Raw genomic sequence first — 288358 nt, forward strand, 5'->3', positions numbered from 1 at the left:
AGAACAGATTTATGGTTGCCAGCATTTTAAGAGAGGTAGAGGTGGGAGGGAAGCAGGTGTGGCCATAAAAGGGCAGCATGAGATATGCTTGTGGTGCTGGGACTGTTTTCTGTTTTAACTCTACTGATGTTGGCATTGGTTGTGATGTTGTACTAGAGTTTCGTATGATGTTACCATGGAGAGAAACTGGGTGAAGGGTACACAGGATCTTTCTGCATTATTTCCCTCTCAAACACATGATCTTTGTCCTTTTCCCTCATCCACTGGATGAATGGAGACACTCCTAGGACCCAGAGGAGGGCAAGCTACAGCAAGAAGGAACCTGGATCCCTGAATGACTGTGTGGAATAAAGTTGCCTCCTCACCCTCACACACTGGGCTGAGACGTAATCAAGGAACAAGTTTTCATGTGCTAATCCACCGATGTTTGGGGGTTGTTTGTTACTGTATTCACTTCTACTTACCCTGACTAATAACACATTGGAGGATCTGGGGTTTTAACCCAAATTTAGGGAACCAACTAAGTGTGCTGATTTTTCCATGGAGCTATTTTAGTTTCTAGTACAAAGAAAATTATCCCATCTCCCTGTCTGTACACAAGCCAAGGATCAACTTCCACCTTCAGCATATACTGGTTTTGAAAGTTTGAGTAAGTCACTGGACATCTAAGCTTCATTCTCCTTGGCTGCAAGAGTCGGGAGTTAGGAAGGGAGGTGCACCTACATGAAAGTACTGAGTACTCCACCTTCCAAGACTGGGGGGCAGGGTTGTGTGCCCAGCAACTTCCTCATGGTTTTCTTTGTGATCCGATTCTTCTGGCCTTCAAGTCACTCTCTGTCTTAGCCTCAGAATAACCTTTCTTAAAAATGAACCTAATTGGTTGCCTTGGTTAAAAAAAGAAGAATAACACCAATGAAAAATGGTAGTGATAATATTATTGATATCATAGCTGTCATTTATCAAGCAACTACTATGATCTTAGCAACACTTGTAAGCAACCTCAGTCTTCACTCCTGGGCTTGGACTGGTGTTTCCGAGCACAGCACCTTCTGAACGGCTCTTCCTCTAATCCCTCTCCTTCTCCATCTCCTTCACGGGTTACACTCTACCTCAGCTGTTCTTCACCTTGACCCTCCATGACTCACTCTTGGGGCAGTGTGTCTGTCATTTGGGGCTGTGCCTTCAGAAACAAGATGTCGGTAGGGCCTGGACTTTTCCTGCTTTTGATGGTTTTGCCTGCCAGATACTGGGTAGAGCACTTTGTGTACAGCATCCTACTTGGTTAAACAAAATGTCCTGTAGAATGGGAAATTCTGACGGTTCTTCTTAGGATAAGCTCCTAGAGCTACAGGCCCCAGGCCTCTATAAGGCCATGGTGAAGTTTCACTGGTTATACTAGTTTTCTACTGCTGCTGTGACAAATGACCAAAAACTTGGTGGTGGAAAAAACACATAAATATGCTATCTTGAAGTTCTGTAGGTTTAAAGTCTCACTGGGCTAACATTCAGCGCTGTGTTCCTTTCCAGAGCCTCTATAGGAGAATCCGTTCCCTTGCGTTTTCGAGCCTCTAGAGGCTGCCCTCATTCCTCTGCTGATCACCCTGCCCTCTGTCTTCACAGCCACACCTGGGGGAATCCTTCTCCTGTGGCATTGCTCTACCTTCCTGTCTGCCTCCTTCTCCCACTTGTGATCACATTGGGCTGGCCTGGACAATCCAAAATAATCTCCCTGTCTTCAGATCTATTCCAAAGCAGCCAAAAAAGTTTATTCAGTATTTAAGTAAAAATAAAAGACACATTTGTCATTTTCACCAATCACTTTATTGAACAATGTATTTCACCGTTTTGTTCCACTACCTTCTCCCATCTTTCAGGCAACTTCAGAATTCCATCTTCCCAAAACTCTTTCATTTATTTATTTTTTTTTGAGCAAAGAACTGTTTCAGTGCTTTTTGTAGTCTTTCAGGGAACTGAAAGTTTTTTTCCATTAAGAGAATTTTATAAAAACCAAAACAAATGGAAATCTGAAGGTGCAATATCTGGAGCATGTCATATATGAATCAGGGCTTCCCAGCCAAACTGTAACAGTTTTTGCCTGGTCATCAAAGAAACATGTAGTCTTGTGTTATCCTGATGGAAGATAATGTTTTGTGTTGACTAATTCCAGACGCTTTTTGTTGAGTGCTGCTTTCAGTTGATCTAATAGGTAGCAGTATTTGTTGGAATTAATCGTTTGGTTGTCCTGAAGGAGCTTGTAATAGAGAACGTGCTTCCAATCCCACCATATACACAACCTTAACTTCTTTGGATGAAGATCGGCCTTTGGTGTGGTTGGTAGTGATTCATTTCACTTGCCGCATAATCTCTTCTGTTCTACATTATTGTAAAGAACCCAGTTTTCATTGCCCATCACAATTTGTTTTAAAAATAAAACATTTTCATTACATTTAAGTAGAGAATTTCATGTTGAAATATGGTCAGAAAGGGTTTTTTTTTTGCTTAACTTATGTGTAACCCAAACATCAAAACAATTAACATAACGAAACTGGTGAAAATGATTTTCAACACTTGATTTGGATATTTTGAGTATGTCAGCTGTCTCCCACGTGGTATAATGTTGATTGTTCTCAGTTAATGTCTTGATTTGAGCGCTATCAACTTACTGGTCTACCTGACTGTGGAGCATTGTGCAGTGAGAAATCTCCAGCATGGAACTTCACAAACCACGTTGACACATCTGACCAGTCACAGTGCCTCTCCACACACTGCGCAAATTGTTTTTGTGTATTTCAGTTTCTTAAAATAATAAAGCATAATATGCAGAAAATGTTGCTTATTTTCTTCCATCTTCGATACTAAAATGCCACACAAAAATTCACCAATTTTGATAAGTTTTTTTTAACACATGCTGATATGATAGCTGTCACAATACAATTTAACAAAATTGTTTCGAACGAAGTTCAAGACAACTAAGTGCAACTAGAGCCAGCTTACTAGAGCCAGCTTACCAAAAAAACAGAACGGTCTTTTAGGCCAACACAGTATCTGCTGCCCGAATTCCCTTTTATCATGGAAGGTGACACATCCATGGCTTCCAGTGGTTAGGAGGTAGCCATCATACCTACGAACAGCAAAATGAGAAGAATGTCAGGGTAGTGACTTTCCCATGAAACTAATTTGTTTTTAAAGTTATAATTCTGAATGCATGAAATATCCTTTTGAAGAAAAAAAAACTTGACAAACTGAAATTTGCCTGGTCTAGAAAGTTCTAACTTGCAGGAAACAGTGCTTTGGTCCCCTAGACAACCCCTTTCCTCGGCCCCAAGCATCACTTGCACCGTGGCCAGAGACTGGCAACCTCAGGGTGTGGCTGGAGGACTGCGGCCTAGCTGAGAATCATGGAGATGTGGGGGGCACCTGTGAGTGGTGCTTATCCCATTCAGATTGGCTCCCTGATTGTATCCGTGTTGGGCTTAGGAGTGGGCACCTAGCCAGTGAGCAGCAATAGGATAGCTGCAGGAGGCAAGCTGATGGGATGTGTGTCATCATCATTAGCTGACAGGTAGGGCAAGGGAGATGCATGCTTGTCCTAGGCCGATGGGATTCCATGGATTCAGAGGGCTACATGGTCTTTGACAAGTCACTCAACTTCTCCCAACCTGTTTCCTCAGCATCAATGAAACAAAGAGCACAACACCATCCTCAAGGACCATGGAAAGCTAACTGAGCCTCTACAGGAGAACTTGTGATCCACATTCATGTACTATATTTTAATTAAAAACCACCTTTTACCTTACCTTGGGGAGAATACTCTTCACATTTTTGAGGGTTGAAAATCATTGTAATCTTTAACAAAATCTGCTTCTTGGGTTTTGCATGTTGTCATTATTTTTAGAGAAACAAGTTAAACCAGAAGCAATTTTAAAATAGCTTCTAAGTCTGCATTTTATTTTTAAGAAGGTAATAGAAAATTCACTCAAGAAATTGGGAGAAAATCTAGCCTTTGGCAAACAAATAAATTTAGTTTAAATATTGTGTATTTATACAATTTTGAAAATGTCCACTGATCTATTAGTTTCATAGGTATTAACCTACTGGTGAGACCTTTTAAAATATCTGCAAGTGATTTAATAGATCAGAAAGAAAGAAAAGAAAGAGAGAGAGATCAAATTTTGTTTTTGGTTGATTGGTTTAAAAATCATATGAACCACTTTTCTTTAGATAGTAAAATTAATATACGGATATATAAAGAAACATATAGACTATAATAGTCACTTTTTGTCTCACTACCCAGAAATAAATGCTGGTAATTTTATGGCATCCACTTCTGTGGTTTCATTTTTAACCAGTAAAAATAAATCTATTTTCATACCATAATGATATCCCACAGAATCCTGCCAACATAGACAACTGACTTTAGCTGAACAACAAAAGAGGATTTGATTTTATAATTATTTAAAAAATGTATTTACCCTCTAATATTTCCAGATGCTCAGCAATGTCTCTTTTGACTATATTCATATTTTTCATTTTTCTCTCCTAGAAATTGTACTGGTGTAAAAGAACATGGCTTTGTAGAATCAAAATGCATTTCATCCATGGCCACAGATGCTAGGGAGCCCAGGACAATGAAGGTTGGAAGAGAAGGGGACACCTGAGTCCTGTTCCACATTCCTGTCCTTAGGTATTTATTTCATGGCTGACGTAGTGGCATGGTAGTTGGCGCTCAGCTTTTGTCCCACCTTCCTGCTGGCTCATTGTCTTCATCTCCTGGGCCTGGAACACTGAACAACTAAACTTTGCCAAACTCTTTTGCACTTGAGCTTTTACATGTGAGTTCAAATTTGTGGCAGGCTTGGGAAATGAGAATGAGGCAGGATCAGTGTCTATGATTTCTGGTCAGTTGTGAACATCAGGAGGGTTAGGGCCTTCCATTTAGCTGAGATAGATGGTAGCGAGAGATGTGATTTTTGGAGCCAACAGCAGTATGGGCTGTTTTTCGATTACAGAAGAGGGAACAGCTCATGGTGGCTTTGGGAATCATCCCTGAAAGCTCAATGTACAGGTGGTTTTTCTGCCCTCCCACTGACTCTATAAGTTATTTTGCTTAATTAAGTCCCATTCACTTACACTGGCTAGAGTGGATTCTGTTTCTTGCACCTGAGTTCTCACTGATACTGCTATTCTGTTGGACCTACTTGGAGTATCTGCTATGCATCCCCATTACACTTGGCAAGGAGGGTTCCATCAGAGAAGTACTGTAATAGCTCACATAATTCTGCACTAAAATTGACTCACTCCTTTTTCAACAGCCATTTGAACTAGGAACATTATCAATCCAATCATACAGAAGAGGAAACTGAGCCACAGATGGATTAAATAACTTGCTTACAGTCACTCATAAGGGAAGAAGAAAAGCCAAGCTTTATCCCTGCAGAGTGCAGCTCCAGGGCCTACAGTCTTCATCCCCACCCTGCGCTACCCTATCCATCATACCTATAGTCTAGGCAAAGTCTGGTAGTTGGTCTGATGTCTCATTTCTTTTGCACAGAATAAAACCAAACACCATAAAGTACAGGCATGCCTTGGAGACATTGCAGGTTCAACTCCAAACCACTGCAATGAAGTGAATATTGACATAAAGAAAATCACATGACATTTTTGGTTTTTCAGTGTATATAAAAATTATGTTTACACTGTACTATAGTCTATTAAGTGTACAATAGCATTGTGTCTAAAAACCAAAGTATATACCTTAATTAAAAATACTTCATTGCTAAAAATTGCTCACTATCATCTGAGCCTTGAGTTGTGATCTTCTTGATGGAAGATCTTGCCTCAATGTTGATGGCCACTGACTGGTCCGGGCAGTGGTTACTGGAGGTTGTGAAGCTGTGGTAATTTCTTAAAATACAACAATAATGAAGTTTGCCACACAAATTGACTCTTCCTTTCATTTCAACACTTAGAGGCCATCGCAAGGTAATTAATTGGCCTAATTTCAATACTTTTGTGTCTCAGGGAATGAGGAGGACAGAGGAGAGGAAGAGAGATGGGGGAACCACCTGTCATTAGAGCAGTAAGAACACACACCGCATTTATAGATTAAGGTCACTGTCTTATGCGGGCCTGCTTCCTAGCACCCCAAAACAATTACAATAGTAACACCAAATATCACTGACCACAGATATCATAGCAAATATAATAACGGTAAAAAAAGTGTGAAATATTGCAAGAATTACCAAAATGTAGCACAGATACATGAAGTAAGCAAATGCTGTTGGAAAAATAGTGCTGATAGACTTGCTTTGATGCAGGGCTGCCAGAAGCCTTCAGTGTCTACGAAGAACAATGAAGTGAGCGGCAATAACACGTGGTGTGTCTGTACACTCTTCGGAAGTGGGCTGTATTTTTTGATTCTTTTATTTTGTTCATATTCATTTGAGGGTTTATAAATTAGACCTGAAAGATTTTCAAACCTGAAATCAAACAAGGAGCTATAAAGATCTCACTCCTGCTGTGTTTTTCTACATGGAGTATTCAGACTCCCTTTCCTAGCTTCCCCCTATACTGTCCTTCAGCAGAATGATATTCCACAGGAAGCCTAGTTACTTAGCTCTTAGGCACTGATTTCTATGTCCTGCATGTGAAGTCTGAAATGTTAACCAAATAGTTACTACTGCAAAAGACATTTTCAGTCTGTTCCTAAAGAGGCCTGGGAGTGTGAATCACACAGCCTGCATAGGTTTTGCTTTCTTTGTTGGGAAGCTCAGCAAGAAAATTGCTTTTCTCTTTATTCTTCCACAGAGATAATTTATCACTATTTGAAGAGTTGTATGTTTTCATGGTTGCTTGGTTTGGAATTGCCACAGACATTCAGACTTCTGTAAAATTCCACTTATGATCTGCATGGAATGCAACTCAATACACCAATGTCTTCCATAGAGCAGAATCACAGCCCTGTTAATAGCACAATCCTCGGAGCCCATGGACACCAAGAGCCTTACCACTGATGGTATCAGTAGCTTGAGTTCATGATTGCAACATACACATCTAAGGTCTTCCCACCAACCCCTGCGTACTCCATCCAACACAAAAATAGGCAATGCTAACTTGATGGAATTAAAAAATGCCAAAACCACACAAAAGAATTCAGGCCTGGGTGTAGCACTCATCTGCTAAGTATGAAATCTTTTCACTGTGCGAGTGCTCCACATACAAGGTCAGTCCTGAAAGCCGATACCACCTTAGCCAGGGAGGGGCCCGTGGCGCCATTGAAAACTCTTGCCAGTGGTTACCTCAGACAATGTAAATACAAAACTGGTGCTGGTGTTTATTTAAAGTTATTGGCATCAGGCCCATTCCTGGGAGACAAAGATTATCTTGTTTACAGCAGCATCCAGATGATGGACAAGACTCTGTATAATATAAATCCAACCATGGTGGGGGGGAGGTGGCGTTAGCATAAACAACTTCCCTCAAGCAAAACAAACCCTGCCAAGACTCAAGCTGGAATTCATTTGTTATCCAGCTCCGCGTTGACTTGTTTCAACATAAACAACTGCAAAAGCACAGGGAGAGGAATGATGTCCAAGGGCATTGCAAGCATGGCCTTTGACTGCCAACAGTTTTACAAAAGGTGTTTCTGGCTTTGTCATGTTGCACATTCACTTATCTGCAAATGCTGTCACTTGTGTCAATGCATAGGACGGTGTGGCTGTGGACTGTGCATGAAGGAAAGGGCCAGGGGAAATGCTATTGTGGTTCTGAAAGTGTGCAGCCTGACAGATAAACCCAGACTTGGGAACCTTGTGATTTTCAGGATATAGAAACAGGTGTTAGAATTTCTGGGTCAAGGTACGGACCTCTAGTGTGGGCCCAGCTGGGTGATAACTACTGTCCTCTTCTGGGATTCAGACTTGCCTGGGAAACTGCAGGCTTCTGGGAAACTGCACCTAAGTGAGGAAATACTCAAGCTGACAAGCCAGCTCCAGAGAGAGGAGTGACTCTTGTTCCCTCCTGCTGACTCAGTAGCAAAGGCCCTCAGCAGGAAACGTGGACCTGGGAAACACAGTGGCCCGCAGAAGGAGGTGTGGACTTGAACAGCCATGGGGGAGGTCACACTGGGGGCTACCCAAGAGAAAAGAAACACTGGGTGTGGTGGGGGGAGGTCGGGAGGGGGGAGGACGAGAGGAAGATCGGGATCCTGCCTCAGATGTTTGGGGTCCCCTCACTCCAGCACAGCATAGCACAGCACAGGTGACCCCAGAGGGGGAAGGAGGACCAGGCTTGATGGACTATCAGGACTTTGTTTCTTTGAAACTCATTTTTCTCTCACAGTGTGTGTCTTGGCATCCCTGGTATCCTGCCAATGGGAGGGTTTATCACTGGGAGTGACTGTACCTGTTGGTCCCCCTGCTGCCTCCTCTCTCGGGCCTGAAATCTTCTGTGCAGCCCCCTGGAACAGCGGGCATGCTGAATGTTCTTCTTAGTGGTTTACAGATAGTTATGCCACTGGAGGAGTCACCTTTACTCCTTGTCATCTACTGGCCTGAACATCTCCCCCATATATGTTGAGACCTTTGAAATCTGAAATTAAGTCTTTCTCCCCAGACTAAGCCCCACCTTTGCCCTCACTAGTTTTGAGACAGGTAGGTTTGGCCAGATATCTGTGCCAGGGAAAAGGCTGTAGGAGGAGGTTGCCTGAGGCAATGGCAAACAAGCTAGAGTGGCACAAGACAACAGATTTCCCTGTCCCAGAGCAAAATTCGGCAGGAGGGGCCTTGCACAAAGTCTGTGTGATGCTGGAGCATGATGGACAACGGGAAAAGCCCTCCTACCCACTTCTGGTTCCTGATTGAAGTGGAAACCGTAGGGCACAGATGGCAAACACAAGGCCCACAGGCTGAATCCAACCCTCCACTTTGTTTTAACGCCTGGCACCTTGTTTCTGCCCAAGATCCTTGCCCCTAGTTAAGAAGTAGTTACATTTATACAGTCCTAAAATTACATTCGGTCCTTTGAAGGCAACTGCAAGGCTGATGTGGCCCCTGGTGAAAATGAGTTTGACACCCTTGCCATAGGACACAGAGGTCTGAGTACCTAAAGGTTAACATGGCAGCAGGGGGAGGTACAGACTAGCAGTGTAGCCTGGGAAAAGGATGGGATTGGCTGGGGAGCTGAACCCTTCCAGGGTGCATGGAAGCTTGCGCCAAGAGATGTGAACAGAGGGAAGGGCAGGACCCTTCTGTTCCTCTGGAATCTGCACACAGATGCACAGGCCAGAGCACTTGCAGGACTGCAGTGGGTGCCAGGCCCCAGGCCCTGCAGATGGAGCCCCTGCATGGCTAGCTGCAGTGGTTGGCAGTGACCCTGGGCCCCCTGCACAGGAGGGGGCAGTGGCACCGCAATGTGGTGCCAGCCCTTCACACATGGACTCCAGAGAGGGAGCCTGAAGCTGGAGAGCTGTCTGCTTAGCAGCCTTGGGCTTCAAAAAGGACAGATATGGATGGAGAAGGATTTCTGGGCATGGTTTTTAGTTTCAATCTTTTGGGGGACAAATAGGGTTTTTCTGTGTTTTGTGGGACAGCAAAGCCTGGAGCTGGGAAGTCTCCTATTCCCCCAAATTATGCAACACCTTAATAAAGACATTTTTCCTTCCCCACTATCCTTTGCGTTCAGAATATGCCTGTGTTTGGCAGTGGGCAGCAGAACCCCACATTTGTTTAGTAACAGCTTCACTGTCCATGAGCCTTAATATCACTGACCTTCAACTTTCTTAACCTTGTCCACCCAAACATGTTCCCCTCAAACAGCACACCCCACTCTTTGACTTCTCTGTCTTATTCATTCACCCCCCACTTTCACTCATGGGCTCTGTGATGTCAGAGACCTCTAGGGCTGTAACTTCTCCATTTCCTTCTCACATACGAGGTGCCTTCTGGTCCTACTTCACTCTCTTCTTCTGATGCCACTGATCCCCCTACCTTTCTGTCCCTTTGACCTTTGCCAGGACCCACTTGCCAAACCTTGACCCTGGTCAATCCCATCTTCTCTATTCTCACACTGCAGCACTATCTACTTATCTACTGCTTATGACAAATTACCACAAAGCTTAATAGCTTCAAACAGCAAGCACTTATTATCTCACATAGTTTCTGTAGCTTAGCTGGTGGCTGTGATTCAGGGTCTGTCAGGAGGTCACAGTGAAGATGGCAGCCAGAGCTGCAGTCATTTGAAGGCTTGACTGGGGCTGGAGGGTCTGTGTCCTAGATGGCTCCAGGCTGCAGTTGACAGGAGACCTCATCTCCTTGCCACAAGGTCCTCTCCAAAGAGATTTTGAGCATCCTTGTGACACGGCAGCTCTCTTCTCCCAGAACAGAACAAAGTCCAGGAAAAAGTCACAAAGTCTTTTGTGACCTAGAGTTGAAAGTCACACACTGACACTTCTGCTACATTCTGCTCCTTAGAAGCAAGTCACTAAGTCCAACGCATACTGAAAGGTAGGGAAATGAGACCACCTTTTACAGAAGGGAGTATCAAATAATTTGTGCATGTATTTTAAAACTTGACTTCATCTTTTCTCTCTCATGACAGCATTTCCTATTCTTTCCTGACCCTTTGACTGCAGCCAGATACAACCTGTGAAACCTCAACCCTGGATGAGTCTTGTCATTCATGTTCTCGGGTTCTGTGTTTGGGCAGCTGAGCCTTGATGGAGAAAAATCCCACAGACAGGCCATGGGGCCACGCTGACACATTACCTCCTGCTCAGCCAGGCTCTTCCTGCTTCCAGGGCATCTTCCCAAACCTCGGGTGACTCTCACTGCTGTGTCTGGGTGGCACATCCAAAGCCCACCTCTTCCCTCAGTCCCACACACCACCCACCCCTCTCTTCCTCTCAGTGGGCAATTTGCCTCTGACTCCACCGATGATATAAATCTGTATCATAAACTATCTTCCCTCCCTCATATCTTAGGGGCAGAGGAATTTCTCTCCTATTATTCAATAATAACCATTCTTGATCCAGTTCTCCATCATTCCAGCAATCTTTCTAGTGGATTCCTAGGAGATTCCAGCTCCCACCCCCAGCAACTTTGTAAAAACTCATCCAGTCTTTTAAAAAAAAATCCTCACCCGAGGATATGTTTCTGTTGGTATTAGAGAGAGAGGAAGGAAGAAGTAGAAAGAAAGGAGGTGAAGGGGAGAGAGAGAGAGAAGCATTGGTGTGGGAGAGAAACTTTGATCAGTTGCCTCCTGTACCTACTCAGACCAAGGATTGAACTCACAACCTAGATATGTGCCCTGACCTGGGATTGAACCCACAACCTGGGTTTTTTTTTTTTTTGGTATATGGGACAACACCCCAACCAACTGAGCCACTTGGGCAGGGCATCCGGCTTTTTTTTCTTTTATTTTAAAGACAAAACAACATAATAATTTATCCTTGGCCCAATCTCTCCCTCCACCCCACACCTAGAAGACATGCATAACTCTCTTTCACAGACTGTCTAATTTCTTCTCTATTTCACAGCTGAACTTCTAGAAAGACTGGTGTGCACATTTGGTCACTTTTTGCACCCTTCCCACCACTCACTTTTGAACCTATAGCAACTTGGCCTCCACCTCCATAGCCTCCATGACCCTGTCAACAGCACACAGCCAACGGTACAAGCTCTGGATTATTCTGTCTTGTGTGGCCTCTGTGCGGCCTCAAACTCCCTGTTGATACCTCCTTTCCTTTTGGTATACCTCCTATCCCTTTCTTCTCTGGCTCCTCACTCCGGCATTGCTCCTTCTTTTGAAAATGTTCTTGGTCTCTTTGAGGGATATCACCAAACTCATGTTATCTTTGCCCTGGCATCCCTCAATTGCACTTCAAACCCAGTCCTTGTCTAGGAGCTCAGAATCTGTTACCCAGCTTCCCTTTGCACTGTCACCACCTGGATGACACACACGGACATGAACCTCAACATGCCCAAAAATAGAATGATCACATTTCCTTTGAAATTTGGCATCCCGCTCCACCTAGTCACTCAACCTAGAAGCTGGGAGAACTTCCATCTTTCCCCCTATATAGCTCATTGGTTGTGTAATCTCAGAAAAGGAAACAATAACAAAGATGGATGAGACTCTAGGCCAGGGGTTCACAGCTGCCTCTGCCATTTCGCAACCTGCTGACACTGGGCAGGGCTCCTAACCTGCCTCTGTTTTCTTCTCAATAGCCTTGGTATAGTAACAACACCTACTTCCTAGTAGTTTGTGCTGTTTAAGTGATAAATACAGGTAGTGCCAGGGAGTGGGAGCTCAGCAAAGGCCAGCTCTCACTCACTCTCTGGCCCTCCTTTCCCCGTACCCATGGACAGACTGGGCCCCTGCAGTGCTACTCACAGTCTGGTCCCTAGACTGGGGCTGGTTTAAGAAGAAATGTTTATTATTTTTCTGCTATGAGGTAAGCGCAGAAGTTGAGAGTAAGCCTTTAAAAGCATTTAAAAGTGATATAGTAACAGGATAATTTTGAACTGAATAATATAAAATTTGTGTTTCGCCTCCATTAGGATGTCTACTATCAAAAGACCCAAAGATGACAAGTGTTGGTGAGGATGTAGTGATGCTGGAACCTGGGGCCGTCTGGGCACTAGCTGGGATCTCCACCCAGCATCATGGCTCCTTGGAACGGCAGCTCCTGTGGATGGACCTGCCATTCTGCCCATGGTCCTCGGGCTCTGCGTCCCCTCTCCAGGGCACAGTTTGTCTGTTTGATTGCTCTGCCTTTTCCCACCCACCCAATTCTTGCTTGTCTGTGCAAGGCCAGCTTTTTTGGGAGCCTCCTCTGAAGGTCTAGGTATCGTTATTTCCACATTGTGTGATTAGGCAGGGGGAAGTGAGCCTCCTTTGCATTGAGGCAAATCTAAGAAACTATAGAAGTGAGAGGTCAGGCACATTGATGGGCCATAGTGGGAAAGCTTTAGGAAAATGGTCCCCTTGACCCTCCTCAGATGATTCCTGGAAGGTGTTCTTGCCACTTGCCATGTGTTATTTCCTCCTCCAGATATATTAGCAAACCAGAGCAATCCAGGAGTTCTTCAAAGCTGAGGGCTGGGGGAGCCAGGCAGTGGGCTGATGTTGGAGAACAGGACCCAAGGGTGTGAACCCTCCAGGGAACCACAGCCAGAACCTCTACCCCTGTCCCCAACCTGCACACACTTCATGGCTTTCAACCTGGGAGAACAGGGGCTTTGGGCCAATCTCTAAGGTGCTTCCCAGTGAGCAGAGAGCAGGCCCAGTGGAGCTTGGCATCACCGCCCAGCAGCTCGGCTGCTTCCCAAGGCTGGTCCCTCAGTGGCCTTGGGCTCTCTGCTCCGGCCCGCAGGGCAAACCCTTGCACTCCCTGCCAGCATGTTTGAGATCCTGCTCCGGGCACCTGGATTCAAGCCATGTGCCCAAACCCCAAACAAGTTTTTGTAACTGGACCAAATTATAACTAAAGACAGAAAAGGGCATCTTCTTTATTTTGTGATGGCTCCAAGAAGGGGCAGCACCATCCTTAGGCTGCCCCGCCTTCCTGGACAGCTCGTTCCCAGCCTCCTGCTGTGTGTGCGTGTGTGCGTGTGTGTGTGTGTGTTTTAAAGCAACAAAAAATCTTTATTATACATAAACCCAACATAGGAATTAAGAATTATTTATGGCTTCCTGCAATCCTCCCAGGTATAATATGTCAGATTCAAACTGGAAAGTATGTCTGGGATGAAATCCTACTTGAAACAGTTTCTTGTGGTTCATATATTAATGACTGATGACTGGGGGTTTACACAAACAAAATGAATATTATAATTTGTGGGTAAGCAAATAAATTACTTTTATAGGATTTAGGCACTTTCCATGAAAGCTTTGATCTATCCAAAGAAGTGCTTATGCATACAGGTTATTAAATTGCCAGCTTGCAACTCTTGAGGCCTGGCAGTTAGATTAAACAGGAGGCAGACTTCCTGCTTAAATGGGGACATGTGAAATGCTTGATAAGTAGAAAGACTCTTTTTTTGACATTTTTAAGCCAACTGAGCACCTTGAGAATTTGAAATTTGACCTCCATACAAGGGAATGAACTTTTCACAGGCCACCAAGGGCCTGATGGGGACTATGGAGGCCAGTGGCGTGTTAGAGATGGCCAGCATTGCATGTTGGCCACACAGAAGCTCTCCCTGGCTGTGCGAGTCCCTGTGCTTGGTGAGCTTTCTTCTGATTTTAAATTGCTCCAGGAGTGGTACTTCGGAGTCTTCGTAGCTCTGGAACATGACATTACTGACAACTGAAAAGACTCCCACCGGAAAACTATCAAAGCTGATGAGCTGTATTTGTATAAATACCTAAACAAACCCACCAGAGAGCTATACAGGAGAGACAAATTCTTTGAATTTGAGGCAAAGATAAGCCAGTTTCAGTGACAGGGCCAGGATTCACAGATGTTCTCCAAAGGAGATGTCACTGGCACAAACCCTGCAAGGAGAGAGAGGCTGTGGAAAAGGAGCCTGAGTGAGGTGCTAGCTGCAGCTTCCATTTTGGAGCAGCAGGCCTTGCTTGGGGCTGTTCCTTTGCCCCTGTGAAATGGGGCTTTTGTTCAGGTTCCCATGGAAGGCATGGGAGTCACTTTTCAGATCTGGGGTACTTGGTCTTTCTTTGATGAAGGGAGGTATATGAGGTGCTGGCCTCAGGGCTCTGGATGTGGGTGGACAGTTCCCAGCCGGGGCCACTCAGCCCCAGCCTGAGGGTTTTGAGGAAGGGGAATGTGGAAGCTGACAGCCCATCCCTGTCCCCAGGCACAGGTGTGGTTCAGCTGCAGGCCTTCAGAGCACCCATGTCTGCTTGATGACCCACTATGTGCCGCTGAGGAGTTGGGGGTCTGTAATTTAATTTTCTACTCTTATTTGATTCTAATTGTCTACAGTAAGTTGGATCTATTTTTTTCAAAAAAGGTGGAAATGGCTGTGTGCTATTAGTGTGGACAGAGGATGGCTAGTCTGACCAGGCCTGGGTGGAGGGGTGGGGGTTGAGGGGGGGTCAGGGGTGCTGTGGCCAGAAAGGCTGTGTTACTGCTGAGCTGAACTAGGCAGTGGATCCCAAGGGATGAGGAGAAAAAGTGCTCAAGGACCTGGACACTTCATTTTTATTTGCAAATATGTAAACACATATTCAAGCTGGTTGCTGCCTGGAGGGTTCTGGCATGTAGTCAACCCGTCCTCTGGGTCCTGGTGCTGGGGTGCCTCAGCTTTATAGAATTTGGAAGGCAACTTGATTGGAGCAGGCCATGGACCTTGCTGATGCTGGAAAATTATTTTCTCTTGGATGGAAGCCCTCCTTTGCTTGTTGAGAAAAGGAGAGTTTGTTCTGGCTGAGTGCCGGCAGGAGATACATGGTTCCTGTTCTTTTGGACGCCTCCAGGCTCCCAGCACAGACCTCTGTGGAGTTTTGGTGGATATAAGCAACAACTCCGGCCTTGGCCCAAGTGTCACATCCTTACGGAGACCTTCCCTGGCTAGTCACCCTAAAAACAATCCAACAAACAACCTTGAAACAAACAGGCAAACCAACATAAATGACCCCTTCTGGCCTATTTTGTTAATATCACTTAAGTCTCCCTGGAAATAGTTATTTCTTTCCTTGTTTATTGTCTTTCTGGCACTAGATGTGAGCCCTATTGGAGCAGGGACCTTGTCTACATACTCCCTGCTCTATCATCGGCATCTAAACAGTGCCAGAAATACAGCAGGTGCTTTGAAAAACTATGGAGTGAATGAATGCACTTTAACATGTATGCCAGATTTGTTTTTATCATGTTGGTAAGACATAGAAATGACTGTCATGATGTTACAGAACAGACAAGGGGGGCCTGGGACAATATACTATTATTGAAAGAAGGCCCCGGGTCCATTATGTCCGTCGCCAGAGGAAAGACGTCTCTCAATGCCAGAGATTCGTGAAAAGGAAAGGAAATGTTTATTTAATGCTATACTAACTTAAAGTAGTGACCTAATGTCTTTATCAAAAAATCCTAAAGTCCCTTAAAACACCCACAAACAGACACAGTCCTTCATTCCTTCCCCCCTTTGCCCAGTCCAGAGTACCGTATCTCAGGAAAGGAAATAGAAGTCCATGGCTCAGGCAGTCCTCTGGTTCTTCCCAGTTAATACTCCATCTCGACTGGGAGACCTCCCTGGGTTCCCGGCACCCTCAGCTGAGTTGCCGGGATCTCTGCTAAAACCAGGTGGTGGTTCCCCTTCTAAAGCTGTGGGGGTCCCTGCTCTGTCCAGGCCTCGTGGTTCTCCCTCTCAGGGCTGCGGGAGTCTCCACTCTGTCAAGGCCGGGTGGTTCTCTTTCCTAAAGCAGCACGGTTCTCCCTCAATGGCTGAGGTCCTCCCTATTCTGCTAAAGCCGCATGGTTCTCTCTCCTAATGGCCGTGATCCTCTCTGCACCTCCACAGCCACGTGGTTCTCTCTTTTCTCAGGGCTGCGCATGGCTCTCCTTCTCAAAGCAGCATGGTTCTCTCCCCTAATGGCCACCAAGGTGGGTTTTAAATCCCCACGGCCAATCTTCCTCTGCAGCCTCATTTCCGACTCCTCCCATGCTCGGCTTCACATGCCAGAACTCGTATCCTTCCAGCTTTACTGGGCTGCCATCTTGAGTCTGGGCAGGCGTGGCCCCATGTCCTGGAGCCAATCTTCTCCGAGCTCCCATGTGGGCGCTGTAGCTTGGGGGATCTGCCCCCAGTCACGTCTTGGTGGGGAAGTTACTTCCATTCCCCTGGCTCAGGGCATGGTCACAGCTATTTAACATATCTAAGCGACCAGCCAAAGGCTATAGATATGTTAAATGACCACGCCAGAGGGTAGCTGCAAGGCTGTTGCTATGCAAAACAGCTCTCAATGGCCCTGCTCCATTTGTCCCTTCCCCCAACCCACACCGTGAGGGGAGGGGGGTGGAGACATCTTAAAATCTCCTGGACACCTTGAGTTCTGGACCCCATTTCAAATGCCCATTTGGGGTCCCCCCTCTTGGCTGAACCCTGTAACAATGACAGAAATGACTATCATGAAGGAAGGAGTCTATACTCACAGGTCCCTAGAAACAGGGAGACAGGCTACTTAGCCAGGACAAGTGGAATAGGGAAACTAAGACACATAGTTAAACAGCAGTTTGTAGCCATTTAATAAATTCTATTTTCCCTAAACCAAGGGCCCTTAAGAGTAGATGGTTTGTACTTCTCCACCACCAGAAGGTAAATAGCTAAAATCATTCTACTCAGAAAGAAAGATAGCAGATATCCAATTAGTGTCATTTGCAACCACATCCAAGGACAGATGAAGTTAAGGGAATACATTTCATTTTGGTGTATTGGCAGCATGAAGCTGATGAATATCCTATTGAGATCCTCCTCTAAGACATCCCTTAACCACCCCAGCCTTTAAAAACCCTCAAAATGAAGGTCCCTGTGCACAGTCTCCCTCCAAGGAGCAGGCCTGCGCCTTTCTTTCCCTTCCCCCTCTTCTTCCCTCACAGACATGAATCTCCTAAACTCTAAGGGTACCCACAAGGCTTGCAACCAGAGAGCAATGGGCAGTGGCAACTCATCCTGGGCTAACCTCCTGAACCATCTCCAAGGCCCACTTTTCTCTGACTTCCCAGTGAGCTAAAGCAGCCCTGCCTAGGCCCATATCACCACTTAGCCCCTCTCCTGTTGCTTCTTCTATCCTAGGTCCTTCCTTGTTTCACTGTCCCCAGGCTTTAATAAATGCATCCTCTAAAAATCACCTGGACTCATGTTGTGAAATCCTTCCTGCAAGAGGTCATGAGCCAACACACTATGCTCAGGACCAGATCCCCTTCCCAGTAACAACAGGAGGCATAGCACACCACACAGGCCCACACAGGGAGTCCACAGGGATGAAGGTGAACGTGCAAAGAATTCTCAGAAGGAGCAGCCATCAACATCTTGGTATTCTCAAACCAAAAAAATACTAAGATATAGAAGCCCAGGCAAGATGGTGTCTGAGGAGAAAGAACATATCAACCATCTCTGAGTGTTACAGAACAGACAAGTGGGGGAGGGCCTGGGACAATATACTATTATTTAAAAGGCCCCCAGGTCCGTCATGTCCGCCGCAGAGGAAAGACATCTCTCAATGCCAGAGATTCGTGAAAAGGAAATGTTTATTTAATGCTATACAAACTTAAAGTAGTGACCTAATGTCTTTATCAAAAATCCCAAAGTCCCTTAAAACACCCACAAACACAGTCGCAGTCCTTCCTTCCTTCCCCTTTTGCCCAGTCCAGAGTACCGTATCTCAGCAAAGGAAAACGAAGTCCATGGCTCAGACAGTCCTCTGGTTCTTAGTTAGTCCTCCATCTCGACTGGGAGACCTCCCTGGGTTCCCGGCACCCTCAGCTGAGTCACCGGGATCTCTGCTAAAGCCAGGTGGTGGTTCCCCTTCTAAAGCTGCGGGAGTCTCCACTCTGCCAAAGCCGCGTGGTTCTCTCTCCTACAGCAGCACAGTTCTCTCTGGGATGCAGGAGCCTCCACTCCATCAAAGCCGCGTGGTTCTCCTTCTCAGGGCTGTGCATGGCTCTCCTTCTCAGGGCAGCATGGTTCTCTCCTTCCTAAAGCAGCATGGTTCTCCTCCTCGCAATGGCCGAGGTCCTCCCCATTATGCTAAAGCCGTGTGGTTCTCTCTCAATGGCCGCCAAGTCTGGGTTTTAAATCCCCACGGCCAATCTTCCACTGCAGCCTCATTTCCGACTCCTCCCACGCTCGGCTTCACATGCCAGAATTCATATCCTTCCAGCTTTACTGGACTGCCATCTTGAGTCTGGACAGGCGTGGCCCCATGTCCTGGAGCCAATCTTCTTCGAGCTCCCATGCGGGCGCTGTAGCTTGGGGGATCTGCCCCCAGTCACGTCTTGGTGGGGAAGTTACTTCCATTCCCCTGGCTCAGGGCATGGTCACAGCTATTTAACATATCTAAGCGACCAGCCAAAGGCTATAGATATGTTAAATGACCACACAAGAGGGTAGCTGCAAGGCTGTTGCTATGCAAAATAGCTCTCAATGGCCCTGCTCCATTTGTCCCTTCCCCCAACCCACACCCTGGGTGGGGGGATGGAGACATCTTAAAATCTCCTGGACACCTTAAGTTCTGGACCCCATTTCAAATGCCCATTTGGGGTCCCCCCTCTTGGCTGCACCCTGTAACACGAGCTTCAGAGAGGTCAGGTGAGAAGAGGGCTGGGAGACATTCACTGAACTTGTTGCCACAGTGGCTGTGGCAGAGTGGGGGTACACCACTTGGATCTCCCTTCAAGAGAGAACCTGCACCAAGGAATGCAGTTACTGGAGGCCTTTCCCTGTGGGTGCCTTCAGGATCTGCCTCCAAGTTTGAGCAGGGCCATGTCCCCCCAGGAAAGTGTTGCGCATGGGTCACCGGCCAGCAGTGACCACGGAACGCTGTGGATGGCTCGATGAAAACACGCGAGAAAAAACACACATGCACAGAGACAGACTAGTTTCTGTGGGGAAGTAGGGACGAAATGGCCACCCCCCCTAGTGGGGAGCGCGCTGATTTACCGTCCATACCTGCTTTTATTGGGCTCATTTTGCATAATAATTCAGGTAAAGTATAGTACTCATTAGGGGGAAGTAAGGAACCATAGAAAACAAAGAACTCTGCCAGCCTATTGAGTCGGGGTCAAAGAGCTGTAAGACTGAGGAACAAACTAACTTCCTCCCAAGACCCTTCTCATTCAACTGAGAGCATTCTAAACAAAGGTTTCACAGTAATTTACATGTTCTTTCTTAGGCCTGATCACCCCCGGGGAATCCGCACTTCTCAGCACAAAGCTGCACCACCCTGTCATTGTTTCAGGCTTAGGTGGAGCAAGGGAACTTAGGCAACCGAGAGATAAGGAGTTTTTCTCCCAGACTATGAGAACTCAGGCTATGTCAAAGCCGAGGAGCGAGGGTCCATCACCCCCTTTTGCTGCAGCCCCCCAAGTCCTTCTTTTGGGAGGCCTCCCAAAGTGATCGTGCCTGTCTTAGGTCATTCCCCCCGTGGGGAATCTTACCCATCTTTGGCTAACCGACCAAGCTTTTTGGGGTTCAGTCATGAATAAAGCAGCAGAAGCAGCATTCCTGCCAGGAAGATAAGCTTTTGTCTCCTTGCTGGCTTACAGTTCCAAGGGCGTTCCCTTAGCCTTAGCCTAGGTGGGGGTTTCAGCTTCTGATACCAGTCAGGGCGGTTCCCAACAGGAAAGCCCTCAGCCAGCGACTGGGCAGAGTGATAATATAAGGGCTCACATTTCTGGCCAGTGTGGGTAAACTTTGCATTACAGCTCCACAGGAGCTGCCCAGACATTCTTATAGCTGCCTGCAGCCCATTGAGCTTCCTACCCTCTTCTTTTTCCACCTCTCTCCTTTATGGGGGACAGATCTGCAGTGGAAAGCTCCCTCGCCTCCTCCTCCTTTTCACTGTATCTTCCACAGGTGTTAGCCAATGAATCTCGTGTACCTCTAAGTCCACCTCTGAGTTGGCTTCTAGGAGGACCTGAATTGACATGGTGGCCATTGATGATTCAGTGAGAGACAATTAGGTAGAATTATGAGGCTGGAAGCCAGACTAGGGTGAATTAGCAGTAGAAAGTGATGAGATAGAGCCCAAGAGTATGAATGATCTCTTTGAGGAGGTTCAGATGGACCAAATGCTTTTGGCCATTTGAAAACTGAAACATCTTGTAAACATCCTGTAGTCCTTGGAAAGAGGTGAGCAGTATATAAAAGAAAACCAATAAATGAAAAATCATTTTCTCTTTTGTGGGCATGACTTTCTCAAAGCTATATATTTTTTTATGTATTTGCATAAGAGAATACCCAAGAAAAGCAGATTGATACTCAATTTAAAGTAGAAGCACTGCCTCCACTTTTCCATTCATTGGATAGTCATCAACTTCTTAATTTTTTTTACGCTCTTTCCAGATAATACAAAAGCTGTTTGAAAGTTCTTTAGGATGTGAACAAGTTAATAAGGTGCTGAAACCAGCACTTTTCGAAAAAGATAAACTTAAGAGTGTTTTTGCCAACAAACACTAACTAAAGGAAGTTCTGGGCTGCACTTCAGCTAGTAGGAAAAGGTCCCAGAGGGGCAGTCTGAGAAGCAATAGGATTGATCAACAATGAAAGTAAAAATATGAACATAAATGTAAACAGAATTATCTTTATAAAACAACAAACAACAACACCTTGTGGGCATTTAAAAAAGAGCTAAAACATAATAAAAAGAATACTTAAGTTGGGAGGGAAGCTCAGAGTTAAAATATTCAAGGTCCTCGGACTGTTTGGGAGGAGGGTAAAAACATTGATTACCCACAGGGTTGTTGTTCTTATTGTGCATACCAAAATGTTTAGGAAACCAAAATAAGGACACTAGAGTGTTCAGCTTTTACTCAAGGAGAGAGAAAAAGAGAAATAATGAAAATACTCCACTGGTTCCAAGGTGCGGGCTGGACTCTTTCTTGGAGTATGCACCTGCTGCATGGACTGCTGGGCCAGGGGTGGCCAAGGAGCTGCAGAAACAGAGCTGGGATGTTCACATTGTTGTGGGTGAGGCATCCTCAGTGAGTGATGGAGCCATGCACAGGGAGGGAAAGAGGGTAGGCTATGAGCTGAGGCCTCCATTTGTAATCTCAGCCAGGATCCCACAAGTGTTAGGAAAGGAAGTGGGAAGGAAGGAAGGAAGGACGAAAGGAAGGAGAGCCCTCTAAAAGTGGCAACTCTGAACAACCACCCATTCCAACTGGAATGGAACTGGCAGGGTTGGCTGTTGGTTGAGAGCCACCAGGCTGGAGGAGGTTCATGGGCATGTGACATCCTGGGAACTCCTAGGCACTTGTGACTTCCAGGTGCAAATGTAGGAAATCCAGTTTCTCTGACCTCAGCTTAGGAAAACTCCAGGGCACAACTTACACTCCAAAGTCCCCTGCAGGGTCAGGCTGAACATGCATCCACCTAAAGCAGCCCAAAATGACACCCTTGCTTGGCCTTCTCCTTTTCTCTCCAGCTCCCCTGGGGGCACTTCTTTAATATAACATATAAGGACCAACATTTGCCTTGAGGCTGCTTCAGAGGACCAAACCTAGACCCAGGAAACTCATGAGCAAAGCATGGTGTGTGTGTGTGTTTGCTGTGTGGTATACATGGTGTGTGTACCATTTGCCTGTGTTTGGTACATGTGGTGTATATGTGTGTTATATGTGTTGTATTTATGTGGTATGTGTGGTATGTATCATGCTTACATGGTATGTGGCATTTATGTGATGTGTATGTTTGTGTGGTGAGTGGTGTGTGTATGGAGTGTGTCTAATATGTTTATATGGTGTGGGGCATTTATGTGGTATATACAAGGTCTATCAGGAAAAAAAGCCAACCATTGTTAATATAACGAGACTGGTTTGCATGACATCAATGTAACCTGGCAGCCAAGGAGAGTGGACTGGAATGTGCATGGGTGAACAAGGATGACTTCACTGCACTAGTCAGTGGGGGCAGTAGACACTGTTGAGTGAGCATGTGTACTGTGTGGCCATTGCATTCAAAATGACTGAGTGAGCAGAGCAACAAATCTGCATCAAAATTTGTGTTAAGCTTGAACATTCTCCTGCAGAAAACTATTCAGATGATTCAGAAGGCCACAGCTATGGGCAACTGGTGATTGGCAGCTTCACCAGGAAAACCCACCTGCTGATGCATCATGTCTTGTGCAGTTTTTTGGTTATTTGATAATCACCCAGGTGACTCAGGCCCCCTACAGCCCAGAGTTGGTGCCCTGTGACTTCTGGCATTTCCCAAAACTAAAATCACCTTTGAAAGGGGAGAGATTTCAGACTGTCCATGAGATTCAGGAAAATATGACAGGGCAGCTGATTGTGATTGGGAGAGCTGTGTGAGGTCCCAGGGTGTGTACTTTGAAGGGGATTGAAGCATCATTGTCCTATGTACAGTGTTTCTTGTATCTTGTATTTTTTTCAATAAATGTCTCTCTCATTACATGGCTGGATACCTTCTGGACAGACCTTGTATGTTTGTGTGGTGTCTGGTGTGGTGTGTGGATATGATATATATGTGTGTGTTGTATGTGTTCCTAAGTCCAGAATATGAGGTAGAAGGAGAGGGGCTTATCCTACCAGTCATTGCTGAGTACGTCCTATCCATTGTACATTTGGTCCTCCTAAGCACTCTCCCTCTCTTCTTCTCTCTCCTTAATTCTGCCAGAGGTGCACTCTCTCAGCACTGCTCGTAGTTCCCAGGCCAGTTAGTAGATAAATCCACATGATCATTTTTAAATTTCAGCTCTCATACAAGATGACTGATGAAGATATCAATGAAAACAAAATGAAAAAGCTTAACAATAATGAAAATTGTGTGTTGACAGGAGTCAAATTATCTTGACAAAATTTCAATTGACACAAGTTTTACTTGGGTTAATGTTAAAGGATTCTATGTGGAGTCAGGTATGTGGTGGAGTTCTGATATTTTAAAATCTCTTCCCTTTCAAAGGTGATTTTAGTTTTGGGAAATGCCAGAAGTCACAGGGCACCAACTCTGGGCTGTAGGGGGCCTGAGGCACCTGGGTGATTATCGAATCACCAAAAAAATCTGCACGAGACGTTATGCATGAGCAGGTGTATTGTCCTGGTGAAGCTGCCAATCACCAGTTGCCCATAGCTGTGGCCTTCTGAATCATCTGAATAGATTCTGTGGGGGAATGTTCAAGCTTAACACAAATTTTGATGCAGATTTGTTGCTGTACTTGTTGCTCAGTGTCAATTCATACTCTTCCTAGTAATTGCCTCCATTCCACTTCTCTACTACTTTCAGTCCATGAAATTCAGAGGGGACTACCCACCCAGCAGGGGGCAGTGGTAACATGTGACCCAGGCTCTTCCTTGTAAGACTTGGAGCTGGAAGCACGTGAGCCGGAGCTTCTGCTGCCATTTTGCCACTTCAAGCATCCTGAGAATGAAGCCAGCTTTGGGAGAGAGGAGAACTGAGTGGTGAGAGGGAGACACTGGGCCTGGGTGATTCCCATTGAGCTTCTATATCAAACCACTACTGAAATCAGCCTTACACTGGCAATGTTCCTTTTTCCTTAGGCCAGTTTGTATCATTTGTATCAAAAGAGTTCTACCAGATACAAGAGATTTCTCTAGAAGAATTAAGAAGTGAAAGACTTGAAACCAGTGCAGTGGTTTAGGCATTAGTTCAGTGGTACATATTGGAAAGGAGGAGGTAGAGTCAAGGTATATTAGACTTGGTTACTGTGTAAATGTAGTGAACGAAATGAGCATCTAAAAATATGGTGATCAGATTTGGGTATTAAGGTCAATGATTGACAGTAAAATGATTGAGTTTGGAGTTAAATATAGGAGAAGGATGAGGATAGAATTGAAGATAAAGAATTCCATTTTGGACAGAAGTATGAAGCATCCATAGATCATCAGAGGGGGTATGGTTGCACCAGAGCAATGGGGCTGTGCATCTGAAACTGAGAAGAGAGGTCAAGGGTTGTGCTAAAGGTTTATGAACACCCACATACAGATCAGTTAGAAGCATGAAAGTGAATGGTGAGTGTGTTCCATGATACTATCCTTAGATTGAAGGCAGCATCCTAGGAAACATAAAGGACAAGCGGAGAAGAGGGAGCCCACCAAACTGACCAAGAAATCATTGGCACAGAAGTACAAGGACAGGCAGGAACACAGCCTTCAGGTAAGAGAGCAAAACAGTCAGGGAGTGATTTGCTGTGTGATGTGAGGAGACAGGGCACCTCATCCCATCTAGGAGAGCAAAATGAATTCTTTCCTGAATACATTCAGACTGATCAGGCAGATTTTAAATAACCTATGTTCCTGACTTCCCTTCGTCCATTCTTCTTATACCTTCTCTTTATGGTCACTAGCACATTCTTCAAAGAATGGGAAGAAAAAATACTGAGACAGGGACTCTGACCAGGGAAGGAAAAGCTCTGGGGTTGCATGGTATGCACTAATCTACCCCTGTTTATGAAGCAACTAGACTACAGACCAATAGTTAGTAGCACTTTGTAGATGGTGCTTCTGTTCACTTCTGGAAAGCAATTTATATTTTAAGAAATTCATGTGAAGTTACTAAGTACACCTGAGAGTTAGACTGTCTCTGTAAATAAATGCTGATACTAAAATAACCCTCACCAGAAAAATAGAGAAGTTCATCTTGAGAAGGAGAAAGCCACTCTTTCTTGGATTGACACTAGGGGTTGTTAGAACGTAAGGTTTTCATTGTATGCACAGATTCCAGCATGAGGGATGGAATCTCCCATGAGGATGGTTTCAAGTTTTATTTAATTCTTGTATATTTCACACTCCTGCCTTCTTGTTCTGCACCCAGAGGAGATGGGGGCAAATCTTTTGGTCTCTATTTGAGGTGGACACCCCGTCATTCCTGCCCCAGCCCCATGTGACTGGGTAACAGAGTGTGTGTCCTGGGCATGATATAAGCTCAGTGTTGAGAACCTCAGTGCTCCATTCTGAAATTAAGTTGATGTTTTTCAAAGCACCAATTTGGTCATAAATGTGTGGATGGTTTCTGATAAAGCCCCACAAGATGCTGGTAACAGTGAGTGATGGTAGAGTTTGCCCCTGGGTGAGGAGGAAAACTACATGCTCTTTTGTACCCTTTCAATGTCATAGTATTGATCTATACAGAAAAATTAATTAAATTATATAAAAAAGCAATAGTACCTCTAGTAGGATATGTATTCCAGGAAGAAAAAAGAAAGCACAAGTATTATATAATACGCCTGATAAGTTCACAGAAATGAAATCCTGGGATTCACTAGAGCACACACCAGTCAGATGGTCCCTGTTTACTGACATCTCCAAGTCTCTGCCCATTTTGACCAAGTCATGGTAGGGCAGGTCGGGGAGGAATCACCCTAATTCTTATGCAGGAAGTGGAGGCCAGGAACCCTTGTGGTTTGCAGGTCCTGGAAGGGGGACTGCTGACTTGTGATTTCCCAGCCACTAATTAGTAATAGAAATCCCACCACTCCCAGGACAAAGGCAGCCCAGACAAGGTTTCATTCACATGCAAAGGAAGTGGCCAGAGACTAATGTTTGGCAGGGCTGGGGATAGGAGGGCAAGCGGGTATGGAGGGCCCTAAGGGACCTGTGTCAGTGGGAAAGGGAGGAGAATGCTACAAGTCTGCCTTGGGGTTAGGACACCTGTGGTGTCTCCAGGATGCTGCCAAGCAAGAGCAGGGTAGAGGAGGCTGTCGGGTGAGAACCAGAGGGACCCAAAGGTAGAGACTGTTCTAACTTGTCTATGCCCATAAACTCAGATGGCTAATTCATTAAAGGCAGGTGGAAGAGCAAGGGGGACCCTAAGGAATTCCAGATCAAACCCCACCTGATGTCCACCTGCCCTATCCACTTAGTTAACAGATGGTCTTTGCACCTGGTCCCCAGACAAAGCTGGTGTAGTAGGTCATTCCATGCTTGTCAGGAAAGTCAGGGCTTTCAGCAGAATGCTGCTATAATGGAGAAACAGACTCCCACAGACAGGCTGGCTGGGAATTGCCTCTGCTGCTCACAAGGTGTGTGCTCCTCTGTACCTCAGTTTCTTTTTCTAAAAACATGATAATAATACCCAGTTTGTTGGGCAATTAAATGAGAAAATTTACTTGAAATATTTAACAAATGACACATACATAGGAAGTCCTCAGTAAATGTGAGCCCATGCCCTCGGAGCCCAAGCCCCCTGGGCCTGCCTGTTCACCGGAGGAAATATGAAATTTACAACTGTTGAGGTCTCTGTGTTTTAATGTGCTCTAGGGGGGGAAGCAATGTGGAAAATGGATTAGGGAGGGAGGAGGCTGAGACTTAGGAATCTAGGGAGAAGTATGCAGGAATACTGATGGGAGGTAGAGAGATGGGAACTCGGGCCCTGGGCAGTGGGACTTGGGAAATATTTTGGAGACGTTCTCTCTAGGACTTGATATCAGGCTGGAACCACAGACTTGGTGGAGGGCGCCAGCTTTGATGGCGAGAGGAAGGTGGAAGGTAGGGAAGGCAGCTGCAGGGAAGATCTTGAGTGTGTGGGCAGGAGATGTGTGGCTGGGGACTTGAGGCAGAAGCAGCAGGTCCAGAGGCAGTGGTGAGTGCAGAGGTGGGGTTCAGACTGGAGGTGGAATATTTTATGCACAAAGGGACCTGCTTCCTAGCGCAGCTGGCCCCAGACTAGGTGCAGTGTGGTGAGGTATTAAGCCAGATTTCCTCCATGGACCAGCAGCTTCACGGCTGTCTGGTGTGCCCGGTGGTGCTACCCAGAGTTACTGGCTGACAGCGAGCGTGCTCGGACTCGCCAGGCAGTCTCTGTACCTGAGCTCTGTACCTTCCTTTCTTCCGCCAGCTTCAGTCGGAACTCCCACTCCGCCCACCTCCCTGCGCCTCCGCCCTCTTGCTTCCCAAGAGCTCAGAAAGCTGCGCCGGGGATCCAGGATGAGGCCGGTTTCCCAGCGGGCCACAAGCCAGACCGCAGGAACCGCGGAAGTTCACACCCGGCAGCGTGTGCTGGCAGTGGCCTGGAAGGGACGAGAGCCGGCGGCGGGGGAGGGGACCCTCTCGGCCCAATCCCACCAGTCCCTGCGGCAGGCAGCTGGAAGATAGGCTCGCTTTGGCAGCCCAAATTCTGACCCCGCAGGGGTCTGTGCGGAGTCCATTGCGGGCTGTGAGTCGCTAGCTAGAGTGCTTGCGCTAGGGAAGAATTCGCTCACTGCCTGCACTGGATTCATCCCTCCCAGCGCAATTAGGGTATACTGCCACGCCCACTGCTAGCCCAGGATCTGAGGGTTGGGGATTATCACAGCTCAAAGTGTCTGAAACTCGGAGGGAGGCAAAATTCCCCAAAAGGCTACCCCTCTGCCTTCCTTGCCTCCCTCTTCAGGCAAACCCCTGGGCCCGGTGAGAGCCCGCAGCCCACCGAGTGCTTCCTGCTCACCCAGAGACTTGAAGATTTTCCTGAAGTTTGTGGCTAAACGTACCTTCGAGGCATAAAACCCTGGAGTTTGCTTTCATGTTTTCCATCAGTACAGCCTGAGCATAATTTCATTAGCTTTCTTTTTTTCTTTTCCCCAAAGGGAGAAAGTGACCCTGATTCGGAGAAGCAAATTGTCGCTCCTGCTGAGGGTGCAGGGGCCGCGGTGAATCTCCAGCCAAGGTTTGGTGGCACTTCGGAGGGGTTTCCAGCCACGATCCTCAGTGGCTGCGGTTAGCCTTCTGGAAACTTACAGAGTAATGTTCAGGGAAGCTTTACTTTATTGGAAGCACTTTCTACCTATACACACTCTCTAATATTGGTGGACCCAGGAGGTGGCCTCACTGATAGCAGCGCTCCTGAAGACCTGCGTCCAGGGCAGAGCAGCAGCCTGGCTCCTGCTGGAGGACAACATCCCACAGAATAACATGCGAGGGAGGCAACACCAAACAGCCTCCCCTCCCCACCCCTGACTTGGGTTGTAAGGGCCAGAATCAGGTGGGAAATCTCTATGTGCAGCTGCTGGGGGTCCCCTCCACCCCACTTTGGCCTCTAGGTCTGGCTCTCCTTTTTGTCTGCACCTCCCACCCTTTCATTTTGGAGGTTAGATTGTTTATATTTGGCCAATCCAAAACACTAACTTCTCTACTAGGCCCACACTCCTGTACATCTGGGGTTTTAAAAGCCAAGAGAGGTTGGAGGAAGTGATATTCTGGCTTTCCCATTCTTTCAGGCCTGGTCACCAACCCACTCCCAGAATGTGGGGTTGGCTTTTTCTGATCATTCTAGCCCAAAGCATGTTTCTTCTCCCTTTTGGACTCTGGAAGCTACTTTGTTACCAGCACTCAGATAACACCCATTTGTGCCTGCATTCCTTGGTGGGTCTTTTTCCCTTCCTCACATGCCCTCCAAGGGGACACTAAGTTTTCTGAGACCCATTTATCTGTCTATCCCAACATTCCCCAGCACACTGTTATGCCCTGAAGACTGCAGGAGCTGTTGTGCCCTTCAGGGCAATATGGCAGTTCTGGGCTATTGCAGAAGGTAAATGGCACCCCTGCAAGGACTCCACAGATTGGCTGGTATTGCCTTTTTCTGGCAGGTCACTGCCAGAGATGCTAGAGATGATTTTGCCCGGCCATCTGGCTTCTGGAGTGTCCCAGGTATTGAGCTTCCTCCCACCTTGCTCAGCTTGCTGAACTTTGCTGATGGGATTTCCCCACCCAGGTGGAACAGGATAATGAGGGGTCTAATAAAACAGGAATAGGGGGAGTTAAGAGGTCTGAGTATGATGCAGTGTTTGGGGAGAGGGATTAAGGAGGAAAACTATTAGGTTGTTGCACAGGGCATTAGAACTCCATGGGATTTGTGAACTGGATGCATAAGGAGAAGGGATGGACTCAGGAAGGGCAGGGACTGACCTAAAGGAACCTGGAGCTTTGCTCAGCAGGCTACAATGGGGAGATAGGGCAGTGAGTCCTGCCTGGGGAGAAAGACAGAGTCCACTATTGGAAGCACAGTGAGGGCGCTGGCAGGTGAGCAGGGCAGGTGGAATCTGATTGTATGAGATCAGAGGTTCTTAGGGAATATATGTTGGCACTTATGTTTTGAAAAATTAAGTTTTTTTGTTCTTATCAATGCTTTTATAATAGTTTTAGGAAGGAAAAAAATGTGAATTAGCTATTATGAGCCTTCTTTTGAAGTCTATCTTTCAGTCCAGAAACATGAAAAAAAATAAAATCCAGTTAAAAGAGTTTTTTTTGGGGGGGCACTAATTCATATTTTAGTTTGACAAGATGACTTACTAGAGTTTCCTTAGACACATAGAAGAAATTCAGAGATGCATACTTTCTCCCTTGTTTAGATAAGCTAAAAGGATACAGAGTGAGTTTCACTCTATATTTCTTCCAGTGAGATTGAGGGGCCCATTTAGGAAGCCAAAAAGACATCTGTAGAAAGAGGCACTTTTGATTTTTAACTATGAGAGAGCAAAACAAAACCAAGAAGGCCAACAGGATGTTATCCATGTCAATGACAGGAAGGCATCATGGTCATATAATTAAGACTGGTCTTATATTTGGACATTTAGGGGGTAAATATAACCATCACAATGTGTTAACCGGCCACAAAGCAAATAAATTCTGATTGAAAAAGTGTAATTAGAGAAACAATGCTATGGTGGATATTTTCATGGGACCTTAACAACTTTGGGGCCCAAAAGAGCAGAGTGGCTCCAGCACGAGCTCAGTGGCAGATCTGCTGGTTTCACAGGGGAGCTGAGAGGGACTCACTTAGCAGAGAGAAGGTTAGGCAGGGGAGTCCATCCCAGTGACAAGATCTTAGACAAAATATTAGCACATCAGAATTACTGTGAAGCTTCAAACATAAAATTGGGTGCCAGTGCTGCACCTTAGATCTCCTGAACTAGAATCTCCTGGGGAATGGATCTGGGCACCTGTGTGTTGACAAGCCTCTGCAGGAGGTCTGACTTGCCTCTTTGGGGCTGGGCACCATACAGCCTCTGATTGCCAAAGGTGGGGTCAATTTGAATCTTTTCTCCAGGGGCAGAGAGTAAATGCCGAAAGGGCTGTTTTTGTACTGAAAACTTTGCACCCGTGGTTGGTTCTTTATCAAAGAAAAAGTGAGCTGTTCTTCCTATTGCCACAAATACCACGTGGAACCTGCAACTGGGGGAGGAGGGGAAGGGACAGTGCCAGGGGCTGTCACTCAGACCAGCCCAAGACATGTTCCTGAGCTTACGAGCCTCCCCTATTAAGGCCTCCCAGAAGCTCTGGGTGGAGAATGCTTTGCAAAACAGGTGGGGGATGGAACCACATCAGTGATGATTAAATGAGAGTTAGGTGAGGAGCCTAGAAAATACTCTGCACTCTGGGATCTTGGAAAGTGATGCACCTTACAGGATCTTATAGGTCACTGACATCTTTGGTCGTTCCTAGACTCACTGTTAACTGTATTTATGACATAGTGACCATGGAGCTCTATTTCCTCCCTTCTATGTTAAAAAATGACCTTTGAGGCAGACAGTGATCCTGTTATTTTGGATTTTATAGACCAGTAAATGTCAAAAAAAAATTTTTGGGAATTGACGTATGGTTATCAACTTTTATATCAAATAAGGACAGTGAAAAAGACTAACAACTATGATCTATCATCATTTCATTAAAATGGAGCTATTTTAATATACAGCAAGGATAACTTCAGAATTTTAAAACTGACACTTCTGGTCAAGATGGAGACATAGATAGACACATTTCACCTCCTCGAACAGGAAGCATCACAACCAACTACAAGAAGAATCACAACTAACCTCAAAACAAAAACACACAGAACTGCCAGAAAATCGAACTCTATGGAAGCCTGACAACCAAGGATTTAAAGTCTGACATTCATCCAGATAGGAAGGAGGGGTGGAGCTGGGGAGCTGGGGTGAAGAGGACATGGGACAGAACAGACAGGCAGTGGTGGTGGTGGCAGAATGGGCAGTTCCACATTCACATGTGGTGGATAAAAATCAGGAGGGATACCTTAGGAGTGAGTGATTGCAGCCCTAGGCCAGACTGCTCAGCCCAGGATTCCAGCGCTGGGAAGATAAAGCCTCACAACTTCTGCCTATAAAAACCAGTGGGGGTTGGGGCGGTGGAAGAAACTGCTGGTTTCCCAGGAGAGTACATTTAAAGGGCTTGCATGGTCTTAGAATGTATGCAAACCCACCCATTCTGGGAATCATCACCAGAGCAGTAGCTAGAAGGGCACGAGTCACATATGGGAAGTGGATGAAGTGACTGGAAGTGGGGCAAGTACCAGCCAAGGGTTTAGAAGCTAGGCAGCAGCACTGCCCCCTCTCTGAACCCTCCCCAACACAGAGTGCCATAAAGTGATGAATTGGGTTGCCTTGCCATGGTAAATACCTAAGGCTCCACCCCTTACAACCTAACTGGTGTGCTAAGACAGGTAGTCAAAGCAGCTCTACCTAATACACAGAAGCAAACACAGGGAGGCTGCCAAGTTGGGGAGACAAAGAAATATGGCCCAGCCCTGGGTGGTGTGGCTCAGTGGATTGAGTGCCGGCCTGTGAACCAAAAGGTTGCCATTTTGATTCCCAGTCCGGGCACATGCCTGAGTTGCAGGCTGGGTCCCCAGTTGGGGGCATGAGAGAGGCAACTGATCGATCTATCTCTCACATATCATACATTGATGTTTCTCTCTGTCTTTCTCCCTCTCTCGAAAAATAAATAAAATCTAAAAAAAAATATGGCCCAGATGAAAGAATGGAACAAAACCCCAGAAAAAGAACTAAGCAAAAACAGAGATAGGCAACTTATCAGATGTAGAGTTCAAAACACTGGTGAGAAGGATGCTCAGAGAAGTCATTGAGTATGGTGAAAACATAAAAAAAAAAAATGAAGGCTACACTAAGTGAAATAAAGAAAAATTCATGGGGAACCAACAGTGAAGGGATGAAAGCCAGGATTCAAATCAACAATTTGGAACATAAGGAAAAAGTAAACATTCAACCCGAATAGAATGAAGAAACAAGAATTAGAAAAAAATGAGAGTATAAGACTTTGGGACATCTCCAGAAGTGCCAATATCTGAATCATATGGATGCCAGAAGGGGAAGAGGGAGAGCATGGAATTGAAAACTTATTCGAAAAAATACTGAAAGAAAACATCCCTAATTTGGTGAAAGCAATAGGCATATGAGTCCAGGAAGTACTGAGAGTCCCAAACAAGTTGGACACAAAGAGGACCACACCAAGACAGAATGTAATTAAAATGCCAAAGATTAAAGATAAAGAGCAATCTTAAAAGCAGCATGAAAAAGGCAGAGTTAGCTACAAAGGAGTTCCCATAAGACTATCAGCTGATTTCTCAAAAGAAACTTTGCAGGCTAGAAGGGACTGGTAAGAAGTATTCAAAGTGATGAAAAGCAAGGACCTACATCCAAGATTATTCTATCCAGTAAAGCTATCGTTTAGAATGGAAGGGCAGATAAAGTGCTTCCCCTAATAAGGTAAAGCTAAAGGATTTCATCATTACCAAGCCATTATTACATGAATTGTTAAAGGTGTTACAGGGTGCAGCCAAGAGGGGGGACCCCAAATAGGCATTTGAAATGGGGTCCAGAACTTAAGGTGTCCAGGAGATTTTAAGATGTCTCCATCCCCCCCCACCCAGGGTGTGGGTTGGGGGAAGGGACAAATGGAGCAAGGCCATTGAGATCTGTTTTGCATAGCAACAGCCTTGCAGCTACCCTCTGGCGTGGTCATTTAACATATCTATAGCCTTTGTCTGGTCGCTTAGATATGTTAAATAGCTGTGATCATCTCTGAGCCAGGGGAATGGAAGTAACTTCCCCACCAAGACGTGACTGGGGGCAGATCCCCCAAGCTACAGCGCCCGCATGGGAGCTCGAAGAAGATTGGCTCCAGGACATGGGGCCACGCCTGTCCAGACTCAAGATGGCAGTCCAGTAAAGCTGGAAGGATATGAATTCTGGCATGTGAAGCCGAGCGTGGGAGGAGTCGGAAATGAGGCTGCAGAGGAAGATTGGCCGTGGGGATTTAAAACCCAGACTTGGCGGCCATTGAGAGAGAACCACACGGCTTTAGCATAATGGGGAGGACCTCGGCCATTGCGAGGAGGAGAACCATGCTGCTTTAGGAAGGAGAGAACCATGCTGCCCTGAGAAGGAGAGCCATGCACAGCCCTGAGAGAGAGAACCATGCGGCTTTGACAGAGTGGAGACTCCCGTGAGAGCGGACCACGTGCCTGTGCCAGAGGGGGGTCCCCCGCAGCTTTAGAAGGGGGAACCACCACCTGGTTTTAGCAGAGATCCCGGTGACTCAGCCGAGGGTGCCGGGAACCCAGGGAGGTCTCCCAGTCGAGAAGGAGGACTGCCTGAGCCATGGACTTCTATTTCCTTTCCTGAGATATGGTACTCTGGACTGGGCAAAGGGGGAAGGAAGAAAGGACTGTGACTGTGTTTGTGGGTGTTTTAAGGGACTTTGGGATTTTTGATGAAGACATTAGGTCACTACTTGAAGTCTGTATAGCATTAAATAAACATTTCCTTTCCTTTTCACGAATCTCTGGCATTGAGAGACGTCTTTCCTCTGGCGGCGGACATAACGGACCCGGGGCCTTCTTTCAATAATAGTATATCGTCCCAGGCTCCCCTTGTTGTGTTCTGTAACAAAGGGACTTTTTTAAGAAAGAGAAAATCAAAACTAAACATTAAAATGACAACAAACTTACAACTATCAACAATGAATCTAAAAAAGAAAACAAAACCAAAGTAAGCAAACAGCTAGAATAAGAACAGAATCATAGACATGGAGATCATTTGGAGGGTAATCAGCTGGGAGGGGGAAAAAGGAGAATAGGGGAAAAGGTACAGGGATTAAGAAGCATAATTTGTAGGTACAAAATAAATAGGGTGACGTTAAGAATAGTATAGGAAATGGAGAAGCCAAAGAACTTATATGTACAATCCATTGACATGAGCTAAGGGGGAAATTGCTGGGTGGACAGTGGGTACTTGGTGGAGCTGGAAAAACTGGGACAACTGTAATAGCATAATCAATAAAATATACTTAAAAAAGAATTTTAAAACTGAGCAACTCTACACAGCTCTTGGTTTTCTCATTTTCTGTTGACTGATAAAAAAATTTTATCACCAACTTATCTCTGCAAACTAAGACTCCTTTGCCTTGAACACTTGCAGATGTTAGTTTACTCAAAGAAGTGGTTTCAGGGCTTTAAGGGAACCATGAGGAATTCAAGTGCAAAAGTTCCTCAATATCTCGCCTCAGTTTCCAATATTAATAACTATGTTGAGTGCTCCAGCCAGAAACTATATCATTGTGAGACAGGATAGAAAGCTAGGAAAATTCCTTGGGGAAACTGCTATAGGGAAACTAAGACAGACAGCTGAACACAGTGGCTGAACAATACACAGCCAGGTGCAAAAGGTCACCTCCCTAGAAGTAACATCTAGGTCTCAGGTGTATTTCAGCTCCAGGCCCAGAAAAGCAGCAAAACCAGGTGATCAACACTAGGATAAGCTTCAATGACTAATGACCCCCTGCCCTGGCACTGACCAATCATTGGAGACCATGACCTTGAGATAGCACACCTAAAAAACTGATGAATATTCTGCGTTTTGAAACCCTCCCCTGAGACTTCCCCTAAGATATTGCCTATGTGAGCAAGGTAACAGCACATGCCAAAGGACCCAGCTGTGCACCTTCCCTCTGGGGTGCAGCCCAGGACATTCCCCTTCCCCTCTTACACCTCCACTTCTTCCCCCACAGGCACGTATCTCCTAAGCTCTAAGGCAATGGACAGCTGGCAGCTTGTCTCAAGCTAATCCCCTTAACCTGTCTCCAAGCTCCCCTCTTCTCTGACTTCCCAGTGAGCTAAGGCAGCCCAGCCTAAGCTCTCCCGATGCTTCCTCTATGCTAAGTCCTTCCTTGTTTTACCATTCCCAGCTTTAATGAACAGATCCTCATAGTCATCTGGACTGGTGTGAAATCTTTCTTACATGAAGTCAGGAACCCATACACTATAGTTGGCCCTAGACAGACCCACTCAGGGACAGGCCTTTTGTCTAGTAACAATTATTTTAAAGAGAAGTAAAGAAAACAGAGTGTGGCTAATAGACTCAAAACTTGAATTTGAAAGTTTTTTTTAGTTGTGATCACATCCCTGTGATTTCCAAACTAGTGCTCCATGGAGCCACAGCACTACTACTTGAACCAAAAAGACCTCCATTTTAATTCCTTTACAAAGTTGAACTTCCAATTAAGAGTTCAATGCTTAACAAAATGGTTGAACACCACTGATTTAGTCCATCTCAAATATAAAGGGAAAATGAGGCTGAAAGAAGGCCCAGGGCTTGCCTGGGGCCACCTGTTTGCTTGGCAGACCCTGGTGGCACACACCAGGAAGGATTCTTTCTGTTGATTCTTCGTAGAGTCTGTCCCCAGATTCATCTGTGGCTGAACCAAATCTTCCACTGCTCCACAGTTTCCTGGCTGGAGCATTCTGACTGGCTTCTTTTCATATTGGACTCTGTGCTCTGCTTGGCATACTGTTTCTGCATGATAATAACAACAAATGTTTCACTGGCAAGGAATTTGGGAAGTAATTTAAACTCCAGGTCTGTATATTTGCTCCCATTTTGACTATTACCAATGAAAATCTCTTTAATAGTACTTTATTAATATTTGAAGAGTATAGAGCTAATATTTGTATGAAAATTTTATTATTCTAAGGTCATGTCTAAGTAAAAATTTAAAAGGTATTTTATTTTACGAAAGATATACTTTTATTAAAATGCTTGAACTTTGCCTGGTATATGAACTGAGATGGAGAAGGATAGCTCCTATGTAGCTGATTGCATGGGGCTAATTACATTTATGGGTCAAGTAGATCTGGACACAACTCAGCTCCTGGTTAAAAATAAAACCTAACCCCCACCAAAACCCAAAACTTTATATAACCTAAAACAGTGACTTTCAAACTGTGGTTCCTAATCATTCATGGGTCATGATATCAGTTTAGTAAGTTATGAGAACACTAAAAAAAAAATACATGCAGAGAGCCAAAAGAAGAGAAAATATCAACAAAGTATATCACATACCTTAAGGGAAATATTATTTCATAACTATTTTATTTCAATCATATATATGTATTAACACATCTACACTGGTATGATAGAAAATATATTTCAGAGCCTTCAACATTGACCTGGAGAAAAACATACTTGGACATTCAGTCCCTTGAGAAGAGATTTCTGTCTTTTTCTTTATTTGTGGGCAATGGCTCTTCATCCTGGGTCTTCTGAGGGCCTCTCCCCTCAATACAGTAACAGTGATCTCTGAACACCATCATTTTCTGGTTCATGGCTATTTCCTGGACACTTCCTCCCATCAGCCAGTGAGCTCAACTGAGGGAAAGCTTCTCTAGTGCATCTGAACGTGGGTCAGAAGAAGCTGCAGGTCCCTACTACTGCACGCTGGGCACAAGGCCAGGGGCTTCATGGTCACGAATCTTCACAGATGGGGCTTCCTTTCTCTAACCTGTAGTAGTGGCGCAGCTGTGCTTCTTGAGCTCATACCACACTCAGGGCCTGACTGAATGTTTCCAAATAAAGGAATTCAGCAATGAGTACATTCCATTGGGTATAAACCATTTAAATTAAATCCAACAAATATCAGTTTCAAATAAAATTAAATATTTACTCATTTCTTTATACTTAAGAAATACAAAAATATTATACAAAGCTATATATTGATGAGATCATAACAGTTATTTGAAAAGTTGATGTCGACATTCTGTGGCTAAGGTAATAATTATGTTACTTCAGCATTATATCTCTTATGGTAAAGTTATACAGCATTAACTCTTTGATTTTGAGCATTTATAAACTTACTACTTTAACATAATACCATATATTCAGTTCTAGTAATTACTGTCATCTAAAGTAATTTAATAACAGTAGTACATAATACTGAAGATAAAGAAAAACAGTTAACTTAATAATTTTCCAAATGTTGGTAGGAAAGGAGCACATCAATGTACACCTGAGGCGGGGGAGGGTGTGTGTGTGAACATAATTTGGCCTATGATTTAATGGAATCTGGGAGAGTGAACCAAAGCTTTTTAAACTAGAAGGATGCTTGTGTTGATCAAGTTCAAACCCTTCATCTTTCCTATTAGGAAATAGCTGAACAGCAGGGTAAGTGACTTACTGAAGGTCACATAATTACTTCGCAAGAGATATGCCCCAGGTCGCCTGATAAATACAGAGTCTTTTCCATTTCATAACAGGTTTATACTATAATAAAATCATATTTTTAAAAGATCAAGGAAGCAAATACATGATTATAATTTAGACTTTAAAAACAATCAGCGCAAGAGTTTAATAAAAATATATGTTGACAAGTGTGTTCAAGTTAACATAATTAGGGTGAAACAGTATTGTAAACATTAATGGCAGAAGTTCATTGGTGTAGTGATTTATTTGTCTGTTTATATATTATTCTTGCATATTGGTTGTGTTTTCATCTGTATCACTTGAGTTAATTTTTTTCCACAAAAAATTCTCATTTGATTTCCAAAGAGAGGTTTCTAGCTCCTCTTTCCTTTTGGAAGATGCAGCAAGGGGCACTTTTCCACACAGCGTCTCTATCATGGCCAAGTCGGTGAGTTTACTAAGACTGTCATCATTCTGCTCATTCAAGATGTCCCAGAAATCTTTTGGTCTCTGTTTTGCTTTTTCTATGGGCCCTGAAAGAATTTTCTTTGGCAATCGTGTGGGACTGTTCCCATGACTTTTAAAGAGGTCATCAAGAATAGAGGTGTCACCAAGTAAGCCTACCACAGAAGTATTTTCTAACATTGGATTTTTCATATTTTTGTTTTCTACTTTGAAAGGGGGTTCATTTCTTGAAATGCTCATTCCTGTCAGGTCTTGCAGGTCTTCCATGGTATTTTCTAACCTTTTCTTACCTGCTTCAGATTTACTGTTCAGGGAACTGGATGCTATAGTATATTTGGATAGTTGGCTGTTTTTTTCATTGTCAGGCTCTTGGGTAGAGCTTGTAGGTAATTTCTGAGTTTCTGCATCATTAGAAAGCACCCCTTCTCTACAGAAACCATGGGTTTGAGGGCTAACTGATTTTTCTTTATATGTTTTTGGGCTGCAAATTTGAGAAATTTTTTTGGTAGAATCTTTAAATGACAAAGTTTCAGAATCTGGCAGCCTTTCTTTTATAGAAGATTCTCTCTTTCCAGACTTATTCCTGATTCTCTTTCCTTTCTCATAGGCAGGTTTAATGAATTCTGCAGCAGTATCCACAAAAAAGTCTTTTACCTCTGAATATTGAGAAACATAAAAGTCTTTTAACATTTGCTGTCGTTCTTCTGATGTAGCATTAGTTACACGTTGAGCAAATTCCACAGAAGACAAATTAAAATAAGAAGCCATTTCTTCAAATTGTTTTCTGAAGATTTAATGAACAAAATCAGCAGTTATTTTTTATTACATATTATTTTCAAAGAACTTGTAATCATGATATGAAATGTAGAAACAAAGCAATCTTATTTCTTTGACATATATTAACTTAATTACATAACAAAAGTGCATTCTACACTCTTTCCTTATACTAATGAAAAAAATATTTTAGTTCATGAAATCACCAGCTTTTGAAATTATTCTAATTTATACTATTAGGTATTTCCTGGGAATTATGGGGTCCCAGCATATTACTCTTCCAGTCAGCCAATTTATGACTGACATGAGAATTATAATTCATATAATCTGTATTTCAAAATCTATATTACATTCAAGTTCCATAAAATAAAATTGTCAAAGAGGAGTCTTAATAAATACAAAAGAGAAAATTCTAAAATATAAGAATGGATTTTTTTTTATTTTTCTGTCCTCTTTCCCTTTCTTCCACACAAATACAACATAGACATTTCACAGAAGTTTTTGATAAGCCTAAAAAAAAGTTCTAAACTGATACACCTAGATTCTTTCTTCCCCCATGTGGTCTGGCTTCAGTATAGACAGCTAAACCAAGAAGTGAGATGCTATTTTTTTCCCCATAGAATTAGAAAAAAATAATCCTAAAATTTATATGGAATCACAAAAACCCTGAATAGCTATAGCAGTCTTGAGAAAGAAGAACAAAGTTCGAGGTATTGCATTACCTGATATCAAATTCTACTACAAAGCCATAGTAATCAAAACAGCATGGTACTAGAATAAAAACAGATACATAAATAAAAGGAACAGAACATAGAGCCCAGAAACAAACCCACACCTATATGGTCAATTAATATGTGAAAAGGGAAGCAAGGATATACAATAGGGTAACAATAGTCTCTTTAATAAATGGTACTGGGAAAACTGGATAGAGGCCAAAAAAAAAAAAAAAAGGAAAGAAAGAAACTAGATAGTTGACTTTCTTACACCATACACAAGAATACTCAAAATGGATTAAACACTTAAATGTGAGAACTGAAAGCATTAAGCTCCTAGAAGAAAACATAGGCAATAAACTTTCTGACACTGCTCTTAGTAATATGTTTTTGAATATATCTCCTTGGGCAAGGGAAGCACAAGAAAAAAACAAACAAATGGGACGACATCAAGCCAGAAAGTTTTTGCACAGCAAAGCAAACCATCAATAAAACAAAAAGAACCTACTGAATGGAAGAAGGGGTTAATATCCAAAGTTTACAAAAAACTCATACAACCTAACACCAAAAAACTAAACAATCCAATTAAAAAATTGGCAGAGGGTTGGAACAGACATTTTTCCAAAGACGGCAAACAGATGGTTGATAGACATATATAAAGATGATCAACGTCACTAGTCAAAGAAATGTAAAGTAAAACCACAATGAGCTATCACCTCATATCTGTCAGAATGATTATCATCAATAAATCAACAAACAAGTACTGGTAAGGATGTGGAGGAAAGGGAACCCTCATACACTGTTGGTTGGATTGCAAATTGGTGCAGCCACTGTGGAAAACAGTACAGAAGTACCTCAAAAAATTAAAAACAGGAGTTCTGGCCAAGATGGAGGCATAGGTAGATACTGTGCCTCCTCGTACAACCAAAAGAAGGACAGCAAACTTAAAAACAAAATATAACCAGAACTGCCAGAAAATTGAACTATATGGAAGTCCATCAACCAAGGAGTTAAAGAAGAAGCATTCATCCTGACCAGTAGTAGGAGGGGAGATGTGCAGCCAGAGCAAACAGGATGTGTGGCAAAGAGGCGACTGAAGGATGGGGTGGGCCCACATTTGCGTGTAGATAAACAGGGGGAATGACTGTAGGGAAAGAGAGATCTCATAACCCAGGCTTCCATCCCTGGGGAAATAAAGCCTCAAACCTCTGACTGAAAGCACCTGTGAGGGTTGAGGCAGCAGCGGGAGAAACTCCCAGCCTCACAGGAGAGTTTGCTGGAGAGACCCATAGGGTCCTAGAAAGTACACAAAGAGGGACCAATTTGCTTGTGGGTAGTGGAGGAAGTGACTGAAAGCTGGCTGAGAGCTGAACCAACGGCATTTTCCCCTCTCTGACCCCTCCCCCACATATAGCATCACAGTGCAGCAATGTGGGTTGCCCTGCCCTGACCAATACCTAAGGCTCTGCCCCTTACTATATAATAGGCCCACTGAGACAAAAAATATGGCCCAAATGAAGGAACAGGTCAAAGCTCCAGAAAAAATACAACTAAGTGACGAAGAGATAGCCAGCCTATCAGATGCACAGTTCAAAACACTGGTAAATCAGGATGCTCAAAGAATTGGTTGAATATGGTCGCAAATTAGATGAAAAAGTGAAGGCTATAAAAAGTGAAATAAAGGGAACCAACAGGGAAGGGAAAGAAACCGGACTCAAATCATGGTTTGGAGCAGAAGGAAGAAATAAATATTCAACTAGCAAAGAGTGAAGAAATAGTAATTCAAAAAAAAGAGGAGGTTTAGGAACCTCCAGGATAACTTTAAACATTCCAACATCTGAATCATAGGGGTTCCAGAAGGAGAAGAGGAAGAGCAAGAAATTGAAAACTTATTTGAAAACATAATTAGGGAGAATATCTCTAATCTGGCAAAGGAAATAGACTTCCAGGAAGTCCAGGAAGCTCAGAGAGTCCCAAAGAAGTTGGACCCAAGGAAGCACACACCAAGGCACATTATAATTACATCACCCAAGATTAAAGATAAGGAGAGAATCTTAAAAGCAGCAAGAGAAAAGGAGACAGTTACCTATAAAGGAGTACCCATCAGACTCTCAGCTGATTTCTCAAAAGAAATCTTGCAGGCAAGAAGGGGCTGGAAAGAAGTATTCCAAGTCATGAAAGGCAAGGACCTACATCCAAGATTACTTTATCCAGCAAAGTTATCATTTAGAATGGAAGGGCAGATAAAGTGCTTCCCAGATAAGGTCAAGTTAAAGGAGTTCATCATCACCAGCTCCTCATTATATGAAATGTTAAAGGGACTTAACTAAGAAAAAAAAGAAGATAAAAAGTATGAAAGGTAAAATGACAACAAACTCACAACTACCAACAACCGAACCTAAAAAAACAAAAACAAAAAAAATGAACTAAGCAAACAACAAGAACAGGAACAGATTTACCAAAACAGAGATCACATGGAAGGTTATCAGAGGGGAGGCAGAAGGGGGAGAACGGGGCAAAGGGAATAAGAAGCATAAATGGTAAGTACAAAATAGACAGGGGGAATGGTTAAGAATAGAATGGGAAATGGAGAAGCCAAAGAACTTATGTGTACGACCTATGGACATGAACTAAGATGGGGGAATGATGGTAGGAGGGGGATACAGAGCGGAGGGAATAAAGGGGAGAAAAAAAGGGACAATGTGTAATAGCATAATCAATAAAATATATTAAAAAAAGAATGAAATCTTGCCATCTGCAACAACATGAAATAATACCTTATGGGTATTATGCTGAGTGAAATAAGTCAGACAGAGAAAGACAAATACCAGATGATCTCACTTATCTGTGGAATCTAAAGAACAAAAATGAACAGACAACATAGAAACATTTGTAGATACAAAAACAAACTGATGGTTGCCAGATGGGGAGGGGGTTTGGGGTGCTGAGTGAAAAAAGATGAAGAGATTAAAAAGTACAAATTGGAAGTTACAAAATAGTCACAGGGATTTTAAGTACAGCATAGGGCATGTAGTCAACATAATGTAATGACTATGTATGGTGCCAGGTGGATGGCTAGATTTATCAAGGTATCACTTTGTAAGTTATGTAAATATCTAACCATTGTGATGTACACTTGAAACTAATAAAATATTGAATTTCAACTGTAATGAAAGAATAAAAAACCACAAAAATAAAAATACATGCCATTTGTAATACTAGAAAAAAAGACGTGAGATACTATTTCAAAAAGCAAGTTTCATTCTTAGTACAAAATGGTACTAATTAAAGTGTTATCTGCATATGTGGGAAATGGGCCTTCTGCAACCCTGGTTAAGATGGAGGCAGAAGGGTTGTTTTGGGACCCTGGGTACTAGACTCTGTTCCTTTCCCCAGGTGAGGGTGCTGTGGACTGAACTGGGTCCTCCGAAGAGTTATATGTTAAAGCCTTCATCAGTGCCCAATGTGACTATATTTGGAGATAGACCATTGAGGAGGTAATTAAGGTTAAATGAATTCACCAGAGAATGCTCTCTCTGTCATGAGAAGACACAGTGAGGAGGTGGCTACCTGGAAGCCACGAAGAGAGCCCTTACCAGAAACCACATCAACTGGCACCCTGATCTTGGACTTCCCAGGCTTCAGAACTGTGAGAAATTTCTGTCATTTAAACTCTAGTCTGTGGGATTTTGTTATGGCACCCCGAGTAGACTAAATAAGACAGAGGGTATAGCTTCACTGATGTTGAATCTGGCCATGAGTCAAGAAGGCCTAAGGTTTATAAACATTCCTTTAAACAAAGCCATAGATGGTGTTGCAGCACATGATTGAAAGTTCCAAAATTTTAGAACTGCATCTATATTTTATATACCATTTCCTTAAAACATTATTTTCATTCAACAAATATTTACAGAACCCTCTTAGGTGCTAGGCACTATGGTAGGAACCATACAATAAAACAATAACTAGTTCCCTATGTTCAAGGACTTTATAGTCTAGTTGGAGGAGACAGGTGCATGAAAATCAAACCAGAACAGAGTTGTAAGTCCCACAATGGGGGTTAGTGCAGGGCACCCACACAAGGGGTACCTAAACCAGTGGCTGGTAAGGGGCAAGGCAGTAGGAAAGGCTACTCTGCTATCAGCTCAGACCAGGAAGGCAAAGATGAGGGATGAAGCCTTCCAGAGAGAGAGGGTACACGCACAGGCCCAGTCTCAGAGAGGACCTGGTGCACAGAGCAGAGAATCCTGAGGGCAAATAACTTCTTTACATATGTATGACTAGGAACTTTAAAGTCACTATTATTTTTGCCATCCAGATCAGGTTTTGTAAAGTTTCCTTTGATTTTTGTGGCAATCCACACTGCACACTCTTCACTTTCCTTTGTGGTTTCAGGTGAGCACTGTGGCTTCTAGGCCTTACCACACTGGTCCTGTAAACTGCTCAAATCTAGGTGCTACCTCTCCCTGATCAACAGAATATTTAATATCACAAATACAAGCTTCCAAATTTCTGTCCTGGAAATTGCCAGTGTTCTTGTTGGAGAGCAACAACGTGTTCTTAAATGGTTCCAGTTTTCACGTCACATGAAGCAACAGAGGTAGTATTATTTTGTTTATTAATCATCTCCAAATCCATTTTCATGGCCTTTCTAATAAATATTTATGCTGTGAAGACTAAGTTATTGGCAAAGTTACAGGCTGACATCTTTTATTTACCCAAAATTTGGTGGTGTCTCAGCAGCTGCCAAAGGACTTTTGCCTTTGCTGTACTGACCTCTCCCCTGACCCTGCAACTTCGTCACCTCGGAAGGGGGCTGCTTCCAACCCCATTTGATCCGAATGGTATGCAAGTCAATATGCCATGTGGTTGCCTGTTGCAGAAGGAGTTATGATTGTAATTCATTTTATTTGCCTTCTAACTTGCTTTCAAATTCTTAATTTTAAAAGAATTTTCCAAAAATAAGGAACTGTGAGGTACAACCAATGCGTAGAAAAATTTAGTAAACTAGAGTAGACACATGAGTGCCACTTAGAGAGAGAGAAAAAGAAAGGAAACCAAAAATAGGTATCTTTCAGCAAGTATATCTGGAGTAGTTATATATCATGGATAAAATTTAAATTTCTCTCCCCTTTTTCTTGAGGAATTGGGGCATCAGGGAGAGAACACAGCTAAAATCATCATCTCCTCTCTGCCTAAGCTTCCTGAAGGAAAGGTAGGGCCAAACACTTCATTCAGATGATCCATCGGGCTGTAGCGTGGACCAGTCTTGATTCTCACAAAGGTAGGATGGTTAGTAAGAAAGAGGTGTTAATAGTTTGAAAATTATTGCCTGGTTCAAACATTGGCATTCTAATATTAGACCTTCTTTGTCTTTTTACTTAATATGAGTTGAGGCATTTATTCCCTAGGCTGGGTAGAGAAGAAAGGAAAAGAGGCAAAAACTATTCATTGTCAATATTTTAGTTTTTTTATATACAAATGAAAGGGGATGAAGACAATGTGCTCCACAAAGATGATAAAACATAGATGGTCAGCTTCCTAGCAAAATCACTGGCCAAAGTGCAAAAATCATTGTTGTGAATGTTTGAGAAGATGCATTGCTGCAACTGTGTGGGGTGTTCACCTTCCTGGGCAAAGGTGGGTAACTGACAGCCAACCTGCCACACCAACAGCTAAGGAGCTGAGGAACCAGCCTTCCTGGGACAGCTAAGGACTAGAAGTTGCCAAATCCCTAAGGGAAGCCCACAGAGCACCAGCACTTTCTCCTTCTCCCCAGATGCCATGGGGACCAATTCAGTCATGCCTTCCATTACTTTTTACCTCAGTCCGTACTCCTTGGTTACCATAACCAATGGCCTCTCATCTCCTCCTACTCTTTACATCCTTGATCTAATCCAACCCTCCACCTTCCAGACCATTCTTCGGCACCTGTGGAACCAGGCTATGATCTCCCAATTCCCCTGTGTCTCCTATGCTGAATGGTCCCTTTGTTGCCTTGTGATACTGCCTTCCTCCCATGTTGTATTTGCAAATCAAGGCTCATACTTCACACCCTTCAACCTCAGGGTTCATGCTTCACATTGCTGCTTCCAGACCATTGTTTTCCTAAAAACTCCTTTCCCTTTATAAGGTTTATGCTAACCAGCTAAACCATTTTCTCCTGCATTTTGTTAACTGACTCTTTAGTTTTTTCCTGCTAGTAACTGTTCCCGGATTAATGTTGCTTCTATTCATCTCCCTATTATCATTCTTTTTTTAAAGTTAATTAATTAATTTACTTGAGAGAGGGAAAGGGAGGGAGAAAAAGAGGGAGAAAAATACTGATTGGTTGCCTACTACATGACCCCAACCAGGGACTGGTCCTGCAACTCAGACATGTGCCCTGACCAGGAATCAAAACCCGGCACCTTTCACTTTGAGGGACAACACTCAACCAACTGACTATGCCAGTCAGGGGTCCTACCATCATTCTTGATAATTATCATCAAAATCCATGTGGATGTCCTACCTGACTCGTGGTCCATCAATTTCTTTACCTCACCTCCAAAGACTCAATCCCATGCCAGGTCCCTGTTCCCAAGGTCATATACTGCCAGTCATTACCATTAACTGCACTACCTCTAAATCTTTGACTCAGTCATCTTGTGCTCCAGCTCAAGTGTGAACCCCCATGACAACAATGACAACCCCCATGACAACCCCCAAAATCAAGTGCTTTTCTGCTTTCTCATTACCCCCTTGTACAGCTTAGGTTCAATTTTATAATCACTCTTGTGCAAACACCCTTCAGCTTCCTTGCTTCTCTCTCCTGTCATACTAACCCCTAGCAAAATCTAGCCTTCTCTCTATTCTGTGTTTACAACTAAACAATCGAAGCTTGCAGAATGAAGTATGCATGACTGTGCAGATAGTTTTATTGGAATTGCTCTCAAACAAGGACTTAATATTACCCAAGAATTCTAGTCCCACTAAGCTTGCTTTCCTACTTTAAAAATGACTTATTTCACAACTTCCCTCTGTGTAAATCTATCTTCCTCTGAATTGGTGATTTTAAATCTCAATTAACTGAGGAAATATCACTATATCTGTGCCTGCCATCATCTCTTTTCTTTCAATGCCTCTCAAAGGCTGGAACTTGGCCAGTGGTCTGGATAGGACCCTCTCCTGCCTCTAACACTTTACTCTTTTCATTCACTCTGGCATGATCTACCCCCCAACCCCTGCCCGGCACCCCGCCTTAGCCTGTTCTCTCAATACACAAGCAGGTTCTAGTATCTTGACAACTTAAAAAAAAAACAACCCTACCCTTGGTCCCACATTCCCCTCTAGCTGCTACTGCTTTTCATATCCAAACTTAAAGAGCTATTGCAGGCTCTGCCTGTTCACTGTTGGCCCATTTCATCCCAGCATCTGTCTACTTAGACTGTTCAGGTTGAAGCAGCCAATGAGTTCTCTGCTGCCCACTCCAGTGGGCACTTTCCCACAAAACTTGATAGAGTCAAGAGCTTCCTCCTTTTTGAAATGCACTTTTCTCATACTTCAGGACCTTACACTGTGCCTCCTGATCAACAGGCCACTGTCGCCTCCAGGATCAGTCCTGGGGCTTTTCCTCTCTTCTCTGTGCTCTCTGTTCCTAGGCTGTTCACACAGTCCCATGGCCCAAAACACCATTGATAATCTCTGTGCAGATGATTTCCATATTTAGATCCTAGTCCCCAGATCCCAGGGTAGCTCATCCATTGTCTATTCAACATTTTCATAGAAACTCAAATTTTATATGAGCAAAAGAGAACTCTTGATCTTTTTAAACTCCAAACTTGTTTCTCTTCTAGTTTTCCACATTCAGTAAGTCCAACTTGTTGCTCAAGACAGAAAGTTGGGAGTAATTCTGTCTTCTCTCTGCTGCAACAACCACCCCAACACCAAACACACTCATTTGGCTGTGTCTCCCTGGCAATGACTCTCCTGCGAATCAGAATCACCTAGTTAGTTCCTATGATCTCCCCGTGTCTACTCTGCCCTCTTCCTCACAGAAGCTGGAACAATCTTTTAGAAACATAGGTCAGATCATATCATGCTTCAACAGCTTTCCTCTGCATTTAGAACAAAATTCAAACTTTCCCTAAAATCTACGAGGCTTTGTATACTCCAGCCCCATCTATATCTGTGTCTTCATTTCTTACCATTCTCTGCTCTGTTTATTATGACCTAAGTGCACTAGTCTTCTCTTGGGTCCTCAAACACATTAAGCCTCTGTCCTTCTCAGGGATGTTCTTATGCTAGTTCTTTGTCCAGTTATCCCTTAAATCTCAAGTTAAATGTCACCTGTGGATCAAGGGCTTCCTTGACTACCCAACAGAACGGTAGGTGCATCCCTCCTAATCCCATTATTCTTCATCAAGGAAGCTTGTCCCTACCTTTCTTATAACAAACCATTATATAATTACTTATGTTATTTTTATTTTTGAAATTATATGGGCCAATGCCAACCCCCATCCCATTGTACTGTAAGTTGTCTTTTTTGTTTTAGCACAGTATATTCAGCACCCAGAACTATGCTTGGGTGCATATTAGGTGTTCAATAAATATTTAATGAGTGAATGAATGTAATGCACTTAAGTATTTTATTTACCTATATAAAATAATTTCATTTTTTAATCAATTCATGGATCAGCTTTCTAAACACATAAAACATTTGGAATTTATTTTTTAAAGTGTACAAATTAAGATTTTTCTAAAATATTTGGGTTCCAGGAATATTTAAAATTAAATTATTTTTTTACTTTACTGAGGAGCTATATTTCTTTTGAGAATTATTCTTAAAAGTCCAATGTTGTTACAGATGACATACCTACGAATCCCTTTTGGTGTTTCCCCAATTATGAAGGTGGTCTGGTCTGTTCGGTAAACTTTTTTCTTCTTCTGGCTCACAGGATGTGAAATGTAAAGGGGAAATGAAATGCCTTCTTCACTTGGCTGATGGCCTTTCTTTGTGTGTGTCGATGTGTCTGTCTTCATCTTGTCTTTATGTGTCTGAAAAAAGGGAAGGAAGTGTTACCATAGACATCCAGTTGCAGTGCCAGGGAGTCTCCTCCATTGGCCAAGATGGTGGAGCACGAGGTTCTTATATGGAGGATGCTGAAAGCTAGTAAGGTGAATAGACAGGATCCGAGCATTCCAAAAGCTAACACAATAATTGGATAGAAAACCCCTATAAGAACTTTGGACTTGAGCAGATAGGGGTGATGGTCTTTGAGATGGGAGTCCACCATTCTCCCTGGTCACAGCACCTGAATCAACTTTCCTTTTGCCCCAGCACCTGTCTCATAAATTGGCTTTCATTGCAGCAGTCAGCCAAACCTCCACTTGTTTGGTTACAGTTTTTGGTGACTCTGGTGGGGGGCAGTGTGGACCTTGGTAAACCCTGGAAGGCCTGGGCTGTGTGCCCAGCTGTTTGTGGCAGGGTGACCCAGGAGTGGGGTTGTGGGAACTTCCCAGCAGCTGCTGAGAGCTTTTCTGAGGAAATTTCCCTGCACTCCTTCTCAAGACTTCAGCACCCTGAAACACCTGGCACTTCTACTTCTTTGCTCAATTATCCACAAGGTGAAAGGAAACAGGTTTCTGGGGAGAAAACACCAAGACGGTAAGTCAAACTTACCTGGTGGCATGCATACCAGGTGTCCTGTATCCCTGCCACCTGGGCTTCATGCCACTTGAGTCTGCTTAGGACCATTTGTAGTACCAGTTGGTAGGCTATCCAAGGCTATTCCTGCTGTTTGGGCTTTGTGTCCCTTGGGCTTTTTGCCTTTAGGTTTGGTCAGGACCACTTGTGGTATCAGTTGCAAGAAGATGCCAGAACTTGCTTGTGAGTGCTTGTTTGGACTAATGAAGTTACAGATCCAAGTTTTGTTTATGTTTCTACTTGTCTGGGGTCTTTCTATGGTTATGGTTTTGGGTTTGTACTTTTGTGCCTTCAGGGGTTGTTCTGTTTCTACTCCTAAATGGAGCCCACTTGGCCAAATTTTAGCAGATTGGTCCAAGTTCAGCTATCACCCAATGACTAAGAAGGAACTGGTTTTCTACAGTAACACTGCTTGGTCTATGTATACTTTAGACTGTAGGGGAAAATGGCCCCTATATGGTTTCCTAAATTACTATACCATCATACAGTTGGAATTATTCCAATAATCAGCGAATGGAACAATGTCCATTATGTCTAGCGGTTTATGTCTTTACATAATAAAGATTTGGCAAAGAAAGGAAACAACCTAATGATGCAGAGAAAGAATGGCTTCAAAACCCCTCCCTGATAGTAAGACACAGGGAGAAAAGGAAAATGAGATGAGTTTCTTTAATGCCCTGAACCTGAGGGACCCAGGATTAGCAGCAGGAAGATTTCCTCTGCCACCACTCCTGCTGCTAGATACCCCTGAAATAGGGCCTAGAGAGGTGACAGCCCCATTGCTGCATGATGAAGAAATGGTTTCCCCCTTGAAGATTTGGCAGGGCACCCTATTTGGCCAGGAAACATTCCTATCTGGAGTGGGACAATTCCCCTGGAGGCAATACTGTATAGGCAGAATAAACCAGGAAGGGCAGCTTGCTGGCCACTAATGGGCCCATACTCCATTTTCTACTTCATATCTACTGAACTGGAAGAATTCCAACCCTTTATAGGGAAGACCCTCAGAAAATGGCAGACCTTATCACCTCCAGTCTGGCCATTCACCATCCAATATGGGCAGATGTACAGGCCCTCCTTAACATCCTGCTAGTGCCAGATGAAAGGTGGCTCATTATAGATAGGGCTAATAAAGAGGCTCAGAGCTTCCATAAAGAGGATCCAAATGGGAACCCCAACCCAGCTGGGGCAATTCTCTTGACAGAGCCCAATTAGGACCATTCCATTGCCCAAAGAAAAACACTATACACAATTTGACAACAATAAATTTATATTTGAACTTAAAAGTAAGAAAGGAAAATCTCTAGGTGCCAGTAACAAAGAGGTAACATAGTGGTGAGTGGGAGCTGGAGCTCAGTAGCTCCCATGATAGGGTCTTAAGTTATAGTCTGCAGGACTCCATGTGTGGAGGGGAGATGAAAAATGATTTAAGTCCCTGAATTAAAAAAAAGCACAAACAATAAATCAACCAAAATACAGAAGAAGTTAAAAAAGCCAATTTTTAAAACTGAAAATTTAAAGCTAGGAAACCCCAAACTGGAGACACAGGATAGAGGCAGGCTACCTTCTTACTCCATATAGTGTAGAAAGAATCACTGGTGAAAAGATGAAATGCCCAGCCAATGCCATTTGTGGAATCTTATTTTGTAGTGCCTGGGTGGTATGGAAATCTAAGGTAAAAACTAACATAAAGGACTGGCCTAGAACCAGTGAAAATCATAGATCTCAATGAAAGGTGAATACAAAAATATACCATAGGAGGACTTCCATAATCTAGAGAATGCTTCTGATTCCAACTGAGGGCAGGAGGAGAGGAGTTCAGGCAAAAATTATTAGGATCACATAAAATTCTCCATCATGAAAGTGGGCAGGTGCAACAAATGTGAGAATCTATACCTGAGAAACAATAAATAAAGCAATCTGGAAGAGACTTTAAATCATTAGCATGTCAAGATAAAGGAAAAGATAGAATCTATCACCAAGAACTGGATAATATATAGGCAGATTTGACACAGAACCAAATACAAACTCTAAAAAGGAAATATAGTTTTGCAATGAAAAATAGAGATAGAAACGAAGTCAAAAGATGTGTTAAACAGCAGACTAACCACCCTACCTACAATGGTAGTTGATAAACTGGTAGAATGAAATTACTCAGAGTGAAGTACAGAGATCAAACCAGAAAGAAAGAAGGAAAAAGGAAAAAAGATAGAAAAAGAAATTAGGAGACAGAAGACACAAAATTTCTAAAATAGTAGAAAAACAGAACAGAGAAAATGGAAGAGATAATGGTGGAGAAATGAAGAAAGCATGAATCCTCAAACTAAAAAAGGAGACTCTAGCAGAAAAATAAAAATTAATTTGAACCTTGTTATATCTTAGATAAAGGGAATGTCTTAAAATACCAGAAAGACAAGATATCCCACAAAGAAAGGGTAATCAAACTAAAGGCAGACTTCTCATTAACCCCATCACCACAACCAGAAGATAATGAGATAATGTCATCAACATGTAAAGAGAAAAAACAGTCAACCTAGAATTCTATACCCAGTTAATCTATCATTTGAGAAGTTTTTCAGACATACAAAGACTAAGAGTTTACTAGATAAAGATTCTTGCTGATGACACATTTGTTTTTTATAGGAGTTCAATGGAATTGAAGTGGCATATATCAATGAGTATAGGTAGGGAATGGCTCTTCATTTTACAATGTTTACTAAGCACCTGTCATGTTACTGTCACCACACTCTGCAGTTGAGAACAAAGATATTTACAAAAACAAAGATACAGAATATCCTTATTTACACATATACAAAATATCCTTAAGAGACTTAAAATTGACAAGCCTATTCCTCAAAAAAAAAGATGGCATTTTTTATTTTTCTTTTTAAAAATCCATCATTTATCCTTTCAACTTATATTGATGTTCATTTCACTGAAATAGACTGAACATAAGACAAAACATAAGACATAATTATATGTTGTTTAGTAGCAAGCCATTCCTAATAAAAATAAATTGACTTCTTGCAAAATCTACTGTGACTCAGATGGACAAACAATGTTGAAAATACTTTTCTTAAAGACAATTTCTTAAATCTTAAAACATGATTAATAGAGGAAAGTGCTGATCTTTAAAGATAAGCTTGAAAGAGATTTGATGCATTTATTTTACATCACAAGAAAACAAGATGAATGTGAAAAGTTCCTAATAGAAAGGCTCATTATCTTAGATGACCTCCAAGAAAGAATTATCCATTACTGGAAGGAGAGATAGGAATGCTTGCATGACGGTAAAGGGAGTAAGCAGAAGGAGAAGGAACTGTGCTAACCGAGAACACTCCCGTCTCATGTATTGTAATTTCTGAAGCCATAGAGAAATCATGCCAGAAAATGAAAATTTTTAGTTATTTACACTATTACTATGGGTCTTTCTGACCCTGGAAGCATTATAAAGCTTACATTTTGTACAGATGAATTTTTCATAAATCAGTTTTATAAACTTTTCAGGAAAACTCAGGCTTTACAACTATAACTATCAGATATGTGTATCTTTCTGTTTTTGGTGCACATTATGCAATTTAAAACCTGATTATTTTACACAATAATAAAAAGGGAAAGCATTCATCTCTCAAATGGGCTCAATATCCTATCCTTTATTTAGAAAAGTCTATCTAGGTTCAGATTTCCATTTTAGTAGGGTATTTTAACACTTAAATTAAGTCTGTGAAACAAAATTTTGTTAATTAATTTAATAAACATTTGGTGCTCTTGCTATAATAGCTGGTTTCAGTACTTTATAGTAACATAGTAACTTTTACAGTAGAATCCAATCTAATGCAGATGAAATCCTTTATAACAGGTTGCTTTACAGTCCTTTACAACAGATACAAGGTAAAGTAATGCCATAGCACAGTTGCAATTGTAGTGACAGTTGTATTTTATTATGTAGCAAAGTACAAGGTCTGTGGCCAAGATGAAAGATTCTGGATTATGTGAACTGGACTCAAATTCATTCATTACCATGAATGTCCAAGCTGCAAAGTTATATGACATGGAGGCAACATTGTAAAAGAGCAACATAATGCAGGCTCAAGTAAAATGAGCTGAATTAGGAATTTAGGTAGAAGATGAGGTTGCTTGCTCAAGAAGGCAAAATAAATCTACTCTGCTTTCCCCCCTGAGTGACCAACAACTGGAACACTATGTCTGCATTTGATAGGAGATTTTGTGATCATACCATGAAGAAAGCAGAAATCCCAGTTTATGCAAAACCCCCTAATTGTTCTTTTCTTTAAAAGTTTCTTCAAAACTCTCCATCAAGGTTGGCCCTCAGAAAGTACCTCTGTATTTATGATTCTGATGAAGGTTTCCTTCATCTTAAGATTTATAGTTTTAATACTAAGAAAGAAATTATAAATACAAGAGTTTTGTATAGTATTTGTATAGTTTACCTGCTAATAAGTATTTTAGAAAATTTATTATACACTGTTAGAGTATAATTTATAACTTAGTAATTGCTATGTTCATGATTATTTTTATAAGTAATTAGATATTGTTGGGTATTTCTACTATTGTATTTATATAAAAATATCAAATTCAACTTCTGGAATTTTTATTAAAAAGAAAAGTTGGAAAGTGTCAGGAACACAGTCATCATTTCTAGATAATGTGCAGGTAAGAATCCATTTGATAATGAGACTCATGGCATGAAAATAGGGGGGTCACTTAATAGGCTGAATTTAACAGAATAATGAAGTAATAATTCTAATTTATGGTTAATATAACTTCCTCTTTTGGACACATACATACTATATAAAGCAGTCAGATGAGAATTGAAAAAGGGGAAACACCACCCCTTTCAGACCACAGTTAAATAGGTCTAAAAGGGTAAAGGATGGGCTATGGCTGATTATATAAGACCTAATTTGACTTACATAATTAAAACCTTATAAATATAGGCTTTGATTTAATTTTGATAAAGTTACATAATTATTATTGATTTTCTGATGTATCTGTAAAGTGTAAAATTAAAAAATGTATAATGTATATATTCTATAAAATAAAAGCTGTAATTATTTTAAGTTATAAAAGATATATATTAGGATTAAATGAATAAGAGGGCAATTTTATATGAAAAATTTGCTTCTATAGTAGCTAAAATGTATCCACACCAGACCTAATCAACTGTGTGCAATTCCATACAATTTATTTCTCTTTTAAATTTTATTTTTTAAAAGATTTTATTTATTTATTTTTAGAAAGAAAGGAAGGGAGGAGGAAAGAGAGGGAGAGAAACATTAATATGTGGAGATACATAGATTGGTTGTCTCTTGCATGCCTCCAACTGAGGAAGGACCTGGCCCACAACTGGGTCAGGTGCCCTGACTGGGAATTGCACTGGCAACCTTTCAGTTGTCAGCCCGGCATTCAATCCACTGAGCCACACCAGCCAGGGCTAAATTTCATTTTTAAATTACAGTTTACATTCAGTAATGTATTAGTTTCAGGTGCATGGCATAATAGTTAGACAATCATACTTTATAAAGTGGTCCCTCCGATATTTTAAGTACCCACTTGGCAATGTATATAGTTATTACAATATTATTGACTCTATTTTCTATGCTGTACTTGGCATGCCATAACTACTTTGTTACTAGCAATTTGTAGTTCTTAATCCCTTTACCTTTTTCACCCAGTTCCCCAACCCCACTCCCTTCTGGCGACCATAAGTCTGTTCTCTATACTATGAACCTATGTACAACTTATTTCTTACTGTTGTTTTATATTGGTTCTAGCAGGAAAGTTCCCTAACTTTAAACCAATAGTATGAAACATTCAAATGATCTTTGATAATACACTTTCCTTATATTTCAAGGCATTAAATCTAAGCCTTATATTATTTTCTTTGAACTGTTATTTTTGAAAGGCACAACTGATACTTAAAGATAAGGTATATATAAATTTTCAATACATAAGAGTGAGAAAAAATAAAACTGACTCAAAAAGTTTGCAGAAGGCAATTTTTGATGTCAGTGTACTAAGAATAGATAAAAAGGAATATTCCCTCTACATCACAGCCATATGACTTTGCTACATAGAAAATCTATCTTTATATACTAGGAAACTTCACTGAAATAGTATAGAGAATGTTTAAGGAAGAGAAAAAAATCTATTAATAGTTGAGTAAAAAGTAATTTTGGAGGGAAATTACTAAAAGCACTGTAGAGGGCACCTATGTAGGAACAGCAAAGAAATGAGAAAAGCTGATAGAAATCAATTTTTCCCATACCCACCCCTGCTGTAAAAAATAGGGCAAGAAATGTTACTATCCAGGAGAGTGAGTTTCAAAAGCAGTCATGAACAGTCTCTAGTTCCACTTTGGCAGGCAAAATATTATTGTAATCTCTGCCATCGTTCTGAGCCTCCTTGAGGCTAATTCTGAATACTCATCAATAGCTGGTGCAGAAACTGCTGATTTCTTCTCCTCTGCTCATCTGTCCTGCAGAAGAGGAATCCTGGAGGGTACAGTACACAATGAAGCAGAACAACCTAATAGGATGGGTGGACTGTCCACAGTTGGCTACCAGAAATTACTGAAATGTTTTATTACGCAATTTTGGAATGAATCACTATGCAGAGCTGGTTTCTCTAGAAAACACATTATAGGCAGCATATACTAGAATAAAGAGCAATGTATATTTAAAAGTTATATGTACAGCTTTTCCCTTAACCATATGATTAAGCTTAATTAATTATTGAGACAATTGGAAGCATTAGAAGGTCCTGATGGCTCTGACCCACTGAGCAGCCTGAGTGGAAGGAATCATTGAAGTTTGGATTCTAAGATCACTGGAGGATTTGCCTGTCAGGAAAGCTCTTTGATCTACACCTTGTTTCTGGGAATGGCACAGAGCTTCATAAACCACCCCATAGTCACTGCAACCTGGAGGCATACCATGTGACCACAGGCCCTCATATTGACCTGATCACACCAACTTTCCCATAAAGCCTAAAAAAAGTCAAGTGCTCTTTCATTTTTTCTTCATTAAACCTTAATTAGTGAAGTCTGAGAAGCAGCAATGCTCTTGTTTATACATCTGTTCAAACAAAAGATTTTAAAAGCAATCTCTCTTTGGGTAAGGGCCAACCATGTAAACACATAATAAGTCATAAACTTGCTTGTCTTTGCAAAGCAGGGAGTCAGGGGTACTATAAAAACATACTGCATGGAAGTAAATTTATTCAAATGGCATCTGAGAGTCTAAAATGACAAAAACTTTTAAGGATCATCACACAAGTGGGAAAAAGTCCTTCCTCAAAGTAATCATTCAAGATATCTGACTGGTGGTAGGAATGTTTTCCAACACTCGACAAAAACCTAAAGCAACTATGAACTACCCTAAATTATCTTCACTCTCCCACTAGAGAAAAGCCAGCTGGTTAGAGGACCTACCACAAATACATGAGTCTGTCTGGAAAAAGGCCAACCATTGTTAATACAACAAGAACGGTTTGCAGGACACTGATATAACCTGGCAGCCAAGGAGACTGGACTGGAATGTGCATGAGTGAACAATGACGACTTCATTGTACTAGTCAGTGGGGGCAGTAGATGCTATTGAGTCAGCATGTGTACTGTGTGGCCATCACATTCAAAATGACTGAGCAAGTAGAGCAATGAATCTGCATAGAATTTTGTGTTAAGCCTGAACATTCCCTCGTGGGAACTATCAGATGATTCAGAAGGCCAGATATGAGCAACTGGTGATTGGCAGCTCCATCATGACAACACACCTGCTCATGCATCACGTCTTGTGCACACGTCTTGTGCAGAGTTTTTTTTGTGAAACATCAAATCTCCCAAGTAACTTGGCCCCACTAGAGCCCAGATTTGGCTACCTGAGACTTCTGGCTTTCCCCCAAAATAAAATTACCTTTAAAAGGGAAGAGATTTCAGACAGACCATTGATGAGATTCAGGAAAATATGATGGGGCAGCTGATGGTGATTAGGAGAAGGCATGAGGTCCCAAGGTGCCCACTTTGAAGAGGACTGAGGTGTCATTGTCCTATCATTGTAATGTTTCTTGTATCTTCATCAGTAAGTGTCTCTATTTTTCATATTATGTAGTGGGATACCTTCTGTACAGACCTCATATATTAAAGTCAAGTTTTCTGTATATGTTAAAAATTACATTCAACTCTGAATGCAATTACAAATGTAATTACAAACGTAAACCTCCTTCTGCCCACCTGTGTATATTTCACACTACTTTGCTTTCTGAGTGAGCCACATAAGGACAACTTTAGAATGACTGCCCTCAGCTTAGGTTCCTTTTTATCCACAACAGTCCATTTCTCATCATCCAAGAAACCTATTTAAGAGACAGAACGAAGTGACAGCCTTGGGGGAGCACATGCTACAGATAGAAACACGTGAGCTGTAAGCCCCACCTCCTTGGGCTCTGTTAAGCTGAAGGCACTGCCATTCATGACTACAGTGGTCAACCTGTGGGAAAGGGCCAGGTGAGACAGTGGCAATTACCTTCACCAAAGCCTGTTTATGAGCCACATGGTGCGTTCACTAATACCTCCAGTCCTCCATAGGCAGGAGGTCAGGGAGAAAGTCCCTTTAATACTCCTACAGACAAAGTCTAGAGAAGGATTAGAGCCTTCTGGGGTGGCTGTCTGAGGGCTGGATTCAGCACCATAGGCCCTGGGGTCCAAGCCTTACCTGGACACTTATTGTGTAAACTCGGGGGAGGTTTGTATCTTTTTGAGCCCCATCAGAATTTGGAGGATGGGGAATTTGAATCTGGGACTCACATCTGTCTCTTCCATACTTAAAATTCACAATTCTACCAGTCTTTAAAGACTCTCCAGTAAGTAGTAATGAATAGGTCCTTAGCATCTTATAGCCCTGATCTCAAGCTCAATCTTTGTATTGAGTTTTACTTATATCACTGTAAAATTTTCTCTAAAGACTACTTGAAAGTCCCATACTAAATAATACCTGTTACATGAAAAGAACACAGAATGGTGGTGTTGATGGAAAAAAAAATTAAAAACCTTTCTTGGCAGGCTCCTGCACCTGCTTGCCTTCCAGTGGCCTCCAGATAGAGTGTAGGCTGTCTTGGTGAAAAGGCCACCAAAGGCTTTCCAGCAGCTAGGGAAGAACATTTTAAACAACATGCCACAAAAGACACTGAGACATTGGAACTAGTTGTGAGGTATGATGCAGACTTATTATTAATAAATAATAATTACTACTGAAGTACTTAAAACTCTGAATGATTCCTTTTTACTAAATTAAAGTAGCTTCCCTATAACCATGTCATTTCACTCTTTCCTATTCTAGATATGCTTTCATGAGTCATATAGAAGAGGAAGTAAAGCTTTCACACAGAGAAAGGCCAATTGAAACATGATCCATGAGGACATATATATGACTCCCTTCATATGATATAAACAGCAGTTCTGGAACTTTTTGGTCTGTGGTGGGTACAAAAAAAACCCTTTCTTCCCACCTTCTAAGTTCTTCTAGCTGGGCTAATAAATTAACAGAGACAGATAAAGAGGAGAAATCATCTAATATTTATTTTTTTGCATGTACATTTGGGGGTGCCAACAGATATGACACCCAAAGACACATGGGCAGTTAAGGTTTGCTTATATGTCATTTTGGACAAAGAGTAAGTGGGGGCAAGGGTCTGGGATATCCAAGAGGAAGTAGGCAATTCACAGGTAGAGGAGAAAGAGCAAGCATATGGCAAAGAAATTCTTGCTAGGCCACCCAGAAAGAATGGGACACAGAAAATCTAGCAAGCTGATTTTTGCTGGGATCTTTTCTGTCTGGCACACTTGATTTGAATAGGCTAAGGTGAATAGGCTAAGAAGATTCTCTTCCTGAAGCAGGTTTTCCTATCTGAATTCCCTTTAGGCGGGAAGAGGGAGGGTCAAAGGTTGTTTCTGAGTCTTTTATTTCTTAATAACCACTTTAAAATCAATATCCCAAAAGTACATTTTGGGATGCAAAACTTTGGTCCCCTTTGGGTCTTAGAACCCTTTATATTTTAAAAATTATTGAGGATAGCAAAGTTCTTTTGTTTACATGGGCTATAGCTATTGGAAATTTAAATATATATTAATTCATTAAAAATAAGAATAAGCCAATTAGATGTTAACCTAAAGACCTCTTTTTAACAACATCAAAGTTTATATTATCCAAAGCAAACAAACAAAAAAATGAGAGAGAAGAGTGGCTACACTGTACTTTCTGCAAACATCTTTACTATCTGGCTAAATAAAAGACAACTGGATTCTTTTATCTACTTCTGCATTTAATCTGTGGCTACATGTTATACCGGTTGGAGTATATGAAGAAGATCGACTTCCTACAGATATGTAGAAATCAGAAGAATATTTTAATAACTTTTTTCAAGTAATTGTAGATATCCTTATTTTTGATATTATATAAAAACTCAGGCTATATAAAATATGAATCCATATCAGTAAATTTTTTATATTGTTAAAATTAAAATTCATTGGAGGAAGGGTGGGTGGAAGTGGAAGAGGGTATAGGGAGGATAAATGGTAATGGAAAAATAAAATAAAAATAAATAAAAATAAACTAAAATAAATAAAATTAAAATTTACCAGTATATCTTGTACTTTAGCTGATTCCCCCGGCCCCCCTGTGCCCACCATGCATGATTTTGGTATAGTCACTGGTCATTTGGAAAATATTGATTAACTGAGTTGTAAAGATCTTCAAAATGTTGACACATTCAATTATGGAGCACTGTAAAATCATTTTTGTTGTCATCATTGCATCAGAAAAGTCTTTATGGGGAAGGCATCATGGTCATGGTGTGAATACAAGCTTTTCAATGTTTTTTTCCTCACCTTAAGGTATGTTTTTTTTTTATTGATTTTGCAGAGGGGGACAGAGAGACAGACAGACAGACAGACATCACTGTGTGAGAGAAAGATTGATCATTTGCCTACTGTATGTGTCCTGACCAGGGTTTGAACCTGAAACCTTTTGGTGTATAGGATGATGCTCCAACAAACTGAGCCACCTGGCCAGGGCTCAATGGCTCAATGTTTTAATTTTCACTTAAAAGCATGAATTTTATCACTGGAAACAATTACTGTCTGTTGTTTTTCTTAAAATGATATACTAAGTTCACTTTATAGAACATGCCTACTAAATACACAAGTCTAAATTTAACCAAAGTTTGTTGGTTATTCTTTCACGTTCAACATGGTGTTCCATGAAAAAGTGGCCAGTTCAGTTTGCAGATGAATTGTACAAGTGCTCATGTACACCTCCTAATTCATCAAAGAGAGTATTAGAAATATGAGAACTAAAACCTTGAGATTTAATAAAGTTATAATTTTTACTGCTTCATCAAGGATATTCATAAGTGAAAACAGTTTTCTTTTTCTGTAAAGGTGTGACAGTAAAGAATCCAATGACCACAAGTACAATTTAGGGCCACCTATTCATGTAAGCTGCCAGCACTTTTCCCACCATTGCTTTTTCACCATTTGTAGGAATGTCAACAAGTGAAAAGGGCACTTAGTATTATTCTGAAAATAGTTCTGACCTTGCAGATCCCTGAAAGAGTCTTGAGTATCTCAGGGGCCCATGCACTGCATTTTGAGAACTGCTTGTCTACAAGAAACTGGCATGCCTTCACTGAGCACATACTTGATACCTCCATATCGGTCATTTGACTGGGATCATCAAAAGATTTTGATTTCACCTGGCTTTACTGTCTAGATTAATGACTATATCTATGAGGGGGGACCCCAAAAAACCGGAATTTATTTATAAAAGCTTATGTATTTATTCTTACATGTTTAAACTTCAGTCACCTTCAAAGTACTTTCCATTTGATGCAATATACCCATTGACTTTTCCACTGTCAAAACAGTTTTTGAACTCATTGATTTTGATTTTTTCTAGTGCTTCTGCTGTTTTTTGTTTCACCTCTTCCACATCAGCAAAATGTTTTTCTCTGATGAGTTTTTCCATCCAGGAAACAAAAAAAAGTCACCGGGGTGAGATCCAGTGGATAGGGAGGGTGGGGCATGGGAGTCATGCTGTTTTGTTAAAAACCGCTAAACACTCAGAAAGGTGTGGGCAGGTGTGCTTGTAAATCACCCATCATGAAATGGGCAAATGTGTTGAAAGAGTCTTCAAAAGAAATTTACTGAAGCTGAACACAGCCTCTCACAACAACGCCAGCTGACACACTGATAGGGATGGGTTCCTAGGACACTCACCTAGCAGGGGAAGCCTATACTACAAGGGGCCTGCCCTCCAGAAGATAATTCATTTTTTTAGGTCCCTCCTCATACCTGTTCCAGCCCTGGCTCCTTGCCTTCATCAGCCATGACATGGTTAGACACCTGCACATGTTGAAAGTTACTTGCCAGAGTAACTCTAACATTTCAATCTGTCCATGTCATTTTAACATTTATTGATTATTTCTCTGAATGGAGGACCTTTCATGGTCTGTTCCCTACCCACTGTGCAGCTCTATTCTCATTGTTGTCCAGTATAAGTTAGCCTGATTAGGTCAGTCTTCTCTTTATTGCCAAACACATCATGACATTCATTTCTGGTGCCAAATCTGTTTAACCTCGCCTCTGCCCAACATATTCTTATCCATGCTAGGAGTTCCAACTTCATGAAACTCTCCTTGAGTACATTTTTCTTGCACTGTTATTTCAATTTCCCATTTATTATGTAAATGGAGTCTATCTTGATTTAAGATTTTATGTAATTACACATAGCATACCAAACCAAGAAGCAGCAATCCTGTATGTAGGCCAAAGATTTTAATTTCACCCTCCAAAAAAATACAACAAAATGAAAGAACTCTAAGCCCTGGTTGGTGTGGCTCAGTTGATTGGAATGTTGTCCTGTAAAGCAAAGGGTCACAGGTTCGATTCCAGGTCAGGGTTCATGTCTGAGTTGGAGGTATGGTGCCAGTCGAGGGGCATGTAAGAGGCAATGGATTGATGTTTCTCCCTCACAGTGATGTTTCTCTCTGTCTCTCTCTTCTATCCTTTGCCCCTACCCTCTAAAAAAAAAAAAAAAAAAAAAAGAGAGAGAGAAAAGAAAGATATGAAAGAAAGAAAGGAAAGAAAGAAAAAAAGAAAGCCCCTCTTTTCCAATAGGTAGGGCCCCTATACTGTTGAAGACTCTTTTGATTGTTTAGATCTTACCTATTTAAGTAGATCATATATGCCTCTAATCTAGAAAGCAACCATATTTATATTTTATGTACTGAATCCTGAGTTATGTGCTCTACAGGCTCTCAATAAATAAATATAAACTTATAAAACACAACTAATAATTTTGGGGAGATATTTACCAAATGATTTTTATGAACAAAGTAAAAAGTTCTTTTTTTTAAAAGATTTTATTTATTTATTTTTAGAGAGAGGAGAAGAGAGGGAGAGAAACATCAGTGCGTGGTTGCCTCTTGCTTGCCCCCTACTGGGGACCTGGACCACAACTCAGGCATGTGCCCTGACTGGGAATCTAACTGGCGACCCTTTCAATTGCAGGTCAGTTCTCAATCCACTGAGCCATACGAGCAAGGGCAAAAAGTTTTTCTTCTTAAGGCATTTATTATTTTACCTGGCAATAGTAACAAGATAGCCTTAAATACTGAATACGATAATAAGATGGTAATTTTACTCTTCAGTAGTTAATGCTAAATACTCATGAAAACTATTTACAAATTATTTTGATTTTGACAGTAACTTGGCTATAAGATGACTGACACTTTTAAAATACAACATCAACTTACCAACAATCTTGCCATAAAAGCTGTAAGAATCGACCCTGGTTACGTTAAAATGAATATTATCTTTATAGGGAAATTTACAAAAATATTATGAATTCCATATTATATTAAGGACCACAGTTCAGATATATTTATCCCACCAAAAGCCAATCTACTACACAAGAATTTACACTTACACAAATAAATTATTTTTTTCACACTCTTACTTATAGAATCTCTTTGAGAAGGCTTTATTCAATATCTAATGGAAATTCAATTAAAATCAGAAGGTTCTGGGAAGAAAAGACAGAATAAGATGCAGTTCCTAATGCAAAAAGAATTTCACAATCTAACCAGGGAAATGTTATCAGGTATGGTTGATGACCTATCAACAGACACTGCCTCCGTTTTTGTTGTCTGGGCAAAACGGGGGCTCTCTTAGACATGTGCTCAGGGAAGGTGCATCACTCTCTCTGTTTCTCTGGGATAAACTGAGATTAGTCAAGTCAATCACATTCTGCCAGAATGATTTTCCTCCCTAATAAATGAAGTCAGCCACACCTTCCTGTCTTTGGGTTCATTTGTACGAGGAAATGAGTTCTTGAGATTCAGTCATTACCCTGCAGCCAGAGAAAAAGGCCTGGAGACTGACTAAAAATTAACTTACTAAGGATAGAGGGGGCAGAAAATGAAAGAGCCCAAATCCTTACATGCCACTGGGCTATAGCACCTGCCTTGGCAAAGCCTCCCTCCAGACTCGCTGATATTTTAATTAGTTAGTGACCTATTGTATAGCCTGTGGAGAAGCTTTAAGGAGAAGCTGTCACAGATGATACAAGGGATAGGAGGAGTTCAAAAGGCAGACACAGGTGACAAGGAATTTTAAACAAAGGAACCACAGAAGCAAAGGCACAGACAGGTAAAAGAAGTCCGTGGTATGCTTGGAGACTGGCTCATAAGCTGAAGGCTATTCACCTTTGTATCTCTGGTGTCTAGCACAGTGCCTGGCACGTAATGTCAATAATCCTGAATGAGTATTTCACAATGAGACTGGAAAAGCAGGTTAGGGCCAAATTGTAATAGACCTTGTGTGCCATGGAAAAAAACACAAGACATTTCAAAGACCTGTGGAAAACAGAAAATTAAGCCTCACAGTGGCTTCTCAGATTTATTAGTGCTAGATGAAGAAGACTCACAATGTCATTTAGGGGTAGAGATATCTTTCTGACACCATTCTCCATGCTCTTGCTTCTTGAGTGGGTTTCCTATACCAGCACTATGGCCAACAGATGACAAATAATGAGTAAAGGTAAAGAATAACAGCACTTACGCTGTTCTAAAGTGACTAAAATATTTACCCACTTTATCATTAACTTGTAGAGTCAAGAGATAAGGAGCCCTTACTTATTGTGAAAATGGTTGTGGGGATCTGCTTTATGTAGTACTTCTGTGCAGGAATTACCAACAGTAAACATTTTGTGAACTCCTATTCTGCCTGTTGCTAAGTGGTGGTGTTTATAGACATGTACACCATGGTCCTTCCTGATCCCTCAGTGGCTTGAAAAATACATGGAGAGAGAGCAAAACTTGAATTCAGTTCACCTAGAATGGAGGACCAGACAGTAGATGATATGATTGGAAGTGCAGACTGAGTGAATTAATCAAAGACATGAATGCCAGGCAAACCTGGGAACACTTCTCATTCAGATAAGAGGGGACTGCTTCCTCTAGCCAATTAAATATATTCAGTGGGAACCCTGAACACTATCAAATTATAAAAAAAACTATGGAAGTTATTCATGGAAAAGGCAGTTTAAACCACTTAAAATTTTTTTACTTGCTAAAGTGAGAATAATTCTTCACAGGCAAGTTATCTTGGAAAATTAGATTGATTTGTCATATTGGAAAAGTAAAATGGAGTTTAAAAAAAAGGTAAAACCTCCCACACAAAACAGAAACCAAAGGAAATGGGGAAAATGCCCAAGAGAAGATGGAGGGGTTGGCACTGTAGGGATTACAGCTAACTGCCACGGTTGAGCCTAATGGAAGCTACTTACATTCTTATTTTAAAAAATCAGTAAAATAAGATGTTTGCATTAAATAAATAGTCTCCAGGAATCCTTCAAGTTCTAAAATACTATGATTCCTTACCCTTATAATTTTGCTTTATTCATCCTATAAAAATTCAGAATTCATACATGTGGAGGCAGGATTCTCAGATGACAAGGCAATAGGTGTTTTCATTAAGTGGCCATGTCCAATTGATACCATGGTTTTCATAAAGGGATAAAATATAATTTGAAAAGGGCTAAGTGCTTAACATTCTTTAAGTCACTAGGTAGAGTCAATCAGAGTTCAACGAGGCTTTATATCTTTATCTTGTTCTGTAGGAGACATTATTTGAAGAAACAGTATTGTTTTAACTATCAGAATCTTTCAGCTATTCTAAACAGAGAAATTGTTTAAAGGAACCGTATCTATCTTGTATGCAATCGGAACAGTGACATAGAAGAAGCTAGAAGAAGAATTAGACTGTTTCCTAATAATGAAAGATTATTTTTGTTAGTCTGGTCCATTGACTAATTTATGATTCCTTTCAAATACAGTGTTTTTCTATAGTATTCTCCATGAAAAATCAGCCATAGTTCAAGGCAGTCCTTCGTCTATACAATTAGGGGACTGGACTAGATATCCTTTATGGTATTCTAACATACTGTATTACTGGTACTTTTAACAACAAAAATAATAATAGGACATTGTAGAGAATAACACAGGGATATTCACTCATTACCTCTGCTGATAATAAATAAGCATTTATTTATAAATTTTATACAATAAAAATTATATTATGAGTACTTTTAATATCTTTCTTTTGGGGAGTGGAATGTGTTATGAACACACCAGTCATATCACTCTGCTAGTCCTGCTAACAGTACTGTGAGGAAGGAGGCCACAGCTTCTCAGAGCCACCAGCCAGGAGGGGAAAAGGTATGTATGTTTATAGTTAACACCGGATTCTCCTTCCTTTGACTAGGAAATAGATGCACTTCACAAATGACAAACTATCTTTTTGAATCAATCCTAGTTCTAAAGGTAGAAACACAAAAGCCTTTTTTTATGCCACTAGTCACATAATTTTAGACATTTAGGGTGGGGCAAAAGTGAGCTTACAGTTGTGAGTAAACAAAAACGGTCTATTCTGGTATTATTATTTATTGATTATTGTGTTATTTTATTGTACTCATGTTCTCCTTTGAGATGTATTATTTATTGTATTGTTCTCCACATGAGCAACTGTCAACCTACTCTTCCCCCACCCTGTATATACACACAATTAAAAAAAACTTGATCTTTATTAAAATTACTTGAAAGAACTTCCTGATACAAACACCATAACATCAACATCTAGCTATAGAAAGGAAAGTGCTAAGACCATGAAAATCCCATCCAGTAAGAGTTAATTTCATTACATGCTGAAACCATAAACCTGACTTACTGAACTACTTCATAAACCAGTCATTTGTGAACAATTACTTTAAACCATCATGACATTCACTGTCCTGAAAAATAGGATAATGGAATGCTGTATCGTCCCAAAGTCTGCTTATTATAAACAGTCCATCCTTCCTTGCTGACTCTGAAAGCTGTATAAACATACTGCAGTCAAATCCACCATAGCGCATAGAAATCCTTTCTTTAAATCATCTACAAAATGCCAATCTAATACAAATACAAGAAAGAGAAGTTCTTATTAACACAATATTTTGTATTTACAGTATTATGAAGAGCTTAAATCTGCGCTGGTTATATAAAAGGCACTCTCTCCCGTGCCACCCACAACCCCCAGGCTGACAGCATGCTTAGTTCTCTCATTTACACCACACTGCAATAACATAAAGAAGGGTTTACTATTAATCCAGGTTTTACTACAAAGCAGCCCGTTATTTCTCTGTCAAATACTGGCAAGAGTGCCAAGTGTCTGTCATCCAATTCAGAGGATTAAGTCTTCTTTTATAGTCTGATACTTGTACCAATTTATAAAAATACAGATATAGTTTCTTAGAGTTGGTCACAGTCTATATTTTGGCTTGGATTCAGGCAGCAGAGGTTGACTATGACAGCTGGCAGGAAACTGAGGGAGAATACATCCTCCCCCTTTCAGTCACCACATCTCAGTTGCCATAGTGATTAATCCTTAATTGAATGCTGTCTTTGTACATTTCTTTTCAGAAAACTTTAAGTAAACTTAAGTTGAAAACATGCAGTTGATTGAAAAAGTGAGGCACACAGCACATCACAAACAGGTATAGCTAAGTTTTGCGACATAGTTCCATATATCAAAAGAATAAATTAACTCTAATAAAGGTATTATCAGTTCCTTCAAATATTTAAAACATTTTTTTTGGTCTGAGCTGAACCCTAAATCACATAGGTTTTCTCTTATCATCAGACATTTCATCTTTCCAAATAAGCCGTCTTCAGAAATGGTTGTAAAATATCCAAGTACAATTTAAGGCAAAATTAGCTCTTATTTTATATTGTTTGTAATACTATATAACAAAGGTATAATTAGAAATTTATGTTAGGAGTGATAGATTTTCATTCAAGACATCTATAAAGTGTGTCCCATAAGTAAAAATTATTTATAAAAGTATGAACTACAAGAAACCAAAGGAAAGATAGAAAAGATAGTAGTATATATATTAGGCCTTTTCTTAATACGTAGTTGAATTTGAAAAGCAGGTCACAGCTCTTGTGATTTTGGTTATCAAGAATTATGGTAAAAGGATTGAAAAACTGTGGCACTGAAAGACCACAGAATTTTGTCTAGGATTGTGATATGCATTACCTCTCTTCTGTAAGTTTTCCATTTAGTATATTCCCGTGCATTTTAGTTAAAGGCTTTAACTTAGACTCAACTATAGTATTCCTTGGAAAGTGAAATACTTGCAAATTGCGATCCCTGTCAATCGTGCACTGCCGCCATACAGAGTCATAGGATTTGTTTTCTTAGGAAGTGAGGCAACCCGAGCATCTGGCTGCAGAAGCACACGTGCACACACAGGGACACAAAATCGTTCAAATACAAATAAAGGTCTCTAATAAAACTTTGGTGACAGACATGAAGCACTCAGAAGGATTCTCAGTAATCAAAAGATTCTTGATGTGAGTCCCAGATGAAAGACACTGTACTATAGGTGGGAGGTCTGGGGGTTTTTGGAGTCTTCAGAAGCAGGAGGTTAGCAAATTTTTCTAACACTATGGATGAGTCTCTTTTGTCTTCACCTGGCTTCATTTCCCTTTGCCTTACTTTATTCTTTCTTCCCATAACCGTTTTTAATATTTTTCAAAACTGCTAATTCATTATTGCCTCCCACCACCATACAGCAAGTTGCAAAACTTTTCAGTGAGTGAGATACATATCCCTAACCAATGTTTCAATGATTTACTCATTAAAAGTGTGGAAGTACTATTGACCAGATATGATGAAATCAGTGATCATGAACATTAGAAATGTCATCAATATCTCATCTATGTAAAATAATATTTTAAAAGTTTCTTCAGAAATCCTTAATTTAACCATCTTTACAAATAGTTTCAGTAAAGAGAAAAACATGACTATCTTCTATCTCCCTGACATTACTGAAATAGTATTTAGTTTCCAGAAGAATTATAATGAGGAAAACTCAGAATATTATGTGTAAAGATAATGCAATAGGACTAGAATGATGGCAGAGTGATGTCTCACTCACTGAATGTCAGTCAGCAGCTATGGAGATAAATTAGGAGCAGTCACATCAATTGATAGATTTAAAGAGAAAATAAATATATCAGCTTTAAAGAAAAGCATTACTAATAACTTCAATTCTAATATAGACTACCATGAAATAAATTATACAGTAGTACTGAGTGGCTTTCTATTTTCATAAACAAAACTTAATAGTCACATACAAAATTTTGAAAAATACTCTTCAAATGAACATTCTTGTTTGGTTTTTAAAGGGAGCCCAAATTCCCAGTTTCCCTAGTACCACCTATTCTCTTATAGTTAAATGTGGTTGCATACAACAGTGTCTGGATTTTAATTTGTTAATCCCCCAGGGGTCAACAACTCTAGGGGAATTAAAAGATAGTCTTATCCAGTGGTAGTAATAACAATACTTATTATTCACTGAGTGCTATAGTGTATCAGGAACTGTTCAGAGCATTTTATAGGTATTAATTTAGTTTTTGTAAAAACCTTTTGAAGTAAACAGTATAATTACTCATATTTTAAACACAAGGAAATGGAGGCACAGAGAAGGTAAGTAACTTTCTCATTGTCACACAAGGAGTATGAGGTAGAGCTAGAATTCAAATTCTTTGACATTCTGAGTACAGTCCATGCCATAGGCTAGTTATAATCATCAAAAGTCCTTCTGCCTCAGGAAGATTATAGAGTTCAACAAATTGAAGATGGACTCATTATATTCATTTTTATTTATTTATTTCCAATTAATACAAAAGGAAAAAAGCATAAGGTATGTCTCAGGGGTTATATTTTTATATCTTTAGATATATTTTTTATATATCTTTATATATTTTAGATATATTTTTATATCTTTATATCTTTTATATCTTATATTTTTATAGCTTTAATTTTTTTTTTAAAGATTTTATTTATTTATTTTTAGAGAGGGAAGGAAGGGAGATAGAGAGAGAGAAACATCAATGTGCGGTTGCTGGGGGTCATGGCCTGCAACCCAGGCATGTACCCTGACTGGGAATCGAACCTGCGACACTTTGGTTCGCAGCCCATGCTCAATCCACTGAGCTACACCAGCCAGGGCAGTAGCTTTAATTTTTGACATCAGTGAAAAACTAAAAACATTGCAACTAGGTATGATCATTATCTATTTTGAAAACTCTGATTTTCATATAACAAACAAGACAAAACTTAATGGTAAGTTTATAACATTGTTCCTGAGTAATTTTTATATATATGTAATACATTACAACTTTCAAGGTATTACAGTATGGCTATACTATTTACCCAACGCATTAAATGGTACAGGTCAAACCCAAAGGACTGCATTTTATTCTGTTGGACCATCACTGTATCAAGTATTGATTTAAAGAAGTCAGCCACTGAAATGAGCATGTTTGCACACGCAGTCCCTGGCCTGCTAGCACTTGTGGCATGAGATTGGGCATCCTGCTTAATGGTTTTCTAACTTCCCTGAATACGTTATACCAACCATGATTTAGTCATGAAACAATAGATTTCTTCTTTTTTCCTGAAAAAATCTCCTAAGTTGGTCTACGTGTGATGGGGGAGATGCATGGCCTCAAAGGATGTATTAGAAATCCCAGGGGAGGAAACTCCAATTTGTTTCCTGGCAAGAAATATCCCTTATTATGAATATCACTGTGAAGAAACAAAATTTCTGATAAGATTGTGAATGTTGGGGCTGGAAAAAGTTGACAACTATTGGCATTGCTAATATAAGGATAAACTCCATTCTGTTTTCCTCGCTCCCTGCCAATTAAAGACAAAGTGAATTTGCAGCATTTTCATTTTTACAACGTTCTTTGAGAAGGTTCCAAAGGGATTTTTTATTGCTTCTATATCTAAGCGTTCCTTCCCAGATCCATTTTGGGAGAAATTATATGCCTGTAAAATTCTCCTCTGAAAAATATTTAAATAACAGCTAATGCCTAATATCCAGTTAAATTATTTCATTCACACCTACTACAAAGGTTTCCCAAGCTATCTTACTTTTTTCCCATTAAAATTTGTTTGTTTAAAAAAGAGCATTAAAAAAAACTAATAAAAATTGGCTATCTATTAAAAAATAAGCTCTTTATTCTAATAAAGCAAATTTCTGGCAAACCCAGTATATTTCCGCCGATCTTTTCCAGATAGCTCCTACTGTAGGAATGCTGTCTACAGTGTTAGTTGAGAGACCGTATATTTCTAGAATATAAAAAAGCAGCATGACTTTCCATGAGTTGAATTTTGGCACTGGCTCTTGGGATAACATTAAAAAATACTAAAAGCACAGCCTTTCAAAGTCTGTTATCTCATATACGCTACATTAAAGACAACTGACTTCACCAGATCACTCAGTGGTACTCATTTAAGATCCCAGAGACAAATTTCCTTCATATTAAGTGCAGAAAAGCTCTTCTCTTCTTTAGTAGGGATGGTATTACCCCCTCTCCTCTCAACCCTCCCCTCCTTTAAGGACAACCATTTAGCTCAGCAGGGTGTTATGGCATTTTGGGCAAAACAATTCTTGGCAAGTAGGATGTCCCCCTCCCCAGCTCACCCCCATGCCCCATTTAGTATCCCTGGCCTCCAGACATTAATGCCATTGGGCACGCAGTCATTGTGACCACCCAAACTGCCCACACACGTTTTCAAATGCACTAGTTGAGAACACACTAAATAGTTTACTTCCTTTGTTTTGTCTACCAGCAACTCAATCAAATTTGTCCTTAAAAAAATATCTGGGTAAGAACATTATGCCCTATATATCTGCATTCTAACTTTCTCCCACTCTTCAACTTTCAGTTTAATATGTATTTCCCTTGGTTCTAAATTTCATTTTCTTTTCTGATTTTATTGTTAAGATAATCCAAATCCTTTGTTGAACCAGCTGAGGTACAAATAAATGAGGAAAGCTGGCAGTTCAGAAGTATTTTCTTCCCTTCATTCTTAAAAGTAATGCTAACTTGAAACTAAGCAACTCTGTTTTATACAGCATGCATTTTAAACTCCTACACAGAGTGGTAGAAAACTATTCCTCACACACTTAGTTCTTAGGAATTAATAAAGGATAATAAGCCAAAGAGAGAAAATATTTTTAAAACCTTTGATGAAAGTGACTATGTATAAATATCATATTTACATAAAGACTTGTTTCTATATAACAGCAATTTAAATAAGAGCCCACATAAAGTATTTCTTAATTTTAACATTATAAACATCTTTTTGCTAAAAAAGTAAATTCTATAGGAAGCTCGTCTTTGTGTGTCTCCATTTTAGATGAAAATTTTTGGAAGGAAATCTTGTTTTGGTTTTCATTTAACTGCCTTATTCCTTCAAATTCCTCATTTCTAGCAAACTTTTATTGAGGGAAACTATTAAGCAACCCCAAATTGTTAGACATTTAGATATTGATTTGTTTTGTACTATAAAACATCTTCAGTGACTACAGTGCATCAAATAATGCCTTTTTAAAAAATATTTATTTATTTATTTATTTTTAGAGAGAGGAGAAGGGAGGGAGAGAGGGAGAGAAACATTGATGTGTGAGAGAAACATCAATTGGTTGTCTCTAGTATGCCCCCATTTGGGGACATGGCCTGCAACCCAGGCATGTGCCCTGTTAAGGAACTGAACCAGCAACTTTTGGATTTGCAGGCCAGCACTCAATCCACTGAGCCACACCAGCTAGGGCCCAAAAAGTGTTTTTTTTTTTAACACTTATTTGTATGTCACTTATAATCTTAGCAGCTACTTTTGAAGAGGGTGCTTAAGAGAAGATCCTGTTGAGTAACTTCTGTGAAAATGAGATAAAAACTAAAGATGACAGCATCCTCTTTGCTTCTTACCTCTGAAATGCAAACAGCTATGTTAGCAGGAAGCTGGGAAAATTGCTTCAATTCAAATACATCACGTGCTGCCCATCGGCTCATATGATTTTCAGCTTTGCTTGATCCAATCACGTTCTGGTTTGAGTGAATGTAAGCCACTTCCTGAACACCATCTAGGAGGTAATTGATGATTATTAAGTGATGTCTCATTATGATGCAATATGGGTCCATGTATATTTTAAAAATTATCAGCAATACACTAAATAAGTTATGCTTGTTTTGTTTTTAATCCTCAAGAAAAAACATTGTTTGCCCATTAACATTAGAATATTTTTTCAAAAAATTAAAAAGAAGAACTATTTAAATATGTTGGTCTATGGTAACTAGGAAAGGATTTTTCCCTTTCATCAATATGACAGCATCTAAGATTAGGTAACAATCCTTAAACTTAAACCATAAATGAGAGAGTCTGGCCAGCAGAAAAGTCATGGTAGAAGGTTGTTTCTATGAATTTGTTGTTCCTGTGGTTTTTAAAAAGATTATTTACAAATTTAAAGAGCAGTGCTAGCCTCATCTGTTTCTTTAAACATGTACTTGATCACAGTGATGAAGTGGGAGCAAAGGGTTTATGACCAGGGAGTTTCGTTTGGTTGGCTTTGTTCAATTTTACTGTTTATATTCTGTCTTTTTTGTACATATTCCCAGAGAATGTAAAAATTGGAAGCTTTTTAGGAAATGAAAAAAGATTAACTTATAGCTTTTATCTGAAAAAAGTTTAAAGACGGCTACTTCTTTATTGCTTTGTTTCTAGGCACCTAGAGTTGAGGTCTGTAAAAGCTCTCTCCAATAGCTTTGGCAATGAACCTCGATTATGACCTTCAACACTTTTGCTGTTTCAGTCCTGAACCTCTCTCAACCGATATCACCAATCATGTGAAAACAAGATGTTAAATAAAATGACTGACAAAGCAACTGAGATATTATTCTCCTTAAATTTCAAAACACCAGGGAATGCATATGGTAACAGTTTAAAACCTTCAGAAGGATTCTTCTGGTAGCAAATTTACTAAGATCTTTCTTCATCTTGGTGATAGATTTTATGCCTTACTCAAAATAGCACTAGTTCCACATTAACTACTGATACCTTTTTGGACAGTAAAAACAAACAAAAAAAACCCTTAGCTGATTAAAAAATAGTTATGCAATAATTCCTTAAACCTAAACTTGAGTTGTAGCTGCAGTTGTAGCACAATAGTCCAATACTTAGTTACAAGGGTATCAAGATACATATCACCATGATTAAATGAGACTACTAATAACTGCAAAGGAAAGCTTGATTTGCAAATAAATTAATCACAATAATTAAGGTTTCTATATAATTGTATCCTTGCTTATATACTAGCTTTTTTTTTTTTTATGTAGCTCTTTGGGAATGAGTCAAATACTTTTGAGCTAACTCTTAACATCATTAAACGGATTCTCGGCACAAGGTGGTGGGAGGGGAAGCAGTTCTTCAATGTTTCTGAATCTTTACCGGAGAACAAACAGCAGCTAGAGAGTAGAACCAAAAGTCATGGGCAGCACTAACAACTAAGTCAGATGACAAGATATTCCTATGAGCCCTAAAACACAAGGAAGTAGGGAAAACCCAACAGCTACACACTCTGCATGACATCAGGGTTAGTGTGCAGGAAGAAGGAAGCAACAGAATGACACCTGATAGATCTGAGAACAGGAGACCCCAGAATAACCAACAGGTATTCAGTGGGAAGGACAATGGGCCAAAAGGAGGTAACAGTGAATCTGGGAAGGTTTTCTACTCTCCAATGCTGAGTGGATGCGTGGGCTGAGGTAAAAGCCTGAGGGGCTAGAACAAGCAGCACTCAGGAACTTTCCAAACTGACCCACCAGGACCCTCAGGTCATGGCCACACAGTGAGGAAAAGCTCTTGGAGGGGAGTCAAAACGAGCGGGATCTAGGGTCAGAAGAACAGGAATGAGGAAAAGAGAAGGTGTAGAGCAAAGCGGGGAAGAGGGATAGAGGGAGGAACACTGTATAAAAATCACAGACATGGATCCTTGTGAAGTTACAAAAAATTTCTTACATTCTGCCTCATTTAAAAATTCATGGAGAAATTTCTATAAAAGTAAGCCAGAGGGTCAAATCTCATAAAAATTATTGTAAAAGAGAGTAAGCAGCAGAATTTATTCCTACAATGAAAACATGTCTGATATATGTGCTCACAAAACAGATTAGAATTGTAACTGATTTCAAAATGAGGTAAAAAGACTTTCAGAAAATAATAAAACACAGGACTGGCAACATAAATCAGAATGAAAATAATTTACAAATGAGTGACAGAAGTCGAGAATTAGAAATTAGAAATATTATTTCAGAACTAAAGACTAAACCAGAAGGAACATAAGACAGAATGAACACAATAGATAATGCTTTAAGAGAAACAGAAGAAATATTTTAAAAGCAAAAAGAGATGAAAAAGATATAAAAAAGGATTTGAGAAAATGTGACAAATTTTGAGGACAGGTAAAGAAGACTGAACATTTGAATAAGAGGAGTCCCTGAAGAAGAAAGCCGAAGCACAGAAATAAAACAAGTAACTAAAAGCCCTAGTACAAGAAAGTTTTCCTAAAATAAAAACCAAGTTGAAACTACACTATGAGAATACTGACCCAGAATAACCAATACTGCTGTGGGCTGAGCATGGCCCCCTACCCTGCCCACAGCCAAATTGGTAAGTTGAAGTCCCCAGTGTGATGTATTTGCAGTTGCACCTTTGGAAGGCACAATTAGGTCTTGAGGGTGGGGCCCTAATGAATGGGATTAGTACCCTTATAAGAAAGTGCCCTAACCAGAAACCTAACGGTGCTGGCATCCTGATCTTAGACTTCCAGCCTCTGAAATTGTGAGAAGTAAATGTAAAATCATCCTGTCTATGGCAGTTTCTTACAGCAGCCCAAACACAAGACAAACACCAAAACACAACCCAGTAAAATTACTGGACATCAATGAAAAGAAAAATACCCTTTGGGCATTAAGAAAACACACACACACACACACACACACACACACACACACACCCCACAACAGTTCATACCAGAAAAAAATAAAACTACATAATTAAAATTAAGAAAGTTTGAGCCAAGGATTTTATACCTAGTAAAAATGATTTTTAAGTATAAAAGGCACAAACTGTTAACAAGAATCTCAGGGAATATTATTCTCATGAGCACTTCCTGAGGGATCTGCTAGAAAATAAGCTTCTGACAACCAAAATGACTTGAGAAACATTGCTATAAGAATTAATGGGGAGCATTAAATTGTGAGTTACCTGCAAACCAAAAGTAAATTAAGTCTAAGAAGGGGAAACTATACAAAACAATGTCTGCATGTTCTGACATTATAGATGTAGTACATCCACTTTTAAAATAGGAAGAAACGGAAGAGCACATTTCCAGGAATCATAAAGTAGTAGTTTTGGTATTTTTACTTTTATGACCTATTTATATAGTATGGAATAAAACAAATGAGTAATCATGAAACATAATTAAATCATTCCCTATATGCTTAAGAACCAGAATTAACATTAAAGATAAAATGGTATACAAATGTAATGCAGAAGAGGTTTAGTAAAAATTCTATAGTCTCAAATTATCAATATAAATATGGAAGTATTAATAGAAACTTAGGAAGTATTTCATCATCGTACATAAAAATACATATGTGTAGATAAACATGCATATAAATACATAAATACATATAAACATATACTTTTATATACACATATAAATATAAATGTGTATGTGTGTATGTACACATATACATTCTGTCCACTGAAAAGGCCCAGAAATAATAGCCAAGATAATAGTAGCAATATCACTCCTAGCACAAGACTGTGGTCTTGAAACACGAGTTCTCATTAAAAGAAACCAAGACTTCTCGCCTGGAACAGAAAATATAAGAGCTGATTGTAGAACACTCTGTAATATCAGATAGCAATCAGAGATGACGAGCATAATGTCAAAGGGTCTCGGGAACCAAATGCTCACATACAAAGGCTCTCACTGTGCAAAGATGAGACAATTGAGCCTCAATAATGATGTTAATTACAATGTATTGAGATCCATTAAATGTGTTTCAATCAATTATTCATAATGATTTTTAGAAAGATCATTCCCTCTATGGATGATAGGGGATTAATTTATTATATTAAAAACTAGTAAAGAAGGAATTATTTTCCCTGCCTTCCCCATATGAACCGTATCACTGGGTAACAGTAAATGCAAGTATCTCCTTACAGAGGCATTCTAACTAACAAATAAAACAGAAATGAGAGAAGTAGAAAATGTTTTGCTACTCTGAATGAATAAATAGTTATAGGTATTAAGCATCAATGGTTGCCAAGAGACCAGTGCCCTGGCCAGGTGGCTCAGTTGGTTGGAGCATAGTCAGGTACACCAAAGGTTGCAGGTTCAATTCCTGGTTAGGGCACATTCCTAGGTTGCAGGTTTAATCCACGGTCAGGGTGCGGTCAGGGGGCGTACAGTAGGCAACCATTCAATGTTTCTCTCTCTCTAAAATTAATTTAAAAAGTCCTCCGATGAGGTTTAAAAAAAATAAATAAAGATTGGCAAACATTTTGTGCCTCCCATAGACTTCCCAAACAGTAACTTTTGTCTTGTCAAAGGGATTTAACCTGAGTTTGACAGAGTCCCGGACACTGCTAATTTGCAGGAAATATAGAGGGCAAAGGAATATGTTCAGCTGCACCAAAAGAACATAATTAGCAAAATTCAAATTGAGGAAAACCCTATAGGTAGCCCATCAATCAACAGATAAATCATATGGAAATGGAAGAGATGAAGAAAAATACTACAGGATAAAAGAGATTCTACAAAATTAAAAAAAGACCAAATTATGTGTAGGGATACACATTTGTGTGATTAAAATCATAAAAATGCAAAAAAGTAATTACCAGAAAAGTACTAGAATAATGGGGCACAGGTAGGAGGTCCTGGGGGCATGACAAAGTTCTCTATCTTGACCTAGGTGGTCTTCCCTCTTCCCTGCCACCCACCCAGTTCCTCATTTGTGCCTCAATGTAGCATCTTGATTGTAGAGAGCTGTTTTACAACCTAATTCAAGAATCTCTTACAGAATTACTTGATTTCACAAAATACATTTAAAAAAAGTTTTCAGAAAGTATCTGCAGTTACCTAAAAATTTATCCATTGATTCATACATCTGCTCTTGATTGACAGCGCTCTCATTTGAAAATTTCATTGGTGTTCTTGGTACAAAAGTGCTATTTTTCTTATGGCTAGGAAATTTTGAAGAGAAACCAATTCTATCTTTTGAAGTTTTTGGTCTATGTCTCTGTTTAGAGAAACCGATGTGGCTAACAGAAAAATCATCATCTGAGGATGTAAAATCATCAGTAGAATTATAATCTTCATCTGCTGCATACAGTTGGTTTGCTTTCTTCATTGTTTTAGGAAAAGTGTAAAGTTCCCTTTTATTTTCCTTTTTTCTTTTAAACCTCAAAGAACTAGTAGCTCTTTGTTTTCTTACGCTTGACTTAGAGGAAATTTCAATGTCATCAGACTCATCACTAATATCACTACTACCTTTTCTTTTCATAATAGATTTCAGGTTCACAGGATTTAATTGTTTTGAAATTCGTCCACTTTCTCTGACATTGGTCTTTGTATCATCATCATTATTTGCTATTTTTACAGGGCTTTCTGTTTCAGAATCTTCATATTTATCCTTGGCTGTTTTAAGTCTTACACTATTCTTAGGGGATTTCTGTGCTGTATATTGTGTGGGAAAGATGACATCACTATCTTCCGATTCTGTGACATTCTGTAAATTGCAATGGTGGTCAGTTGTATTTTTAAAATTTGTATTATCATCAGACTCAGAAGAAATAGTCTGTTCTAAAATCTTTTCACTTTTATTAAAAATATATTTTTCATTTGGACTTAGGCTGTTGGCTAATTTCTGATGTTTTGAAGTACCAAGAGAGACTTGACTTTTCTGAAAACCAACATCTTTGGCTTCTGCTGAAAGGCATGTGGGCTGTTCATCAGAACTTTTATCATCAGATGCAATATTTTCATCACTATCATCAACTGCTTTACATTTTGTCTCAAGCAATTTAGAGAAACCACACTGGAGTAAGGTAAGCTGTCCAGGAGAACCTGAAGCTTTACTTGAGTCAGATGCTTTGTTTTTAGTAGACTTTATTCTTGAGTTTTCCACTGATTCATCATCACTAAAGTCATCGCATAGACCACATGCAGGTTGCTCTGGCCCTCTGCATTCTTGACAGTCAGGCTCTGTAGGCTATATAGGAAGCAATGACAGAAATATTAGACCTCAAGATAATGACATCACATCTATCGTACTGGAAAGGAATTAAACTTGGGCAGATAATTTGTACAAGTATATTACTTGGTATTTTGTAAAAGTACATTTAATAAACAAATATAAAGTATTTAATATTATAGTCTGGTACACTCTTTTCTCTTTTCAAGTTGGATAACTGTCCAAAATAAATAAAAGTTTAAACTAAATAACCACATTACCAAATTATAAGAAAAAGATAGAGCTCAATAGTCAGCTTATCAGAGGCAGGGACCTATTCTGGCTTCAAAAGTGAAAAGCACACAACTTATTGCTCACTGTAGTCTAGCAGACATTTTTAATCCTGCTTTGAGAAAGAAATAAATAGGAGTTAACAAAGAAAAGTTGCAGCTGGAAAGTGGTTCTAATGAATTAAAAATAAAAATAAGATTGAATAGGATCTTGACAACCAGAAATAAAAAAATACTGAAGATATTTTGAAGCAAAATTTGGTAGAAATTTAAAACCAATATTTAATTTTTTCACATCAGTCAGGATTCAGTATATCCTTTAGTTTCCTAAGACTGAGGCTTCATTAGTAAGAGTTTTGGGGAAAATATTATCTAGCAGTACTTCTGTCAACATTTGATATTCTGTATTTCTATAAATTTAGAAAAATACTGACTCCATATTCCCAATCATTGGGCTAGTAAAAATTTATTAAACCTCTAAAAACAAACAAGAAACTATAATAAGAAAAAATTCTACACATCTTCTTTACTTTTAAATGTCATTTACTTTTAAAAAGGTCCTTTGATAACAAATATATTTTGTTGCATGTGAGATGAAAAATTACTAAAAAGGTTATTAGATCAAGGATTCAAAATTACATATCTACTTAAGAGAATAATTTTGATATTTGGATTTAATAATCTTAAATACACTTAGATTGCTATGTTTCCATTTAATTTGTTGTTCAGTAAAAGTTATTGATTTAGCTTGGATTGGTCACCTACATAGGTTATTTAATTTTGCATTTACAGTTCAGTACAGTTAAAATTCCATTCTGGATATAAATGCCGGATGAGTGTTCCTGAATTTGTTCTTTGGACTCACGGACACGGACCACAGTATATGGACCACTGCGTGGAGGGGGCTCGAGGGGACTAAATGATAATAGAAAAAGAATGTAATAAAGATTAAGCGTAAAAAAAGGTTAAGTTAGCCTAAGTTATTAATTTTACTGACAGTCCTCCGATGTTGTGTTCTTAATGTTTTTTTTTAAAAAGACTTTTTCTTTACACATTGAAAAATGAAGGAAAAAGGAAAGTAAACCTAAAATTGTCACAGTACATGTTTTCTAGGAGGTCTGGGCTATAAATGAAAATATTGCTTACTTCTTCTAGTTTGTGCACTTGAGGTTCCTCTTTCAACCATGTTCTGGCTGTCATGACCCCTGCTTCCACTTGGCCTTCTCTCTATAAATAATGCAAATAAATGTGTAAAATATGGGGTTAAAGAAAAAACAGATAACAGCAATGGCACACTAAAACTTGGGGTTATGAAAGAAAAACTCAGTGCAGCTTACTTTAACTCTCTTAATGTTATTTTTCAATTTGCTAATTAAGGAACTCATATACACTTTATGTAACATTTTAAAATAACCTTAATTCTTAGGTAGTAGAGGGGTATAGTGAAAGCATGCTGGGCCCATAAAATACTCTTATTTCTTGTTTTAAAGCTTATTTTTTTCAGATATAATGCTAATAATACTTTTCAGCCAACTCTATTAAAAGTTCTAGTAGGTGACGGAGGGTGGAAAAATGCTATATATATTCACAGTAATGATTCCATAATAAGCATGTCTATATAATAACTATAGTAAGGACAAACTGTCTACATTTCAAACAGCACAGGTAATGTTGAGTACTGGGAACTTGATATTCTAGCCTATATTGCCAGTATATTTATTGTTCACATTTATTAAAATGTTTATTGATTCATTAGGTATAGTAAACATCAAAATGAAAAGGTCCATCTTAATATGAAATTTAAAAAGGCCTTAATTATGTAACAGGATTGCTACATCTTTTGGAAAAATATTTATGTATTTAAAGCATAAACATTCAATTGCCTAAATTCTAGAATATTAAATTTTCCTTCAAAAGGAAATTAATGCATTTCTTTTTTAAGGCTTTATTTGTTGATGGAAGAAGGAGAAATAGTACTACCATCACCAGAGTTACAAATGTCCGACTTATGAATATACAGACATACCAATGGCATGGTTCCAGCCACCTGGTATCCAGGGCAACAAGGGAGACTTTCCCCTAACGAAGTTTAGAGAATGACAAACAGTTCCTAAATTGCTAGGCTTTTTCTTCCAATGCCTAGAGGCCATTACCACAAGGGAGTGGGGAGCCTCCTTCCCGGGACTGCCCTTCATCTTTTCAACAGAAGCTAAATGGCTACAACAGATCCAAGTGGCAGAACCCCAAATCCTTCAAGTGAACAGAACCCCTGTGTGGTGCATAACTGGCACTACAGTCCTTTGTTGCAGTGCAGCCCAACACTGTGGAGTTATCATTAACTCCTCTTTTTCTGTACCTTCTATCCCATCCATCACCACTATTCCCTGGTGCAAACCACTGTCATCTCTAGGGTGGATTATTGCATTATTCCCCTATTTCACTTCTTGCTTCTACTCTTGTACTTCAGCGTAATTCTTTTTTTTCCCCCTCACCCAAGGACATGCTTATTGATTTTAGGATATGCTTATTGATTTTAGGGAGAGGGGAAGGGAGGGAGACAGAAAGGGAGAGAAACATCAATGTGAGAGAGAAACATCCATTGATATCCTCTCATATACACCCCAACTGGGACTTCTCCTATGTGCTGGAACCCACAACCCAGTTATGTGCCCTGGCTGGGAAAGGAACCCCTGACCTTCTGGTTTATGGGACAATGCTCCAACCAAGTGAGCCATGCCGACCAGGGCTACAATCTACTTCTTAATATTTAATCTAGACAATATAGGTCAGACTATGTCTTTGTTCTGTTCAGAACTCTCTAATTATTTTTGGTTTCCCCCAAAGTTAAAGTCAAAGTCCTTGCATGCCCTGCTTCCTAACATCTCTCTAGTCCCACCACTTGCTCTCTTGCTTACCCCACTCTAGCCACTCTGTCCTCCTTGCCATTCTGTGATCATGCTAGGCATTCTCCTCCCTCATGGCCTTAGCATTTGTTCCTATGTCTAAATCACATCTTCCTCCCCAGTCTCTTCAAAGGATCACATGCAATCTCACAGTGAGCTCTTCCTTGGCTACTCCATTTATAAATGAAATGCTGTTTCCTTGATGGTCTCCCTATTTCCCTTCCCACTCTTTTTTTTTTTAATTGAAGTACAATTTACATATAACACTTTACGCCTTTAAGGAGTACAACATGTTCATACATTTATGTATTGTAGTATGATTACTACCATAGCATTTTCTAACATCTCTATCATGCCACAAAATTATACTTTTTTGTAGTAAGAACATTTGTGATCTAGTCCCTCAGCAACTTCGAAGTATACAATATAGTACTGTTGACTATAATTACTATGCTGAGCATTAGGTCTCCAGAACTTATTCATCTTCCACCTGCTCTATTTGTGGCATTGGAACCTACCATCATAATACATATACTTCACTTATTTTTTCCTGCTTATTGTTTGTCTCCCCTAAATAGAATGTAAATTTTTTTGTAGGCAAGATTTTTTGTATTTTATTAATTTCTGTATGTGTAGCTCTATGAATAGTACCTGAAATTTAGTATATACTTAGTCAATATTTGTGAAGTGAACTCTCAATATAACTCTAATGAGAAACTATAATAGAGATTAAAAAAGATAATGAAACATAGAACTGAACTGCTTAGAAATCATCAGATTAAATGTCCTATAAATTCAAATTTCCACATCTTAAAACATTTTAAAAGGGATTTTCTATAGCCTTTAAAAATTAAAATGAATCACAAGAAGTGAAGTTCTTCTTTTATGTTGTGATATATGCTTTCATTATATAGGGCTTGGAATAATATTTTAAAGCATTGTTTGGCCAAAAGCAACATGAACTTAAACAGGCCTGAATAATTTTATATTCTGGTTGACAACGAGTGAGCAATTTTAACTCAATATTTAGTAACTGAGTGCCAATGATGTGTCTAGCAAGAACTGCAAACAAAAGAAGAGGTGGAGGGCCCTGCCATTCATAAACAAACACTCCTGGAGATGAACCAAGATATACTTAGGACAACCAGCAACAAGAGAAATTTCCATTTAATAACTTGTCATACTGATATGCCTTACCTAGCACTTGTTTAACAAAGCAATAAGGTGGCTATTCTCATAAAACAGAGAACTAAACTACAGCAGAAAACAGGGTAAGTAATACAATGCTTACATATGTTTTATAGGTAATGATTTCAAATTAGAACCATAAATATAGGCTGGTGTGTTTGCAGTACCCTGAGACAGAGATAATATCTGAGGGGGTCCTGGAGGGCAAACAAGGCTAATCAAATAGGTTAGAGAAAAGAATTGGCAAAAAGAAGTCCATAATAAGAGGCAGCATATTCAAAAACATGAAAGAGATCAAAGAAAGGGGACTTTAAATGGGCCACTCAGTTCAGAATCAAACAGTTACTATAAAATAAAAACTCAGCAGTAGACACCAGATATTGTGTAGCAGTTGCAATATTCACAGGATACAAATAACAATGCCGTCCTGTTAAGTCTTCAGTGATCACTGATTAGCATTAGGTTAGAGTCATACTGCTGCTTGCTTTACATGTGTTTTCTGATGTTACATGTTCACTATGTGAATGTTCTGTCCCACCTCCCATCAAGATGGTCTAAGTTCCTTGAGGATAGGGATCAAAATGCTCCTTGAACTGATTTATAGTACCTAATGAATAAATGAAGTATATATTTCAGTATTACAAAGTCCTGGAAGTTAAGGAAAATATCCTTAATTCCAAGACTCAGTTTCCTCCTCCAATGATTCGAGGGAGGTTTGAAATGATAATAGTCCAGGATATTATGATTCTCATCAATATCAACCAGAATATAGGTTAATATCTTTAGTAGTCTGGTATATTATAGAATTTAAAAAATTTAAAGGCTATAAATACCCTGTTTGAAGAATAAGAAACATCTGTAAGCTGAAGATGAACACAACTGGGAGAGTTTGGAATATTAGTGTGGAATTTTTATTGGGAACAGAAAACAAAAATCTCCATGAGGCATGAGAGTACATCTCAGGGAGTATTTGGTAACTTAATCAAAACACATTTTATATTTTTGTTTATTTAGCAAAGTCTCTTTTTTTTAGTTCCTGACTTCAACCGCTGTTTCAAAATAATAAACTTCTTTTTCCCAGTCTGAAAATGGCATTGGAGGTCACACTATCTAGTATAAGTATCTGGATTTGTGTCTGTACATTATTTATAACTATGCATGGGAAAATCTTAGTTTAGAGGTACAATAATTTATTTCTTGTTTCTCAAAAAGTAGAAATTCTAAACATAAGGCATTTTTTAAAGAAAACCAAAAATTTCTCTGTAAAGAGACCAGCAATTACATTTCAAGTTTCTTAAACAAGAGAAAACCATGCTTAAATGTTATTGAAAAGGTCAGAGAGCAATTTCACACCTCCAGGATATCCTTCGTAAGACAAGACCCTTGGGACCGTAGTTTGAAGAGATTAGAGACCCCAAAAAGCTCTCCTCGATGCTCTTTTGATCCTTGAACTGCTTCAAAATATCGCTTGGCATTTTCACTTCCAACCACCACACAGTGAAGTTGCTATAACAGAATAAACACAAGATATTTTTGAAGTGTTTGCTCCAACAATATGTCAGAATTTCCTGGCATTCCATGTATACACACTGCTTTAGCTGGAGCAGGCAGATTCTCCTTAGAAAGGAAATTTTATTTTAATTCCCCCAGCAGATGTTGCCACAAAGATGAAATAATGACCAATCTTATTGAAGAAGAGATCTTATATTTCCTATTTTATCTGTTTCTACCACGTCAGTCAAGATCACATCTCTAAAGATTATCCACCTAATGTAAAATGTTTAATAATATAGGCATACATTTGGATACACTTTTCTCCTTTCTAGACTTTTATTACAATAAGTACTACCAAAACTGGTAGAAATAATCACTACATTACTGAAGTTAAATTATAATCTGAAGTAATTACATGATAACCATGTTGTTGTTAAACTAACTGTGGCCATGGTTATATTGTCAAATAACAGCAAGAATTCAATTGCTGTTTAGAAACACTGCATCTCTGAAACAATTTTGAATATAGAGAAAACACTGACGTGGAACTCTTAAGGATATATACCACTGTCATATTAATATTTAAGTGTTTCCGTATTTACTGGATATTTTACTAAGTGTAATGTAAATACAATCTGATTAATCCCATGTACACTTCAAAATTTCTTGGAAGAAACAAAGAATGCATGGGATGAAAACCAACTTCAGTCTATTGTTGATAGAAGGATTAATAAGAAATCATAGGTTACTGTGATTATCATCAGGGTTGATTTGCGCTGTAATAAAATTACTCTAGACGACTAAAATTATTCTTAATAATGGCTGCTATTTGCTGAATACTTACTGCATGTGTAGCATTTTTACATTCTCTCATTTAATCCCTTACAAGCATGTAAGATATTATTATCTCCCTTTCAGAAGTAAAAACAAACAAACAAACTGGGGTTGCTCTAGTTTAGAAATAAAGAAACTTAAGTTTAGAGAAATTAAGTGCTTATCCACAGCTACCCTGCTAGGAAGTGTCATTTCTAGATTTATACCTGGGTTGGGCCAAATCCAAAATTTATACTTGTATTAATTTTTCACTTCCAGGATGTCACCCTTAAAACAAGATCCTTCGGACCTTACTTTGAAGAAGTTATGGATCAACATATCGGCTTACTCAGGTCGATATCAATGTCCCAGGAACATGGGCTACAGTCCTGGGAATGTAGAATCACAATAACAGTTGATGCACCCGATGGCCTGGTTACCTGATGACTTTACCCTTGCTACTGACTTTACCTTAAACACCGTATTGTCAGACTGTAGAACTACTAAATATAATTACCAAAGTAATTTCTAAGCATTAAATCTGAATCTTCATAAGTTTTACCGCAAAACTTATAAAAGGCACATTATTTTGTACTTAAAATAAGTATTCCAAAGTAGTTCCAGTAAAAGTGAAGGGCAGATGCATCTATCTGTAAGCTAACTATATATATTTTTAAAATCATATTGAATTCAAGAGCTTAGGGGAAAAAAATCAGTAATTGGAAAATGTAGCTTAGTTTTCATCTTAAGGAAAACTCACACAAGGCTACAAAATGCTTAGATTTCCTCACAACATATAAGATATGCAAGAAGTAAAAAGAAGGAACGTTCTTCATGTTAAAAATTTTATGACACCTTCCTCCATTTTCAAGAGCAGTGAGGCATGTTCATATCATTCTGACTCTCTGCTTCTGCCTTCACTTCTCCTCTTTGTTTGACCCTCTTGCCCCTCCCCTGCAAAAGAATCTTCCTGATTACATTGGGCCCACCCAGATAATCCAGGTGATTTAGGGGATTAGGGTGTGGACATCTTTGGGGGAGCAATATTCACTTCACCACAGTATGGAAGTGCAAAAAGAATTATGGTGGCTTGTTAAAGTGACACAGAAGCCACTTGGAAAGGGTTCCAATTGGCCAAAAAATGAGGTAGTTTGAATATCAATATAAATAGTGATATTCAATGAGTTGTAATGTTACTAAAATAGGATCCCATGAGAACACACAGATTAAATAAATAGAGGGGAGGGGAGAAGCTCTTTCTTACGGTAGAAAGCCAAAAAATTTTTAAAAAGCAGGAATAATGGAAGTAGAAAAATCATGATCTGGCCACCATCATAGTGGTACTGATTCAGGTGGGAATCATCAGATAATGCTAAGGCCAATGGGTATAGATTTGATGAGGGACAGGATATTAGCATAGTGGTAGAGATCTCTCCATGAATATTTATCAATTACAAAGGGGAAAAATGGTGACCTTGCAGTGGAAAAAGCTGGCAGACACAACTGGCTGGGTGGTCAAGGTTAACATCACCAACAATGGGGCAGGGCACCCATTGTTCTTGCAACTCTTCTGTAAATACAAACTAAACAAATTATATACATACAAAAGGTGAATTTCTAAATGCCAAATTGTAGATCACATGCAATGTTCCAAACCTGGAGAAGTAAAGTTGCTGTGTAGATGATGTTCTCATTTTTAAAAAGTATAAAATATCTGTATGCATTACCCCAACAAAACATGTCAAAGTGGAAGTCTCTCTTGAACAATACAGATTATCCCTTTTCAGTAAAGCTAACAGTGAGATGGTAAGGTGTATCTTTCTAGATATTTTTCAATGCTATTAATATATACAAATAGAAATATTGAATAGTTTTATGCATAAACACAATTGATCACATGTTTTGCAACTTGCTTCTTTTGCCCCACTTAAAAATGTCTTAGAGATCTTGCCATATTAGCACATTTGCTCTGACTATAATTTTTTTTGTTGCTGTTGCAGAGTATTCTATAATATGGGTATACAAGAATTTATGCTCTTATTCTGTTACTATCGGGCACTTAGGCTATTTATTTTTCATTTTTAAAGCAAATACTAATGACAGTGAATATAAATCTTTATCATCCTTCGCTGTTTATATGTGAGAGTGTTACTGTCAGGTAGATAGGGAGAAGGTGCTATATGTTTTAAAATACTGTTAAATTAGCCTCTTAAATAAATGTGTAAAGTTGTATTCTCAAAAACAAGATAGGAATACCTCTTCACAATACAACCAACAACAATGAACAGCACCAATCTCCCAATTTCTCTAAAAAAATAAACCAAAACCTCACAAAACAAAACAAAAAGCCTTTGGCAGAAAGTACAGAACACAATCTTATCTTATTTTGTATTTCTATATTTCAACTGTGGTTAAGCATCTTTTCATACAGGTGATAACTATTTGTATATTTTTTCTTTAGTGAAATACATAATCATAACTTTTCTATTGTTTTGTAGAAGTTCTTTATATATGGTAAATGCTAATCCTTTGCTACATATATATGCAAATATTTCCTCCTAGTCTCATTTTTAAGTTGGCTTATAGTTACTTTATCATACAGAAGTTTTATATAAAAATGTAGTCAAATTTACAATACATTAGAGGCTGCATTAGTTTCTTAAGGCTGCTCCAACAAAGTACCACAGCCTACGTGCCCTGAAACAACAGGAATTTATTCTCTCACTGTTTTGGAAGCTACAAATCTGCAATTAAGGTGTTGGTAGGGCCATGATCTCTCTGAAAGTTCTAAGGAAAGATCCTTTTCTTACTCTCCCAGATTCTGGTGATGGCTGGCAGTCCTTGGTGTTCTTTGGCTTGCAGCTGCACCACTCCAATCTTTGCCTCCCCTGTCACACAGCATTCTCCTGTGTTCACCTGTGTCCAAGTTTCCCTCTTCTTACAAGGACATCAGTCAATGGATTAGATCCCACCCTATTCCAGTGTGATCTTATCATAACTTGATTATATCTGCAAAGACCTTACTTCTAAAAAAGATCCCATTCCAGGTACCAGAGGTTGGAACTTATATCTTTTTTGGGAGGTTGGGAGGGAAGGGCACAATTCGACTTCTAATCAAGGCTGTGTTAGAGATTTTTACCTTTATGTTTATGAGAGATATTGGCCTATAACTTTCTGTTCTTGAAATGTCTTTGTCAAGTTTGGTATCAGGATTCATCTATCTTTCTAAAGTAAGTTGTAAGTATTCCAAAAAGAACACTCTTCTGTTTCCAAAAAGAATATTAGATGTTTGATAGAATCCACTGCTAAAGTCACCTAGCCTAGAATCTTTGTGGAAAGTTTTGAATTAATAATTTACTTTCTTTGACAATACATGGATATTATTTCTCCTTATTTGAAGTGATTGCTCCTAAGTATGAAATATCATTAATAAGGAGTTAGATGTCGCCCTGGCCAGGTGGCTCAATTGGTTGGAGCATCATTCCACACACCAAAGGGTTGTGGGGTAGATTCCTGGTCAGGATACATACCTAGGTTGCAGGTTCAATCTCCAGTCGGGGTGTGGATGAGAGGTACCTGATCAATGTTTCCCTCCCACATCAATGTTTCTCCCTCCTTCTCTCACTGTAAAATCAATAAACATCCTCAGGTGAGGAATAAAAAAAAGAACTTAAGATATCCATCTAAATCTACTACTATTGTACATATTTTTTTCTCTTAGAAAGCTTATCTCTGAAAATTTTAAGGTTTTTTACTTTATCTTTGCTTTCTTCAATTATAGAAAGATAGTGTTAAGTGTGGATCTATTTTCATTCATCCCATTTAGCACTTGCTGGGTCCATATAATTCGTGGACTTGTTTTCTTTTTACATGTTTCTTTTATTTGGGGCTTTCCCCTTTCATTTCCTTCTGTTCTCTTCTTCAACTATAAGACTAATAATGGTGGCTAACTACTGTGGTGTACAACTGAAAGTAAAATGAAATAATATTGAATGTAAATTAATTAAATATTTTTAATACAAATTTTTAAAATAAAATAAAAATTTAAAAAATGTAAAAGGCTAATACTAGAACTTCTAGATATAGCTTTCATTTCCTCTAACTTTTCTTCCATGCATTGTATCACGGTCTTTTTGCTCTGTAATGTAGAATTGCTTGGGTCTTTCTTTTAGATGAAAACTTTGTTTTTGCTAAGCCTATCTTTGAAGATTTTCATTTACGGGGTTTCTAATGGATTATTTTTCCAAGTACTATGTTCTTGTTCCTAGGGTCCTACAACCTCAATTTAGCATTTGAATATATTAGTTATATTTCTTTCATAATCTGTTCTATTAATTCTCTTTTCTCTGAGGTGAATTCTCATTTTGAGTGCCTGTATTAGTTCCTATGGCTTCTGTAATATTATCATAGACTTTGTGGGTTAAAAAAGCAGAAATATATTCTTACAGCCTGAAGGTCAGAAGTCTGAAATCAGTATCACTGCGCTGACATCCAGGTTTAGCAGGGCTGTACCTTGTCCACATGCACTAAGGGAGAAATCATTCCTTAACTCTGTAGCCTCCTGTGGCTGCCAGCATTCCTCAGTTTAAAACTATATCACTTCAATCTCTGCCTCTGTGGCCTCACTGTCTTCTCTTCTCCTGTGTCAGATTTCCCTTTGCTTCTTTCTTATAAGGCCACTTGTGATTTAGGCCCACCTGGATAATCCAGGCTAATCTCCCCTATCTCAAAATCATTAATTTAATCTTATCTGCAAAGACACCTTTCAAAAAATATTTTATTGATTATGCTATTACACATTATCCTATTCTTTCTCCCCTTTATTCCCTTCTGCCTTGCACCCCACTCTCACCATCATTCCCCCACTTTAGTTCATGTCCCCACATATACATTCTTTGGCTTCTCTACTTCCCATACTATTCTAAACCTCCTGTCTATTTTGTACCTGCCATTTATGCTTCTTATTCCCTGTACCTTTTCCCCCATGCTCCCTGCTCTCCCTCCCAGCTGATAGACCTCCATGTGATCTCCATGTCTGTGATTCTGTTCCTGTTCTAGTTGTTGCTTAGTTTGTTTTTGTTTTTTTTTAGGTTCAGTTGTTGATACTTGTGTTTGTTGTTATTTGACTGTTCATATTTCTTTTTTGTTAGATAATTCCCTTTAACATTTTACATCATAAGGGCTTGGTAATGATGAACTCCTTGAACTTGACCTTATCTGGGAAGCACTTTATCTGCCCTTCCATTCTAAATTATAGCTTTGCTGGATAGAGTCATCTTAGATGTAGGCCCTTGCCTTTCATGACTTAAAATACTTCTATCCAGAGCCCATTCTTGCCTGTAAGGTTTCTTTTGAGAAATCAGCTGATAATCTTATGGGAACTCCTTGGTAAATAACTGTCTCCTTTCCTCTTGCTGCTTTTAAGATTCTCTCCTTATCTTTCATCTTGGGTAACATAATTATGATGTTATGCCTTGGTGTGTTCCTCCTTGGGCCCAACTTCTTTGGGACTCTCTGACTCTCTGAGCTTCCTGGACTTCCTGGAAGTCTATTTCCTTTGCCAGACTGAGGAAGTTCTCCTTCATTATGTTTTCAAGTAAGTTTTCAATTTGTTGCTCTTCCTCTTCTCCTTCTGGTACCCCTATAATTTGGATGTTGGAACATTTAAAGTTGTCCCAGAGGTTCCTAAGCCTCTTCTCATTTATTTGAATTTTTGTTTCTTCATTCTGTTCCAGCTGAGTGTTTATTTCTTCCTTCTGCTCCAAACCATTGATTTGAGTCCTGGTTTCCTTCCCTTCACTGTTGGTTCCCTGTTCATTTTCCTTTATTTTACTTTCCATAAACTTCACTTCTTCCTTTATTTTGTGACCATACTCAACCATTTCTGTGAGCATCCTGATTACAGTGTTTTGAACTTTGCATCTGATAGGTTGACTATCTCCTTGTCACTTAGTTCTTTTTCTGGAATTTTGATCTGCTCTTTCATTTGGGCCATATTTCTTTTGTCTTGGTGCACCTTTGCGTAGTAAGTGGTGGAGCTTTAGGTTTTCACCAGGGTGGGACAACCCATGTCACTACATTGTGACACTGATGTGAGGGAGGGGCCCAAGAGGGAACAATGCCTCTGGCTCAGCTCTCAGCTGGCTTGCAGTCACTTCCTCCCCTACCTACAACCACATTGGGCCCTTCTGGTGCTGATTCCCCAGTGGGTGGGTTTGTGCATGTTCTAGGACCTTGTGGGTCTCTCCAATGAACTCTCCTGTGAGACTGGGAGTTTTTTCTGCCATCTCAACCCCCAAAGGTTTTTTCAGTCAGAAGTTTTGAGGCTTTATTTCCCTATGCTAGAACCCTGGGTTGTGTGGTCTGTCTCAATCCTATAATTCTGCATGCAAATGTGGGTCCGACTGTTCTGCCAGCTGCAGCTGCAAAGATACCTTTTTCCTATATAAAGTGACACGAAAAGGTTCTAGGGATTAGAACCTGGTTATCTTTGAGTGCCATTTTCAGTGTTTATTTTTCTAAATCATTAAATAATTATTTTTTGTTGGGTAAATATTTTACATATTTATCTCAGCCCACTGAAGTGATAATTCAAAGTGGGGGATCTGCACGTAATTCATCTTCTAGGCAATAAGAGGAACTTCCATTTTGATTCTAGCAAAACTTTGAAGCTCCACCCTGGTTCTTTGTTTCCAATATTTCTAATTTTCGTTCCTCTTGAGAGCAGACACCTCTGATGGCTGTCTTTTGGTACAGTGGGATAATATTGTTAAGTGTTAAACCACCTTATTAGGTCGCAATGATACCCTAAAGAATGAGTACCACAGTTACCCCCAAGTTTCCTTATTTTTTTAGTATCTGGTAACTCTAACCTCAAACTATTCAGAAGTAACACCTACCTTTTTCAGTAACTTTTTCCTGACTAAGTTTAGTTTAGTTTCTTCCTCTAATTCAATCCCAATTGTTTTCTGTCTTTCAGGGTTCCTTATAATTTCTGGATCACATAGAAAATTCTTGGTTCCCCACATCTTTATAGTTCTTTTCCCTAAATGTCATTTTTAGATGCTTATTTTCCCCAAAAGATCTGAGAAACACTTGGGAGGCTAGAGTGTGCACAACACACATATCCTTGGTTCAAACTAAAACCAATCTTTAAATCACATTTAATGTCTTTTCCTCACATGACTGCCATCTTATTTTTATTTGTGCCTACCAAGTTGTATGGCTAAATGTTCCCTAAGTACTCACATTTAAGAAATATTTTAATAAGTAACTAGATTCTACAAAGTTCTGAAAACTTCAATTACCATCATCTTCTGAAGCCTTTTTATTATATATTATATAATATATATTATATAACAGGCTGTTATTTTACTATAGAGTGAGATGAGTAATTAAAAAGTATATACAGGGTAGAACAAAAATAGGTTGCAGTTGTGAGTACACAAAACAGAGTTTATTCTTGTATTATTATTTATTAATTACTATATTATTTTCCATACAATAACTGTAAACCTACTTTCTCCCACCCTGTATATATATAGTAATGGGACTGAGAAAAATTACATGATTGAGGAAAAACTCTTACTAGTGATAGGCTAAGATACTATTCTAAAGAACTGCTCCTAAGTTGAAAAATAATATGCTATTTTTTTGCAAGATTGGTTAAATATGTCTAAAGAAGTAGTTTTTAAGTAGTTTGTTATACCAAGGAACAAAAAGATGAAAGGCTTCTTACAGAACTAAATGCTTCAAGAAAAAACAAAAACTGCTGTGTACAATTCTATTTTTAGAATTAAGAAAACAGCATTAATTTAAGATTGGATCATTCTTAGGTTAACTACCACCACATGTGGCAGATGTTTGCTCTTAAAGAGATGCCAACTCAATATATAGGGAGTAATTCAAATTTAACATTTATAATTAAACTTGAACCTCATTCCAGATCTTCTCAAGTCAGCAGTTCTAAACTAAATAAACTTTATTTAGAAGCAGAAATGGTGTAGTAATTGATACCCTAAGGATACTAAAGAGTTAATGGAATTTTATATGAATACTAACAGTACCAGCACAGTAGGACACTTGCACTTGATTCCTGTAATTCTGTTTACTGGGATGGCTTTGAAATGGTGGCTTTAGCTATCTCTAAGGCATTTCTCCTCACTCTTCTTTATTTCATGGCACATATAGAAAATGGTAACATCTACCTGGAGTAAACAGAGGTTGTTACTCAAGGCTGGATGCCGGCTTAGATAATCTTCCTGCTCGGAGTTGTGGGATCAATGTTTCTGTAAACCCGGATCCCACTGGTGATACAACATTATGTTTGGCCCACAGATTGGGAAATTGTGACCTTGCTATTCTAATTGTGGTCTACAGACTAGTAGTGTTTGGCACTCCTTGAAGCTTGTTAAAAATGCAGAATCTTGGGCTCCACCCAAATCCACTAAATCAGAATCTGTATTTTTTTTAATCTTTACCCAAGGATATATGTTCATTGATTTTAGAGAAAGAGGAAGACAGAGAGAGGGAGAGGGAGAAACATGATGTGAGAGAGAACCATGGATTGTTTGCTTCCTGTACATGCCCCCACTGCAGATTAAACTTGCAGCCTAAGTATATGTCCTGAGTGGGAATCAAACCCATAACCTTTTGGTGTATGGGACGATGCTCCAACCAACTGAGCCACCCAGCCAGGACCGAATCTGTATTTTAAATATCCCTAATTGATTCATGTGCACATTAAAGTTGAAGAAGTACTGCTCTAAGAAACTTTCAGCTCTAAAATTCAGTGAACCTAAAATGTTTTATAGAAGTATATTCTAGAGTATATTTAATAATCTTATTAAATGCCATATTACACTTAGAATATAATTAAAATATAGTTTTACAAAAATTGTTCTTAATTCTTGAAAACAGGCATTTACTTTTTAATTAGAAGGGAAATATATTTACCTGCTTGTACACCTGTCGTAAGTACATGATCTCCTCCACAGTTCCCAAAGATATCAGCCTAAACACTTTGACATCCCTGCACTGCCCAATCCTGTATGCTCTGCAAAAAGGTTAAAAACAAAAGCAAACAAAAATCAAGTGAAACAACTTTGGGTTGAGGCAATATCTTTTTGACATAAAACTGGAACATTAGTAAAGTTTTAATTTAAAAAAATTATGTTTAGACATGCTATACTATTTAATAATGCAAAATAGAAATTCATATAGAAAGTACACTCATGAAGGAGAAAAGTATTACAGAAAATGTGCATATCTTGTCCATTTTTGTTACAAACATCACCTTCCATTGTCCAAAAACTTTTTTTAAATTCAGACTTTCCTTTTTGGTAGTTTTAAGCTTAAGCCATGAATGTTCCCAAATAATTTCATTTATATAAAACTCTCAAAAATGCAAACTAATCCATAGTGATAGAAAGCAGATCAGTGGTTGCTTGGGAATAGGGACAGGGGAGGAGCTGGAGAGATGGATTACAAAGTAGCACAAGGAAAATTTGGGAGGTGATGGATATATTCACTATTTTTACTGTGGTGATGGCTTCACATTTGTAAACATATATCAACACTTATTAACTGTGCATTTCAAACATGTGCAGTTTATTATGTATTAATTATACATCAGTGAAGTTGTTTTTTTAAAAAACTAGGAAAAGCAGTTAATCAACCAGTAAGCCCATTGAAGTGCAGGTATATAGTTCTTGTCCACAGAGATTTCTATGGGCTCTGTCTGACTGAATCACTTAGTTGACTAGTACCCCAGGTGTTTTGATAGGAACCACAGTACTAATTAAAACTCTAACCTGACTTACAACACTGGTTAACTATGGTTCTAGTCGCTGAGCTTCTCCCAGGTGGAGGCTTTATTGGATGCTCAGAATGAGGTCACCTACTTCTAAATACCTGTTACAGTCACCAGGGGGACCTAGGGCAAGGCCATACTGCCTCATGCTGGAAAATGTTACAATTTGGGGGACATTTAATTTTGACCTTGTAAAGTTACTCTATGTTATTATAGTTGGTGCTCCTTCTGCCTCCTTCACCCATTCCTCCTCACAGAGAAAGGCTTTGAAGAGGGTATCAAGGAGTTCCAACAACTTTATACCTCCACAGGAGAATGGGGGCTCTGGTGACACAGCACGGAGAGTGGTAAGTTATTGCACTGTCACTTCATCCTGCAGCCTCCATACAGAGGTGCTTATAATCCCTTTCTCTCCCACAGTGGATTTGGGGTCTAAAAAAATTAAAAATGGGTTAAGGAAAGTCTTTTGAATGTAACCATCCAATTACTTGGTGAATGGGATAGATTCTGTTAGAATACATATTTTTTAATCTTTACAGACAAAAGCCTTGTACACCTGTTTCTTTGGACTTATGTTTCACCAATTTATTGGTAAATAAAGCAGGAGGGATATGTAACATGATGAGTCTTTGACCATGTGGAGACAAGTGTTGAGAGACTGTTACATGGTATGGAGATCAAGAACTTCATTTCTTGTTTCTTCCTAACAGAGTCAATGAAAGGGCAGGGAAGAGAAGAGGAATGCTGCTTCTTTAGTTTATTGTCAACTTCCATTGTGTACCGCAGCACTGCACTTTAAGGGAATACTGCAATAAATAAGATACTGCATCATGTGGGTCTTGGTGGTCTACATGAAGAAGAACAAAATTACAATGAATATCATAAGACAAAGAAAAATGGAGAATTTTCTGTGGTTTTCATTTGGCCATTTTACTGGACAGCTGTCAGTGGTGAGAGGCAGATTAAAGATGCAGGCTCTGTATTAAGAATGTGTGGATTCAGATCCTGACCCTGCCAATTCTGGCTTGGAACTTGAGCAAATTACTTAATGTTTTTGCTTTTATTTTACTAAATTAACAATTTATACTACTTCCTCTTACCTGTAAGGATATTATGAATAATAAATGAGATAATCAAATGAGAACAGAACAATTCCTGACTCACAGTAAATATACAATAAATTTTGCTGTTATTTATTTATCCTTATTTTTACTGCCATTTTAAAAAACTGAGGCTAACTTGCTTTGTTTTGCACCCAGCACAGTATTAAGAGTATTATAACTGGGGTGATATTAATAACACAATATATTATAAGCTGAATTACACCTATTAAGCAAATAGTAATGGATAATTTAAATTTCTATGAAAACAAAATAAATCCACATCTGATTTGCTTTGACATATATCTAACATGACATAATAAATACAAAGTGATCAATAAATATTTTTGATATTTATTTGTATAGCATTGAAAAATAAATGAAATATCTCTATTTAAAAAAACACACAAAACCTGGGAATAAGTAGTCCTTCACAAAGTAGTACATGTTTGATTCTACTTTCACTTTCTTCTGAGATTATTTAAATATTTTTTCACATCATCTTTAGTTAATCTTAATCATTTACATCTAGAAAATGTTAGACATTATAAATAAATATTCTTGGTGCTTATTTGGTCTTCCTGCTTCTTAAGCTTTCCTGTATATTTGTCTTTCTCCCTCTGATTAGATTTTTCAAAAGTTTGTCTATATTACTCTTTTTAGTGAATAATGTAAAAATTTGATTTGTTTTGATTTTATTGTTTTGCTATGTTTTGCCTTTATTTTACTGTTGATAATTTATACAACTTCCTCTATTTTCCTTAGGTTTTTTATTTTTGTACTTTTCTAAATGATATCCTTCTTTCACTTACATTCTGTCTTTCTTTTTTAAGAAATAAATTTAAAACTCTAAATTAGCAACAGAACTTAAATATTGATTCATAGTATTTTCATTGTTATTTATTTCTAAGTAATCTGTTTTTCTCTCTTATTTCCTCATTTTTTATTGTTATAAAATAGCCATAACAAAATTTAATTATTTTAACTGTTTTTGAAGGTACAAAGCTTTTATTTTTATTATTTTAAAATGGTTTTTACTTTCAATTACAGATGACATACATCACTACATTAGTTTCAGGTGTACACCCCAGTGATTAGACATTACAGAACTTAGTAAGTGATCATGCTGACAAATCACGCACCCATATGACACCATACATAGTTATTTGACTATTATTGACTATATCCCCTATGCTGTCTGTACTTCACATCCCCATGACTATTCTTTAACAACCAATTTGCACTTTTTAATCTCTTCACCTTTTTCGCCTATTCTCCCAACCCTCTTCCCATCTGGCAATCACCAAAGTGTTCTCTGTATCTATGATTCTGCTTCTGCTCTACTTCTTGGTTTGTTTTTAGATTCAATAATTTATAGATACACATTTATTGCCATTTTATTGCTCATATTTTAAAAAATCTTTTTCTTCTTCTTAAAGAAAACTTGTAACCATTTCATATAATACTGGTTTGGTTGTGATGAACTCCTTTAGCTCTTCTTTGTCCAGGAAGCTCTTTATCTTTGCTGAGTAGAGTAATCTTGCTTGTGCTTCTCATCACTTTGAATATTTCTTGTCAATCTCTTTTGGCCTGCAAAGTTTCTGTTGAGAAATCAGTTGACAGTCTTATGGGAGATCCCTTGTAGGTCAGTAGGTTTTCTCTTGCTACTTTTAAGATTCTCTCTGCCTTTAACCTTGGGCATTTTAATTATGCTATGTCTTAGTGTTCTTTGGGTTCATCTTGTTTGGGATTCTCTATGCTTCCTGGACTTGTATGTCTATCTCTTTCATCAAATTAGGGAAGTTTTCTGTCATTACTTTTCAAATAGGTTTCCAACTTCTTGCCCTCTCTCTTCTTCTTTTGGCACCCCCATGATGTGAATGTTGGTATGCTTGAAATGTCCCAGAAGATCTTTGCATTATTTTCATTTTTCTAATTCTTGTTTTCTTCTTGCTATTCCAATAGATTGTTCTTTGCTTCCTTAAATTCCAAATCACTGATTTGATTCTTGACTTTATCCACTCTACTGTCGATTACCTGTAAGTTATTCTTTATTTTGATTAGTGTATGCTTCATTTCTAACTGGTTCTTTTTTATGCTGTTGAGGTGCTCACTAAGTTCACTGAGCATCTTTACAAGCAGTGTTTTGAACTCTGTATTTGGTAGATTGCCTGTCTCCATTTTGTTTAGTTCTTTTTCTGGAGTTTTGTTCTGTTCTTTCATTTAGGTCATGTTTCTTTGTCTCCTCATTTTGGCAGCCTCCCTGTATTTGCTCCTGTGTATGAGGTAGAGCTGCTACATATCCCATGTTTGGTAAAGTGGCCTAACATAGTAGGTGTCCTGTAGGGTCCAGTGGCATAGCCTCCCCTATCACCCAAGCTGTGTACTTGAGATGTGCCTACCACATGGGCTTTGTACACCCTCCTCTTGTAGCTGAGCCTTGATTGCTGTTGGCATGTCAACAGGAAGGACTGACTCAGGTCGATCAGCTCAAGGATGAGGTGTGACCACTGACCATTAGCCTCTGACCACTGTCAAGGATCAGTTGTGCAGTGGCTCACTCCACAAAGCAGGATTTAGTTCAGCAGGGCTCTCTTGCCCACTGAGTCTACCCCTTGAATGAGTCTTTTGTAGAGATGGTTAGGTGGTAGTGTTCAGATTGGCCTGAAGCTGCCCATGGTGTGCACTGGCTTTGGAGCCTCCCAGGAGGTATAAGCCAAGGTCAGCTACTGCCTGTGTTTTGCATGGGGCCACTGGCATAAGCTACAAAGCAATCTGCAGATGGTACCTACTTGTGCTGGGCTTGGAGGTACCTAAGCAAAGCCAAGCTGTGTATCAAGGCCAGCTGCTGCTAGTGGTAGACCTGGCGCCACCTAGCAAGAGGTGTGGGGCCCGCTGAGGCTAGATGTAGCTTTTTTGAGAGAATTTAGGAAAATCTGAAGCATGAGCCAGGATAAGCAATTTGTATGGAAAAATCACTGGAAAACAGCTTGGATGGGCCTGAAAGTTGTGTGGGGTAGGGCCTCAGGGAAATCACCAGGGTAAGGCAAAGATTGTGAGCCAGGTTGATGGAGACTCAGATATGGTGCCCGCCTGCCAGTCTTTTGGGGGGAGGGCTCAGGAAAGGCACAATTGCCTCTGCTAGCACTTCTGTCTGGGAGAAAGCTGCCCTTCTAGCTCTTGCCCTGATACTAAACAATTCAGTTCCTCCTGTCATATCCCTGGTGCCTTTCAAGATTCAAGATACTGCCTACATGCTGGAACTCAGAGGCAGTGAGTCTGAATAAGACCGTGCATGGGCCCTTTAAGAAGAACTGCCTGGGACTCTACAAGTTTCCATTTTCCTCAGCTTCAATCCCCACTAGTTTTCACAGCCAGAAGTTATGGGGACTTCCCTTCCTGGCACTGGAATTCTGGCTTGGGAACCTGGTGAGGAGCTGTGACACCTTGCTTCACATGGGGACCTGAATTTTTATACCTCTAGATTTTTATCTCTCTGCATGTGGAACCAGCCCATTCCACATATCCCTGTTACCCCCCACCCATACACACTCCTGTCTTGATGTGGTTTCCTCTTTAATTCTGTAGTTTTAGGACTTCATTCAGCTTGATATCTGGTAGTTCTGAATGATGGATATTCTGTAATTTGGTTGTAATTTCAATGTGATTGTGGGAAGAGGTGAGTATCAAGTTTACCTATGTGCTATCTTGACTAGAAATTCCTATTTTTAAATGTATAGTTCAGGGATATTAAGTACCATGACATTACTGTATAACCATCATGACTATTTATTTACAGAACTTTTTTATCTCCCTCAACTGAAAAATAGTACCCATTAGACAATAAATTCCTATTCCCACCACTAACCCTTAGTAACATTTATTTTACTGTCTCTATGAATTTGACAAGCCTAGGTACCTCATATTAGTGCAATCCTATTTTTTTTTATTTGTGGTGAAAACAGGAATTGTTTCCTTATTGCTGTTCTCAGAGGCAAATCTTTTAATCTTTTACCAGTGAGCTGTGGGTTTTCCATAAATGGTCTTTATTATGGTGAGGTAGTTTCCTTTTATTTATGGTTTGTTGAGTGCTTTTACCATGAAAGGGTGTTGAATTTTGTCAAAATCTTCTCTGCACCAATTGAGATAATCATGCTAATGTGATGTATTTCACTTATTGATTTTATAGAATGTTGAACCATCCTAGCATTTGAGGAATAAATCTAACTTGGTTATAATGTATCATTGTTTTAACATGTTATTTAATTCAGTTTGCTGGTATTTTATGAAGGTTTTTTATATAAATACTCATAAAAATAGTGGTTGATAGTTTATTATTATTATGATGGTTGTTTTGTTATTCTTTTTTTTTTTGTAGTATCTTTGCCTGGTTTTGGTAACAGAGTAATGCTGACTCTACCAATTAAGTTAGGAGGTGTTCCCTCCTCTTTAATATTTTGGAAGAGTTTGAAAACAACTGGTTTTAATTCTTCTTGAATGTTTGGTGACATTCACCAGTGAAGCCATGTGGTCCTAGTCCTTTGTTTATTGTTTCTTTTTTAAAACTGATTGCTTGACTGATTTTAAAGAAAGAGGAAGGGAGAGGGAGAGAAAGAGGGAGAGATAGGCAGAAGGGGAGAGGGGGAGAGAGATGATTAATTTGTTGTTCCACCTATATATGCATTCACTAGTTGATTCTTGCATGACCTGGGATAGAAACCGCAGCCTTGGTGTATGAGGGTGATGCTCTAACCAATTGAGCTGCCCAGGGCTATTGGGAGGCTTTTGATTACTGATTCAGTATCAGTAGTCAGTGTAGGTCTATTAAGATTTTTCTATTCATAATTCACTCTTGGTAGGTTGTATGTTTCTAGGAATTTCTCCATTTCATCTAAACTATCCAATTTATTGGCATACAATTGTTCATCATAGTTGTCTCTTAAAACCTTTTACTTCTATCTCTGCAGAAACATCATTGGCATTTTGCTAGGGATTGCATTGAATTTGTAGATAGTTTTGAAAAGTATTGACACCTTAATAATAGTAAGTCTTCCAATTCATGAATAGAAGATATTTTTCTGTTTATTTGTGTCTTCTTTAATTTCTTTCAGCAATATTTTTTAGTTTTCAGTGTACAAGTCTTTGCTTCCTTTGTTAAATTTATTCCTAAGTGGTTCTTCTTTTTATTGGATGCCATTGTTAAGTGAAATTGTTTGCTTAATTTTATTTTCAGATTGTTCATTGATAGTGTATGAAAATATGACTGATTTTTTAAATGTTGACTATACCCTATAACTTTCTGAAATCATTTATTAGCTCTAACTTTTTTTTTTAATGTGGAACTTTCAGGGTTTCCTACATATAAGATCATGTCATCTGTAAACAGAGATCATTGTTTTTCTTCCTTTCCACCTTGGACATCTTTTATTTCTTTTTCTCACCTAACGGCACTAGCTATGTTCACAGAAGTGGTGAAAGCAGGCACTTTTGCTTGTTCCTGATCTTAGAGTAAAGCACTCATTCTTTCACCATTAATTATTAAGTCATCTATGGATTTTTCATAAAAGGGCTTTATTATGTTGAGATAGTTCCTCCTATCCCTAGTTTGTTTAGTGTTTTTATCATGAAAATATGTTGAATTTTGTCAGATGCCTTTTCTGCATCAATTAAATGATCTTGTATCTTTTTCCTTCATTCTGTTAATGTAGTGTATTACACTGATTGATTTTTGCATGTCAACCAGGAATAAATCCCACTTGGTTGTGGAATATTGTTATTTTAATATGCTGTTAAATTTGCTTTGCTAGTATTTTGTTGAGGATTTTTGCAGCAATATCTGTAAGAAATATTGGTTAGACCTGGCTGGCGTAGCTCAGTGGATTGAGTGCGGGCTGCAAACCAAAGTGTAGCAGGTTCGATTCCCAGCCAGGGTACATGCCTGGGTTGCAGGCCATAACCCCCAGCAACCGCACACTGATGTTTCTCTCTCTCTCTCTCTCTCTCTCTCCCTTCCCTCTCTAAAAATAAATAAATAAAATCTTAAAAAAATATTTAAAAAGAGAGAAATTTGGTTAGTAATTTTCTTTGCTTATAGGTCTTTGTCTGGCTTTAGTATCAATACAATGTTGGTCTCATAGAATAAATTAAGAAGTATTCTTTCTTCTTCCAATTTCTGGACAAGTTTGAAAAAGACTGGTATTAATTCTTCTTTAAATGTTTGTAGCATTCACCAGTAAAGCCATCTTTGTCCTGGGCTTTTGTTTGTTGGCAGTTTTCATTAGTGATTTGATCTTTTTACTAGTTGTAGATGTATTCATATTTTATATTTCTTTATGGTTCAGTCTTTGTAGTTTGCATGTTTCTAGGAATTTGTCCATTTTGCTAGGCTGTACAATTTCTCGGTATATAATTATTTATAGTATTGTCTTATAATTTTTTCATATTTCTGTAAAGTCAGTAGTAATGTCTCTCTTTTCATTTCTGATTTTAGTTATTTAAGTGTTCTTTTTTCTCTAGCTAAAGGTTTGTCGATCTTTTTGAAAAAAAAATTTTGGTTTTGCTGATTTTATTTTGTTTTTTAGTCTCCATTTTATAATCTCTGCTCTAATATTTATTATTTCCTTTCTGTTGCTGCTTTTGAGTTTAGTTTGTTTTCCCTTTTCCAGTTCCTTAAAGTGTTAGGTTAGATTGTTAATTTGAGGCTTTTTTAAAATGTAAACATTTATAACAGCTATAAATTTCCCTCTTAGCACTGCTTTTGCTATATCCCATAACTTTTGATACGTTGTATTTTAATTTTTCAAGATCTTTTCTAATTTTCTTTGCAATTTCTTTTTGAGACACTGGTTGCTTAAGAGTGTGTTGTTTAAGTTCAATATACCTGTGAATTTTCTTGTGTTTCTTCCACCATTGATGTCATTTTCATTTTATTGTTACTGGGAAATATTTTATAATTGCAATCATTTTAAATTTATTAAGACTTGTTTGGTGATCCATAGGATCTATTGTGGAAAATGTTCCATTGGTACTTGAGAAAAATGTATATTATGCAATTGCTTTGAGGCCAATTCTATATATGTCTATGAGGTCCAATTTGTTTAAGTGTTGTTAAAGTCCTCTCCTTATTGATCTTCTGACAGGAAATGCTATCCATTATTGAAAATGGAGTATTGAAGTCTCCTACTATTATGGTGGAGCTAGTTATTTCTACTTTTAATACTGTCAATGTTTGCTTTATATATTTGGAGCAATTTTGTTTGATTGTTACAGCTTCTTGGTGAACTGAATCTTTTCTCATTATATAATATCCTTATTGGCCTCTTGCAACAGGTTCCAACTTAAAGTCTATTTTGTCTGATATTAGTGTAACCACCTCTCCTGTCTTTTGGTTACTCTTTGGATGAAATCTCTTTTTTATCCTTTCACTTTCAACCTATGCATGTCCTTAGACCTGTAAGAGTCTCACAGACAGCATATAGTTGGATAACATTTTTAATCCATTTTACCAATCTATGTTTCTTGATTGGACAATTTAATCCATTTGCATTTAAAGAAATTAATGGTATGGAAGGAATTACTTTTGCCATTTTATTTATTCTCTGTATAACTCATAGCTATTTTGTCCTTCGTTTCATCCATTAATACCTTCCTTTGTGTTTACCTGATTTTTAAGTAACATATTAATTTTTTCTCATTTTCTTTTGTGTACGTTATATACATATTTGTGGCTACCCTGCAGATTACACATAAGTTATCCAAAAGTTATAACAATTTATTTCAAATTGATACCAACTTAACTTCAGTTGCATTAAAAAACCTTTTTTTATAAAGCTCTAGCCCCACTTGTGTGTTACTGATGTCACATATAATTGCTTTATGTATCATATGTACATTAACACAAATTTCTTTGTGATAAACTGGGTTTTTTGTCTTTGTTTTTATAAATAATTTTCTCTCCCTCATTCTCACTCTGGCATCTTTTAATCCTTCTCTTTATCTATGGAATTTAGGAATATCACCAAGATGCATGTATGTATGTTTTCTTTCCTGTTTAAGTCATTATTTATGTTCTAAAATATTCACTTCTTCCTCTGTGCTCTTCAATCAACTGTTGATTGTGGTTTTACTCTGCTAGTTTCTTGACCACACAGATTCTGTTTTCATTCTGTACTGCAGGAGTTTCTTGATACTTCTGAGCTATTAGTAGTGACCTTTCCTATTTTCCTGAAGTATCGTGGACTTATTTTTTCTCCTTAAATCAACTCTGACATAACAATGGGATTTTGATATGAACAAAAAAGAAATACCTATTATTTATTTAGGTAAATAAATAAAGAGTCCTCTCCTCTTGGACTCAGAAATAAACAATCCTCTTGGATTCAGAACTCCATGGTTACCTTAAATAGCTTTTTTAAACAATGTTTTCCCTACCTTCTAATCACAGTCATGTGATAAACAAAAACCTAACCAATTCAGAAAAATGTTTAGATTAAAAGTATTTGCAGGTCACTTTACATTTTGTCAGTATTATACCTGTCGATGGCTTGAAGATCATTGGCTGGATTCCAAGTAGGATCAAATAGTACAACAACATTGGCACCAATAAAATTGAGGCCTAGTCCACCAGCCCTAGAGAAAACAGAAAGAGCATATTAAAACAGTAAAAACAAAAATTTTTATCCTATATCTAAATTGTGCCATATTTCTATAACCAAATCAACATATTGCATTCACATAGTAAAAGCAAGGTGATTAAAACACAAATATGTCACAAATGAAATAGCTATGAAATATTCTTTTTCCATCACTCCACACTGTCCCTAAAAAATTTGACCATTAGAGTCTATATAAGCAGACTATGCTGATTATACTCAAATACTATTCCTATAAAATTTTCATAATGTAATTTTTAAAAACTGTTAGTACCATATTTTGTCATGTACAATGTGCACTTTTTGCCCAAATTTTTGAGGAAAAAATAAGAATGTACATTATACACAGGTATAATGATTACATACCATGGGTGTAATGGGCATAATAATCCTGTGTATAACCGTGCACCAAAATGTGGGTGCACCTTACCCATGGGAATGCATCATACATGGCAAAATATGGTATATAGCAGCTAAATAAAGTAATATATGCATTTTTAAAAAATCAAGCCAGGAGTAGATACACTTCTCTTTATTCTGCCACTAAGTGCTGCTAAATAAAAATCCTGGGTACTATATACAAAATAAACACAAGAGACTAAAAGGTAGAGAGAACACAGACTGGCTAGGAATTACAAGATGTGAACAATGACATGGCAGTGAGTTTCCTGGACTTTTTTTCTTGCCTAATATATCCCAGACTGGGTTTTGCAGAAGCTAGTGAACTGGAAATGCCAACAGTCACAGACAAAAAAGCCCCAAGTAAATCCTTCCTTTAGCCAAAGAAAGGAAAACTGTAGCCTTTTAAGTCAGAAAAATGTTAGATAATAACCAGCCTATTCCTGCAAAGACCACAGAAAAAGATCTGTGGCCTTACCCTCAATCTAGTCAGTAAAGACTAGGTGAAAAGACTAAACCTCCAATCTTGCTTGAATGTAATGAGACACTTTTAACCCCTGCTTGTGTGGTGTCAGAAAAGACTGATTGAGGAGCTAAGACTTTCATTTCTTCCCAGTGATAACCAGGTCCCCATCTGTAGTGTCAGTGGAGGCCATCCAGAAATTGTAATGAAGTACTTCACTATCAAGATTCAACAGAGGCCAAGTAGAATACATGGATTTCCATCCCTTTGTGTCTGGTAGGGTGTCTGATTAAAACAGATTTAAATAAGATATAAAGTCTTATAACATAATACTAAAAAATGTACAGCAAACAATAAAAAATTACTAACTGGCAATTTCACTTCTGGGGCTATACCCAAGAATCTTGAAACATCAATTTAAAAGAACCTATGCACCCCAATGTTCATAGCAGCACAATTTACAATAGCCAAGTACTGGAAGTAACATAAGTGCCCATCAGTAAATGAGTGGATCAAAAAACTAGTACATTTATATGATGGAATACTACGCAGCAGAAAGAAAGAAAGAGCTCCTACCCTTCATGACAGCATGGATGGATCTGGAGGCCATTATGCTAAGTGAAATAAGCCAAGCAGTGAAAGACAAATACCATATGATCTCACTACTATAAGTGGAACCTAACCAACAAAAGAAAAAAGTACGCAAAATATAACCAGAGACATTGAAATTAAAAACAAACTGACAGCAATTAGAGGGGAGGTGGGAGGGTATGGTGGGGGGAAAAGAGAGAAGAGTTGTCAGGAACATGTATAAAGGACACCTGGACAAAGACAAAGTGGGTAGGATTGAGGGTGGGAGTTGGGGATGGCTGGGATGGGTGGGAGTGATGGGGGAAGAAATCCAGACAACAGTACTTGAACAACATTAAAAAAAAAAACAAATTAATTTTGTATGAAGGAAAAAAAGTCCAATCTTCAAAAGAAATACTGTGTCGGATATGGATATCTATTTTGAAACCACACCTTATCATTTTCTTTTCATATGAGAATTTTTTCCTGAACCAATTTTGTAAAAGAACCTGGTTCTGCCTGGCTACTTTAACCATCATGTCCATGACCAAAATGAAGGCATTCGTAATATTCCTCTCTTCTTTATCTCTTTAATTTGGACAAGTGAGTTTGTCCCTGAGACATGTAAGAGGAGCCAATGCATATATAACCAGATGCTTAAAGCTTTTCTTTCTTTTTTCAGTTATGTTGAAAAAAATACTAGTCAGACAAAGGTCCAAAAACATCTCAACTTGAATGAGAAAAGGCAATCAACAGATGACAATTAATCAGATGTTGGAATTATCTGATAAGAATTTTAATGCAGTTGTAATAAAAATGCTTTGATAAGAAGTTACAAATATGCTTGAAACAAACTAAAAATAGAAAGTCTCAGCATATAAAGAAAATAGAAAGAGGGGATATTAAAAAAAAACAAATGAAATTTTAGAACTGAAAAATAACTGAATTACAGAACTTGCCGAAATGAACTTGATAGTACAATGGAAATGAGAGAGAACAGAATGCATAAACATAAGAACAGGTCAATATTATTTACTCAATCTAAAGAACAAAGAAAATATGCTGAAAAAAATTAACATAGTCTTAGAGACCTGAGGGACATTAACAGAAGAGCTAATCTCTCTGTTATTAGAAGGAGAAAAAAGAGAGGCTGAAAAAGTATTTGAACACACATGGCTAAAAACTTCCCAAATTTGGGAACAGCCATAAACCTGTACATTCAAGAAGTTGTATGAACTCCAAAGCAGATAAATCCAAAGAAACCCATGCCAAGATGCATCATAATTAAACCCCTGAAAACAAAACACAAATAAAAAACTCTTAAAAGCAGTAAGAGAGTAACAACACATTACTTCTACAGAAAACGAATTCAAATGGCAGCAGATTTCTCATCAGAAATCATGGAGGCCAGAAGGAAGGAGTATAACATTTTTCTAGTGCTGAAAGAACTGTCAATCCAGAATTCTCTATCTAGCAAAAATATCCTTCAGGAATGAGGGGAAAATCATGACATCCTTTAATTAAGAAAAACTAAGAGAATTTGTCACTGACAGACTTAAAGGGGAAAAAAACCTCACAAAAACTAAAAACTATCCAATAGCAAATCCAGTCAAATTTAGCTCAGAAAATATTTTTCTCTAGTCCCTTCTCCATTCCTATTTCCCCTGCCCTATTTCAAGCCCTTACTATATAGCACCTGTTAGTCCTGATATTATTTCATTGATTTCTTAACTGTATTCCCTTACCTCAGACCTTAAATTCATTCTCATCCTACATAAAATTATTTTAACCACAGAGTATAAAAAAACAAGCATGGCAGTCTTCTGTTTTAAATCCCTTTATCCTTATCCATCAGAGACAAACTCTTATATACTCAGACTTTATCTCATGGAACTACCAATATATTTAAAGTTGCCTTCATATACTACTTACAATTTTCTTGGCTCTCTTCTTTGCCTGGCTAACTTCTACTTGTCCTTCAGCATTGCTAATGACCATACTATTTTGAAACCACCCTTTTAACATATCTTAACTATTCCCTCCATCCTCATATTTTTTTTAGTTACAAATTTTAAAAGAGTGGGATCTGAACCTTTTACATCTTTTCTTCTCCAGGACCTGTCACAGAACACTCAATATGGTTTTTGTTAAATTAACTAATAATTCCTCATATTTAGTCATATACCCATAGAACTTTAGTATCCTAAACTCTAACCACTTAAATTCCCTGGCCATTTTTGTACCTAAGCTGTTATCTCTGTCTAAAATGCCCTTTATGTAAACCTGCTTTTCCTTCTAATGAAATTTTATTTATAAGGGGTCAGTTTAAATATAACTATCCTTTTATGGTCTTTTTTGATATGCCTATTCTTTAAATGATCATGAAAATTTACACATAACTCTAATAGGCATTTATTGCTCTTTGTGCTCCTAGGAGAGGCAAAAAAAAAAAAGTATGTTATTTTTCTTATCTTACATCAAGTAAGTGTCAATGAAGAAAAAAAGAGTGAACAAAGGTATGTGGGACTGGTTAGATAACATAACAAAATAAAGAATCAGAGGCAGGTTTTGACAATAGGTCTATATACAATCCTAATGACTTATTTGAAGAGTGGTTTAGAATCTCTTTGGGGACATAAAAAATTGCCCTCATATATAGGGAACCATTCCATATGGCTTGGGAATGCAGCCCAGCTCCCACTCGGAAAAGCCAGTGGGAAACAAGGTCTGGCACACAGGAGCCACGTTCACGGATAGGTTCTCCCATGGGGAATCAGGCCTGCATTGTACCTAGGCTATGAGGAGGCTTGTTTTTGCTAAAACTCCCTCACCCTGAATTGAGGCAGCAAATGTTTACTGCATATCTTTAAAGTAACTTCCTGAAATCTATGCTAAACCTTCCAAGGAGGAATGTAACCAGTTCAACCACTTTTCCCTTTGCATTTACAAATATCCTTCTTCTGTGATATAATTAGCAACATCCTCTCCTTTGTTTTCTGTAAAAGGTAACCACCTAAAGCGAACCTGTGCATAGTAAATGAGGACCATCCTTGATGTAATGTGCCCAGAAAACAATAAAAGCCTATCTAGGCAAGGGTCGCGGCACTCTCTCACTCAGAGTGGCCATGCCGTCCCTTTTTCTCCACAGGACTTCTGCAGTCTGTGTGAATTTGTTTGCCACAGCCACAAAACACAGACCCTGCTGGCCAGGAACTGCACCACTCTTATATCTGAGGCAGTTAAGATATAGTTTTCTGGAATAAGGTTAAGAGAAATACTAAGTTATTTTTCTCAACAGCCTTTCAAACTATGATTCATGGGATTGGAATAATTAGGGGCACCTAAATATTCCCTGACAAATCCAAAGTATACTGACTTAAAGTTGTGTGCAAAAGAAAACGTATTATATCTTTTGAAAAATAACTTTAACTGGAACCTAATGAACAAAACAGACAAGCAAGCAAAACATAACCAAAGACACTGAAATTGAGAACAGTGACCAGAAGGGAGAGGGGAGGGGATAATGGGGGAAAAGGATGAAGGGTTTACAGGAGCAATTATACAGGACACATGGACAACAATAAGGAGGGGTGGAAATGGGGGAGTGAGGGGGATGGTTAGGGTGGTGGGGAGGAGTGGGGGGGGGAGGCAGAAAACTACTTGAACAACAATTTAAAAATGTGAAAAAAATAAAAAATAAAGTGTACGTTTTCACCAAAATAATAAATAAATAAATAAATAAATAATAAAAGGAAAAACAATTTTAATTCTTTCAAAAATAAAATAAAATAAAAGTTAAAAATCCAGTGGATAGATTAAATAGCAATTTCTAATACAGTTAAAGAGATAATTATGAGCTTAGCAGAATTCATCAAATTAGACTGGGGGAGAGATAATTGCTTATGATAAGTTCTATACTATTTGAACTATTGAAGGCATTTATTTGATAAACCTAAGAATACTTATGTTTATTTTATAAAAAACTAACTGAAGGTAATATCCTATGCCATTTAATGCTCTGTATGTAAAGACTCAAGTGAGAAATTACAACTTGAATTAATTCATAGGAAATTGGGAATCCAGAGTTTCTCTCCTTTTGTCTTACTGCAGAATTCAAGAATAATTTTATTGCTCAATAATAAGTATTGATAGCTCACTCATCATACATATCATTTTCTTCCTCATTAAATAATTTTTGACTTATTTCTACTTTTTGCATCATGCGACAGATAATTTGATTTTTAAAATCCCTCGAAATTCTTTTTAAAAGACAGTGGCAGTAGATATATAAAATACTACATTAGCTGTCAATAGTTATGGATTTGTTACCTCCCAAAACATTAATTTTACTTAGGTTTTTATATTGACTGACTGGTAACTTTTCATCTAAAGTGTGTATATTCTTTAAAAGGTTTTAATTAGAGACTTGTAAACAAGTGTTAGAACTGATTTAACTTTAATCAAACCTATAAATGTGGAGCTGCTCTGACTGAGATTAAGTAGAGACAAAGCAGGGAAATGCCTGGCCCCCATGCCCTGTGACCTCTCCAGGGCTCCGTGATCACAGTTTGCAAACCAATGCTACCAATGATTCTCTGATATTTGATTAATAACTCAATTATTTAATTCAGTCTTTTCAGTCTTGTTGTGACCACAGACATGAGTCAGAACATTCTACAGAAAATTCCTTAAAAAAACTATTTTTTTGGATTACTATCTTTGTAAACATGGACATATAAAGGGAAATAATGTTCAGTGATGACAAGGGAATTGAGAGAAAAGATTAAGTAAACCTCAAGAAACTGTTTCTTCAATCATAATTAATAGCACGTTTGCTGTTTTTCCTTAAGTTGAGTAAAACAAAGCAATAAAACTATCACCATTGAAAATTCACTAATAGTTTTAAAATTACCCTAAATCTTAAAAGCAGTTAGATAAAAATCTAGCTATCAAATTTTATTTTCTTACATTGTGGAGACAAGGCAAATGTTAACATCTTGTGTACTGTTGAACTCTTTCACAATCTTGATTCTTTCCTCTGATTTTGTACTTCCATCAAGTCGTCGGTAATCAAGCCCACATGCCATGCAGTATTGCTGCAGCACATCAAGCAACTAGAGGAAAGGTACAGAGATGGGCAAAGGTGAATTCATGGTTTAACAAGCTTTAAACCATTACAGAGATAAAATTTACTAAGCATTAATTATTGCTGCTCACAATTTCTTTCTTATAATTACAAGAGCAACAGATATTTTTCTGACTTTTGACTCATATATTTGATTATCCTAAAATTGACCTTAACGTTCAATAACTATTCTTTGGAAAAAAATCAATCTTTAATTTTTACAACTAAAACCAAAGAATAAGAAAAGTATTGGACAAATGATTTATGTAAATATATTTCATTTATTTACACTATTTCCTATATTTTAAAATGTCTTAAATATTTTAAAGAACTTAATTATCAATAAAAAAACATCAACAGAAAATTAAAGACCTATTTTTGAATTTGCTATTTGACAGTAACCCTGAGATCTAAAAGTCTCTTAGCTACCTCACTACCATTCCTACGGAGTGTAAAAGACAGAACTTATGGCTGGATGCCATTATGTATTTGAGGCTTTCTCCTTATTAAGGCCGGGCTGATCAAGAACTCACCTTGGTAGAGAAGGAAAAAAGAAGAATTTTATCTCTGTTTTTCCTGCAATGACTTAAAAGCTGCTGAAGGACCTGGAAATGAAGCACAGGACATCACTGAACCAGTTCCAACTAAGCGTACAGTTTGTACATATAAATATCACTTGAGAATTTCTTAAGAAGTATTTTTATTGAACATAACCTCAGTCAGCTTTCCTAATTCCCTTTATTGTTGGCAATTTAGAGAAATAAAGTATTAGATATTACATAAAATGTTATTCATCATATTGTGAACAATGAGGTGAAACCCCTAAAGAATTTTATTTCATTTTATCTTGTTTTAATAAAAAGAAATAATTTCAGATTATGAGACACATATAAATAGATTAATATAATTTCCAAAATATACTTTTTAAAATCTACAATATGTTCAGAAACTGAATTAGAGAGTAGCATTCCTTTAGGAAGTATTTAAAAATTCTCTTGATATTTATTTCCTTAAAATTATCAGTCAGAAATAAACCTCTTCTCATTTTCTCCTCTTGGTTTCTCTATTTTACAGTAAGCCCTGATTTCCACATTTGATTTTGACCTCAAAATACCAATAACCTGCCTCTACACACAGTGCTTTTTAGGGAAGAAACAGATAATCCAAAGCCTGTGTATAGTAGTAATACTATTGTTTTAAAAACAGGCATTTGTTTTTACTGTATTGTTGGATGCGGTTTGCCAATATTTTGTTGAGAATTGTAGCGTATATGTTCATCAGCGATATTGGCCTGTAGTTTTCTTTCTTTCTTGTGTCTTTAACTGGTTTTGGGATTAGGATGATGCTGCCTTCAAAAAGAGTTTTGGAGTCTTCCCTCTTCTTGGGCTTTTTGTAATAGTCTGAGAAGGACAGGAGTTAGCTTTTCCTTAAAAGTTTTGTAAAATTCTCCTGTGTAACCATCCAGTCCAGGATTTTTGTGTGCCAGGAGATTTCTGATTCTTGCTTTGATTTCATTAGCTGTTACTGGTCTGTTCAGGCTTTCTGTTTCTTCTTTATTCAGTTTTGGAGGATTATATTTTTCTAGAAATTTGTCCATTTCACCCAGGCTTTCAAATTTCTTGGCATATAATTGTTTCTAATAATTTCTTAAAATCGTTTGTATTTCTGTGGTATCAGTTGTAATCTCTCCTTTTTCATTTCTGATTTTATTTATTTTGGTTCTCTATTTTTCTTCTTGATGAATCTGCTTAAAGGCTTGTCGATTTTGTTTACCTTTACAAAGAACCAGTTCCTAGAGTTATTGATCCTTTGAATTATTCTTTCAGTCTCTATATATTTCATTCTGCCTTGATCTTGGTTATTTCCTTCCTTCTGCTTGCTCTAGGCTTTGCTTGTTGTTGTTCCTTCAATTCTTATAGATGTAGGATTTCTTTTTTAGGTAGGCCTATATCACTATGACCTTCCCACTCAAGACTGTCTTCACTGTGTCCCATAGGTTTTGGAATTTTGTGTGTTCATTTCATTTGTTTCCAGAAATTTTTTATTTCTTCCTTGATTTCATTATTAACCAACTCATTGTTCAATAGCATGCTACTCAATCTCCATGAATTTGAGTGTCTTTGAGTGTTTTTCCTTGAGGTTGGTTTCTCGTTTTAAGCCCTTGTGGTCCAAGAAAATGCTTGCCATGATTTCAGTTTTCTTGAATTTGTTGAGGCTTGTTTTGTGTCCTATCAGGTGGTCTACCTTTGCAAATGTTCCATGTGCATTGGAAAAGAATGTGAATTTTGCTTCTTTGGGATGAAAGGTTCTATATATAGCAGTTGAGTCCATTTGATGTAGGGTATTGTTCAATGCCACAATATCTTTGTTGATACTTTGTTTAAAACATCATACACCATGATCAAGTGGGATTCATGTCAGGAATGCAAGGGTGGTACAATATTTGCAAATCAATAAATATAATACATCACATAAACAAAAGGAAAGACAAAAATCACATGATCATATCAATAGATGTGGAAAAAGCATTTGATAAGGTACAGCACCCATTTATGATAAAAACACTCAGCAAAGAGGGAGTAGAGGGAGCATACCTCAACATATTAAAGGCCATATCTGAGAAATCTACAGCCAACATCATACTCAATGTAGAAAAACTAAAAGCTTTCCTGCCAAGATCAGGAATAAGACAAGGGTGCCTGTTCAACATAGTATTGGAAGTCCTTATTCAACATAGTATTGGATGTCCTAGCCACAGTGATCAGTCCTAGCCACAAGAAAAACAAATAAAAGGCACCCAAATTGGAAAGGAGGAAGCAAAATTGTCACAGTTCACAGATGACATGATAGTGTACACAGAAAACCCTATAGGCTCCACCAAAACTACTTGATCTAATAGGCGAATTTGGCAAACTAGCAGTATACAAAGTCAATATTCAGAAATTGAATGCATTTTTGTACACCAGCAATGAAATAACAGAATAGAAATCAGGAAAAAAATCCCATTTGATATAGCAACAAGAAAAATAAAGTACCTAGGAATACACCTAACCAAAGAGGTAAAAAACCTGTACTCAGAAAACTACACGACAATGAAGAAAAAAATTAAGGAAGGCACAAACAAATGGAAGCATATATCATGTTCAGGGATGGGAAGAATTAACATATAAATGGCTACACTACCCTGAGCAATTTATAGATTCAATGCAATCCCTATTAAAATATTAATGACATATTTTACAGATATAGAACAAACATTTAAAAAATTTATATGGAACCACAAATGACCCCAAATAGTCAAAGCAATTTTGAGAAAGAAGAACAAAGTAGGAGGGATCACAATACCTCCTACTTTGACATCAAACTATATTACAAGGCCACTGTAATCAAAATAGTCTGGTACTGGCATAAGAACAGATAGATCAATGGAACAAAACAGAGAGCCTGGAGATAAACTCAAGTCTCTATGGTCAATTAATATTCAACAAAGGGAGCAGAAGCATAAAATGGAGTAAAAGTAGCCCCTTGAACAAATGGTACTGGGAGATCCTGACAGCTATATGCAAAAAAATAAAATTTGAGCACCAACTTACACCATACACAAAATAAACTCTAGATGAATAAAAGACTTAAATATGAGTCACAATACCATAACAGTCCTAGAGGAGAAAATAGGCAGGGAAATCTCGTATATTCCATGTGGCAATATTTTTACTGATATGTCCTCTAGAGCAAAGGACATAACAGAAAGAATGAACAAATGGGACTTCATCAAAATAAAAAGCTTCTTCCTGGCTAAAGAAAACAGCATTAAAATGAAAAGAGAACCAACCATATGGGAAATATATTTGCTAATGATACCTCAAACAAGGGTTTGATCTCCAAAATATATAAAGAACTCACACGACTCCACTCTAAGAAGACAAGCAACCCAATTAAAAAATGGGCAAAGGACCCGAACAGACACTTCTCCAAAGAGGACATACAGAGAGCCCAGAGACATATGAAAGGATGCTCAGCATCACTAGCCATTAGAGAGATGCAAATTAAAACCACAATGGGATACCACTTCACACTGTTGAGAATGGCCATTATAAACAAATTAACAAACAACAAGTGTTGGAGAGGTTGTGGAAAAAAAGGAACCATAGTGTACTGTTGGTGGGAATGCAGATTGCTACAGCCACTATGGAAAACAGTATGGAATTTCCTTAAAAAACTAAAAAAGGAACTCCCTTTTGACCCAGCAATTCCACTGCTGGGATTATACTCTAAGAATCCTGAAACACCACTTCAAAAGAACCTATGCACCCCAATGTTCATAGCAGCTCAATTTACAATAGCCAAATGCTAGAAGCAACCTAAGTGCCCATCAGTAAATGAGTGGATCAAAAAAATTGTGGTACATTTAGACAATGGAATGCTATGCAGCAGAAAGAAAAAGAGCTCCTAATCCTTCATGACAGTATGGATGGATCTGCAGAGCCTTATGCTAAGTGAAATAAGCCAGGTAGTGAAAGACAAATTCCATATGATCTCACCTATAAGTAGAACCTAAACAACAAAAGAAACAAGCAAGCAAAATATAACCAGAGACATTGAAACAAACAACAAACAGACAGTGACCAGAGGGGAAGGTGGGGATAACAGGGTAAAGAAGGGGAAGGGTCATCAAGGAACATGTATAAAGGGCCCGTGGACAAAGCCAAAGGGGGTAGGATTGCGGGTGAGAGGTGGTGATAGGTGGGGATAGGTGGATTTGGGGGAGTGGTGGAGGGAAAATGGAGACAACTGTACTTGAACAGCAATAAAAAAACTCTCTTAAAAAAAGAAGTATAAAAAAAAGAAGAGTGCACAGAAATCTACTCTGATTATTTGGGATAATATACCTACTGCATTTTCAGGTATTCTTGAATATCTTACAAGTAAAAAGGAAATCAAGTGCTTTTGGATTGGAGGTATTTATTAGGCTTGTTAAAAAAAACCCTCAGACTCATTAATGAAATAAATAACTGTAAACTAACATCCTGTATTAGAAATTTGAAAAATGACACTGTAGTCACTATAAGTTGGTATCTTAACAATACAGGCCCAATATTTTATCACTCACTTATCCTTCACATACCCAGAAAATTCCCCTAAAAAGGAATCTTAAATTTGGGTTGCTCACAGCTGAGGACTCTTGGATCTAACTTGATTCAGATTAGTGAGGCACAGAGACTAAAATGACATTTGTATGATTCCAGCAACATTAAACTGTGTGTCCTACTCTTTTTTTCCACCCCCCATAGTAAGTGACTTAGTGGCATTCATTTCCCAAGGGAAAGAAAAATGAGTATTCTCATTAGGGAAATAAGTGCAACTTGTGACCATCCCTTTGAATAGTAGTTGAGGTCAACAAAGATCTTGATACTTAAGAGAAAGAGCTGGAGTTCATGAGTGTAACTTTGAGGCTATAAAGGGTACAGTGGACATTATGTGCACAAATAAATTGTACCCACAGGCTAACCTATAATAAGAGAAATAGAACTAGGATCTTTTATCGCCCAAATTAAAGAAGTACATACAACTTGGAGTTCTTAACCACTTAGGCAATAATTCCACAATAAACCTGTAGGTTTTCAATCACCAAATCACCACATGATGTTGCTAATCAAATGATGAAACACAGGCTGAAAAATTTAATCCTTGCTTATTATTATCAGTCTCTGATTTGTTGGTGCTTTCTCAAAAAACAAGTAAATTACATGCTTCCTTCACATATAAAGACACTTAGCCTCAAGCAACAATTCATGTTTGCTTTTACCCTTCTAAAAATTTTAATAAAATGTAAATGCAATAATTATCTTAATCAGACACTATTTTACTAAATATATAACTAATTAACAGTATGTTTTAAATCATATATTTAATGGATATATAAGAATATAAAATGCAGTTATAAAATTTCATTTAATTTCAAGAATGCTAACTTTTTTGTTAATAGTCAAAATGAATAAAATTCAAATAAATAGCAATAGAAATATAGTTTTCAAAGGAGACCATGGTATTTGGAAATATTCTATTAGCTTAAATTATGGGATAATTAGCTCTGGGTGGGTGGTTCAGTTGGTTGGAGCATCATCCATACACCAAAGGTTGTGGGTTTGATTCTCAGTCAGGGCACATTCCTAGGTTGTGGGTTCAATCCCCGATTGGGGCACATACAGGAGGCAGCCCATTGGCGTTTCTCTCTTGTATCAGTTTCTCTCTCTCTCTCTTTCACCCCACTTTCTCTCTCTTTAAGTCAATAAACATATCCTCTTGGGTGAAGATTAAAAAAAAGTTATGAGTGCTCAGTTTACATTAATGGGGCTTTTTATATTTTTAACTTAAAGTAATTAAATAAAAGTCAATAAAATAGATGACAAAAATAGATTTACTATTGTTAGGAAATATAATTAGATTTGAAATATATGTTATAAAAATAAATCATAGAATATTCTCACTACTACAAACCTATTTATTTAAAAAAATACATAACTTTCAACAAAGTGAGTATCAAGAAAACATACCTCAACATAATAAAGCTCATATATGACAATACCACAGCTAAAATGCTTAATGGTGAAAATTGAAAGCTTGTCCTCTAAGATCAGGAACAAGAAATGATAAAAATGCCTACTCTTGCCATTTTTATTCAACATAGCACTGTAAGTCTTAGCCAGATCAATTAGGCAAGTAAATAAATAAAATAAAAGGCAACCAAAAACCAAATCAGGAAAAATAAGTAAAACTGCCTCTATTTGTAGATACATGTTACATATAGAAAAAACCTGAAGACTACAGCAAAAAAAAAAAAAATAAACCCAAAACCATTTGAACTAATATACAAATTCAGTATACAGGGTGGGACAAAATTGGGTTACAGTTGTTCGTATGAAAAATAATACAATAATTGGTGAATAATAATACAAGAATAAACTCCGTGTTTTGCATACGTACAACTGTAAACCTATTTTCGCCCTGCCCTGTAGTTGCAGAATACAAAATCAATATAGGAAAATCAGATGCATTTCTATACATTAATTACAACTATCAGAAAGAGAAATTAAGAAAACAATCTTATTTACAACTACATAAAAAATAAAATATCTAGGAACAAATATAACCAAGGAGATGAAAGACCTATATACTAAAAACTGTTAAGACACTGATGCAAGAAACTGAAGAAGACACAAATAAATGTAAAGATATTCTGTGATCATGGATTAAGTTAATATTGCTAAAACATTTATACTACCTAAAGCTATCTATAGATTCAGTGCAATCCTTATGAAAACTCCAGTGGCATTTTTCACAGAAATAGAACAAACACTCCTAAAATTTGAATGGAACCACAAAAGACCCTGAATAGCCACAGCAATCTGAGAAAATGGATCAAAGCTGAAGGCATCACACTTTCCAATTTAAAACTATATGACAAAGCAATAATAATCAAAACAGTACAGTACTGGCATAAAAATGGACACAAAGATCAAGAGAATGGCATAGGAAGCCCAGCAATAAAACCACACATATAGAGTCAATTAATTTGAACAAAGGAGGCAAGAATTTACAATGAGAAAAGGACAGACTCTTCATTAGATGGTGTTAGAAAAACTAGACAGCCACATGCAAAAGCATGAAACTGATCTCAAAAAGATATCAGCACCCCCATGTTCACTGCAGCATTATTTACAATAGTCAAGACATAGAAAAAACGTAAGTGTCTGTTAATGGATGAATGGATAGCAATATTATTCAGCCATAAAAAAGAAGGAAATCTGCCCTGACTAGTGTGGCTCACTTGACTGGGCATCATCCCACAAAGTGAAAGGTCACCATTTCAATTCCTGGCCAGGGCACATGCCTGGGCTATGGGTTTGGTCCCCAGTCAAGCACATGTGAGAGGCGACAGGTTGATGTTTCTCTCTCACGTTTCTCTACTGTTTTTTCTCCCTCCCTTCCCTTAAAAAAAAAAAAAAAGGAAATCCTGCTATTTGCTACAACATGAATAGACATTGAGGGAATTAAGTGAAATAAATCAAAGGCGAATACTATATGATCTCACTGATACATGGAATTTTTAAAATAAAAGAAAATAAAACATCAAACTCATCCTGTACAGAGAATAGATTAGTGCTTGCCAGAGGCAAGGGGTAGAGAACAGGTGAAATGGGTGATGGTAGTCAACAAGTATAAGCTCCCATAAGACAAGTAAAAATCCTAGGGATGTATTGTACAGCATGGTGGCTATAGTTAGCAAGACCATATTGTATATTTAAAAGGGAGTAGATCTTAAAAGTTTTCCTCACAAGAAAAAAACATTGTAACTATGTGAGGTGATGGATATTAATTAGACTTACTGTGGTAATTATTTCAAAATATTTGCATGTATCAAATCATTATGTTGTATACCTAAAGTAATACAATATTATATGCCAATTGTATCTCTGTTAAAAAAAAACACTCACAAGGTTTTAGGGTAATCTCCCTAGTTTACATTTTATACCATTGATTTAGAGGTCCAGGCAAACTAAACTATGCTGAGCTTATATAGATTAACTGCTAAAAATATTTCCAGAATTTCAAAGAAAAAAACCCCTACTTTGAATTACTTCCTTTTTTGCCAAAAGAAATAACTTGCTTCTTGTTAATTAAAACATTAAGTTGGAAATTGCTCTGTAAATATCTTTGATTCCATAAATATTGTTGGTAAACAATCTTTAACAACTGAACAGTTGTTCGGTTAAACAACTGAATTCTGCTACAAGGAGGCTAGAACTGTCAGTATTTCATGCAGCTGTGACAGGCAATGCCCAGGGGTAGGGGGTCATGATTGGAGAACCTAGCATTACTTTTCAGAACCCTCCCTCAATTCATCACCAAGTGCACCAACAGGTTGGTGTCCCAGTATAAAGCAAAGGCTCTCTTGCATAAATGAGATATAACAATCTTGTGATCTAGGTTGGCAAGTAAAAACAAGAGGCACAAAGTTCAGTCTAGACATAGAGGCCTTGAAAACACTTAGAGATCTAATAGAGAACTTAGAGAACTCTTCAAGGAGTTTCTTCCTCTGGATTCTGAGCTCCTACCTATCCTTATCCTCTTGGCATTCACATTTGTATATCTGGCAGATTATCTCCTTAAAAATTGGAAGACAAATTATTACACATGGGGCAAACAGCATACTTTTTTAGGAGGATATGAATCCAATACTATAGGAACATTTGAAATATATCTGGTATAACTGCTTCTAATTGAGAACCCACCAGATGCAGGTTCATAGTGAGCTAGTGAGTACAGATACAACTAGACCATTTGTCTTTGGCTACCGCCTCTTCTCAATGATTGAGCCTCTGTTAATAATTAGCTGGTGTTCCTGTCATACCATTTGATAAATATTTTGTATATCACTCTTATATGTATGCAAACTGAAAGAAGAACACTTGCCTTCATTTTTCCACTATATTTTGGATCAGAAAGTGTTTCAAAGGCTGCATCTTTGCTTTTCTGCACAAAATCTGGGAATCTGGAAAATACCTGATCATATATCCTTTTGATGAGTGTTTCCTTTAAAGGAAGAGGAAGATGAAAAGAAATATTAACTTAATATGTTTAAACCTATATAAATTGAATGCAAAATTATAAACAAAAGTTGTTTGAACAAGTTTAGATTTTCTCACTTTGATTAAAAACTTAAGTGCATATACTTCTCTGACATGTACATTAAAAAATGAACAAGTCAGAATTACATAGAAAAAAACTTAAAGATATTTGGCTAGGTAATTTCATATCAAGTATAAATATTTATACCAGATAGCATCACAAAGACATTTTAAAAGAGAACCCAAACCTGCTGTTTGGAGGTGCTAGCAGCCTGCAGTAGTGAGACGTGGTTAGCTACCTTCTGAAGGACTGAGAGGTAACTGAAGTACAGGGTTTTCACTGTTTCACCATGTGAATTAGTCTATAAGCAGAGAAATACAGAAAATAAAAACAAGCAAAGGACTAACATGACTATGTAACTACTTACATCACAAAATACATCACTTGCAATAATATTTTTAATTGGGTTACTACTGGCACAATACATTCTGAGAAAATGATGGTCAACTTTTTATACCAAATGTCCATGAATCACATCATACTTTTGGTGAACCGTAATGTAGTGATGTTTTTAACCAAAGAGGGGAGGATGTCCTCATTCCAAAAGTATTCACCCTCCTGATACAATCACAGAAATGGAGCATAAGAGATTCATGGTAACAAAACTATGTAGTAAGGGGGCAGTGTTGTATGGACCCCTTTCCTCTCTCCTCTCACTTATATATTCCAAGGGTTCCTATGAATCTGGGCTATCACAAAAAAACTGAAGTTGTTAAAAACAGCAAAATAAATGAGAGTGAGAATAAATATCAATCTAGATAAATATTTATATAGGGTCCCTCTGTGTGCAAAGTTATGTGACAGGTAACTTGATAATAAAATAGAGGTGAAAAAGGGAAATACAGATAGAAAGTAAAACATACTTGATTCTGAATGAAAATAAAATGCTTTCTAAATTGTACAGTTTTTATTAAAATAATACTATATCTCATATCAGAATAATATTTTAAACTTGTGATGAAAGAGTCAATTTATTATTTAGTGGATAGTGAGACTTCCTGAAAGTGATGAAATTTCAAGATAAAAGTAGGATACTTCCCAGTAAAAGCTGAAAAGGAAGATATCAAATTGAAGCTACTTTCAAAAACTAGTTTGCTTGATTTTTTTTTTTTTATCCTTACCAAAGGACATTTTTTTTCATTGCTTTTAGAGAGCAAGGAGGGGCAACAGGAAGGGAGAGAGAGAGACATCAATGTGAGAGAGAAGCGTTGATTGGCTGCTTCTCACACATGCCCAGATGGGTTGTGGATCGAACACAGGTACCTGCCCCAACCAGGAATGGAATCCTCAATCCCTCAGCTACTGGGTGATGCTCCAACTAACTGAGCCATGCTGGCCAGGGTCAAAAAAGTCATTTTTGAAAATATATTTGAATCTTGTATTTTGCCATGATTACTATTTGATATTATAATATATTTTTTAAAACTATCTCTTTTCATTAACTTACGGCTTCTAAAGTAAAGAACTCTCTGTGGAAAACTTATTTTATCTGCTACTTACAATAGAATACTATATAATCAAAATAAGATAGTAAAGATATCAAACTAAAATGCTTGCCTTATAACAACAATTTCTCCTTTTTCGGCCACTACCGCAGGTACAAGGCTCAGAAGACTGAAGTATCAAAGTCACATCTTCTGTTTCTAATACTGTTTGATAGACAGCTTTCTGAAAATCTGTTAGAGAACAATACACCATCTGCCAAGAAAAACACAAGGTAATTATTAGTATTTTTTCTATAGTGATAATAATCATAATGCACATCCAATTTCATAGCTTGCAATAGTAAAAATTGCTCATAAACTAAATTATTCTTCTAGATACATGATTATAACAATTTCTCAGAAATCTCCTATATTTTTTGCTAATACCCTAGCCAAAACTATACAAATTATAACTTTATTTTTAAATATATCTCAAAGAGTTTGTTTTTTAATTAAAAGGAATCAAAATATGAAGGAAACAACTTATGAGATTTCCTTTTACAGGTGGGGTAAAAGTATGTTTACAGTTGTGAGTACGCAAAATACACAGTTTATTCTTGTGTTATTATTTATTATCATATTAGTTTCCATTCAAAAAAATTGTAAACCTACTTTTGCCTCATCCTATATATTTCTTAAAATGTGGGTGTTTTCAGGGTTCCACATTATTAGTCTACCATGCAAATAAATTATTAAAATTTAGGTCAAATCAGAAACTAGATAAGAAACAATGGAAAATTTTAGAACAATGGTAATAATTATAGTTACAGAATTACTTGAAAAACTTAGAAAAATATTAAAAGCTTCAAATTACTGCAAACAAGCTCAAGTATTTGTATTTAGTATCTTTCTATAAATTTCTAAGATTAGTAATGATAAGAGCCAAGTAAATATCCATAAAAGCAATTACAAGTTGCTATTTTGTACCCAATTTCAAAAAGAGAAAAAAGATGATAAAATAATGCCATAAGTTTCTGGGGATAAAATTTACATTGTACTTCCAGGAGTACTGGAAATTGGTAAAATTCTTCTAGTTATAGCTATATGTAACTAGGGTCATAAACCTAAATATACTCATAATAGGGCTTTGAGCAATGTGAATAATAGGGAAAAGCCATTTATTTATAAAGTTATATGTGTATATCACTACAATAAAATATTACTGTCAAAAATGACAAAAATGTGCATCTGAGCAAATATAGGGATAGCTACATAAAACAATGCTAGATTAAAAATAAACTACCATATTTTTTGGACTATAAGATGCACCCCCCCCACCAAATGTAGTTTTACATTTACATTGGTGAAATATTATATTATTTATGTTAAATATTTTACCACATTTTTTTGTTTCAAAATTATTTTCCTGTTTTCCTCTAAAGCCTAGGTGCATCTTATGGTCCAAAAAATACAGTGTATATATAATATATTAGCTATATCTTGACTGTATTGAATACAAAAGTAGATATAAAAATTAAAAAGAGGATATAGAAGATGGGGGTTGATGATTAAGGCATGGAGGGAATTTTGAGTTACTATTTTTCCAAGCTTTATTGAGATATAATTGACATATAACATTGTGTAAGTTTAAGATGTATAATGTGATAATTTTATACATACACATATTATAAAATTATTACCACAAGGTTAGTTAACACATACATTACTTCACATAATGACATTTTAATTTTTTTGTGGTTAGAACATTTAAAATTTGTTCACTTAGCAACTCTGAAATATACACTATAGTACTGTTAACCATAGTCTATGTTATGCAATTATGTTATACATTAGATCCCCAGAAATTATTCATCCTTTAATTGAAGGCTGTACCCTTTGACTAATATCTATCCATTTCCCCTGACCCTTAGCCCCTGGCAACCACCATTCTTCTCTGTTTCTATGAGTGTGGCTTTTTAAAATAAATATTCTACATATAGGTGAGATTGTACAGTATTTTCTTTCTGTGTCTGACTTATTTTATTTAGCACAATGACTTCAAGGTCTAGCCATGTTTTCACAAATTATAGATTTCCTTCTTTTTTTATAGCTGAATAATATTCCATTATATATCTATATCTATATATCACAAATTCTTTATTCATTCATCTGTCAACAGACAATGTTGTTTCCATGTCTTTACTACTGTGAATAACAGCAATAACCATGGGACTTCATGCATCTTTATAACAGTAAGTTCATCTCCTTTGGATGTGTATCCAAGAGTGGGTCTGCTGGAGCACATGGTAGTTCTAGTTTTAATTTTGGGGGAACTCCCATACGATTTTCCATAGTAGCTCTACTAATTTACATTCCCACAAACAGTGTACCAGGCGTCACTTTCCTTTACATGATCACCAACACTTATTATGCTTGTCTTTTTTATATTGCCATTCTAACAGGCATGAGGTAATGTTGAACTGTGGTTTTGGTTTGCATTTCCCTGATAATTAGTGATGTTGAGCATCTTTTCACATACCTGTTGGCCATTACCTATGGGCCACTGGTATGTATTCTCTGGAGAAAAAATGTCTATTCAGATCGGATTAGTGTTTAATTAGATTATTGTTGTTACTGAGTTGTATAAATCCCTTATATATTTTGCATATTAACCTCTTACCAGATAGATGGTTTGCAAATATTTTCTCCCATTCTGTAGGTTGTCTCTTCATTCTGTTGATTGTTTCTTTTGTGGCACAGAGGTTTTTATTTTGATATAGTCTCATTTGTTTATTATCACTTGGGCTTTTGGTGTCATATCCAAAATATCACCTCCAAGACCAGTGTCAAGGAGTGCTTTCCCTATGTTTTCTTCTAGTTTTATGGTTTCAGGTGTTATATTTAAGTATTTTATCCATTTTGAGTTAATTTTTTGTGAGTGGTATAAAACAGGAGTCCAACAGCATTCTATCACATGTGAATACCCATTTATTTAAAAAACTATCTTCATTGAGTATTATTGGCTCCCTTGTCAAATATTAGTTGACTGTACATGCATGGGTTTATTTCTGGGCTCTCTATTTTATTTCTTTGGTCTATGTTTCTATTTTTATGCCAGTACCATACTGTTCTGATTATTATAGCTTCATAATATAGTTCAAAATTATTTTTTAACAATATTAATTCTTTTAATCCACAAACATGCGATATCTTTCCATTTATCTGTAATTTCTTCATTTTCTTTCATCGTCTTATAGTTTTTCATGTACAGGTCTTTTACTTCCCTGGTTAAATTTATTCCTAAGTATTATTTTATTATTCAGTTGGTATTATTAAAACATGTAGTAACATTTACTGAACACTTTTTTCATGTCACACATTTTAGAGCAACAACATGAGGCAGGCACTGTTATCATCTTTCCTGTGTAAATGATAAAGAAACCAAGGTTTGAGAGACTTAGCAAATTGTTCAAGGTTATAAAACTCATAAGCAGGGGAGTGAGGATTCAAACCTATGGCATTTGATTTCAGAGCCCAATCTCTAAACTTTTTTGTGCAACTTTCTTTTCATATTTTTATGGTTTAGTGTTCTTACTAGACAGACAACTAAATAATATACATTAAATTTCACAAAACAATTTTAAAAAGTGGAGGGTCATGAAGTTTTCCAATTAAATAATATTTGCTTTAAATCAAAAAGTCAAATGTTATATCAGTTTCCCAACTTGAAGATCAGTATCATATTTTTCTTGCAAATCTATCTTTTAAAGTAATGATCAACAGGATATCCTAAGACTAGAGGGTTCTGATAGGATTGCCCTTATTTCGGACAACATTCGTTAGATTTAGTTTACAGTAATTTATAGAATCTTTAGTCTATTGTCTGAGCTAGAAGAACCACATAAAAACTATAAAAGAGAACTACTATATTTTAAAAATTCTAAGGTCAACTCTTCAAATCTCCTTAAACAATGAGTAGAATTCAACTGTACTTTTCCTACAAAGTTGTAAAAGCAGGCTAGTTGTGTCACTGCAAATAGCATTCTATAAGAAACAAATCTATAATAACAAAAAGTTTTCAACCACTTTGGTCTTGTAGCTAGAATTAAGGTATGAAAGAATAAACTGAGCTGTAGATAGTAGACAATGTAGGAATCACAAAATATGAACAGAAAACACATTAGGGAGAGAAGTTCTTTCTTCATTGAGGAAGAATTACATAGAAAGTATTTTGTTCTAAAATAAGAAAAATTAGTTTAATGCATACTAATAGTATACCTGTTAGTGGACAGGTCAGTAAAGTTAGTAAGGAAAATGATTGGGCTTAATTGTGGTTTTCTAAAATTCTGCATAAAGCAAGTTTATTCACACCAAGTAAAAGGCAAAAAAAAACTATATTCAAAAAATATCACAGGAGACAGACTTTCTCTTGAAAATATTTTTTTTTTCAGAAAAAAATAAAACACAATCAGAAATAATATATACAAATGCAGTTCTCACCCGGTCTTCCTTCTTAGGTAATTGATTCTTGATGAGAATCTTGGTACGCCTGAGAAACCATCCATCCATCTTTGTCGCAAGCCTTCGCATGGCCTTTCGGCCAGTAGCTAGTTCTCTTTTTGTTGCTGTGTGTCTCTGACCATGTTCTACTGGATCAGAAAACTGTTTCTTGAAGTGGATCCTGCTACCTAAAAGTCCTGGTACAGCCCTTTATCAAGGCATTAAAAAAATGTTAGGGCTTTATTAAATTATCTAAAAGAAAAACATTGGCTTCTTTTTGCTTCTAAAAAACAGACTAAGTCACTTGTTTGTTAATGACAGAAATAGCAAAAGGCAAGTAAACATAACATTCTTTCTTTATGACATTTTTGGTAAATAACTATAAGATGATAATAAAATTGGTAAATTAGTTCAGATATTTAATTCAGGGAATAAGAGTAAAGATAGGTTTTCATAGGACTCTATTTTGTATACTATGTTTGGGATCAAGTACTTCTGTAAACAGACAAACAATTGTATTTTTTCCCCCAGAAACTAATAGTTAGCAAACAAGGTAACATTAAGTTAGAGATGTATTAAATAAAAAAAGAAAGTGTTAGCACTCACCAGTCCATAACACACCACAGTTCTTTCATATTGTTCTGAAGAATGGTTCCAGTGAGGCCAATACGAATGTTACATTTTAAAGCTTTCATAACTTCTGTTACTCTAGCCTTTGGATTCTTGATTCTATGAGCTTCATCCACAATGACAGCTGACCATTCTAAACTATTAAGAGATAACGAAAAAAAAGGGGAAAGGTTGAGAAGATGTCCTTTTTCCAGCCTATATAATTTTAGAAAGCAGCTCTAACAAAATTTTGGAGGTTTTTTCCTCTCTACTCTCTGATGATAGCATTCTGACCAAGCATTCTCACCTAGTTAGTTAAATGGTTATAGTTTGGACAATCCATGAAAATAAAATGTATATGGAGACAAAAGGATATAGACAATCTATGTAATTATGGTGAAATTAAGACAAAAACTCATTTAAACATTACTAAAATGACAAAAAATTTAAATATGAGAAGTAAATATTACATATAAGAAGCAATACTTGCAATGTTAAATCTGAATGTAAATGTCAATATAAACTTATGATTTTAAAAGCTATATTATGTAGCTTTATCTGCTAAAAAAGGTTTAGGATTGATTGTTATCACAGTAGCAACAAGCACCCATAGCTGTCAATCAACTAAAAGGGAACCAGCGCCCCATGGAGAAATGGTTGATATCAACTGTGCAGCACAGATGTTCAAAGATAAATGGGGGCATGTCCAAAGGACTCAGGTTCCAGGCTAATTGGAGATTTTGAGCATCATTAAGAATGATGCTGGAGAGGGAAGATGGCGGTCAGGTAGGAGGCAGTGGATTCCACTTCCCCTACACAGGAGAAAAACCTAGCCAATCTATGGAGGAACAAAGCAAACAGCCAACAGTACCTCAGCATATATGAAGATAGGAGACCAAAAATTATAGCAGACTTTGAAAAACCAGATGGCAAGGAGTGTGCTTCAGGACAATAAGGTCCCTGGAACCCGGGCAGCTGCAGCCCCAGGCCTGGCGCCCACTGGATCTGCCACAGGGGTTTTGGGAGACAGCCGAGTCTATGGCTCCCTCCCCAACCAAACAAGGTTTGAGCAGCACTAGGAGAGACCTGGTTGCTTGAAGTCGCAGGGAGGGGAATACGGACTAAGTGGCAAACACAGGGACTGTGAGTACCCACAGAGTCTGTGGACGTCGGCTCAGGAGAGTTGAGAGGTGGGCCGTGAGGGGCCCTGAAACGAATAGTCCCCCGTCTGGTTGGAAAATTGGGCAGTGTGAGAGGCCAGGATTCTGTGCAGAGTGGCAGGCTTGAGAGGGAGCAATTTCTCAAAAAGTAAAAGTGAAAAAAGAGACCCTGTTTGGGGAATTCTCCTGCAGCAGCCACTCTGGCCTCCTCACCCCCCCAGCTGGGCAGTGCTCCCGAGGTGGTGCGAAATGCCCTGCACATACCCATACCCCTGGGAGAGTCCACTCTGAGGATGGCCCCGAGCCCACACGCGTAACCCTGGGGAAAGTGTGCTCTGCGGAAGGCCTGGATCACACACCCAAAACCCGGGGGAGAGACACCTGGCTAGCCCTGGGGAGAGTGCATGGCTAGACGGGGAAAGAGTGTGCACCCAAGGCTGACTGAGTGTGGATCAGGAAGGGAGAAAGATGAAACCAGTTGCCCCTCAGCCTGCTGCAGCCAGCAAGACCAGCAAAATGGTTTGGCCAGTTTGAGACCAGCAAGAGGTTTTTTTTAGTAATTCTTTCTTTTCTTTCTTTTTTTTTTTTAAATAAGTGTGTGGGGTTTTTTTTTTTTAAGATTTTATTTATTTATTTTTAGAGAGGGAAGGGAGGGAGATAGAGAGAGAGAAAGGAACATCAATGTGCAGTTGCTGGGGGTCATGGCCTGCAACCCAGGCATGTGCTCTGACTGGGAATCGAACTTGTGACACTTTGGTTCGCAGCCCGAGCTCAATCCACTGAGCTATGCCAGCCAGGGCATAATTCTTTATTTTCTTATTATTACTTTTTTATCTTTCAACTCCTTTTTTCTCTTTCGTTTTTTCTTGATTTATTCCTTCTTCACTTCCTTCCAATTTTATCTCTTCTTCCTTCCTTCTTCTTTTTACTTTTTAAATTCCCACAAATGAGACAAAAAAAAATGTGAAACTGTGAAAAGACCAGAGGTGGACCCTAAGAGGGGCCATCCCAACAGTTAAGACAGTGTGACAAATTTCACTTTGCTATTACAGAGGACCCACAAGTTACTTCATATTTGTATTACTATGTTTTCATTATTCTTACATCTTTTATTTTAATAGTATTTTTGTATTCCTCTTCTGCCTGTTTAGTCTACTTTGCTTGACTGGTTAAATTGTATCATTTGACATGTTTCCTCTGTTCTCTCTTTTATAGTGTATTGTTAATTTACTGTCCTTCACTACACTTGTGTTCCATTAGCACACTACTCGAAGTCCTATACTCCCTATTCTTGTTATCCAAATCACATAGATTCTATCATATGATTGTTGCTCCATTATTATTGTAAATAACAGCTATTCCATACAATTATAAATACTACACAACACCCCTCCCCGATATTAGCCAACTCCACGGTTTCCTGATCTCTATTACTATGGTGGATAACTCTATTCTCTCACACACTACACCTATTTACTATCCTTTACTCTCACCTTACCTCAGAATCTGACCTCCCACAACCTCACTGCTTTCTAGATCTAACTAACAATCCTTTCCTCCCCAGCAAGAGTCTTATCTTCTTTCCATCCTTTCCAAAAAATAGCTAGTTGGGTGGGATATCACGGTTAACACTATACATAGCCAAAGAATCTCCTATCTCTTCTTTAACAGCTGCTACTGTAAATATCATAAAATACTCTCTTGCTGTCTTCAACCATTTTGCCTTCCCCCTCCAAATGATCACAAAAAAAGAGTACGGTGAAGCTGTGAACACCAGGATACTCGCTGGAAGAGGAAACCCAACAACAAAGGAACCAATAAGAGATAACAACAGAAGAAGGTGAAGGAGAGAGTGGAAACCACACTAACCTCAATCCAGGACCTATCTGAAAATACAACTAAATAGTGCAGAAATTACCCAGAACAAACAACTGAATAAGAGGAAGAAAGAATCCTCAAAAACTTGTACGCACGGAAGAACCAGCTTCAACACCACCTGCCCACATTAGCACAACAAAAACAAGAGGAGATGGAAAGAGTCACCCTCAGTTAACAAGCCAGTGAGAAGGACTCACCAAAGAAAGACCCAACAACAATCAAAATGCAAAGACAAACACAGCTAACTTAAAGGACAGCCCAGGACCAGTGAGATTAGGAGATCAAGGAGACAGCACCACTGAATCTCACAGATATTCTACCATAGAAATTCACATCATAAACCCAGGGAGTCAGAACAGTTAAACTTAAGAAGCTGAGGCTAACAATAAGAGTCTCACAAACAATGGGAAGACAAAGAAACAATCCCCAAATGAAAGGAAAGGAGGAAGCCTCAGAAAGAATGCTAAAGAAATAGAAGCAACTCAACTATCAGATATTGAGTTCAAAGCAATGGTTAATGAGGAAGCTCAATGAGCTCACTGAGAAACTACAGGGAAACTACAGTTAACTCACTGCAAACTATATCAACATGAAAAAGGAAATAGAAACCATCAACAAGGGCCAAGAGGAAATGAAGAATACAACTTCTGAATGAAAGAACACAGTACAAGGAATCAAAAGCAGACTCGATGAAGCAGAAGATTGGATCAGTGAGCTGGAGGACAAAGTAGAAAAAAACACCCAGAAAGAGCAAGAAAAAGAAAAGAGGCTCAGAAAGAATGAAGAGAGATTAAGAGAAATGCAGGACCATATGAAACATAGTAATATCCATATAATAGGGATACCAGAAGGAGAAGAAGAAGAGCAAGGGACAGAAAACCTGTTTGAAAGAGTAATGATGGAAAACTTCCCTAATTTGATGACAGAAAAAGTCACACAAATCCAGGAAATACAGAGAGTCCCAATCAAGAGGAACCCAAAGAGGACCACTTTAAGACACATCATAATTAAAATGGCAAAATTCCAAGACAGAGAATCTTAAAGGCAGCAAGGGAGAAACAGGAAGTAACATACAAGGGCGCCCTGATAAGGCCAGCAGCTGACTTCTCAATGGAAACGCTCCAAGCCAGAAGAGAATGGCACAAAATATTCCAAGTAATGAGAACCAGAGGCCTACGACCCAGTAAGACTCTCAATCGAGATAGAAAGCCAAATAAGGAGCTTCCCAGACAGAAGAAGTCTAAAAGAATACACCTCCACCAAAAGAATACAAACCACTTCTGCAAGAGATGCTAAAAGGCCTGCTTTAAGGAAAAGGAAAAGAGAAAGAGAGAGAGGAACAAAGGTACGAAAATGGCAATGAATAAGTACCTGTCAATAATAACCTTAAACGTCAATGGATTAAATGCTCCAATCAAAAGACATAGATGGCTGAATGGATAAGAAAGCATGACCCACACATATGCTGCCTAAAAGAGACCTACCTCAGACAAAAGACCTACACAGACTGAAAGTGAAGGGCTGGAAACAAATTTTCCAAGCAAATGGACAGGGAAAAAAAGCCGGGGTAGCAATACTGATATCAGACAAAATAGTCTTCAAAGAAAGGGCCATAAAGAGAGACCCACAAGGTCACTTCATAATACTCAAGGGAAGAATCCACAAAGACATAAACATTGTAAATATACATGCACCCAACATAGGAATACCCAAATACATAAAGAAAACCTTAGAGGACTTCAAGAAAGATATTGACAGTGACACAATTATACTAGGGGATTTTAACACCCCACTGTCAAAAATGGACAGATATTCCAAATAAAATATCAACAAAGATATTGGGGCATTGAACAATGCTCTAGATGAAATGGACTCAACTGCTACATATAAAGCCCTTCATCCCAAAGAAGCAAAATACACATTCTTTTTGAATGAACATGGAATATTTTCAAAAACAGACCGCATGACAAGACACAAAACAAGCCTCAACAAATTCAAGAAAATTGAAATCAAATCAAGCATTTTCTCCCACCACAAGGGACTGAAACCAGAAACCAACCCCAAGGAAAAAAACCCAAAACACTCAACATCATGGAGATTGAATACCATGCTATTAAACAATCAATGGGTCAAGAATGAAATTAGGGAAAAAATCAAAACATTTCTGGAAACAAACAAAAATGAACTTGCAACAACCCAAAACTTATGGGACACAGCAAAAGCAGTCCTCAGAGGGAAGTTCATAGTGATACAAGCTACCAAAAAAGATAGAAACATTTCAAACAAATAACCTAACACTATGGCTACAAGAATTCAAGGAACAACAACAAAGACAGCCCAGAGCAATCAGAAGGAAGGAAATAACCAAGATCAGAGGAGAATTAAATGACATAGAGACTAAAAGCATAATTCTAAGAATCAATGAATCCAGGAGCTGGTTCTTTGAAAAGAAAAATAAAATTGACAAGCGTTTAAGCAGGCTCATGAAGAAAAAAGAGAGAGGACCCAAATAAACACAATCAGAAATGAAAGAGGAGAGATTACAACTGATACCACAGAAATAGAAAGGATTGTAAGAAATTACTACAAAGAACTGTATGCCAAGAAATTTGGAAACCTAGGTGAAATGGACAAATTTCTAGAAAAATATAATCTTCCAAAACTCAATAAAAAAGAAGCAGAAAGCCTGAACAGACCAGTAACAGCAGATGAAATTGGAGCATTAATCAAAAAAATCCCGACACACAAAACCCTGGGTCCGTATGGTTTCACAGGAGAATTCTACAAAGCATTTAAGGAAGAGCTAACCCCTATACTTCACAGACTATTCCAAAAAATCCAAAATGATGGAAGACTCCCAAACTCTTTTTATGAAGCCAGCATCATCCTAATCCCAAAACCAGAAAAAGACACAAGAAAGAAAGAAAACTTCAGGCCAATATCACTGATGAACACAGACGCTAAAATGCTCAACAAAATATTGGCAAACTGCATCCAACAATACATTAAAAAGATCATACACTGTGACCAAGTGGGATTCATCCCAGGGATGCAAGGATGGTATATTTGCAAATCAATAAGTGCAATACATCACATAAACAAAAGCAAAAACAACAATCACATGATCTTATCAATAGATGTGGAAAAAGTGTTTAATAAGGTACAGCGCCCATTTATGATAAAAACACTCAGCAAAGTGGGAATAGAGGAAGCATTCCTCAACATAATAAAGGCCATATATGAGAGAGCTACACCCAACATCATACTCAATGGGCAAAAATTAAAATCTTTTCCACTAAGATCAGGAAAAAGGCAAGGTTGTCCACTTTCACCACTTCTATTCAACATAGTATTGGAGGTTTTAGCCACAGTGATCAGACAAGAAAAGGAAATAAAAGGCATACAAATTGGAAAGGAGGAAACAAAACTGTCACTGTTTGCAGATGACATGATAGTGTACATAGAAAATCCTATAGACTCCACTAAAACACTGCTCGACCTGATAAATAAATTTAGCGAAGACAAGGGAATACAAAGTCAATATCCAGAAATCAAAGGTATTTTTGTATATGAACAAGGAAACATCAAAAGCAGAAATCAAGAAAAAAATTCCATTTGATATAGCAACAAGAAAAATAAAATACCTAGGAATAACCCTAACCAAGGAGGTAAAAGACCTATACTCAGAAAATTACACAACACTGAAGAAAGAAATCAAGGAAGACACATATGGAAACATATACCATGTTCATGGATTGGAAGAATTAACATCATCAAAATGTCCATACTACCCAAAGCAATTTACAGGTTCAATGCAATACCTATTAAAGTACCAATGGCATATTTCACAGACATAGAACAAGTACTTCAAAAATTTATATGGAGCCATAAATGACTCCGAATAGCTGCTGCAATTTTGAGAAAGAAGAACAAAGTAGGAGAGATCACAATATCTGATACCAAACTGTATTACAAGGCCACTGTAATCAAAAAGCCTGGTACTGGCATAAAAATAGGCACATAAACCAATGGAATATAACAGAGAGCCCAGAAATAAACCCAAGTCTCTATGGTCAGTTAATATTCAACAAAGGAGGAAGCAGCATAAAATGGAGCAAACATAGACTCTTCAACAAATGGTGTTGGCAGAGCTGGACAGCCACATGCAGAAAGACGAAACTCGAGCACCAACTTACACCACACACAAAAATAAATTCAAGGTGGATAAAAGATTTAAACACAGGTCGTGACACTGAAAGAGTCCTATAGGGGAACACAGGCAGGAAAATCTCCGATATTCCACGCAGGAACATTTTCACTGATATATCCCCTAGAGCAAGGGACATTAAAAAAAAAAGAATAAAAAAATAGGATGTCATCAAAATAAAAAGCTTCTACACAGCTAAAGAAAACAGCATTAAAATGAAAAGAGAACCAACTGTATGGGAAAACATATTTGCTAATGATACCTCAGACAATGGTTTGATTTCCAAAATATATAAAGAATTCACATGACTCCACTCTAAGAAGACAAGCAACCTAATTAAAAAATGGGCAAAGGACTTGAACAGACATTTCTCCAAGGAGGACATACAGAGGATCCAGAGACACATGAAAAGATGCTCAGTATCTCTAGCTATTAGAGAGATGCAAATTGAAACCACAATGAGATACCACTTCACACTGGTCAGAATGGCCATCATAAACAAAGCAATAAACAACAAGTGTTGGAGAGGTTGTGGAGAAAAGGGAACCCTAGCTCACTGTTGGTGGGATTGCAGACTGGTACAACCACTATGGAAAACAGTATGGAATTTCCTCAGAAAACTAAAAATGGATCTGCCTTTTGACCCAGCAATTCCAAGGCTAGGGTCATATCCTAAGAACCCTGAAACACCAATCCAAAAGAACCTATGCACCCAATGTTCATTGCAGCACAATTTACAGTGGCCAAGTGCTGGAAGCAACCTAGGTGCCCATCAGTAAATGAATGGATCAAAAAACTATGGTACATTTACACAATGGAATTCTATGCAGCAGAAAGAAAGAAGGAGCTCCTACCCTTTGCAACAGCATGGATGGAACTGGAGAGCATTATGCTAAGCAAAATAAGCCAGACAATGAAAGACAAATACCATATGATCTCACCTTTAACAGGAACCTGAACAACAAAACAAAGAAACAAGCAAAATATAACCAGAGACACTGAAATAGAGGACGGGCTGACAGTGACCAGAGGGGAGAAGGGAGAGAATTTCAGAGGAAAAAGGGAAGGTTTTACAGCAACAAGTATAAAGGACACATGGAGAAAAACAAGGAGGGTGTTGAAACGGGAGGGTGGTGAGGAGGGCTGAGGGGGTGGGCTGGGATGGGAGTAAAAGGAAGAAAACTGTACTTGAACAATTAAAATAAAATAATAATTAAAAAAGAAAAAAAGAATGAACAGTGCCCTGGGTGGTGTGGCTTAGTGGATGAGTGCCAGACTGTGCACAAAGAATAACTATGACTGAATATAAAACATTGAGTAAGTAAAAATCCAGGAAGTTCTATGAAAGAAAAAAATTTAGACTCTTATCTCTGAGGGGAGTCAAAATTTTGCCACCCTGAAGTATACCTTTAGGATATAGATTTTAATCTGGTTATTAAGAAACAAAAGGAATCTGATGGAAAACCTACTTCAGGAAGGGAACCTTAGATATTCACCTTAGCACAAATGAGTCTAATGTGACAAACAGGGAGGATGCAACAAAATTTTGTTTGCCAAATTCCCTTTTGTGACCCATTGTTTCTGGGTGGCCCAGCAAAAGTTGGTTTACCATGCTTGCTCTTTCCCATCTATTTGTAAATAGCCTAATTTCCCTTTGAAATCCCAAACCCCTGCCTTCCTTCTCCTTTGTGGAAAATGACATATAAACCTCTACTGCCCAATGTGTCTTCAGTTTTCATATTTTATGGTATCTCCAAATGTACATCCATAAATTTTGGACATTTTCTCTTATTGATATATCTCATGTCAATTTCAGTATTAACCCAGCTAGAAGAATTTAGCAGGTCGGAGGGAAGGTATTTTTTGTACTCCCATATCTCATACCTTACACAAAAATTAACTCAAAAGAGATCACAGAACTAAATATAAGACCTAAAATGTAAGAAAAAATCTTGTGACTCTGGGTTAGGCATAGATTTCTTAGATATGTTGGTAAGTTGGATTTCATCAAAGAAAAACTTTTGCTTTTGGTCTTAAAGACACCAGTAAGAAAATGACAAAACATGATACAGGTTGGGAGAAAACAGTTACAAATCACAACCTGGTAAAGAACTTGTATATAGAAATTATAAAAAACTATTACAACTCAACATAAGCTAAAACAATTCAATTTAAAAGCTGAGTGGAGATTTTTATAGATATTTCACCAACAATATTATACAAATGTCAAATAAGCACATGAAAATGGTATCAACATCAACAGTCATTAGATAGCCATTTGAATGGTTATAATAAAAAATGATTGACAATATCAAGTGTTGACAAGGATATAGGGAAACTGAAGCAGTGCTTTTCAATATACATATGCATTTTTGCTACTCTTCATTCACAACAGACTCACCTAATTTAAATCATTCATGGAAATGAATGTGTTAGTCTTCAGGCACCATATGCATAAAAGGTTGTGTATGAGATTTAGAATAAGTCTTACTTACCATTCTTTAACAGGCACTTGGAGAGGTAATAGAGGAAATAGAATAAGAAACTGGTAGGCCTGATGCAGCTTTTTTTTTCCTTAGAAAATAATTTAATTATTATAGATTGTCAATATCAATACTACTGAAAGGAAATTAAATCATGCCAAAGAGAAGACGGAGGCATAGGTAGATACGCTCTGCTTCCTCACACAACCAAAAGAAAGACAATCACCAATTTAAAAACAAAAACCAACCAGAACTGCCAGGAAATTGAACTGTATAGAAGTCAGAAAAACAAAGAGTTAAAGAAGAAACATTCATCCAGACTGGTAGGAAGGGCAGAGATGGGCAGTTGGGGCAGAGAGGACACTCAACAAGGTCGTTGCTGGAGGATTGGGTGGGCAAGGCAATGGCTGGCAAACCAGGAGGTCCATATTCAAGTGTGGATAAGCTGAGAGGAACAACTGGGGAGCAAAAGAAACCATGCAACCCAAGGTTCCAGTGTGGGAAGCTAAAACCTCAAAACCTCTGGCTGTAAAAACCTGTAGGGGTAGCAGCAGAAACTCCCAGCCTCATAGGAGAGTTTGCTGGAGAGACCTATGGAGTCCTAGAATGTACACAAACCTACCCATCCGGGAATCAGCACCAGAAGGGCTCATTTTGCTTGTGAGTAGGAGGAGAAGTGACTGAAACCAGGTAAGAGCTGAGCAAGAGGCACTGATTCCTTTCTGACCCCTCCCCAACATATAGTGCCATGACACAGCCCAGTGGCTTGCCCCACCCTAGAGAATACCTAAGGCTCCACCCCTTACCACATAACAGGTGCACCAAGACAAAGAAATATTGCCCAAATGAAAGAACAGATAAAAATTCCAGAAAAAGAACTAAGCGATAAGGAGATAGCCAACCAATCAGGTACAGAGTTCAAACCACTGGTAATCAGGATGCTCACAGAAATGATTGAGTACAGACACAATATAGAGGAAGTAGTGAAGGCTAAGCAAAGTGAAATAAAGAAAAATATAAAGGGAACCAATAGTGAAGGGAAAGAAACTGAGAATCAAATCAACAATTTTGAACATAAGGAAGAAATAAACAATCAACCAGCACAGAATGAAGAAACAAGAATTCAAAAAAAAAATGAGGAGAGGTTTAGGAACCTCTGAGAGGAACAACTGGGGAGCAAAAGAAACCATGCAACCCAAGGTTGTTTTACCCAAAACTGTCCCAAGGCACAGTTTTAAACGCTCCAATATCTGCATCATAGGGGTGCCAGAAGAACAGTAAGAGTAAGAAATTGAAAACTTATTCGAAAAACATAATGAAGGAGAACTTCCCCAATCTGGTGAAGGAAACAGACTTCCAGGAAGTCCAGGAAGCTTGGAGAGTCCCAAAGAAATTGGAACCAAAAGGAAACACACCAAGACACATCATAATTAAGTTACCAATGATTTAAAAGTTTATCAGCTGATTTCTCAAAAGAAACCTTGCAGGCAACAAGAGGCTGGCAAGAAATATTCAAAGTTTTGAAAGGCAAGGACCTACATGTAAGATTATTCTATCCATCAAAACTATCACTTAGAATGGAAGGGCAGATAAAATGCTTTCCAGATAAGGTCATCAAGGAGTTCATCATCACCAAGCCCTTATTCTATGAAATGTTAAAGGGACTTATCTAAGAAAAAGAAGATCAAACTATGAACAGAAAATTACAACAAACTCACAACTATCAATAACTGAACCTAAAATACAAAAACAAAATCAAACTAAGCAAGCAACTAGAACAGTAACAGAATCACAGAAATGGAGATCACATGGAGGGTTATTGGTGGGGAGAGGAAGGGGGAAGAATGGGGGAAAAGGTATAGGGAATAAGAGCATAAATGGTAGGTGCAAAATAGACAAAGCGAGGTTAAGAATAGTATAGGAAAGGGAGAAGTCAAAGAACTTATGTGTATGACCCATGGATATGAACTCCGGGGGGGGGGGGGGAATGCTGGTGGGAAGGGGGGTGCAGGGCAGAGGGGCATAAAGGGGAGAAAAAAATGAGACAACTTAATAGCATATTCAATAAAATACACTTAAAAATAAATCATGCCAAAGAATATTTACAGCTTTTAAAACATTAAAATATAAAGGGATAAATACAATTGATGTAAGCAGAATAATAATGCAATCATTTCCATTGCCATTACCTGTTAAGTTCATCCAGACATAAGCGAAGTGTTTCATAAGTTGTTAGAGCAATTTCGCATTTCCTCTGCTTTACACGAATCAGTTCATTGTCTTTTTTATTACCATGTAAAACAGTGACTCTGAAATATCCCCAGGTGTCCAATTCATCCCTCCAGTTGTAGAGGACAGAAAGAGGAGCAACTATTAAGAACATCTAAAAGAAAAAAATTTGTGATATTATATTTTCTAAAAATGAAAGAAATCCAGAATATCAAAGTGTTATTCTTTGATTTTTGACACATCAGTTAATAATAACAAATACAGCTGAGAAACTGGATATATCTGGAGGTAGAAGACCATTTTTAAAAAATCCTTTATTGTTTTATTTTATTATTTATTGTTCAAGTAGTTTTCTTCCTTTTCCACCCAACCCCTCCCCACCACTCCAGCCCTCTCCGCTTCTTTCCCCTGTTCCCATCACCCCTCTTTGTAATTGTCCATGTGTCCTTTATATTTATTCCTGCAAAGCCTTCACCCTTTTCCCCCATTATCCCCTCCCCTCTCTCCTCTGGTCCCTGTTAGCCTGTCCTCAATTTTAGTGTCTTTGGTTATATTTTGCTTGTTTGTTTGTTTTGTTGATTAGGTTCCTGTTAAAGGTGATATCATATGGTATTTGTCTTTCATTGTCTGGCTTATTTTGCTTAGCATAATGCTCTCCAGTTCCATCCATGCTGTTGCAAAGGGTAGGAGCTCCTTCTTTCTTTCTGCTGCATAGAATTCCATTGTGTAAATGTACCATAGTTTTTTGATCCATTCATTTACTGATGGGCACCTAGGTTGCTTCCAGCACTTGGCCACTGTAAATTGTGCTGCAATGAACATTGGGTGCATAGGTTCTTTTGGATTGGTGTTTCAGGGTTCTTAGGATATGACCCTAGCCTTGGAATTGCTGGGTCAAAAGGCAGATCCATTTTTAGTTTTCTGAGGAAATTCCATACTGTTTTCCATAGTGGTTGTACCAGTCTGCAATCCCACCAACAGTGAGCTAGGGTTCCCTTTTCTCCACAACCTCTCCAACACTTGTTGTTTATTGCTTTGTTTATGATGGCCATTCTGACCAGTGTGAAGTGGTATCTCATTGTGGTTTCAATTTGCATCTCTCTAATAGCTAGAGATACTGAGCATCTTTTCATGTGTCTCTGGATCCTCTGTATGTCCTCCTTGGAGAAATGTCTGTTCAAGTCCTTTGCCCATTTTTTAATTAGGTTGCTTGTCTTCTTAGAGTGGAGTCATGTGAATTCTTTATATATTTTGGAAATCAAACCATTGTCTGAGGGTATCATTAGCAAATATGTTTTCCCATACAGTTGGTTCTCTTTTCATTTTAATGCTGTTTTCTTTAGCTGTGTAGAAGCTTTTTATTTTGATGACATCCTATTTTTTTATTCTTTTTTTTTTAATGTCCCTTGCTCTAGGGGATATATCAGTGAAAATGTTCCTGCGTGGAATATCGGAGATTTTCCTGCCTGTGTTCCCCTATAGGACTTTTTCAGTGTCACGACCTGTGTTTAAATCTTTTATCCACCTTGAATTTATTTTTGTGTGTGGTGTAAGTTGGTGCTCGAGTTTCATCTTTCTGCATGTAGCTGTCCAGCTCTGCCAGCACCATTTGTTGAAGAGTCTATGTTTGATCCATTTTATGCTGCTTCCTCCTTTGTTGAATATTAACTGACCATAGAGACTTGGGTTTATTTCTGGGTTCTCCATTCTGTTCACCTCTATTGTTTACTAAGCCTTTCATTAAGACAAAATAGATACTTAACCTTGTCCAAAGTAACAGCTATTTTTTATTTCTCACCCAAAAAGCAGTTGAAAGATAAAAGAGAAGTAATTCTACAAAACAGAAAATGTATAATCAGGATCTTAATCACAACTTCAAGGGTCAAGCAGGTAATATAAATATGCAAAGCAGCCCAGGTATTTTTCTTGAACTATGTGGTCTTCCACAACTCTCATTCCTTTTTATTTCCCTTGTCCAGGGGTCCCCAACCTCCAGGCTGTGGACCAGTACAGTGCAGGCATGTTAAGAACTGGGCCACACATCAGGTGGTAATCTTGGATATAATGCTCTTTGAATCATCCCCAAACCAACCCCCCACCATACATGGCAAAATTGTCTTCTACTAAACTGGTTCCTGGTGCCAGAAAGGTTGGGGACCACTGCCCTAGGTCATTTCCTTTCCCCCTTTCTCAGATACTGTCAGTTGAAGACCTAAAGAAATCAAAGCAATTAGAAGAAAACTTGGAAGCTTCTAGTCAGTATGGCATAGTAGGTAACTGCTGTGCTTGCCTCCTTCCATGACCACAACAAAATTACAACTAAACTGCACAACAATCATCACCGGAAACTGCCTAAAGTCTAGCTGAACAGAAGTTCTGTAACTAAGGACATACCAAGGAAATCCCATTGGGACTGGTAGGAAAGGCAGAGATGCTGAATGGGTTGCTTACACACCCACGTGTGTGGGTTAAAAATCAGGAGTGATATCTGGGCGTAGGAAGCCCCTTTGAGGAGCAAGGGGAACCAGCCCCACACCAGGCTCCCCAGTCCAGGTTTCCAGTTCTTGGAAAAGAAGTTCCTATAACTTTTGGCTGTGAAAACCAGCCAAGATTTTAGCTGAGTGAGCTGGTGGGTTGCTGGAGCCTCAGGCATTTTTCTTAAAGGGCATGCACATGGACTTATTGTTGATGGACTCACTCTAAGCTCCAGTGCTGGGGAAGTACTTTGAAAGGCACCAGGAACATATGGGAAAGAACTGAATTGTCTGGCTTCAGGATGTGGGTTGGAGAAGCACCTTTCTCCCCAACAGAGGCCATTGTTCCTTTGTTGAGCACTCTACCCACATAGCCATATATGAGCCTCCATCAAACCAGCTAACACCATTCACCCCATACTAATAATTCTCTGAGACTCTGTCGAACCCAACTTTCAGGCCTACCCAAGCTGATTGCATAGCTTTTTCATACAATCTTTCTTGGCTCATGTTGCAGATTTTTCTAAAATCTCTCAAAGGTTCACAAACCCCAAACAAGCAGCACCTGGCCTTGGTGTGCTGAGTACCTCTTGCTAAGCAGCCCCAAGCAGCAGCTGGACTCAGGTCATGGCTTAGTCTCTCCCAGGTACCTCCAGTCCTGGCACAAGAGTCAACCGTCTGCATAAGTGTAGCTCATAACAAGTGGTCCTGAGCAGGGCACAGGCAGTAGATGACCTTGATCTGCACCAGCGCCTCTTCCATGAGGCTCCAAAACCAACACACCTGGTAGACAGCTTCAAATCACCCCAGAGCTCCACCAACTACCTCCACAAATGACACACCCAAAGAGAAGACTCAGCAGTCACCAGAGCCCCACTAAAGTGAATCTTGCCCTGTAGGTTCATACTTTGCACAATAGCTCCCCCATTGTAGTCATCATGGCCAGTCTTCACAATCAATAAGCCTGAGAGTCAATCCCTCCCACTGATGTCCCAAGAGCAAATAAGGTTCAACTATGATAGGAGAAAATGCATAACCCATACAAGGCACAGCTCTGGTGCACTCAGCTCAGGTGACCAGGGACTGTGCCACTGGGCCCCAAGGGACAACTACTACATAAGGTTACTCTACCAAAACTGGGAAATGCAGCAGCTTTACCTAATACATAGGAACAAACACAGGAAGACAGCTACAACGAGGAGACAAAGAAACACGGTCAAATGAAAGAACAGGACAAAACTCCATAAAAAAGAACTAAACAAAATGGAGACAAACTTTCTACCAGATGCAGAGTTCAAAACACTGGTTATAAGGATGCTCAATGAAGTCAGTGAGAACTTTAACAAAGAAATAGAAAAAATTAAAAAAGGAACCAGTCAAAAATGAAGAACACAATAACTGAAATAAAGAATACATTATAGGGAATTAACAGATTAGATCACAGGTGGCAAACACAAGGCCCTTGGGCTGAATCCAGCCCTCCATCTTGTTTTATCTGGCCCAGCACCTTGTTTCTAACCAGTGGCAGCACCAAGCTCGCACTTAACTGTTAAGTAGTTACATTTATACAATCCTAAAATTACATTCAGCCTTTTGAAGGCAACTTCGAGGCTGATGTGGTCCCCGGTGAAAATGAGTTTGACACCCCTGGGTTAGATGAAGCAGAGGAAAACAATCAGAATAGCAAAAAAGAAAAAAGAATCTAAAAAAATGAGGATAGTTTAAGGGACCCCTGGGACAACATCAAGGATACCAACATTCACATAATAAGGATACCGAAAGAAGGAGAGAGAGAGCAAGGAACTAAAAACCTATTTGGAAAAATAATAATGGAAAACTTCCCTAACCTAGTAAAGAAAACAGACACACAATTCCAGGGAGCACAGAGAATCCCACATAAGATGAAACCGAAGAGGCCCACACCAAGACACATCATAGTAAAATGCAAAAGTTTAAAGACAAAGAGACTCTTAAAGGCAGCAGAGAAACGTAGTTACCTAAAAGGGAGCTCCCATAAGACTGTCAGCTGATTTCTCAACAGAAACTCTGAAGGGTAAAAGGGACTTGCACAAAATAGTCAAAGTGATGAAAAGCAAGGACCTACAACAAAGATTACTCAGCAAGGCTATCATTTAGAATCAAAGGGCAGACAAAAAGCATCCCAGACAATAAAAAGCTGAAGTGGTTTAGCTTTTATTTAAAAAATGGTAAAGGGACTTCTTAAAGAAATAGGAAAAAGATAAAAATATGAATAATAAAATGGCGGTAACTACATATCTATCAATTACTTTAAATGTAAATGGATTAAATGTTCCAATCAAAAGACATAGGGTGGCTGAATTGATAAGAGAACAAGATCCTTAACACATGCTGCCTACAAGACTCACTTCAGACGGAAAGACACACATAGACTGAAAGTAAAGGGATGGAAAAAATATTTCATGACAATGGAAATGAAAAAAAAATCTGGGGTACCAATATTTATATCGGACAAAATGGACTACTTCTTGGTATTTATCTGAAGAAACCCAAAACACTAATTTGAAAAGATGAGTGCATCCATATGTTCACTGCAGCATTATTTAAAATAGCAAAGATCTGAAAGCACCCTAAGTGTTCATCAGTAGATAAATGGATAAAAAATAAGTGGTACAAATATACAATAGAATATTATTTAGCCATAAAAAGATTTAAATCTTGCCATCTGCAACAACATGAATGGACCTCAAAGGTATTATAAGTGAAGTAAGTCAGACAAATATGATATGATTTAATTTAAATGTGGAATTTGGAAAACAAAATAAATGGATAAGCAAAACAGAAACACACACACAGATACAGGGAACATTTTGGTAGTTGCCAGACTGGAGAAAGATTGAGGAGATGGGTAAAAATGGGGAAGAGATTAAGATGTGGAAAGTTCCAGTTATAAAAAGTCAAGGGGATGTAAAGTACAGCATAGGGAATATAATCAATAATGTTGCAGTAACTATGTATGGTATCAGGTACTAGATTTATCAGGGTGATCACTTCGTAAGTTCTATAATGTCTAATCACTATGTTGAAAGAAATGAAAAATAATTCAGTATTCTCTGGTTGCACTGTTAAAATCTGAATGTATACAATAGCTCTTATATTCTTACCAACCTAAAGTCCATGCTGGAGAAATTGCCTGCAATCTCCCCTACATGATTAGTTTTCCCTTTTTAATTGACAACATACATCCACAAGCAAACATGTTTTAGTATTTCCCAGGATTAAAAAAAAAAAGAATCCCAGAAAAACCTCTTCTTTAACCTTATATTTCTCTCTAGCTTTCCTCCATTGTTTTACTTCCTTCATAACAATGATCCTCAGGAGTTATCAATATTTATTTCTACTGACTTCCCTACTGTCCTCTCTTGAACTCAACTGTTAAAGTGCAACTTCTGCCCTAAGCCTCTACCAAAGCAGTCCTCATCAAAATGACCAATTACCTCTGTTTAGTCTTTACACGAATGTTTCGAAGTTCCACTGACCTTTCTTACATGAACCTTAAATCCTGTTGTCATCAACCATTTTAATGTTTAATGTTTTTATTTCTCACTATTCCCACTACTCCTAAGCTATTATACTTAACAGGGTTATAAGTTTCTTTTCTAAAGTTTTAAATTTGTCCTACTTGATATAATCAATCAATTAAACATACTGAACAATTTCAGTTTAACAACAAAAGAATACAATACTACTCTACTCCTTCACTCTCTTCTGTGAAATATTTCGGCTATGCCATTTGTCAACTATAAGATGTCAAATCTGTTACTGTTTTGGAAAGGGAAAGAAGAAAAAGAACACGAGATTAACTTACTAAATATGAGAGTTCCTTTTCCCTGCCCCATCATCAAACATATACTATAAGTACTTTATTTTTTAAATTAAATTTCATTTATTAAACTTCATTTATGTTTAACTTTTAAAGTCTACAGGTCTTAAAATTGGGCAGCAAACAAGTTCTAAATAATGCCATGGTAAATTATTTTCCTGACCATTTGTACTGTTAAGTACTTTCTCATCATACTTGATTTGCCTCAAGTTTTTTTTAAATTTATGCTGTGACTTCCATTTTTCTCCTATTTTCAAATATAAAACTGTGGCTCTAAGAACTAAGTCCAATTATAGTATCTCCCCAACTCCCCCATTTTTTGTGTAATACAAGATAAAAATTGTTGGAACAAATTCCATCTGAATATTTTGAGTGGTTTTCCACTTGAGGGGTCATTCATCAAAGATGCATAGATCTAAAGATTTTCTAGAAACAGCAACCTGAAGGTTCCAGAAGAGGTTTAAAAATTAAGACATTTCTTATAGTCATTGTTGGTCTTCAACATTGTGAAAGGTAAATCAAATGGTTCAGAAACTAATTTTAATACTAAAAGAGGTCAGAGAACTGAGTAATGCTGTTTGCAAGGTCCAGGGAATGTATGTACAAAAACTTAAAATGTTCACTACCATGCTGTGAATAATAATCTATTTAACAAGCCTTTCTTTAGCAAAGGAAGCCAAACAATAAAATGGAAAGCAGTGTCTAACTGCTAAGTCAATACACCCAAAGCAACTCTATTTCTTATTCTGAAGAAACAATTTTGTAAAACTACATCTAAAATATAATACGAATAAATTAAAATATGCTCAGTTAAATGTTATTAAAATTAACAGATCATGTTTAACAGTGCAACTAGACAATATTGAATTATTTTTCATCTCTTTCAACAAGTCTACTTCAATTACTGAGGCACATGCTTTTTACAGTTTGATTCTTCATGCACTATGCTTTCAAAAATGATGTGGTATGGATTGTGATAAGACACCCACAGATGTTTCATATATGATGATTTTTGTGGTAGAAGTAGTACTAATATTAACAATATCATTACCATTATTGAGCAGTTACTGTGAGCCAATGATCTTGCAAAGTAGTTTATAGACATTAACACAAGGACTTTACACAGAAATGCTATCAAGTAGAAATATTTAATATTTCCTTTTTAGAGATGAAAAACTAAGGTGTAGAAATATTAAAAAATATACCCAAGATCATACTGTTAAAGTAAGTATTTGAACCATGTCTAAGCCTAAAACTCTTAATTGCCATGGTACATCATGTTAGCACCTTATGTCAGAAAGCCCATGATCTTGAGACACTTGACTTTATTTACCACTGTCACTCCAGTACTTTGCATTATGCTTAGAAAACAAAGGTGTTCAATTGGGAAATAAAATAAAACCATGCATTTCAATTCCAAAGTAGGAACTGCACTGAATACTCAGAGGACAATGCCGTACTAGCTGAGCTGTAACAAAGATTTCACATGGCAGGAAGTGAGATATCAAAGTAAAAAATAAAATGTACCTTCATAGAGAGAAATTACAGACCATAAATTGGAATGTCGGTCATTTTCAATAAATAAACAGTCGGCCCTCTGTATACCCAGGTTTCACATCTGTGGATTCAACTAACCACAGATCAGAAACAGTATTTATGATCCACAGCTGGGAACAGTAGATGTAGAGGGATGACTGTACACATTGTTCTATGTCATTCTATCTCATGGACTTAAGCATCTATGGATTTTGATATCAGTAAGGAGTTCTGGAACCAATCACCCACGTACACAAAGGGACAACTGTATGACAAGTGTACAACTAAATAACAAAGTTCTAAATAATATTCTCTGTAATAACCTTTACAATCAATTCTTTCAAAATGCCCAATCTAATTCACACCCTATTGTGCATAGTTAATAACCTTTTCTTTGGTATACTCTGGTTATTTAATATATGGGAATTTAAGTATAGAATCCACTCTAGTCAGGAGCCCCTCCAAATCCTTTTTAGCAAAGCAGCAAGATAATATTACTACACCTTGAGAAAGAGTGTATCAAAACAGAAACTTATAAACCAGTGTCACACCAATGGATAGCAAATCAGTAACTGTCAAATCCTGCAACTAAACAAGTACATAATATACGAGAATGGTAATGACAAGTAAAATTATAATGATTTACAGAAAACATAAGTAAACCAACTAAAAGAACAGTAAAACTTAACTATTATAAACAGTAAAATAATTAAGTAGAATTTATAAAATACATGTGGCCTTAATATAAACAAAAACATAGCCAGTTAGAAAATAATTTTTTTTAATTCCATTTGTAGTAGCAACCAAAAAAAACCCAGAATACCTAGTTAAACTTAATGAACAAGAAACAGGGTTGTATGAAGAAAACTAGAAACTTTGAGGGGCAAGAAATAACTCTTGGATATACAGTATCTATACTCTAAAGGTATTCATTCTCCCTATGTAAACCTATAAATGCAATGTAATACCAACTAAAACATCAATAGGGTTTTAGAAGACATTTGAGAAAATTTGAGGAGAAACTTAGTCCTACCAAAAATAAAATATTTTCAAAGCTAAAATAATTAACTGTTTTGTACTAAAAGAGAAATGAACAAATAAATAGCACAGAACAATATGTCTAGACATAGATCCAAATATGTACATTAGTTTAATTTTATTCAAAGGTGACCTTTCAAATCATTTTGAAAAACAGGGCTTATTCAATAAATGGCATGAAGATAACTGGGTAACCATCTGGGGAAAAAATAAAACTGGATTATTACATCTCTCCTTGTAACAAAATAAGTTCTAGCTCAAACAAAGGTATAAATGTATAAAATAAAATCATATACATTATAAAAGAATCATGGTGAATTTATTTGCAGTCTCAGAGTACAAAAGACTTTTGAGGTAGACATGAAACCTTGAAGCTATAAATATAGATATATTTAATTACCTAAATTTTTAAAATATATAGAAATAGTTTAAAAACATTTAATGGACAAAAGATTTATTCTTGGCACAAAACATCTATTTACTCATTCTTACATGATTTACACTTACAAAGTTTTCAAATGTACATGAGACGTATCATGTGACACACATACACCCCTCCTACCTCTCACTCCTTAGCGTGTGACATTCAGTTCACTAAAAGGATGTTTTCAAGGACTTCCAACATTAATTTTACAAGATTCCATCGCAATTATGGCATTAACATAATAAATATAAAGGAATTTATTTCTTCTCTAGCTATTTCATAGACTGTTAAGGGCATATGCATGGGTTGTGGGTTTGGTCCCCAGTTGGGGCACATGCAAAATGCAACTGCTGATGTTTCTGTCTCACATCAGTGTTTCTCCCCTTCTCTCTCTCCCTCCCCTCCCCTCTCTCTAGAACTAATAAAAAAAAATGTTTAAAAGTGCACAAAGTTTTAAATGGACCAGTACAAACTTTTTTTTAAGAATTTCATTACACAATATTATAACTTTTGTTTGGATTTACTCCTGGGGTATAATATGACATGGGAGTGGTAATCCCATTAAAAACTTTCCTTATGGAGCAGCTCAAATGATTAACTAAACACATATATTTATTGATGCAAGCAAACAAAATAACAAAAAATAAAAATAAATAAATCATAGTGGGAAATGCCTAGAGAACACTCCAGCAGATCAGAACAGTGTGACAGCAGGTGAGAACTGACTTACTTGAAGAACTGAGGAATTCAACCTATACCTATGAAACAGGACACTTCAAAAAAAAATGTGATTTTTCCTGGATGAAACCTAAAAATGATAACAATAACAAACAAAACAACAACAAAAAAACTCATCAAAGCAGAGGCAGCTGAAAGGACTGGGTCATAAAAAGGAATGGCATTTTAAATGTAAATGGACTAAAATTCTCCAATCAAAAGACATAGAGTGGCTGAATGGATTTAAAGTAAAAAAATACCAAGACCCAAGGATATGTTGTCTATCTGAGACTGACTTCAGCTTTAAGGACACATAGATTGAAAGTGAAGTACTAGAAAAAGATATTCCATGCAAATGGAAATCAAAATAAGCAGGGTTAGTTTTATTTATATCAGACAATATAGACTTTAAACCAAAGACTTTGTATCAAGAGACAAAGGTATTAGATAATTATATTGCCAAGAAGTTATAGCAATTTTAAATATTTATGCACTCAACATCAAAACATCTAAATACATAAAACAAATCATAATAGATTGAAGAGAGAATACAACAGCAGTACAATAATAGTAAGGGAATTCAATACCTCACTTTCAACAATGGACAAATTGGCTGACAGAAAATCAATCAGGAAACAATGAACTGAAGCTACACATTAGAACACAGGTCTAAGAGACATACACAGAATACTTATCCAACAGCCGCAGAATACTCCTTCTTCTCAAGCACACAAAAAAAATCTCCAGGATACATAATATGTCAGTCCACAAAACAAGTCAGAAAATTTAAGAAGACTGAAATCATATCAAACATCTGGTATGTTTTCCAATCACATCATATGAAACTAGAAATCAATTAGAAGAGAAAAACTGAAAAATTCACAAGTATGTGGAAATTAAACAATTTGCTCCTGAACAACTGACAGGTCAAAAGAAAAAAATTTAAGAATCTTGAAACAAATGAAAATAGAAATACAACACACCAAAACTTAGGGGGTGCAGCAAAAGCAGTTCTAACACAGAGGGTCATACAGATAAAGGCTGACCTTAAGGAAAAAAAAAAAGATTTCAAATAAAAAAAGAACCTAACTTTAAAACTTAATAAACTAGAAAATGAGGAACAAATTAAACTCAAAGTTAGTAGAAGAAAGGAAATAATAAAAGTCAGAGTGGGAAATAAATGAAATAGAGACTAGAAAGACAATGGAAAGGATCACTGAAACTAAGAGCTAGTTTTTTACAAAGATAAAGAAAATGAACAAACCTTTAGCTAGACTAAGAGAAAAGAAAGGTAACTGAAATAAATAAAACTAGAAATGAAAGAGAAGACATTATGACTGACAACACAAACACCAAGGATCATTATAAACTATTATGAACAATATATGACAAAAATTAGATAACCTGGAAGAAATTAATAAATAGTTAGAAACATGCAACCTACAGAGAATAAGTAGCATAGGTGGTAGACAGAAAATAGGGGGAGGGTAAGAATAGTACAGGAAAAGTAGAAGCTAAAGAACTTATAAGTATGACACATGAACTAAAGGGGGGGAATGTGGGAAGTAGGGGGTGTGCAGAGTGAAGAGGGGAAAATGGGACAACTCTAATTGCATAATCAATAAAATATATTTTTTAAAAAAGACTGAATCATGAAAAAGTATAAACTCTGAATAGACTAATTACTAGTAAAGAGATTGAATCAGGAACCAAAATCTCCCAAAAAAGAAAAATCCAGGACCAAATGGCTTCACTAGAGAATTCTATCAAACATTTAAAGAAGAATACCAATTCTTCTCAAACTCTTCTAAAAAATAAAAGAGGAAGGAACACTTCCAAATTCATTTTATGAGGCTAGCATACCAAAACCACACAAGGATATTACAAGAAAAGAAATGTACAGGCCAACATCTCTGACAAACACAGATGTAAAAATTTGCAATAAAATATTAACAAATGAAATTCAACAGTACAGTAAAAGGATCATACACCATGAAAATATGGAATTTATTCCTGGGGTGCAACGATTATTCAACTTATGCAAACCAACAAATGTGGCACATCATACTAACACAATGAAGGGTAAAAATTGTATGGTCATCTCAGTAGATGAGAGAATGAGCATATAGTGCAAAAAAAGCATCTGACAAAATTGAACGTCCTTTAATGATTTTAAAAAACCTCTCAACAAGTAGGGTATGGAAGAAATGTAGTTCAATATTAAGGCTATATGTGATAAATCCGTGGCTAACATCACAGTTAATGGTGAAAAGCTAAAAAATTTTCTTCTAAGAGCAGTGACAAGACGAAGATGCCCTCTTTTTTTTTTTAATACATTCTGAATCTTTCTGTGATTTTTTTAATTTTATTTATTTTTAGAGAGGGAAGGGAGGGAGATAGAGAGAGAGAGAGAGAAACATCAATGTGCGGTTGCTGGGGGTTATGGCCTGCAACCCAGGAATGTACCCTAGCTGGGAATCGAACCTGGGACACTTTGGTTCCCAGCCCGCGCTCAATCCACTGAGCTATGCCAGCCAGGGCGAAGATGCCCTCTTTGATGACTTTTATTAAACATAGAACTAGAACTCTTATCTAAGACAATTAGTTAAGAAAAAGAAATAAAGGCATCCAAATTGAAAAGTAATAAGTAAAATGGTCTCTGTTTGTAGATGACACAATATTATATATAGAAAACTCTTAAAAGTCCACCAAGATCTATAAGAACTAATAAATTCAATACAGTTGCAGGATACAAAATCAATATACAAAAATTGACATAGCTGTTTCTATATAATAGCAATGAACTACTGGGAAAAGAAATTAAGAAAACAAAAGAAATGGCAGTTATTAATTAAAGGGAGAATAATTATACCAGTCATTTCCTTTAGAGAAACTGGTTCTGGCAGCAGTACCCCACTTCCCCCATACAAAGTACTGCGTATAGTTTTCTAAAGCAGGAGAACTTTTTTTTTTTAAAGAATTCTACAGTGAGTGTTGGGGCTGAGAAGAGTTCTAAATCTCATAAATAAAGAAAAAGTCTTACACACTTTCAAACCAAAAGAAAATTCCTTTCCAAGGGAAAAAAGTCAGGCCAGCAATGGATCCTCATCTGATGCAACAAAACAAGCAATCGACAACAAAGGCTAAGTAAGCTGTCCCGGCAGTTGCCCACCTAATAGTATGTATTCACCAGAAATTTTTAAAACTTCCTTTTTAACAGTACTTAGGTAAAAGAGAACAAAAACTAAAATCAGAGGTAATTTAGAAGAGAATAATGAAAAGACTACATCTCTAAAACTATGGAATGAAGCCAAAATAAGTACTCAAAGTAACATTATAGCCTTAATGGAATTTATTAAAATACAAGAAAAGATAAAAAATACAGTAAATGAATTAAGAATTTAACTAAAGGAGGTAGAAAAAACAGCAATGCATATTATAGCAAGGAATTACATATATATAGTATATATGTGTGTATATACATATATTATGTATGTATATATACACATACATACACAGAGAGGGGGCGGGAAGGAAGGGGAGAGAGGCATCTCAGTAGATGATCATCTCAATAGATGAGAGAATGAGCGAATTAATGTTAATTAAGGTAGCTACTATTATATTTCATCATACCATCAAATGAATCTCTTTAATTCTCTTTTCCCATTCCTGCTCTTCCTAAAAATTTTTTTAAATTTTTAAATATTTAAAGTATTACATTCCCTATTTTTCTCTCCCCTCTGCTAATTATCACAAGTGATATACAAGACATATGTACGTTCCACACTGACATTTAGAAGCAAAACAACTGAATCCATGGCTAAAAACGGCACTTAGACTCTTAGAGATTTAAAACACATTAAGTCATAATGTTTTTTAGGATCAAATTTAATTTGACATTCAGGATCCATTCATGTTAGTAAATATAATAAAGAGAATTTAAAATAATAATAATTATAATACCTTCCAGCAGTGTCCCAACCTGAGGCTTGTGGGCTGCCTACAGGCTAAGATGGCTATGAATGCAGCTGAACACAAAATTTTAAACTTAAAACATTATGAGATTTTTTTGTGATTACAAATCACAGTGTATTTAATGTGTGGCCCAAGACAACTCAAGGTTTGACACTCCTGCTGTAAGCCAATATCTCTCAAAATTTTGCACTGAAAATCCTTTAGTAACACACAAGAGTAAACCTGGACTTAACCTTATATATGAGAGCCTCTTTTTCTTTTTTATTTTATCTTATTTATTTATTTTTAGAGAGAATGTAAGGAAGGGGGAAAGAGAGGGACAGAAACATCAATGTGTGGTTGCCTCTTGAGCTCCCCCAACTGGGGACCTGGCCCACAACCCCGGCATGTGCCCTGACTGGGAATCAAACCAACAACCCTTTGGTTTGCAGGCCAGCTCTCAGTCCACTGAGCCACACCAGCCAGGATGAGAGCCTCTTTTAAAACTTGTAGAAAGTGGTTCACAGACATAATATAACCATAACTTCATAAAATCACTTTCTTCATTTCTATCCAGCTTCCTGGATGCTGAGGAATATAAAAGCAAGACACATAAATATAGTATACTTTTTTTCATTTCATTACTTTGTTAGAAAGATCTTATTTTTTTTATAAAAATCATATGTAAGATATTTAGAAACACAGGTTGCCAAAGGAGAAAGCTGACATATGGACGTGAATAGTATTCATTATCCCATAGGCAGAGAGACTGAGAAAAGCCTAGACCTTAGTCTTTCTGATTCCAACTTCAATGTTCCTTGCATAAAAAAAATTTGTTTCATATTTAGAGATGTGGTTTTTTAAGCAACTTTAAATGTCACCATTGTACCTTTGCTATTGATATCAACAACTGTCTCCTTTCCATTCTCACATAAATAAAAAAAGTATAATGAAGTTCAATTATATGTGCATATATAACTTTATATGCACATTCACAGATATTTAACAGATTAATCAAACTAAATCATATAAATCTAGCTAAGCAAAAGATGGAAACCCTAAAATAAGTTCAAGCTAAAATTATATTTTGCCATTCTGAGAATCAATAATATTTAATTTGAGGATACAATTGGCAATCCTTCAAAAATTAGATTTGGAACAAATATTTTAATAAAGTTTTTAAATTCTTATGTTTGAAATTTATACTATAATGTGTGATATTTAAAATTTTCTGTTTTTGCAATAGAAGCTTCATGAGCTGTACACATATGATCCTAGCTGTCTTACCTTTTTTGCTATTGAAGAAGGAGGTTCCTTTTTCAGACTTCTTAGTAAAAACTCTGGCATGTTGTTTTCAATATCCTCACGGGTTCCCTTTTTATGCAAAACTGCAGCCAAAAATGAAATAACCTGGAAAAAAAACCTTTTTGAATCAATATTTAACATGATGGACAATATTTTACTGCTTATATGACTGACTACCTAATTAGTGACAAACCCTAGTATTGGCTTTCTTTATTCACATTAACAAATAAATGTATAATATACATGTTATTCTTGAATGCAGTAAAAAAATATTCTCACATTGCCATCTCTTTCATAAGTTCTGCCTACTCAATGAATTATTTCTTGATCTCATCAGTTAGGACATTATCTTCTAATTTGTTTTGATCCATGGAAACTAATTGTTCATATTCTTTATTAGAATAAACTGTATATATTCTTTTTTCCCTGTTAAAAAAAGAAATTCCTTCAGGGGAGAACGTTTAACTCATAAATTTGTGTACTTGTTTACCTAGTAAATATAGGTGAAATGATACAATGTTATTTTAAGATAAACTAAGATCATTCATCAATATATATTCCATTCCAAAAATCAAGTGAGAAAGTCAGATATAGAAAAAAGGAAATATAACTTTATATAATGAAGAACAAGAAATAGTTAATCAATTGGACTTTAGTTACTTGGCAGCTATGTGAACTTGGGCCAGTTTCTTAACTTCTTTGTATAACTAAAAATATGTGAAAACAGCAATAATAATATTGGCAGGGTTGTTTTAAAGATTCAAGGGTAAAAGTATGAGATCTCCATATGGGGAAAAAGAATTGATTTTCTTTAAAAAGTAAATTACACAAACATTAAAATCTAAAGAAAAGTGAGAGAATTAGCAAAGCTATAGGAAAAGAATTATTTTTAGTGTGAGTGTGGATACCTATAATTTCAATCCCAAGTGATAGAAGATAAAGAATGGTGAGGAGTAGTATTTAAAAAGATAAAGGTTGATAACTTTTAAAAACTGAAAAAAAAATCAAGCCATATAATGCAGATCCACTATGGACATCAAGCCAAAAATATAAATAAAAATAAAAAAATCCACAAGTAGGTATTTAATTAAAAACTGCTCAAAACATGAGACATTAAAAATAAGTCTTAAAAGCAGCCAGAGGAAAAAAAACAACAGATGACCTACAAAAAGAGCAACAATTTGACAAATAACTGACCTTGCAGCAAAAACAATGGAAGACACTATACAATAGAATAATACTTTCAAAGTGCTGAAGAAAGTAAAAGCAATCTAGTTTTATAACCAGTGAAATTATCATTCAAGCATGAAGACAAAGATACTTTCAGACAAACAAAACAGAAAATTCATCACCAAAAAGAGCCACACTAAAGAAAATAACTAAAGAATGTTTTCAGGCACAAAGAAAATGATCCTGTGTAGACACCAAGTCATGCAGGGAAAAATTAAAGGCAGCAAAAATAATGAATATATGTTGTTGGAATTAAAAAACAGAATTAAAAGATATGACAATAAACATATGTGAGTTAGAAAAGGCACATGTGCAGTTATTAATATTTGCAGGTTCCTATGCTGTCCAGGAGAAAATAAAAGTACTAATTTATATAAAATTTTGACAAATCAAGAATATCTGTTGTAATCTCTGGTGTAATCACTAGAAGAATGCAAGAACTAAAAGTAAACAAATATACTAGAACAATGGTAGACTTTGAAATAAGTCAGTTAAGAACAAAATCAGTAAAGATATAGACTGTTTGAATAACAGAGTTAGCAAACTTGACCTAATGAACAACTGATAGAACACTGCATGCTGCTGCAAAACAGTTTCATTTAAAGTTTGTGTATTATATGCTACTGTTGAGTCATCTCTGACTCCAGGTGACTCTGTGAATCAGTGATGTGCACAATGTCCTGTCCTCAACAGCCCTGCTCAGCTCCTGCAGACTCATGTCTTCAGCTTTCTTATGGAGTCAATCCATCTCATATTTAGTTTTCCTCTTTTCTAATGCCTTCTATTTTCCCCAGCATTATTGTCTTTTCCAAAGAACCCTGCCTTCTCATGATGTGCCTGAAATAGTACCACTTCAGTTTTGTCATTTTTGCCTCCAGTAAAGTTTCAGGCTTAATTTGCTCTACGACTTGCTTGTCTTTCTGGCAGTCCAGGGTATCTCTAGAGATCTAGAACAATACATTTCAAATGAATCAACTTTTTTCCTATCAGCCTTCTTCACTGTCCAAATTTCATATCCATACATAGTACGAGGATGTGGATGATCTTAGTCTTGGTCTTTAATGACCATCTTTGCTCTCGGTGATCTTTCCTAAGTCTTTCATTGTTGCCTTCCTGAGTCTCAGCCTTCTCTGGATTTCTTGGTTGCAGTCCCACTTAAATTGATGACTGAACCAAGGTAAACAAAATATTTAACAATTTCCATGTCTGCATTGCCTATGTTAAAGCTCTGTACTTCATTTTTGTCTTCTTAATGTTCAAATGCAGTCCTGCTTTTGAACATAATCCTTCCACAAAGAAAACTCAGGGTCAGGTGGCTTCACCAACCAAGGCTACCCAATGCCTATCTTAAATAAACTCTTCCAAAGTTTAGAGAAAGAAAGAAATGTTCTCAACTTGTTTTATAAGTTCAACGTAAGTATGTAAAAAAAATCTGACAAGAATATTATAATACAAGAAATTTACAGGTCAATTTCTCTTACATAGAAGCAAAACTCTTAAAATATCAGGAAATGGAATACAGAAATATATTTTTAAAAAGGCATATACACAAAATCCAAGTTTGGTTGGTTCTGGAAATGAAGTTTGCTTTCACCTTCAAAATTTAGATATAGGTATTAGATAGGTAGCATGGGTATTATACTTAACTTTCTTAACTCTTACTTTCCTTAAAATATGAATAAGGTGACTTACTTTATTACAAGATATCTACACTTTACATAATGTGGTACATTAACTTTTAGTGCACTGTGAAAATTTGATAATGTATATTTTCAGTACTCAAGCAACCACCAAAAAAATATGCAAGGAACAATAGTTAAAAAGTCAATAAAAGAATAAAAATGGAATTCTAAAAAAATCTATTAACACAAAAAAGGCAGGAAAGAAGGAATAGCAAAACAGTAAACAGTCTGTTCAAACAGAAGACAAATAATAAAATTGTATATCCAAATCCAAACAAAACAGGAATTATATTAAATATAAATGCACTAAACACACCAATTAAATGTCATATTGTCAGGAATAGATAAGAGTTGTCTACAAGGGGTATACTGTAAATACATATAAAGACACAGACAGCTTGAAAGTTCAGAAAACACATATCGTGCAGTTAGTAAGCATAAGAATACAGGTGTAGCTATCTTAATAGCAGATAAAATAGATTTCAGAAATAGACATTTCAAAATGATGAACGGGTCCGTTCATTGGGAAGATATAACAATTATAAAGGTTTATGATTCTAATAACAGCCTCAAAATATATGAAGGTAAAATTGTTAGAATTAAAGTATATACAAACAAACCCATGATCATGGTAGGGGATTTTAACTTTCCTCCCAGCAATTAACAAGAAAAAAAAAGAAAAAAAGAAAAACTGAGCATTATCAATCACCTTGACCTGCTAGTGATATTTATAGAGTATATCCAAGTATAGACTACAAATTCTTTTGAAATGCACACAGTATGTTCAATAAAATGGGCCATTAAAAACTGTCAATAAGCTCTTCAAAATAATGAAATCTTATAGACTAGGTACTAGGTACTATGGAATTATACACTAATGAAGATACATCTAGGAAAAATAGGTAAATATTTACAAATCAAATGTATACTTGTAAATAACCCAAGGATCAAAAATAAACAATAAAAATTAGGATATACTTTGAATACATGAAAATAAAAATATAAGACATAAAAATTTGTGGGATGCAGACAAAGCAATCCTTGAATATAAATTTAGAGAATAAGAAGGTAGGTATGAAATTAATGACCCAAGGTTCTATCTAACAAACTAGAAAATGCAGAGTGATAAACATCCAAAGTAAGCAGAAGGAAAATAATGAAGGTAACTGAGGGAATCAATAAAATACCAAACAATAAAGAAAACTAAACCTAAAATCTGGTTCTTTGAAAAGATCAACAAAATTAGTAACCTTAAGTTAGGCGAAACAAGAATAAAATAGAGTATAGAAAGTAACCATTAAATATGCAGATAGGTATCACTCAGATCTCACAAACATTAAAAGAACAATAAAGGAATGTCATGAATAACCTTAGCCAATTAATATGACAACTTAAATAAACTGGATGAATTCTTTGGAAAAAAATAACCAAAAGTGACATAGTAAGAAAGAAAATCTATACAGCTTCATATCTATAATAAACATTATCAAAAATAAGGTTAAAGTAAAATCTTTTTTAAATTTTATTTTTAAATTTAATCTTTACTGTATTTTTTCCATTACCATTTAGTACCCTTATACCCTCCTGTCCACAGCAATCACCACACTGTTGCCCATGTCCATGAGTCCTTTTCCCTTTTTACTCAAACCCTCCACCTTCTAACCTACCCCTGCCACTACCTGTTATCTGCTCTCTAACTATGAGTCTCTGTTTTGCTTGTTAGTTCTGCTTGTTAATTAGATTCCACATATGAGTGAAATCACATAGTATTTGTCTTTCTGACTGTGCTTACTTCACTTAGCATAATGTTCTCCAGTTCCATCCATACTGTTGCAAAGGGTAAAATTTTCTTCTTTTTTTATGGCCAAGTAGAATTCAGTTGTGTAAACGTCCCATAGTTCGTTGTTTTATCTGTTGATGGACAACTCGGCTGTTGCCACATTTTGGTGATTGTAAATAACTGCAATGAACATAGGGGTGCGTATGTTCTTTTGTCTTGGGTTCCTTCAGATATATAGCCAGAAGTGGGATGGCTGTGTCAAAAGGAAGATCCATTTTTAATTTTTTCAGGTATCTCCATACCGCTTTCCACAGTTGCTGCACCAGTCTTCATTCCCACCAACAATGCAAAAGAGTTCCCCTTTCTACACATCCTTACCAGCACTTGTTTGTTGATTTATTGATGATAGCCATTCTGACAGGTGTGAGATGGTATTTCATTGTGGTTTTAATTTGCAGTTCTCTGATGATTTAGTGATGTTGAGCATCTTTTCATGTCTATTGGTCATCTATATGTCCTCTTTGGGGAAGTGTCTATTCATGTCCTTTGACCATTTTTAATTAGGTTGTTTTGGTTTTTTGGTGTTCAGTTTGTAAGTACTTTATAAAGTTTGGATATTAACTCCTTATGAGATGTGTTGGCAAATATGATCTCCCATTCTGTGGGTTGTCTTTTTATTTTGTTGATGATTTCCTTTGCTGTGCAAAAAATTTTTAGTTTGATGTAGTCCTATTTGTTTATTTTTTCTTTTGTTTCCCTTGACTAGGGAGATATATGCGATAAAAAATTTCTACAAGCAATATCCAAGACTTTGCTACCTGTGTTTTCTTCTAGAATTTTTATGGTTTCAGGTCTAACATTTAAGTCTTTGACCCACTTTGAGTTTATTCTTGTGTGTGGTGTAAGAAGGTGGTCTAGTTTCATTTTTCTGCATGTATCTGTCCAATTTTCCAAACAACATTTATTGAATAGACTATCTTTAGTTAATTGTATGGACTTGCTTCCTCTGTCAAATATTAATCGACTATAAAGGTGTGGTTTTATTTCTGGGCTCTTTATTCTATTTCATTGATCTATGTGTCCATTTTTATCCCAGTACCAGGCTGTTTTGACTACTATGGCCTTTTAGTATAATTTGATATTAGATGGCATGATTCTTCCAACTTTGTTCTTCTTTCTCAGAATCACTGTTGCCCTGAGGGGCCTTTCATGGTTCCATAAGTTTTGAAATATTTGTTCTAGCTCTGTGAAATACATCATTGAAATCTTGATAAGAGTTGCATTGAATCTACAGATTGCTTTGGGTAGTATGGACTTTTTAATGATGTTAATTCTTCCTATCCACAAACATGGCATGTGCTTCCAATTATATTTATCTTCTTCAGTTTCTCTCTTCAGTGTCTTATAATTTTCTGAGTGTAGGTCTTTTGCATTCTTCGTTAGGTTTATTCCTACATATTTTATTCTTTTTGAAGCAACTGTGAATGGGACTGTTTTCTTAATTCCCCTTTCTGTGAGTTTGTTATTGGCATGTAATAACTGATTTCTGCATATTAATTTTGTATCCTGCTATTTTGCTGAATTCCTTTATCAATTCTAGTAGTTTCTTCATGGAATTTTGGGGTTTTTCTATGTACAGTGTCATGTCATCTGCCAATAAAGACAGTTTTACTTCTTCCTTTCCAATCTGGATACCTTTTATTTCTCCTTCTTGTCTGATTGCTGTGGCTAGGATGTCTAGTACAATGTTAAATAAGAGAGGTGAGAGTGGAGATTCCTGTCTTGTCCCAATCTTAAGGGGAACACTTGTAGTTTTTGCCCATTGAGTATGATGCTTCTAGTGGCTTGTAATATGTGGCCTTTATTAGGTATGTTCCCTCTATTCCCACTTTGCTGAGAGTTTTGATCATAAATGTGTGCTGGATTTTATCAAAAGCTTTTTCTGCATCTATTGATAGGATGTGTGGTTTTTATTCTTCATTTTGTTTATGTAGTGAATCACATTTATTGATTTGCAAATGTTGTACCAACCCTGCATTCCTGGAATAAATCCCACCTGATTAGGGTGTATGATCTTTTCGATGCATTGTTTCTTTTCGATGCTTTATTTATTTTGCTAATATTTTATTGAGAATTTTATCATCTATGGTCATCAGGGATATTGGTCTATAATCAATCTTCTTTGTAGTATCTTTTCCTGGTTTGGGAATTAGGATAATGCAGTCCTCATAAATTGAGTTTGGGAGCCTTCCCTCCTCTTGAATTTTTTTAAATAGTTTGAGGTGTTAGTTCTAGGAATGTTTGATAAAATTCACCTGTGAAGGTTTCTGGTTCAGGGCTTTCATTCGTTGGGAGTTTTTTTCACTAGTGCTTCAATTTCATTAGGTGTAACCTGTCTATTCAGATTCTCTGATTCTTCCTGATTTACTTTTGGAAGACTGTATGTTTCTAGGAATTTATCCATTTCATCCAGGTTGTCCCATTTGTTGGTTTATAACTGTTCATAATATTTTCTTACAATTCTTTGTATTTCTCTGGTGTCATTGTTATTTCTCCTCTTTCATTTCTGATTGTATTTATTTGGATCCTTTCTCTTTTTTCCTTGATGAGTCTGGTTAAAGATTTGTCCATCTTGTTTATCATTTCAAAGAACCAACTCTTGGATTCATTGATCTTTTGTATCATTTTTTTACTCTATTTCATTGGCTCTGATCTTTAAACTTCCTTCCTTTTACTCACTTTGAGTTTTGTTTGTTGTTCTTTTGCAAGTCCTTTCTCTAAGTGTAAAGCCAGATCGTTTATTTGAGCTTTTCTTGTGTTTTTGAGATAGGCCTGTAATGCTATGAATTTTCTGCTTAGGACTACCTTCCCAGTGTTCCACTGATTTTGGATTGTTGTGTTCTCATTTTCATTTGTTTCAAGGTGTCTTTTGATTTCTTCCTTGATCTCATTGTTAACCCATTCATTGCTTAATAACATGTTATTTAGCTTCCATATCTTTGCATGTTTTTCAGTGTTCTTGTGATTAATTTCTAGTTTCATAGCATTACAGTCAGAGAAGATGCTTGATATGGTTTCAATCTTCTTAAATTTATTGAGACTTGTTTTATGTCCATTATGTGGTCTATCCTAGAAAACCCTCCATGTGCACTTAAAAAGTATGTGTATTCTGCTACTTTGGGGTGAAATGCTCTGAAGATATCAATTAAATCCACTTGATCTAGTGTGTCGCTTAAGCTGCTGTCTCCTTGTTGATTTTCTGCCTGGAAGATCTATCCATTGAAGTAGAATATTAAAATTCCCAACTGTGACTATATTTCTGTAGATCTCTCCCTTTATGTCCATTAAGATTTGTTTTACATATTTAGGTGCTCCTATGCTGGGTGTGTAAAGGTTTACCCGGGTTATATCATCTTGTTGCATTATTCCCTTTATCATTCATTATGCATTGTCTTTCTTTGTCTCTTACTATAGCATTGGTTTTAAAGTCTATTTTGTCAGATATAAGTACTGCTTCCCCAGCTTTTATCTTTCCTGTTTGCATGAAATATCTTTTCCCAACACTTTACATTTAATCTGCGTGTATTTTTCAATCTGAGATGGGTCTCCTGGAGGCAGCATATGGATGGGTCTTGTTTTCTTATCCATTCAGCTACAGTATGTCTTGTGGTTGGGGCACTTCAGCTATTTTCATTTAAGGTGATTATTGATAGATATGTGTGTAGTGCCATTTTATTGTTAGACTATTTTCTTCTTCTTTTAATTTTCCTTTTTCTTTTTCTTAAAGCACGCTCTTTAACATTTGTTGCAATACTGGTTTGGTGTTAACAAACTCCGTTAGCTTTTTCTTCTTTGTCAAGCTCCTTACTTCTCCTTCGATTTTAAATGGTAGCCTTGCTGAGAAAAGTAGCCTTGGTTTTAGGTCCTTGCTTTTCATCATTTGAATATTTCACACCACTCCTTTCTGGCCTGAAATGTTTCTGTTGAATAATCAGATGCCAGTCTAAATGGTGCTCCATTGTAGGTAACTACCTGCTTTTCTCTTTCAGCTTTTAGGATTCTCTCCTTGTCTTTAAGCCTTGTCATTTTAATTATGATATGTCTCGGTGTAGGCTTCTTTGGGTCCAACTTGTTTGGAACTTTCCGAATTTCTTGGACTTGTGTGACTTTTTCATTACCAGATTAGGGAAGCTTCTGGTCATTTTTTCTTCAAATAGGTTCACAATTCCTTGCTTGCTCTCCTTTCCTTCTGGTATTCCCATGATGCAGATGTTGTTATACTCCATGTTGTCCAAAATGTTTCTTAAGCTCTCCTCATTTTTTAAAATTCTTTTTCCCTTTTGCTGCTCTGCCTGGGTATGTTTTTCTACCTTGTCTTTCAAAACACTGATTCGATACTCTGCTTCATCTGACCTACTATTTATTCCTTCTAGTGTGTTATTTAGTTCAGATATTGCATTCTTTCTTTCTGACTGGTCCTTTTTAATGATTTCTATGGATTTTTTCTTGCTATTGAGTATCCTTATAATCATTACTCTAAACTCTCTGATAAATTGCTTGCCTCCATTTCATCTAGTTGTTTTGGAGAATTCACTTGTTCTTTCATTTGGTGTCTATTTCTTTGTCTTCCCATTTTGGCTGCTTCTTTGTATTTTCTGCCTTAGTTGTTAAACCAATCAGCCATTAAACTGTCCAGCTGTTAATATAATCAAGTTGTAGTCAGCAGCTGGGCTTAACTACCACACAGGGTGGAGATGAGTAATTCCTGAGTATTGCTTCCCCTCAGGCTGATGCCATTCAGAGAAAAGAGCTCTGCCTGAGAAAATGGCTCCTACAGTATGGGGAATGACAGCACAGGGATCCTGATAGCTATTCCTTTAGTCCTCTCCCCACAGCCACCAAACCCAGACTCTCCTCACATGGCTCTCATTCACTCTGCCCTCCCTTTGCCAGAGCCCAAGGTAAGTGGCTGCAAATGATATTTTGTGTGTTGTCCCTTTAAGAGGTTTTCTGAGTCTCCAGCTACCTCTCCCTGGGAGAAAGGAATCCTGCTGCTTTTCACACCTGGATATTATCTGGGTTCCTTTATGGCTCGAGTGCTGTAGGCTGGAGAGCCCAAATTGGAGTTTAGACCTCACATTTCTCAGGGGAAACTCCCCACCCCAGCCACTGAAATATCCCTTCAGAACTTTAGCTACCACCTGTGGGAGCCCAGCCATTCCTTTCATGTCTCCTCTGTACTCCCACCCAGTAACATTGTGCTAAAGTGATTTCTTCTGTCTGTCTGTGGTTATAAAGCTTCTCTCCAGCTAGTGTTCTTTTGGGTATTCATGGGAGATTAGTGTAGTGTGCACTTACTCTGCCATTTTGGATCCTCTCACCAAAATATTTCTTTAACAAAAACTCCAGGTTCAAAAAATTTCACTAGTAAATTTCATCAGATATTTAAGGATAACATAACACAAACTTTATACACACTCTTTCAAAAAGGAGAGGAGAAACACTGTCCAATGTATTTTATGAGGCCTGCATAACCCTGTTATTAAAATCAGACAAATATACTACAAAAACTTATAAATCAATATCTGTAATCAATATAAATGCCAAATTTCTTAAAATATTAGCCAAGTGAAGCTAGCAATATATAAAAATAATACCTCATTACCAAATTGGGTTTACCCCAGGAATACAATGTTGGATAAACTTTTAAAAAATCAATATAAATCATAATGATTCATATACTATAATAATGATTAACAGAATAAAAGAGATAAATGTAATTATCTATAAGCAGAAAAAGTACTTAATAAAATTTAATACATATTAACTATTAAAAAAACCTCAGAAAGTATGACAAGGGAATAACCTGAATCTGATAAAAGATACTATAAAAATCCTACAGTTAATATACTTAATGTTAAAATACTGAATGCTGTCTCCCTAAGATCAGGAATGAGATAAGGATGTTACTTTCACTACTTCTAAATGAATTGTACAGGGCTCTTATCTATTCAGTGAAATGAGGCCAAAAAGAAAATCAAAGGCATAAAAGTTAAAACTACCTCTATTTATGGATGATACTATTGTTTATATAGAAAATCCTAACCCATTTATGAAACAACTGCTAGAATTTAATAAGTGAAGAAGTCAGCAAGGTCAAATACAAAAATGAATTTGATTTTTATATACAGAGTCCCCTCTTATCTTCAGAGGATATGATCCAAGACCCTCAGTGGATGCCTGAAACCACAATACTACCAAACACTACATACACAGTCATAAATTGGTACTCACCTCATTTTGACAAGAAAAAAATGCTTCGTCACACATCACTTGCTCAGTACTCATTGGTTTCGACACTCAACATGAGTTCTGGAACAAATTATGGACGAGTACCAAGGTGCCACTGTACTAAGTTTTTCCTCTACATACATAACTTTTCTCTCAAAGGAAGCACTTTATGGCTTCTCTTTGGCATATCCAAATTGCCAGCATTACTCTGCTTGTGCTTGGAGTCATTATTAGGTAAAATAAGGGTCACTTGAATGCAAGCACTGAGATGCTGTGACAGTCAATCTGATAACTGAGATAAGTATTAAGTGACTAAAGGGCAGTTGGAATACATAGCATGGATACTACCCTGGACCAAGGGATAATTCATGTCTTGGGTAGGATGTTGTGAGATGGCTCAAGATTTCATCATGTTACTCAGAATGGCACATAATTTAAAACTTATGAATTGTATATTTCTGGAATTTTCCTTTCATATTGCTAGACCACAGTTGACCATGGGTAACTAAAACCACAGAAATTGAAACAGAGGAGAAGGGGAAACTATTGAACCACCAGCAAAAAATGGAAAAATTAAATGAAAAAAATTTTACTGACAATTCCATCAAAATATAATTAAGAATGATTATTTTCTAATTCCTTGCTGTGTCAGTTTTGGTGAATAAATTTAACAAAATATGAGTAAGGCCTATACTAAAACTATAAAACATTGTTGAAAGAAATTAAAAACCTAAATAAATGGAGCTCTTGATCCATGTTAATTCTCCCCAAAGTGTTCTATAAGTCAAACTCAATTCAATGCAATTGACTCCACAATCCCAATCAAAATCCTTTACATATTTGTTCATGGAACAAATTGACAAACTGAATAAAATTTTACATGAAAATACAAAGGTATAAAAACAGACAAGGAATTATTTGAGTATAAGCATAGTCCAACTGAACAATGATACAGAATAGAAAGACCAGAAACAAACTCCATATACATGGACAAACAACTCAGTGTTAAAATGGGTAAAGGACTTAATATCTAGTCACATAAGGTTGCTATCACAGAATTACCATAGACTAGGTGGCTTAAATAACAAACTTTTATTTCTCCCTTCTGAAAGCTAGGAAGTTCAAGATCAGTGTGCTGGCTCAGGGGTCTTCAGCCCCCCAAAACCCATCCTGCTGCCTGGGACGCACAGCAAGGAGGTGAACAGCAGGCCAGTGAACAAAACTTCACCTGTATTTCCAGCCTCTCCCCAGCCCTCACATTACTGCCAGAGCTCCACCTCGGAGTTGCACCTCCTGTCAGATCAACAGTAGCATTAGATTCTCATAGGTACACAATCCCTGTGGTAAACTGCACATGCAAGGGACCTAAATTGCACTTCTAATGAGAATCTAATGCCAGATAATCTGGGGTGGAGCTGAGGTGGTGATGTTAGCACTGGGGAGCGACTACAAATACAGATTATCACCCTCCCCGCCATGAGACTGCCTAGTTGCAGGAAAATAAGCTCAGGGCTCCCACTGATTCTTCATTATGGTGAGTTGTATAATTATTTCATTATAATAATAATAGAAATAAAGTCCACAATAAATGTAATTCACTTGAATCATCCCCAAACCACCCCTTCTCCCTCCTACACCCTCATCTGTGGAAAACTGTCTTCCATGAAACTGGTCCTTGGTGCCCAAAAGGTTGGGGACTGCTGTGCTGGCTGATATGGTGTCTGGTAAGAGCCTTCTTCTGGTAGATGGCAGTCTTATTGTATCCTCAGATGATGAAGAGCAGAGAGAGAAGACAAACTCTCTGGAGTCTCCACTCTCTACTTACTTACAAAGGCACTAATCCCACCTTGAGAACTCCACACTCATGACCTAATTACCTCCTAAAGGACCCATCTCCAAATATTATCACATTGGGGATTATAGTTTCAGCTCATGAATATGGGGTGGGGGGACATAAACATTGTCTATAGATACTTGAATACACATTTCTCCAAAGAAGATACACAAATGACCAAAGAACACATTAAAAGTTGTTCAACATCATTGGTTATTAGCAAGATACAAATCAAAACTATAATGAGACACCATTTCACATGCACTAGAATGGCTACAATGAAGAAAACAGAAAATAACTAATGATGGCAAGCATGTAGAGAAACAGAAAACCTTATACATTCCTGGTGGGAAACAGTGTAACCACTGTAGGAAATGTAGGCAGTTCCTCAAAAAATTAAACACTAAACTATCAGTTATCATATGACCCAGTAATTCTACTCCCAGGCACATATACAAGAGAAATGAAAGTATATATCCACCCAGAAACTTGTATACAAATGGTTACAACAGCATTATTCATAACAGCCAAAAGGTAGAAACAACCCAAATGTCAACCAAAGGATGAATGGATAAACAAATTGTAGTATTTACACATAGTGGAATATTATTCAACTATAAAGAGAATGAAGTACTGATACCTGCTACAACTTGAATGAACCTTGAAAACATTCTGTCAAAGAAGCCAGATATAAAAAGCCAAACTTGTATGACTTGTTTTATATGACATATTCAAAACAGGCAAATCCATAGAGAGAAAAGGCCAATTAGTGGTTGCTAGGGATGGCAGAAGAGGGAAATGATTACTTAATGGGCACAGAGCATTCTGGAGGGATTAAAAAGTTTTGAAACTAGAGAAAAGCCCTAAACATTATAAATACATTAAATGCCACTGAATTGTATATATTAAAATGGTTAATTTATTGTAATGTGAATTTCACTTCAGTGAAAAAATTATAGCTTGCATATTTATGAGAATACATTCGTATATTTTAGGTATCAATATTATTTTAGTTCTTGAAAAAAGTAAAAATTATATGTAAAAGGTCAAGCTAGTACATATTAATGATTAAATAAATAGGAGCTATTTTTGTTAGCATCATTCCACTTAGGTCAGAAGGCTTTATTTCCTTTATACAATCTTGTATTGTGTTGGCCAAAAAGCTCATTTGTTTTTTTCCGTAAGATGGCTCTAGTAGTGCTTAGCTGTCTTCAACTTCATTCAAAACAATTTTGTTAGATTGTATTTTGACAGCTGTCATATCAGTATGCATTTAAAAATAAAACATAAAAATTGGTGAATTTTTGTATAGCATTTTAATATTGAATATGGAAGAAAATAACATTTACAGCATATCATGCTTTATTATTTCAAGAAGGTTAAAAATGCAACTGAAATGCAAAAAAAGATTTGTGCAGTGTATGCAAAAGGTGCTGTGACTGATCAAATGTATCAGAAGCGATTTGTGATGTGTCGTGGTAGAGATTTCTTACTGGACAATGCTCCACGGTCAGGTAGACCAATTGAAGTTGACAGAAATTAAATTGAAACATTAAATGAGAACAATCAATGTTATACCACACAGAGGATAGCTGACATACTCAATATATCCAAATCAATAAAGTTATTGGTAAAAATGAAAAGTGTGTCTTTTACTGTATGGGAAAAAAACCTATAGACTTTTTTGGCCAACCCAATGCATCACAATAAATCAAGCAGATTTTCAGTAAATTGTTATCTAAAATATTATAAAATAATGATATACAAGAATAGTTAAACCTGTGCTTAGTCTTAAAATTTTCTAGCAAAATTTGCATTCCTAACCCACATATACAAGGAAGTGTAATGCAGGTGTTAACAGCTAAGAGTTGGAGTTTGACCAACCAGTATTATATCTGACCTTGGGCAATTTACATTAACTCTATAAATTTCTATTTTTTCATCAATAAAATTGGGACAGTAATGCTTAATTAACATGTATGTTTAATGGAAAACAACCATCATAGAGCCTGGCATATAGGGGTCATTAAATCTAAGCTATAACCATAAAGATATATAATTAATTCAACTTAAAATTCATGAGTACATTTAATAAAAATATATAACCTACTATATGTCAGGTATTGTGCTAGGTGCTGAAAAAGGTTAGATGAAAGGCTTATTTTTATCCACCAATAGTCTGAAATCCAACTGAATACACACTAACTGAGAGCCTATCTAAAACCACTGAGAAACTTAGCTCAATATATTAAGGTAATGATAGCAGTAATGTGTCAACATCTGAAAGAATAATAAAAGGAGAATGGGAAGAACAGCACAGGTGGACTAGGACTGTAATTGGCACTCAAACTTCCACCCTCATTTCTGTTGAGCAAATCTGTCACAAGCCCAAGACATGCAAAGGGAACTGGGAAATGTAATCTCTGTAATCTGGCCGCAAATTTGAGAAAACAAAGGTAGAGATCCAGCCATCTCTATCATGCTATACTAATATAGTAGAAGTCAACAGAAATCTTAAGTCATGGGTGAATGATACTGGTGACTGCCCTGCCTGGTTTCAGGAAGCTGTAGCCCCCTGTGACTTAGGCTGAGTGAGAGACCTCCAGACCAGGAGCCACTAAGGAGACAAAACATATTTCCCTGGCATGAACGCTGCCTGTTCTGTGCCTGACCTCCTAAGCTTGATCAGTTAGCCAATGATGGGTAAGATTTCCCACAGAGGGAATCATCCAAGATAGGCATGACCACAAGGAGGCCTCTGGGAAGAGACTCGGGGCTGTGGAAATGAAGGGGTGATAGACATCAACCCCTGCCCCCTCGGCTTTGTCAAAGCCTGAGTCCTTGTTCTTAGAAGTGAGAAATCCAAGTCTTCTGGCTGCCTTTGTCTCCTCTGTTGACTCAGGCCTGCAGAAATAGCAGGGGCAGTGCAGCCCAGACCAGAAATGGTGGACCCCTGGGGTAATCAAGCCTGGGACATAGAATATGCAAGATCCTGTGAGATCTGTTTGCTGGGGGAGGTTATTAGATTAGAATATGAAGGCACTGACAGGAAACCGAAACTAGCCCTTTGAGCCATACGTTAAAACTCCAAGCTCTGCCCAGAATCACAGCTGGGGTTCTGTCTGCACCTTTGTAAGTCACCTACTTCTTTTGATCTTTTCTGCCAGACTGTGAATCCACAAACTAAGACTGTATTCTCAATAAAAAGCTGCTTGGGAAGGGATACAGGACACTCTCCACAAGAGAGAGTGGCCATTCTGTCTCTATTTCCCCATAGGACCTAGTTGTCTCTGTGTATGCTTTTCTTGTGTTTCAATGAGCATCCGCAGCAGAGATGGATACTGCTGGCCTATATCCACTACAGCTGGCGCCCAGACAGGGATGCCCAAAGAATCGGGACCACTCTGAGCCAGAGGCTTTGAGCCACTGCTGTGGACAAACGTATTAACTCCGGTGGACTTACGCATAAAAAAGCCCTGGTAAGGGCCAACGACCCCGTAGTCTTTCACAGATAAGGTCGTAGAATGCTTTTGAATTTCCAGGGAAGTAGGTCTCTTTTTTCTAAAGGTCACTCCTTTCTTTCGAAATTGCCTATAATGGCGTAAATAGTACCTTAGCTCCCAAATTTGGGAGAGAAAACAAACGGTTTGCCTTGAAAAAAGCAGTCAGGTGATCTGTTTTTGACCAAAAAGCCACTTGTCCTGGCGACTTTTCAATCCTTAATTTTTTCTCTGCCTGCCTGCATCATGGAAGCCAGTAGGTTATTAGAGTTCTGGTTGCTACGGAACTCGGAAGATCGCTGCTCAGGATTTAAGTGCTAGCTGTAGGTTTATATGAATGAGGGCTTTGGCATCCGCCAAGCTCTGAAGATAAAAGGCATTTCCTCGCCCCCAGCTCAGGAAACTGAGTGTTCCCACGTGAGTCGGAACCTCCTGGGGGTATCTGGGATCATCTCCCAAGACGAGTAGGGGCCTTACAGGGAACTCCCACACACCGTAATCTCGCTACTGGGGAAGCGCGCAGACTGATCGCCTGCAGTGCTTCAAGCTCCCTCCCTCAAAGGGAGAACCCAAAGCACATAAGTGGAGTTGGGGTCCGATTCCCTTTCTCTGACCATTTTTCACCAACAGCACACTTCGATCCACGACACTTTTTCCCTAGCTAGTTAATGCAGGGCCAGCGCAGGCAGCCGAAGCAGGAAAAATAAGATTTGGAGAAAAAAATTAAAAATAAATAAAAGGAAGCTTTTTCTTTCTTTTTAAAAGGCAAACATGGGTTCTAACTTATCTAAAGGGCAGAAAGCTTTCCTGCATATATTACAACTTCTTAAGGAGCAAGGTATAAGGTGAAGGAAAAGCATCTAGTTCAGCTTTTGCAATCTATATGAAAATAATGTCCTTCATTTCCTGATAAAGGGACACTGGACATTGATGTATGGGAAAAAGTGGGTGAGAAGCTGAAATCTTTGCAAGACAGCGGTATATCTATTGGTGCACACACCTTTGAGACCTGGAGGCTGGTCAGGGATACTCTTGAGCCCATTTGGGCAAGGAAAACGGAGCTAGACGAAGAAGAGTCTAATTCGGAGAGTGAAACTGCAATTCCAGAGAGCAGGTTACGGAGGCCCTGCCTTCACCCCCACAGAGAGGCTTGTCCCAGCCATGGGAGAGCAAGCCATTCCTCCTAAGATGAGTCACCACCAAGAAAGCAAGAAAATTCAGACAAATCCCCGGTAGGTCTATGAGAAAGTGCCTTCGCCAGGCAGCAGAGAAGGGGGACTGGGAGGCTTTATCTGCCTTCCCCATTATCGTTAGGGGACAAAGGAATGTCCACGAGCCACTCCCCTTCCCATTTTATGATTTAAAAAGAAGCATTAGAGAAAGTGGGGTCCGACCTCCCTATACCAACGGGTTATTACAAGCCATTACTGATAGTTATAAAATGGCTCCTTGTGATTGGTATGCTCTTGCCAGGACAGTTTTAACTCTAGCTCAGTACACTGTCTGGTATTCGGAATATTGCCAACGGGCAAGCGCCCGAGCAGCGGAGAATGAAGTAATGCAAAATCCTGTTACTCTTCCCACGTTAAATGGATCTGGTGAGTTCATTATGGCCGAGACTCGGGCATGACTCCCTCCCCTCACTTACGATCACTGCGCACATATCACCCTAAGAGCTATGGAAATTGTGCCTGATTTTCAGACTAGGGAAGTTTCTTCCTTTGTTAATATCCATCAGGGTGCTTCTGAGGCTTATATAGATTTTATTGATGGCCTCCAGGAAGCCGTTGAAAGACAAATAGATAATGAAAAAGCAGCCAAAACTATCTTACTTCAGCTGGCTTATGAGATGCTAATTCAGACTGCAGATCTGTCTTAGGCCTTCTTTGGGCGACTACAAAAGATATTAGTCAATTTATTAAAGCTTGCCAAGATATCGGCACCAAGCAGCATAAAGCTTCTCTTTTAGCTGCTGCAATTAAAGAAAATTCTAAATGTTATAATTGCAACCAACCTGATCACATGCACAAAGACTGCCCAAATTTACAAAAAGGAGGAAAGAGAAACCATACACCTCCCCCCAGAAATTGTCTGCGCTGTGGCAAAGGCAAGCATTGGGCAAAGGATTGCCATTCCAAATTTACCAGAAATGGCTACCCCCTGCAGGGAAACAGGAAAGGGGGTGCATGCTCCTGCGTCCCAAAACCCAATTGGAGCTTCCAATACAGCTGCCAGCATGAAAGAGACAGCTGTTGCCAGCATCAGAGAAACAGCTGCTGCCAGCATCAGAGAGTTCAGGAAAATTCTCAGACCTCCGCACTGCCACTTTCCGGAGCGCAGGGCTGGACTTGGTCTTCGCCCATGAACTCCTCTTAAAGGAGCAGGATCAAGTAATTGTAGTTCCCACTGGAGTTTGGGGACCTTTACCCCAGGGAATGCTTGGTCTAATTTTAGGAAGATCCAGTATGACTATTAAAGGTATTTTTGTTCAACCAGGAGTAGTTGACTCAGATTATCAAGGAGAAATTAAAATTATGCTCATGGCATCCAGTCACCATATCATTCCAGCCCAAACACTACTGGCCGGGACTGCCCGGCTTCTCCTCCTCCCCTATGAAACCCCTAAGACTCAGAATGTGGAGAGAGGAGAAGGAAACTTTGGTAGCATAGATGATCAATCCATTTTCTGGACAGAATCAATTAAATTAAATAAACCCATTTTACAAGTAAAGATAAAGGGTAAAGCCTTTCACGGCCTCATAGATACAGGAGCAGACATCTCTGTTATATCCAACCAGTTTTGGCCACCTGATTGGTCTTTAACGGAAAGTGGCACGTCTGTCACAGGGGTTGGAGGAATTTCTAAACCTCAGATCAGTGTGTGGTCTCTCAGATGTTATGGGCCAGAAGGACAGATAGGAAAAATTCGACCCTATGTTTTGCCAATGCCCCTTAATATTTGGGGCCGTGACCTTCTCAGTCAATGGGGAATGCAAATTTCTCTGCCGCATTTTCCCTAGTGGCCACTGTCGTTATGAATCCCCTACCCCTTACCTGGCTTTCTGACACGCCGGTATGGGTTGATCAGTGGCCTCTTAAAGGGGAACGCTTTGAACAAACCTGCTTGTTAGTTAAACAGCAATTAGAAGCAGGTTACATAGAACCTTCCAACAGTACTTGGAACATGCCCATCTTCATAGTACCAAAGAAATCTGGCAAATGGAGGCTTATTCATGATTTAAGAAAGATTAATGAATCCCTCCAGCCTTAGGGCCCTCTCCAACCAGGCATTCCTAATCGTGCCTGTATTCCAAAAGACTGGCTGCTATTAATTATTGACTTAAAAGATTGCTTTTTTACCATCCCCTTAAGCAGAAAAGGATCGGGAGCTTTTTGCATTTTCCCTCCCGGTCATTAACAATTCACAGCCTTTACAAAGATTTCAATGGAAGGTTTTACCTCAGGGTATGCTAAATAGCCCCACGTTGGGCGCCAGCGGATGCGTGCTCCCCACTAGAGAGAGTGGCCGCTCCGTTCCTACTTCCCCACAGGACCTGGTTGTCTCTCTGTATGTTTTTCTCGTGTGTCGACGAGCCATCCGCAGCGTTCCATGCTCACTGCAGGCCAGTGAGCGCGTGTCAGAATGACATATTTACAATGAAGGTTACAAAACTAATCTAGAGCATTTTTAAATGTAAAATAGTTCTAAAATTATGTTTAGAGATGAAAAGAACAAAAACAGGCATTTAAATAAGACACCTATAGAATAATAAAGTCCAAAAACTACATTTCAGAAATAAAATACCTCTCTGAGAAATCTTTCTGTTTTTACAGGCATTCCATTCTAAATGTCAGGCAAACATTTTTACGGGCCATTTCCTCACATACAGACAGCTCATGATATACAGAGTAAATCAGAGGCAGGAAAATAATACAACAAACTTTCCTTTAGATTAAGAGGAGGCATAGCAAAATTGTCTGTTTCTTAAATGACCAAATAAAAAAAAAGAGCCTATATTCCTTATTTTTTTCATCTCCCTGTGAGATAGAAAGATGACAGAGTACTTTGAATCATACTTCAAAAAGTATGATAATTTTTGCTTGCTTAAAAACAATAACAAAGTGCTGTTTTGAAAGGGGGCCTAGCCCATTTATCTTTACAAAGTTCTATTCCTAAAATCTGAACTTCATGCCAAAAAAAAGAAACAATATATCTTTAAAACATAAGGACATTTTTGTTTCTTCTTTAGAGGATTTGTGGCTCTGGAAGTTAATTAGTCTCTCAAAATGGATATTATGGCATTTTATCCATGAATGAAATACAGTCAACATTATTTTTTCTCTATTACTATATTCTTGAGTAAACAACACGACTTGTGATCTAAAGAACTTTTTAGGTTTTAATATAGCTTGTGAATCTAAGACCAAATTATCCAAAAACTGGTACTGATAATAACCTAAGAAAACTATAATTATCACCAATCCCAGCATTTCTCTCAGGATTGAGGTTTATTATACATAAACCTCAAATCATCATTATTATCATTATCATGATAGCCTTCAGAGATGACCTCTTTATTATGTAATATCTAATATTATAAAAACAAAGATTCAAAGAAAATCTTTAGAGTTTCAAAGTTCCATCTCCTCTCCTGCTCAAAAAGTACTAACACCATCTTCTTCACATAGCAGATGGGCAAATAAATATGTAAAACATATTGTACTTATTTAATAGTAGTTTTAAGACTTTGTACCTATGAATGTTAATTACCAAATTAAGATTAAAAATAATTTTGATTCATTGAATGAGATCTTTTATGATAAACCTTTTGAACACTCTATTAGAGCTATGCCTTCCATGAAAAAGCAAGGAAAAAAACCCCTAAATGTCTTCATTGATATCACTCAAATTAGTTCTAAATTTTGGTGGGTTTTCAAAAGCAGACCCAACAAAAGGCAAAGAATGAAAATACCAATATCCCTGGAAAGCCTTTGTTGACACCCACAGACAGGGCTGTTCTTCCTTCCACCAGACTGATTGATGACCCTTGGGCTTCATTTCTTTTCATCTCCATTTGTGAACTCCAAGTATAGTGATTGTGTACATTTACATTAGGTTCTTCAGTACCTAACACAGGGCCTGACCCACATTAGGTGCTTAATAAATCTCAAGTCATTGAATGAATGCAGTCATTTAAAAAGCTGGATAAAAGGCTGAAAAGCAGGGACCTACAGCCAAGATTGTTCTACCCAGCAAAAATATCATTTAGAATCAAAGGGCAGATAAAGATCTTCCAAGACAAGAAAAGACTAAAGGAGTTAATCATTACCAAACCATTATATGAAATGTTAAAGGGACTTATTTAAGAAAAAGATCACAACTATGAACAATAAAATGGCAATAAATATATATCTATCAACTATTGAATCTAAAAAACAAACTAAGCAAGCAAGAACAGAGACAGAATCATGGATATGGAGAGCATTTTGATGGTTGCCAGATGGAAGAGGGTGTGGAGGAATGGGTGAAGATGTGAGGGGATTAAGAAGTACAAATAAGTAGTTACAGAATAGCCATGGGGATATAAAGTACAGTATAAGAAGTGGAGTAGCCAAAGAAGTTATACACATGATGCATGGACAGGGACAATGGTGTAGTGATTGCCTAAGGGAGTGGGGATGCTGGACAGAGGAAGGCAAGGGGGTAAATACTGGAACAACTGTTATAGAATAATCAATAAAATATAATTTTTTAAAAAGAAGAGCTCAATTTCATATTATGGCCAACTTAGAATGTAAGAAGGGAGAAACTAAAGGGATGAAATCAGGAAGAAGGAAATAAAATGAAGAATAAAAGAAGATAATACTGTAGTTCCAACAGTAAATGTCAGTGGTCTATTTTCATAGACCAAATTCTAATACATTTTGAAATTCTAGTGAACTCATTAACTGGTGTTCATATTTCTTCAACTGGCTTAGTCATTATATCTATAGACACTCTATCTTATATGGGTCTCCCAAACTGCTTATTTACATAGAAATTAATCTCTGAGTTATAAGAACCAGAGAACTAGGTCTTCCAGGATCAGACAAATCCAGATAAGTATCAAAATTAGTACAGAAACTATTTCATAATCTTCAGTAGACGAGCCCTCAAAGACTTTCACAACACATAATACAACTCAAAGCCTTCCAATGATTTCAGTTCATCAGGTAATACAAAATTATACAGTAAAATCACTTTAAAAATAATTCTATGAAACATGAAATAAAGGGAATTTCTCTGTAACATGGGCTTCAAAAATGAAAACTAGATTTGAACCTCAACATCCAGAAGAATCTGAACTACACTTAGTAGTTTTAGAGTAGGCATTCCGAAACTGCAGGTCACTTTCTGTAGCACCCTCATGTTTCTGACCTTGAGCATGAACAGGCATTGGCTAATCAAAGAAGTGTGGGAAAGAACATCCTAGCATGGGCAAAAACAGTAAAAGTATATGTAGAGAGTTACAAAAGAGCTTTATTATTTATTTTCTTCTAGAATTCATCTGTATGATTTGGTCACCGACAGTAGTTTCTAAAAGGCTCCTTTCTTTATTCTTGCCACACATTCTCCTGAGAATGCAAATTAATTTATTCTGCAAGCAATTATTTAGCACCTTCAATGTGCAAGCCTAATACTATGTACATTGCTTAGATTTAAAGAAACAGAACATATGGCTGATGGTAACTTAATTTTTACCCTAGCTTTTTACTCCAGAGCTTCATACACAGTTGCATTTATTTGGCTATTTTAAATGTTAAATTAGTTTTTCACTTTCCTTTGAGTTGTAACAATAAAGGTGTAATGAAGAATAAAATCACTTAAACTCATTTATAAGGAAGGAAACAATCACAAACTAGACAAATACCCCTCTAAGTCCAGAGTGATTATTTAGTATAAAGTATAGATTCAGAACTCTAAACTCTTTGGATCATAAACCTCTTTGAAAATCCAATGAGCCCTGGCTGGTGTAGCTCAGTGGATTGAACGAGGGCTGCTAACCAAAGGGTTGGTGGTTCAATTCCCAGTCAGGGCACATGCCTGGGTTGCAGGCCAGGTCCCCAGTGGGGGCCATGTGAGAGGTAACCACACATTGATATTTCCCTCCCTCTCTTCCTCCCTCCCTTTCCCTCTCTCTAAAAACAAAGAAATAAAAAACACCTTTAAAAAAAAAAGAGAAAAGAAAATCCAATGAAAGGAAAGGATCCTGTGGTAGGCAACTTTGGACAGGGTTCCCAATAATCCCCACCTCTTTGGTATTTATAACCTTGTTTAATCTCCTCTCCTTAAGTATGGATAAACCTAGCAACTTGCTCCTTAAGAAGTGAACATGAAAAAAGTGAGAAGCTGTCTCTTCTGTGATTATGTCACAAATGACCATGACTTCTGTGTTAATAGTGCTCTCTCTTTCCCCCTCATTTGCTCTCCCTAATGAAATACGCTGCCATGTTGTGAAAAGCTCCAAGCAGAGACCCATGTGGCAAGGAACCAATTGAGGCCTCAGTCAAACAACCCACAAGGAAGTGAATCCTACCTAAAACCACGTGAGTTAGGAAGTGGATGCTCCCTACTCCAAGGAAGGACTACAGCCTTGTGAGAAACAGAGCCAGAGGATCTAGCTAAACTGTACTTAAATTTCTGACCCACAGAAACTACAATATGATAAATGTGTATCATTTCTAAGATACTAAATTTTGGAGTATCTGTTATATAGCGATAGATAACTCATATAGATCCTCTCTGCAGAAAAGTATATAGTACATGTACAAATTCCAGCACACATTTAGAGAAAACAGGAGGCCTCTCCGAAGTCCACCAACAGAATTCTTAGCGGCCCAGGGATCCCAGATTAAGAAACTTCTGATACAACGTGCACAAAAGGCCTGCAAGAATCAATTTAACCATGCTATACAGCTCAACAAGTGTCAAATACTTTCTTTCTATAAAGTATTACTAAAAAAGTTAAACTACTTTATAAATATAATTAGTGTTTTAGTACTAGTATTACCAAAGGTAAAATCAAGCCATGTTATACCAAAACATTATTTTGAATAATATATTTCATAAATACTAAGTAGATGCTGAAGATAAAATAATGACTAAGGCACTGTCCTTTACTCTGAGGACTTTACTGTCAGGTGAGTGTGACATATACACACAGTGCACATGTACCTGTACACGCACACATACACACTAGCTATCATAAGAACTCAAGAGTAAAAATAGAAATTTCTGTATGGCATCTGTTCAGGTATATGATAAAATGACTTCACGGAATTTTACTTATAAAGTAATTAAAATAATCACCTGTACTGTTTTTCCAAGTCCCATATCATCACCAAGAATACACCCTCTTCCTTGGATGAAGTGTTCATAAAGAAACTGAACTCCTTCCCTTTGATAATCTCTCAAATACCTGTTAATAGTATAAGGAATAGAGTCTCCATTTTCAGATAAACGAAAAGCAACAGCAGATGACGGAAATTTTCGGTCTGGGAAATAAGGTTTTTCTAAATCTTCATCATCAAATATGAAACTTCTAGAATAACCTTTAACAGGTTTTACTTCTTGAAGTCTTTTAAGAGGTAGTTTCCTTTCTTGAAAATCTGAATATAAGATGACTGCAAATGACTTTCCATGTTCATCCACTGTGATGGATTTTATGCTTGCTTCACAAAGTTTTTCATTATCTGGAGAAGGGACAAGACATCTTTCTCCTGGATACCATATGTCTGTAACAATAAAGAAGAAAGTATAGTTTCCAAATCTAGTTTAAAAAGTACCACCTCACTTATCCACTGCTATAAGAAAAAAAAACCTCACATAAATCCTCTTTCCAAATTACTAAAACAAGATAAATTGTACATATAATATGTATAGATATTTTCCTAATAAATATCATCAGATGTTCTCCTATAAAAAGTAGGAGAAAGGGCACATAATTTATTTCCAATGGTTCTCATCCTGGTTGTGTTACGATCTCCCCATGTATGATCGGACATTACCTCTTTTGATTCTGATTCAGTGTATATAGGCCATGGGCATCTGGTTTTATTAGGGTTTTTTTTTTTTTGGTATTGTCAAATTCAAAAACTGATTCTGCTGCACAGCCCAGGGTTTGAAACCACTGATTTAAATATTCATGATGACATTTGCATTATATAATCATTCAGTCTAGTTAGAGTAATAGTGAATAGGACTTGGTAAGGAGAAAGCTAAAATTTTCTGGACAGCAATGCTTTGTGATTCTTCTGTCTTCCTTTTTATATTCCATCATCTTTCTCTGGAGATAGCTGTTTCTTCCCACTGTCAATACTGCTGCTTCTAAACTGTTGCTTTATATGTATGTTTACAACTAACCTCCAATTCAGTGATGTGTACATGCTTTCTCAAGGTTTTTTCCCTTCTAGGTTTTAAAGAGTTAAGATTCTTTACAAAGAAACAAAACACAGATGAATTCTAAGATCTTGCTGTTAAGATTCTATTATTTTTCAAAGAGTCTGACCTCTACATACATGAATTTATTCTGTTTAACTGTACAGCTATTTTATTTTCTATTCAGAAAATATAGTACTATGAATGGTGAGGGAACTCTGTATAGAATATACTATTGGTGCAATTAAAAAGTACCAAATAGAGAAATTAAGTAAAAATAACTTTACAAATGGAATTTCTTATAGCAAGAATCCCAGAGGAACTGTATGGCTACAACTGTAAGAACAGTAAAAATTATTTTTGTCATACATTTCTCATTCAGATCCAATAACCACTGGTATAGTTTCTTAGGGTCTTCTTGATGATTTCAAGTTAGGTTTTTATAACATTTATGATTATATAATAATATGACTAGTATGTCTATACTTTCTTGAGAATAGCTCATTATGCTATATCCCATCAGTTGTTCCTCAAAAGTAAAACCATTATTCCCACTAACTTTGGTAAGACTGTGTTTTTGCAAAGCAATCAGAAGTACAAAGAAAAACTTGTTCCCCCACTCCAATATTTGGATCCAAACTATTTAAGCACTGCTACACCATTCTAAAGGACAAAGTTTAAATGTTAAACTAAACCTCTGATTCACTCTACAGGAAATAACACATAGATCAATGGGCCCTATTTTCAAAATAGTAGTATTCGGGCTTTAAAATCTAAATCAACCCCTATAGCAATTCTTAACACATTATTTTTGTTTCACATGAACTATTTGCCTACTCAGCAAATGCTTTCTAATTTTTAAAGACCTAAAATCCACTAATTTCTTTATTATTCAAAATCCATGTCTTGGCACCAATTATTAATCAGATACTATTCCACACAATGGGTACAAAATGAAAAAACAAAGTAAAAAATTATTGTGACTAAACCTTGTTAAGAACCAGACTTCCTGAATTTCATTAAATGGCATCCTCATGTAACAACTTTTCAAGGTAGAAAACCTTTAGTCTGCCCTTATTCCTCTTTTTACATTACTTCCTACATTCAGTCCATCAGAATGTCTTGCTGGTTCTACTTCAAGAGTGTATTACCTTCCTCCATGAAATAACTCTCTGAAACAATTGTTGGCAAAGTATTCTGTAGAGGTAGGTTTTAGCTGTTTGTTAATTTAGGTCTTGAAGGCTATCTTGTGTCTTGCCCTTGTAACACAAAAGCACCCAGACAACACATAAATATAAGGGCATGGCTGTGTTCCAATAAAACTTTATCTACAACAAAAAAAAATGTGCCAGTCCTGACTGGTGTGGCTGAGTGGATTGAGCACCAACCTGGGAACCAAAAAGATGCCAGATCAATTCCCAGTCAGGGCATTGCATGGGTTGTGGGCCAGGTCCCCAGTTGGGGACGGGCAAGAGGCAAGTGATGGATGATTGATGTTTCTCTTGTACATCACTGTTCCTCTCCCTCTCTTTCTGCCTCCCTTTTCCTCTCTCTAAAAATAAATAAATAAAATCTTAAAAATAAAGGTGTGCCAGATTTGGCCCATGAGTATAATTTCCTAACTTCTGTCCTAAAGCATGCCACCTTGGCTTCAGCTTTCTCCTAAATTACTGCTACAGGCTCCTAACCATTCTCTCTGCTGCCACTATTTCCCCCCATAATCTATTTTTCATATAGTAGCAATATTGCTTATTTAAAAATACAAATTAGCAAATCTTTAACTTAAAATCTTTAAGTAATCATCCACTACACAAAGAATAAGTCCAAATTCCTTACTATATAGTCCATAAACCCCTGTATGATCTGCCCCTACTTACCTCTCCAACTTAATCTGTCAATATTTCCCTTGATTCAAAAATGCTAAGCAGATCTTTTCTCTGCTGTTTTTCTGTCACCTCCTTGGAAATTTTGTCTCTGACCACCTCATTTAAAGTAGGGTACCTCATTATTCCCTAGCTCATTATTTCATTGCCTCCATAGCACATATCACAATGTTTATCACGTTTACTTATTTATGTCTTTCCCATTAGAAAATAACTTCTTTTCAAAGAAAAGCTCTGTGTTGTTCAAAATTTTATCCCCATGACCAGCATACAGTAGGCATTCAATAAACATGTGAATTTATTAACATAAACATATCCTTGATCTCATAGATCCTTGATATTTACTGAGGGAAAGAGACACTAAAACATTTACAAACATTAAATTATAGTAAGTGCTTTGGAAGAGGAGAACAGTGTGCTGTAAGAAAGAGTATTGAGGAAACAATGGAAAAAGGAAGAAAGTCTAAGAAAACTGTGTCAGTCAGAGGGTACAGGATGGGCAGAAGCCTATGGGCTTCACACAAAAAATTATGGAAATCTGTTTGGTTCCTGATTATGGCTAATTTCTAGAACTAAGTAAGTTTGAGCTAGGGCTGGAATCTCTCAAGATTCAAACTGTAGAATAAATAGCTTAAATTGGGAGGATTTCACACTTGATTGAATGGAACATGGGGTTGGTGTGGGTGTAAGGCTCCTCGTGATCTGGTCCTGGTTTTCCTCTTTAACTCATTTCCTACTTGCTCTCACTCTTCTATTCCAAACTGGCTCCCTTGCTATCCCTCACCATGGCAAGCATGCTCCTACCTCCGAGACCCCTGAGCTTTCAGTTCCTTCCTATGGCTCTCTCTCTAAATACCAAAGTGACTGATTCTTTTACTTCATTCAGGTCTCTGATTAAATGGCATCTCTTCAGAGTGTCACCTCTGATCACCCAATCTAAAATAGCACTCCCTGCCATTCTCTCTTCCTCTACCCCACTTTATTCCATTTTTGGAGAAAAATATTAAATATCTGTTATTGTTTATTTCCCCAACTTAAATATAAATTCCCTATAGCAGGGCTTAATTTGTGTTTACCACTACAACCTGGACCCTTAGAACAATGTTTGAAACTCAATATTGTAGAATTAACAAATATTTACATATAGCTAACATTCGAAGGCTTTATGTATGCCAGCATATTCTTCAAGTGAGTACTGCATTTAAGCTTCGCAACAACCCTTTCATTACTTCCTGTATGTAATATTATCAGTTCTATTTTACAAATGGTGGAACAGATAAAGGTTAACCAAGTAGCCTACAGCCACACAGCTATAAGGTGGCAGAGCCTGGGTATGAACTAAGCTATCTGATCTTGAAGCTACCCTGCTGTACCAGTTCACACATGAGTGAACAATTCCCTGGAACTGAGTAGCCCTTGCTCCTTTCAACTGAGGCATGAGCATCCCCATCACTATAATCTCCACTCAGCAGCTTCATGTATTTATTTCACTTGCTAGGTTTCTATTGGTATTGACATTTCTGGTCCCTAGGTTAAAGTGTCATCATTTTTGTTCTTCAGAGTTTTGGCTTGTTACATAAACCTCTTTGAACTTTAGCTCTGAATTCCTCATCTATTTAATGAGATCGAGATCGTCTCAAAGGAAAGCACGTAGATAAACAATCGGCATATTGCTGGGCACAGAACATGCACTCAAGCTTTTGCTATGTCTCTATAATGAAAGCTATTAAATATGGGGACAAGAAGACATCCCAGATGACTTGTGGCAGATAACCAAATCCTTCTTAAACCCTCTCTTAATGACTCCATAAAGACCCTGGACTCAATACATCATATATTAAGCTCCTTGTGTTTTAAACTGAACTAAATACCTCAACCTTTTTTATCTACTTAACAAACTTCCACCATTCACAAGGAACTGGGGCGTACAAGGACAAAGAAGGAAAATATCATTTACTGAACGCTTACTATGGGCCAGATGCTGGGTCACATAAGTGCTTTGCATATATACCATCTCATTTAATAGCCACAGTAACTTGCTCAACAACTAATGACTCCAGAGTCCAGTTTCTCAGCACTGAATCGCAAAAGATCCACCCCAGACTTGGAGAGGTTCAAATCCCAACCCTAAAGGAACTGGCAGAAACAGGCCCAACCCGTTGCAGTTAAGACCAAAGTCAGGAGACAAGAGTTTATACCTTTACCGGTGCTTTCCGCGCCACAGTTCGGGGCGGAGGGATCCATCTGGCCAGGGGGTGGGGCCTGAAGCCTGGTAACTCTCGGGCGGGGCGAGGAGGTGGCGAGCCGGAAAACCGCGGCCGACACCACCTCCCGCCGTCTCTTCGAACATCGCCTCCCTAGACCCCGACACAACCGGAGAGAGGGATCAAAGGTGCAGCCTGATGCGGTCCAGGGAGAAAGACTGATGGCGTCCGAGGCAGCGGCAGAGCCGGAAGGCGCTGTGCAGGCTGACAGGGAGGCCCTCACCTAGTCATCTCGGGTCCCACCGCCGCTGGAGGACAGCCGACCTACCGGTCGACCCCCCTAATCCTCTCTCTCAAAGCTGGGCCTCCAACTTCCAACCCTGACTCGCAAAATGTCGCGAGATGACGCTTCCGAACTGTCATCGGGATCTCGCGAGAATAGAATCTTGCATTACGTGGGCGGAGCAATCTTTGCCGGGGAGGGGGGGGGCCGGGGGTTCTCCCCCTAGAGGGCTGTAACTGTGAAGTCCGCTGTAGGTTTAAGTGTCGCGGGGTTGGATAACGCTCGCTCACGTGGTGCAGATCCTGCGTCTCCTAAAATAATCTGGGAGGAATTCCTGCCCCCGTTTCCATCGTGATCCTTTAAGGGCGGGTGGGCCGAGTGACGTTCTGGCAGCAGGCGGTTGGATGAGCTATCTGGTTTACCTTTGATTTGATTTCTTCGAACCCAGGAATTTCAGGAGGCTAGCAGGCCCCTCTTGGAGTGCTGTCTCTGCCCAGGGGGACGCCCACGCGTTGGGACACCCAGGGGAGGCTGAGTGAATTTAGCGCATTTTTATTGAGTCACACACTAAAATATAGTAAGTCTTAAATATGTAATGGAAGTTTAAAACCAGCAACATGTGCCATAAATAGAAGGCAAAGGTAAAAATGCTGTGAAAATTTAACGTGTTTTTTTCGCGTAAAGTTACCAGTATTTTGTATAATACATTACATCTAGTCTGCTTTTGTAAGCATATTTAGGGAAGTACTATGCTCATGAGTTAAATGGATACCGAACATCTAATATTGTTCCAGACTTCGTAGAATACAGAAATAGTTCCTTGACTTATTAAAATATTTTTGTATACTGTACAATACTTCATTAAATTAGGTTAGCCTGAATGGGCCTGTATTAGTTTCCTCTCGCTGCCATAACAAGTCACCACAAATGTAATGGCTTATACAGCACAAAAGTATTACAGACAACACAGATTTATTATCTTAAGAGTTCTGTAAATCAGAAGTCCTATACGGGTGTTATTAGGCTAAAATCAAGGTGTCAGCTGTGCTGAGCTGCATTATTATTTTCTGCAGACTTTAAGGAATCCCTTTTCCAGCTTCTAGAATAATTTAGACTCTCTGCATATTATTTGGCTCATGGCTCCCTTCCTCTGACTTCAAAGCCAGTGAGGTTGCATCTTTCTGACCCTTCCTAGTGTAGTCACATCACCCTCTGCAGCTGGGAAAGATTCTTTGATTTTAAGGGTTCATAGGATAAGATTGGGTCCACCTGAATAATCTAGGCTAATTCTCCCATTTTAAGGTCTGTACCCTTAATCACATCAACAAAGCCTTTTTGCCATGTAAAGTAACATTCACCTGCTTCAAAGATTAGGTTGTGAACCTCTTCTATTTTTTTTTTGGAGGGTAGTGTTATATTCTGCCTCCCACAGAAACAATGAGGAAAACTATATATATACATTCTTTAATAAATACTGAAAGTTAACAGTATGGTTTCATAAAATTCTATTTACAAGCAGATAAAAATTGTGTATCTAAGAGAAACGTCTAACTCATCCACTAATAATGCCTAAGGTACTGGCTTTCATGAATCATTTATAGGTTATCATTTAGCATCACTGCTTCAGTGTCCTCACCCATGACAGCAAAGAGGCTAACAATAGTAATCTACCTACAGGGTTATTGTAAAAATGAAATAATTGAAACACCTAAAAGGGTGCCTGGTCATATAATTCGGAGTATATGTATCGCTATTACTGTTGTTATCAATGCAGTGCATCCACATGAAAGTCGCATTCTGCGTAGCCATTCTTCAGTTTAATATTTTTGATGAGTAGTTGGTACCACATTATTACTTAAATTGGAATTTTGGACTAGATTCTTTTTTTTTTCCAAGATTTTATTTATTTTGACAGAGAGGGGAAGGGAGAGAGGGGGGGAGAAAAACACTGAGCCTCTCGTATGCACTTTCACCAGGGGTCAAACCCACAACCCATGGTGTGTGCCCTGACCAGGAATCAACTGGTGACCTTTCACTTTGCAGGATGATGTCAATCAACTGGACCACACTGGTCAGAGCTTGGACTACATTCTAATTTAAAATATCATGGATTGAAGTCATATTATTTATGTATAGCTTTTAAAAAGTGGAAAAGTCGGGCCAGCTCCCAGCCCATCAGACTGCACAAGGCCCAGTCAGGCTAGTTTTCCGACCCTCTGGAACTGCCCATGACTGAGTTATCCCAACTCAATTGATAGCCCAAGGCTTAATCAAAACTCTCTCCCACCTCCCACAATAGATATCTGATGCCAGCCATAATGGCTGGTGGTCAGTCTGACCCTCCTGCACCTGGGAACAGCCCTGCCGTTTACCTAACCCATTGTCCCAATTCACATCCTGAAACCTTGAGGCACCCACTCATAAGAACAAGACACGAATCCCTCCCCTATCCCCTCACAAACCCCTTGCTTTTTCTCTTAAAAACCCCATTCTTGCTTCCCCCAAGGCTGCAGTCGGTCCAGACTCAGCCCACCTGCAAACACAGCATCAAATAAAGGCACTTGGATCAGGTCATCTGATTCCTCCCACCTCTATTTCTCATGCACTTCTAACAGAACCTACTGATTATAATTGTAACTCTTGATTTTAATATGCACCCTAGTATTGGGAATTTTAAAATATAGGGGAAAACTCTGGTTCTTGGAATTCATGAACTCAACGTTTTCTATAAAATCAATAGCAAATGGAAATTTCAATCAAGCTTACTTTATTTTTACAACTACCAGAGAAGTTTGATTTTTTTATTCCCACTGAAATGATTCATTGTGTAATACAAACCAGGGTACAGAGCATGTTTCCCACAGCTTCTCATGGCTGGGAGAGGTGACAAGCAGATGATACGGTTTAAGATACTTTTCATAACAATGGCAAGTGGTAGCCATATGCTTCCTGAAGGGAAGCTCTGCTGCCACCCAGGTGAAGGCTTACATGACATTCAGAACATGTAGTGCCGAGTGTGAAGTCATGCAGGAAGCTCTGAGTCAGGATTTAAACTAAGGGTGGGCAGCCACATGGGAGAGCCTTGTTGCTAGCAGTGAGATAGCTGCGGTGAAGTTTAGAGAGGGTGTAGTAAATGGGGAGCCACGAAGAAGGAGAACAATGATGTGGCAACTTTGTGATGGAAGGAGTAAGCAAGCAGCTATGTAGTTAGTGGTAAGGATCCCACCATGTGGCCTTATATAGTAAGGAAAGAAATACTGCTGCTCTGATTGTGCCTACTCTAGCCAACTCCGAAGCCAGCAAAGACCCTTCCTTGCAAGACGCTGACATGCTGCCTCACAGATCTGGACTCTACCTGGATTCTTGGGACTTGTGCCTTTTCTGGATTTTACCATGAGCCAGTGTACCATGGCATGTGCTTTCCTGGACTATTAAATGGAGGCTGATGACGACGTATCCCAGATCCTGAACAAGAGGGCTGCTGTGTGAGGATGGTGACTTTGGTACCTTCCCAGAGGGACTAGAGAACTGTTTGCACAACCGGCTTAAAATAAGGACGTGGGGAACTTTTGGGCTTTTGGCTTATAGTCTTTTGGGGGAGCATGGGAAGTGCTAGGTTGCGTGGGAGAACAGAGCTCTGAGTTGAGGTACTCCCAGCCCACTGATGGTTGGAATATTGTAAATAAAAACCTGTTTCTTCCAGCATTAATGGTTGGGTCATTCACTAAGGCACCATATGAATGGGCCCCTGTCTGCTCGGTTACAAAACTATTGTCTTAATTTTCTAGAGGTCCACTGATTTATAATGTTGATCCTTAAAAAGCTGACCTCTAAAGAGAAGTTATAAGATAAATTTAGAGGTAAATTTTGATTTAAATGAATGAGATCATCTAGTGAAAGGAATACCCCTTTGAATTAACAGAAGAGGGAGCCTCATTTTCTGAGTACTTACTATTTAACATAACCACCATGGTTATGATGCATAATGAAGCAGGAATAATTATGACATAAAAACATGTTTTAGTGAATTGAATGCCTTATACAAATAGACATCCTCAAACATTCCTCTCTCATCCCTCTACCCTCCACTTAACAGTAGTTTTAGTCTGAGGCCATAGCAAGGACATCCTTGCCTAAGTGCTGATGTAACAATCCAACACTGTGATACTAATCACTGCAAAGTGAAACTGAAAGACTTTCAAAATATTCAGGAATTCCTGAAGTCAATATACATAATGTTGAATAACTAAATCACTTAAAACCATTGGGAAAGAAGGATCTAGCAAACTAGACCTATTAAAACTACAAAAAGAGGAGGAAAAGTCCCAGGTGACAGCCTAAGGAAGGACAGGAATAAAGAAGAAGAGATGAATAAGGGTCAGGTAGAAATGGTAAAAACAGAAGGGTCCTTCTTTAACAATATATAACCTAAACCTTAAAGTTTAAAAGTCAAGGTTTACAAAAATTAACGTACTTAACATTACTGAACAGTACACTTAGAAATGGTTAGGAAGGTAAATTTTATGTTACTTTTTAAACTAAAATTAAAAAAAAACTTGGGTCAACAAAAGGACAATTTGAGGCTTGAGCCAGGTATAATGAGAGACACACAGTTAATGGCAGGTCAGTGTTAGGAATACGATGAGTATTATTACACCTTGAACCTTCACCAATACCTTTTTTACTTCAGACTCATTGATACTCTAAATTAGAGATAATAGAATAGTTTGAGAACTATTTGGTGATTTACCCAAGGTTATAAAATCTGAACTAGAACCTGATTCCTGATTCTTCTACTCTGATGGGTATATTAAAATAGTTCACAGAAGATATTGTTAGATTTAAAAATTTTAAACCTATGATTCTATTTTATATACTATTTCATATCTCACATCAGATAACAAGCCTAAAAACCCTCTGACAAAACAAAACCTTCAGGTTCAAATGCTTTTAGGAAAATATTCAAAATGCAAAAAGGTATATAAAATACTCAGAGGCCAAACATAAGGAAGGAGCTGAAAACTAATTTATTAAGCTGGCACTTAGGTTACTGATGTCCTGGAGGCATTTGCCTAGCTCAGGTCTAAGTTTTAACAGTCTTGTGGGTACAGAAGACATGGTCTTCAGCCCTCAAAAGGTCCAAAGTTGGAACTGAGACTCTCATTTAATATCAGAAGCCTGAAAAGGTATAAGTTCTTAATACAAAGGGGGATAGTAAAGAAAATTTAATCCATCCAATGTAAGGCAGAAAAAAAGAAAAATAAAGCAAAATTATGATTAATAGCACAAAATAGTGAAAATTTAAATATTTACACAAAAGCAATAAATGTATTAAACATTAATTTCCTGGGGAAAGGAACTCTCAGATTGGATAAAAGCTAAACACAACTGTATGTACTAGACATACACCTAAAAAAATAAAGGCAAGGTTGAAAGTAAGGCAAACAGATGTACTGGAAAAATAATAAAGAAAAATAGAATAGCTATTTTACATTAGAATAGCTCAGAATATTAATATCAGACAAAACAAGCCTTAATGTAAAAGCACTAAGGATAAAGAAATTAATCATAAATATAAAAGGCATAGTTTATCAAGAAGGTTAAAAGTTCTCAGCAAATATATGAAAGTTGTCAGAATTTCAAGGGGTAACATAAGTTTGCAAACATGGTTGGAATTTTTGTCTTTTTTTTGTTTTGTTTTGAGATACTTTATTTATTTATTTTAAGTATATTTTATTGATTATGCTATTACAGTTGTCCCATTTTTTCTCCCTTCTATTCCCCTCCACCCTCCTTCCACCAGCATTCTCCCCACCTTAGTTCCTGTCCATGGGTCACACATATAATTTTTTTGCCTTCTACATTTCCTATACACTATTCTTAACCTCTCCCTGTCTATTTTGTACCTGCCATTTATGCTTCTTATTCCCTGTACCTTTCCCCCATTCTCCTCCCTCCCCATCCCTGCTGAAGTGATCTCCATTTCTGTCATTCTGTTCCTGTTCTGTTTGTTTGCTTAGTTTCTTTTTGTTTTAGATTCAGATGTTGATAGCTGTGAGTTTGTTGTCATTTTACTGTTCATAGTTTTGGTCTTCTTCTTTTTCCTAGATAAGTCCCTTTAACATTTCATAAAATAAGGGCTTGGTGATGATGAACTCCTTGAACTTGACCTTGTCTGGGAAGCAGTTTATCAGCCCTTCCATTCTAAATTGTAGCTTTTCTGGGTAGAGTCATCTTGGATGTAGGTCCTACCTTTCATGACTTTGAATATTTGTTTCCAGCCCCTTCTTGCCTGTAAAGTCTCTCTCTCTCTTTCTCTCCTTTAGATTGAAAGAGACCAGAAGATTCATGTGGCTTTTTCCAATTTCTTTTCAAGGATCTGGAGAACAACTTGCCTTCAAAGTAGGTTTGAATGAGCAGTGTAGCAAATAAATAAACTTATCTTCTGATTTCATATCATGGGTCCTGTCATTTCAATATGTATTAGGACTGAATAATAATAGAATTGCAGCAAATCAAAGTTTGTGGGAAATTGATATTTAGGGGGTAAGAAATGTTTATATTAAGAAAGAAGAAAAGTTGAAAATTAATGGATTATGCTTCCAAGAGAAGTTGCAAAAGAACAACAATCTAGTCCTAAAGAAAATAGAATAAAAATAATAAACAGAAATTAATGAAAGAGTAATAAAAATATGATATAGGTGAAAACTGAAGCCAAAAGTTAAAGTCTTTGAAAAGAATGATAAAGTAGGTAAATCACTGGTGAAATGCCTCAAGTAAAGAATAAAACATTAGGATTGAAAACTAGAGCAAATCTAAAGACATTTCAGAGGTTATAAAATTATGGGAGTATAGTATTTACAATTTCATGACAAATTTTATGTATATTTCCTATAAAATATATCAAAAAGGAAAGGTAGCCCTGAATATAACTGTTAACAAACAAACAAACAAACAACTTGAGTCAGTAGTTGAAAACAGCCTTCTAAGAAAAGACCAAATCCACCAAAAAAACAAATTTGACTATATAGGCAAATTCTTCCAAATATTCAACAGAATAGATAAATTCAGTATTCTAACTCTTCCAGAGAATAGGGGGAACAAAAGAATACTCTTAACTTATTTTGTCAACTTGGTGAACTCTTGACAGCAAAGTCTAATAAGGCTAGCCTGACCAGCAAATATTACAAGGCTGTTAAAACTGTTATGATTATAAATGAAAAAAATTCTAAGTAAGCCCTGACCAGTGTAGCTTAGTTGCTTTGGCATTGTTCCACAAAGTGAAAGGTCACCAGTTCAATTCCTGGTGGGGGCACATGCTTGGGTTGTGGGTTCAGTCCCTTGTTGGGGCACATATAAGAGACAACTGATGGATGTTTCTCTCTCTTATTTATGTTTCTTTCCCTCTCTTTCTCCCTCCTTTACTCTCTCTCTAAAAATAAGTAAATGAGTAAAAATGTTTAAAAACTATCTAAATGAAATACTAGTGACCTAAATCTAACTGAATAACAGCAACAATAATGTATCATGTCAAAGTTGAGTTTGTCTCAGTAGTGTAAGTATAATTTAAAATTGCATAATCTAATAGCATGATTTATTAACAGATTAAAAGAAAAATGTCTAAGGTTATCTCAATAGATAGAAAAAACATTTTATAAAATTCTACCAAATATTAGCAAGACAGCAATAGAAGAAAACTTCCTTAACTTAGTGAAGGTGTCTTTTCCAAACCTTCAGAAAACACTATACTTAGTGGTGAAGTGGTATAAACACCTTTTAAAACTGTGAACACACTGATATCTGTTATTACCATGTCTGTTCCACATTTGTCCTAGTAATTTCAAAAATAAAGGGAAGCTAGATATATACCATAGATAGTAGAAAAGAAGAATCATAATTGTGATTGTTTGGGGGTAGACTCTAGACTGATGGTGGAATAAGAAGCACCACAAGTCTCTCTCCTTACTTAAACAGCAACTGCACTGACAGAATTTGTTTGATATAACTATTTTTTAATCCTTACCCAAGGATATGCTTTTCATTGATTTTATATAGAGAGGAAGGGAGTGAAGGAGGGAGAGAGAGAGAAATATTGATGTGAGAGAGAAACATCAATGAACTGCCTCCTATATGTGCCTTGACCAGGTATTGAACCCACAATCTGGGTATGTGTCCTCACTGAGGACTGAACTCACCATCTTTTTGGTGTATAGGGCATGCTTCAACCAACTGAGCTACATGGCCAGGACTGATTTTTTAACTTCAGAGTCTGTTGAAGGCTTGGAATTTCCAGAAGACTTAACATGGTAAATTGTAGTTAGTTTTGGCCAGTTTTAGATCTTAGCACAATATCACTAACTAATATCCCACTCACAGCCAGTGGGTATGCCTATGTTCTTTTAGCAGCTGGCACTAAGTCTATGGAAGATAAGATGGGCAAAATGGATTCTATCTTCTAAATAATGGGGATCTGTGCTGTAATTGCTAATTGCTGCTTCTGATCACAGAGATGTAGACAAAAAGTAAGAAGCCATTGTTGTTGTATATATCCCATTGTTGCAAGAATCTCCCTCTCTGGCCAGTATAGTTCAGTTGGTTAGAACATCATACTGTAACTGCAAAGTTGTGGGTTTGATTACCAGTCAGGGCACATACCTAGGTTGTAGGTTCAATCCCTGGTATGGGCACGGGCACATGCAATCCTCAGCCTGGACACCTACAATCCCCAGTCTGGGCACTGACCCCCAGTCTGGGTGTGTACAGAAAGCAGTCAATTGATGCTTCTTTCTCCCATTGATGTTTCTCTCTCTCCCTTCCTTTCTCTCTAAAGCAATGGAAAAAATGTCCTTGGGTGAGAATAAAAAATGAAAAGAAAAGACAGAAGATACTAAGTTTATATCTCAGATTGATTCTTAGCACAGAGACAACCTACAACAATCACAATAGCAAACAAACACAAAACTGCTAATGCTAGGAAAGGGTGAGAATCTGATTCCCAGACTTACTATATTAGATTTGAATGTCCACTATTGAACAAAACACATCACAAGACATACAAAGAAACAGGAAACTATGGCCCATTCAAAGAAAAATAAATCAACAAAAACTGTCTCTGAAAAACACCTAAGGCAGATATACTAGACAAAGGCTTTAAAATAACTGTCATAAAGATGCTCAGAGACTTCTGGCCAAGATGGAGGTATAGGTAGACACACTGCCTCCTCACACAACCAAAATAAGGCCGACAACAATTTAGAAACAAAATAACAACCAGAACTGACAGAAAATTGAACTGTATGGAAGTTGGACAACCAAGGAGTTAAAATAAACACATTCATCCAGACCGGTAGGAGGGGTGGAGTCAAACAGCCAGGAGGAAAGGGGTCTCTGCACAAAAAGTGGTGACACCGGGCGCATAAGGCATCCTGGGCGGACAATACCACAGTGGGTAGACCCTGGGCACTCAGGCAGATGCTGGCAGACACTGGGCACAGGGTGGCAATAGGCAGACCTAGCAAAGCAGCAATTGTGAATCGAGGCACTTGGGGCACTGATAGAAAACACCTGTGGGGGGTTGCGACACTGGGAAAGGCTCCCAGCCTCATAGGAGAGTTTGTTGGAGAGACCCACGGAATCCTAGAATATGCACAAGCCCATCCACACAGGAATTAGCATCAGAAAGGCCCAGTTTGCTTGGGGTAGGTGGCGAAAGGGACTGAAATCTGACAGAGTGGAGCAAGCACCATCATTCCTTGTCAGACCCTGCCCCCACATACAGCATCACAACCCAGTCACTGGGTTGCCCTACCCAGTTCACTGGGTGAACACCTAAGGTTCCACCCCTCATACATAACAGGTGCGACAAGAAAAAAAATGGCCCAAACAGAAGAATAGATCAAAGCTCAACAGCACATACAAATAAGCAACCAAAAGATAGCCAACCTATCAGATGCACAGTTCAAAGCACTGGTGATGAGGATGCTCACTGAATTGGTTAAATTTGGTCACAAATTAGATGAAAAAATGAAGACTATGTTAAGTGAAATGAAGGAAAATGCACAGGGAATCAATAGTGATGGGAAGAAAACTGGGACTCAAATCAATGGAGTGGACCAGAAAGAAGAAAGAAACAATCAAACAGAAAACAATGGAGAGAAATAAGAATTCAAAAAAATGAGGAGAGGCTTAGGAACCTCCAGGACATCTCTAAACGTTCCAACATCTGAATTATAAGGGTATCAGAAGGGGAAGAGGAAGAGCAACAAGTGGAAAAGTCATTTGAACAAATAATAAAGGAGAACTTCCCCAATCTGGCAAAGGAAATAGACTGCCAGGAAGTCCAGGAAGCTCAGAGAGTACCAAAGAGTTAGACCCAAAAAGGAACACACCAAGGCACAGCATAATTATATTAGCCAAGGTAAAAATGAAGGAGAGAATCCTAGAAGCAGCAAGAGATAAGGGGACAGTAACCTCCAAAGGAGTTCCCATCATACTGTCAGCTGATTTTTCAAAAGAGACCTTGTAGGCAAGAAGGAACTGGAAAGAAGTATTCCAAGTCATGAAAAGCAAGGACCTACACTCAAGATTACTCTATCCAGCAAAGCTTTCATTTAGAATGGAAGGGCAGATAAAGTGCTTCTCAGATAAGGTCAAGCTAAAGGAGTTCATCATCATCAAGCCCTTATTTTATGAAATGTTAAAGGGACTTATCTAAGAAAATGAAGATAAAAACATATATAGAACAAAAAAAAGAAAGATGCTCAGAGAGCCACAGGAAGATGTAGAGAAAGTCAGTGAAATGATGTGTGAACAAAATGGAAATAACAGAGATAGAAAGCATAAAAGATAATCTGGAACTGAACAGTACAACAACTGAAATGAAAAACTCAGTAGACATATTCAAATGTAGATTTGAGCAGGAAGAAGAATCAGTGGATTTAAAGATAGGACAATGGAAGTTACTCAGGCTGAGGAAAGAAAGAAAAAAGATTAAAGAAAAGTAAGCAGAGCCTAAGAGACCTGTGGGATAACCTCAAGCAGACCCATATACACACTGGGGAGTCCAAAAAGAGAAGGAAGAAAAAGAGACAGAGAGAATATTTGAAGAAACAATGGCTGAAAATTTCCCAAATGATGAAACATATAAATATGAATATTCAAGAAGTTCAACAACCTCCAGTAAGATGAACCAAGGAGACTCACACCAAGATACATTATAATAAAAATGACAAAAGTCAAAGATAGAATCTTGAAAACAACAAAAGAGAAGGAAATCACATACAATGGATCTCAAGATTATGATCAGATATCTCATCAGAAATTTTGGAGGCCAGAAGACAGTGGACTGATATATTCAGAGTGCTAAGAAATAAAATTGTCAACCAATGATCCTATGTCTACCAAACTGTCTTTCAAAAGTGAGGGAGGAATTAAGACAGGTCTGGATAAACAAAAGCTGAAGGAGTTTTTGACCACTAGACCAGCCTGCAAAAAATGCTCAAGGGAGTCCTGCAATGTGAAATAAAAGCACACTAGACAGTACCCTGAAGCAGAGAAATAAAGATTTCAATAAAGGTAAATACATAGGAAATTATAAAAGCTAATATTATTGTAACTATACAATTTTTTACATGAGAAGAAAAGTTTAAAAAAATAATCATTAGCATATAAGCTAGTATTACTATAACTTTGGTTTTAAGTCCAAATCTTGTTTCTTACTTGATTTAAGAGACTAATGCACTTAAAAGAATTATTAGTTTATGTTTGTGAACACACAATATATAAAGGTGTAATTTTGTGACATCAAAAACTAAAAAGTTCAGGAGAGAGCTGTAAAGAAGGAGAATTTTCATATGTTACTGAAATTTATCTGGTATACATTAAAATTGAAGTCTTACAACTTTAGGATGTTAAATATAATCTCTACAGTAGCCACAAAATAGCTATAGAATATTTACAAAGGAATATGAAAAAGTATTTAAACATTTCATTATAAAAACATCGATTAAACACAAAAGAATATATTAATGCAGGAAATGAGAGCACATATAAAACAGCACAATGGCAGTTGTAAGCCCTCTTTTGTCAATAATTACTTTAATGTAAATGTATTAAACTCTTCAAACAAAAGACAGAGATTGGCAAAATGGAGAAAAACACATGAATAAAATATATGTTGCATACAAGAGACAATCATTTAGACCCAAAGACACAAATAGGTTAAAAGCAAAAGAATAGACAAAGCTATTCCTTGCAAATACTAAGCAAAAAAGAGCAAAGCATGGCTATGTGAATATTAGACAAAATAGACTTTAAATCAAATAAGTTACAAGAGACAAAGAAGAACATTGTCTGTTAATAAGGATTCTAATACAGCAAGAAGGTATATCAATTGTAAACATTTATGCAACTAATGACAAACCATCAAAATACATAAAGCAAATACTGACAGAATTGAAAGGGAAAATAGACAGCTCTGTAATAATAGTTCGAAACTTTTATACTCCATTCACAATAATAGGTGGGAAAACCTAACAAAAATTAAGGAAACAGAGGACTTAATATGCTAGCTAAATCTAACAGACATAAAAAACACTACCCAACAACAAGAACATACACATTTTTCTCAAGTGCACATGGGATATTTTCCAGGATAGACTGACAAATTAAGTCCCAAAAGATTTTAAAAGGTAGGTATCATACAAAGTGTGATAAAAAATTATCTTCTGTGATCACAATGGGATGAAGTTAGAAATCAATAATACGTGTAAAACTGAAAAATGCACAGAATTGTGGAAATTAAACGTTATACTCTTAAGCAATCAATTTACCAAAAGAGAAATAACAAAGAGAAATTAGAAAATACTTAGAGACTAAAGTAAATGAAGACACAATGTACCAAAATTTGTGAGATGCAGTGAAAATAGTGTTAAGGGGGAGATTTATAGCTATAAATATTTACATTAAAAAAGAAGAAAAATCTCAAATTAACAAGCTTAATTTTGCAACTTAGGAAACTAGAAAAAGAAGAATAAGTTAAACCCAAAGCTAGCAGAAGGAAGGAAATATATAAATTAGAGCAGAGATAAACAAAATATAAAATAAGAAATAGAGAAAAGCAATGAAAACAGTGAGTTCTTCAAAAAGACCACCAAAATCAACAAACCATTAGCTAGATGGAGTAAGAAAAAAGAAGACTGAAATAACTAAAATAAAAAATGGGGGACATCATGAGACATAGAAAGGGATTATGAAAGTATATTAATAATTATATGACAAAAATGGATAACCTCTATGAAATGGAAAAATTCCTATAGACATGAAACTTACCAAGATCGACTCATGAAGGAATAAAAAATCTGAGTATACCTACAACCAGTAAGGAGACCTAATCAGTAACCAAAATCTCCCAGCAGAAGTTTTGGACTTGATGGCTTCAATAGTGAATTCTACCAAACATTTAAAGAACTAATACCAATCCTTCTAAGACTTTTCTAAAATATTGAAGAAGAGGGAACATTTTCTAATTTATTCTACGAAGGAATCATAACCTTAATACCAAAGCCAGAAAATGATACTACAAAAAAAGGAAACTAAAGGCAAAGACCTTGTAAACATTGACACAAAAATCTTCAACCAAATACTAGCAAACAGAACTCAGCAGCATATTAAAAGGAGTACATACCACAGCTAAGTGGGATTTATTTCTGAAATGCAAGCATGCTTCAACAAAGAAAATTTGGTCAAAATATTATGCCGCATGAACAAAATGAAGGAAATAAATGACATGATTATCTCAATTGATGCAGAAAAAACATTTGACAAAATTCAACACTCATGATAAAAACACAACAAACTGGGGATAGAAGAAAACTGTTTCAACATAACAAGCCTCCTTTATGGAAACCCATAGCTAACATTATATTCAATGGTGAAAGAATGAATGCTTTTCCTCTATGATCAGAAACAAGGCAAATATGACTACTTTCACCACTTATAGTCAGAATTGTACTAGAAGTACTGGAAGTCCTAGCAATTAGGCAAGAAAAAGAAATAAAAGGCATCCAAATTGGAAAGGAAGAAGTAAAACCATCTCTGTTTGTAGATGATATGATCTTATGTATAGAAAGCCCTAAAAACTTCACAAAAAGGTGTTAGAATTAATAAATGAAATCAGCAAAGTAGCAGCATCTAAAGTCAACACAAAAAAATCATTGCATTTCCATACACAAACAATGAACAATCTGAAGAGGAAATTACAAAACATTTCTATTTACAATGTCATCAAAAATAATACAATACTTAGGAATTATCCTAGTAAATGAAATCTCATACAATGTAAACTACAAAACATTTCCAAGAGAAATTAAACACATAAACAAATGGAAACACAGCTCATGTTCATGGATTGGAAAATTTAATATTGTTAAGATGGCCATTACTACCAAAAGCAATCTACAGAGTCAATGTAATTCTTACCAAATCCCAATAAAATGTTTTTGCAGGAACTGTAAAACCTACCCCAAAATTCATATGGAATCTCAAAGTACCCAGAATATCCAAAATCAATCTTGAAGAAGAAGAACAAAGCTGGAGGACTCACACTTCCTGATTCAACACTTATTACAAATACACAGTAATCAAAACAGTGTGTTACTGGCAAAAATACAGACACATAGATCAATGGAATAGAACGGGGGGCCAGAAATAAAGCCTCACAAATATGGTCAAATGATTTTTAACAAGGGTGTCATGACCATTCAATGGGGGAAAGGACAGTCTCTTTAACAAATAGTGCTAAGAAAACTGGTTATCCACATGTAAAAGGATGAAGATTGACCCTTACCTAACATCATTTGTAAAAATTCACTCAAAACGGATCAAGGAACTAAATTTAAGACCTATTACAATACAACTCTTAGAAGAAAACAGAACAAAGGCTTAAGAACATTGCATTTGACAATAAATTCTTGGATATGACACCAAAGGCATAAGAAACAAAAAAATAGACAAATTGGACTTCATGAAAAACTTTAAATTTTGTACTAAAAAATACTATTCATAGAATAAAAGGGCAACCAACAGAATGAGAGAAGATACATGCAAATCATATATCTGATAAGGGATTTATATTCAGAATATATAGAGATCTTGCAAAACATAACAACAGAAAAAAACAACTAGATTTTAAAAATGAGCAAAGGACTGGAATAGACACTTCTCCAAAAATATATGCAAAATATTTTTAGAGGGAATAAGGGAATAATAACTTCACTGGAAATTTATATAAAAAGAAATATATACTATGTTCATGGTATGAAAATTTAATATCATAAAGATGTGTATTTTCCCTCAGATTAATCTAGAGATTCAGTGTGATCCCCTATCAAATTACTGGCAGAGATTTTACTCCCCAGACCTTAACAAGTGAATTGTAAAGGGAAATTGTAAGTGCCAAGAACAATCAGGATAATTGTGGTAAGAGATCAAAAGGAAAGGAGCAACGGTTCAATAAATAACTTCAAAACTGGAATGATTGATTTTTCACAGGGGAAAGAAATGGAGTTGAATTTCTATTTAACACAACACGTGAAATTAAATTCAAGTAAATTAAAACCAAATGAAAATGCAAAACTATAAAATTTTTAGAAAGATTTAAATTTAGAAAGAACAAAACCAACTCAGTAGGTTCTTTTCTCATGTTCAAAATTTCTAGTCAACCCAATACAGCTATCAAACACCAAATGTGCAGTGAAGTAGTAGAATGATGAAGGAAGTGGTATAACTATACCATTTGGAGGAATGCATATAAGGCAGTTGCCTTCTAGATATGTCTTTATTCTGAGTTTTTAAATAAATAAACTGTATTTATTGTTTGCATGCCAAAATTTGCATGTTAATGATAGACATATGGTTATATTTGAATTATTTCCTTTAGCATAGTTTTAATGTCAGATTTTAATTTGATGGCAATCAAGTGAAAAATTATGAACATGAGACATTTATAAAAGGTGTATATTATATATGATTAATTTATTATGAAAACTATCAGCATAAAACACAAGCAGTATCCATGTAAGAACATGCTACTCAACTTTAAGTTAGCATTATAGAGAAATGATGCTGGTTGTTTAAAATTTATATGTAAATCAGTAGTTTACTATTGCTTTAAATAAATACACCAAATACATGCTTAATTACAATGATATTTTAGAATGCCCAAACTATCTTTTGAAAACTACATATATTGAAAATTGAATACAATTTCAGATAAAATGTTGAAAAACAATATTTGGACTGAATCCATATATCCCTTCCCTAATATTCATACCAAAATGTGGTAGCATAGAAAATTACCTGATATACGGAAATTACCTTACCACAGAAAGATTTTTTGCCCAACTAGATTAATACTAATGAAGATATGTTTTTCCAAGGAGTTAGGTCCAAAAATGTATTACATATTAAGAGAATCTTTTCCCCCAAAAGATCCAGTTAAAGTAATGATGAGAATTATACTTGCATAACATCTAGATAATGCCATATATATATATATATATATATATATATATATATATATTTTATATACATGTAAAATTTGCTTTCACTAAGCAGAACAGAAATATCAATCTCTAGATCACATTGAGAATTACAGAGTGGAAATATTTTCAGTCCTGACTGTGGCTCCCCTAGTGGTCTTCAGATCACATGATCTATAGGGTCCATTTCAAGTCTGAAGTTCTATATGATTTCTGTTAAAGATACATTTTCTCTAAGTTGTTTTAGAACACATCACTTCACCTGTCATGACTACCTGAATTTTCATTGCTTAGATTCTTCAAACAAGGCACATCTTTCAAAAAAGAAGCTAGTACACACAGACAATGTTCAAGTTCAAATTTTAAAGTATGCCTATGTACTTTGTAAAGATTGTTGCCAGTTTTACTTTTCAAATATGTTCTTAAATTTTTTATTTTTACTTATTTTGATTTAATCTTCATTGTATTTTTCCATTACCATTTGGTTCTCTTATACCCTCTTCCCTACAGCAATCACCACACTGTTGTCTATGTTCATGAGTCCTTTTTCCTTTTTGCTCAACCCCTCCACTTCCTCACATCCTCCTGCCTTCTGCCCCCGCCACTAGCTGTTATCTGTTCTCCATCTATGAGTCTCTCTATTTTGCTTGTTAGTTCAGTTTGTTCATTAGATTCCTCATGTGAGTGAAATCATTTGGTATTTGTCCTTTTCTGACTGGCTTATTTCACTTAGCATAATGTTCTCCAGGTCCATCCATACTGTTGCAAATGGTAAAATGGAATACTACCAGGCCATAAAAAGGAAGAAACTTTTACCCTTTGCATCAAATATGTCCTAAAAGGGAGCGATACCTTAGGAACCATGAAACAATGCAGCTATTGTAGGATGTGCAGGCTTGAATAGAAGTTTGTTCTGAAAGCAAATATATTATTATGATTCCTTCATAATAATAACTTTAGCACACTGCTCTATATTCATCAATATATTTGAACAAGATGACATGAGCTGCGAACTGATAGTGTTTGGTTAATAAATTAACGTGGGGAACTAATAAAGACAGGGAAATGTGAAAAGCATGTAAAAGTTAAATGAGTTTATTTTAAACTGGATACTATTTTTTTAATATAAAGCAAGTCTTTCAGGGGAATGGCTCTCTCCAATTTATGCATAGATTATTTGGCAGACTGGTTGAAATATCCCACACCACTTTTGCACAGTAGAAATGCAAAACCCAACGAATTCATATTTTCAAGACTGTTAACACCTTCTCAAATTTCGATAATTCATTCAATTTCTGTGGAAAAATATGGGCTTTATTTTTCTCAATGTTAGTTATTTATGTAGTTCAGTTTTAAAACAGATTCTCAATATCTAAAGCTTGCAAGACTTCCAGTAGCCAGAGCATTTTCTTAATGTCTATTTGCATTTACTGATGCTGTCACAATGATACCTCTTATAGCTATGAATTATCCAGAGGCTTTCTATATTCACAACCATGGGAGGATCAATCTCTTCTTTTTCTATAAACTTTTTTTTTACTTATGTTCAAGAAATGTTCACCAACTTTCTGTGTCCCTCTCTCAAATCCTGTGTCACCAGTGTAACCTGGAGCAGTAAACCTGGCTTCGTTCTTCAGAAAAAAAATCAAAAACAAAAACTCTTGGCTACAATAATAGGAGATTTTAATAGCCCACTTTTGCTAATAGATAAAGAAATTAAAGATAAGTTCAGTAAAGAAAAGAGTGGACTTAGAATAGACTATATGTTAGACCACAAAACAAGACTTAATACATTTTTAAAGATTTAAATCATATAGTGTCTTTTCAATCTTAATGGAATGAAATGAAATCAACATCATATAGGACACTAAAAAATTTACAAACCTATAGACATTAAACAGCACACTCTTAACCAGTAAGTCCAAGGGAAATTTAAAATATCTTGGGAAAAATTAAAAATACAACATACTTATATTTGTGATTGTGAGATGTACACAGGTATGCTAAGTGGGAAGTTTATTAAAAAGGAGACAGGTTTCAAATCAATACTGTAACTTAAGGAATTGGTCAAAGGACAAACTAAACTAAAGATAGCAAAAGGGAGGAAATAAAGATTTGAACAGATATCAATAGAGATAGAAAAACAATAGAGAAAATAAAAAAGATCAACAAAATTGACAAATTTTTACCTATATTGACCTAGGAAAAAACAAAGAAGACAGAAATAACTAAAATCAGAAATAATGAGGGGACCTTACTTCTGATTTTACCAAAATAAAAGAATTATAAGACAGTACTACAAACAATTGTACAGCAACAAACTGTACAAAACAGATGAAATGGACAAATTCCTAGAAATACACAATCTACAAAAACTAAATCATGAAGAAATAAAAAATATGAACAGACCTGTAACTAGTAAGGGGGTTGAATCAGTAATAAAAATGTCAACAAACAAAATCCCAAATCCAAATGACTGTGAGGAATTCTACCAAATATTTAAAGAAAAAATTAATACCAGTCTTTCTCAAACTCTTCCAAAAAATTGAAGAGATGGGAACATTTCGTATTGAATGAGGCCAGCATTACCCTTATATCAAAGCCAGACAAAGAAAACTAACAACCAATACTTCTTATGAATATTAATGCAGACATCCTCAGCAAAATACTAGCAAACCAAATTCAACAGCATATTAAAAGGGTTTACAGCAGGATCAAGTAGGATTTATTCCTGGAATGCAAGGATGGTACGATATAGAAAAATCAGCCAATATAATAATACACCACATGAACGGAATGAAGTAAAAAAATGATCATCTCAATTGATGCCAAAAAACTCATTTAATAGAATTTAATACACTTTCATGATAAAAAAAAACACTCAAGCTAGAAATACAAGGAAATTACCTCAACATTATAAAGCACATTATTGGAAAAACCACAGCTAACATTATACTCAGTGGTGAAAAATTGAATGCTTTTCCTCCAAGATGAGGAACAAGGCAAGAATGCCTGCTTTCACCACTTACAGTTAACATGGTACTGGAAGTCCTAGCCAGAGCAATTAAGCAAGAAAAATAAATAAAAGGTATCCAAATTGGAAAGGAAGAAGTAAAATTATCTGTTTGCAGATGATGTGATTTTGTATGTAGGAATCTCCAAAGACTCCACAAAAAATGGTTTTAGAACTAATAAATGGAATCAGCAAGCAGCAGGATGCAAAGTCAATATGCCAAAATCATTGCATTTCCAAACACTAGCAATGAACAATCTGCAAACAACCTAATTCAAAAATGAGCAAAAGATTTTTATAGGCATTCTTCCAAATACAATATGCAAATAGTAAATAAACACATGAAAAGATGCTCAATCTTAAAAAAGATCATTAATCATTAGGGAAATGTAAGACAAAACCACAATGAAATACCTTACTTAACACTCATTAAGATGGCTATTATTTTTTTAAAAAATCAAAAATGTGAAGTGTCAGTGAGGTTCTCGAGAAACTGGAACTGTATGTACTGCTTGTGAGAATGTAGATGTGAAATGGTGCAGCCACTATGTAGAATGGTATGCCAGTCCTCAAAAACTTAAACATAGAATTATCATGTGATTCTAGATTCTAGAATTGCCATCAATTTAGCAGTTCTCTCTGTGTATACACTTAAAAGAATTGAAATCAGGGATTCACACAGATACTTTTGTATATTCATGTTCATAACAACATTATTCACAACAACAAAAAGGTCAAAGCTACTCAGTGGATAAACAATGTGCAGTATATACATATGATACAATAGAATAAATACATGCAATAAAATATTTTTCAGCCTCAAAAAAAAAGGAAGAAAATTCTGACCCATGTGGTAACGTGGATTATTGGGAACCACCCTGCTTAGTATCAGAAGCTGTAACCCCCCACCCCACCCCACAAGGCTAAGGCTGAGGGAATGACCTTGGACCGTAAGCCAGCAAGGAGACAAAAGCTTATCTCCCTGGCAGGAGCACTGCTTCTGCTCCTTTGACTTCACCCTGCCTGGCCCCCATTGCTTGGTCGGTTAGCCAATGACAGGTAAGATTCTCCAAGGGGGGAACAACCTAAGACTAGCACCATCACGTGGGAGGCCCCCCAAGGAAGGACTTTGGGGGCTACAGCAAAAAAAGGTGATGGACCCCCGCCCTCCGGCTTTGACAAAACCTGAGTCCTCATTGTCTGCGAGAAAATCTCCTAATCTCTTGGCTGCCTTACTTCCCTTGCTCCCCCTAAGCCTGAAACAATGACAGAGGGTGGTAGAGCCCTGTGTTGGAAAGGGCGGGTTCCCTGGGCAATCGGGCCTAAGAAAGAATATGCAAAATCCTGTGAAACCTGCTTTGTTTAGAATGCTCTCAATGAATGATAAGGGTCCAAGCAAGAAGTAAGTTTGTTCCTCAAAGTTTTACAGCTCTTTAGCTATCTGACCCTGACTCAAAATAGGCCCTCAGACTTATTTGTTATCTATAGTTTGATCCTTACTTCCTGGCAATGATTAATGAGCTTTACCTGAATTCCTGTGTAAACCAACCCAATAAAAGCCTGCTCGGACAGTAAAATGGGGCACTCTCCACTAGAGAGAGTGGCCGTTTCATCCCTATTTCTCCACAGGACTTGGTTGTCCATGTGTATGTTTTTCTTGTGTTTCAATGAACCATCTGCAGCGTTCTGTGGTCACTGCCGGTCAGTGGCCACGACAATGGATGAACTTTGAGAACATTATGCTAAGAGAAATAAGCTAGGTATAAGAGGACAAATGCTCTATGATTTTATCTATATGAGGTACCCAGCATCGACAAATCTATAGAGACAGAGGGAAGAATGGTGTTTTTCAGGGTCTAGAGAGAGGAAGGGATGGAGACTTACTGATTAATGGGTGCAGAGTTTCAGTTTGGGATGATGAAAAAAGGTCCTGAGATGGAGAGTGGTGATGGTTGCACAATAGTGTGATCATCCTTAACACTACTAAACTTCAAACTTAAAAATAATTATGTCTGCAAATTTTATTTAACATTGTAGGTATTTTACCACAATTTAAAAATGAAGAATGGTTAAAATGGTAAATTTTGTCATGTATATTTTATTACAATGTTTTAAAAACACAAAGACTTGAAAGAAGAACTCCAATGAGAAGAGAAATAGGGGTATGATATTATAGAGATATGAAAAGTAAGGGAGAACAAATAACATCTTTAAAATTTTTGTATTTGTATGAAAATGCAAGAAAAAAAGAACAAAAGGTAAAAAAAAAAAAGAATGAAAAAAATTGGAGGAAAACACAGTTACAACAATCCAAAGCTTAAATGTTAGGTGACGTGAACCAAAACATTTCAGGGAAGAATTGAGAAGCGGTGAGAGAACACTAAATTGTTCATATTGTTTGAGGAAAGATATAGATAATGACAACTTTGGAAATAGAAAAATAAGAAAAATGTAGCAATAGACCTCAATAAGTTAGAGATAACCCCTTAGAAAAATAAGATTAGAATATAAACCTCAAACTAGCAGAATATATTTTTATTTGGAAGAAGGCAGGAAAGAACAGGAAGAGGAAAAAGAAGCAGAATAATAAAGGGAATATGAAATGCAGAAATGACAAAAAAATAATTACAGTCAATGTAAATGTACTCATATTGAATACAAAACAAAACACTAAATGAAAAGATAAGAGACTTTTAAAACAAAATAATAATGGTAGAAGTTAAAAGCATTGAAAATATACATAGGAAATACAAATAGCAACAATAAAAAGGGCTAGAGTACCATTCAATCTTAATATTCATCAAAAGGACAAAGAAATATGCAACAAGTCAAGAAGATAAATCAGGAAAGATGCTGGGTACAAGGTCGATTTTTATAAGTCAGTAACATATCTCTGTATTAGTGGCAACCATCTAGAAACATAATAGGAAGTAAGCTACTATACAGAGCAGTAAAAAAACTATGAAGTGCCTAGTAATAAACTTAAAAAAAAATAATACCATATGATCTCACCTATAAGTGGAACCTAATCAACAAAACAAATAAGCAAGCAAAATACAACCAGAGACATTGAAATAAAGAACAAACTGACAGTAACCTGACAGGAGAGGGGAAAGGGATAATGGGGAATTATAGAGGAACATGTATACCAAGAAACATGTATAAAGGATACATGTATACCAAGGAACATGTATAAAGGATACATGGACAAAGCAAAAGGGGGCAAGTTCAAGGATGGGAGGTGGGGAAGGGTGGGGCAAGGGGTGTGATGGGGTGAAAATGGAGACAACTGTACTTGAACAACAATAAAATAAATAAAATAAAAAATAAAAATAACATGCAAAATCTTTCTGGAGAATTTTAAAAAATCTAATGATAAGACATAAAGTTCTAAATAAATGGACAAATAGTTCACCCTCATGGATAAGATAATATTCTAAAAACATCAATTTCCCCATGAAATCATGCATAAACCCTATAGTATGCCAATCAAAAATTGTAGCTAGGTATTTTTGAGTACTTCAAATACTCATTAAAATGTATATAGAAAAATAAAGATCCACAAGTAGCTAAATCAACTTTGAAAAAGAAGACTAAACAGGGGAAATATTGCCCTACCAAAACTTAAAATGTACGAGGTCTGTCCAGAAGGTATCCAGCCATGTAATATGAAAAATAGAGACATTTATTGAAGATACAAGATACAAAAAACATTGTACCTAGGACAATAATACCTCAGTCTTCTTCAAAGTAGGCACATTGGGACCTCACACAGTTCTCCCAGTTACCATCAGCTGCCCCATTGTATTTTCCTGAATCCCATCGATAGTCTGAAATCTCTTCCCTTTCAAAGGTGATTTTAGTTTTGGGAAAAGTGAGAAGTCACAGGATGCCAAATCTGTGCCTCAGTCACCTGAGTGATTTGATGTTTTGCCAAAAAAACTCTACACGAGACTTGATATATGAGTAAGCTCATTGTTGTGATGAAGCTGCCAATCACCAGTTGCCCATAGCTGTGGCCTTCTGAATCATGCAAATAGTTTTCACAGAGGAATGTTCAAGCTTAACACAAAATTTGATGCAGATTCATCACTCTACTAGCTCAGTCATTTTGAATGAGGCAACCACACAGGGGACATGCTTACTCAATGGCATCTACCACCATTGAATGAGCATGTTTATTGTGAGTTATCATTGTTCATGCATGCACATTCCAATCCACTCTCCTTGGCTGCCAGGTTACATCAATGTCATGCAATCTGTTCTTGTATTAACAATGGTTGGACTCTTTCCAGAATACCTCATACAACAAAGTTATAGTAATCAAAACAGTATGGTACTGATGCAAAAACAGAAAAATGAAGAAATGGGACAGAATGGAGACCTCAGGTGGGAGACCAAGAAAATCACAAGCTATTTACTATGTGGTAATGGGAAAATTAGTTCACCATATTGAGAAAAACAAAACAGATCCATATCTTCTGCCATACACACCTACAAACTTTATCTATTGCATAGATAGAAAGATATCTCAGATGGACTAAAGACCTAAATATGAATGGTAAAACTAGAAAGCTTAAGAAGAAATATAGGAGAAATTTATAATTCTGGTGTTGTAGTGAAATACTTTGTAAACAAAATATAAAAAGCACAAATGAGTAGGTAAGAAATTGATGATTTAATTGATCAAAATTGTTCAGTAAGGACTACCCATAGCCAAATTAAAACCTATATGGTAATATTTAGAATATATAAGGAAACTTCTGCAAATCAATCAATAACAAAAAGTCAGGAAAACTCACTGGAAAATGCACAAAGACCATGTACAGGCAAATTACATAAGTGGAAACCTAAATGGCTAAAGAATATATAAAGAATGTTCAAACTCATTAAAACTCAGATGAGAATAATTTAAACAAATTCATGAATTACAAGTAGTCATCCATTAGATTAACAAGCTTTAGAAAATCAGATAAGGTCAAGTACTGGCAAAGATATAAGAAAACAGGAACCCATGTGCACTGCTGGTAAGAGTAAACTTGCATAGCTAATAAATTTTAGTGCCTAGTAATGCTGAATATACATCTAGCCTCCAAACCAGCCAGCCCTTATCTGGTTTCTATAATCTACAAAAACGTTCACACAGTCATTGAAGCACTGTTTGTGGTGATAGGCATTAAATGAAATCTTCATGTTCATCACTGGAGGAATGGATGAATAAGGCTACATACTACGGAATACCCTTTGGCAGCTTGAAGTCATAAGAAACCACAGAGCAACATGAATAGTTCCTAAAAATCCTATGTATTGTAAAAAAGGAAGAAGTATTGTAGAACTAAGTCTACTAAAATATAGTAGAACCCCATATTTTACAAGATAACATATACCTTTCAGTATACATCAAACTAATTTAAACAGATGCCTATGGCGAGTGCAGGGAATACGAAAGGAAATGGGAATGGTCAATAAGATAAAAAGGAACAAATATCTAATTTACTGTAGATGTTTTGCTTCAGCTATAATGATTGGCTAATATAAACTAAGAAATATGATTAGTTCAACTCTGTGGCCAATGAAAAATACTAGTGAAATATAATCTCTGTGCCTAATGAATGTGCAGTGTAATATAGATAGATGACGAGACATACTTAACTATGGAATTAAAAAAATGCTGAGTGAAGTAGGTGAGATACAGGTATAATTGGAGATAAGTATAGTCAAGAAAAAAGCATTCTGGAAAAGATGGCATTTTTAGCTGTCACTGAAAAATAGTTATATTTAGAAGTGTAAGTAAAATAAAATGTTATTCAATAGAAAGTAAACTGAGAAAAGTCAGAAAATGGAAAAGGTTCATGTCAAGTGTGGAACACAGTGATTAAGTTTTGTGGGAGTATTAGGTGCACAAATGGGATTAGCAAGAGAGTTCTCAGAGAACATAGAAGGTCAGGATGAAGAGTCCACTATCCCAAGGTCAGTGGGAACTCACTGAAGGTTTATAGCAAGAGAATGACATTCCAAAGACAGAGGGGTCATTGCTGATGTTCCCAGAGCTCCTGCTGATCTAAGCTGTCACATTTATTTGAGTAGTGGCAATGATTTTAAGGATACAAGTAGGGTTCTCAGATTTCCTCATACATCCATTTGATAGAGTAATATTAGAGTTACCCCCAAGAAACAGTGAAACTAAGTCTGGGAAAACCCTTGATGTCTAAAATAAAGCTCTTCGTGTTCTTGGTTTTTTTTTGTTGCTCTTGCAGCTTCATTAAGTTTCTGTTCCTATTTCCACTCTAAGTCATTATAGTCCTTATTTATGGCTTTAAATTTGCAAGTCCAAAACCCTTTTTGTGCTGTAAAAACCCAGCCTTGGGCTAGGCTGACATCAGACAAGTTAGGACACTAGCAATAGTTGCATCGGGTCAGTGCAGTGAGGTAAATAATTAGAGAGCTGAACCAGAACTCTAAGTGCCACGCTTGGGAAGAAAGGCTGGTCTGGCCACCTTGGGATGGCATAGTAATGATAGCAAGTGATGGCAGATGCTCAAAATCGTAGGGAACTAATTCGAAGTAGCCAGGTTATCCTGATATGAGAACCTGGTCTCAGTTTCTTTACACTTCATTCTAAAATTTAGCAAGTAGCAGTATAGAAAAAGTTCAGTTCAGTTATCCTGCCTTCTCTTATCACTCAGTGTGAATGTGAATGTGAATGTTACTAGATTATTCTTTTCTTTTTTCCCCAGTTCTTGCATGCAAAGACTCTTTTGCAAAGACTCGCCCTTAAGTTTCTGATCCCAGTTATCTAATTTCCTGGAATTGACCTCTGTTATTTAGATATTTTTATCTATGTCCTTGTCTGACTTTTGAAGATTTCCTGAAGTTTTGCCTATCCTCGTAGCTGAAGCCCTGACTACCAAACCAGTCTGTAAAACTAAATCAGATATTAAAAGAGGGTTAAGCTGCTGTGACTCAAAAATTAAGTACTCTAGCCCTGGCAGGGTGGCTCAGTTGATTGAGTGCCGGCCTGTGAACCAAAGGATCATCGGTTCAATTCCCAGTCAGGGCACATGCCTGGGTTGTGGGCTGGGTCCCCAGTAGGGGGCAAGCGAGAGGCAATCACACATTGGTGTTACTCTCCCTTCCTCTCTGTCTAAAACTAAATAAATAAAATCTCTAAAAAAAAATCCCATTAAGTACTGTAGCAGCAAAGATGCTCAGTAGTGCCCTGCTGTAACCCTGGGCTCAGTATTCACAACAGGTTTTTATCTTGCTCTTTACCTTGCACACTTTGCTCTTTACTTATTGTACAAAAGCCCTTGACTTGGTCACATCCCTGGTAACAGGATTACTCCAGGCATAATGGCTCAGCCTTGCTCATCCAGTTCACCTCTCCATCTCATCTACTGCCTTTAGTGAAGCCTTATTCTTGAAAAATGGCTTCCTGGTAGTTATATGTCATACTCAATATGGTGACAAAGCCATAGAGAATTGGTAAGGAAATGCACAATGTTCTTCATTGGGGGAGGGGGAGCAAAGGGCCAAGGATCCATTGAAAGGGTGTCATCCATTGCTGAGGTCTTAGAAGCTATGAAGTGCCAGTTTGGGTCAAGGAAATATCTATATGTTCTACCTTATTTGCATCTAAAATTGGGGCTAGAGGGAAAGAGTAGTTTAGTGAACTTCACCTCCAGGGATAAATGCAGAGGGCAAAACCTCAGTTGAGTATAGTCTTCTGCAAGGCATCTATTTCAAACATCTGCCATTGTATATTCTAGAAAGGTGCCCCTCCCACAATTGTGTTTATAACAGGGAAACAATACCTATTTTCAGTCCAAATTAATATTGAGGGAATGTCTCAGCAGAAGACAGAGAACAGAGGTGCACTATTCCTTTTTATGCCCTTTCATTTTTTGGAAATCTTAAATCCTCACTTCAAGTGCCTACGTATATTGCTAGCCATCCAATCAGTTTCCCTATAGTTCCGATAACTTTACCAGCCTCCTTGCTTACTAGCAGTTGGAGGACTGACTATACCACATGTCCAGAGTGTACAACAAATAAGTGATAAAGAATAATTTTTGAGAGACAATCTTCTTATTCTGCAGGACCAATCAAGCAAACTATGGGAGTCACCAGAGAAGGGGCCATGGATCATTTATGATCTGACCAGGAGCACTACAGTCTCTATGGATCCATATCTAGATCACTGATGACTGTTTAGAAAAGGGATGAAGGGTGAGGACAGGTGGGAGGCCATTTTCTAGAAGGACCACAAACTGGGACCAATATATTCTGACTGTTTTAACAACCGTCTTTGTATTTTCTAAAATAAATATTAACATGTTTAAATAACCAGTTTCAATAACTGCTTTTTTAGCAATCCTGAAGAGCTAAAACTCATTAATATAATTTAGAGGAGAGAGGAAAGGTTACAGACAAAAACTTGATTCTTACGTATCCATGTACCATCTTAGATGGAACAAGGATCAGGTTTTTGATAATTATGTAAGGGTTCTGTAATCCTTCTAACTCTTGCCATGCAAGCTGCTTTGCTATCCTATTTCTTTTCAGAGATCAGGGATAATATTCTTAAAATTAAAAGAGCCTATGTGCCTAACTCCAGATGTAGAAGAAAATGAGGAATGAGGGAAATTATGCAGTAATATGGGGAACAAAATTTCAAGGGCTAAAAAGCAACTCAGCTAGAGAGGGAAAAAGGCTGATTTCCAGAGCCTCCTTCAACGATAAAAAGGAAAATACTAAGAGATAGACTGGGTCAGAGGTAAGTTTTACGTGACTGCAGTTCAAAGGCCTATGTAGGGTTTCTCAGTTGGGTCAAATATCAGAGAGTAATATTAGTTCCAAGTTCAAGTTAGGTTCTAGTATGTTATAACTTTTAGCAACAATATTCAATATAATTCTTGACATTTTTTCACCTACAGCATTTTTCTTATTTTTTTCAATAAACACTTATTAAATGTCTATTCTAAAGCAGGTATAACTCTAGGTAAATTGGCCAGAAAATAACTGATTGAAAGCCATTCTTCCATATGCCAATTTAGCAAAGGATCTATTTGTCTAATAATCAACTTGCTGAATTTGCCAAATTTATCAAAAGTGTATTTTAAGAAATATTTTTCTTGAAAATATTAAATGCACATAATTCAGGGAACATTTTAAGGAATATTCAACTTGTAATGGGTGATGACATAGGCAATCTAGTCTTCTTATGACCATTTTTTTATACTGTAACCTTTTTAATAAGTATTGATTAAGAAATTTATCTTTAGGTCCTTTGTATTTGCTCTGCCTTCAGCCTAGATTATTCTTCCCATGGATTTTCTCATGGCTCACATTCAAAGTTTATTCTGGTCTTGGCTCAAATGCCATTTTGTCATATGCTTTACTGGATGCACCTATTTAAAATAGCACCCCCATCACTTATCCAGGGTAGGGGCCATGGATCCACACATGACTTTACCAGTGTCATTCCCTCTCCTGGCTGCTCTCTAGAGAATGGAAGCCAGATCTAGAGCATTGATATTTAGTGTGGAAAGAAAGGAAGAGGAAGTACTGGTAGGACTTACCACTACCTGATGTTATTTTTTATGTATTTTATATGTTCATTGTTCATATCCCCTAAATGATGAGAGCAATGACTTTTTTGTTATTGATGCTCCCTGTTACAGGTACAACATACAGAAGCCTGGACATAGTACATACTCAATGAATATCTGTTGAGCCCTGGCTGGTGTGGCTCAGTTGGTTGAAGACTTAACCCACAGACTGAAAGGTCGTGGGTTCAATTCCCAGTCAGGACACAGACCCAGGCAGGGAGCATATGAGAAGTCAACCAATTGATATTTCTCTCTCACACCGACGTTTCTCTCTCTCTCTTCCTCTCTTTCTCCCTCCTTTACTCTCTCTCCCTCCCTTCCTTTGTCTGTATCTAAAAGCAATTAAAAAATGTCCTCAGGTGAAGATAAAAAAATATAACTGTTGAATGAATTAATTGAATATATACAAATAATTTATTGCCAATGGTGAGTTATTCAAGAAGGATATCAATAAAAATTAATTTTTATAAAATTGATAAGTCAACTTTTCAATAGTTGGTTTTCAGAACCCTGGCTTCCTCTATCAGATAATGTACCTTAAGACCTTATCAGCTCTCTCTTTAATTTTCTATTTAAATGACCAATTCAATAGATTTTTCAAATCTCCTTTACTGTCTTAATCCTCTTCTATACTATATCTAATGATTCTTGGATGCAAGGTGCTGTATAATAACTCGGACTGTACATTTTTCTGTTTTTGTAACTGAATTTATGACCTTCTGGGCCAGAAACTGGTACACTAATGATATAAGTCTCACTTTCCAGTAAATCAGTCATGAATAAATAGTGAGCTTTCATCTTATCTTGAGAAACATTTAAAGAACTAACTTATCCATTGTAATACTTTTGTAATTAGTTTAATTTGCAGTCACCCCAAAACATTCGGATGCCAGTTTTACAGATATGTATGGCTTGAGTTGATGAGCAGCTCCATAGCTCTGTACAGACTGCCTCACCTCATACCACTCATTATACATGACAGAAGTAGCATCCATATTTCCTTTACAACTTAGCTGGTGCAATAAAAATTTAGTTTCATGAATTTTATTCACATTTAGGTATTCATAAAATATGTGATTCTAGAAGCAGATAACCAGCTGCCTAGGTAGTTCTAAGACTTTAATTGCCTGTTACTAGAGAAGAGCATATTTAATTAAAAATCACAAGACAGATAATGCTAAGGGGGAAAAAGATGGTACATTGAGAGGAAAATGATATTTTTAGTGTAGTATACCCTATTCTAAATGAAAATGTTTGGGTTACAAGAATGCAAAGAGGTTGAATATGAATGGCATGATTCACTTGGCAAATGTGTGCTCCATATTTTGCTAAGAAATCATAAAGTACAGGAGAGAGGTCTCAGTTAGTGGCACTTACATTTTACAAAATCAGAAAGATTAGTTTATTGGATAAGGCCAAGTATTATATGTACATTCAATGGTAAAAAAGCCAACATGAGAAGCTGTAACTCAGATAAAATGTTAAAGAGGGATCTGAAGGACTAAAGTTCAAATTCACAAGACATGCATAGAGGAAATGAATAAGTTAAATGACACTATGAAGAAGTCATCAAACACATTTGGAATGTAGAAGATTATAAAAAACAACTGGCCTGGGCACTTTAAAAGTTTAGGGCCAAGAAAAGAAAATATGTGTTGACTGTTGGGGAGAGCTTGGACAAACACTGTTCTAAATTGAAAAAGACTAAAGAGACACCAAAAAACAGCTATATAATATATTCCATAGAATAGATTTGGGGAAAATAAATAAATTTTTATGTGGTTTGGGTATTAGATAGTATTACAAAATTATGATTTTCTTGGGGGTATTAATGATACTGTGATTATGTAGTAGAGTGCCCTGTGTTTACGAAGATACAGCTGAAATATTTGGGAAAGAGTTTTATGAAGTCTGCAACTTCTTTTGAAATGGACCAGCAGATATACACACACAAGCATATAGGGCAAAGTGTTCATGGTTGTTGAATCTAGATAGTAGATAGAGGAGTGATGTGAATGCTCATTGTATTCTTCCTTCAAATTTTCTCTATGTCTGAAAATGTTCACAATAAAAAGTTGGGGAAAATTATTTAAGCATTTATAACAAAGGACAAGTCCACTTAGATTTTTAAGAAAGGATCTAAAGGAACTTTCTTTACTGAAGATACAGATCTAAGTTCAAGAAAGAACTAGCAGGCACTCTTTATGAAGAATACCATTAACCTATTACTAAACAAAATGTTTAAAAAATAATGATAATCATTGTTAAAATGCAGGCAGTTACCTTCACAATATCAATAATCTGTGTTTTTCCATATTATGTATGATCTCGGGATAAATAAGGGTGCTAATGGCTTAGAATACTACACAAGTTTAAGCTCATGGAGATCAGTATATTTTTAATTATTTTCAGTATCATCGGCATCCAACCTTCACATAGATTTTAGATAGAGAAATCAGATGAAATTCTGACTTAACATAAAATCTAATAATCTTTGAAAGCAGGATGATTGAATCAATATTTTACAATTTAGCCAACATAGCATATTAATGAGTTGAATTTACCTGAAGAAGTGTGGATTTTACTGAGATTGTGTGTTGGCATCTCTGTAATACTGCATCAAGTCAAAATGCTTCCCAGAGGATGCTGCTTCTTTTACAGCCCAAGCAGGAGAAACAAACTTAGTAGTAAATTGGTCAACCTGTTAAATATAAAAGTGAAACACTGAGCTCAAGAAATGTCTGTTAATGTTGTGTAATGGTGATAATTTCTCCCTTAAAACCTGGTGTTGACATTTATTGATACAATAGTAAGCCACATGATCAGGAATAAGTTACTTATTTAATTCAGGTGTTCTAAGAACATATAATGGTAATTATAGAATTTAAAATAAGGTCTATGCATCAACAATGTCACACACTGTGACCTAAATTAGCACTGAAAATTTAAACAATTGATGTTAAATAATTTTAATTATCATTGCCTTTACTCTCCAATTAATACTCACACTTTTTTCTGTTTAGCCTTTTGTTCTACTACTCTATATACCTTTCTCTTCCTTTTGCTTTTCCCCTTCGCTTTAAATACATGTTGTAAAAATCTGTTATGATATCTTGTGTCTTCCAACAAGCCCTGGAAGCATCAACAAGTACTTAGTCATTGTCCCTCCATCATATTCCCAAACCCAGCCCATCAGTGCAACTTCATCTTATGCTATAAAGCTCCCATAATTATCAACCTGTTCTCAAGTGCTTAATGATCCAGGTCTGTTTTGAAACCTTCTATGAATAATATACAAGGTTCTTCAGGGCATTTAGGAAGAGAGGATCTGGATCTTCTGGCAACCTAATATTAAACAGTAGCTTTCTAATTACCTTCAGTTGAATGTAGATTTCCACCTTGCATTAAAAGCCCATCTTCCAGTTAGCTGCATTCAGAGACCTTATGCTGATGACAGCTTCTTAGGAGGAATGTTCTTAATTTTCTGAAAATCTGAAATACTAGAAAAAAGTCATATTCTTGGATTCCAAGTAAAGAGCTCTTTTTAAAAAAATCCCTGGAGCAACAGAAAGTTATTGTCTTCTGCTATTTTGAGAGAGAGAACTTGGTAGCAGTAAGCACTTTGTATTAATATAACATTTGAATCTCTTGAAAAGAAAGTTTCCCATTATAGAATTGATTTGTTGTTATGATTGAAGTAAAGGCCACCTGAAGGGAAACTTCTACACAGCAACTCATTTCTTCTACTGGAAGATGTCAAAAGAAAAGCTGGTTAGTCATAGTGATATTGTTTAACACCAGTGAATATATATGTCCACTGAGTCATACAAAGAACATCTTAAAAAGAAGTTGAAAAATTTGCTTTTCTTGATTAGTAATGCAGGGAGGGGAGAAATAGGCATTCAATTACTAACCAGTAAATACTCTTTCCCATAGACTCAGGACAGTTGAAGAAGCACATGAGTGAATAAATCAGGGAGAAAGAAAACAGTGCCAATATTAAAGTGAATAGTTTATTTTCTTCTTGTTTCTATGAAGAATGTCTTTTGTTTGCAGATCCTCACTACTGCAACAATCCAGAGAATAGAGGGAAGCTATGCCAAGGATTAAAGCAAAACTTGAAGAATTTCCTCAAGTATCTAGTTATAAATTATCCAATCTGATTTGCTAGATGTTTAGACCCACAATTTGCAAAACTGTGAAATGAGGACAGTGTAATAACCTTCCCTCCTTCTTTGTCTGTGGTTGCTCTTGCAGTCCTCCTCACTTCCTCACTGGTGTCTCTTCTGGTCATGTCTTCTCTGTGTACCCCCAGGATCTTCTCTGATCCCTTCCCTAGAGCATCCCTGCTCTCTCCAAGAATGAACTAAATGATTGGTTTGATAATCTGCCTAGTAGTGGATTGGAAAACCTCCATTTGTACTTTATGGCAGAGTTGCTATGGCCTACTGAAATTTTGGTTTTAAAACAAACAAAAGACATTAAAGCATATAATTCAAGTGAATTCTATTTTGTGATGCTGTTGTTGACTTTCACTATAAAATTAGAGCTACATTATTCTGGAAGTAATTACAGTGTTTGGATAAGGCTCTTAATGTAGCAGTTTTTAAAATCATATATCTAAATGAATTATTATAGGTAGAAATATGAATGATATTAATATAAAAATGTTAATTTCTAAAACATTAAGAAGATACTATACAGTAATAACTGAAAATAAGTTGTCTCAAGCACAATTTTTATAAAGTACCTGGAGTTTGGTGCTTTTCACACATTGTTCACATGGTTCTGGCAATTGTACGTATTTACATTAAAACTTTATAGCACTTTAGTTCACTTACTCCCATCTTGAAATAACATTAAACTTTTAGGCTTATTTTGTATGTAAAAGCATGTGCCTTTTTGGGACACAGATTTTTTCTTGCTTTGTAACTGGAGCCCTATCCTAGCAGACCTGTCCAGCATCCTGCTCCCATTATAGACAGAAGAGAGGTTGGGTTTGACTTCTTCACAAGGCATCTGGCTGCCCATATAAAAGACCTATTCTCATTGAGGATATATCTCATCCTCCACCATGCCACCTCATAAGAAGAAGGAATATTTCTTTTCCAAGCAAGAGGCATCTAGAGTTGTGGTAATTACATTCTGACCTAAACCTAAGGCTGCCTTTTTCTTTCTTATGAATAGACAAAAAATATTATCTCTCCTGATGCCCTCCCAGGACCTAACATAAGATGATGACCACCATGTGTTATCATGGAATGTCCTAAATTCAGGATGGCCATTTCTATTGTAACCTAATTCCAAGGCCATATCATCATCTGACCAAAAAATAGACCATAATAATAATGATGACTCACTGTCTGCTCTGCAGAAACTCTGTATTCTCATATTCTTGCCAGAGGTATGTGGCAGTTATAAGAGGGCACTCATTTCCCACTCCTGAGGTTTCTAGGTAGAGGACATCCATTGGTGTGGCACAGTGCCACCTTACTCTCTCTCCTTCTCCGGGTGGTAGTGACTTCTCAGAGTGAGGAGCATGGGATAATGAACTGAACACTTATAGCTTGGCTCCTCCCTCCTTCTTTATTGTTGGGGCCTACTTCCTTGCAGAAGGCATGTGCTTTAGGCTGTTCTTGATCATGAGGTAAATGATAAGGGCTTGGTCATTACAAGGGATCAGAGGCCTGGGGTTTCCCAGCCCTGACTTTAAGTGATGAATAAACCTTTCTAATCCTGAGGTTTAGTAGTATAAATTCCATTCTTCTCATGTTTGCTCTATAATGAGGCTGATATATTGTTCTTCATCTGTCTGTTTCCACAAGGTAGGCACTGTTTTCCTCCTTCCACCTCAGTGATGAAGTCTTTAGTCCCAGCAAATATTAAAAACAGCTGTGTTACCCCCATGGCCACAACTCTTTAACTAGAGGTGCTATTCTTGCTGTTGCTGTTGGAATCGAAGCTGTTAATGCCTGAAGATGAGGACAGTGCTGTGTGTATGAAGGACCCTCTTCATTGATGCTGGTGGTGCTACCTCCTCTTATCACAAGAGCTGCCAGCTCCTTGGGCTCTCAGTATTCCATAGGATTCAATTTATGACCCCCGTATATCCTTCTTCTTGAAACCACGGCTTGAGGATATGGGGAAAAGACTGAAGGACAACCTGAGGGAAATACTCTATGCTGTTCAGTGCACAGATCTTAAGTGTGCAGCTCAATTAATTTTGTATATGAGTACATCTGTGCAATGCGGACAAAAGAAATTCCAAACCTAAGGAAAGGTTTAAACAGTTTATTTGAGACAAGGCTGAGAAGCAGACCTGGAAGTAAACTCTCAAAAGATTGAGATAATGCTCTGGGGAGTAGCAGTTTTGCAGATCATTTTTCAAAAAGATTTTATTTACCTATTTTTAGACAGGGAAGGGAGGGAGAAAGAGAGAGAGAGAGAAACCTCAATGTGCGGTTGCTGGGGGTCATGGCCTGAAACCTAGGCACGTACCCTGACTGGGAATCGAACCTGCGACACTTACAGATCATTAGAATCGAAAGAGAAGAGGTAAGGAAGGTTACATGAAATCCATTTGTGCAGATTAAGGCAGCAGGAGAAGGAAAAGTGGGAAAATTTCTAGGATTGGATAAAATGCAAAATGGAGAGATCCATACTTCTCTTACATTGATGGGTGCACGACAGTTAACATTTAACATACATAGTTTACAGGAGTATATAGGTGAAAGATAACAATGAGGAATGTTGGGATTGCCTTACCCTGAATCTCTGGAGGCCTAGGGAAGAGGTCATTTTGACATCTGAAGTATGTTATCCTAGATTCACAAAAACAATGGACAGGGCTTGCTCAAGGTAAAGATTAATATATTATTATAGGCCTAAGATGTGACTTCCCATCATAACCTGCTCAGTTAGGAATTTTTATGATCAGAACATCCCATATGGTTAATTTCAGTATAGAGCTTTTCAGGCCGGCCAGATAGTTCCCTAAGCTTGTCAGGGTCTGTCAGGTAGTCCCCTTTTTTGTCCACAGTAATGACCACCAAGATCAAAATGAACATTTTCATCACTCCACAAGATTTTCTCATGCTTCTGCCTAGTTCAAATCTCCTTCTGCCCAAAGGTAATTATGATCCTGACTTCTTTTTTTTCTTTTAAGATTTTGTTTATTTTATTTTTTAGAGAGGGGAAGAGAAGGAGAAAGAGAGGGAGAGAAACATCAATGTGTGGTTGCCTCTCACATGCCCCCCACTGAGGACCTGGCCTGCAATGCAGGCATGTAACCTGATTGGGAATTGAACAGGTGACCTTTTGATTCACAGGCTAGTGCCCGTTCTTAAAGTTGATGAACATGGACCAATGAACCATATATTCTCTTATCTTTTTTTTAAATTTCGAGACGATTACAGATATCCCCCATTTTACTGCATTTTTCCTCTCCATCAAGCCCTCACTCCCCAGTTTTCACCATATTGTTTGTGTCCATGGGCTTTGCATATATGCACATATGTTCTTTGGCTAATCTCTTCCCATCTTCCATACACCCCCCTCCCCCTCTGAAACATATCAGTCTGTTCCAAGTGTCCATGCCTCTGGTTTTATTTTGTCAGTTTGTTTTGTTAATTAGATTCCTCATATGAGTAAGATCATGTGGTATTTGTCTTTCTCTGACTGGCTTATTTCACTTGCATAATATTCTCCAGGTCCACCCATGTTGACACAAAGGGTAAGGTTTCCTTCCTTTTTCTAGCCATGTAGTATTCCATTGTGTAAATGTGCCATAGCTTTTTTATCCACTCATCTACTGTTAAGACCTATTTTGTGTCCTAATGTCTGGTCTGTCTTTGAGAATGTCCCATGTACATTTGAGAAGAATGTAAATATATTCTGCTGCTTTGGGATGGAATATTCTGTAAATGTCAATTAAATCCATCTGATCTAGTGTATTGTTTAAGGTCACTGTTTTCTTGTTGATTTTTTTTTTGTCTGATGATCTATCCATTGATGACAATGGTATGTTACAATCCCCTATGATGACTGTATTGCTGTTGCTATCTCCCTTAAAGTCTACCAAGATTTTCTTTATATACTGAGGTGTTCCCGTACCGGGTGCATATATGTTTACAAGGGTTATATCCTCTTATTAGATTGATTTCTTTAATATTATATAGTGGTCTTCTTTGTTTCTTGTTATGGTCTTTGTTTTGAAGTCTATTTTGTCAGATATAAGTATTGCTACCTGAGTTCCTTTTTCATGTTCATTTGCATGAAATTTTTCTTTCCATCCCTTTACTTTCAACCTGTGTGAATCTTTTGTTCTAAGGTGGGTTCCTTGTAGACAGCCTATATATGGGTCATGTTTTCTTATCCATTCACTTACCCTATGTCTTTTGATTGGTGCATTTAATCCATTTACATTTAAGGTTATTAGTAATAGGTACTTACTTAGTGCCATTTTTTCTTTATGCTTATGTTCCTCTCTCTCTCTCTGTTTCTTCTTCTTCTTAAGGCACACCATTTAACATTTCTTGCAATACTGGTTTGGTGGTAATGCACTCCTTCAATTTTTCTTTTCCTTTTTTTTTTGTTTGTTTGTTTCGGAAGCCCTTTATTTTGCCTTCAATTTTAAATGATAGTCTTGAAAGACAGAGTAGTCTTGGTTGCAGGTCATTGCTTTTCATTACCTTGAATATGTCATGGCCAATCCCTTCTAGCCTGAAGTGTTTCTGTTGAGAAATCAGCGGCTGACAGTCTTTTGGGACCTGCCTTGTGAGTAACTAACTGTCTCTCTCTGTCTTTAAACTGACATTTTAATTATGGTGATTCTTGGTGTGAATCTCTTTGGGACTCTCTCCACTTCCTGAACATCTATGACTTTTTTGTTCATGGGGTTAGGGAAGTTTTCTGCCATTATTTCTTAAAACAGGTTTTCTATCCCTAGCTTACTTTCTTCTCCTTCTGGAACCCCTACAATGTGGATGTTGTTACATTTCATGTTGCCCAAAGTTCCCTTAAACTATCCTCACTCTTTTTAAGTCTTTTTTTCTACTCTGGGTGCCTTTTCTACCTTGTCTTCTAAATCACTGATATGATTCTCTGCTTTAGCCCACTTTTTGTTCCTTCTAGTGTGTTCTTGAAGTCAGATATGTTATTCTTCATTTCCAACTGGTCCTTTTCCATGGTTTCTATGTCCTTTTTCATGCTATTTTAGTTCTCACTAAGTTCTTTGAGCATCCTTATAATCATTAATTTGAACTGTATATATGATAAATTGCTTACCTAATGATAAATTAAAAGAGCTTTAATTTAGTCCTTTTTCTAGAGATTTCTCCTCTTCTTTCACTTGGGGTTTTTTCTTTGTCTCCTCATTTTGGCTGCCTCTTTGTGCTTGTTTCTATGTATTAGCTAGATCTGCTATGACTCCCAATTTTTGTGGAGTGGTTTTATGTAGTAGGTGTCCTTTGGGACCCAGGGCATGGTCTCCTTGACCTCCTGAGATGGGTGCTTTAGGAATATCCCTTGTTTGGGTTTTGTGGGCCCTCCTGCTGTCATTGAGCCTTGATTGCTCTTGGCCTGTTCATGGGTGGGATCAATTCTGAGGTTGGCTGACTGTGAGATCACTGCATGAACTCTGCTGTGTAGGTGCTTATCCAAAAAAGAAAAATAAAAAGAGAAGGAAAAAATAAAGAAAGAAAAAACATGTATAATAAGAAATAATAGTATGTATATAATAAAAATTAAATTTTTAAAAGAAATAATAAAAAATTAAAATTAAAAAAGGGAAAAAAGACTAAGAATAGTGGAAAGGAAAAACAAAAGCAAATAATAAAAGAAAAAGGAAATAAGAATAATAAAGAAAAAAATGGCTGGTGTGACCCTAGCTGGTATGGCTCAGTTTGTTGAGCATCATCCTACAAAGGAAAAAGTCACTAGTTCTATTTCTGGTCAGGGCACATGCCTAGGTTTTGGGTTTGGTCCCTGGGTAGAGTGTGTAGGAGAGGCAACCATTGATGGTTCTCTCTTACATTGATGTTTCTACCCTTTCTTTCTCCCTCTTTTCTTCTTTCTGTAAAAATAAATAAATAAATAAATAAATAAAATCTCCTTAAGAAAACAAGAAATTTTTAAAAATACATAGAAAAGAAAGAAGCAAAAAATTGAAAAAAAAAGAAAATGGAAATTCTCCTCTGCAGAGTTTGGTGCCTTCTGTGATCTCCCTTTGTTTGTACTATTTTTGAAGTTTGTTGGATCCTGCTCTATTGTTGTCTGGTGCTGGCCTTTTGTTGTGTTGGTTCTTGGCTCCTAGGGAAGAACTCTGGCTCTAGCCAATGTTAGACTTGTTGTCCATACCTTGCCCTGGACAACCTGTTTGAAGGTACAAGCAATCCACAGTTTGTGGCTGCCTCTAATGGACCTGGCTGTGCCTGGGAAGGACCAGACTGCTCTCCAAAGCTGGCTTTTACCAGCACTGGTCCTGGGGATGGGCCAGCAAACATTCCAAGGCACCCTGGGTTCTGCCCCTATCTGCTTCTGCAGGCCTGCCAGCTGCCTGCTACTCTGAATCACTGAGAGAAGCTCTGGCAGAATCAAGAGGATGGAGTTCATGAGTCTCCATTGAAGGGGTGGTGCCACTCAGGCTTCAAGGAAGGTGGTAGATGTGGCCACTACCTCAGAGCCACACAGCCTGTTCTAGATTTTTCCCTGACTCTGGGCAGGTGGAGCCCCTCATATTCAGGTGTATTGGGCCTCCAGAACACACAGGTTGGATCTGCCTGACAATGAAGGGTGTTTCTATCAGATCTTTCATGAAGGGAGTAGCGAGAGTCAGGTTCAAGGGAAGGTGGGGAGAATAACCCCTCCCCACAGCTAGTCACTAATTTCACCTGTCTGCTTAGATTGCCAGTTCTGGCCCCAGCCTATGCTGCTGGCTTCACCAGTCAGGCACAAGAAATTCCCAAGGGAGGGTGCCTTCCTCCACCCTCCAGCCTGATGCCATGGAGAGGGGATTGTTCCACCCAGAAAAGATGTCTACTACAAGTTTCTCTGATGGACTCAGTACAGGGATCCTGACAACTGTCCTCCCACATCTTTCCCCAGAGCAACACACCCCTGACTCTCCTTGGAACATTCCAGTCTGCACTGCCTGCCCTCTGCCAGAGCCTAGGGTGAGTGACTGCAAACACAATTTCGAGCTTTGTCCCTTTTAAGAGGGTTGCTATGCATCCAGCAGACCCGTCCTGAGGTTTAGGCCTTGCACCTCTTAGGGAGACTCTCGAAGAGCTAAAATATCTCTTTAGCACTTCAACCACCACCTGCAGGAGTGGGGCCAGCCCCTTTCACTTCTCCACCCTTCTTTTATAGCTCCTTTGTTATAAATATCTTCAGCCAGTCTATATTTGATCATTCAGGGTAACTTTTCCCCAGTTTAGTCCCAATTTAGCTGAATTTCCAGTTTGGTTCTGGAGGGAGGTGAACACAAGATCCACCTACTCCACCACCATCTTGAAAAACCTCTCTGTCTTTTATATGAGACTCATCCATGTTGTGACATCAGCTGTAGTTTGTTCTGGCCATGTATTAGTCCATTATATGCAAATGCTGCCATTTCCATTATGCTGTTTTGATTGGTACCAAATACATATACACTTTTTTTTGTTTTAATAGACATTCTTTTCTTTTAAAGATTTTATTTATTTATTTTTAGACAGAGGAGAAGGGAGGGAGAAAGAGAGGGAGAGAAACATCAGTGTGTTGTTGCCTCTTGCACACCCCCTACTGGGGGCCTGACCCACAACCCAGGCTTGTGCCCTGACTGGAAATTGAACAGGTGACCCTTTCGTTTGCAGGCCAGCACTCAGTCCACTAAACCGTACCAGCCAGGGCTAGACTTTCTTTTTTTTTTTTTATAGCAGTTAGGTTCACAGCAAAATTGAGCAGGAAGTATAGACATTTCCCATATATCTCCTGTCCACCACACATACGCACAGCTTTTCCACTATCTATGTCCCACACCAGAGTGGTACATTTCTTACAAACGATGAACCTACATTGACACATCATCATCACCCACAGTTCATAGTTTACATTAAGTTCCACTTTTGATGCTGGACATTCTATGGGTTTTAACAAATGTATAAAGACATATGTCCACCATCATAATATACAGAGTAGTCTCACAGCCCTAAAAATCCTCTGTGTTCTGCCTGTTCATCTCTCCCTTCTCCCCAGCCCCTGGAAACCATTGATTCTTTCACTGTCTCCTTACTTTTACCTTTACCAGAAGGTCAAATGGCTGAAATTATACAGTATGTAGACTTTTTGGATTAGCTTCTTTTACTTAGTAGTATGTATTTAAATTTCTTTTATGTTCATTTACTTGATAGCTTATTTTTTAACACTGAATAATATAGAATTATCTGGATTTACCAGTTTATTTAACTATTCACCCACTGAAGGACATCTTGTTTTTCTCTAGGTTTTGACAGTAACCAGAGGGAAGGTGGGAGGAGATAATGGGGGGAAGGAAGGGAAGGGTTTTCAGGAACAACTATAAAGGACACATGGACAAAACCAAGGGGGGGTAGAATCAGGGGAAGGAGGTGGGTATGGCTGGAGTGCAGAGTAAATGTAGACAACTGTACTTGAACAGCAATAAAATAATTTTAAAAAGAAATAGAAATAAAAGTATTAATTTTAAAAACAGGAATAAAGCTGCTATAAATATCTGTATGCAGGTTTTTCTGTGGATGTTAGTTTTTAACTCCTTTGGGTATTACTAAGAAGTACAATAAATAACTGAATTGTAAAATTATGTTTAGTTTTGCAAGAACTAAAGAACTTTTAGTCTTCCAAAGTGACTGTACCATTTTGCGTTCCCACCAGCAATGAATGAGAGTTCCTGTTGCTCTGCATTTGATGTTGTCAGTGTTCTGGATTTTAGTCATTCTAATAGGTGTGTACCATGTCTCACCATTGTTTTATTTTGCATTTTCCTAATAAAATATGATGTGAAACATCTTTTCATATGCTTATTTTCCATGTGTATATCTTCTTTGGTAAGGTTTCTGTTCAGGTCTTGGCCCACTTGTAAAATAGTGTTTGTTTTCTTATTGTTGAGATTTAAGATTTTTTGTATATTTTGAATACTTTATTTACTTATTTTAAAATTTTTATTTATTTATATAGAGAGGGGAAAGAACAGAGAAAGGGAGAGAAACATCATTGGGTGGTTGCCTCTTGCGCACCCACTACTGGGGTCCTGGCCTGCAACCCAGGCATGTGCCCTGGGAATCGAACAAGGGACCCTTTGGTTCACAGGCTGGCACTCAATCCACTGAGCCACACCAGTCAGGGCTATTTATTTATTTATTTATTTATTTAAAGAGAGGGGGAAGGAGGGAGAAAGAGAGGGAGAGAAACAATTGATGTGTGAGAGAAACATCAGTTGGTTACCTCTTGCATGCTCCCAGCTGGGAAGCCCAGGCATGTGCTTGACCTGGAACCCAATTGGAGACCTTCAGGTTTGCAAGCTTGCACTCAGCCCACTGAGTCTCACTTTGGGTTGACTGTACTTTTTCTATACTTTGGATTACAGTCTTTTATCAGACAGGTCTTTTGAAAATACTTCCTTATAGTCTGTGGCTTGTTTCCTCATTCTTTTAAGAGTGTCTTTTGTAGGACAGACATTTTTAATTTTAGTGAAGTCCAGCTTATCAATTCTTTTTAAATTATATTTTACTGACTCTGCTATTAAAGTTGTCCTATTTGTCTCTCCCTTTTATCCCACTCCACTCTGCACCTACCCTCCCACCAGCAATCTCCCCCTTAGTTCATGCTCATGGGTCATACATATAAATTTTTTAGCTTCTCCATTTCCTATACTATTCTTAACTCCCCTTGTCTATTTTGTACCTACCAATTATGTTTCTTATTCCCTGTATCTATTCTCCTATTCTCTCCCCTCCCCCTTCCCTCCATGTGATGTCCATTTCTGTTCCTGTTCTAGTTATTTGTTTACTTTGTTTTTTGTTTTTGTTTTTTTTAGGTTCAGTTGTTGATAGTTGTGAGTTTATTGTCATTTTACTGTTCATAGTTTTGGTCTTCTTTTTCTTTGATAAGTCCCTTTAACATTTCATAGAATAAGGGCTTGGTGATGATGAACTCCTTAAACCTGACCTTATCTGGGAAGCTGTTTATCTGTCCTTCCATTCTAAATTGTAGCTTTTCAGGATAGAGTCATCTTGGATGTAGGTCCTACCTTTCATGACTTCGAATATTTGTTTCCAGCCTCTTCTTGCCTACAAGTTTTCTTTTGAGAAATCAGCTGATAGTCTTATGGGAACTCCTTTGTAGGCAACTGTCTCCTTTTCTCTTGCTGCTTTTAAGATTCTCTCCTTATCTTTAATATGGGAAATATAATTAGGATGTGCCTTGGTGTGTACTTCCTTGGGTCCAACTTCTTTGGTGCTCTCTGAGCTTCCTGAACTTCCTGGAAGTCTATTTCCTTCACCACATTGAGAAAGTTCTCCTTCATTATTTTTTCAAATAAGTTTTCAATTTCTTGCTCTTCCTCATCTCCTTCTGGCATCCCTATGACTCAGATATTGCAACGTTTGAAGTTGTCCCAGAGGTTCCTAAGCTTCTCTTCATGTTTTCTAATTCTTGTTTCTTCATTCTATTCTGGTTAAATGTTTATTTCTTCCTTCTGCTCCAAATCATTGATTTGAGTCCCAGTTCCCTTCCTGTCACTGTTGGTTCCCTGTATATTTCACTTTATTTCTCTTTTCATAGCATTCACTTCTTCCTCTATTTTGCATCCATACTCAACCATTTCTGTGAGCATCCTGACTACCAGTGTTTTGAACTCTGCATCTGATAGATTGGCTATGTCTTCATTGCTTAGATGTATTTTTGGAGTTTTGATCTGTTCCTTCATTTGGGCCATATTTCTTTGTGTTAGGGCACCTGTTACATTGTAAGGGGTGGAGCCTTAGGTATTTGCCAGGGTGGGGTAAGCCACTTGGCTGTGTTGTGGTACTGTATGTGAGGGAGGGGCCAGAGAGGGAATATGGTCACGTACTCAGCTCTCTGCTGGCTTTCAGCCACTTCCCCGGCTACCCACAAGGAAATTGGGCCCTTCTGGCGCTGATTCTTGGGCAGATGGGTTTGTGTATGTTCTAGGACCCCATGGGTTTCTCCAGTGAACTCTTCAGTGAGGCTGGGACTTTCTTTCATTGCCACAACCACCACAGGTTTTTATAGTCAGAGGTTTTGAAGCTTTATTTCCCTGCACTGGAACCCCAGGTCGCATGGTTTGTCTTGCTCCTGAGTTGTTCCTTTCAGTTTATCAGCACACAAATGTGACACCACCCAGTCCACTATCTGCTGCCTTGCCATGAGTCCTCTCCACCCCAGCTTTCCATCTCTGCCCCTCCTACTGGTCTGGATGAATGTTTCTTCTTTAACTCCTTGGTGTCAGACTTTCATACAGTTCAATTTTCTGGCATTTCTTGCAATTTTTTGTTTTTAAATTTATTGCTGTCCTTCTTTGGGTGTATGAGGAGGCAAAGTGTATCCTCCTATGCCTCCATTTTGACTGGAAGTTCTTTTTTTTTCTGCGTTTTTTTTTCCAGTATATTTTCTTTGATTTTTTTTTAAGTTTGAATATAATATGCTCAGGTGTAGTGTTTTTGGAGGGAGGAGCATTTATCCTTTTTGGTGTGCTCTGATCTTCCTGGATCTGTGGTTTGGTGTATGACATCAATTTGGGGACATTTTCAGTCATTATTGCTTCCAGTATAGCCTCTGATCCTTTCTCTCTTTCTTCTCTACCTTGTCTTCCCATTTTGCATATGTTACACCTTTTGTAGTGGTTCTACAGTTCTTGAATATTGTGTCCTTTTTTCTGAATATTTCTCAGTTTTGGAAGTTTCTATCTATACATCCTCAAGTTCAGAGATTCTTTCTTTAGTCATGTCCAGTCTATTAATGCATTCATCAAAGACATTTATATCTGTTACAGTGGGGTTTTTCCCTCTTTAGTATTGCTTTTTGGTTCTTTCTTAGAATTTTCATCTGTCTGCTTATATTATCTGTCTTTTTCATCTCTGTTGTCTAGTTTTTTCATTAGAGCCCTGTGATATTGTGATATTGTGATCTAATAAGAAATGTGTATCTCCTTTTTGTCTCTGGTTCCTGGTACAGAACTTCTAAAACTCTTGTAAATTCCTGAGTAATAGGGGTGATAGGTTTGTCTTCTGTTTTTCATAATAAGTCCTTTTCAACCATTTAATAGTTTATGTTAGTAAGTTGACTTGGAGGATGGGGGCTGGTTGCCAGAGGAATCAACCATGTGAATATAGGGTTAGAACTTTCAGGCCCACCTCCTGAACTCCAGGGAGAGGAGAGGGGCTGCAGATTGAGTTAATCACCAATGGCCAATGATTTAGTTAATCATGTCTACCTAATGAACCTCCATAAAAATCCTAAGTGATGGATTCTGAAGAGCTTCCAGGTTGATGAAGGCATCCATGTGCCAGGAGTGCTGCACATTTTAAACTATGGGGATGGAAGTTCCTGTGCTCAGGACTCTTCCAGACATCACCATATGTACCTCTTCATCTGGCTGTTAATTTGTATCCTTTAAAATGAACCATTAAATGTAAGTAAAGTTCTGTGTTCTGTGAATTGCCATAGCAAGTTACCAAACTTAAGGAGAGGATTGTGGGATTGTGGGAACTCCTGATTTGTAGCCAATAGACAACCTAGGGACCCACTACTTAAATTAGGCATCTGAAGTGGGGGGTAGTCTTGTGGGACTGAGCCCTTAGCCTATGGAGATTGTGCTAACTCTGGGTAGATAGGATCAGAACTGAATTAAATTGTAGGACAGCTAATTGGTGTTCCCAGACAAACTGGATAATTTCTCAATGTGGAAAACTCGTGCATTTGGTGTCAGAGAAATTGTGAGTAGAGAAACAATTTTACTTTAAGCCCTTAGCATATTAATCAGTTGTTTGAAATTCATGGTCTGATAATTCCAACATCCCTGCCATATCTGAATCTGGTTCAGATACCTGCTCTGTCTCTTAGGGCTGTGTGTTTTGCCTTTTTATATGCCTTGTAATTTTTTCTTGTTAGCTAGATATAATGTACTTGGTAAAAGGAACTCCAGTAAATAGGATTTTAGTGTGGTGTCAGAAGAGGGGTAGCATTCTATGTCTTATGAATAAATCTTAAACTTTTAGTGAGCTTATAACCCTGGGATACAGACTTCACAAGTGCTTCACAGTTTTTCCCCTCTCCTGAGATGGGATGACAGGATGGCTAGAGTAAATTTTTCCCTTTCCTCAGGTTGGTTAGGCTCTGATAAAACCCAAACTGGTTAGACGGTGGTAAAATAGTTTTTCTTTGGAAAGTAACCAGAAGGTAACCACATAGTATGGTCTGAAATTAAAACTTTCTAACTAATAACTAGGGTCAATCCTAGTCATTATGTCCTAGTATTACCAGACAAAGTGGGAGCCTGCTGCTGTACACAAACATAACACAATAATTGGTAGGGAAAGAAAAAAGTTTTATTAATAGGGTGCCCAATTTGGGGGAGCTGGAGCCTCACCTCCTCCAGGCCATTCTCTTCTGTAAAGCACAGAAATCCCCTTGTTCCTAAAAAGACTGAAATTCAAATCCATGCTCAGAGACTACCCCTCCCCCATTCTTATCTGTCCTTTTGGAGTCCAAGGCTGCTATATGGATGAGTCTCTGACTCTCCAGTTCCAGGCTCTTAGTCTGTCTCTCTGTTTGTCTGTCTGTCTCTCTTTCTCTCTCTGAGTATACACCTGTGTGGCTGGTATCTCCATTGCCTTGTCTGCACCTGCTTCTCTCTCCTGGGGCCAGGGTACACTGCCAGATCACTACAGCTAGTCATGAGACATGGGCTCTGTCCATCGGGTCTTGGCACCCAAGGCCACTTGCATCCCCAGAGAACATTACTGGCCCATGGGTCTATGCTCTTCTCTCAGACTGAAAGAATGGGAGCCATCTGAGACCTGTGCCCTGCAGCACAGGGCCTTCAGCATCCTGAGTGAGCTTGTTCCCCACTGTGCAAACAGGGCAAGGCAAAAGCCATGAGCAGGGCCTGGTGTCTTCTGGGTCCCACAAATTCCTGGTCCCCCACCTACAACTGGGCAGGGTGAGGGAAACACAAAAAGGACCAAGTTTCTGTTTGCTCTGTTTTAAATCTTTTGCCCCAAAATCATGTGTCCGGGGGTGTACGACTTGTTAGCCAGTTCAGGCTAATGTTCACCATGTGCATCATCCTGCACTGTGTCCTGCCCCTCCTCTAGCCACCATGATCTGGAAGTGGGCAGGAGCGTTTTCTAGCCTCACAGGGTCACAGTGTCTCTGCCTGGGGTGGGGCATCACCTTGTTAATGTGTGTTGTGACCTTTTCAGCCCACGTAAGCTCCGTGTAAGCTGTGTCATGAGCTGCATTAGTTGTTTACCCTTCCTGGGGGTCAGGAAGCCTGTGGCCACATGGTTTCAACTGTGATTTCAATCCACTGCCTTTGGCACTCCCTGACCTCTCTCAGGCATCCCTCCCCTCTGCCCAGCAATCTGGCCAGACCTCTCCATTACACTGGAAGAGTATTTTTCCCTAACAAAGGTCAATCTTTACCTTAACTGGAACTTTCTGTTACCTTTTTGCATCTAGAATAACATACATAATAACATACCTTTAGAATACCAAGTAATTTCCTTTTCTCAGACCTCTCAAAGTGCAACTACCCACCATACCAGAAGACCACAAATCTTGTCCTTATTATTGTTATCTGTTAATTACTGACTGTTAACTATCCTGTACCCACCTATGTAAAAGAAGTATATGTCTATCATTTACTTTTTATCCAATCCCAGAAGTTTTCCTGCTTTGATTTCTCCCACCTCCCTAATCTATTACCAATTGATTCCACACAACCCCCTATGTCTTGCCCTTTGATTCTGTTATATAAAACAAGTACTAAAACTGCCATTTTCCAGAACATTTTCTCAATCCTTTGAGATTTTGCTTCCTGGCAATTGTCATCAGTTTGACTCAAATAATCTCATAATAATTCTTACAAGTTTGGACGTGTCTTGTGTTGACAGCTCCGAGATATTTGGCTTGTGTTTCCCCTTTACCTTATGTCTGTTGCTATTTCCCTGCTCTGCCCATTGAATCCTGCCCCAGCTTCCAGGATACTCAAGCTTGCCTCTTTCTGCTCCAATTACCTGTGAGGATAGTTAAGAAAGAACTACACACTAACACTGTCTTCCTAAAATAACCCACACCCTCCGACCTTTCACCAAAGTTCCCTGGGTTCCCATGTGAGTAGACCTCCAAGAGCAAAGTTTCTTGACATGTTTGATGATGCCCATGTCTCATGGTGAGAATGGCATTATCTTGGGCAGGGGCTCTACTACACTTAAGTAAATCACATACACGATTTAAAATTTCACAATTTGATTCTATAGATTTTTATCAAACAAAAAACCCAGAGATATGATTATGGGGTTCTTCTAAAAGCCAGTTCAAGTTAGCAGTTCACAAAGATTCCAAAACCAAAATTTAACTACTGGCTTTTCAACTTCTGCCATTGGGGGCTGATTATTATGAAGCCACAGGCTTGTTAAAAGCTTTTGATGGTAGAAGTTGTCTTCTACCATTGTGATAATAAAAATATACCTTTGCCTAGAGATGATTTTAGTTTTAGGGAGTTAATAAAATATAGTAATAGGGAGAAGTGCCTTAATTTGGAGTGAAGTTGTTTCTATTGCAGTAAAGCAGGTTCTGGAATAAGACTGTTTCTTTCCTTCAGTGCTTTTTCATTGTAATGTTGACAAAAAAATCGATTCTAGGTTGGGGCCACTGTCGGGTGAAGTTTGCAAATCATCCCCATGTCTGCATGGGATTTCTCTGGGGATTCTAGTTTCCTCCCACGTTCCACAAGACATGCACATTATGTAAACCAGAGTGTCTAACTTGTCCTAGTCTGGGAGAGTGCGAGTATGTGTCAGGAGCCCTGTGATAGAAGGTGCCTTGTACAGAATGGGTTCCACCTTGCACCCTGAGCTACCAAGAAAGGCTCTTGCCACCAGAATCCCTGAGTTTGGAAAATTATTATCTTGTTTTTATTCATCTTTCTTAAATGTATGTAAACCTTACATTTATTTCATTGTTTAATATTAGAAATTTTGGGACTCTTTGTTTCAAAGTTTGCTGGTATTAAATTGAGATCCCCCAAACTTGAGCAAACTAAAAGTTACACATTCCCCACAATTAATTATGATAAAACTATACACATTACCAAACATAAGCTGAAAGAAATAGAAGATACCATGAATTTTGAACTTGTTAGCAGAATATTTTTAAAAGTTTTATTCATGATTTGAAAACTGTTTTCAACAGTAAATTGCTCAAATTTCTTCAGTGTAGTATTAAACTAGAGAAACTAAAGAAAAAATAAAAGAATTGGTCTCAATCTCATAATAGTTAGTGAATCTTCTGTCTTTTAATAAGTCTGGAACAAAATCCACACAATCATTATATATCTTTAAAATATAAGAAAATTACTGTTTTGAAAGTTGAAGTTAAATCTTAAGGGTTTCAGCAGGTCCTTTTTTAGCATGTAAATTCTAGCATGGGTTTCCCAAAGAGAGTTTTAAAATAGGTTCTCAAACAGTAATATGCACCTGGGGATCTTGTTAAAATGTTGATTCTGATTTTTTCATTATGTCTGGGGTGGGGCCTGAGATTCTGCATTTTAACAAGCTCTCAAGAAACGCCAATACTACTTACTGGTCCACAGATCACACTTTGAGTAGCAAGGGTCAGTGACCCCAGATGAGCCCTCATTATTTGTGAAAACACAGCTGGGAATGGTAGGAAGGTAATGTGTCTCAACAGGAAGAACAATGCCCCAGTATCAAATGGCATTAGATCAAGTTTAAGTCCTGCCAGTTGCTAGCTGTGTATTCTTGAACAAATTCATGCAATGATTCTGAGCTTCAGTTTCCTTACCTATTATATATGTGTAATACTCACTTCACCTAGCTCAAAATATGTAGTGAAATTTCTTCTTACTTGAAGTTTAGGTTCTAAATAAATTTGTAAGGCAGATAAATATGTGTATATGGTATATGTATATGTATATGACATACATGCATATCCTTGGAAGTACCTTTAAATCCCCCATTAAGTACATCACTTAAATGAATCCAACACAGGTAGGTAGAGGCTTTGCATACTCATTTACACAGTGATCACTTTAAGACTGTTGGCATTATGGTTTATTGGAATATTTTTCAGTCCTGGTGAGTCAAGAGCCCTTCCATCACCAAGAAGGGGTGGAGAGTACAGTAACAGCTTCAGTTCCCCAAGGACTGCCACCCCCGTATCCTCAAAGACAGAGAGTAGTTTCCAATTAACTTCCAAAGACATTAGTGTAAACTGTTGTATTCTTTTTTCAGAAAGAGTAATCTACAACATTCACTTATAAACAGAAACTTAAATTGCAACAGATGTTTTCCTTTTTGAAAAGGTTCTTGAATTCATTGACAGACCTTTGGCTAAACTGATGAATTAATTTGTTCAGGCCAGATTTCATAAATCCTCTAATAATTCTTCTCCTTACACATATTGACTTGATTTTTGAGATCTACAGCATGTGCTTTAAACATTTTAACCTTTACTACTTTAATCAACTAACATTTATTTCTAGATTGGATGATGACCGACCATTGAAAGATATAGTTAACTAAAAAATAAAGCCTAATTTGTCAGTTAAATAAACCTGGATATCTATATAATAAGTAGAAATCAATCTGTGTCACTGAATTTTGAAATGTTTGGCAGCTTCGATGTGACTGTTTCTCTTCCAGGGCTACATTGATGCTAAATTTCTGGGTATTGCTACCAAGCTTCGACATGCATATTGTTGCCACACTTAGATGTGGTTGATTTAGCTTGGCTGTATAAAAGCTGGTTTTTAACTATACAAGTAGATTTATTTATGATGTGTTAGACTCTTTTTTTCATTAATACATGAAAGCTAAGTACCAATTTAGCATGGTTCAAATCAGGCTTTAATACATAATTCAGCAGAGCTTTTAAAATTTTAGTCTTAACTCACTACACTAAAATTGATATGAACATTGCTTACCATAAACAAGTTGAAGACCAAGTTTGGCAAAATGTTTCAAGGAGTGTATATAAACCTTTTTTAAGAGTATCTGTTTGAAAACTTGATTTCTAGAGCCTAATTCGCCAAATGTCATGGGTCTTTTTCTTTTTGTGGTTAATTCGAAAAGGGCAGTAAGACATTCACTGGATCACTTACTGGTTATAACAAGAGTGAATTTAAGTTGGTAACATTTTCCTTTTTGATATGAGCACTCTTACTGTCTGGGATTCCCATAAGGTTATTACAGTGAGACTGACTATAATTTCAAGATAAAATGCCTTCTGTGTATTGGGAAGGCCACTTGGTTATGACTGTCCTAAGCTGAGGTTGGTTAAGTATAAGATAAAGGGTAGGATACACAGAACAGTGGTTCTCAAATGTGAGTGTGGTTAGAATTTTCTAGAGGCCTAGTTAAGACACAGATTGCTCCAAGGATACCAAGATCATTCAATGGGAAAAGGACAGTCTTTGTCAACAAAGGGTGCTAGAAAAAGTGGACATCCACATGCAAGAGAATGAAACTGCACCCTCTCCTTGCACCATGTATAAAAATTAATTCAAAGTGAAACAAGAACCTAAACATAGACATGAAAACTATGAAGATCTTAGGAGAAATCATAGGGAAAGCTTTATAACATTGGATTTAGCAACGATTTCTTGGACATGACACCAAGATCACAGGAAAGAAAAGAAAAGTTAGCACTTTATGAAAATTAAAAACTTCTGTGCATCAAAGGACACTATCAGGAGAGTGAAAAGATAACCTACAACATGGGGGAGAATTTTGCAAACCACATTGTCTGATAAGTGATTAATATTCAGAAGATACTGAGAACTCCTAAAACTCAACAGCAAAAACTAACAACTCAATTCTAAATTGGACAAAGGACTCGAACAGACATTCCTCCAAAGAAGACATATAGATGGTCAACAAGCACATAAAAAGATGCTCAAGATCACTAATCATCAGGGAAATGTTTATCAGAATGACACTGAGATAGCAATTCACACCCATTAGGATGGCTATCATTTAAAAAGTAAGGAAAAGAAGTGTTGGCAAAGAAGTGGAGAAATTAGAACTCTTGTGGATTGTTGGTGGGAATGTAAAATGGTGCAGCCACCGTGGGAAATAGTTTGGCAGTTCCTGAAAGAGTTAACATGAATTACCACATGATCCAGCAATTAGTATATACTCATAAGAATTGAAAGCAGAAACTCAAACATATACTGTTCACCAATGTTAATAACAGTAATGTTCACAATAGCTAAAACGTAGAGACAACCAAAATATTTAACAGATCAATGAATAAATAAAGTGTGGTATATACATACAATGGAATATTATTCATCTATAAAAAAGAATGAAATGTGGGTACATGCTACAGCATAGATGAGCCTTGAGAACATAACGCTAAATGAAATAAGCCAGACAGAGAAAGGCAAATATTGTATGATTTCATTTACATGACGTACCTAGAATAGGCAAACTCATAGACATAGAAGGTAGAATAGAGATTATCAGGGACTTGAGTGTGGGGTGGGAGAAATGGGGGGTTACTGTTTAATGGGTACAGAGTTACAGAATTTCTACTTCAGATGATGAAAACATTCTGGAAATAGATAGCAGTGATGGTTGCACAACAGTGTTAATGTATTTAACACCAATGAGTTGTATGTTATACAAATGGTTAAAAAAAGCAAATTTATATTATGTATATTTTACCACAATAAAAAATACAGGTTCCTGGGCCCTATCCCCAGAGTGTTTGACTCTCTAGGTTTAGGTTGGAGCTAGAGAATTTATATTTCTGACAATCCTGGGGGATGCTCATGCTGCTCAAGCCTGGAAATCATCCATGAAGAAAACTCTTCTTTAAAGACTAGTTCTTCCTACCCAATAAGAAAAGGAATTCAAAAGAAGATATTAAAAAAAAGATTTCAAACTGTGGGCCAACTTTGACTGAAGGTAGTAGATACCTGAAATGCAGTGCTTAGAAGGTTTCTTGAGTTGTGTCCAGACTCAGTGGCTGAAGGTGCAGTACAGAGTAGCAATGTTCAGGACACCATAGGTATGGGAGGAGTGACTGACAGCACAAATGCAACATATGTACTATCCAGAAGGTTGACAGGTTTTAATCTTGTTCTTGTGGTATTTGTTTTATACACTCCAATTTAATTCCTCTTGCAGAATTATATATTATTGATGCAAAACTATGGAAAAGTTAAGTTAGTGTGCTGGATTTAATGTTTCACTGAGTGTGGGATAGGGAAATAGAGGAGGAGATGAGAGCATTGGAATAAAGAGAAGGCACTAGAACAAAAGCTGACAGAATTGAGTGGGAGAAAAGAGTAGGAAATAGAAAAATGTGTGCAAAGATTTCTTGTGAATTCCCAAGTACTCAATTAAAAACAGACTGAAGCTTAAGAACTGGTTGGGAGGCTGCAGACTGTGAGGAGGGTAAGGGTGAGCAATGCATTTTTCAGGGACCAGCCTCATTACTGGCTCAGAATCTCTCAGGCATGGCTTTTCTTAGGCAAGTTGTACCAGAAACCTGGGTTACATCTGGAATTCAAGAACTCTCTGTGTTTTGAATATGGCCTAGAGAACACATATGGTCCACAGGCTGCATGTTTACCACTCATAACAGGCCACATTTATAGAAGCCAGTGAAAGAATCAACCTGCTGAGTCAGAAGAAAGTCTAACACTTAAAAAACTTTGTCCAAATAGACATTCATACATGTTGCAGTATTAAGCAGGAGAGTCATCCCATCAATAATAAACTCTTCAGACACAAAAGGCATTTACAGCACAAATTATGTTATAAATACAGGGTAAAGCAGGTAGGAATGTGAAGTCATGAGTCCTAAATTCTGTTGCAAGCTCAAGCTCAGACCTAAAAAGAAATAAAAAGGTATTCCCTCTCAATTCAGTTCAGTTTAACAATATTTCTCTAATATGTACTAGGCACTTAGATAAATGTTATATGAATAAAACCAAGCATCTGTAGTAAAAGTGCTTAGAATCTAATGACAAGGGTAAGGTAAATACATAAACCAATAAATGGTATTAAAGATGTTCTGAGAGGGACACAAGCAAAACAACGACCAAGGTCACACACCAAACCCAACCAAACCAGTAAGGTATTAACTTCTCTGAAATCAATAAGAATACTCTTAGCACATCCAGTTCCCAACACAAAGTAGGCATTTAATACTTTTTTTTGAGTAAACTAAATGACCATATCTCTTTTTCAGCCTAAACAGTTCGATAATAGCCTAATTTATTCACTTTTAATTTGCATAATTAGACCCAGTACCTACGTCTGTGTCACAAAATCATACAGAAGTTATTGTATTCAGAATTATGAAATGCTTTATGCAGTCCTGGACTCCTCAGTTGGAAGATGAGCAATTTAGGTACAATCTATGAAATAAAAAAATAAGTCAAATAACATTTAAATAGAAGAGGATATTGAGAGAGCCATAAATAGGAACATAGTTAAGAAGAAGTTAAAATCTGTATGTAGGATCGGTAGAGCTGTAGGAAATGATTATTTACTGTTAACCTATGGCACTCACATTTGTTTCTACCAGAGGAGCCTGGAACAATTCTTTAGAGCAGACTGTTAGAAGTCCTACAAGCCACATATGAATCAGTAATCCAAGTTTCTCTTAGCATCCAATTCATATCACATATCATATTTGGCACATTGACCCATTTTTGCAGGAGATCAAGATGGAATGTTTCTGAGAGTTGGAATCTTTTCATTTTGCACATTGGAGGGCAATTCCTGCAGATTAGGCTTCGTGTGCTTGGCAACATAGAACCCACATTGCAGAGGAGAAGGGGCTGCTTGGAATTTCTTGGCAATGGCAAAAATTTCACTTAAAGAAGTGATTTCAAGGCAGTGGTCTCAAAAGTTATGAGATTCTAAATGTGTTTTAGCAACTTTTTTTAAAAGGAAAAGCCCAAGACTGATTAATTTATTTCTGTTCTACTGAAAAATACTATAAATATATTATGGTTCTTAATCTTACTGTACAAAATTAATTTCACTAAATACATAAGCAAAGATGAGTTCAGGGCTAGTGAAACTAACACAGCAAGTAAAATAAATGGAGGGAAATCAGGCCTTTTGGAAGAATATGAAAAATGTTATAATATAGAGTTGTACTATCAGTTTTTCTGTATAAAGTATTTATATTTATTGCATTATTACTTGACAAATAAATGAAATTTTAAGTATCAATAACTAACAATAATATCGCATCCTATCATCTAATTTGTTAGGTAATAAGGCATTCCTTCAGCCACGGACCAAGTGTCCACTCCTACAGAGATTACCTAGTTTCTCTGGATTTATTTTTTTCTGTCTCAGTTTTGTGTGCACCAAGAAGTAAACCTGGAATCAGACTTGAGTGCAAGCAGTGTCCTTAGGAGCCACAGGGAGCAGTGTGCAGCACTGGCTGGGCACATGGACTGTTCATGTCTCTCCTTATTCCAGTGAGGTCACATTGAGAGCTGAAATAGTATTTATACCATGGAAACCAGCAAGTGCTACACATCATGGCAGGGTTTATTCCTTTTCTTTGTGTTTTGAGCACCAGTTTACCAGCACACCATAGGTATAAGAAATACAGAGAGGAGTAGAACAGGAAGAAAGGAAGGAGATAGCATCCAGCTAGGGACACATGATTAAGCCTGCTGTCCCTGGAATTAAGCTGGAATTTAATTCTGTGTAGAAACTGTGGGAAATGGTATAAGACCCACTGCAAAGGTGTAACAGCGCAAAGGTATGACACTGCTGAGGGTAGGGGAAGCAAGGGTATTTACATTCCAACTGCGAGCAGTCATTGTAAAGACTGGCTGATTCCCCTTAGCACTTCTGCCTGCAGTGAGTGGGGAACCGTTGCCTTGCTGTCCTCACCAGAGAGATGAAGCCCCTGGCAGCTGAAAAGGGGCAGGCCAGCACTGAAAGGATACGAGCCAGTGGGTCACCACTGGCATCTGCTATAATATCTTTGCCTACGAAATAAAAATAAAAATATCTACCAACTCATCTCACATTAACTTAATGGAAATATTCTAATAGTATATATGTTATAGAACAACAAGGAGCCAAGCGGGGGCAAAGGCAATATACTATTACTGAAAGGAAGCCCTCAGGTTCGTTATGTCTGCTGCCAGAGGAAAGATGTCTCTCAATGCCAGAGATTCATGAAAAGGAAAGGAAATGTTTATTTAATGCTGCACAGACTTTAAGTAGTGACCTAATGTCTTCATCAAAATCCCAAAGTCCCTTAAAACATCCACAAACACACACAGTCCTTCCTTCCCCACTTTGCCCAGTCTGGGGTACCGTATCTCAGGAAAAGAAATAGAAGTCTGTGGCTCAGGCAGCCCCCAGTTCTTCCCACTAATCCACCTCAGCTGGTAGGACTCCCTCAGTTCCCAGCACCATCAGCTATGTCACCAGGATCTCCAGCTAAAGCCAGGTGGTGGTTACCCCTCCAATGGCTGGGAGGAGCAGGGATTGCCACTCGATGGTGATTCTCTCTCGCAGGGCTGCAGCAGTTCCTACTCTGCCAAAGCTGCGTGGTTCTCCCCTCAATGGCTGCCGAGTCTGGGTTAAAATCCCTGTGCCAACCTTCCTCTGCAGCCCCATTTCCAACTCTTCCCACAGTTGGCTACATTTGCCAGCACTCTTATATCCTTCCAGCTTTTCTGGGCTGCCATCGTGAGTCTGGGCAGGTGTGGCCCCAAGTCATGGAGTCTATCTTCTTCAAGCTCCCATGCAGGTGCTATAACTTGGGGGACGTGCCCCCAGTTAGGTCTTGGTGGGGAAGTTACTTCCATCCCCCTGGCTCAGAGCATGGCCACAGCTATTTAACATATCTATGCAATCAGTTAAAGGTTATAGATATGTTGAATGGCCACACCAGAGGTTAGCTGCAAAGCTGTTGCTATGCAAAAGATCTCTCAATGGCCCTGCTTCACGTGTCCCTTCCCCCAACACACACCTGTGTGTGTGTGGGGTGGGGGGCGCGGTGAGGACATCTTAATATTTCCTGAACTTAATATTTCCTTGAATTCTGGACCCCATTCCAAATCTCTATTTGGGACCCCCCTCTTGGCTGCACCCTGTGACATACACACATATTTTATTATGGAAAGTACCTGACATTCCTAAAAGAAAGGCAAGATATTCATTTATTGCATTATTGTTGTTATCCTAAAAATGATAATGAATAATAATAATAGCTCACCAGTCTAGAAAAAAAGAGGAATAGAAGAAAAAATCCTCAGAAAGTCTAGATTATTTTTTCTTAAATAAAATGTCACCACTGGTGATTAGCAATCTGTGAAGCTGAAGTTGGTAGGCACATGGTACATAATCTGGGATACTGGCAAAGATCCCTACTTGAAATGACCTTCTCAGTGGACTATTCTGATCCCTAACATTTCCCTCACTGGTTCCCTCACTGGATTTGGAGCATGAAAGGCCCTGGCAATGATTATATAAGTCATCTTAAAATAATGCATGAACCCACAAGCTTCACTGATATCCTCGGCTGATGATTTGTCAAAATGCTAGATGCTGAGGAAATGGACAGTAAAGGGTGTTTTTACAGTAGATGTTTGGGGAGAGCCCAGAGCCTGGCCTGTGTGAGGACAAGGCAAGTACAGAATGGAAAAATCAGAAAACAAATGGCACTCCATTCCCGGATTTGCCCAGGGCTGTCCTGTCTCTACTTGCCCCTCCTGCTAACTGCATAGCACTGCCAGGGTCTGGCCTTAGTATATTAAAGTAGTTGGGTGACAACTGGCCCTAAAAATGCTTCCCTTACTCTTCCTGATGCCTGAAACTTTACTGTTATTTCTTGGGCTTCAGATAGAAATCCTCTTGGAGAATGTAAGCAACTGAGCCTTAAGAATAAGTTAACAGTTTGTGAGTGAGAAGGGAAGGCAGAGGAGAAGAGAAGACTGTGAGACCAGAGATAGCATAGTACACAGGGCCCCTGGAAGATGTGCATGGTTTAAGAGAGAGGATAAAGGGAAGACCACTAGGAAAAGAAGAAACAGACCATGAACTAGTGTGAGCATGTGTTCCATAGTGACCTAAGTCAATTTGACAATGTACCACTCTTAGGATTCATTTGGCCGAAGACAACAGAGGCTGAGACAGAAGTTTTATGTGGGTAAGGATTAGTGATTTACCTACAATCTCACTATCAGGTTATAATAAAAGTAAGTATCATCAAATCTACTACCTTACAAATTTATCAAGCACACAATCTCAGGCAAGTAAACCCCAAACATGTCTGACCACCTGTTCCATAAACTCCACAAATATTCCAGATAGGTGCTTGGCCCACTACATTATGAGAAAGGTTCACTTGAGAAAGATGTGACAATATTCAAAGCAGGTTTCTGTTAACCTTATTAGTTCACTCACTGGAACTCAACCTATGACTGGGCATGGGTTGAGCATGGGACTATTCAGGAATCAAGTGTGAGTGCTATAGCAAAGGGCACACCCAGGCTATAGACTTACTTCCTTACATTCAAGGAGGGATATTCAAAAAATAAAAAATATTTTAGCCAATCCATGCATCTTGAACACCTTTACATTCAACATTTAGAGCTTATTTATACCATTTATCATAACAGTCAACAGGTCACACTTTTACCTACAAAATCCCATTTTCAACATTCTCTATGCTATTTCTAAAAGCCTCAAGTGTGGCCTTTCTGGTAGAAGGCAACTTTGTCATCTTAGATTGTGGATTCTTGGATAGAACAACTAAGAGTGCTCAGGTCTGCACACATATTTTGTGGTCACTTGTGGACACTGTAATTGTCCACATTTGGAAGGAGCAGGGAGGTGAGGGTGCATCAAAAACAAAATCCACATACAAATGTTGAGTAGAACTAACCTACTAACTGGAATTTCCTGGGCCAAGCATTTTTCTGTTATTCTTATCAAATATATCCTATCAATTCTCATTTTTCAGGCCTTGAATTCCCTTCAAAAATAAAACCTGGCTCTTCAACAAAGAAAATGTTTACTCTTTTCTTATCACCACTGGAGACATGCATATTCCTTACCTCACTTCTGCAGTATGCCTAAAATATTAAAAATTGAAATGATAGCAGACTTCAAAGAATATATTCTTAACTGAATTTATTGGTGTGACATTAGTCAATAAAATTATACAGGTTTCAGGTGTGTAATTCTACATCATTTGTATATTATATTGTGTGTTCACTACCCCTAATGAAGTCTCCTTCCATCACCATTTCTCCCCCTTTTACCTCTTTTAACTGCCCCCAGCCCTCTTTCTGCCTGGTAATCTGCTGTATGTGTCTATGAGTTGTTGTTTTTTTTTTTTTTACTTTGTTTTACTTAATCCCTTCACCTTTTTCACACAGTCCTCAAACCCCTCCCCTCTGATAATTGTCAGTCTGTTCTCTGTATCTATGAGTCTGTTTCCATTTATTTATTTATTTTTTTAAAGTTTATTTTGTTCATTAGAGTCCACATACAAATGAAATCATATGGTACTTGTCTTTCTCTGACTGATTTATTTCACTTAGTATAATACTCTCCTGGTCCATCCATGCTGTCTGTCATAAAATGTAAGATTTCTTTGTTTTTACAGCCATATAGAATTCCATTGTATAAATGTACCACAGCTTTTTATCCATTCATCTACTGATGGGTACTTTGGCTGCTTCCAAATCTTGGCTATTGTAAATAATGCTGCAATGAACATAGTGGTGCAAATATTCTTTTGAATTAGTGTTTTGGGTTTCTTCAAATATATTCCCAGAAGTGGAATCAATGGATCACAAGGCAGTTCCATTTTTAATTTTTGAGGTAACTCCATTTTATTTTCCACAATGGCTGCACCAGGCTGCATTTCCACCAACAGTGCATGAGGGTTCCCTTTTTTCCACATGTTCACCAGCACTTGCTGTTCATTGATTTATTAATGATGAACATTCTGACAGGTGTGAGGTAATATTTCCCTGTGGTTTTAATTTGCCTTTCTCTGGTGATTAGTGACGTTGAGCATCTTTTCATATGTCTATTGGTCATCTTTATGTCCTTTTTTGAAAAGTATCTACTTAGGTCCTTTGCCCATTTTTACTTGTATTGTTTATTCTTTTGCTGTTGAGTCTTATAAGTTCTTTGTAGATTTTGGATATTAACCCCTTATCAGATGTCTCATTAGTGAATATAGTCTCCCATTCATTACATTGTCTTTTCATTTTGTTGATGGTCTCCTTTGCTGTGTACAAAATTTTCACTTTAATGTCATCCATTCATTTTTATTTTTGTTTTTAAAGACATTTTAATCTTATTTTCTTCCTGGTTAGCAACTGCAGGTTACCAACTGATTTTTATGAATTCAACTATAACATCTTTCAATAACAATTTGAAATTAGTAACTGTTTTTCATTGCTGTGTCTTTTTGGAGTTAAGACATCAGAACTACAGAAATAATTATACTGAACCATGTCAGTTTAGAGGCATTTTGGGCACACAATCTTGTAAACCTTACTAACTTGGGCAATGTTTCTGCTAATGTTCTACCAATGAACAATCTAAACTGAAAAACTAGGTTAGGAATCAGAAGAAGAGGAGTCAGAGAAGAAAACACCTGTCTAAATCCATGTGTAATCATGTGTAAAGAGAGAAATACTGTTCACTGGCAGAGAAGTGCAAGGATTACTGTCCTCTTCCATCAAGAGATCAGATTTGGGGTTATTAATAATTAACCAATAGACTGGGATGAAAAATCATGAGTCCTACTTAAAATATTTCTGAATGTTCAGGTTCCTAAGTCTAACTAATTATATGTGTAGAAACAACTCGAGTGTTAATGAACTTGAAACAAAGTTAGGGTGTCATAGGTTTATAAAACTTATTGGCAGAGCAAAGAATTCATGCGCTGCAATTTGGGTGTTTTGTTGGGAGCAGCTTTCTTCCTGGTCACATTAATAAATGGTTTAATAGACGGTTTAAAACAAGCTGTGACTACCCTGTGCCTAGCAACCCCATCCTTGATTTAATAGACACTTCTGGAATAGTCTAAGTGAGAAGGTTGGCTTCTTAATTAAAACTCCCAAAACCAACAGAAATCCATTTAATTCTGAAAATAAACTGTTCTTTAGAAAAAAAATAAATGTTAACAGGAGACAGCCATATAAGCAACCAGAGAATGATGACTTGGGGACACAGTGACTCATGACAGGGGTCCAGGCTGAGATTTAGTGTTTCATAGTTGAAATTTGATAGCTCTTTCCTGTACACATCCTTGGTATAATTCAAATGGTTATTAATGATAATTTGGAAAGTGTCACTCAGTGAAGATTTTATGCCTCCAGAGTTTTTCTAATCTTGACATGGATCTGGATATTTAATAATTACTACAATGGAAGAGCATGTATTGCTTCTTCAAGATGAACTCACAGGTACCCCATCGTATTTTCCTTAATCACGCATGCACCATCATCTCTATGTCCCCATGCTGCAGATGTTTCCATCTAATATTTTCTATGAGACTCCACTGAGCCACTTTGAATTCCCTCCAGAGCTTATCTTCTTTCTTTCTTTCTTTCTTTCTTTCTTCTTTAAATAAGAGAAAGTTTATTTCAAAAGTCACTCAGGTAGAAGTGAGCCATAAAAGAAATGGGCTCAGGAAATGAGTTACAGGTGCAAAAGAAGGGCCTTTGGAGCCGAGGTGGAGGTGGAGAGGAGTGCAGAGAAGAGAGAGAGAGAGAGAGAGAGAGAGAGAGAGAGAGGCACTCAGGTGTGCTCCAGAAAAGAGAGAGGGAGAACACCCTGGGGAAACATGAGGAAAAGGTGCAGTTGTGTTGCATACAGAGAGCTGCCCAGACCTTTTCTATACTCAGCTTTTCCTGAATAAGAATGTGGTTAAATGTTCCTTAGTATCTATTAACCTGATGTTACAGTAAGTAAGCTATAAGGACTCAGAAGATTTCAGGATACAAACACTCTGTCAAAGCCTGTGTGGTGACACGATCAGCAGAATCATGTGGATCAGAATTTTTTAAAAAATCAGATTCTGATCTTGAGTGGTATAAAATACATCCTAGCTCTCCTTTATGTCAAGTGTAAATCTATATGATGACTCAATAGGCCAATCTCATAGTTTTTAATAATATAATCCAGTAGTCATGGTGAGAAACAATAAATCTGTTAGATAAGTATTATGGGGAAAATACTCAATATATATGAAAATTATTAGCACAGAGGCTTTAGCTTTCAGGTGGCAATATAAGTAATTCCAATAAGCAGGTCAATTTTATTTGTTTGTTTGTTTTAGGAGGAGGCGAGAGTTCAATTCCAATAGATTATTATTTTTTCTTAAAAAGGTATCATGTAATTTAAAAAAACAGATTTTTTTCTAATGGCAAAGTGAATATATTTATTTGCTAGCACTATAATAACTAAGTATCACAGGCTGGGTGGCTTTAAAAAACAAACTCATTTTCTTACACTTTTGGAAACTGCAAGTCAAAGATCAAGGTGTCAGCAGGATTGGTCTCTTCTGAGACTTCTATCTTTGGCATGTAGATGGCCATCTTCCCCATGTCTTCTCTTGGTCTTCCTTCTGTGGAAGTGCCTGCCCTACTCTCTCTTCCTGTAAGGATATCAGTTGTCTTAGATTATGACCTACTCTAATAAATTCATTTTAGTTTCATTATGTCTTTAAGAACCCAATCTCCAAATATAGTCACATTCTGAAGTATTGAGGGTGAGGACTTCAACTTATTAATTTTAGGGAGGACACAATTCATCCCATAACAGTAAGCAATGAAAAATACTTGTCCTGCAAAGTGTAGGCAAAGTTATCTCTTTCATGTTCTAGAGAACTGAACTCTGTAGCACCTAAAGAAATGCAAAGTTACTCTTTGAGCAAAGGTGGGTCAGCTCTCCATTGACATGACTCATTTCTATGTTTGAAATAGAACTCTTCCTACCACCCTGAACCTGTCCTTCCCCTCCTACCCATCTTCCAATTTCAGTAAATGTTAACTCTTTCACCTAGGAACTGTGCAAAAATTTGGGCATTTTTCTTGATCTTGCTCTTCCTTTCACATCCCATCTTCTATTCTACTGCAAATCCCGTCCATGTACTTCAGTGCAGTCTGGATCCTATTCTGCTATACTGCCTCCACTCCAACCCTTGCCTGGATTCCTGAAATATTCCTGTTGGTCTGCTGGCTTCCATTCCTGGTCATTTACATCTATTTCCCTGTAGAAGCCAATCATTCCTATGAAGAGTTAAGTCACATATCACATCACTCTTAAGAAATACTATCCAGGTTAAGTTCCTATGGTGCTCTGTAGGGCTGAGCATCATCTTTCCACCCAGGCAACCACACAGACTTCTCACTCTCTGGCAAGTTGGCGGTGAGTGGGAAAAAGTAGCAGCTCAGCAACCCCTGCCTAGACCTGCTGGAAACAATTTCTGTTTGTGGAAACATGTTCTGTGAGACATGCTAAATTCTTCCATATTCAAAGCCTACCTCTATACCAAGTTAGAACTTGAAATATTTTATTTTGAGACAAAAAAAAATCTCATAGAAATGTTCTGTGTTGTTCCTTGGTCTTATTTGGTATTGCTCCAGCAGAATGGCAGACTAAATATACTTTATAAGAATAACCTACAAAAGTGCTTCTGAATTTTTATTGCCATTAAAGATATCTGTGATGTTACTCAAATGCCCTGTATATCTGGATCTTTGTGACAAATTCACTTTGACGTCACTCCAGGAAAGTGTTTCTCTTCCCCTGAATTAGACCTCTTCCTTTGTCAGACCATGAGGACAGAGTGACATGTATTTCCCTTTTTATCTTGGCTGCCAGGGAGCAACCCCCTCCTTCAGCCAAGACCCATGACAGCATGCAAAGCACATGTCTCTGTGTCTACCTAGCTCAGAGTTGATTAAAAATTTAGCAATTATTCAGTTAAATCTACTCACTTAATCTGGATAATTCAGTTTGAAATTACAAGTCTCATAGCAAAATACTCAAGGTGGTTGTGTTGAACAAAACATTAGTTGGCATGGAAAACAGATCATTTTTATGTAATATTGATATCTGGCTTTGCATTAGAATTAATAGCTCAAGTGTTAGGATTAAAATGTAAAATCTTAATTTGTGCCTGATTAAAAGTCAAACTTATATTTGAGTTTTTTGTTTTACATTAATTCTTTTTCTATGGATTAACCCCTCTTTTTTAAAGATTTTATCTATTTATTTTTAGAGAGGGAAGGGAGGGAGGGAGAGAGAGAGAGAGAAACATCAATGTGCGGTTGCTGGGGGTCATGGCTTGCAACCCAGGCATGTACCCTGACTGGGAATCGAACCTACAACATTTTGCTTCGCAGCCTGCGCTCAATCCACTGAGCTACGCCAGCCAGGGCTGGATTAACCCCTCTTAATATTATTATAATAGTGCATCCTTTACATGGATTGGTCCCTTTTAATATTATTTTAATATTACAAATCTAATATTAATCATAAATATAATTAACATTAATTTTCTCTCAGTCACAAGAATTGCTACTTGCTCTGGGACATAGAAAATGATTACTTTTTCAGTGTTATATCCATGTGAACATTTCTTTTCCACCTCCTACATTATATGCCATATGTATAAATGTATCCATAGGATGAATATCCATAATCAAGGAAAACATAGATGTTCCACCCACACCCCAATCATAAAATTCAGTTTAAAAAGTCTTTAAGCATCCATAACATTAGGCAAAAGTAATACTCCCTGAAACCACACAGAGAACAAGCTGCTCTAGGTTAATGTAACATCTGAGGGTTCTGGTTATGGGAAGGATGCTCTCATTTATCCTGTGCTATTCATCTGCCTAACTGCTTTCAGTTCCATCTCACATTCTTTCCCTCTTTATTCAATTTCACTGAAAGCTGATCTCCATAAGCTTAACTTCCCAAAAGCTCTCTTATCAAATAGTTCCCCACACGGGTTTGGAGAATGTGAGACACTGGTTAGAGATGGGAGGGCAGCAAGCAGAGGGAAGCTGGAATGTTCTTCCTCCTTCTTTTCTGCTTGGGCTGCATTTCTTTCCTCTGTGCTTGCATTAGCCCAGCTCCTGGCTTTACTCCTGGCAGTAGTACTCTCTCTACTGAACGTCTAGGGAAAGAGGGTAGCTAAAAGATGGTGGCCCCCTCCAGGCTGGAGTCTTACAGACAGTGAGGGGCCAGCAAGGGAAGCAGAGGGAACTGTGACTAGAGATGGGTTGAGGTGACATTTTTAATGAGTAGGGAGTGGTCCTGTTGAGAAGTTGAGAACTAGAGCAGACTTTCACCTGACTTTGTCTCCTGGAGTTCACTGGAGGTCATTGGCAACCTTAGAGATGCCTGTCTGTGGCGTGATAGAACTTCTAGAAGTCCACCTGGTGGATAAGAGGCAGAGGTCATGACGATAGGCATTTCTTTTGAGCCATTGTGCTAAAAAGGATCAAAGAAATGGGACAGAAGCTGGAGGAAGACATGAGACATTTACTTTCTTTTCTTCTAGTAATGATTTAAATTTCTTTCTAGGAACATCTGTCCCAAGCTCAGTGTCTATGGCTGGAGGGAGACTCAACACCTGCTGCAGGAGTGGAGTTTGCAACCCAGCTCAGCCAACTGGAGCATCAAATTCCATGGCCACTGTGATTGGTTAAGAGATGGGCATATGACTTGAATTAGTACAATTCAGAACTTCTTTGGAAGCTACAGGGAAGGCACACTATATTTTCACTTGAATTTTAACCTGAGAGGGTGTGTCTGGAACTTCGAGCAACCACCACAAGAACTTGTAGACTAAATGAAATATCCTGAAAGCCAAACTAAGAAACAGAGCCATTTGCCTGGATTCACCTGCCTCTTGACTCAGAAAATTTCCTTTTTTTAAAAGTCAGTTTGGATTGAGTTTCCTGCTTTCTTGCAAAAGAAAATGTCCTAATAGCCTACAAAGCCTAAAAAGGGCATCCATACACATGAAACCACGTGTTCTGGTGTGAAACCCACTGAACAATGGGAGCACATCCTGGGCTTGGGGTGGTGAGGAAACACAGTTCAGGCTTCTCCAGGAGATAAGGTAGGTGTTAGTCTGAACTAGAATATTTAAAGTCATAAAAAAGGAATTAACATTTACACCAGTGAGCCAATTAGAATTCTAGAGAGATAGGCAGCTTGAAAGAACCCACTTTTCCTCAATGCTGAACCCCAAGTAGATGCTCTGAATTGGTGCATTATTCTTAGAGCTTTTATCTTTCCTTTTAATGATTGCACCTATGATTGCAAAATATTTCTTTTGTGTATCAAAAACGAAACCCCAAGATGTAGCCCAATAAGAAGTTTAAGAATGTCTATAATAATAAAAACTGACATATAGTAACTGCTATTAGAAGAAAGATCCCTAAAATATTGCTCATTATAAAAAAATTAACCTATTTGCTGACTATTTTATGTGAATGTCATGTGCTCAAGAGCTAAAATAATTCAGGAAGAGGCTAAGAAAAGAAAACAGTAAACCTAAAAGAATATAATCATCTACATCCTATAAAATCTGTGCCTTTAAAAGGTAGCTTATTTTTGATTTGGAGCTGGAGGAGAAGGTGTTTATGTTTGCATCTTGTTGTCTCTCACTCTCCTATAATGAGGTGAAAGGAAAGTTAGGAAGTTGATAATATCTTTAAAAGCATAGAGCCCCAGGAAACATGACCAGTGACAATTCATTGTACGTGGCATAATTTACCAAAAGTTCCCCAAGTGGTTCCTCATGATTCCCTTCATTCTTCCCTGCCTTTGTTCCCAGGATGTCTACCCAGTTATAGACTGTATTGTTTGTTGCTTTGGATGCCAAAACTTAGCACAATGGCTGGACCACAGAAGGCACACAGTAGATATTTGCTGGATAGGTAGCTGAATGAACAAAAATGTCATCGTAGAACAGCAGTCCCCAACCATTTTGGCACCAGGGACCATTTTTTCCATGGATGAAGGTGGGGGTGGGGATGTAGACAGGAGGTGGAGCTCAGATGAACTTCCCTTGCTGCTGGTTCCTAACAGGGTATGGACAGTTCGAGTCCAGGGCCCCAGGGGTTGGAGACCCCTGCGTTATAATTCAGATTGGATCCCATTTACTCTTTCTTATTTCTTTGCACCAGAGAGGGGAGGATTGTTGTGGAGGAAAATTATAACAACTGAAAATGTAAGGAGCATCATTTTCTGGGATAATTAGGACATGTCCAGACTTCTCAATCCCGTCTGATAGAGAACTCCTCAACTTAAAGGTTAAAGAGAGAGGAGCAATAGGGAAGCATTTAGGCATTTTGGAACCACTGATATCTAACAGGAACCAACAAGCTCACTCACTCTTCACCATATCTGAATATATATGGCCACTGGCAATAAATAAGCTCACAAATCCTTTTCCAAATCTTAAGTTTCACCCAAATTATATTCACACTAGAGAATTTTCATTAGTCTCATTCCCTAGGGATCTGTGCTTGAAGAAGAGGAAAGGCCAGCTCCTTTGTGGCGGGTTGGGACAACTCTGAGATGGAACATACACTCCAGTCCCTTGCAAGATCAGGCTGAAGCCACCGCCACCCACAGACTAGCCTGAGATAATGCCCTGGATTAGCTTGCTGTCCTTCCTGTCCTGCTGCTTCCCTCCTGACTGGTCTCCTCAGAGCACTGCCTTATTAAACCCCCATGGGCAAATCCTCATCTCAGAGAGGTTTCTAGGGAACCTGAGCTTACTGGCAGGGATAGAAACACGTATAAAATGTGGTAACAACTCTCCAAACATTTTTCAACTAATCTGAACTTGATTTAAAGTTGTATACAAATGCCTCATTGGAAGGTAAACCTCCAATCAGTTTTGAAACAGCACGATTACATAGATGTTCCTGGAATCTTGAGGACAATTCTATTTTTATAGAAGCTGCCCGTGTCATGCATGGCAGTAGTTTTGAGTGTTTGGCCTTTCTTCAATAAATCAAACAAAAACAAGCATTATCAAATGTTTACATTTACTGGAGCCTCTGGCTTCAAGTAGCTTGATCCGTCATTCCTGACAAGTTCACAGCAGACCTTCGGCCATATCAAGGCCATCAGCTTTGTGGTGATGAGGTGGGTTTCCCTTGTTTTATTTTTAATCTAACAAGACAAACAATGCTAGCCACACCAATTAAAACAAGTAAAGAGTTAACCTTCAAAATGACCACAATTCAGATGGCAGCATGGAAGTCATCAGGACTACTTAATCTTCCAGAAAATTTATTGCTGTAGTAACCAAGTCTTTCATGTGTGTTTTTGCCACAATTCTTCCTGCACATACACAGGAGGAATCTGGAGTTCATGGTATTACACAGCACCACAAACATGGATTTGTGCAATAAATAGGACCCTTGAGGCAGAAGAACCATACAGCCTTTAACTTCAGCATTTGTGAGAATAGTCACATTGGTGAAAAGAATATTCAGAGTTTTGGGTGTTCATTCACAATTACCCACTGCTGTGCTCCCGCTTCTTCCCCTTGTCTGTCCTCATTTGCTGCTCCTGCCAAATGCTGCTGCTTTCCTTCCTTCCTTCCTTCCTTCCTTCCTCTCTCTCCCTCCCTCCCTCCCTCCCTCTTTTTCTTTCTTTCCTTCTTTCTTTCCTTCTTTCTTTCCTTCTTTCTTTCCCTCTTTCTTTCCTTCTTTCTTTCTTTCTTTCTTTCTTTCTTTCTTTCTTTCTTTCTCTTTATTTTTCTTTTTCTCTTTCTCTCTCTCTCCTTTTCTCTCTCTCTTTCTCTCTCTCTCTTTCTTTCTTTCTTCTTCCTTTATTTCTCTATTCACATTTCCTTTCTTCTGATTCTGCCCTAGATATTTTTTAAGCTCTATTCAAAAGGTCTACTCAAAAATTGCTCTTTGAGAATTATAATCCTCCAGAAGTCCCATGCTGTCTTGTCCCATACTGTGAGTTGAAAGACCTGAGTGTGTCACCTGGCTCCCTGGCACAGGGCAGTGCCCTCTTTTCTTCATACTTAATCCTGGTTTCAGACACCCTGAAATCAAGTTCAAGAGCTTATTCTCTATGGTCGTGAAATTTTACAAATTGTGAGGTGGGGCAGGGGAGTGGTGGGGGGAAAACAGAGGCAATTATACTTGAACAACAATAAAAATAATTTTTTAAAAAGAAAATTAAACCTAACCATAACAATAACATTAAATTTACATGTCATAAGCATCTCTTAATTATTAACAAAAAGCAAGGATTGTCAGATTGAGTAAAATTTACAAAATGCTACAGAAAACTTAATTTAGATAGTGCAACCACTTTATTTTTAGTACAATGTATTTTTAGCTAAAGGGGGTTTTCAGAGGAAAGCCATATCTTTAAAGGGAAAAAAGAGGAAGTTTTTATAGGGTATCTTGCTTGTCAAAAGCAATTAAATAATACATACAGGTCTTAAAGAAATGTTCAAATGTAATTTGGATATGGTTTGGGTATCTGAATAGATATAAATTTGACCAAGGCTTCTTGCATATAAAATAGAGCCTAAAACATATTACTCTTGGAAGAAAAGGAAGTTATTCAAATGTTTTTGGCAAAAATAATATAAATGGAACCACTTTAAAATGAAGCCAGAGTTGCCATTTTAGAGGAACTGCCTTGAACATCTTATGCCTCAATTCTTTGCAATGTTAAAACAGCAAAATAACCTTTGGACTGGGACTAAAGCAACATTGTACCCCGAAGAACTGTTTGCAAGGATAAGAAGGAAGAAAATATTATGACTACTGGATTCGCACTATCAGACTGAAAATTATAATAATTATTTAGAATTAACTTCATTGTGTTATGATTTCTGTACCAATAACTGTCTTCCTTCTATTGATGTCTATTGATGCCTTCCCCTTCTCATAAATACCTACTGCCTTTTTTTCCCTAAATAGAACACTATTTGGGTTTCTGCCTGAATCAGTGTTATCTGCCTGAATTATTGATCTGAGATAAGCATTTACTGCCACTCACTTTGAAAGACCTTTTAGTTTTAGGTTAGCACTTTGATTTAAAATTGCTTCTATCAGCCATGTAATTCCAAATAACTTTACAGATGACAGAGCACAGAATTACTGTGTTAAGAGGAGACTTCAATCATCTCACATAAGCCAGATAGAATTTCTTTAAATTTTATAGAGAGAGATTTATTGATTGTTTGGTCCAATAACCTTGTTTCAGACACTTGTCATTTAAATGACAGGATTTAAGAGAATACAGTGACATTTCTAGGAAACTTGTCCAGGGTTGATATCAAATGAGGGATTGATTTGTTGTCAATTTATTTCCATGGAACACATTGCTCATTCCTATTAGACATGTGATCTTAAATTCATTTATACCATCAAGTTAGTCCAAGGCAAAATTATCAGTCTTATTGTCTATTTCTGCATAACCAACTATCTCAAACTTAGTGGCATAAAACAATAGCCATTAGATTCTGTTTATAGATTCTGTGAGTCAAGAACTTAGAAACGACACAGTAGAGATGGCTTGTCTCTGCTCTATGCCTCCAGCCTTGGCTAGGGAGACTGAACAGCCTGGCTGGAGGATACGCTTCTATGATGCCTTCTTCATTCACATGGCTGGCTCCTGGCCTGGGCTGCTCACAGCTTGGCTCACTAGGGCTGTTGACCAGGGCACCTATATATGGCCTCATTATGTGGCTTGAGCTTCTCATGCATGGCTGATAGGTTTCAAGAGCAAGCATTCCAAAAACAAGGGTTCCAAGAACAAGGGTTCCAAGAGTACTGGGTGGAAACAGTCTGATCTTTTCTGACCTAGTCTTTAAAGTTATATAGCATCACTTCTGTCATACTTATTGTTTAAAGCAGTTGTAATTTCTCACAGATTCAAGGGGAGTAGATAATGAGAGGAAGGTCAATGCATATGTGCCCATTTTTATAAATGCCACTATGGTTTTTATGGTATTTGCCAACACCATTATGGTTTTGACAAAATGGAAAAAATATAAGCTGGGCTTTGAATACTGATTCCTCCATTTTTCAGGTATTCTTAGGCATGTTACTTGACTTCTTCCTTCATTGTACAAACACAGATAGTGGTCAATCACCAGGTTGCTATGGATAGGCACAAATTTCTGTTCATAAGCAGTTGGCTAATTCCAAAGTCTCCTTTTTATCCTTAGCCACCTTTACCTCCTTTCTCGAGCAGAAGCCTCCTCAGTCTCCCTCCCATAATTCCACTTAAATGTGCTCTGAAAGCCAGCATTCAGAAGGCGGAACCTCCAGGGTGTCCTTCAATGGCTGAGGAAGGAAATGGTGGAATGCACTTTGCAGTAGCCACCTACACTACCATGCCTAAGAGCCTGTCTCTCTCTCCTGACTCAGATTTCTGCACTTCCCTTTGGTAAGACCTGTAGGAATCAGTGACAGACATTCTTTGAACCCCCAGGACTTTTCCTTTCCTTTAAAAAATGAAATGGAATTCCATATCAGGAATCCACAGGATTTTTTTCTGAAGTATATGTTCCTGTTCTTTCTACTTCCCATCCCTACCTGGTGTCAAATCAGTTGAAGTAACAGCATCCTGAAATTGCAAAGGCACTTCGGCCTGGCTCCTCCTTCTGCCTAAGTTCTTTAAGCACATTACTCAAATCTGTCCCAGCAGCCAGAGCAAGTTCATTCATTGCTGCAGCCAAAGAACACATAGACTATTCCAAATGTGAGGGGTGATGAAGGGAATATTATATTTAATCATGACAAAAGAATGCCATGCTGAGTTGTTTATTTATGGTCATTGTTACAATTTTTTAACCACCTCACTGGCCTCCCTCCTGTCACTTGTGGTCTCCCCAGGGTCATCTCCACCTAAGAGTCAGAGATCTTCTAGAAGCATTTCAAGCCAAGCCACTCCCCTACTCAAAGCCTGCTGAAGACTTCCTAATGCACTTGGAATAAAATCTGAAGTCTCTACAGTGGCTTACAAGGGCATCCATGATTAGCTGTAAGTATTTCTCAGACCTCACTTCCTGCCTCTGAGCCAGCCAGGCCACTGCCACCTGTGTGGTTGCCCAGGCCCTGAGCTTAGAAGGGTCTCACTTGGTTTAGTGCTCTGCTGTTGCCATATTGATGATTTTAATAATGTTTGAACAGGGGACCCTGCATTTTTATTTTGCACTGGGCCCTGCAAATCACATGGTGGGCTCTGACCCTGGTGCCACCAGGCACACAACGACTGCTGCATCAGGAATCAGCACTGACTGCTCCTTCTCTCTTCTGAGAAAGCTCACTTGTGACATGATCACACACTCAGCTGCTTCTCTCCTTCACTTAGGTCCACACCAGAGAAACCTGTGACCCCCACATCCATGGTGTCACCCCTCCCCATATGTTGAAGCATTCTTTCAAAATACCCATCTCTGCCAGGGTTACAATGTATATTTACTTAGATGCCATTATTCCTTGTATTCCCCATAGAAGTTCCTCCAGGGCAGGGACAACAATGCCTGGCTTGGCTATTTCTTTATCCCTGGAGCCTGACATGCTTCCTGATACATAGTTATTTCTCAGTACATTTTTGTTGAATTAGCTTGTTCCTCAGTAGTACCATGAATAGTGCCCATCTCACCAGCAGCATACTTTAATTTTATGAACTTAATTATAAGAAAAGTTCAGAGGACACCTTTGGAAATACATTGTTTTTCATTAATGGTAGTTGTCTAGCTTTTATCAGACTGCCATGAATACCAGTTTATCTTAATGTCTCTGCCTTTTTTTCCTATTCTCTGGTTTCCAATGACTCTAGTGTGGTGTTTCCAACATTCAAGGTATGGACAAGTTAAGATTAATTTTCTAACTTCAAAAGGAGAAACAATTCATAGGAAGTGATAATCCCCTGAACTGGACAATCTCAGCTGGAAGAGATGACAGGCTTTGTGTCCTGCTGTGACCCACACAGCAGCAGAGACAGCAGAGCCAGAGGCCCCTTTGAGCTCACCTAGCCCAAACTCATAACATGTTGTGTTCTTTCAGGGTGGGAAGGATGTTCCAGGTTAGATACAGAGAAAGGAAGGTGGAGGAGGAGACCATAAAAGGTACACTTAAATTATTCTTTCTCCTGAAAAGGGAATTAACTTCTTGAAATTACAAAACTGTTTAGTTGTAGGTCAAGTGCAAAAAGTTCATGTTTTTTTACTTTCTCTTTGAGATTAAATGTCCTTCGATGGCAGACATAATCATTGACATCAGTTTCTAATATAGCTCAGTATTATTACCATTCTTGTTGTTCATTTTAAGTGAATTTTTCTATCATGGCTCATTTCAGGGCTTTTTAACCAAAAACTGTGTTCTTTCTGCATTGTGGGCACTAGTGGGCACTAGAGTCCCTGAATCCCAAAGAGGCAGCAAGCAGGTGGCAGGTGTTAGGCCACCATTCTGCACTGAGGCATGCAGCAAGGTAAGAGGGAGCGAGGTGTCCTAGCACAGGGGTGCCTTGGCAGAGTCCTGGCAATATCACATCTTTTGATTTCTAGTTCTTTTTGCACCTCAGGTGAACAGAAATGGACTAATAATAATCTTAGGTTCTTGACATACTCTTGTCATTGGTCCATGCATGCCCCTCTATGGCTTCTATGTAGATGTTTATTTTTAATAATTTCATCAACACCTAGGAACCACCCAGCTCAGGAAACCAGAATACTGACATGGTGGGGGCCATCCAGGTGGTCCTATGCCTCCTAAACCTGAGGTCACCACTCTCCTGAGCCTTGTGTTGCTCAGTTCCTTTGCTTTTAAACAGATATCTTTTTTGAAATCTATGACATTCCTATCTATGTTCTCAAAAAGCATATTTAGTTTGAGTTGTTCTTAGCTGTGTCCAAAGGTATCATATTGTGGGTGACCTTTCAGGATGGCTCAGAAAGAGGACCTGACCTCGTGCCCAGACCAAATACCTCTGTATCACGAGGGGTGGAGCAAGCCCACCACCAGGAGTTGACTGTGGTGGGGAAATGACCCACCAATGTGCAGAGGCCTGCTGGAAACTCTCCCTCTGCCGAGAGGAGCTGATAGCACCAGAACACACAAGTCTCTTCTTGGGTTTGCTTCTCCTCTGAGCCCACCTGTGCTCTGGGCAGGGCTCCCAGCCACCCACTTTGCAAGGCTGTTCAGTCTCCCACCTGTACAAACAGAGGGTTTCCTGTCACCACGTGGCCAGAGTAGTGCAAAGCTGCAGCCCCGGAGCTTCATGGTTTAAATTTCCTAACGAGAACAATCATAGGCCTGGAAAACAGCTGTGATCCCAGGGGCCACGACACAGCATAATTCAATTTTGCCTTTATGATTTCTGTCTTGTCCTTCACAATTTCCCACAAACCTTAAACACGTTTCTCTACTCACTTTCCATCTCACAGTGATCACAAGACTTGGCTCTCAGGAAGTCTCTCACAGCACCAAACGGATTTTACTCTGCAAATCCCAAGTGGAAATCAGAAGGTACTGAGTTACTTACAAAATGATGATACAACATAAGGACACTAAGGTTGTAAGGAGAATCCAGTCCTAAGTAGAGTCTTCTTCCTTGTCCTCGGTCACTGCTATGATCAATCATCAAAAACAAGAGGCTGACATTTAATAGAAAGAACATGGACTTTGACATAAGAAAAAAAAATAAGTTCAAATCCCACTGAGTTCAAGGTTTATGTGACCTTGGATCTCTCAGAGTTAGTTTTCTGATCTGTAAGACTGAGCCAGGTACCTATTCCACAGGGCACTGTGAAAGTTACTTGAAATAAGGGGTGAAGTGGTGAGGCTCACATGCCCTGGATGTGGGTTACAGACTGGTGCCTAATAACTAGGAGCTTTAGACCAGGCTCTCACTTCCTCACCCTGAGTCTGCCTCAGTCCCTCCCTGCCAAGCCTCATCCCCTCTCTGCTCTGATCTGTCACACATCATGGTCAGATGAGTCATCCCAAAGCAGTGGTCGTACATATCACATTTCTTCCCCTCCGAACCAGCCCCACACCCCTAACAACAAAAGAACCCTTCTGTGGTTTCCCAATGCCTTCAAGATGTCCAAATCCCTTAAGTTGGCACTTCAGCTCGACCACAATTTAGGATCAATTTACCCCTTCACAGTGGTCTCTTATTATTCCTATACCTGAATCCTGTGTCCTAGTCAAATTTACTCTCTGAATATGCCAGACACATGTCAGCTCCCTCAACACCTGTACTCCCCACATTTGTGCTGTCCCCCTTGCATAGCTGCTTGCCTTTTTTTTTTTTACCTGGTATACATTCTACCTTTTCTATCTGTGGTATGAGTAAAGTCCCTACCTCTCTACTGCCCACTCTCCTTTGATTTTTAATGTATCTCACCTTCTTTGCCATTAGGCATTTGTGTATATAGCAACCAGCACCCGACACAGGTTCTATAGAAGATGTTCATAAATGTGTGGTGCTGAACTCAAATATACAAGCACAAATCTCAAAAAGCATTTCCACTCAGAAATGCCTTCATAAACAAGTAGAATTCAACTCATAAGAATTCCCTTCCTCAAATTTTGAAATATTGATAGCTAGATAGAAATGATCAAGCACTGAGTTTGTATATTGCTGTTGGTGTGTGTGAGGGAGCTACATTGAGTGCTTTAATTTCACTTCAGCCCCTAAAGAAAATAGTTATCTTCACTCTCCCTCACTTGGCTGCTCTCAGCTGATGATAATCTTTCATCAGACCACATTGGTTGTTCAAGCATCCAAAATTACACAGGAATTTGGGAAAGATATCTGGAAAGAGAATAAGCCTGACAATTGTTGACCAGGTGTTGCCCTTTAAGTTTTTTCCCAGCCTCCGTGCCCAATTTAATCTTATAATAAAATATGTCAAGGTGAGTTGTCTTTCCAGAACTCCCTGGCAGTGGGGAAGGGGCCTCTGGCTGTGCTGGCAGTAGAAGGGCATTGAGGAAGGGGCTTTGTTTAAGCTCTAAACCTGGTTGTTTAGATTCCAGGCATTCTTGGTTAGAGTTATGCTTAAACCTGAACTTGGACAAAGACCAAAAGATTATGCATTAGTACCATACCCCAAATATTTGGGGATTCTGTCAAATCGAAGTTGGCTAGTATCCATATGCAATGGTGCAGCTTAAACAATATCAAATTGGAGCAATTAAACTGTAATACCTTAAGTTAATAGTTTTTTAGAAGGTTGCTAATTAACACTCATTTTTCTGCCTAATGTAGGAAGAGCTTTCTGAACTCAAAGGAGAAAGATATTCATCTAGCTTGAAGATATCCAATTTCTCCATTGTGTATAAGGCTGCTAATATTGTCAGGAGAAAGCATCCATCAAAAACACTTGCATATGAAACCCTCTGAAGAAGATATGCCAGGTTGTGTAGCCACAGCAGCCCTTGGGCCCATTGAAGAGACTGACTTTCATAGCAATCCAAAGTTATAGAACTGGTACTGATGTCCAGTTGAAGCTGGCAGATCAAACACACACATCAGGTCCCTCTCTTACAGCTTCTTTTCTCATCTGGGTATGCTACATGTGCTGCAAGGATGCATGGGCACCCTTGCAAACCTCTGGTTTTTGGAGTAAATTATTCCAAAAGAACAAGACTCTGAAATGGAGAATAATGTATGGGAGATTTATTTGGGACCTGTGGGCAAGGGGATGGGATGGAGAGAAAAGTTGAGAGTTCCGGAACTAAGAGGGACCTTCAGAGGTCCCCAGGAGACCAGACCTTTATACCCCAGTATTTCTCAGTATTTACATGCAAATTGCCCCCAAAACTAGTGACCTTGGGGTGTAAGCTTGGATAAAGTAGCTGGCTTCAGCCTGGACAATTCCCAGAGTGGGCTAAGTGAGGCTCCCCTCCTGCAGAACTCCTGGTCCTTTATTCCTGAAGGAGGTTCTGAGCACTGCATCCCAGCTTCTGCTACACAGGGATACAAGCAGCCTGCTCTGGGACTCTGTGCCTTCAATCATTTGAATTTGAGTTTGGATTCCAACAGTGGTGGCTCTTGTATTTCTCTATAGGAGAAATTTAATGGTAGCAATTTCATTAGGATTATAGAGGGGTTAGGAGGTTCTCAGGGATTTGTATGGAAGTTGCATGAACATAGCAAGCATGCTGTTTGGCTTAGGCTATGTTTTCACTGGGAGTAGCTTTAGTAAAGATGTTGGGGATGAAAGGGAGGAGGATCTAAAAATCAGGCGAAACAGATGATAACTATGTTTACATGTTACTGCCATCTGTGCCTTAGGGAGATTAGACAGCTGTGGGTTAAGAAAACAAACAAACAAACAAACAAAAGAATTTTAATCAGGAATTTAGACTCCAGAAGGAAGGAAGGCAAGAGCTTCAAATAGTCTGACTCCATCTGCTCCAGAGGGTGAACCCATACCCTCTGGTGAATCCAGATGGTGTTATCACAGGGAGTGTTAGAAGTAAGTTTTCACTACAGAAATGCGTGGTGTTAAGGTGTGTGGTTGGCTAAGATTTCCATTGGCACCTCATCCCTTGATCTGGCAAACCCAGCAGCCCAACCCCTTTGGAATGACACACTTGAGACAGAATCCTGTCCTATGGTCCCCACCTGATGGATGGCAGCCTTTGTCACCTGATCTTAATGTCAAAATTTTGTTGTGACCACATCAAAATGAATATTTCCTGCAAGGGGCTTGTCAGCATACCTAAAAGGACAAGAGAATCTGGGAAAGAGGTTGAATGACTATTTTTATGCTTACCTAGTAATCCATGTTTGTGCGCATGTGGCAGAATTTGGTCTGAGACTTGCTTTCATTTAAATAAAATGCTGGCGATGAGGTTGTATAGGGGTAGGAACAGAGACCTCTAACAACTAGAGACTACCAGTGTTTATGAAAAGAACCTCACAACTGTCAATAACTAAATTAGCTTAGAGGTTAAGGAAGTGAATAATGCCTTTTCTTATTGATGGCTAAATATTCCAACAATTCCCCTGAAAAGTAATGATACCCAAAATAAACGTGGCTATCAACACTGGTTTACTGCTATAATTGATCATAGAAATAAACTACCCTGCCATAGAAATTCGGTGCATTTCATATGATAATTATAACAAAGTAAATTTAACTTGATTACTCTAGATAATTCATTTTCATTTACATGGTCTCTGCTACTGGATTTGTCCTCGGGCAGGCTCAGTACATGGCTCAGGCTCTAGAATGAAATCTTTCATGTGCTTATCTCATGGCTGTGGCAGATCCTTGGGTTTCACTCTTAGGTGTGAAAATTAAGGGTATTCTAATGTAAAACATAACAGAAAAATAAGTCCAAAGTCTTGGTTTACCTGATGGGTTTAAAGAAGAGACAACTTGGGCAATGCAGCTAAATAAAGCATGCCATCTAAATACTGAATACAAGAGGATTGAAAGGAGACAGAAGATAAAAACCATGGTCAGTATGATAGAAATCTGTAACTCCTGGAGTTACGTGAGATTTCCCACTGCTCCTTCACACAGACCCTTCACTCTGGCAAGACATTTTGCCCCAACCCGCATGTTTACATCTTGGCCCATGAGTCTTTGATGGCTCTTCTGATTGCTCACAAACCCTCATCACCCTTCACAAATCCCTCCCTCGGTATGTAAAAGTGCTTCCTCCAGTTCTGTTGGCCAATGTTGATCCTTTTGTTGAAACTCCCCTAATTTTGCCACTTATACATTAAATGCTTTATTTTCTTGACACATCCTAAGTCCTTTGGAAACTTTCTAGGGAGGACCTTGCAGCCTTTACCTATCCATTCAAAGTTTCTCCATAGTACCTAGCACAGAGTTGAGAACCCAGGAGGTCCTAAGTACACTGTGACTAAGTGTGAGAGGTTATAAACTCAGAAAACATGGGCAGCTAGCCAGGGAGCAGTCAGGCTAAAGCCAACTGGAAAGGCATTCAAATTCAAAAAAATTTTTTTAAAACTGTGTTAACAAAACAAGACTATAGTTGATCTGCATACACGAGGGTTCTTTTTTTGAAAAAGCACTATTTTTAATCCTCACCCAAGGACAATACTTAGAGAGAGAGAGGGAGGGAGAGAGAGAGAGAGAGGAGAGAGTGGGAAACATCAATGTAAGAGAAGCATCCATCAGTTGCTTCCCATATTTACCCAGACCGGGGAATGAACCCACAATCTAGGTATGTGCCCTGATAGGTGTGTGCCCTGACTGGGAACTGAACCCACAACCTTTCAGTTATGGGACAATGCTCCAATTGACTGAGTCACACCAGCCAGGGTTGTATGAGGTTTATAATTTCTGTTCTTTAAGAGATCAATATGAAGGAAGCAAAAATAATTTTTCTTTTGGGAGGGAGGAGGGGAGGGCTGGATGGGTTGGTTGGGACGGGAGTAAAAGATAGAAAATTGTACTGCAGCAACAATTAAAATAAAATAAAATAAAATAAAATAAAATAAAATAAAATAAAATATTTAATTATAAAAATAATTTTCTTTTACTTTTAGTTCTAATAATCACATTGACAAATTTATTGCATACATGCATGTGAGGGTTCCTTAAGAATATGAGACCTGAAGACAGATAGGTTAGTTGAGGAGGACATGCCATTTTGCAACAAAGGGAAAGAGAGGCATGGTTTGGATTTCAAAGGGCAGGAAAGCAATTTGCAGGTAGATGACAAGGAGCAAACAATGTGATAAATAAAGTCTTGCTGGGCCTCCTGGGCCATCCAGAAACAGAGGACACAGAGGGAAGTTTAACAAACAGAGGTTGGGAAGCTTCTCCTTCCACTAGTGCCACACTTAGTTCACATTATGCTAAGGTGATAGCTCCATTTAAGCAGGTTTTTCTATTGGAATTCCTTAAGGCAGCTAAGGCGGAAGGAAAAGGCTCTTCTTGAGTCTTTTGTTTTCTTAAAAATAACCTGCTTAAAATAACCAATATCCCGAAAAGCCATATTTTGGAATGGCAAACTCTGTTCCCCCTCACTGGCAAGTGATTTCTGGTTCCCTTGATTGGGAAAATGAAACTGTGAATACAACAGCAGAGAAGCATTATTTTCTACATTCTGAACTTCTCTACTTAAACAGGTTTGTTTCTGGGCAAAGGGACCACCCAAGGAAGACACATTCAGACTGTGCAAAGGCATCCCTCCATGAAGCGGTCATCATTCTCTGGGCAGTGGTGTCCTCAGGTCTTGCCCTGACTCTGAGCCCAGCTCTTTCCCCTTCTGGGTTATACCCAGGCCTCAGGCATGGCCTGCTGGACAGCTGTGAAGGTGATGTTGGAGGGCAAGTGGGCAAAAGATGGAAATCAGTGAAGCTTTTCTCTCCATACAGTGGTGTTCGGAAGCACAAGCCAGTTTTGCTTTATTTCCTAAAGATTTAGGATGAGGATATTGGCATTTGGGAAAATGGAAAGATCTAGATCAGTAGGCAGTTGATCTAGAAGGTAGAAATATCTTTCTTCTGAAATAAAGCTAAATATGGAGACATACTTCCCTACCCCACTGCTGCAATATGTGGGAAAATGGGAATCTTTATACTTAGTGAAAAGAAGGACTAAAAGATATTAAAGATGCATACAAATTGTCTTTCAATTTGCTGTTTTGAAGATGCTCATTGGAATATAAGGTCATGTCTGACTGTTGCTAACAGCCCTTATGGGGCCAAGAGATGTGGAGCAGAATGAATTCAGAAAGATGTTTCTCTCAGCTGAAAACCATTACTCATTACCCTGCTGCCAAGGCCATTGAGAGCTGCTGTAACCCTGTTTACATACAAGGATACACAGGGACAAGAGGTCGTGGGAGGTAAGCAAGCCTGCAGTCCTCAAAGTCAAAAAACAATAAACACACCAACTTTCAAGACTTTTAAAGTAGCACAATTGGGCCAAACAAATTCCCACTTCGGATGTAGATTCACAACATCTTGTGGCTGATGGAAATAAGACTTGGGTAAGAGCTGGTTCAAAATGAAGTAATACTAAGTTTACTATGACCAAAACAGGCAACAGAGAATTAAGGCCTGGAACAGTACTTCAAATATGCCTGGATTAGAATTAAGACTGAACTGGCACTGAGGCAGGGATCAAATTCGAGAAGAAAGTTCCAAGAACTGGGAGAGAGGAGAACCATTTTTCAGCAAATTCATAAAACATAATGGGTAGCCCCTCTGCTGTTATGGAGAGAATATTCAATGATATGACTAGTAGTGGATTCGAGGTCTAGTGTGTGGACTCTCAACTATGATCCGAACAGGTATTTTGTCAGCAAATATTTGGGTATCTTTAATTGAAGTGTATCTGAAACAGAAGTCAACACCTACAAAAACTGTTAAAACATTTTCCCTGGAAATAACATAGAGTCTTGTTCCAAATTTGACTACTCACATTGAGCAATCTGAATAAATATAGTGGGATTTGGCACTCCTGTGAGGCATCACTTAAGAAGAGAATGCTTTGAAATCTCCCAGAACTCTGAGAAAAGTACAGAATCCTTGGCTTCATGGAAGCCCAGTCGTCCTGTCCAATGCACATCTATCTCACTTCTTTTTCTCTTACCATCAGACACTAAAGTTGGCCGTAAGTCACAAGTGCAAATCTAACTAATTTCTTTCTTATGAACAATTACAGCAACCTGACTATGAAATTCAACTTTAGGGAAAACAGAAAAGCCTATTTTTAATCAGAGAAAAACCTCAAGCTGAGTGAAAATCACTTTGCAGGTCCTGTTGAATGTAGACTGGAACTACTTTTGAGAAGATCATTAATTTTATGGAAGTGATATACACCAGAATCAACTTCCATTTACTTCATAATCAATCAATTAATCATCAGGTCCAAGGGGAGTGTGAGTGCTTTGCATTCTCTGTAGTGCTGTGTGAGGTTATGAGAGAAGGGAGTGTCACTCACTGCATATTAATTAAATTTTCAGGGTTAGATTCAAGTAATTTTAACCACAGAATCAAAACTATCAGGTAGAGGGAAGGAAATGCAGGATGACTTAAACAATTACTTCATGAAAGGAAGACATCCATTACTTATTTCAATGTTCCCATTTAGTGGTATTTCTTCTTAAGAAATGTGGCAAATGATATCTTAGAAAAAATATTTGAACTTAACAAATGTTTCTGAACAATATGTGTACTACAAAAAAACCCACCGGAAAATGCATTTTGTTTATAGCTTATTCATTTTATGTGTTTTTCCTGAAATCATTACACATTAATTTTTTTTCAAAAATTTCTCTTTGATATTGTTTTTTAAGGCCCTAATTCTAGTTTATCCCACTTTGAAACAACTTCCTCTACCCACACTCAACTAGATTCAAGCACATATTTCACATAGGTCTCAAAAATCTTCTTGTACAAGTGTTACACCTGTTAGACTTAAATTTATAAGTTATTTTAATTAAACAATTAAACAATTGAACCATCTTACTTGTTGTTGTTAGGACTATATTCCTAACAACATGCAATGGTTCATTGCAGCTGTTTAAAAATAACACTTGCTATTGTTTAAATTCATAAAATTATAATGGTTCATTGCAGCCATTTAAAAATAACACTTTCTATTGTTTAAATTCATAAAATTATAAAAACTTACTTATAACCTCACCACATAGATAACCTCTGAACATGCCTTTAGAAGTTAATTCATGTACATAATGAAAATTTCAGGCAGTACAGAAAAGGGTAGAATGAAAGTAATATTCTACTTTTTCACCTGGTTATTCTCACCCTTATTATTATTAGCTGTTTTTATAGTTGTTTTCCAGAAAACATTTTTGTTCATATATCAACATATACATTGTACAGACACAAATATACACACATGAACTCATATGTATTATTTTATAGAAGGGATCATATAATCAATACCCATAGTGCTTCATCTGGCTTATTCTCAATAAGGTGTCTTAAAGAACTTCCCATGTTAGTGCGTATAGATCAATCTCATTCCTTTTAACAGCTGCATAGTATCCAACAGAATTGGATACTATATAAATCCAATATATTCTAGAATATATTTTAGTAGCCCTTTATTAATTTGTATTTAAGTAGTTTACAGAGTTTTTTTCTTTGAATTTAAACAATGTTGATTGAAGATCATTTCTTAACATGGCTTTAAAAAATGTATTAGTCAATTAAATTCCTAAAAGTAGAATTTCGTTACACTAAGTTTTCATTTTTAATCTATTCTAACTTTTTATGTTGTCTACAATTTAGAAAGGGGAAAACTTTCTAATTTCATTTAGGTTAAAGGAAAAAAATTAGAAAACACCAGTGACACTCAGTGTACTGGCCCAACTGCCTTGATTCATTTCAGGTTCAAGTGTAGAGGTGCTCATAGTGTAGACACACTTAGGATGAGGTCCATAACAATGTTCTTCTTACTCCAGAATAATACAGAGTGACACTATCAAGCTAACATCTCTCATTTACCAGTTTCTGGAGAGAGTTCATTATGAAATATGACCATTGGATTTACAGTCAAGATGGTGGCTTAGGTAGATATGGATTGTCTCTTCACACAACTACATCAAAATTACAACTAAAATATAGAACAACCATTGCTCAGAACCATCAGATATCAAGTGGAATGGAAGTCTTACAGTTACATAATTAAGGAAACCACATCCACCCAGCCTGGTAGAAGGGGCACAAATGTGCAACAGGTTGGTCACTCACCCAGATGTGATGGATAAAATTTCTGGAGGGACATCTCAGGAGCAAAAAGTCCCAGACCCACACCAGGCCCCCAAGCCCAGGGTTCCAGTGCCAGGAAGAAAAGTCTTCACAACTTCTGGCTGCAAAAACCAGTGGGGATTGGGTTGGTGGAAGAAACTGCTCCAAGGAGTTCCTCTTAAGGAACCCACACACAAACTCACCTACTCAGACTCACTCCCTCTAAGCTCCAGCACTGGGATAGCAGCTTGAAAGGCACCAGTGGCATACAGGGAGAAACTGAAGTGTCTGGATTCAAGGTAAGAGCTGGGAGGCAGTTTCCTCCCAGACAGAAAGGTGGGCAGAGGCCATAGTCTGTTTTCTGAACCTTCCCCTAACAGAGTCACAGAGCTGGAAAGTTGGTGCCATATCTGAGACTTCATTAGCCTGGCTAATACTGTTGGACCTGCCTTGGAGATCACCAGAGACTCCACCCTACACAACTTACAGGCCTACCCAAGCTGCTTTTCCACATTAATGACTGGTCGTGGCTCCTGCTTCACAACTTCCTAAATCCTATCAAACAAACAATAGCTGGCCTCAGTGAGTCCCAAGCCCAGCACTAACAGCAGACAGCCTATATTCAGAGCGTGGTTTCTCTTGGGAATCTCTGAACCCAGCACAAGCAGTGGTCATTTAAATTTGCTTTAGAGCTCAGGCTCGGTGGCCCCAGGCGAAACACAGATTGGGGCTGACCTTGACCTGCATAACCTGGGAAACTCCAGGGCCAATGCACCCAGTTGATAGCTATAGACCACATCAGAATACCAACACCCTGCCCCTGCACAACTGATCCTCCATGGAGGTCAGGGATTTGTAGTAAGTGGTCACAGCCAATCCTTGCAGCTGACTGGCCTGGATAAATCCCTCTCATTGATCTGCCAGTAGCAACCAAGGCTCAACTATAAAACGAGGGTGTATTCAATCCACATGAAGGGTTCATCTCGAATACCCAGCTTGGGTGATAGGTAAGGCTGTGCCACTGGACCTTACAGGACACCTACTACATTAGGTCACACTACCAAGACATGGAGTCAAAGCAGCTCTACCTAATATATGGGAACAAACACAGGGAGGCTGCCAAAATGAGGAGACGAAAAAACATGGCTCAAATGAAAGAACATGTAAAAAATCCACAAAAAGAGCTAAATAAAGTGGAGATAAATGATCTATCAGATAGAGTTCAAAACACTGGTTATAAGGATGCTCAAAGAAATTAGTGAGGACCTCAACAGCATAAAAAGATCCAGTCAGAAATGAAGGACACACTAATTGAAATAAAGAACAATTTACAGGGAAACAACAGTAGAGTGGATGAAGCTGAGAATCAAATTAGTGATTCTGAACATAAGGAAGCAAAAAACAACCAATCAGAACAACAAGAAGAAAAAAGAATTTTTAAAAAATGAGGATAGTGTAAGGAGCCTCAGGGACAATTTCAAGTGTTCCAACATTCACATCGTAGGGGTACCAGAAGGAGAAGAGAAAGAACAAGAAATTGGAAATCTATTTGAAAAAATAATGAAAGAAAATTTCCTTAATTTGGTAAAGGAAACAGACATGCAAGTCCAGGAAACACAGAGAGTCCCAAAACAATGTGGATGAAAAAGGGCCCACTCCAAGCTACATCATAATTAAAATGCCAAAGGTTAAAGATAAAGAGAGAATCTTTTTAAAAAATATATATTTTATTGATTATGCTATTACAATTGTCCCAATTTTTTTCTCCCCTTTATCTCCCTCCACCTTGCACCCCACTCACCCTCCAGAATTCTCCACCCCCTTAGTTTATGTCCATGGGTTGTACATATAAGTTCTTTGGCTTCTCTGTTTCCTATACTATTCTTAACCTCGCTCTGTCTATTTTATGCCTACCAGTTATGCTTCTTATTCCTTGTACCTTCCCCTGCCCCACATTTTTTCTCTCCCCATCCCCACTGACAACCTTCCTTGTGATCTCCATTTCTCTGATTCTGTTCTTGTTCCAGTTGTTTGCTTAGTTATTGGTTTTGTTTTTTAGGTTCAGTTGTTGATAGTTATGAGTTTGTTGTCATTTTACTGTTCATAGTTTTTGATCTTCTATTTCTTAGATAAGTTCCTTTAACATTTCATAAGGGCTTGGTAATGATGAACTCCTTTAACTTTACCTTATCTGGGAAGGACTCTATCTGCCCTCCCATTCTAAATGGTAGCTTTGCTGGATAGAGTAATCTTGGATGTAGGTCCTTGCCTTTCATGACTTGGAATACTTTCCAGCCCCTTCTTTCCTGCAAGATTTCTTTTGAGAAATCAGCTGATAGCCTTATGGGAACTCTTTTGTAGGAAACTGTCTCCTTTCCTCTTGTTGCTTTTAAGATTCTCCCGTTGTCTTTAATCTTGGGTACAATGTAATTATGATGTATCTTGGTGTGTTCCTCCTTTGGTCTCTCTTTGGGACTCTCTGAGCTTCCTGGACTTCCTGGAAGTCTATTTCCATTGCCAGATTGGGGAAGTTTTCCTTCATTTTTTCAAATAAGTTTTCAATGTCTTGCTCTTCCTCTTCTCTTTATGGCACCCCTATGGTTCAGATGTTGGAGCACTTAAAGTTGTCCCAGAGGTTCCTAAGCCTCTCTCTCTCTCTCTTTTTTTTTTTCTGAATTCTTGTTTCTTCATTCTGTTCTGATCGGATGTGTATTTCTTCCTTTTGTTCCAAATCGTTGATTTGATTCCCAGTTTCCTTCCCTTCACTGTAGTTTCCCTATATATTTTGCTTTATTTCGCTTTGGGTAGCCTTCATTTTTTTCCTTCATTTTGCAACTGAGCTTGATCAATTCTGTGAGCATCCTCATTACCAGTGTTTTGAACTCTGCATCAGATAGGTTGTCTATTTCCTCATTGCTTAGCTCTTTTTCTGGAACGTTGATCTGCTCTTTCATTTGGGCCATATTTCTTTGTCATGGAGCACCTTTTGTGTTGTAAGGAGGCAGAGCCTTAGGTATTCACCAGGGTGGGGCAGCCCTCTTTGCTGTGTTGTGATGCTGTCTGTGGGAGAGGGGTCCAAGAGGGAAAAGTGCTGCTTGCTCTTGCTCCACTCTAGCTCCACTTTCCAGTGAATTCTCCTGTGGGACTGGGAGTTTCTCTCACTGTCACAACCCCCAAAGTATTTTACAACTAGAGGTTTGTACTCTTTAGTTTCCCATTCAGCTAGCCCTGCCTCACCCAGGCGTTCCACTTCCTTGCCACATTTCCTCTCCACTTGGCTGCTCATCTCCACCCCTCTACCAGTCTTTAACTCTTTGGTTGTTGGAGTTCCATAGAGTTTGATTTTCTGGCATTTGTTGTTTATTGTTCTTAAATTGGTTGTTATCTTTCTTTTGGTTGTGTGAGGAAGCAAAGCATTTCTATCTATGCCTCCATCTTGGCCAGAAGTCCTCTAAAGAGAGACTCTTAACAACAACAAAAGGACCTGAGAGGAAGATGGCGGCCTTACTGTAGGCAGCGTTTTTCTCGGCTTCTGTGAAGAGCGGGGAAACTCGCGGATCAGTGGAGAGGCAGAGCAAGTGGGCTGGGTTGCCGAGTCACTTTTGAAAGCAGGACATCAGAAATTATTGGAAAACCAGACGGTAAGAAGACGGATACAGGACAAAAGGGGCCCAAGAATCAGCGTGGGCTCTGGGGTGAGCAGACCCCAGGCCCACCCGGTGCTCCGGGCTCTGCCCCAGGGATCCCGGGAGAGGGAAGTTGCTGCTCCTTCCCTCCCCCGAATACGGGGGTGAGCAACTCCAGGGGGAGAACGGGTTCCTAGAAGGAACAGATTGGCCAGTTGGACTGAGAAAAAATCGCCCAGGGAATATGAAATCCCACCCAGAGGCCGAGAAGTGAGAGCCTCTAGCCAACAGGACCAGGGGCATCTTTAGCCCGGTGAAAGTGCAGAGCGGTAGTGAGCACAAGCCGGCCGCGCTCGGCTCGCGCCCCATAGGGAGGCAGGAATCGCGCGCTGCGATCCCAGGAGGGATGAGGGGCTGGGCGCATTCCTTCAGTGGTGGCTCAGAGATTTCCAGCCAGCCCGACCGGAGAGCCGGGAAAGGCGCCAACATTCCGTCAGAGAGCCGTTTGGCGGGGAACACTGAGCTGGAAACGGCTGGGCTCCCGCACCTTCATCGGGAAGACACTCTCTCGCACCAGTGTGTCTTGGAGCGCCCCGGGTACCTGACAGACTTGCTGAGTTCTGGTTGTGTGAGAGAGAAGCATTTCAAAGGCCCCTCAGCCAGCTGAAGCTAGCAAGATCAGAAAAACTGGTCTGGCCAGTTAGAAACCAACAAGAGGTTTTTTGTTTGTTTGTTGTTTGTTTGTTTGTTTGTTTTTTTGGTTTTGTTTGGTTTTTATTGGTTTCTCTGGCTGTTGTTGGTTGACTGATTTTATCTTGTGTTTTATGTGACTTTTTTTTCAATTCTCATTATTTTTATATCGCAATCCCTTATGTTTCTCTTCCATTCAACCTAATATTATTCTTTCCACTCCAAATTTAGCTCTCCTGCACCACATCTTCTGCTTTTCTTTCCTTTTGTTTTAATCTTGCAAGTTACTGTAAATTTGTATTATCTTTTTTCTCACTTTTACGACATTTTTTTATTTTAATAATATTTTGGTACTCTTTCTCTTTCTGTATAATCTTCTTTGCTTGGCTGGTTATACTGTCATTTGATAGGTTCCCCCTGGTATCTCAGTCACAAGATATTGATAAGTTACTATCCTTCATCTGCGTTCCATTAATACACTTCTCAAGGTTCTATACTCTTTATTCTTGTTATCTAGACCTCATCGATTCTGCCACAAGACTGTCACTTTACTATTACTGCTAGTAAGACCTAGTCTATACAATTGTAAATGCTTCTCAATACCCCTACCTGATCTCAGCCCACTCTGCAATTTTCTGAACTATACTATTGTGGGGGTTGTCTCTATTCTGTTACTCAGTACTCCTATATACTAATCTTTAGTCCAACCCTACCTTAGAAGCTGACCTCCCACAGCCTCACAGCTTTCTAGATCCAACTAACAATCCTCTCGTCCCCAGTAAGAGTCTTACCTTCTTTCCATCCTTTCTAAAACGTGGATAGGGGGGTGGAGGATCACAGCTACACCATAAGGAGCCAAAGGATAACCCATCTCTTCTCTACTGGCTGCTAAAGTAAATATCATAGTATACTATCTTGCTGTTTTAAACCATTTTGCCTTACTCCTCCAACTGATCCCAAAAAAGAGTAGGGGGAAGCTGTGACCACCAGGATACACGAAGGAGATTGCACCACTAAAACACACAAAAAATTCTACCACAGAAGTTCACACCATAAATACAGGGAACCAGAACAGTTCAAATTAACAAACAAAAAAGAACAAAGAAGAAACCCACGAACAATGAGAAAACAAAGAAACAACCCCCAACTGAAGGGAAACGAGGAAGCCTCAGGAAAAAATGCTAAATGAAATAGAGGCAACCCAACTATCAGATAGTGAGTTCAAAACAATGATTACCAGGAAGTTCAATGAACTCACAATGAGCTTTCAGAAATTAGAGGGAAACTACATCAATCTCACTGCAAACTATATAAACATGAAAAAGGAAATAGAAACTCTCAACAAAGGTCAAGAGGAAATGAAGAATACAATTTCTGAACTGAAGAACACACTAGAAGGAATGAAAAGCAGGATCGATGAAGCAGAAGATAGGATTAGCGAGCTGGAGGACAAAGTAGAAAACAGCATCCAGAAAGAGCAAGAAAAGGAAAAGAGGCTCAGAAAGAATGAGGAGGGATTAAGAGAAATGCAAGACAATATGAAACGTAATAATATCCGTATAATAGGGATACCAGAAGGTGAAGAAGAAGAGCAAGGGATCGAAAACCTAGTTGAACAAGTAATGAAGGAGAACTTCCCTAATTTGACGAGAGAAAAAGTCACACAAATCCAGGAAACACAGAGAGTCCCAATCAAGAGGAACCCAAAGAGACCCACCCCAAGGCACATCATAATTAAAATGACAAAATTTCAAGACAAAGAGAGAATCTTAAAGGCAGCAAGGGAGAAGAAGGAAATAACATACAAGGGAGCCCCAATAAGGCTAACAGCTGACTTCTCAATGGAAACACTTCAAGCCAGAAGAGAATGGCAAGAAATACTTCAGGTAATGAGAACCAGAGGTCTGCAACCAAGGCTACTATATCCAGCAAGGCTCTCGATCAAGATTGAAGGCCAAATAAGAAGCTTCCCAGACAAAAAAAAGTCTAAAAGAATACACCTCGACCAAACCAGCTCTGCAAGAGATTCTAAAAGGACTGCTTTAAGGAGGAGAGAAGAGAGAGAGAGAGAGAGAGAGAGAGAGAGAGAGAGAGAGAGAGAGGAACACACATACATAAAAGACAATGAATAAGTACCTATCAATAATAACCTTAAACGTAAATGGATTAAATGCTCCAATCAAAAGACATAGAATAGCTGATTGGATAAGAAAAAAATGACCCACATATCTGCTGTCTACAAGAGACCCACCTCAGGATAAAAGACCTACACAGGCTGAAAGTGAAGGGCTGGAAACAAATCTTCCAAGCAAATGGTCAAGAAAAAAAAAGCTGGGGTAGCAATACTCATATCAGACAAAATAGACTTCCAAAAAAGGTCCATAAAGAGAGACCCAGAAGGTCACTTCATAATACTCAAGGGAAGAATCCATCAAGAAGACATAAATATTGTAAATATATATGCACCCAACATAGGAGCACCCGAAATACATAAAGAAAATCTTAGAGGACTTCAAGAAAGATATGGACAACAACACAATTATAGTGGGAGATTTTAACACCCCACTATCAAAAATGGACAGATCTTCTAAACAAAATATCAACAAAGATATTGTGGCATTGAACAATACCCTTGATGAAATGGATTTTACTGATATATACCGAGCCCTCCATCCAAAAGAAGCTAAATATACATTCTTTTCAAATGTGCATGGAACATTCTCAAAGATAGACCACATGATAGGACACAAAACAAGCCTCAAGAATTTCAAGAAAATTGAAATCATACCAAGCATTTTCTCAGACCACAAGGGACTGAAGCTAGAAACCAACCCGAAGGAAAAAAAACCAAAAACACTCAAAATCATGGAGATTAAATAGCATGCTATTAAACAATGAATGGGTCAAGAATGATATTAGGGAAGAAATCAAAAGGTTTCTGGAAACAAATGAAAACGAACTCACTACAACCCAAAACTTATGGGACACAGCCAAGGCAGTCCTGAGAGGGAAGTTCATAGCGATACAGGCCCACCTAAAAAGGTTAGAAACTTTCCAAACAAACAACCTAACCCTACGTCTACAAGAACTCGAGGAACAACAACAAAGACAGCCCAGAGCAAGCAGAAGGAAGGAAATAACCAAGATCAGAGCAGAATTAAATGATATAGAGACTAAAAGCACAATTCTAAGGATCAATGAATCCAAGAGCTGGTTCTTTGAAAAGATAAACAAAATAGACAAGCCTTTAAGCAGACTCATCAAGAAAAAAAGAGAGAAGACCCAAATAAACACAATCAAAAATGAAAGAGGAGAGATTAGAACAGATACCACAGAAATACAAAGGATTGTAAGAAATTACTACGAAGAACTGTATGCCAAAAAATTTGAAAACCTAGATGAAATGGACAACTTTCTAGAAAAATATAATCTTCCAAAACTCAATGAAAAAGAAGCAGAAAGTCTGAACAGACCAATAACAACAAAAGAAATTGAAGCAGTAATCAAAAAACTCCCAACACACAAAAGCCCGGGACCAGATGGTTTCACAGGAGAATTCTACAAAGCATTTAAGGAAGAGCTAACCCCTATCCTTCACAGACTATTCCAAAAAAATCCAAAAAGATGGGAGTCTCCCAAACTCTTTTTATGAGGCCAACATCATCCTAATTCCAAAACCAAATAAAGACACAACAAAGAAAGAAAACTTCAGGCCAATATCACTGATGAACATTGACGCTAAAATCCTCAACAAAATACTGGCAAACTGCATCCAACAATACATTAAAAAGATTATACACCGTGACCAAGTGGGATTCATTCCAGGGATGCAAGGATGGTTCAATATTCGCAAGTCAGTAAATGTAATACATCACATAAACAAAAGCAAAGACAAAAAACCACATGATCATATCAATTGATGCAGAAAAAAGCATTTGATAAGGTACAGCACCCATTCATGATAAAAACACTCGGCAAAGTGGGAATAGAGGGAGCATTCCTCAACATAATAAAGGCCATATATGAGAGACCTTCAGCCAACATCATTCTCAATGGGCAAAAAATTAAAACCTTTTCCATTAAGATCAGGAACAAGACAAGGCTGTCCACTTTCACCACTTCTATTCAATATAGTACTGGAAGTTTTAGCCACAGCAATCAGACAAGAAAAAAGAAATAAAAGGCATCCAAATCGGAAAGGAGGAAACAAAACTATCACTGTTTGCAGGCGACATGATAGTATACATAGAAAATCCTATTGACTCTACCAAAAAAACTGCTTGACCTAATAAATGAATTTGGCAAAACAGCGGGATACAAAGTCAATATCCAGAAATCAAAGGCATTTCTGTACACCAACAATGAAACAGCAGAAGCAGAGATCAAGGAAAAAAATCCCATTTGAAATAGCAAAAAGAAAAATAAAATATCTAGGAATAAACCTAACCAAAGAGGTAAAAGACCTGTATTCAGAAAACTACACAACACTGAAGAAAGAAATCAAGGAAGACACAAACAAATGGAAACATATACCGTGTTCATGGATTGGAAGAATTAATATCATCAAAATGTCCATACTACCCAAGCAATTTACACATTCAATGCAATTCCTATTAAAGTACCAATGGCATATTTCACAGACATAGAACAAACACTTCAAAAAATTTATATGGAATTATAAACGACCCCGAATAGCTGCTGCAATATTGAGAAAGAAGAGTAAAGTAGGAGGGATCACAATACCCGACACTAAACTATATTACAAGGCTACTGTAATCAAAACAGCCTGGTACTGGCATAAAAACAGGCACATAGACCAATGGAACAGAACAGAGAGCCCAGAAATAAGCCCAAATCTCTATGGTCAATTAATATTTGACAAAGGAGGCAGCAACATTAAATGGAATAAAAATAGCCTCTTCAACAAATGGTGTTGGGAGAACTGGACAGCCACGTGCAAAAAAATGAAACTTGAGCACCAACTTACACCATATACAAAAATTAATTCAAGGTGGATAAAAGACTTAAATATAAAACATGACACCATTAAAGTCCTAGAGGAGAACGTAGGTAAGAAAATCTCAGATATTTCATGAAGAGACTTTTTTACTGACGTGTCCCCTAGAGCAAGGGACATAAAGGAAAGAATAAACAAATGGGACCTCATCAAAATTAAAAGCTTCTACACAGCTAAAGAAAACAGTATGAAAATTAAAAGAGAACCAACTGTATGGGAAAACATATTTGCCAATGACACCTCAGACAAGGGTCTAATCTCCAAAATATATAGAGAACTTACACGACTGCACTCTAAGAAGACAAGGAATCCAATTAAAAAAGTGGGCAAAGGACTTGAATAGACACTTCTCCAAGGAGGACATACAGAGGATCCAAAGACACATGAAACGATGTTCAATATCGCTAGCTATCAGAGAGATGCAAATTAAAACCACAATGAGATACCACTTCACACCAGACAGAATGGCCATCATAAACAAAGCAACAAACAACAAGTGTTGGAGAGGTTGTGGAGAAAAGGGGACCCTAGTGCACTGTTGGTGGGACTGCAGACTGGTACAACCACTATGGAAAGCAATATGGAACTTCCTCAGAAAACTAAAAATGGATCTGCCTTTTGACCCTGCAATTCCACTACTGGGACTCTATCCTGAGAATACTAAAACACCAATTCAAAAGAACCTATGCATCCCAATGTTCATAGCAGCACAATTTACAATAGCTAGATGCTGGAAGCAACCTAGATGCCCATCAGTAAATGAATGGATAAAAAAACTATGGTACATTTACACGATGGAATTCTATGCAGCAGAAAGAAAGAAGGAGCTCCTACCCTATGCAATAGCGTGGATGGAGCTGGAAAACATTATGCTAAGCAAAACAAGCCAAGCAGTGAAAGACAAATACCATATGATCTCACCTTTAACAGGAACCTAAATAACAAAACAAAGAAACAAGCAAAATGTAACCAAAGACACTGAAATAGAGGACAGGCTGATGGTGACCGGAGGGGAGAGAAGAGGGAATTTAAGGGGACAGTGGGAAGGGTTCACAGGAACAAACTTAAAGGACACATGGTCATAGACTAAGGGGAGGGTGGTAATGGGAGGGAAGGGAGGTGGGTGGGAGGGGGAACTGGATTGGGAGTAAAAAGGAGAAAACTGTATATGAACAATGATTAATAAAAAAAATAAAATAAAAAAAAACAACAACAACAAAAGGAAAGAAGTGAGTTACCTACAGGGGAGATCCCGTAAGACTCAGCTGATTTATCAAAAGAAACTTTGCAGGCTACAAGGATTGGCAGGAAATATTCAAAGTCATGAAAAGCAGGGACCTACAGCCAAGATTGCTTTACCTAGCAAAGATATCATTTGGAATCAAAGGGCAGATAAAGAGCTCCCCATCCAAGAAAAAAAACTAAAGGATTTCATCATCATCAAACCATTATTATATGAAATGTTAAATGGACTTATTTAAGAAAAAGAAGAAGGTCAAAACTATGAACAGTGAAATGGCAAAAAATACAAACTTATCAATAATTGAATCTAAAAAACAAACTAAACAAAGAAGAAGAACAGAGACAGAATCATGGATATGGAGAGTGTTTTGATGTTTGCCAGATGGAAGGGAGTTGTAGGGGAATGGGTGAAGAGGTGAGGGGATTAAGAAGTACAAATAGGTAGTTACAGAATAACCATGGGAGTGCAAAGTACAGAATAGGAAATGAAGTAGCCAAAGAACTTATACACATGACCCATGGACATGAACAATGGTGGGGGGAATTGCCTGAGGGACTGGGGGGTGCTGGGAAAAAGGAGGCAAAGGGACAAAAATCAGGACAACTGCAATAGTGTAATTAATAACATGTAATTAAAAAAGAAGAAAAGATATAAGATCATTTAAAAATTATTGATACCTGATCAAATCTTTGTGATTGTCACATTCAATTATCTTATTAGCTAAACTAAAAACAAAAGGCTGACTAAAGGAAATATCTGTCTTGGTTCTCTCTCAGATAAGATTTATGTGAAGCTATTAGACCTGAACTAGCTTCACTAAAGAAGATTTTTCTGGATAAAATAACTCACTCCTGCCTATCACCCTTGTATATTCCCAAGCCATGTAAACTTTTACATAACCTAGATGTGTAGAATAGAAGCCAGTTTTTAGAATCTTGCTTTCATTAAATGCAGAATGTTCATCCTACTGGGAAAAACTTAACTTCTTTTTGCCAGTACTAGCAGCCAAACCAATCTTTCTGTATATCAGCACCATTTGACAGGTGCAAATTATGCCTAAGTCACTGGGGTTTGGGAGAGGTTGAGGACTGTGTCCTTAAAAAGAACATTGCCATGGTAAGTCTGATTAAAGAAGTTTCCTTTTGGGGAAATGAACAAGACTATATTTGCTCCATAAATCAAGCCAGACAAATTTCCACAAGGCCTTTAGTGATGTTTCTACAGGATCAGACCTCAGCACCCCTGAACCACTTCTGTTCCCCTTGTTCCCATCATGTCTACCTGGGACAGAGGCCATGTATGCACTGAAGCAATGCCAGCCTATTAGTGAGCTCAAGTAAGCTCCCCTAGGTGACTGTCTTTAGGACATTTCTGGAGTTTGAGAAAATGGGCACTTCATGAATTCCTTTAATTTAATCATGAATAAAACCCATATGTCCACAAGTTTTGTGTACTTTAGTGAATGAGTAGTCAGAATTTGGGTGGATAAAAAAGCAGGCAAAAGCTATGGTAAGTGATATCTTTCTGTCCTTAAGAAATTCACATTGAAAATTAAACATTTATCTTAAATAACTAGCAGGAATAAAAATTAAAACAAATGGAAAACTGCAGAACTAGATGAAAACATCTATGAAATAGAACAGAATGACCTGCTTTGAATAGATATGTTATTCCATTTTATTTGTTAAATCCTTGTTAACAAATATTTTTGAGCACTTATGCACTGGACTCTTCTAGATCTAGGCATACAAAGATTTTACACCATAAGTAGTTCAAGCAATTTTTTGAGACCAAATGGTTTTCATCACAACCACTGGAGTACAACAGTGGACTGAGCAAACAGTACAAATACAGATAAGAAATACCAGATAAATGCCAAGGAAAGGCAAGAAAATTAAGTTTGTAAAATATTATACAAAATGAATAATTCTGAAATTTAAAAAATAAATGACTTCTTTGTTATTATAAAAGAATACCTTCTTCCAAAATCCAAGAAATATTTATAAAATTAACCTCATATTAGGCACATATAGCTCAATAAATGTCAATATATATATATTTTTAAAACATACTAACTCTTTTTTTAAGATTTTATTTTATTTTTAGAGAGGGAAGGGAGGGAGAAAGAGAGAGAGAAACATCAATGTGCAGTTGCTGGGGGCCATGGCCTGCAACCCAGGCATGTGCCCTGACTGGGAATTGAACCTGCAAAGCTTTGGTTCGCAGCCCATGCTCAATCCACTGAGCTACGCCAGCCAGGACCAAAAGTATTTTTTTAATGCAGTTGATATCTCCTGATCACAGTTTTGGGAGTGGGAGCAGGGGGTACATATGTCAGAAGAAGAAGAAGAAGAAGAAGGAGAAGGAGAAGGAGAAGGAGAAGGAGAAGGAGAAGGAGAAGGAGAAGGAGAAGGAGAAGGAGAAGGAGAAGGAGAAGGAGAAGGAGAAGGAGAAGGAGAAGTGAAATGAAATGAAATGAAATGAAATGAAATGAAATGAAATGAAAAAAGGAGGAAAGACAGAGAACCAAAGCTCATACAACTGTGTGAACCTCTGCATCAAACCACAGCTGAACACAATTCAAGTCCGAACTTTTGGTTATTTCTACCCCAAACCTTCTACCACTCTTTTTCTAAATCAAATTTTCTGATACTTGCAACAAAAATTCTAATATTATTATCTGAAAATTATATATTTTGTCTAATTATAAATCAAGTAATGAAACAAAGATATTTTCAGACCAAGTTTAACTCTCAGACAGCCTTTCTCAAGCAGTTATACTTAGGAATGAGCAGTACCATGACTTGAGACATAGTGAATTGAACCCAGGAGAATGACAAAGGGAAGTTCCAGAATACAGCTGTGCATTAAACCTAGAAAAACAGCCAATGTGGAGAGTTAGGTGTCCAAGAAAGAGGTATCTTGGAAAAGAGATTTCATATATTTGATAGTCTTCTTTGGAGAATGGAAAAAAAATTAAAGAGGCAACAGAGCCAACAGTGCCAAAATAAATAAGCAATCAGATATATCAATATTGCACATTACATGGAGCTATAGTGAACAATATTTAAATCCTCTGAGTAATATAAGGACTTTCTTGAGTTTAAGCTTTTTGACCAAAATATTAACACAGCACAGATGCACTTACCATTTCAGAAGAGAATGTAAATAATAAATAGTATCAGCCTTGACAATGTGGAAGTCGTCAAACTCAGATGACCAAACATGGGAAGTGGCAAGGGGAAAGTAACAGGAGGAATGACTGTGAGCCTACTTTACCTTAATCATTGACAAAAAAAAGAGAAACATGTAGGTATATTATTCCAAATTACAAGGTCAACTGATAGAGAAAAATAGTGACATAACTATCTAGAAAAAAGGAAAGGAAATGAGCTAAATCCTTAGAATGGCAAAAACTCAAGAGGAAGCTTCTTAAAGGCATGAATCAAGAAATAAGAATTTGTGTATGTTATTTAGAAGTACTGCATAGATCTAAAGATACTGAGAATCATACAAAGAACTAAATCAGAAAATGGTACAGGAGTAACATGCTTCTTCTGGGGAACAGGGCTGAGATGGGGCTAGGAACTGATGCTTTTCATTTTAAATTCTTATTATCTAATTTAACATTTAAACCATGAGTAGATTACTTTAATAAAAAAAGTGTTTTTTTTTCATTTTTATATCATGTTTTTCAATTGCAGTTAACATACATTATTATATTAGCTTCAGGTGAACACCCCAGTGATTAGATATTATATAACTTACAAAGTGATTGCCCTCCAAAATCTAGGATCCATCTGACACCATATATAATTACTAGAATATTATTCACTATATTCCCTATGCTGAACTTTACATCTCCATGACTATTCTGCAACAACCAATTTGTATATCTTAATCCCTTCACCTTTTTCCACCCATGTTCCCAAGCCCACTCCCATCTGGCAACCATCAAAATGTTTCTCTGTACATATGAGTCAGTTTATGTTCGGTTTGTTTATTTTGTTTTTTACATTCAATTGTTGATAGATATGTATTTATTGGCACTTTATTTTTCATATGTTTTTATCTTTTCTCCTTCTTCTTCTTCTTTTTCTTAAAAAAGATCCTTTAATAGTTCATATAATACTGGCTTAGTGGTGATGAACTCCTTTAGCTTTTTCTTGTCTTGGAAGCTCTTTATCTGTCCTTCAATTCTAAATGATAACTTTAATAAGAGTAATATTGGTTATAGGTCCTTGTTTTGCATCAGTTTGAATACTTCTTGTCAATCCCTTCTGGCCTGCAAAGTTTCTGTTGAGAAATCAGCTGAAAGTCTTATGAGACCTCCCTTGTAAGTACTTTTCTCTTGCTGCTTTATGAATCTCTGTTTATCTTTAACCTTTTGCATTTTAATTATGACATGTAAAAGAAAATGTCAATGCTTAAAAAAGAAATCATACTCAACCCCACTCCTAATTAAAGGAATTCAATCAAATTACTGTCAACTTATCAATTTTTCAAAAATATGAAAAATTTGATGGTTCCCAAGGTAGGCCAGGATTACAGGTTCAGGGAGGTTATTCAGAATATGTTAACAGCCAGTGTAGCATTATCTCCAACCACTCAGAACTGCTGCCAGCCATAAAATTTCTTATTTCCATCCTAGTGCATGCCAACTAAATAGGGAACACACATCCTCATATATAGTTGGTGGGGAAATAAGTTGAATAAGTTGGATGCAATCTTTCTGGAGAACATTAGTCATTCCCTTTTTTTCTGAAGCTATTAAAAAGTGTTTACTGAACTGAATTGAATATTCATCTAAGTAAAACATAAAAGCATATAATTTTAAAGGTTTGTTAAAGTATAATCCACATGGCATACATTTCACCCATTTAAATTATATAACTCAATGGATATTATTATATTTCCAGAGTTGTACACCCATTACCACAATTGATTTTAGGCATATTCATTACCTCAAAAAGAAACCCCTTACATCTTAGTTATCACTTCCTAATCCCCCAATTTTTCCCAGCCCCAGGTAAACCACTAATCTACTTTGTCTCTATAGATTTTCTTATTCTGGACATTTCATATAAATAGAATTTATTTTCAGATGAATTTTAATTTCCATATGAATTTTAAGATCAGCTTGTCAATTTCTACAAAGAAGCCAAGTGGAAGTCTAATAGGAATTGTACTGAATCTGTACATCTGTTCAGAGAGTTTATTGACATGATGCTGAGGCCTAGATGTGGTGCTGGATCAAACTGAATGTTCCCAAACTCTAGGAAATATACCATTGTTTACTATGATTGCCTTTCTATGTCACAGACTATCAAGAGCTGAGACTGGAGAGAAATATACCCCATTCTGTCTCTGGGATTGGGGGATCTGGGCCTGGACCCCAGGCTAGAGGGATGTGGTCATGGGCATGTCTTCTGAGCAGAGGTAAATTGGCCTCTTCAACCTGCTCGTCTGAGTTTATGAGTACTGGCATAGCCTCTCAACTTCTTTTCTAAGTGTCTTTTTTTATTTGCCCACCATGAGGATTCTCTTTATAATGGTGAAGTCACGGAATAAATCTAGGAAAATATAATTGTCTCCTCTCTCCACAGACCTCTTCAGTCTCTCTGTAGCCATTCTCTTGATTTCAGAAGGACAACAATCCCTACTCTGGTCTGGCAGAGACAGAATCCTCTAGAGCATGGAGGAGGAAACAAAGTAGAACAAACAACCAAAATTCTCTTTGGTTCTGGAATGGGGAGGAGGCTGGAATTCCCCATCTCAATGAATTTTGTCTCTGTGACATTAGCATGGCATACAGGATTTTTCCTCTCACAGCTCTTGAAGGATGTCAATGCTTAAAAAAGAAATCATACTCAACCCCACTCCTAATTAAAGGAATTCAATCAAATTACTGTCAACTTATCAATTTTTGCCTCTGGACTGGAAGTTCCCTGAAGCTAGTCACTTGTTCAAAGCTGTTTCTCTAAGACTTAGCAGAGTTCATGGCAGACACTCAGGCACACAAACATTTGTAGCATAAATATTGTCATGTTTCAAAGGAGAGTACAAAGCATAGCTGTAATAGCCATTAAATCATATGATGCATGGGGAAATGATAATAATTTTAAGGACCTATAAATGTAACACATTGGTTTTCAAAAGGAAAAGTTTTAGAGAAGCAAAATGAGCATAAAATATATCACCTGAATTTTTTAGTAGTGTTAGAGACACTTCTCCTGAATAAAAAAATGAGAACACTGCCTCAAGTTAACTATGATTATAGACATGCTGGATTCAAAGTTGTAGTGGTTCTAACAATGCCTCATGCAGATCCACCATTTTAACATATGGCATTTAAATAAATGATGAAAGATAAGATCTATTACTACTAAACATTTATAACCATGTATATTTTAAGTCTTATTTCTTATGACTCTCTTTTCATACAAGTTTGTTTTTACTGGACCACCAGCAGCAAATTCCTGCAATTTTATAGCCATGTGACATTGTTGTTATTGCTTTTAGCACAGGCATCTGTTTGTAAAGAGAATAAAAGTATTCTCTTATGAGTCACTAAAATACACGTGCCAAAACCAATTAAACTAATGCCAAATATGACAATTCACCAGAAGACTCTCAACAATTTACAACGTTCATGTTAGGGGAGAGAAATAATGAAGAAAAAGAGGTAAATTTGCATAATTTTTTTTCTGGTGACGTTCAAGAGTTAAAATCACTGAAATGTAGTAACACTGACTGGTGGCATTACTGTTTCTTCTGGTGTTTTTTACACTATAGACCAGAGATGATAATTCAGATTTTTGGTAGTTGGTCCTTTCCATCTCCACAGCACACAATATGCCTTGTTCATCCTGAGCTGGAAGTACTCATCAAACACAATTGAACAAAATATAAAAGAGGAAATACGAAAGAAGATTCTGAATAACCAAATGTTGACCATATACCCAATAGCCAGTAAGGTAAACTAGCAGTAAAATTCTGCATATGAATCAGCCTGCAGGTAGGAAATTTGTCTCAAATAAAAACTTGGCATAGAGTTAAGAGGACCAACAGGGGAGGTATGTTGCTATCCTCTTCTCATTAAGTTCAAAAGAAGTAACTAGCAGACAAGACTTTTAAGAAACTGGATATCTTACTAAATGTAAGTACTAGAGAAAAAGTATATATTTATCATAATTTGAAATGTAAAAAACAAGAATATTTGACTTACCTTGTATCTCCCCACTGACATATTTTGTAGGCTTATCAAGTAAAGAATTAGGGCAGTTTTTTTTTTCAGCAAAATTGGAACTCCAATATTATTTTTTTCAAAAATATTCTAAAAATAGAAGGAAGTACACACTTACTTTGAATCATCAATGCTTCACTAGCAAGTTTGTTTTACTTGTAAAAGCACAACTTTCCTCACTATTTTTCAAGTAGTTCACATGGAAGAAATGATTTCTCTAAAAAGTAAACTCTTCTAAGAAAGATGAGATACTTTGTCTTGCAAATAAAATATTATCATCCTTAGTTCTGATGGTCCCACAAGAAGTGTAAAAAAGAGCAAAACTGGCTTATATATGAGGGCCTAAGCCTATAAAAAATGACTAATGTTTTATTTGTATCTTTACCACATTATTAAGTAGAAATACAGTAATTCACATATCAAGGACTCATTTGATATATAATGACTGTTACTTTAGGAGTTTTTCTTAGGAAGCAAAGAGATGGTCATGTTTTAATTTAAAACATTATTAATTAAAATAAATGTCAATGTTAATTTTCTTCCTCATTTATTACTTACCTTCAAATAAAGCAAGACCTCCTTTGTATATTGAAATTAAAATTTCCACTTCAGACTTGAATATATTTATTAATTTCTTTGTCAAGTAAATTATATATCATATCCATAAAAAATGAAGTCTCTGTAGTCATTAAAATGATGTTAGAGAAAGTTCTTTATGACATGAAGAGATGTTCA

The 288358-nt window shown here is 37.9% G+C and overlaps 1 protein-coding gene across 4 annotated transcripts; it reads right to left on the reverse strand.

The window, feature by feature from the left end:
- Positions 1–36111: 36111 nt before the first annotated feature.
- ERCC6L2 (ERCC excision repair 6 like 2) lies at positions 36112–185779 on the reverse strand. 4 transcript variants are annotated; one of them, XM_045839780.1, is made up of 20 exons: positions 185362–185779; positions 180213–180637; positions 155528–155650; positions 140196–140389; positions 128276–128437; positions 127670–127877; positions 123303–123443; positions 121933–122046; positions 121530–121649; positions 112589–112660; positions 111899–112044; positions 105380–105475; positions 94892–94991; positions 84983–85135; positions 80685–80765; positions 78156–79287; positions 72940–73094; positions 48703–48884; positions 39016–39145; positions 36112–36234 (listed from the first exon to the last, which is right to left on the reverse strand). In XM_045839780.1, the coding sequence occupies exons 1-20, from the start codon at positions 185405–185407 to the stop codon at positions 36127–36129; spliced, it is 3888 nt and encodes a 1295-aa protein (XP_045695736.1). In that variant the 5' UTR covers positions 185408–185779; the 3' UTR covers positions 36112–36126. The 4 variants fall into 4 exon arrangements, with proteins under 4 accessions (XP_045695736.1, XP_045695734.1, XP_045695732.1 ...); XM_045839778.1 differs by lacking the exon at positions 36112–36234 and having other exon boundaries at positions 36792–39145; positions 185368–185779; XM_045839776.1 differs by lacking the exon at positions 36112–36234 and having other exon boundaries at positions 36792–39145.
- Positions 185780–288358: the final 102579 nt, after the last annotated feature.

This window comes from Phyllostomus hastatus, unplaced genomic scaffold (assembly GCF_019186645.2).
Source record: "Phyllostomus hastatus isolate PE091 unplaced genomic scaffold, TTU_PhHast_1.1 phas_contig_312, whole genome shotgun sequence".
NCBI classification, from domain to species: Eukaryota; Metazoa; Chordata; class Mammalia; order Chiroptera; family Phyllostomidae; genus Phyllostomus; species Phyllostomus hastatus.

What these genes read in the sequence shown, in the direction of transcription:
- ERCC6L2 (XM_045839776.1), bottom strand. Translation starts at nt 185,407, where the DNA reads ATGGATCCCTCCGCCCCGAACTGTGGCGCGGAAAGCACCGGTAAAG. An exon ending in CGCGGAAAGCACCGGTAAAG is followed by an intron (nt 180,638 to 185,361) that starts GTATAAACTCTT and finishes TTATTGTTACAG; the next exon opens with ACATATGGTATCCAGGAGAA. An exon ending in CTTCTTCAATAGCAAAAAAG is followed by an intron (nt 140,390 to 155,527) that starts GTAAGACAGCTA and finishes TTTTTCTTTTAG; the next exon opens with ATGTTCTTAATAGTTGCTCC.